Raw genomic sequence first — 277,705 nt, 5'->3', positions numbered from 1 at the left:
CTGCTGAACAATTAAGTAATTAGTAGGCATTAAAAGATACTTTAAGGACCACCTGGGTGGCTCAGTCCATTGAGCGTCTTACTTCAGCTCGGGCCATGATCTCACGGTTCATGGGTTCATGGGTTCACAGGTTCACGGGTCCTGCGTCGGTTGGGCTGACTGCTGACAGCTCAGAGCCTGGATCCTGCTTCAGATTCTGTGTCTCCTCTCTCTGCCCTCCCCTGCTCGTGCTGTCTCTCTCTCTCTCTCTCTCTCTCTCTCTCTCTCTCTCTGTCTCTCTCTCTCAAAAATAAACATTAAAAAAAATTTTTTTTTAAGATACTTTAATACAGCAACACATAACAAATGGAAGGAATCCAAAAATTCCAAACCCAAGTAAGTATCCCCTCACACCGAGGATTAGACCTGTGTTCAGTCTGGTAACCTCTGGCCACACGTGCCTTTTGAATACTTGAAACATGGCTCGTATGACTGGAACTAAAATGTTTTTCTGTTAAAAGAAACCCTATTGTGATAGGACCAAATTTCCCTGTATCTGACACATTGTGTAAGATATGAAACCACTGTATTGTGTTAGACATAAACACTTCACCAGTTGATGTCAAAGAACTGTTTCTGCCCTATTTGACTAACCAAAGTAACACTAAGATGTGTTTGAGTTCTTTATGCTGGCAACAGGAGTTACTGTGCCTGTGTAAATCATTAGTAATTGAGATCCCTTTGTTCATTTTAATATAAATTATTTTTCTGGTTTAAAAACTATGGTCAAATTACTAAATTTAAAGTCAGTAGTGATATAGATAGAAGTGAGCGAGTCCCAATAAAGACTAGAAAGTGTGTCATTGAATTTCATGATGAATGACAATTGCAATTTACTGCACCAGAGGAAAAGGAAAAACCTCTGTTAAAGAGAGAGGTAATAAAGTGAACATTAAGATACATTTTCTTCAAATACTTACTGAATTCAGTGTTAACAGTCAAAAAAGAACAATAGATGAAATTAATCACCTGAAATGAAAGTCCCCCAGAAAGGTGTTTTTCGTTTTTTTCTAACTATAATAGGATATGCGCTTGTAGATTTGGCCAGCTATAAAAGGGCTTGTATTCTTCCACAGGAAAATAATTTTTTAATGGAAATATGGTATAAAAATATATTTGTTTGGAAATTTTGTTAGAAAATGAAGACAATATTTTACAAAAATGAAATACGTTCAGTTACGCCAACAGTTACCTACAGAATACAAGATCTTCCTAATACTATTAAAGATCAATTGGTTCAATATTTGAAAAGTTGAAAGTACTTACTAGCTTTAGAGGAGTTTTGTGATATAAAAGGCACTAACCAGTTAATACTTACTGTATGCTATTTCTTTTTTTATAACTTTTTTTTTTTTCAACGTTTATTTATTTTTGGGACAGAGAGAGACAGAGCATGAACGGGGGAGGGGCAGAGAGAGAGGGAGACACAGAATCGGAAACAGGCTCCAGGCTCTGAGCCATCAGCCCAGAGCCCGATGCGGGGCTCGAACTCACGGACCGCGAGATCGTGACCTAGCTGAAGTCGGACGCTTAACCGACTGCGCCACCCAGGCGCCCCACTGTATGCTATTTCTTAACGGACTTCCAAATTTACCAAGAAATGGGAATTCTCGGCCTAAAATCAAACTTACAGCTTAGATATTTTTGCATCTTTTATATCTGCCAAAAATTTTCTTCTAGATACGAAGAAAATTTGTTTCTGTCACTACAGATGGTACTCTAGCTATGTTAGGTTAAAAATCTGGGTTTATCGGAATTTTTTTTATGAGCCTTGATTTCCTTTATTGTGTTTCACCTTACGCTTATTGAAATTTCCGAAACAGACTGAAAAGTGTCATAGCTGATAAGTGTATATAATTTCAAATCAAAGAACCATCACCAGTTAAGACTATTCAGAGAGATAGAAGACAATTTAATGATCTTGTCTTCTTTTACTAATAGTAGCTCATTGGTTGAATTATGAAGAAATTTTAACAATGGCTTACAGTTCTTTTAATACCAATTTAAGGTTATCTTGCAATGAAAGGAATGCTTGCCAAATTTTCAGTAATCAATAGCAAACCATATCAGTATGATACACATTTTTCTCACCAGTATCAAGCTGCATATGAGTGAACAAAAATTGAAACTCCAAGGAAAGAGTATTTGTGACCTTCACAGACGGATACAAAAAATTTATGTTGTATCATGATACAAGCCAAGAATGCTGATTTTTGTACATTTTCTAACAAATTTTAATCGTAATCACATTTTGTAAGTTGGCCACTAAAACTACAAGAAAAATTTGGAACAATTTGTTGGTATCTTGGTAAGTTTAGGGTTGCTTTTCAAGAACAACTAGGCAGAAGATCAAGAAGGAAATAGCATACATGAACAACACTATAAAACAAGTAGACCTAACAGACATGTATAGAACACTCTACCTAACTGTATCAGAATGCACATTCTCCTCAAGTCCACACATGGAACATTCTCCAGTAGACCATAGGTGATGCCATAAGACAAGTCAATAAGCTTAATTGAAATTGTACAAAGTATGTCCCCTGATCATAATGAAGTGAAACTAGAAAGAAAGTTGGGAAAGTTGGAAATATGTGGAAGTTTAAAGTACACTCCTAAATACCAATGGGCCAAAGGAAAAAATCAGAAGAAAGGTCATAATAAGGACTGGAACAGAAAATAATGAAATAGAGAATAGAAAATAGATCAACAAACACAAAAGTTGATTGGAAAGATCAGCAAAATTGATGACCAAATGGGATTCATCTAAAAAATGCAAGGTTGGCTTAATATCCACACTTAATGTAATATACTTCATCAAGTAGTATAAAGGGCAATACGACAGGATCATTTCATTAGGCACAGAAAAATTCTATAACCTTTAATTTAAAAACAACAACAGAATATCAAAGAGGAATGGAAGAGAACTTCCTCAGCTGGATAAAGCGCTTTTACAAAGAACTCAAAATGGACAACCTACTTAATGGTGAGAGAGTGAAGGCTCTCCCCCTAAGATCAGAAAAAAGACAAGATGTTTACTCTTGCCACTTCTATTCAACATTATGCCAGATGCTCTAGCCAGGGAAATTAGGCAAAAAAAAAAAAAGAAAGTAATAAAATCTAAGAGGAAGAAGTAAAACTATATCTGTAGATGATATGTTCTTGTATATAGAAAACTCCAGGTAATCCACATACCAAAAACCTATTAGAACTAATAAATGAATTCAGCAAGGTTAATAGAAACAAGATCAATATACAAAAATCATTGTATTTCAATTCACTAGCAATGAACAAACCAAAAATAAAATTAAGAAAGCAATTGCATTACAATAACAATAAACAATTAAATGCTTGAGAAGAAATTTAGTGAAAGAAGTGGAAGACTGGTACATTGGAAATTATAAAACATTGAAAGAAGACCTAATTAAGTGTTAAGACTTTTCATGTTCATGGACTGAAACACTTACTACTATTGAAATGGTGATGCTCCCCAAACTGATCTACAGATTCAGTGTAGTCTCTATCAAAATTACAGCTGGCTTTTTGTTTGTTGCAGAAATTGTCAAGCTGATCTTAAAATTCATGGAAATCCAAGGAACTCCAAATAGCCAAACAATATTGAAAAAGAACAAAGTTGGAAGACTCAAACTTCCTGAGTTCAAATGTATTACAAAGATACAATAATCAAGAAGTGTAGTATTGGCCTAAGGATAGCACATAGATCAATGGAATTGAATTGAGAGGCCAGAAATAAACTCTTACATCTATGGTCAATTGATCTGTGACAAAAGTGCCAAGACACCTAAGTAGGGAAAGGATTAGTGTCCATAAGCAGAAGAATGAAGCTGGACCTCATTCTCACACCATGACAAAAAGTAAAAGGAATAAAAAAAAATCTAAATGTAAGAGCTAAAACTATAAAATCCCCTAGGAAAAAACATGGTATAAATCTTCATGACCTTGGGTTGAGCAATAGTTTCTTAGGTAAGACATCTTAAAGTGCAAGCAACCAAAGGGAGGAAAACAGATAATTAGGCTTCAATAGAATGAAAAACTTCTGTGCATCAAAGGAAAAGAGTGTGGAACAACAGCCCACAGAATGGGAGAAAATATTTATAAACCATGTATCTGATGAGTCTGGTCTCCAGAATATATAAAGAACTCTTACAACTCAACGATGGAAAAACAACCCAATTTAAAAATGGGTAAAGTAGGGGTGCCTGGGTGGCTCAGTTGGTTAAGCATCTGGCTTCAGCTCAGGTCATGATCTCACAGTTTGTGGGTTCAAGCCCCATGTCAGGCTCTGTAATGAGAGCTTGGAGCCTGGAGCCTGCTTTGGATTCTGTGTCTCCCTCTCTCTCTGCACCTCCCCCAATCACACGCACTCTCTGTCTCTCTCATAAATAAAATAAAAACATTAAAAAAGTTTTTTTTTTTTAAATGAGTAAAGGATTTGAATAGACATTCTCCAAGAAGACTGAGTTTCTTTTTGGAGTGATAAAAATATTCTGAAATTAGATAGTAGTGATGGTTTCACAATACTGTGAATTGTCTAAAAAGCCTTTGAATTATATACTTCAAAAGGGTGAGTTTTATGGGATTTGAATTATTTGAGATTCACTCATGTTAATGCATGTAGTTGTAATAGCTTCAGTGTGATATTGCCATTGTATGAATATTCCAAATTCTACCCTTCTCTGCAAGTATCTTTGCGTTGTTTCTAGTTTTCTTTCTCCTTCCCCCAACCCTTAAAAACATTCTGGTCTGAACATTCTGGTAGGTGCCACTGTGTGCTAGCTTCTCTAGAAGGTTGGAATTGCTAGGTGTTGGGGGCACGCATGTGATTTTTACTAGATATACTCATTCCTGTCCAAAGTGTTTCTGCTTACTCTCCAATCAGAAGTTTATGAGATTTTTCCCATTGTTCCACAACTTTACCAATGCTTGTTTTTCTCCGACTTCGTTTTTGGCAATCTGGTGGGTATAATGGTATTTCATTGTGTTTCTGTTTATCTTTCCTTTATTAATAACAGACATATTTTTGCTATTTCAGGTTCCTCTTATGATTTTATGCCTATTGAGGACTTTGTCCTTTTCTGGTTAATTCACAGTTCTTTATGTACACAGGATGCTTACCCTTCATTGGTTAATGTGTCTTGCATAATTTCTCGGTTGTCTTCTAAATTTTTCTTAACTTTGTATTTTGAAATATTTTTCGGTTTTCAGAATGATGAACTGATTTTCTTGTGTCCTCAAAATGTTACCAAACAGGCTATTTTTTTTTCTCTCTGTTTCAAAAACACACAGTTTAAACATATTTGATTAATGCCATCCATTGCACTTATTACCATTACTGACGTTCAGATTACCCCATTTTTGGCCAGTGAGAGATTTATTCAGACTGTTCCCTGTGTCTTTTTGGCACCATCCTGGTTGTCTTCAGTAGCTTACTTCTATTCTGGTATGAAAAGATGTTCTAGGTTCTGGAACAAGCCATTTCTCCAAAGACTCCTGGCTCCTTCAGTGAGAAATGGTGTCTAGAGGCCACAATCCAGGTGTGAGGATTCTCATTGCTACTGGATTTGTGAGTTTCTAGAAATTTTCAGGGGACAGAGATAAGAGATTTTTTTTCCTCTGAAGATAAAACACACCAGGTAATTATAATTGTACTTTCTGTTCAAATGTTGAGCCCTAAAGTTTTTACTGAACCTTAATAATCTTATATCAGCACCTTCTTTCCACTTTGCCAGAAATCTCAAGTTTCTTCAATAACACTCAGGTAATTAATCATTCGTCATATCACAGAATATGCAGATAATAGCCTCAATATAGCAACACCACCACCAAGAAAAACTTGATTTTTACTGTTCTCATTCTCATTCCACAATTTTTTGCCATAAAATTAAATGACATATGAGCCAAACACAAGGCATGGATCTAGTCTGAGTCTTATTTAGCATGAACCTACTGAAAATATCATGAGATGATTAAGGAAATTTAAATAGTTACTGAATTATTAAGCCATGATTGTTAACTTTATTGGCAACAATATTATGGTAGTGGAAATATAAATCTATAGATTTTATTTTATTTTTTTAAATTTTTTTAGCGTTTATTTATTTTTGACACAGAGAGAGAGCATGAGCTGGGGAGGGGCAGAGAGAGAGGGAGACACAGAATCCAAAGCAGGCTCTAGGCTCTGAGCTGTCAGCACCAAGCCTGATGCGGGGCTCAAACTCATGAACATTGAGATCATGACCTGAGCCAAAGTCAGACACTTAACCGACTGAGCCACCCAGGTGCCCCACAAAATAGGATATTTAAGGAAATCTAGCCTTCTGCCATATTCCTTCTTTCCCTGGGATTATGGTTGGTATCTTCCCAGGAATCTGCAGGGTGGAGGAAGCTAGCTATTGCTGTTAGGCTTGGGGTTTCAAGTGTAATTCATGAACTCCCTCTTCCAGGGAGTTTTGTGATTTCCCCTCCAGTGTTTGCCTGGGAAGGCTCCAGAGATGGAAGGTAGCAGGGTCATCTCAGGACGGGGTCCTTTCCTGAACCCCCAAGCCCCCTGTCAGTTCCAAAAAGCTCCTGTAGTAGAATGGTGTTTTCCAGTAATCCCCTTGAATAATTTAATCTAGCGCATTAATTGAGGAACATATGTAATGTTCCCAGAAATTGGCTTGTGGTCATTTCAGGTCAGGTCATGTCCCCACTGCTTTCTTCACCAGAGATTCATAATGATTCATCTAATTATCGGTTCATTTTTGTCCAGACCAGAGCCTTACACAAAGACTCAGAACCCTTGAGAATCTTGGGGGCAATAGTGTTGATTAGAGATTTAAATTTAATCTGGATCCCAGTGGCTGCCTCCCCTCTTCTAGGTTGATGTGTAAACTTGTCAAAATACAGCCGCTCCCCGCATCCCCCCCATTTAAAGCCCTGAATGTCCTTGTCAAAATAGGAACAGAAAAAAAGCCAGATCCATGTTTTCATATAAAATACATACAAGTGGATTCGATTGTCCACGGTGGGTTGATAGTCAAACCAGGGAGAACCCTTCCCAGAAAGCATGAAGCAGAGTTATATTTTTTCTGGAGTTATAATTTATCAATCAAAAAGGAGTTTTCTGGGAAGTTTCCCTCAAGACAGACATCAATATTCAGGCTCTGGGCACCTTCCCACAACACTGGGGATCAGTCCAGGAATGGTGGGTCTTCTGGTAGAATGGAAGGACCCAAAGTCACTAAATTATTTCAGTAATAAATTACCAGAAACCTAGAGAAAAACCAAACATGACATAGTCTTCCCTTAGTCCTGCTCCATTCCAGGAAAGAAAGCTGTCAGAGGGAAGATAACAAAACTTTCAAATATTAGCAACAAATGGCTAGCTTTGGAGGGTTCTCACTGATTTCCAAGGATTAGATAATTCCCATGCTTCATTAACAATTGTGGAGTGTAACAGGTGGGGGAAAAATCCAGTTTAACTAACTCTAATACTTGTCCAATCCCCATCACCTTTAATTGGTGGCTCTGAGTCACCTGCCAAGTGTCAGTAGTGTCACACACATGCACGCACCCTCACATAATCTGGGGCATGGTGTACCTCCTGAGGCATAGGGACCATCCCATCTGCAGGCCCCTTTAGCACCATCACTTACAGCAGGGGGAGGAACAGGCTTTGGTATCAAGGCAAGAAGAAATCAGCCTCAAAGCTGCTCTTATCCATGTTTATTGAGAGAGTAGGGGAAGGAAGGCTGGATGTTCAGGGCTGGGCAGCAGGTCCCCAGCCTACAGATGGCAGCATCGTTGTCCTCAGAGATACTCCAGCCTCGGCTCAGCCAAGGTACATCAGGGACCCCTGGAAAGGAGAAGCCAAGTTTGAGTGTGCTCTCCTCCATCCCACTGCCACTGGGCACTTGAGGGCACAGATGTGACTCTGGACAGAGTCCCCAACAGGGTTATACCTTACCCCCAAGGGCCCTCAGCAGCCCCCTTGCCATTCGTATGTGGTCAACTTGGTTCCCACCCAAGGACATCCTGTTTCTGGGGGCCAGCAACGAGGATTCCCTGACATGGGGCTGGGATGCCTTTGTGGCATTTTGAGGAGCAGATCGTTCCACTCTGGGAGGATGGCTGGGGAGGACTGCCTTCACAGGGAGGGTGCACAGGGTGCCCACATTACCAGCAGAGACTTCACAGCTCCCACGGCCTCAGGGCCCAGCTCGGCCACACACTTCCTGGAACCCTCAATGAGATGTTCCAATGGGATCCCCAGGATGGTCAGGATGAACTTCAGGGGGCTGAAGCCTTTGAGAAGGGGGTTGGCCATGGCCCCTGCCCCAGCCAGAGCTGCTGTCTCAGTTATGTCTTCTGCCCCAGCCAGGGCCTCTGCCCCAGCCTCCACAGCAGGGTTGAGGTCGGTCAGAGCTGAGGCCACAGGCTTGACCATTGTGTCCATGAAGAAAGTGGCAGCTGCAAACACAAGTAGAAAAGAGCCCTCTGTCTGGACTGGGCCTCTATGGAGACCTGCCAAGGGCCTGTCTCCTCCAGGTTGTGCATGCTCCCCTAACCACCCACTGACAGCTACCCTGTCTGAGTTGGGGGAGGCCCAGCCCTGAGGAGTCCTCTGCTGGTTGGGAGAGGCAGTCATGTAAGCAGATTGCTGTGGCCCAGCAAGCAAGCAGCTGGACAGAGGGACATACAAGGTGGCTCGAGGGTGGAGGGAGGTGAAGAAAGCTCTGAGTAGGATCCAAGACAGGCTTCCCAGATGAGGGGACACCTGGGCTGTGCCTTGAAGGAAGAAGCAGAGAGCAGATGGGTAGTCCTCTACCAGGGCCATCACTGGCATTGGCCAAGGCTTGGACAGCCTGGTGTTGGGTGAAGAGAAGAAAACAGGAATGGTGGGAATAGGAAAAGAAGTCTGAGGGCTGGGGCAGGGCAGACCCCAGAGGACCTTGAAGTCCCAGGAAGGAGCAGGACATCCTGCCCAGAGGGACGAAGAGCCCAGGAGGTGGTAAGCAGAGGAGTGGCCTGGTGCCCAAGGCAGGGGCAACAGGGGACCTGACCAGAGCCTCTGCCAAGGCCCCATAGAGAAGAGCTGGGAACTAAGTCCTGCAGGCACTCACCAGGATGACTGAACAGAGCCACACAGAGCACCAGGAAGGTGGCCGTGGGCTCCATGGTGGACTGGGCTCAGTGGCTGCTCCTGGGAACAGAGACAGGCCTCGCTGTGATTCATATACCCTGTCCTCACCCCTCTCCCAGGCTGGGGCCTCACCCACCTCATCTTCCTGAGAAATGTGTTGTTTGCTCAGCTAGTAGAGCCCCAGCCAACTTCCTCCTCAGCCTGGTGGGCCCTGGGAGACCCATGCCCTGCTACACACCCAGGGCCCAAGGACTTCCTGTTGGCAGGGCCCCTGGACCAGAGGGCTGGGCTCTTCATTGAGAGCAGGAATGTAGGCTATGCTTTGTGCGCACAAGGCCCATCCAGGATGTTGCCTTTGCAGAGAGCTCTCTGTTCTGACCCCACCTGGTCCTCCAGCACTGCTGTGGGCCCTGTTGAGGAAGGGGTAAGTCCTTCCTTCTGTTGAGGAAGGGGTAAGTCCTTCCTTCTGCTGCCAGACCATGGAAATAGCATGCAGTGGGGGTCCTCCTAGCTCTTCTGGTCCTGGAGAGGCAGAGAGGAAACTCCAAGCCCACCCAGGTCAGACCTCATTCCTGGCCACCTCCCTGGTGAGGCCACAGCCAGCTACCAGTGAGAACACAAGGACCCGGGACAGTTTTCCAACTCTGCCATCAGTCTCCATACTAAGAGTTTCTTTAAAAGTCCTTACACATCTGTCACTACAGAATATGACAATGGAGGATTAGCAGAACGTATTTAGCCCCATGACACAGGCTCATTGGTGGGGAGATCTGAGTTTTCACGGAGTGTCATAGGATACCGCCCCCCCCACCCCCCACTTTGGTTACAAGAGGGTTTTGACCTTTGCAGCCTGGCGGGTCTCCAGCCACTCCTGAGCTCCCACAGCAGGCACTTTGCACCCTCCGCCTGCAGACAGCACAAGATTTATTAAGTAGCTGTGACCAGTGTGTGAACATTCATGTGGTCTTCACACAAGTGTAAGTGGTCTTACACTTTGTCTTGATTGTCTGGGGGTGCTTTGCATTATCATTCTCAGTGTGGAACTGATTGCAATAGAATATACATTTCCAACTTGTAAAAATTCACCTTCGGGGGATTTTTCCAAAGGGTTCCTGCTCTTGAGGCAAGGACAAGACCCAACAAGAGAGTGGGATCCAGCAGGGTAGGGGTAGGGGTAGGATCCAGCAGGGTAGGAGCTCCTGGGTGACTCAGTCGGTTAAGCGTCCGACTTCGGCTCAGGTCATGATCTCACAGGTTGTGGTTCAAGCCCCGCGTAGGGTTCTGGGCTGACAGCTCAGAGCCTAGAGCCTGCTTCGGATTCTGTGTCTTCCTCTCTCTGTGCCCCTCCCTGACTCTCACTCTGTCTCTCTCTCAAAAATAAATAAACATTAAAAAAATCGAAGAAAGAAATAAACAGGAGATGCGGTTCATCCCTGCTTGGGACTGGAAGGAAGCCTTAGCAGTCACAGGGCCACCTAACTTATCAGATTCAGGCAGCGAAAGGACCCCAGACCCACTGGGGTCTTGGGGGTGGGTGGGGGCAATGTGGAGAGAGGGAGAAGGGCAAGGTCAGGCTCTGTTCCTTGTGAACTTGAGCCATGACTTCCAAGTGGCATCTGGTTGTGGGGAATGCAGATGGGGCTGCCCTCTTGTTGGTCCAGCCCTGCATGTGGTGCATGGCTGGCTTCACCCAGACTCCATGGCTTGTGGTCACAGTGCATCCCTTGTCCACAGAGCTTGGACAGCACAACCGAACACAATTCCAAATAAGAACCAGAACAGGGCAGGATTCTGAGTTAGTGGGTCCTCAGGGCCGACTTAATTACCGACCCATTTCACGGTTCTGGGACCGCACCCCGACAGCAGTCCTGACCTCACAAAGCAAAGTGACCCTGTCATTGATGGCAGGGGTCGGGAGGTGGCAATGCTCTCCACTCCTGGTCACCTACACCTTTAGCTGTCAGGGTGGGTTTACAGAAGAAAGAAAAGGATGGACCAGGTTTCCTGCAGGGGTGGGATCCCGAGCCAAGCACCACAGCCCCAGTGACCACAGCTCCTGCCAGCTGGTCCACGGCCCCTCACAGCTGATGGTCCTGCTCATTTGGTGCGTCCACTGTTCTTCCTCTTTTGTCCAGGTGGCTGTGCTTCAGCCAGTGCTGGTCCTCTCTGCCCCATGGCTCTTCTCTCTCTTAGGTACGGGCCATGGAAGCGGCCCCTCAGCCCTGTAGTCTAGGCTCTGGGCTCTGACCCAGCTTCAGGCCTCTGTGGTTTGGGGCCAAAAGGACTCCAGGGTTTTATTCTACTCCACCATTGCTCCCTTGGGGGTTCCAAAGGGATGGCCAGAGCAAGGCAAAATTCCCTGAGTTCTTGGCCAAAACCCATCTAATGGAACTGCATTCCCAACATTGGCCTCACCAGGGACAGATGGCTCTTCATTGAGCCTTATCTGACTTTTTTAAATGCACTAAATGAGGACCAGGGCCCAACAAGAGAAGACCGACTGTAAGAGTTGACCCAGAATTACGGAACCAGGGATCTGAACTTTTGTGACCTTCCTCCCCAGAGCCAAGCCACAGTCACTCTGTTCCCAGCTGGGCTTCCATCTTTGCATCTGGTGCCCAGGGCAAGTGCTCCCACAAATATTCATTGCATCTGAGATAAGAGGTACTAATGAAAGTATTGCATGAAGTCACATTTAACATTTTTGTATATATTTTTTCTGATATCAAACACAAGTGCCTTTTATTTTTGTGTAATGTTTATTTTTTTTTTTGAGAGAGAGAGAGCATGCACACTAGTGGGGGAGGGGCAGAGAGAGATGGGGACAGAGCATCTAAAGTAGTCTCTATGCTGACAGCATTCAAACTCATGAACTGTGAGATCATGACCTGAACCAAAGTCGGATGCTTAACTAACTGTGCCACCCAGGCACCCTGAGTGCCTTGTATTTTTACTTGCTAAGTTTTGTCTACTAGTCTTGCTGATTCTTCCCATGGATGTCTTCACTGGGGTCATCTACAGGATGGGGACATTTACAGAGACACACCCATGTCAAGAACTGTGTCTTCCTGCTCCATTCGGGTGAGGGGGTCCCAGTGACTGCCCCATGCTGGGAATTCCATCCAGGGAATCACCTCCTCCTGGGTTGTGTGTGTCCCTTTGTTTCCTTCAGTTTCCCCAGAGGATCAAGGTCAACTTCAGGCTCCAGCCAGGATGGGGCTTGGGTAGTCACCAGCTGTGTGTGTGTGTGGGGGTGTGTGTGCGGGGGTAGGGGACTTGGGGCTTCAGCTGCTCTGCTCATAGGATTATCCCTGTTTCCATCCATTGCCCAGACTCCCTGTTCTGAGCCCTTTGTGGGGTGGTGTCTGCACAGACCGTGGGGTTCCCCTTCCTTGGCACTGCCAATCCCTCTACCTACTACCCCCTCACCCTGGAAATGATTGTTCTATTGTTTATCTAATAAGGTTTAAATAATTATTATTGAGGGGCACCTGGGTGGCTTAGTCGGTTAAGCGTACACTTTGGCTCAGGTTATGATCTTACGGTCTGTGGGTTCGAGCCCATGTTGGTTTTATGCTGACGGCTCAGGGCCTAGAGCCTGCTTCGGATTCTGTGTCTCCCTCTCTCTCTCTGCCCCTCCCCTACTCACGCTCTCTCTCTCAAAAATGAATAAATATATTTAAAAATTAAAAAAAAATTATTATTGAGATGAGACTCATATAACATAAAATTAACCATTTCAAAGTGAACAATGTTGTGCCACCGTAACCTCTATCTAGTTCCAAGACATTTTTATCCCCTCGAAAGGAAACCCCATACCCACTAAGTGGCCGTTTCCCATTCCTGCTCCCTCCCTGGCTCTGGCCAAACCCTCAGTCCATGGCCTGTCTCTATGAATTTGCTTATTCTGGGTATCTCATATCTATGTAATCATACAACGTACGACATAGCATAATATTTTTAGGTTCATCCATGTTGTAGCCTGTGTGGTGCTTCGTTCCTTTTTATGGCCAGTTATTCTATTGTATGGACATACCACAATTTGCTTGCCCACTTATCCACTGATGAGAGCTGTTTCCACTTTTTGGTTATTGTGAATAGTGCTGCTGTGAGCATGTGTATGCAAGTATTTATTTGAGTACCTGTTTTCACTTCTTCTGGTAGATACCCAGGAATGGAAACCTGATTCCTATGGTTATTCTACGTTTAACCTATTGAGAAACCTCCAAAACTGTTTTCTATAGGAGCTGTACTGTTTTATGTGAGGTTTCCAATTTTTCCATTCTCACCAACGCTTGTTTTCTGGTCTTTGTTTTGCTATCATAACCATCCTAGTGTGTGTGAAATTGTACCTTAATTATGTTTTTATTTGCATTTCCCTAATGACTGATGGACATTTGCATATCTTCCTTGGAGAAGTTTCTACTCAAGTCCTTTGCCCATTTTTAAACTGGGTTCTTTGTCTTTTTGTTGTGAGGTGTAAGAGTTCTTTATATATTCTGCATACTGGACCCTTATCAGATAAACAGTTTGCAAACATTTTCTCTAATTCTGTAAGTTGTTTTTTCACTATCTTTTTTTGTTTGTGGTTTTTTTTTTTTTTTTTTTTTTTTTTTTTTTACTTTCTTGATAGTGTTCTTTGGTGCACAGAAGTTTTCAATTTGATATCAAATTTACCTATTTTTTTCTTTTCTTGCTTGTGCTTTTGTTGTCATATCTAAAAATTCATTGCCAAAGCCAAGATTTGGTCATGAAGATTTATCCTTATATTTTCTTCTAAGAGTTTTGTGTTTTTTGCTGTTACATTTAGGTTATTGGTCAATTCAATTTTGAGTTACATTAAAAAAATTTTAATGTTTATTTATTTTTGAGAGTGAGAGAAACAGAATGTGAGCAGGGGAGGGGCAGAAAGAGAGACACAGAATCTGAAGCAGGCTCCAGGCTCTGAGCTGTCAGCACAGAGCCCGATGTGGGGCTTGAACCCATGAACTGTGAGATCGTGACTTGAGCTGAAGTCAGATGCTTAACTGACTGAGCCACCCAGGTGCCCCTGAGTTACATTTTGTATATGGTGTGAGGTAGGGATTCATCTGCATTCTTTTGCATGTGGGTATCCAGTTCATCCATTTTTTATCATTCAGAAATTTCTTGGCTTGTTTGTCATTTTATGACCATTTTTTTTGTCTTTGTGGGTTTACAACTTGAAACAATTATTATTAGTCTATTTTTAGTAGAAATTTGGGAGAGAGTAAAGTAAATGCATGTGCTTAATGGAAATCATAAGATTTAAATTTGCAAATGTCTCTGATATCTTCCTACCTGCTTCATTCTCCTGGTGTCTCACTAATGGGAGCAAAACCTCATTTTTTCTGACCACTGTCAAGTCAAGCACAGAGAAAGCAAGCCCCAAGTTTTCTCAAACAAATAATGACTAAAATTGTTTTGAAATTTTCGACGATTTATTGATAAAAGACAATTCACCCTTTGGGGGAAAAATTACCAGTGTTTACAAAGTTATATAGATGACAGAAATCCCTTATGGGGTTTGAGAGGCCTCAGGGGTCAAGCCCCTTTCTTGTTAATCTCCCTCTGTGCAAATCTAATTCTAGAAATTAATCCTACAGACATAAACAGATATGCCAACAAAAATACCTTGTGACAACATCCGTGACAATTACTTATAAAAGGAAGCAGGCCTGCAGTGTGCCTTTTGTGCATTCCCCAGGACTTTTGCCTTGGTGTGTGGGTGTCTTCTTCCATAAATTAAAAAAATACATGTATATATTTCATGACTACATTGATGAATCCAGGCTGGATCCATTATACATATAATTATTATTATATTATTTTTTTATTCAAAGAGAAACTAAAATGAAAACCTTCTTGTGGTCTTAAGTACATCACTGGCACTTGGCTTTGGGCCTCCTGTACATACATGGTGGAGAAACCATCTGCCATTAGTGGAAGTAACTGGAGACAACACATTGTCACAGAAACTGTGGGCTGTCTTCATAATGTCACTGCCAAAAATAATGAAGGAAAATATTCTTATCTGGACTGAGGTGGAGTGCTTGGGGGGGGTCACCTGCCCCTCTGCACCGCCCCCGGCAGTGATGCTGCTCGTGTGCCCTGGTGTTGCTTGAGCACATGTGGCCTGGTCCATGGTCACTGCGCTGTAAGGGCAGGCACCAGGGCCCAGCTCAGGGTCCAGCTCTGCTCCTGACAATCAAGGTTTCAGGGTTCTTATCAAGTCCAATTCATGGTTACTGCCAGGTTGGGGTGCAGAGGGGTAGATGATCCTCCACACACCAGGCCCAGTCCAGATGAGGGACATTTCCCTGTGTCATTTTTTTAAAAGATTTTTAAAAATGTTTATTTATTTTTGAGGGAGAGAGACAGAGAATGAGTGGAGGAGGGGCAGACAGAGAGGGAGACACAGAATCTGAAGCAGGCTCCAGGCTCTGAGCTGTCAGCACAGAGCCCAATGTGGGGCTCAAACTCATGAACCACGAGATCATGACCTGAGCCAAAGTCAGACACTTAACCGACTGAACCACGCACGCACCCCTCCTGTGTCATTTTGTTTAAAGTTTATTTATTTATTCTGAGAGAGACAGAGACTGTGTGAGCAGGGGAGGGGCAAAGAGACAGGGAGAGACAGAATCCCAAGCAGGCTCTATGCTGTCAGCAGGGAGCCCGACACAGGGCAAGATCCCACAAACCATGAGATCCTGACCTGAGTGGAAAGCAAGAGTCTGACGCTTAACCAACTGAGCCACCTGGACACCCCTCCTGAGTCATTTTTGAGAGGGGCACTTTTTGTGGCGTTATGGAGAGGGCCACCCTGGTCCTATTCTTTATGCTAGGAGAGCTTAGAATGGACACCTAGTTGTGTCTGCTTTGTTGGCCTCATCTGCCTCCAAGTACACCTCATTACAGAGGCAGCTACCTGTTTTTCCAAAGTGGCTGACCAGGCACAGCCCCATGTGACTGGAGGGAATTGGCACTGACCCAGGGCCGAGACCCCTGCAAGCCAAGACCCCATCCAGAATTCTGAACTGGAGACCCCAGAAGTGCTGGGGGTTATCAGTGTGGGACCTTGGGACTTGACCTGTGGACACCTTCCCCTGTGCTGACAGGACTAGAAAAAGTTGACTACAGGGAAAGACCAGAGAGAAACCAGAGGCCGGAGGACGTGGGGGCATGCAATCTGTGGGCTTCCAGCAGCCTGGCTTTTTGGCGGCATTCCAGTGGTCTCCCTGCATCCCCTTCCTGGAGTTCTTTATCTTTAAAGTACCCACCCTTCCTTCCTGCATAGTGGTCAGAGTACACCTGTTCCTGGTTTCCCATGAGCCTGAACAGTGATGGTAGGTCTTCTTCCAAGGAGATTTCCAACTCCAAAGATTTCCAACTCCAAAAATACATCCCCATAGCTACCCAGCAATGTGTGTGTCATTGTGTCCCCATTTCACCACTGAGGCCAAGAGACTGGTCTCAGGCCCCTAAATCATAGTGGTCAAGGCCAGGACTTTATTGAAGCCAGACTGACCCTTCACCTCACATAGGCTTTCAGAGCCCCCTGACTACCCCCAATCCCTAGGGAACCTTTGGCAGAAGGCAGTAGTGGGGGCAGCTGAGGGTGTGTCCAGAGCCTAGATGGCCTGCATCGCGGGGGGTGCCTTTGCATTTGGCTCCTGATCCTGCTGCAACAATTCACCACATACTTAGTGGCTGAAACAACACACATTTATTTGCTCCCAGTCTGGAGGCTGGACTGGGCCAAAGTGAGGGCGCTGTCAGGGCCAGGCTCCCTCCAGAGGCTCTGTGGGTCTCTCCCAGCTTCTGGTGGCTGCCCAGATTCCTTGGTTTATAGTCGCACCACTCCAGTCTCTGTCTCTGTGGTCATGGAGCCTCTTCCTCTTGTGTGTGTGTGTATGTGTGTGTGTGTGTGTGTGTGTGTGTGTGAAACCTCTCTGACTCCCTCTTTCTTTCTTTCTTTCTTTCTTTCTTTCTTTCTTTCTTCTTTCTTTCAAGTTTATTTATTTATTTTGAGAGAGACAGAGACAGTGTGAGCAGGGGAGGGGTAGAGAGAGAGGAAGAGAGAGAATCCCAAGCAGGCTCAGCACTGTCAGCGCAGAGTCCGATGTGGGGCTCGAACTCACGAAACTGTGAGATCACGACCTAAGCTGAAACCAAGAATCCGACACTTAACTGCCTGAGCCACCCAGGTGCCCCTCTCTGCCTCTCTCTTTAAGATTACATACCATTGCTTGCATTCAGGGCTCACCAGATAATCCAGTCTCCTCATCTTCATTTCAAGCTAACTTTGTAACATCTGCCAATACTCTTTTTCCCCATAACATTCAAAGGCTCAGGAGATAGGACCTGGGTAGTGCTGGGGTGCATGTCCACCTCCTGCCCCTGCCAGGAGCCTTCTGCCCCTGCCAGGCCAGTGGAGGGCGTCCAGAGGGTGTCACAGCCTAGCTGGCATGAGGAGAGTGTGCAGGGTGGGCGGCGGCCATCAGCATCCACCTGGGCCTCCCTGAGCCCGCTCTGGCACACACACCTGCCTCCTGCTGGCAGAAGGCTGAGTAGACACTGAGGTGTGCCTCCTGCGGATGACATGGTCAGTTTGTCCTGGGCAATGTTTGCAGGACATCCTTTGAGCCAAAACAAACATCAGCTGGTTTGCTCCTCCTGGAATGAAGTGCTGAAGGTAGACAAGAGCTTGGGCAGCCCCGGGGGTGTGGGTCAGTTACTGAGTTCAGGGCTACAGAAGGACCAAGAAATCCACCAGACCCCAGAGCCAGGGATTGGGCAGTGAGCCGGCTGCTTCTGCCTGGGCCATGGCTCTGACTTCAGCAAACAACAGGCTGGGGCCACTGAGTGCTGTGCCCTCCATCCCTGAGCACCCCCATATTCTCTTCCCATCCCCTTTTTGCCAGATCAGCATCTGGTCATGTTTGCTTTGCTGGCTTTGTCTGCCTCCAAGTCCAGAAACAGGTTTCCGAGTCCTGCCTGATAGCCTGGCTAAGTAAATTAAGCAACTTGGAGTGGATCATGATACCAATTCCACCTGTTGGGAGGTTGGCCACTCTGAGCAGGGGGCCCAGCCCTGCCCCCCCACACTTGTGGGTGGCTGGAGCCCCCTGTTCTGGCTGGTGTCTTGATTACCATGCATCACCAGAGCTCACCAGGTTTCCAAGCCCACCTTTTGCTTTCTCTATGACAACTCACTGTGACGTGGTCCCCTTGTGGGCCACTCACATTTGGGGGCTGCTGAGGCCAGCACTGTGCAGTGTGACAGTTTGGGCTTCGGGGTGTGACTGTGAGGCTGCTCAAGCCTGAACTGCCTCTGTTTCCATCTCTGTGGCCTGTGCACACACTGCCTGGAAGCAGTGCCCTTGGTGTCCTTCCTCATTCCTCATGAGCTCCTTTCCCATGGAAGAATGGGCAAGTTCCTGACAGGTTCCTGGATCCTGGGACCGCCCCCCCACCCAGCTGTAGCCTGGTCTCAGAGACCCCCCAGAGGGCATGGCTTCCCTGTTTCCTTGCAGGGAGTCCTCCTGGGCCGGGGCCACCACACCAGACAACAGATAATCCCCCACTCTCCTGTCCTGAGTCATCACCATGAGGGGACAGGCAGGGACGGCCAGGGCTTTTCGGGGGACCGAGAGGCAGCCAATCCAGTGGGGCCTCAGAGTGGCTTTACCAGAAGCAGGCTGGGGGCAGGGCCAGAACAGGAGGGCCGCTGGCCTCACCTGCGGGGGAGAAGGGCCGCAGTATCCCACCCAGGAATCACAACACGAATCTATGCCATCACCCCACCTCGGGCTCCTTCCTCTTCTTCACAGCTTGGTCATCTGGGGCCCTGGGGCCCTGAGGCTCTGGGCAGTGTTCCTGCTTCCATGGGGCCTTTGCTTGGGTCAATATTGATCTGGCTTCTTCAAGTACTTCCTTCTGCCTCTTCCCAGAGCCCTGCTGCAGGGAGGGTGGGCAGGTTCAGCAGCCGGCCACAGGGTTTTTGCTGTGTGGGCTTGAGGCATGAGCAAAAGTGACAGAGAACCTGGCCTGCATGGCTTAAGCAAAGACTGAAATTCCAGTTTCTAAGTAGCTGTCTTCCCCAGGCCTGCAGCCACCAGCCCCATGAGGTTCCCTGGGATCTGCTGCTCTGAGCGGCTATGCTGACCACAGCAGCTGTGGCTGAGCCATGCCCTGGATACCTAGGCCGCATTTTCCTGTTTCAGCCCGGGCCAGAGTGAGCCTCAGCAATCAGGGAAGCATCCACCGGAGGGGCTGCTGGTGGTGGCTCCCTAAATGGAATGGTATGGGGTGAGGGCGCAGATAGTACCACACTCGTGAGTCAGAAGAAATGTAGCCCTGAGAACATCAGCCATCTGTCTGAGGTCCTGGGCCAGTTGGTGGGTCTGCACGGTCTCCTGGACCCCTTCCCACAGCAGGTGCCCCTCGGAGCAGCCACCCGCCAGGTGAGGGGTGAGAGTTGGATCAGACCCCAAGGGGTGTCCCAGCCCAAACTCTGGACCAGGACCCCACCAACATGGAGAGGTACTCACTGCCATCCCAAAGTAAGGCTGGCTCGAAGCTGATTCAACAAGCTTAAGACCCAAGGGTTTAATAGCAATCCCCTCTGCTACTCCCACTCCTCAGAGGCCGTGGAGGGACCAGGATACCTGGCTGTGCCCATGGGAAGGGCAGCTGGGAAAAGGAGCTGCCTCCTTCCAGGGGGCCATGCCCAGCTGCCCCACTGCACTAGCTCTGATGGACTTGTGGCAGGGTCCAGAGCAGTGCAGAGATGTCACCCCTGGAGCCATAGCCACTTGGCTAACTGGAGCCCGTGTCCCACAGAGGGCAATTGAGGCCTTCAGAGATCCTGCCCCACTTTCCAAATCCCTCCGTTCTCTCTCTGCAGTCATCCGTCTTCAGGATTACCCCCACCCCAACATCTGGTTTATGGCAAACTTTGCTACCTCCAGTCCAGGAGGTAGCAATCGTGGGGTTTCCATCTCTCCCTGCAAATGTTGGCTCCATAAGGGCCACTGTGCACTCCCCTGTGGCCTAGCCCAGCACAGGACAGACTTGATTGCTGGGTCAGTTTCTCCTGAGCTTGGGAAAAACAGATATACAGGGGGTGTCTGCTGACTTCCAGATCTCCCCAATTCCGTTTCATGCAAGAGAAGCATCTTCCCCTATTAACGTCACTTTGACCCCAATTCTTCTCAGAACAGACTTCCCACCTTCCCTGCCTGTTCTTTTCACCGAAGGCCCACCCCACCTGCAAGTCTGCTTGCTTCTAATGCCAGCTCTCCTCACCCTGTTGAACTTTTCCTTCTCCCTCTGGGCCTTGGCACTTTGCGAGGCCTGAGGAAGCCAGGAAGACCCCTGGGATGTGGGTCAGGGTCTGTGTCCAATCCTGCCCTTGTCCTCCAGGCCTGACCCAGCCCTTTGGCTCCAGGACTGAGAATGCCTTGGGTCTCAGGTGATGGGGGTGCAGCAGATCTGGGAACCCACTTTTGTAGAAGATCATGTAGGAAAAGGGTTTTTTTCCCCCTGCATATCCAATGTGGATAAAGACCCAGCTCACAGCTGAGCTCCTCTTCTGCTCCTGTGTCTCCCAGAGCTATTATCTCTTCCTTCTCAGAGCCTAGCCTCTGGTGAAGCCTGGTGCCAGCCTCCCCCACCAAGCCCTTGCCCTGCTCCCAGAAGGCACCACTCTGCTCCTTTAGGAGCATAGGGGCACCTGGGTGGCTCAGCCAGTTAAACATGTGACTCTTGATTTCGGCTCAGGTCATGATCTCATGGTTCGTGTGTTCGAGTCCTGTGTCCAGCATGGAGCCTGCTTGGGATTCTCTCTCTCTTCCTCTTCCTCTGCCCTGCCTCTGCTCACACTGTGTCCCCCTCAAAATAAATAAATACACTTAAAAAAAAAGAGGCTAAGGGTAAGTCAGAGCACATCACTCCTTTATCAAAACTTTCCTCTGGCCTTAAAATAAGAAACCACCTTCTAATTTTGGGCTCCCAGGCCCACTGGGATGGGCCCTGCTGGCCTCTCCTCCTCCCATCCCCTCGACCCTTCTTTCTTCTGACCTGAGCCTTCACTGCCAATCTTCCTCCCATGAAGAGCTCTGCCCACATGTCACTCCTTACAGCAGGGAGTATGGCCTGTGAATTCTGTGGGGACTGGGACTCTGCCATGTCCTGTTGCCCATGATGATGTGTGGCACCCTGGGTGTGGGTCCCTTGGCCTGCAGTGGCCATGTCAGAATGGAATCATTAGCATTAAGGGACACTCCAGTGTGCCCTTGGCCTGATGCCCCCTAAAGAAGAGGAGTCGAAGCTGATATCAGTGTGAGGCGGGGACGGAGGGGGAGGTGGGGTGAGGGACCCAAAGGCGGAACACACTGATGGGACACCCCCAACAGTTCCCTTGTGGCTGAGTTCTCATTCACACCTGGAGACCTGTTGTGGGGAGTGGGGCAGGGCTGGGACCTTGGGACACTGAGTGCAGCCTGAGCATCCAACCCAGGTAGGAGCAGAGGATCCCAGGAGAATGAGCACAATCCTGTGGGGAACTGGGCGTGTGGTGGTTTCTAGCACATGTGGGTGTGCTTGGGGCTGGGCAACCAGGTAGGCGTCCTGATGGCTGACAGCTGGGTTGAGGCATCTCTCCAGGGAACAGTGGCTAAATCCACCTGTTGGGAAAATGAATAAAGTTTTACGCCATAAGATGGCCAATGGGACTAAAACAAGCTTTGATCTCTAGCTTAGAGACCCCTCCTCTGGGTTCTTCTTCCTTTGTTTGCTGTGCATGTGAAAACCCCCACAGATATGGAAGCTGAAAACTATAAATTACCTTCCCGCTCACATTTGGGGCTCAGATCTTTGGAGAAACGTCTCCTCTGAGCCCGCTGGTGTTAAATAAATCTCTGATCCACCAAGATCTCCAAGTGTTGCTTGGTTTTTCCTCCAGCATTCCAGCTTGGTTCCATAACATATTTGGTTCCCTGACTGGGAAACCCAACTGCGCTGGCCTGTTGTTGCCACCAGTTTGGGAGAATGGCTAGGTGGTGATGGAACAAGGGATTGCAAGGGAGAAGGTGCGCCCTGCCTGAATTTCGGCAGTATCCCGCTCAGTCGCCTTAGGCCCGCCCCGCTCTGCTGTTCCCGCAGGACTGGAGGAGAATTGGCAGGTGAGGACCTGGACCCGACATCAGAACCAGTAAGGCTGGGGCCCAATCTAGTCAGGCCCACTCGCAAGAGTGGAAGAGGGACCTGATCACTCCCTGGAGACCTCAGAGGTCTCACAGGTAGGAATTCTATGGGAGGGAATGTAATAACCTCTGGTGTGTATGTGAATGTGGATGTGCGACTTGGTCTAGCTTGCCTACCAAGTTCGATTCTGTGGCTCCATGGGCAGGCACTCTTAAGGTCCCCAAAGCCCATGGAGTCTGAGTGGGCCCATCTGAGATTCCATGGTGAATGGCACACAGTCTATGGTGGCATCAGAACAGTTTCCGATCGTAAGTCACAAAGCTGAGACTGCTACGGCTGTCACCTAAGTTCCTTTGGGACATGGCCAGATGGGCATCTGACTGGTCTCCTCATTAGAGGGGGCACCCCCCTATCCCTCTGTCTGTCTTTGCCACTCCACCTCATAGGAACATTATGGGGTTGGGACAGAGCAAAAAAGGGGTTGCTTGGAGACTATGGAATTAAGATAACCCCCGGCACATTAAGGACCCTATGTGAGTTAGAATGGCCCACTTTTGGTGTAGGAGGGCCCTCTGAGGGAACCTTGGATATCTCAATGGTCCGCTGCATCTGGCATGTTGTCTCCGGAGACCCAGGTCACCCTGATCAATTTCCATACATCCTCCTGGCTTGAAATTGCCTGAAATCCTCTGCCTTGGGTGTGATTCATCCATAACAAGCAGAGTCAGACAAAGGTTTTAGTGGCCTTATCTGGAAACTCAAAGAAGCAACCCACCGCTCCCCTAGTGTTTGTAGGAGACCCAGGGGGAAGATCCTGTCTTTCTGCCACCTTATGACTCACCGGGCTCCCTACCCCCTGCCCCTAAGCTTGAAACTCCTCCCCCGTCTGTCTCTCCTCCTCCTCCACCGCTGCCACCACCACCGCCACCACCACCGTGGCCCATCTCTCCTCCCCTCCTGACCCAGAAAACCCTCCCCCACAAGGACCAGTGGCCAGATTGTGCCCTCGGCCAGGTTCAGACACTCTCCAGATGCTGGTCCACATCCACCGGTACCAAGAGGCTCTCCTCCGTGGGGATCAGAGCAGGGGCTGAGAAGCCCATGAATATGCCCAGCAGCAAGGGGATTCCCCCAGGGATTATTATGCAAGGCTATGTGAAGCTTATACCATTTGCTCCAGAGGCACAAGAGAGCCACGGCAAAAGGACGGGGAAGGTCTAGCTGCCAAAAGTGGGGAGGCCCAGAACCTCCTTAGCAGTGGGTCAGTGAGCCTACTGCAAGGAGAAAGGACATTAAAAGAATAAATGTCACAGCCAGGGAAAGTCCCAGAAACCCAACCAATATCAGGAGGAACCTCAAGAAGGGGACCTTACTGGTCTGGCTGAAATAGAATCAGACTGAAGGGGACACTATTCCTCTGCCTAATAGATGTGAGGGATTCTCCCTCATTTCCCAGGTTAACAGCTATAATTGGAGCCAACTGTGGTTAGTCTACCTCGGGATGGGGACTTTAAGGAATGCTCCCAAGCAGTTGCTTAAACTCCATTTGTTTTGGGGAAATTTCCGGTCTCCTCTGGCCTGATGTGGACTCCATATTTCCACTTCGGTGGAAAAAACATGGCGTCTGCTCCTCTGAGATAAGGTTTTGAATTAGGTTTTCCTTCTCTGCCTTCTACTGGCACCTTGCCTCTTCTGCCTTCCCCTCCCTCTGCTGTTTCTGCACCAACTTGGTTGTGGTGTCCATAACTGATTCCTATACCCTCCTCAGTGCCTCACCACCATTGGCTCTTCCTCCCATCCTCAAGGTCAAGGAGTAAATTGCACCCCCTTGGACATCTAGGTCTTTTTCAAATAGAATGAATTGCTAAAGCTTTGATTACTGAACATAGCTTTGTGGTTTTAACTTTTTATTGCAGAGAAATTAAGGCTATTTGGACCTATTGGAAAACATCCTTTGTACTTAATTGGTTTGTGAATTTAACATCTAAAAAAATTCTGGTGTAAACACCTCTCAGTTGGTTACTAAGTCCTCAATTGAAGACTAGGGTTTCCTAAGAGTTAAAGTTAAGCTTTAGAGTTAAAATTCTGCTAAGTGTATTTAAGACTGATGGAAATAAGGAAAGCAACCCTGTACGTAGGAAAGTAAGAGGTGTGTAAGAAAGATATAAGGTATGGAAATAACATTTTTGTTGAGGGTAGAAGAAAGTAATTTTGTCCTAAATGAGACTGGTTATTTGGAGAGAAATGGCTTTGGGACAAAGTTTGAAGGCAAAGGAAAGTTGTATAAGGTTCATGAAGGGAAATCTTTGGAAAAGAATTTTATGTGTGCTCAGAGGGACTAAGATTGAGATGAATGGAATTTTAAAAGTACACTGGTATAAGGTTGAATTCTGCTTTTCTCTCTGCTCAAAGACAAAGTTTTCTTGGACTGTTGATCTGCTCTTGATAAAACAATTCAAACAAGGTTTGTCTTCTGAGAAAATCAAAGTTTTAGGTTTCATCTATCAGCTCTTTGATTACTTGGTTAAAACTTCTCAATGTTAAAGGAGCTAGGTTTTGGTAACAACTATATAATGCTATATATTCACCTTTAGGATCTTTTATTGCCACCTTGGTTGAATAAAGTTTTAAGATTTGTAATGATTTGTAATCCTATTTAGGATGTACTTATAACTTCCTAAGGTTTTAACAAACTTCCCAGGATTTAAATGGTAAATGAAGTCTTTTTGACCAATTAGGCCCTTTTATTTGGGATGCTAAGTTACTTGGAAAAGCACTGTCATACAATGGTAAGCCTTAAGTTGTATTGCACAGGTAAATTCTGTAACTGCCCAAATATATATGCAATTCCTAAAGTTTTAATGTTTTGATATAAGGTCATCACTTAATATTCTGATTACTTGAAGTGTTATGTGTCACAGAAATAACCAATTTTCTTTGTCAGTTGCATCATAATGAACTCTCATCAGATCTTTAACAATGTCTATTTCTGAGATTTTTGTCATTTATAATTGTTTTTATTCTCTCACAAAACATGTTTCTTCTTCAAGGAGATTTATAAAAAGGACTTTGGGGACAAATACAGGTATTTGACATCTTTAAGATTAATACTAAAATGGGTAAGAATTTCCAGAACTAAAAAGTTGCATTCAAATTGAACAAGAATTAGGAACATGGGATTAAATGAACTGAGGAAGATTATAGTTTGTGATTCTGGTTGAAAATATTGCTGGTTCTCTAATGTTTGCTCTTCCAGATTAAGGAAACTTTCTCTTAAGATATCTATGATATACAGAAATGTCATAAAGTATTCATGTGTAAACTGAAGCATTTACCTTTTCTCCCTACGTAACTTCCCTGAAATTCAAAAACCCTCAGTGAGTATTCTTTCTTTCATGGCAATTACAATTGTTTGTATAAGTTCAATAAGAATCTGTTCATCTTGTAACAGGTCACCATTGGAAATACTGGTTATTTTACCAAGGCTTTGAGTGGAATGTCATATTTGAGAGTGACATTCATAGACTCAGATATGACCAGACAGCTTTAAGGAACTAAGGTTGGCTTTGTAAAACATGGAGCCATAAAGCCCCTTGGAAATATTGGCCTGATACCTTGCTTACAGAGTTCCCAGCAGCCTTACCAGGTGAGTAAAGAAGGTCACTTCCTGGCAGGTGCAGGAACCTCAGGATATCTTGGGGACCTCATGAAGAGGAATTTGCCCAATTCTGCAGGTATTGCAGGCCTGTCTGATGGCAAGTATTTAGCTTGGCTTCTGGCCTGGAGAGGCTACTAAAAGTTCAACCCAGAGATTCCTTATAAAAGGTTCCAGCAAAGCAAACTTTAAAAGATCCTCATGATTAATCGCTATTCTTGCTGAGCTTATGTAAATAATTAGGCCAGATTTGTTAAGACTGGATTTGTTCTACAAATGCATTGGTCTCAATGTGGCTATCTCTGGAAAGGGGGGTTTTAGAGAGAAAAACTATATTTCAACAGTGCACCGTTATGGATGTTAAATTCTATTCTGATTGTCTTTAAATGTTTGTTGTTTGCCTAAACTAGATAACTTGAGGTAAACTCCAGAAAAATTGTCACAGTATTTCATGTATAGACAATCTTTGTGCTTGTTATTCTATGGGGATAATAATAAGACTCCATGGGCATAAGATTATTTAAACAACTGGAAAACAGGATGGATCTCTAAATATGCAAACCATATCTTCCCTAAATCTGATCTGACAGTTACCAGAAACCCGCCCCTTTTGAAGACTTGGAGGTAGACTTTACAGATATACAACCAACTAGAGGATTTAGTTTCAGGTATCACCCCATGGGTCCATTGCTCCAGAGCTGAGAAGGCCAACTCAGATGAACCCTCAACCTGGTGAAGTGATCCAGATCCAGTCAACCCGCTTAAACTGACCCTCAAAAAGACACTGCCCCTGAGATCTCCAGCCCTGCTCCAGCCACACCCTGGAAGCTGGCTGGCCTGCTCACGGCAGAAGCTTGAGGAATCAACGTGTGGACCAAGCCCAGGGGTTCAGATGCAACTCTGCCAGCCCTTGCCCCTTACTGGTGTCATCGCCCTGATCTTGCTTATTGCTGTCAGGCTAATAGAGACTGACATGCCATCATGTTGACTGCCATCAACAAACTGGACATGGACTGGATGGCAGACTCCCTGGGAACCTGACAAAGCCAAATAAACTCCCTGGTAGCAGTGTCCCTCCAAAATAGGTCAGCTCTCGACCTCCTCACTTCAGAAAAAGGAGGGACTTGTATCTTTCTGGGGGAGGAATGTTGCTATTTTGTAAAACAATCAGGAATAGTCAGGACTAAGGTTAAGGACCTCAAGGAAAGAATTCAACGTAGACAACGGGAAACTATGGGTCAATGGAGAGGATGGGATCTCACACACTGGGCATCCTGGCTCCCTGCCCTGGCAGGGCCCCTCCTTTCCATAATTTTACTTGTGACCATCGGTCCCTCTATACTAACTACCCTGGTACGTTTTATTGAAAACACTGTTGCTTGTCAAACTGCAGCACGTATCTTAGCTCTCTAAGGGTACCAACTCCTAGAGCTAAAAAGTGATGTCTAATAAAGATTTTAAAAAGGCATCAAAGGGGGGAATGTTGGGGAAAATGAATAAAGTTTTACACCATAAGATGGCCAATGGGACTAAAACAAGCTCTGGTCTCTAGCTTAGAGACCCCTCTTCCGGGTTCTTCTTGCCCTGTTTGCCACGCGGGCGAAAACCTGACACAGATATGGAAATTGACAAATATAAATTACCCTTCCCCCCTTCATTCGGAGCTCAGATCTTTGGAGAAATGGTCTCCTCTGAGCCTGCCGGTGTTAAATAAATATCCGATCCAAGATCTCCGAGTGTCGCTTGGTTTTTCCGCCAGCGTTCCAGCCTGGTTCCGTAACACAACCAATGACATTATAAAGTTAAAATAAGTCCAATTTATAAAGTCCAAACCCAATGGGGAAGGGGACAGTGTGGGTCTATTCTGTAGTCACATTCAGATTAGATTTATTATAGAAGCAAAAACCACAACAAGCCTATCATTACCAACTGCCTTTGTGGGGAGGGGATCTTCCCACCAGAGTTGAAAATGAGGCCAGGACAGTGGGCATCACAGCCCGAGGAGGGGAGTAGGGAACCAGAAGTCTCCCCAGCATGGGAGAGGCCTGGACAAGCAGGCATAGGACCTGGCCACAGGATAGCCTCCTCACCTTTGCTGGGCTCCTTCCTATCTACTCCCCTGGGTGAGGTGTCCCCTGCCTGTCCCCCACATACCTGGCCCTAGGCCAAAACCAGGTTTAGGGGTCATTGCTTGCTCTCCCTCCCGAACCCCTGAGGCTACTGCTGGGCCACATTCATATGGCCAGGGTTACACCTCAATCCACAGATACCTCTATGCCAGCTGCTCACTCGGGAAGGGAAATCACACAAACATGTCAGGGGAGGGCTGTGGAGGGCCCTGCCACACATCCCTGGCTGGAGCACATCTATCTGGGGGTGACTGAAGCTGGAGTCACAGCTCAGACCTTCCTGATCTCGGAGTCCAGATACACACTTACACCAGGGAGGTGACCTAAGTGTGCACTGCACCCCTCTGGGCCTGCCCCACTGTGTGTGATGGGGTTGGTCAAAGGCACCTGCTAGGCCCAGTGAAACTAGGGGACTTGTGGCAGCCTGGGTCGGCCTGAAGCAGTGTTTGGCTGTAGTAGTCGGGGACAGAGAGTTGTGTCACTTTACCCATAAAGCAGATATTACCACGTGTTTATAGGACGCCAGGCTGGGTGCTTCCTGGCTTGGGGAGAGCAGCCAGGCCTCCTGGTGGTTCCCAAGCGCCCTCTGCTGGTGGCTTTGGGGAACTGCACAGCTGGGGAGGGGACGGGGCACAGTCGCCTCTGGTGCCTGTTCCTCTGGGTAGCCTGTCCTGTGGTCTCATGGGGCTAATGACTCCATGAGAAGGCTGGAGTCACATCTTCATAGCTGGGACTTAGCTGAGAACCAATTCATTGTAACTCAAAGACTGGCATCAAATTTATTATTATCTTTTGTTAAATACTTTAGATCTTTTCAGGACACATGGTCTATAAGGGCACGGTAGGTTGTCTTCCCAGTTTTGTGTGTACAGTTATGTGACAGGAGGAGAGGTGACATAATCAGGTGATATGCACGTAGGGAGGGTACTGGGGGGCTGCCCCTGCACCTGCATCGTGAGCCTTGCCCCTCTGAGAATGGCCTCTGGACTTCCACCAGGTAAACCTGGGACTTACATCTCCCAGTCAGGTGACAGCTTAGGAGGAGGGCCGTTGGGGACAGTGAGGATTACAGTCATACGTGCATTCGATATATTTTAAAAGAACAATACACAATGGGCAGTGGGGGAGGTGTTCTGCCGGGCAAGCCCCTGCTCGCTGCACGGCCGCCTGTCCTGCAAGCGTCTCGTGGGGTGGGGGTGGGATGTGAATCTCCATGGTGCTAATTGGAGAAGGGTCTCTCTCCTGCCGGAGGTAGGGGTGACTGGGCAGTGGGTGCTGGAATGGGGAGTGGGGGCCCGGGCAGAGCAGCTCCAGCCTCCAGAGGGTCCTGGTCACTTCCCTGTGAAGGCTTGACCTGCCTGAGCACCGACATCGGGCACACACCAGGGGAAGAACACAGGATTGTCCCCGGGGCCACAAGAAAGTCTGTTGATAGCCTCCCGGCATAGCACAATGCTGCTGGGTCCTCTGGGCCAGCACCAAAGACCTTCCTCAGTGGGTCCCACGGTGTTGGCTTCTCATAAGGCCGTTCACAGCTTGGAAGGTGGCAGATGGAGGACCCAGAGGGAAGAACCAGGCATTTCTCAAGCTGGACAGCTCTGGACTATCATCTGGTTCTTCCACTTTTGGGCCAGGCAGGTGGGGCTGGAGCCCTCCTCCAGCAAAAGGTGGCCATGGTGGCCTGTGCTATGTTGGTGTGGCACCTGACTAGGGGTCAGAGACAAGAGTCGTCTAGATTCAGAAAGACCTTCCCTGGGCTCCCCTGGGACTAAAGATTTGAAAAGTAAATTCTTCACAGCAGCGCAAATAGTCTGAAGTTCTAACAAAAAAGTTCTGTTGGGTAGTTCTCAACACCCAGGGGAAGGTACCCTGTGACCCTGACACTTGGTGCTGCAGAGACCCCTGTCCCTGGAAGGGCGAGCTGTTCAGCCAGCTCAGGAGAGGACACCCCACCCCCAATTCCTCATTTGTTGTTTGAGATGGAAGTACAAAGCTCTGTCTTCAGCCTTGGAGAGGCAAGAAAGCCATTCTCATGGGACTAGGTGCAGGGGACGGTGGGGCGGGACCTGGGAGACCACAGTACAAGTCTGGCTCCACCTCTGTCCCTGTGACTCTCAGACCTACGGAGTCCTCGTCAGAAATTGGGGACCATGCCACCACCCAGCATGGGGGGCAGGGCAATCAGGGCTGGACCCATGGGTGTTGGGCTACATGGAATCTGAGTCTGAAGGGAAGAAGGCCCCGGGAGATCCAAAGGGTGGCCTAGGGCAGGCGTGGTGATGGAGTTTGGGGAGCCTTGGAGCCTGGGTTTTATTCTTCCTAACCAGGGAGGAGGAAATGCCTCCTGGCCCAAGCTGAAGGAGAGGAGTTCCCAGCCTGGGCCCCCTACCGTCTGCTCGCCATCCAGACATGTCCCTCCACCCGTGCCAAGGGTCAGAGCCCAGGGTCTTGGGGCCTTGCCTGGGGGCCGCCCTCAGTAACAGTCGTCTGCAAAGAAGGGTTCACGGGCAGATGGTGGGCAGTCCCCCACATCATGTGGACCCGCCAGCTCCCCATACTCGCTGTTGTAGAACACCTGGCCTCCCCGCGCCCCGCGGTCTGGCCTCCGCCGCCGCCCTTGGGTGTCAGGGTGTGCCCTGGTCACGTCCACATTCCGGCCAGGTCCTTTACAGCTGCTGAGACAGGGAAGGTGATGGTCAGTAAGACAAGAAGACAAGAAGGACAGGACCCTAGTAGGGGGTCTGGTTGGAATCACCAGAGACATGACCAGAGCATCAAGCAAGTCCAGAGCCATGAGGAACACAGACTTGATGCACACAGCAAAGCAGGCTGATGTGAGTGTTGGCAAACACTGGAGCATTCTCTGTCCCAAGCCTGGGTGTGGGATGATGGAGAATGCCTGCTCCATGCCTCCAGACCTATTTCTCTCCCAGACCTGCCCATCTCTGTGAACGCACCAATGCTGACTCAGTGGCTCAAGCCCCTGGGTGACATCCTTTCCTGAGCCCCTCACATCCAATCCACCCAGACGCCTGTATGTTTTAACTGAAGAATGCATTCATGCCCCTCTCTGCATGCCCTGTCCTGCTCCAGAGCCAGTGGCCACCTCAGATGCTCTGCACTAAACTGGCACACCTCTCTTCTCCCCACCCTGCCTCCCTAGGGCCTTGTCTTCAGGGATCCTTTCAGCTGGAGAATGTCCTTCTCCTGACAGACCCTCCAATGGCGTTTTGTCACTCTCAGGATGAACGCCAAGCTCCTCTCTCCCTGGCCTGGGGGGCCTTGAAGGTGCCAGCCCCAACCCCTGCGTCCTCACTGATGGTCAGATGACACTCCCCACTAAGCTCTCACTTTCTTTGAGAGTTTGCAAATGTTGCTTCATTGCTTCTGATTTTAATTTTGCTTTGCATGGTACTAAGCCTGATGCCAGCCTGACTTTTTTTTTCCTTCATAAATGACTCTGCCTAGGGCACCTGGGTGGCTCAGTCAGTTGAGTGGCTGACTTCATGATCTCAAGGTTCATGAGTTTGAGCCCCACATCAGGCTCGCTGCTGTCAGCACAGATCCTCTGTCCTCCTCTCTCTGCCCCTCCCGGCTTGCATTCTCCGAAAAATAAATAAATATTAAAAATAAATAAATAAATGACTCAGCCTTTTTGCCTGAATTTCCAGAATGTTTACCTTGAAAGTCTAACAGTTCAACTAAGCTTTGCGTCCAAGCCTACTGTTCTGGGTCAGTTTTCCTAGTCCATCTTTGGAGATGTAGATTTAGTTATTCTTTTCTAAGAGGGTTATCTTGAATTTCAAGTTTATTTTGTTAAATTTTTTTTAACGTTTATTTTTTGAGACAGAGAGACACAGAGCATGAATGGGGGAGGGTCAGAGAGAGAGGGAGACACAGAATCTGAAACAGGTTCCAGGCTCTGAGCTGTCAGCACAAAGCCCGACGCGGGGCTCGAACTCACGGACCGCGAGATCATGACCTGAGCCGAAGTTGGACGCTTAACCGACTGGGGCCACGCAGGCGCCCCTTGAATTCCAAGTTTAAAATACTAGGTCTGTTTTACTGTCAGCATAGGCTTCCTCGGAGACTCCAATTTTACATAGATTGGATCTTTTCTACTCAACTACTACACCACCAACTTTCTTTCTCATCTTTTTTACCTCTTTGTTTTGGTTTTATTTTCTTTTGTCTTTTCATGTCCATCTTCGGTGTCTTTCTCTGCAAGGAAGAATTGATCATATCTACTGATCCTTGGGCACCCCCTCTCCAGTCTTCATTTTTGAGGGGATTTCTCTTTTATTTCAATTTCTTTCCTGAAATGTAGTCAACCACCATTTAATACTGTCACACTAACCATTTCCATCTGAGTGAGTTTCTGATTCCTGGTGTGGCTCCTTTGTTTAATTATGTATTGAATACACTGGAGTATGTATCAGCTTTTCCTTGCTTCTTTTTTTTTTTTTTTTAAGTATTTACATCTACATTCTAATTGTTTTATTCTTATAATAATTCTGTATGGATAGTGATTATTTTTTTCTGTTCATGATTATTCATGCTGGGATTTCCTCAGCTAGAAGTATCTGGTTATCCTATGGAAGGGGCTTAGGATATGGGTGGCTTCTGATGTTGCTTAATTTAGGAGTGCTGCACTAGACCTGTGTCTGTGGTGTCACATTGAATTCCTTCAACTGCATCCTCTGCAAAGGCTCCATTCTTGTCCTGCATTGTATTGTCACCTGGAACCAACCAGTCACTTTGCTGGGAGTCCTGGGCCCCCTTGTGGTTGCTGCCACACAGCCATGCTGACCTAACACCAGCCCAGAGCTTCCATATCTTCCTCTTGCCTACACACTTGGATGAAATGCCACACTTCAGGGGGTGGATCTGTCATCCTAAGTGGCCCCTCTAAGGGCCGGGTGAGTGACCTGGAAGTGAGGACCCTATGTGGTAAGTGTGATTGGTGGTTCACAGGAGACAGGAAAGGACCGGACAGATAAGCTCCCTCCTTCTCCCTGCACAGAGCCCTTCAAGGTGCATTCTATCTTTGCACCTGTTTGGAGAATGTTCCATGTACCAAGTGAATGCACCCACCAGGTGACCTGCTGTACCTCTCGGTGGCTGGTCATGCTGTGCTTCCCAGGGAACCCCGTGAGAAAAATAGTGCTGTCACTTCTATTGTGAGGTGCAGTTCTGTAATAAATGGTTTCCTTGGGTGTGTATCTGTCTTCTGGATTCTTGCTTCTGGAGGACTCTTATCTTCTGCAACTTTCTTCCTCCTTCACTACAAAACACTCCCTTTCACAAGCAGCTCCTTCCCAAGACGGCTGCTCCTGGTGCTTCAGACTTGCCCTGGAGCCCTGCTCTCCTCCACCAGACCTCTGGCTCCTCCATTATCTCCCCAGTTTGTTTGTCTGGAGGACCTTATCACACTCCTCTCTCATGGGACAGTCCCTATTTACTCTCCCTCCACCAAGACTCAGGTTTGGCTCTGCTGGCCCTAGTGCTGAGTTCCCTACTCACAGGTAAACTTGAGTCTGTTTCTCTTGGTTACATCACAGGTATGGGCTCTGAGTGGCCTTATTTTGGGTGTTGTTTTTACGAAGATATGTGGAGATTAGAATTTAACAATCACCTTATGACTCACCCTCTTACTGAATTATCTTTTTTTGAGATAGAAAATACTGTTTGGTAAAAGGACATTAGCCAAAAACTATTTACAAAAATGCAATTAGCATTAATTTTCCGAAACTAGGTTACCAATAGAGATCACCTGATGGAATCAAGAAAAACAAAAAAAGAGGCCAAGATGCATGGTATAGATGCAAGTAGTCATGGCTGGGTGTGTGATCCCACAACCACCAGCATTAACAGTGCTGCAAACACACCCTTTGCAGGCTGCTGGGAAAATATCCAATAGTTGGTTGAGTTGTAGATGTCATAAATACACCTACCAGAAAGGTGAACAATAGCATCAACTACCCTAACATGATACAAATAAATACTTGTGGTTTAGTGTAAAATATTCAGTGACAACCTCATTTAGTGATTAAAAAACAGCAGAGACAGAAGCCATGGTTTGTTCTGGAAAATTGTGTCAGATGACCTAAAAAGGGACTCCTGAGACAGACACAGACATCAAAGGTAGAAGTGAGTGGTCTGAAGAAAGTGGAAAAAGGCAATGTCTTACAGTATTGTAGTTCCTGTCATCTATTCATCCATTCATTCATTTGTTCATTCGTTCATTTCAATGTGGGGTTTGAACTTGCGACCCCAAGATCAAGAGTTGCACGCTCCAAAAAATGAACTATTGGGACCTCATTAAAATCAAAAGCTTTTGCACAGCGAAGGAAACAATCAGCAAAATGAAAAGGCAACCAACGGAATGGGAGAAGATATTCGCAACGACATATCAGATAAAGGGTTAGTATCCAAAATCTATAAAGAACTTATCAAACTCAACACCCAAAAAACAAATAATCCAGTGAAGAGATGGGCAAAAAACATGAACAGACACTTCTCCAAAGAAGACACATGAAAAAAGGCTCCACATCACTCATCATCAGGGAAATACAAATCAAAACCACAATGAGATACCACCTTACGCTTGTCAGAATGGCTAACATTAACAACTTAGGCAACAACAGATGTTGACGAGGATGTGGAGAGACAGGATCTCTTTTGCACTGCTGGGGGGAATGCAAACTGGTGCAGCCACTATGGAAAACAGTATGGAGGTTCCTCAAAAAACTAAAAATAGAACTACCCTACGACCCAGCAATAGCACTACTAGGTATTTATCCAAAGGGTATGCTGTTTCAAAGGGGCATATGCACCCCAATGTTTCTAGCAGCACTATCAACAATAGCTGAAGTATGGAAAGAGCCCAAATGTTCATCTATGGATGAATGGATAAAGAAGATGTGGTATACATATACAATGGAGTATTACTTGGCAATCAAAAAGAATGAAATCTTGCCATTTGCAACTACATGGATGGAACTGGAGGGTATTATGCTAAGTGAAATTAGTCAGAGAAAGACAAATATCATATGACCTCACTCATATGAGGACTTTAAGATACGAAACTGATGAACACAGGGGAAGGGAAGCAAAAATAATATAAAAACAAGGAGGGGGACAAAACATAAGAGACTTTTAAATATGGAGAACAACCAGAGGGTTACTGGAGGGGTTGTGGGAGGGGGGATGGGCTGAATGAGTAAGGGGCATTAAGGAATCTACTCCTGAAATCACTGTTGCACTGTATGCTCACTAACTTGGATGCAAATTAAAAAAAAAAAAAGAGTTGCATGCTCCACCAACTGAGCCAGGTAGGCACCCCCAAGTCCTGTCATTTAAACAGCTATGTACAGGGCACCTGGGTGGCTCAGTTGGTTAAGCATCTGACTCTTGGTTTCAGTTCAGGTCATAATCTCTCGATTTCATGAATTGGATCCCTGAGTCAGGCTCTGGGCTGGCATCGTGGAGCCCCTCTCTCTCTGTCCCTCCCCTAGTTGCGCTGCCTCTGTCTCTCTCAAAATAAATAAATGAACTTAAACCCAGTAATGTACAAGTCAACTAGGAGAATGAATAGGTAGACATGTAACTATTTCATCTATACTCTTAAAAGATTAAACATTCAAGTTTTTTTTTGGGGGGGTGGGTAGGGTGCTATCACCTTGGACAAAGGGAGGTCATCTATCTGGGTCACTTTCTGTGCAGGCACACAAGGATTTCTCTGTAACAGTATTCTTATCAAAATAGGACAGCAGCCAGCTCCAAGTCACATGATCTGTCTGTCTCCTGCTGCCACTGAGCTTAAATACTGGGGTCCTGGGATGGTGGTGGAGTCCCCTGGCTATGGGTGCATATGTACAGTGGGCATGGTGGCTCATACTCGATTCAGCAAGAGCATCCGTCATATGGAAGGAAGGTGTAGGGGACCAGCACCAGGTATGCTGAGCCAGGATGGTGATGGGGGTGGGGGTATTTTGGGAGGACTGGTGGCCAAAGGCCTTGAGTTCCAGAGTAGTTTGCTTTGAACACACAAAAAGGCAATAGGCAACCATGAAAGGTTTCAGGTAAGACAGTGATGGGCATACCCAGGCCCAGCTTCCCTTCCTGGCCCTTTGCAGGGAAAGAGGTTCCAGAAGCCCTACCTGAGCCCGCTTTCTTGTCTGTACCTGCTCTCCAGCTGCTCAAACTCTTCGGAGGCTAGCACCATCCCACTGTCTGTTTGGTTATCCTGTGTGCAGAGAACAAGCCGAGGCTGTAGGCTCCCCTGAAGCCCATCTGCAGGCAGCTGCCCCCCGGCCAGAACAGCATGGCACAGACCTGCACTGCTGCAGACCTAACACCTGTCCTGTGAAAAGTGAGCAGAAAACAGGTGTCCGCCCCTCACTGGAGCATGCGGGGAGGGTCACATGCCCCTGCCATGGAGGGAGAAACTGAGGCCCAGAGGGGCCGTGCTTGGCCGGCACTCAGGAGTTGGCAAAGCTGGGATACCGCATGCTGGGGGGTCCTACAGAGTGGCTATGCAAGCGCTCAGGGTGCAGGGAGAGCAGGAACACAAGGAGAAACCGGGAGAACATTGAAAGAATCTGGCAGCTCGTAGTGGATAAAAATGGTCTTCAAGGAGACACATCCCAGATTTGGCGGGGTTCTGTCACCCTTAGATGGGGCGTGACTTTCGTTTTGAATTGCATGGAGGGGAATAGCACTCTCGTCAGAACTGGGGGCCCTCCAACATCTTCACCTGGCCCCAGGCGACATGAGCACTCACTGACCAGGCCCATCCGGAGCGAGGCTGGAATGGGAAGGTTCCTGGCTATGTGTCTTGGAAATAGGCTAAGAGGGTGAGTTTGTGCTTTTACAAAGTGGACACGCGGGCTCCGGCTTAGTGGCATGGTGGGTCCACTCTGCTTGACTGAATCCGAGGACACAGCTATGTCCTGTGCCCTGTTCCCAGGCCTCCTTCTCTGGGGACACCATCCCCTTCTCTCTGGCCACATGGCTGGGGGGCCACCAAAGGGAAGCCCTGACTCAGGCTAATCCAATAATAACCATCTGGGAGGAGAAGCTGTCTTTCCACTGGGTTTCTATGCTGTGCGGAAGGAGACCTTGTGTGAGTGATGAGGGCACAGTGGGGAGCGGCTGAGGGATGGTGGCATCGCAGAGGCACACAGACCCCAACATGCCTGAGGTGCAATAGAGGACTTGACATTTCAAGGGACAGTTAGCACCCTTTCCTCAGCGACTTTCCCCTGCCAGCCTCAGGAGTTCCCGGCACCTTCTCCCAGCAGACAGAGACCAGCCACCCTGATCTGGGGTGCCCGGGCCCACTGGCCCCACTTACCACGGAGGCCTTGTAGGTTGTTGGGGTCATGGGAAATTCTTCGAATGTTTTCATCCTGGAGGAGCCCTGGGTCTGAGTCCCTCTGGCCAGGCACCCAGGAAAGGACACACAGTTGTAGTATCTGTGGGGAGAAAGCAGGAAGTGCTGAAGAAATGTGCCCCAGAAAGCTCTCTCCACCTCTCCATCTGCCCCATGTCTCCCCAGGAGGACCCAGTCCTGGGATGAGAGTATGGGCCCTGGGTGCGGTGCTGGGCTGGGTCTCCCTCGGGTGCCCCCTGCAGCCATCTACCACGCGGCCCCCCTCCCCATGTTGAGCGGTGTCTCCTCTCCTGTGTGTGCGGGAGGAGAAAACCTCCTGAGGCCACTGCTGGGAAAGGCATAGGATGTGAGTACAGAGCGCCCAGCCCCGGGGGGCAGAGGCAGGTGGTTGGCATGGAGCTGGCGAGAGATGTAGGGAGGCCTTCACCCCAGAACGGGCCTCTCTGTGCAAGGCAAGCAGTCTGGTGCAGCAAGCTGCCACCTGGCCTGTGTGTGTGGGTGTGTGTACACATGTGTGCCCATGTGCATGTCCGTATGTGCGTGGGGATGACTGGTGGAAGGAGTCTCGTGGGCACCAGCTGGCTGTTCCTGTCTCCCAGGCCTGAACCTGCTCTATGCTGGGGCGCAGGGGGTGGTGGGTTTCAGAGAAACATAAAAAGCTTTCCTGGAGTATAAACAGCCATCGGCAAGAGACATCTGATCCAGAACTCTGGGAACTTAGGCTACCGTCTAAATCCTGAATACAGATTAGTGACAGGCCTACTCTGCTCCCAGGACCCCAAATTTCAGACTAAGGGGAAGTGCCTTTAGGGGCTATGAGTGCCAGAAGCAGAGGAGGCTGGAGGGTAGAGAGAAGGACTGAAGGGGTGCAGAGAAAAGCAAAGTGGCAGTCTATATGGCCTTGGAGGGGCCCCAAAGCTAACCAGGCCCTCCAGGGAGCCACAGCCCCCAGTACTGTCTTTTAAAATCACTGTGCTCTTGGGGCACCTGGGTGGCTCAGTTGGTTAAGCATCCAACTCTTGATTTTGGCTCAGGTCACGATCTCACAGGTCGTGGGATCAAGCCCCGCATTAGGTTCCAGGCTGACGGTGCAGAGCCTGCTTGGGATTCTGTCTCCCTCTCTCCTCTGCCCCTCCTCTTTTCGCTCTTTCTCTCTCAAAATAAACAAGCAAACATTAAAAAAAATTAAAAAAATAAAATCACCAAAAAAATTTGGTCTCTCAAGTCCTTGTAGTTTGCTTTTTCTTGATGACTAACGAGAATAAAATATACCATGTCGGAACTGCTTTCTCCCTGCCCAGGGGATCCCTGGACCTGAGGCAGTGTGGCTGACCTGGCCGCCAGGCTGTGCCGGTGCAGGCTTGGCGGGCTGTCCTCGGTGTCGGCCTCGGCGATGTGCAGGGCCGTGGTGGACGCCTGCAAGAAACTGCCTTCCTCCAAGCTCTGAGAGCTGCAGGGAGCCATGCAGTCCTCCTCCTCCTGGTGGGAATGGCAGAGCCCACCAGGGTCAGACATCACTGTGTCCCCTCAGCCCCCACCCTCGCGCTCAGGACTGCTGGGGCTCCTGACCGGTGAAGTTCTGTGCAGCAAGGTGCTCTGAGGTTTAAGTGAGCCTGCCTAGCGAATTCTCCCAACAGCCTTCCCAGGTGCCCCACTTATAAGGAGGAAGACACAGCACGGGCAATCTCAACCCAGGGTCCCCTCCTTTGGGGCACAGTTGGTGCTGTGGGCACAGCCCTTGCTCACGCCTCTGGACCCCAGAGCACTAGGGTGGGCTTGAGCTGGCTTTGCTTTCTGCACCCCCAGGCACATTGTGGGAGGGAGACAGAAGTGAAAGGTGGGTGCAGGGGGCAGGGCTTGCAGACCCCCTGAAGGCCAGTCGAGGGCTCCGCATGGCCAAAGACGGGCTCTGACCATCTGCCCGATGGTCCTGGGGTTGGGGGTCAAAGGTTGCTACAGCAGGACAGGGTGGACAGAGAAGACTTACCTGTTGGCCCCTGCCCTGGAGCAGGTCCCCCAGGATCTCCACCAGCTCCGAGAACGCAGGCCTCTCTTTGGGGTCTCCTGACCAGCAGCTCAGCATGACGCCGCGTCTGTGGGTAAAGCTGACTGCTGGCCTGTGGTCTGAGTGCACCCGCACCATCCACCAGCAGACTGCCCAGCTCCCCTAACCTTGGCCCCTCACACCCTCACTGCCTACCCTGTCTTTTCTGCCTGGGGCAGGTGGGGGAGAGCTGTCCAGGGGCCAGTGGGTGGATCAGGGGTGGAGCAATGAACTCCATCTGCAGGCCTCTACCCCAGCCTCAGGCCTGCGCCACCTCCCCAGTTCTGCTCCTTTTGCATGCAACACCCCCAACCCCACCAACCCCCCAACACCTGCAGAGTCAGTGGGGAAACTCACATGGCGGGAGTGGCCAGCTCTGGGGCTCTCATCCGCGTGCCCTCTTTCAGCCGCTGACAGAACTCCTCATTGATCTGCACCCCAGGGTAGGGGGAGGCCCCTGATGGCAGGAACAGAGTGAGGCAGGGGGTGGGTGGGGAGCAGAAAGCCGGTGCTCAGTCCAGCCCCCTCAGATTGGCTCTGTCCTGGCCCTTTATGGCAGAGGGCTCATCCTGCTGCTTCCAGGCCTGGGGTGGGGGTGGGGGCTGGCCAGCACTCCTGTCCTCCTATTACAGTTCTTCATTAGGTTAAAAAAGAATGATGGATGAAAACACGGTTGCGGGGATCCCCAGGTCAGGGAGCCACACTGAGCCAATTAAGCCAGGTTTGGCACCGTGACCCCTCTTCAGAGACACCCTCCCCAGGCATCCAATGCAATCCCTTCCTAAATCCTGTGGCTTTGCCTGCAGTACCTCGCCTCTCCTGACCACAGAAAAGATGGCCCTAAAGAGCCTCTTGGTCTCCCTCTGCCCCTGAGGGCAAGCCACACAACAGCAGGGCGATCCTTTTAATTTTTTTATTTTTTTAATGTTTATTTATTTTTGAGAGAGAGAGAGAGACCAAGTGCAAGTGGGGGAGGGGCAAAGGAGAAGGAGACACAGAATCCAAAGCAGGCTCCAGGCTCCAAGTTGTCAACACAGAGCCCTACACGGGGCTTGAACTCACGAACTGTGAGATCATGACCTTAGCTGAAGTTGGACGCTCAACCCACTGAGCCACCCAGGAGCCCCAGTAGGGCAATCCTTTAAACTTTTTTTTTCATTTATATTTGAGGGAGAGAGAGAGAGAGAGAGAGAGCATGCACGCGCATGTGTGCCTGCATGCGAGCGGGGGAGGGGCAGAGAGAGGACAACAGAAGATCCGAAGCAGGCTCTGAGCTGATAGCAGAGGCTCGAACTCAAGGATCGTGAGATCATGATCTGAGCCAAAGTCAGATGCTTTACTGACTGAGACATGCAGGCGCCCCAGGAGTGATTCTTTTAAGACAAAACCCAGACTGCTCTCTCCCTCGCTCAAAGCTCTGAATGGCTTCCATGAGACTTAAATTCCAGGTCCTCACCCTGGTCAGCTCGTGCAGGGCATGGACCACCTCTCCTACCTCTTGCTGCATTTCCTGATGCCCCTTCCTCATCCCCTGCCCACCTCTGACACTCCGGGATGATGGGCCTGGTTGCCCCCTAGCCTGGACTGCTGTCTTCCCAGGCCTGCCTGCCCTCCCCCAGCCCCTTCATCAGCCAGGCCCTCCTCTCCAGCTCACACACAGCCCCTGTCTGTCCTCCTGTGCTCTCCAGGCCCTTGGATTTTTAGTAATAGTATTCATGGTAGTTGCTCTTTAGTTCTTTTACTTCTCCATTTGTTCACTGCCCAGCTCCACCCTAGTGTGTGTGTGTGGGGGGGGTTCATCTTGGTCCCAGGGGGCCCACCAAGGGACCCACGTGGAACTCTCCTAAGTAGGTACAATCCTTGAGTCAGCACCCAGTCTCCTCCAGGACACACCCCAGCCCTTGAAGGCAGGAGCGGCATCTCCAGTGACAGGTGAGGAAGGGGCTCATCCAGGGAGGGGACGATCTGGGGGGACCTGTGAGGCCTCTCCTCTGGGACCTGCGGTAACCCCGGGGACTGCCTAGTAAACACAGGCTCTGTGCTCGCAGAGACCAGAGCACACCACCCTCCACCCGCGAGAGCTGGTGCCAGGGTGGCCCACGCTGGAGGCAGAGGGGAGAGGTGGAGGGCTCTGAAGCCACTCGCCATAGAGTGACTGCTTGCTCCAGGTGCACACGTCTGAGCCGCCCAGCCCCCTGCTTCACAAGGGCTAGGGTGGTGTGACCTGGAGCCTACCATCCTGCCTCTCCCCTCCCCCACACCCTGCCGTGCACTTACCCAGGGAGAAGATCTCCCAGAGCAGCACCCCAAAGGACCACACGTCACTCTGCGTGGTGTACACTTTGTCAAAGATGCTCTCAGGGGCCATCCACTTCAGAGGCAGCCGGGCCTGGGGGAGGCGGGAGGAAGCTTGTCCCCATGGAGGGAGGGAAGAGAGGGAGAAAGCCAAACACTTGGGCAGCCCCTCTCTCACCCCCAGTCTCCCCAGAACTCTGGAGCCACACCCCAAGAAAGGCCTTTGGCTCTTCCCACCCCTTCTGTGTTCAGAAGACTCTCACACCCTATAGGTGCCTAGTGTCTTCCTTGAAGTCTTCTGCCCTGCTGCTGTTCTCCCAGGTCTGTCTGGGCCCCTTTCTGCCCCTGAGCACTCTTAGGGGGGCACTTGGAACCCCTCCTCCTCTGGACCCCAGACCCAGCCTCTAGCAGAACCGGACCCTGCACCCCCTCACCATCCCCACCTCATCTCCTCATCTGCTCACTGGGTAGCCACTGGATGCCTGGCATCACCCCTGACCACTCTTCTTGTAGCTCCTGATGTGCCTTCCCCATCATCTGTCTCTCTAACCTCTTGTGGCCTCTACCTGGGAGCCCTGAGGGCCACAGCTCCTTCTGACTTACCTCTGCCTTCACCTCAGCACCTCTGCTCCCCTTTCCTCATGGCCTGCAGAGGGGGCTTCTGGAAGGCACACTGGACTCTCCCCTCCAGCCCCCTCTACTCACCCGTGAGTGAGAATGAAGGGCAAAAGCTTTCTGCATGGTGGCTATGCTATCAGGGTGGCCCATCACAGCCTAGACCCATCTCGCCCACTGCTCCCTCTCCAAGCATCTTCCTTTCTCCTCTGGGGGACAAACCCCTAAATTAGTGCCTGCCTGGCTGCCTCGTGCCACCAATGGGACACACACTGCACCCAGCACACACAAACTTTTCTGTGACCACCCTGCACCATTCAGGGTCCACCTCTGCAGGGCAAGCATGTGGAGTCAGTCAGTGTCCACCTACTGGACAAGGACATGGGGCCAAACACAAGCTCTAGTTGGAACACCACGGTCCCTGCTCTTCAGCTCCTGTCTCTACTCCCCTGCCCCATGTGCCCTGGTGGGGCCTCTAAGGTCCCTATAGGCTCTCAGGCCTGCCATGTAGATGGCTGTGAGTCCCCCACCTGGCTCCTGGATAGGAGCTCCATGCCCCCATTGCCTGCCCTCCCTCTGTGGCCTGCACTCACGCTGCCCTTGCGCACGTAGTCAGGGTCTTTGTAGATGTCGCGGGCCAAGCCGAAGTCACAGATCTTCACCACATCACTTTCTGACAGCAAGATGTTCCGAGCAGCCAGGTCTCTGTGAATACACTAGGGGCACGAGGAGGTGTGAGGGGGGTGGTCAGCACAGGTCCCCGGGGCCCACCCATGCCCGAGTCCTGCTCTTTCTTTTTTTTTAATCTTTCAAATTTTATTTATTTATCTTGAGAGAGAGAGAAGGGAGAGAGAGACAGGGACGGGGCAGAGAGAGAGGAGAGAGCAAGAATCCCAAGCAGCCTCCTTGCCAGTGCAGAGCCTGATGTGGGGCTCGAACCCACAAACCATGAGATCATGACCTGACATGAAGTCAGATGCTTAACCAGCTGAACCATTCAGGTACCCCTTGGGGATAGATTTCTTGCTCCCCTGAGACTCTCCAGGGGCTCATGGAACTTTGGGGGCAGCAGAAAAGGCTGTGGAGTGGGACAGATCCCACATCCAGTTCCACTGCTGATAGCTAGAGATCTTGGGAAATCACTCTCACACTCTGGTGTCAGTTTCCTCCTCTGCAAAGTGGGAGAAACATCCCCTGACCATAGCATCACTGTGGGGTGAGCTAGGACAGTGTGTGTCTTGGTGTACTGGTAGGTCTGCACCTTTCTCCCTTCTGAGGGGCCTGCTGGGACAGTCACCTTGCGTGAAGCGAGGAACTCCATCCCTCGGGCCACCTGGAAGCTGTAGCAGACAAGGTCTTCCATGGTCAGCGGGCTCAGCCACAGGTCCCGGGCTGCAAAATGGAGTGAGGCGGGCTCATGAGGCGCCCCTTCCACAACTCCTGTCTTCCACCCCTCCCCAAAGGGAGCATTTGTTCACCAACCCTGGCTGTATCCCTCCTGGTTGGGCCCCTGAAGCCCCTGGCACTAGCTCACTGGCGTGTGGGCACCTTCTCCTGCCCCTCAGCATCCACTCTCTCTGTGGCACCCACTATCTACTCCCAGAGCGGTGAATGTTGTTGCATCACAGGCCTTTGCACCTGCTACTTCCTGTTTGTTCCCACCCTTGTCTGGAAAGCAAATGTCTGTACATCCAATGATGCACGAATCAAATGTCAAGTCTCTGGAAACTGCCCCTGTGGTGTCTTCCCTTCCAAAGGAAAAGCCCATTACACACTCTCCCATGTAAGCCCCTTCAGGAGGGCCCAAGTGAGGCCAGCTTATCTCACAGTCCCCTGATCATGGGTATCTTCATGCCAGCCAGACTTCTCTGGGCAAGGGGAAGCCAGGCTCTTACGTTCTTGGACCGGAGGGGCCCGTCCTGCCCCGCCCTTGCCCATCAGGAGCCTGGAGAGGAGGGCCCTGTCGCTGCTTCCTGGCCTCCGGTCAGCCTTGGCGCCTTCCACCATGGCGCGGAAGCGCCTTCGCTGCTCAGGGGACTTCTCCTAGGTATCAACAAAGTGTGTCTCAGGGGGGGCTCCGCCACCCGCGGCAGTGGCGCTCCCCCACCCTCTAGCCCACCTTGGCATCCTTCGGGTCCCCGGAAGAGCTCGGGCCACTAGTAGGGCGCCCACTTACAGCATAGGGGTTGAAGGCCTCCCGCTTGGCACGCAAGAAGTTGGAGAGATTGCCGTACTTGCAGAACTCCACGATAACCATGAGGGGGCCTAGAGCAGGGCGAGAGCGCGGCGCTCGGGGACCGACGGCAAGGTGGAGGGCGGGCACCACAGCAATGCCCCACTCCTCAGTCCTCCTGACCCGCCCCGGACCGGCCCCGCCCATACCAAGCCCAGCAGGCCCCTCCTCTCAGGGGAAGGGGAGGGGTGGGGCACGAGCTCCTTACCATTGGGCTTGGTGCACGCCCCCAGGAGGTTGACCACGTTGAGGTGGTTGCCAATGTGGATTAGGATCTTGAGTTCCGACATCAAGGCTCGGTGCTCGCTAGCTGTGGCGCCCTCTGGAGGGGATATGGGGGCTTCGCGGGGTGTCCGGCCTGCCGCCGCCCTCCCCGGCCCCGGCCCCGGCCCCTAGTCCGTGCGCGTCCCTCTTCCCCACCACCGGCTTAACTAAAGTGCAGCTAGAACTCTCGCGCGTGAGGGCGTAGAGTCCCCAGCTCGTCCTACTCGCCTCTTTGAGGCTGGAGTTTCGGGTGGGATTGGGAAGCATGACTCGGATCCAAGCCTCAGGCCTCCATGAAGAACCCTGGGTCAGGCTCTGGCTCTGAACCTCAGTTTCCCCTTCTGCACCACAGCTCTGCCAGCCCAACCAGAGCTGCTGCCCCTCACCGTTCCCACCACCTCCTGACCCTCAGACTCCACACCTTTCAGCATTTTCACTGCCACAGTGTCACAGCTGCTGCCCTTGTTGATTCCAAAAGCCGAGGCTTCCACCACCTTCCCGAAGGCCCCATGGCCGAGAACTCTCCCTGTGGGGGCAGGGAGCCGGCTCCAGGTGAGCTGTATGAGGGCGAGGGTGAAGAGGGATGGGCAGCAGGGGCAACCCTTGAGAGGGGCCAGGAAGGAAGGCCCAGGAGGGGGAGGAGAGGGCGCCTCCCTGCCAAACAGGAAGAGCACTGAGACCAGGAGCGGGAAGAGAGGGAGAGGAGAAGCTGACAGGAAGGCCCTGCATCCTCTCCCAGCAGGTGCGATGGGCCCACCCAGCTCAGAGCTGCAGGAAGTGACCTCGGGGGGCCTGAGAACTGAGAGCCCTGGCCAAAGTTCTTGGGATGCACGCCCAGATGGGCAGGTTGGGCCAGGTGGGGGCCAGGCATGACTTTCTGGCCTGAGAATGGAGGGATTTCAGCACTTCAGAGGCTGAAACCCATCTGTGCAGGCAGGATAGGGTGGGTGGGGCAGGCTGGGCGATCGCCTCACCGAGGTGCAGCCGCTCCCGGGGGAACTCCCATTGGCTGGCATCATAGGACAGGTATTCACACTGCTCCTCCAGAGGCACCTCCCCGGGGTCCATGATGATGGACAGGTAGCCTGTCTTGATGTCTGCATGGGCTGGCTGGGGTGGGGGTGGGGACGATTCACTGATTTGGCCATACCACGGTCTTGGGTAAAACTTTCCCCAGGACAGATGGGATCTCCTTTGGGACTCTCAGGCAAGGAGGGGACAGACTGACAACCTCTGGTGGTGTAAGAGCCCATCATGGAGGGGTCTGAGAGGCTTCCTAGGAGGTGAGGCTTCCAGGTGAGCCAGGATGGATGAGGATTTTATTTCTTATCTTACACGCGGTGCATGGTGTAGAGAGACCCCACGAGGAGCGGTGGAGAGGCTCAGTTGGGGGAGAAACGCTCACCCTCCTCATGTTACAGAAGATGAGGAGGAGGAGGACCCAGAAGAAGACAGCGATGACCCCGGTGCCGACAAGGATCACGATCTCCATGCTGCCTTTATCTTCGGAGCCTGAGTGGGCAGAAAGGGGCTACTCTGTGTGTGTGTTTTGGGAGGGGGATGCACCCTGCGAGAAGCGCCCTGTCTGGCGGGCACGACTTGAGGGAGGTGACTATAAGAAGGCGTCAAGTGCGGGTGGCAGGTGGGCGGGAGGGTGCAATGGGGAGGTTGGACCTTCCACGGCCACGCTGGCGGAGGAATTGACGCAGCCTTTGGCGTTGCACACGCTGCACAGATAGCGTCCCGCGTCTTCCTCACGCACGCGCTGTATGCTCAGCTTCTGGTTGGAGTCTGCCAGGTAGATTCCTGTATGGGGTGGGGTGGAGGTTCGAGTTCATTTTGGGTCTGGGCCCTTGACCTGGATAGCCTCTTTCTGCACCCCGCCCTTCGCCTGGATCCACCACCTACCGGACTCTTCCTCCAGTAGCCTCTCGTCTTTGTACCACAAGATGCTGGGCACGTGCGCCCCTGCCACGGGGCACCGCATCTCCAGAGAGTCGCTCACATTCACCAGGAGATCGGTCAAGTTCTGTGTGAGCCGCGGGGCTTCCAGAGCTGAGGGTGGGGGTGGAGAGCGAGCTAAGTGGCGCTGCAGAAAGCCTCAGGGCATTCCGGGAAAGGGTCTCGCAGGGCTGGGAGCAGAGAGTGGGGACGGATTGTGCGAAGCTCAAGGAAGGATCGGGTTTGAGCGCAGAGTGGGAGGGCTGTGGACTTCCACAGCAGGGGGGTGGGGTGGGGAGGAGGAACCTCAGTGGCGGCTCAGGCGCGTTCTGGGAGGGGAGAAAGGCTCTTGGGGAAACACCGCCAGCCCTCTCCTGCAGCCCTGCCCGCCTCACCCTGCACTGACAGGTACTTCTTGTGGCAGTGCTTGTCGTGGCTGCGACGGTCCTGCACCTCGCATACGTAGTCGCCTTCGTGCTCTGGAGCTACGCGGGGGATGGTCAGGCTGAGTGTGGCGTGGCGCGCCCCTGGCTCCGCCTCCTCCAGGCTGGCTGCCAGCGGCGTAGCGAAGAGGTGCACGTTCTTGCAGTCGAGCAGCAGTGGGTTCCCGTGCGCATCGTGCAGCGTGGACAGGTTGAGGCGGTACCAACGCAGATGCTCATAGGTGTAGTTGTCCGCCCGGCAGCTCAGGCGCACGTCTTGGCCCTCTAGGGGTTCTTCGGATGGCTCGGATACTATGCTGAAGCCGTCAGGGATATCTGGGGAGGGAGGAGGAACCTCTGTGACACTGCACCAGAGTTGGCGCACCTACCTGCCTGTCCCGGTGCTCGCTCTCCCTTTCCCAGCTCTCTTTGGACTCACTCAGCTCTCGACCAAGAGGGTGCATCACGTGTATTTGGGCCGGGTGCACCACGAGGGAGAGCCCCCTTCTCCCCAACACTGACCAGTGGGACTGGCTCCCTGAAGTCAGCCCCACCATTTCCTGTCTGTCATCCTTCTAGCTCTCTATTGGATAAACCCCAGCCCCGCTGCTGTCCCTACTGCTCCTGGGAGCCCGGACCATCAGTGGGGTCCTTGTCTGCACACCTGGTGCCGTCCTGTCCCATCCTCCCTCGCTGCTGATCACACTCCACCACTATCCCCTCCTTGAAACAATCTCATTGTTTCATTAGTTTGTGGCGATGCCTCGCTCCTGATTTCCTTTTGTCCCTTGGTCACACTCCTTGTCAGGCTCCTGTGGGCTCCTCTCCCCACTCCCTCCCGCAGGGTGTCCTCTCTGGCCCCATCTCTCTTCGAGGTGCCCTTATCTACATGCCTGGGCACAGTGACTGTCCTTTAATAGGCTTCTGAGCATAACTGGGGGCACTAAAACATCTGAAAATCTGAGGAAACTACAGACCTTTTTCCCCCAGGAAACATGTACATGTGAGCCAGCTGCGGTGTGGGAAGGGGGTGGGAGGAGCACCAGTGGGGAGGTGCCTCCAGGGCTGGGGGCAAAGGGTGCCACTCTATCCCAGTGGACCGGCACCCCAGTTCATATGCTGATGACCTCCAAATCTATCCCTCCCACCCAGACCCAGGGGCCCGCTGGGCCCCTGTCTCTCCCGGGTGCCTGACATCATCAGAAACTCAATGGGCCCAACTTGGGCTCCTTATCCTCTTCCAGGCCTTCTCTCCTTCCTCCTGTGCCCGCTGGTTCCTGACTCCACCCAGGCCTGTGCAAGTCACTCACTGGTCACGTAGAAGTAGATGAGCCGCTCGTCCTGGCCCACTTTGTTGAAGACCATGCACTTGTACATGGCAGACACGTTGGCATCCTGGATCACCAGCTTGCTCACCGTCTAAGCAGAACACAAGCATTTCCTGCCCAAGTTCATCCCACCCTGACCTTCCTCCCTTTCTGCAAGGAGGCAGCTGTGCCCAGCAGAGTAGTGGGGATCACTGAGGCCTGGAGCTGGAGGGGACCAAGCTCAGAGACAGGACCAGGTGGGGAGCAGAAGGTGAAGCCTTTGCATAGCAGAGGTGGCTCTCTGGAAAAGTCAAGGACGAAGCTATGAACAGCATCAGCTGTGGCTGAGGTCAGAGGGCAGCATTAGGCAGGGCTACAGAGACCTCTGGGTGTGGATAGGCTGAGGCTGTGGCCATGTTGAGGAGGAGGGGACAGACCCAGTCTAGCACTGGGGCGGTCCAAGCCAGGGCTAGGATTCATGGTGTGGAGCAAGGCCAGCAGCTGGTCCCTGCGTGGGACCCTTGCGATGTGTCACATTCACCCCCGGGCTGCTCACAGCACCTCTCTCTGGGCCCTGGATGGTGGCAAGGGGAGGGAATGGGTCCCAGGTCTGGAATAGGACTGGCCTGAAGGACTCTGGCCTGGGGAATAGGAAGCTTGGAGGCTGGGGGAGGAGAGGGCCATAGGCCCTGCCTACCATCCAAACACCACCACCCCCCATTCCAAGCTGGGCACTTCCTGGCCAGGCCTGGAACAGGAAGAGGCTCTGGAGGTGTGTAGGAAAACAGGAAGTGACCGTAGGAAGTGGGTGCCTTTGTTCAGTCCCTTCCCCCGCCTGGCCTCTTCTAGGCATTGCCCCCAGGCTGGGCCAGAGGCTCAGTTGCCTTCGGTGGAGACCTAGCTGGTCCCAGGCCTAACCCTCCTAGCCCTGGAGCCTGTGGGTGGCTGGGGCCCAGGGCCTGGATGGGCTGCCTTGAATCTAAGCTTCTCTGTCTAGGAAGCAGCTGGAGGTCCCACCCCCCCATCCACGTGCAGGAAGGGGAGCTGAAGCCCAGAGACACTGCAGAAAGACCACCAACTGTCAGAGCTCGGCAGGCCTAGGGGAAATGGAGGAGGCCAGGAGAGGGCTCCTCTCTGCCTGCCTTCTCCTCCCCTATCAGTGGCACGGCTGACGCATACCTTATTCTTCCCCTCTACAAATTCGGTCCAGGTGTCCAGACTTTCAATGGGGTTCACCGCATCCTGTGTGGTCACCTCTCTCCAGTCACGGCACTGTGGCATGTGGTCTCTCTGCTGCCGCCGGCTGCTGGGAGCAAGAGGGGGCCAGGTCAGGTCAGGATATGGGCAGGGAAGGCCCCACAGAGGGCGGGGTTCGAGACTTTGTCATACTCAGGGTCATCTGCTCACACGTGTGGGGATTGGGGCTTTGTTTCTGGAACACTATCTTCCACTCTTTATGCTTATGGTCCCCTAACAACCTATCCTGTGAAGGCTGCCAGACACAGCCTTCCCCAAAGGCCGAGGCCTGCTGCCTACGGAGCAGCACATACCTGTGGCCTCATGGCCCCCTCTATCCTGCTGTGCCCACCATCCCCTACTCAAGATGTGTCCCTTCCTGCATCCCATTCCTAGATCTCCCAGGGGCAGCAGAGTCAACACTTTTATTCTAGGAAGCCCCCTCCTCCTTCCAGAGCTGTGGCTCCTTCCTGGGCTGGGTGTGATCCCAGCACCTTTGGTCCCTTGTTGGGATATGGTTCTGGGGTCCCAAGGGAGGCTCTTGTCTACACCCAGCAGAGCAGAGTGGGACCCTAGGGTTCTGTCAGTTGGCCTAGAGCAAAAAGGTAGAAGTATCAGAGGGAAGCAAACTTGGAAGGGCCTCGTGGTCTAGAAGAGTCTCTTATGAGCCTTGGATGCAGCAGGCCACCCCTACGGAGCCTCCACCATTGATGGTCCTGTCGCTATAGCCCCTCTCCTGGTGCGGCTTCTCTGTCACTTCCTTGGGTTCCCAGCCTCCATCCTTCCCCAGCCTGTGCCCTTCCACCCTGCCCACAAGGATCTCTTGCTCAATGGCAAATGTGACCTGTGAGCCCCCCCACTCCGTGCCCTTCACTGCTCCCTAGTGCCTTCCAGACCGCTGGCTACCTTGGCACCCTCTTCTCCCATCCCCTGCTTGTCCAATTTGTCCCTGCTCTCAGCAAACTCCTTGGTCTGTCTGTCCTGCTGGTACCCAGCTCCGTGTAGGGGCGTATGGCTCCTCAGTCGGGCGGGCAGGCTCTGCTGCTTACAGCCGTGACCTTGGGAAAGTCAGGGCCCTTCTCTGATCCTCAGTTTCTTCCTCTATAAGGGGTCATCGTGAACACTGCTCAGAAAAAGTTAACTGGGCATGATTGGTGTGCCCCAGTGCTCAATACAAGTCTCATAAAACTAGCTCACGTCTTCCCACTTGGTGCCCAGTTCCCTTTGTCCTCCTGGATGATGCAGTTATGTGTCTTGGGGGCTTTCATTTCAAGGTGGCGGGTGGCAGCTGCACCATCCCATGTGCAGCCCAGTCTGATGGATACTAGGGAGGCTCTGAGCCTTGCTCAGGTGAGGTAAGGTCAGGGAATCGCGGTAGGGTTCGAGTTTAGAGCAGGACTCTGGGGAGGAGTGCGGGCAGTGAGTGGGGGACCCAGCCCAGGTTGAGGATGGGGCTGGGAAGCAGGGAAGGACAGGCTGGAGCCACACTCACAGGCTGCGCTGGGTGAAGGTCTTGCAGGGGGTCCATGGCCTCCAGTGCCACTGGACGCTCAGAGGAGGGGGCACCCCATAGGCAGTGCAGGTGAGGGCCTGGCGGCTGTGGCGGGAGTAGGTGCTGGGGGAGGAGGCCTCCTTCTCGTGGATGTGGGGGGGCACTGGGGACACAAGCAGACAGCTGGTCAGCAGGCCCCTGCCGTGCCCACCATTCTCTACTCAAGATGTGCCCCTTCCTGTAGAGTCCACCTGGGGACAGCAGAGTCCCCTGTCTTGTTCTAGGAAGCCCACCCTGCACCATCCCTTCTCCCGTCCCGCCCCTGTACCGTTCACCACCAGCTCCAGGCTGATGTTGCGCCGCAGGCCAGCCGCAGAGTTCCACAGGGCGAGGGTGTAGATGCCTGCACTGGCCTCCGTCACCTCCTTGAGCACCAGGGCATGCGGACTATGGCGCCCGGACACTGACTTTCTGTCCTTGTACCTGGCCCGAGAAGGGAGTTCAGGGGCTCACGTGGACCAACGCCTGCCCTGTCCTAGCATCCCTTCCCTGCCACAGCCAGGCCCCTACAGGATAACTGCAGTAGACTGTCAGGGGAGGCAGGAAGAGGCTGGTGCCAGAGTCCTGACGGGCCAGGCTGGAGTGAGAGACCCCTCCTGGACCAGACCAGGAGGCTGCTGGGAAGGGCGGCAGGGCTTCGGGCTGGGGCAGCTGCTGACTCTGCATGGAGAGCAGGTGACCTGGAGGCTATGGGGATGGTCTCCAGGCCGCACTGTCTCTCACAGACTTCAATGGTATGTACTGGGAAGGACCGGAAGTGCAGTCCTCCAGTAGCACAGACCAGACCCTTACTGCATGGGGGCTCTGCCTCACTCTCTGACCCCAGCTCTGCCTTTCCTGGAGCTTTTCAGATGCTGGGTCTTCTTGCTGCCCCCACACTCCCACCTGGGGCCTTTGTATTTGCTGTCCTTCTCCTTGCTTGGATGCTCGGTCCCCTAGACACCTGTATGGCTCCCTCTCTCCTACATTCAAATACTTACTCATTAGAGAAAACTTTGCCTACTGTCCTATGAACCAGCTCCTGCCCTCTGCCCTGTTTCTCCCTGCCTGCTTCTCCTCACACTGTCCCCTTTACTGCTATGTCCCTACACTTAGAGAAATACACATCGGTGTTCAGTGTATATGCAAATAGATGTGGTTCCTCCCCAGGCCTGACCTGGGAGTGCTGCTGGCAGCTGCCTCTGCAACCCAGACTCTACCTGGAAATGGTCCTCCCTCATGCAGGTGCCTTCCCCTGGTATTCAGCCAGAGTGGTGCGGGAGAGGCACACCCTTGGTCAGAGACCAACAGTGAGGGGGGACGTAGGGGAGGAGCATGAGTCATCCAGGGTCACACAGCAGGACAGGGCAGGGCAGACCTGAGGCCATGTGGCCTGCCAGGCTCTGGTGCAAAATTCTGAGTCTGCCTCCTGCTGCATCTGTGATCTTCGGCAACCCCCTTCATGGCCCCAAGCCCCCAATGTCATCATCTGAAAACCCGGGAAACAAAATGCACTTTTTTGCAGGGGTCATGAGGTTGAACTGAGTTTCAGCCTGTGGTGTCAGCACTGTGCTGGACACAAAGGGTGCTTCAGGAGCTGAGGGCCAGCCTGTCTGTCCACTAGATCTCTATCCATTCACTTACTCACGGCCATCACATGACAGCCTAGAAGAGTAGACCCTTGTGGGGCTGTGGTGGCTACTGTGCCTGGGGGCAGGTGTCTCAATGGACAATGGGCCCAGCTGAGCACTTCTTGGAGGCAGGTGTTGGCCAGGTGAGAGGAGAAAAACTAGATGTAGTGGGAATGATGAGAGGCAGCCAGCTGCCTGAGCCTCAGATCTGGGCCAGACCCTGGATGGGTCAGTCTTGCTGGCCTTGGAGAGCAGGGGGCAGAGCCCCAGGTATCTATAGGAGGCTGATATGTAAGGGAGGCTCCAGGCTGCATCAGTGCCTTTTAAGACCCTGTCCCCAAAATGCTGGTCCTCTACCAGGTACTGCTAATGGACCACAAAGCCTATGGCCTTAGAGGTAGGGTGATACAAGGCCCAGGCCCACAGCATCCTGAGGCCCTCCCAGGAGAAGCCTGCTTCCAGCCTGGGACAGCCAGCACAGTGACATCTCAGCTGAGAATGTCTGGGGCCCCTGCTTGCCCAGCTCCAGGCTTTCAGAAAAGGTCATCCTGCCTGGAGGGAGGTGCCCTGGTCTGGGAAGGGCAGGGTTTCTCTGGCCAGCTGGGAAAGGATGAAGCAGAGTTCTCCCAGGAGGCTTAGTGCTCAGGTAGGAATGCCCTTCCCCTTCCCCCACCTCTGTTTCCATGTGTACAATGGGGGTCAGGCTAGAGTGTGACATCCCAGGGTTGGACTGCACTGATTGCTCAGATGACCCAAGGGTGTGTGTGTGTGGGGGTGCTGTGCCAACCTGAGCTCCTAGGGAGCTCTCTGGGAGCTCATAGCAAGGGTGGAGCCACCACTGAGGGACCCTCCCCTTCACTGACCCTTAATACATCCTGAAGGGGAGGCCTTCTCGGGTCACAGACCAGAGCTGGGGCTCTGGAGTCTGTGGACCTCCTGGAAACTCTTGCTTTCTGCCACACAGCTCAGGCCCAGCCCAGAGCCTGGCCCTACAACAGTCTGTGGAAACTGTGTGGCATCTCTGAACTCATGGATAGGAGGGTCCTAGCGGTGGTAACCTGTTCAGAGGGAGGCCTAAGAAACCCAAAGCCACTGCTGTAGGGCAGGCCCAAGCTCTGTGACATCCTTCAGCTGGCAGGGCCCTCAGGGACACTGAGCAGTTGCAGGAATCAGTTGGATAAAGCCCTACATTGTGCCCACCACACCCACTGATAACAGGAGGCTGGTGTTTGCAAGCTTTCGTAGCTTAGAAGCAACCAGAGATAACTTTCCCTCTGGCTTAAATATTGTCTTAGGTGCATGTTCCTTAGAATGTCTTCAGAGGAGAGTCCCCATAGGGGTATCAGGGCACAGACCCTTGATGGGGAGGATGCTGCCCTTCCCGCCTTGTTGGACCTGGTGGGTAGCAAGAGGCAGGGGCCAGGGCTGGTACCATTGGAACTCCGGCGGGGGGTACGCTGCTAGCTTCACAGGCAGCTTCACCAACTCATCTCCTGCGGTGGCCTCCAAGACAGGACCCTTGAGCCACTCGACGCTGATGAAGGGCTTTTCTGCCAGATGGGAGGCATCAGTGTAAAGCCGGGGCCTGGAGTCACTGACCCAGCCCTGCCCAGGGACTCCCAGCCGTGGTCTGGCACCCCCCAGAGGACAGATGCCTGCAGACTGGGGCTCGCCCTGCCCTCTGGGGTCCACTCATTACCCTCCCTTCCCTCTGGCTGGACTCTACACTGCTCAGGTGCACCCTGACCTCTGACCTCCGCCCACACTGCACATGGACCCTTGTTCCTCAGGCTTGATGACTGACACCCGACTCAGCCCCACGCCATACCATGCACAATGACCTCAGTGCTCTCTCGGAATCGCTGGATGCCGTTGTTGGCCTCACACACATACGGGCCCAGGTCATGCTGGCTGACGTTGTGGATGGTCAGGATGCTGGAGAGCTCTGTGTGAGTCTGCTGGGAGCGCCGCTCTGGCACCCACTTACCCCGCTCTGCCTGCCCACGCCCAGGGGAAGCCCAGGGTCAGAGCAGGTGGGTTCTGGCAGAACTGAGCACCAAAGGCACATACCCCAGCCTAGCAGGGACTCTGGAAGCCTTGGACCCAGACCCAGAGTTTTCCTTGGGGTAGGAAAACTTTGCTATCAGACAGGGGCTCTTGGGGCAGGACTCTCTATTCAGAGGCCAGTGTGTACCAGGCCAGGGTGGGGGTGGGCAGTGATGGACACTCCTGGGGACAGTGTGGGCAGTGAATGGGGACTCCGGGGGATGGTTCCAGTATGGCCCTGGCCGGGCGGCTGGCTTCACCTGCTTCCCTGGATAGTCCCAGTCAAAGGTGACACCCGAGTTGAACTCGGCCCACACAGTGCAGTTCAGGACCAGCTTCTCCCCAACCAGCAGCTCCAGCGACTTCTTGGGGAACAGCTGGATGTCATAGAGCTCGTTGCCTGGTGGACACATGCACAGTGACCCCCACACCCTTCACAGGATGGCACACACAGGGTGTAGGGCACAGGGTGCCCGATGAGACCAGCTGTGGCACCTATAGCCCCATTAGCAGGAATTGGGGGACCCCCATCCTCTTCCTGTGGTCCCCCCAGGACATGGGCAGGGGTTCCCAGGTGGGGCAGGAGGAGGGCCTGCAGCGCAGGGCAGCCCCTACCTGTGATGTGCACGAGGAATGGGTTGGACAGGAAGGCCTGGCCACCCCAGGTGGTCTCACACTGCAGGTACAGGGCATCGCGCAGCAGTGGTGTGGGCACCCGCATACCCCGGCGGTCGTCCCACACCACCTCCTGCCCATCAGGCCGCAGTGCTGAGTTTTGCTGCAGAGACATGGTGGCTGTCAGCTCACTTCCTCCTGGCCAGACCGGGGAACTCTTTTTCCAGTGACAGAGACAGGAGGGCCAGATCCTGGGGTGGGGTTGGGGATGGGGGCTGTACCGATCGCAGCGTGACGTTGAGGCCAGGGATGGACACCAGGCAGGGCACCCACATGGAATCCTTCCTGTTGACTAGAAGCGTGTCTGGCTTGTTGATGAACGGCTGCTCCAAGTCTGAGGAGAGGGGGCAGGTTGTGGGCGGGGAAGGCAGGGCTTAGGGGTTTTCTACCCAGGCAAGGGGCCCTGGGTGGCGCCCACAGGGTGCGCAGGTTGGGGCTGGGGGTGCAGCTGCGGGATGCCTCTCCAGGATCCAGCACCCTGCCCGTGCCTCCTGGGCAGCCGAGGGGCCGGCTGCTCTGGATGCCCTCACCTCTCACGAACACGTAGGTGCTGGCCGCAGTGGTACCCTCTATGCGGGCTTTGATGTACTTGTAGTAGCAACGGTAGCTGCCCGTGTTGTTGGCGTGGGCCTCGGGCAGCAGCAGCACCTTGCAGTAGGGCCTGGTGTCCGTGCCCTCGCAGTCTCGAACAACCCCTGTGTCCTCACCGTCCTTCTCCCCCGTGGCTGGTGTCTCGTGAGCCCCTGGCCAGGCCCACTCGAGGGGATGCTGCCCCCTGACAGAGGACACGAAAGGACAAGGGGGTTCCTGCTGCAACTCTAGGGCACAATCCCTGCGGAGCCTTCCCAGAAGTCAAGCCTTGCCTATAGCTGGTCTCACCCCGAGGTTGGAACAGCCCATGGACCCAGCCCAGGGCAGGGTGCTCCTCGAGGCCCTTGGGGGCCTTTGCATGGCTCCTGGGCCCACATATTGCAGGCTGGCTTGCAAAGAAGCCTGCAAGTCATTCCTAGGGCTGCAGGGAGGATAGGAGGTCTGAGGTCTGTGTGGGTGGGCCTGGAGCCAATGGAGGGTGGCTGGGGGTGGGTGTAGGGAACCTGGGGTCCATGCAGGGTAACCTGGGGCATGGAGTGGCCTGGGGTCAGTGAGGAGTGACCCAAGGGTGGGTGCAGGGTAATCGATCTGTGGTGGGAGCAGGTGTAGCGTGTCTGCAGGGCAGGGGATGCTCTATGCCTCCAGGAACCCACACCCAGGCAACCAGGGAGCCCCACAAAGCCTTGAGGTCCCTTTGCCCTTGGGAGGGACTGCCTTCCAGGTTCTCCTCTACCATCTCCTGCCTTGGCCTTCTGTGGGAGGGACCCGGGCCCCTGATCCCTTGGCTGAGGTATGGGTACCTGCAGGAGATGGACAGGCTGTCACTGGAGTCAATGATGTATGTCTCCTCCGTGATGTTTAGGGTTGGGGGGGTCATGGAGTAGCCACTTGCCAGACCTGGGGTGGAAGACAGGGTTAGTATGGCGCTGGATCATGAGTTCACATGGTGATGTCAGTCTGGGACTGATGGGCCTTCCCTGCCCACAAGAGCATACCCCTCTCTACGGCAGGGCTGCCCCAGCTCTTGGCCCCGGGCAGCACCTTCCAGGCCCCAAGACAACCAGGGATCTCTACCTAAGGCTGCCCCTTGCCCTTGTCCCTGGCAACAGACTGGGCCCAGCCCCCAGTGAGCTGTGACCTGACTGAATCCCATAAGCTCACATAAGCTGGGCTGCCGACATGAAGTTGATGGGAGAGACCACAGGCCTTACTCTAAATTGGGGGAGGCCTGGAGTGTGTCACCTTGGCATGGTGACCCTCACATGACTATATGAAGGGCTTTCCCTCCTAAACCCCAGACACACAGCCACTGCTTGTAAGGGGGTCCTTACATGCACAGTGTAGACCCTCCCCAAATTCCCAAGGGCCTCCACTGCCCCTGCTGCAAACTCTGCCCATGACCTCACCCTCTCCCAGGTCCCATGGAGTTCGCCTCCTGTGTCCTTGGCTCCATCTGCTTCTGTCCACCCTCGCAGCCCCCTCTGGCTGCCCCAGCATCCCCCAACACCCCTTGCCTCGTTCCTCCATCCTTCCCACAGGGCTTGACTCCAAACACACAAATAACTCTGCTTTGAAAACCCTCCTGCTGCCCTGCTGCTCATGCAGCTTCTTGCCCCCATTCTCCTTTCAGCAGGACAGCATGTGCCTATGTGTGCACATGCCCATAGGTGTGGGTCTGTCTGTGTGTGTGTGTGTGTATCTGGGGCGTGAATCTGCGTGTTTGTGAGGCTGGTGTGTAAGTGGTGTGTGTGGCTTTGTGTGTGGATGTGGATGTGTGTGTCTGACATGTCCATGTGTGCATGCCCATGGGTGTGTGTGAGTGTGTGTGTGAGATCCCGGTAGGGGTGGGAACAGGCCTTGGGGGAGGTCTGGACCTGGAACTCTGGCAGATGCATCCTGCCAGGACCATCGTGAGACAACAGGAAGAGAGGACTGCGTGGCTGGAGGCCCAGGGCTGTGTCCTGTCCCCCCTCCCCCCAACCCACCGTGTCCCATGTCCCTGTCCTTCTGAGGGGCACAGCTCACTACTGACCCACAGGTCCAGCTCCTCTGTCCTTCCCTGCCCACCTCCCTGATACCAGGTGTCCCGCCCTGGCAGCTTATTGTGGGATGCGGATCCTAGAGGACCCCCACTATAGTTGGCTCTACACCACCCTGAACCCTTGACCCCCGACCCACCCTAGGGTGTAGGACAGCACACTCTGTACACTCAGATCTCATTTAAGCCTCATGTGGACAAGAAGGCCACTAGCCAGAGCCTGGCTCTCCCCTTCCCTTCCGTGCCTCCTGTTGGCCAAAACCTTCTAGGCACCACACCACAGTGGGGCAGAGGCAGAAGGCCCTTACTGAGCATCTAGTCTCATTGTACTGACAGGGAAACTGAGGACCTCCAGTTGGACTGCACCATTGCTCTCAGAAAGCAACTCCCCATCTGGCCACTGTAACCACTGCAAAGTCCCTCCTTAGCCTGAAGGTGTACCCCCTCCTGACACTCAGACCAGTGGGCTCTGCCACCAGTTCCACCCTCCCCAGGGCAAGTGTTAGCACTCCCTGCACACCAGCCCCCATTGCACACCTCCAGGGCTGGTGTGGGAAGGGGGTGTCCTGCAGAAGGGAGCCTCCCCTCAGGTGGTTAGGGGCTAGGAAGAAGTCCCAGGAGAGGTGGGTGTTGAAGGAGAAATGGGATTTTCCAGGTAGTGGAAAGTGAATAAAGCAGATGGCTGGCCTCTGAGCTACAGTAGAGAGAGGTCAGTGGGCTTGGGTTTGGACCTGTGAGGGAAGAAAGGATGGGCCCTCCCAGTGGATCAGTTAGGGGTGAGGCCTGAGGCTGGTGTGTGGGCACCAGAGGAGAAGTATGGCAGCCAGCACTCACCTGCCCCAGGCTTGCGCATGCCCTGTGGTGAGGCCTGCAGCATTGCCTTGGGACCCCCAGGGTCCCATTTTCTGGGGTACACATCTAGGGCACACCCCTGGCACCCCTGGCTAGCAGCTGTGGCAGATGTCAGCCCAGCTTCTTTGGCAGCAAGCTTTTGCTTCTAAGATAAAGTAGGGGCATACCAGGACTTTCTGCCCAGTGCCCTTCTCTCCAGCTTCATCTCCTGACACATCTCTGAGAGGCACAGAGTGCTCACCGTTGTCGCAAAGGGCCAGGCTTTTCATATTCTGAAGTCTTTGCTTTCACCTGTCTTTTCACCCTGGACATTTGTACTTCCTTCCCTTCTGCAGAACCCCCTCTTCAGGGCCTAGTTCACATGTCCCTTCCTTATGGTGGGGCAATCATCATTACTCAGGCAGCTTCTGCCTCCTGGGCTCCTGCTGTTAGAACGTTTATCAGACTGATTTGTGGTTTTCTGGTCACATCTGAAGAGAGGCTGTATTTTATTGATCTTCCTAAGCTCAGTTCAGAGGAGATGTACACCGAAGATTGAGGGGATTGATTCAAGAATGGTAAGATGGATGATGAATGATCAGGTGAATAAATGGATGGGTGTGGGTGGATAGGTGGGAGGGTGGATGGGTGGCTGAATAGTTGGATGGATTGATGGTGGGTAGATGGATAGTGGATGGATGGAATGATGAATGAGTGGTGGGTGGATTGATAGAATGAGGGTGGATTGGTGAATGGGGCATGGATGAGGGGTAGATGGGTAGATGGATGGGTGGATTGTGGGTGGATGGGTGGATGGGTGGATAGGAGTGGATGGGTGGATGAATGGGTGGGGGTTGATGGGTGGATGTGGAATGGATGGGTGGACTGTGGGAGGATGAATGGATGAGAGGGTTGGTAAATGGAGGGTGGATGGGTGGATATGGGTGGATAGGTAGATGGGAGTAGATGAGTGGATTGGGGGGTAGATGAGTCGATGGGTGGGTAGATTGTGGGTGGAAAGGTGGATGTTGGAGTGGATTGATGGATGGGGAATGAGGCCTGTAGGATCTTCCTCCATAGAGGGCACTGTACCACCAAAGGAAGCATCCATATCACTGTACTGAACAGACAGACCATCCATTTTCCTTGCCAACCCTTTTATCATCTGTGCAAGCCTCTCCTTTGTCTCCAGTGCCCCTGTCTTCACTCACTTCCACCAGGCTCTGCATGCTCAGCAGACTTTGCTGTAGACCTCACCATCCTCAGCCTTAACTGAAATCTGACTTTCTGAAGCCACCCCTCTCATTGGGGGCAGCACTGCTCTCCACTGCACATACCTGGCAATGAAGGGCTCCTTGTGGTCACCTCTGTTCTCTTATGGTACCACCTACTCCCCACTAAAGCTGTCATCAGCTGCCGTCGTGGTGACTTCCCTTCATTCTCTGCTCCTAGCTTTCCAGCTCCTGCAACCACAACTCACACCATTCCCCATGACTTCAGAATCCACGTGGATGACTCACCAGCATCCTGGCCTTTGTGGTCTTCATCCCTACTGTCCTTCCTCCTCCTCTCAGCCACTCACTTCCCGGGCACACCCTGGATCTGGTCCTCATGAGAACTACACCATTACCAAGTGCCTGCCTTGCCCTGCTCTCCCCATCTCCTCTTGCTAGGTGCCCTTATGCCACCTCTGCTAAGTCCTTCAGCCTCATGAAAACTCCCAGTCCAGGGACCCCTCCCCATAGGCAACCCCCTCCCTGGCCTTGCCCTTGTCTACTGGCGTAGTGCGGCCTTCAGCCCATCATCCTGATCCTTTCCTTGCCTCTCACCTTCCACCCCATCCCTGCAGCACCACCATGGCCCTCAGTGGCTCAGCATGCAGTGCAAAGCCAGAGCCCTGTGCTGTTGCCCCACCCCCTTCTTTTCCTGTAGATGGATCCTAAATGAGCCCTCAGACTGAAGTTCAAGGTGTTCTTTCCTCCCTCACTCTCAGCATTAATGAAGTAAAACCATCATATGGAGATCATCTTTCCCCATCCGAACTCTACACCCCCTACCTGGGCCCTGGAACCCCCCTGACACTCGCACTCCCAAGGCCAAGACCTCCATCTCCCATCCTATAAACAAGTCTCGCCCCACCCGCCACCACCCATTCCTTGATCCTCTATTCGCTTCCTGTGCCTGTCCCCTTTCCCCTTTCCTATTCCCCTTCACTGCAAAAGCTCTGCTTGCTGCCTTCTCCTCTCAAGTTCATCCATCCTTCCTCTGGGGTGCAGATCTCCTTCTCCTCCAACCCCCTGCTTCATGGAGCCATTGGTCAAGGCATCCCATGACCTCCATGTTATAGGACCAATGGGTACTCCAGGCAGAGAGCAGGGCTGCTTCCTCTTCTGCCACCTGCTGTGAGCTCACTGTACTCTTATCTTCCTCCTTCCCCTCTGCCCAGCACCACATGTACTCCCTCTCACTCTCTTCTCTGTAGGTCTCTTCTCTAAGTGTCTGGATACTTCCAGAGTCTCTACCTCCTGTCCTTCTCTCAACTCCAGCCTGACGTATCCAGCTGCTGCTGCACTTAGCCACCTTACAGACACCCCAAGTCCGACATTTCTGATACTGAACTCCAGACTCACACCCTCTTCACCTCTGCCCAAGGTTTCTCCTTGATAGTTCCCACCTCTCCATATGGGAGCAGCTGTGGACATGCTTCTTCTCACCCTGGCCAATCACCGACCACCAAAGTATCTCAGAGCCAGCCCCTGCTGTCTCATTGGGCCTGCCCAACTGCACTTTCCCCCAAAGTGGGCTTCTGGGCCTATTCTTGCCCTCCTTCAGTCCCCCACATAGTTGTAAGTGATACATAGGGAACAGAAAGGGGCCATATCATGCTCATGGTTAAATCCCTTCAGTGATTTCCCCTGCATTTTCAGGAAAATCCAAACTCCATGGCTAGACCCCTGATCCCTTTCCATTCCCTCTTGGGCCACCCTCACCTTGTGTTCATGTTCTCCAGCCATCATGCCCTTCAGGCTCTTCCATAATGTGCATGCTCCTTCCTGTCCTGGGGCTTTGAACACACTCCTCCTGATTTGCATCCTCTCACATGCCCTGCACAGGTTGGCTTCTTCTCACCTTAAAGCCTTAGCTTAGCCATGACCTTCTAACCCCTTCTAAAACCTAAATCCCCCTTTAATATTCATCTTAACTTTCTGGTTGCTTCCTTAATCCTTCTTGTCACAATTTGTAATTATCTTATTTACTTATTTGTTTAAGTTACGTTTTTCCATTTCCTCTACTAGACAGTAAATTTCAATGGGGTAAGAACCAGTACAGTTTCCTTTTCTACCCCACCCCATGTCTAGCACAGCATCTGGCACAGAATCAAGACTCCATAAATACTTGTTGAATGAATAAATGGATGACCGGATAGACTGACGGATGAATGAGTGAATGGATGGAAATATGGGTGGATGGATGAATGAAAGAAAAGATGGCTAGCTGGACTGTCAGATGGACAGACAGATGAATAGAAGGATGGATGGATAAATAGAAGTACAAATAGATGGAAAGAAGGATGGGTAAATGGATGGATGAGAGGAAGTATGGCTATGTGGAAGGACAGATGTACAGACAAATGGATAGAAGGACGGGCAGATGGATGGATGGATGGATGGATGGATGCAAGGGTGGATGAATGGAAGGATGGGCGGATGGAAAGATGGATGAAAGGATGGAAGGGAGGATGGCTAGTTAGGAAGATAAATGGACAGATAGTGGATAGAAGGATGGATAGATGGAAGGATGGGTGGATGGATGGATGGATGGATGGGTGATGGGTGATGGATGAAAGGGTGGAAGGAGGGATGGCTAAATAGAAGGATAGATGAACCGATGGATAGAAGGATGGATAGATGAAAGAATGGGTGGATGGATGGAAGGAAGCAAGGATGGATGAATGGACGGGTGGATGGAAGGAAGGAAGCAAGGATGGGTGGTTGCATGGATGGATGGGTGGATAGAAGGATAGGTGGATGGCTGACTGGCTGGCTAAACAAACCTCAGGTTTTCCTTTAGGTTGGAACTATGTCAGACCCTGTCATTCCTCTGGAAAATGTTTCCAATTTTAAAGACCAAGCTCCCTGGTGACCATGTGTACCCCAGAATGCTCAGTAGCTAAGGCAGATTTGGTCCAATGACTGCCTTGCCCAGAGGCTCCATGCTGCCCAACCCCCACCTGCAACCTCAAAGAAGATGCATCCTTCCTGCCTGGTTGTTGTCTGTCCCCACTGTCCTTCCCTTCCCGCAGCAGGAAGCGCTGTCATCCTGGCCTCTGCTGCACTCCCCCTGCCTTCCTGTTCCTGGCCCAGGAACTGGCTTCTTCCTTCCCCTGGCTGGCGTCCCTGGCCCCCCAGCTTGCAACAGAGCAGTCAGGGCAGGCGCTGGGCCGAGGTCAGGGAGGCCAGAGTGCACACCTCCTCTTCTGTGTGCTGTCAGCAGCCTTGGGCAGTGGGGACCCTGGAGTTAGCCACAGGCAGCCGGCTGTGGGAGCAGCACACTGGGATCCTGGGTGAGGGGCGAGTCGCAGGGGGCGCGGGTGTGGGAAATCCTGTGCATTAGGCACTGGCCATGACCTTGCAGTCACTGCCTCATTTGATCCTCACACAGCCTGGGAGGAAGGGAAGAATCATGAATCTAGTCGGCAATGAGGAAACTGAGTCTCCCAGCCCCATAGCAGCAGCAGGCTAACAGCTGTGCAGGAGCCCAGGTCTGGAAAAGTCCAGGACCATCCCTGCCCAGTCCTAGCCCTCACATCTCTCGGTCACCTTCTCTCCCACCACTAACCTGAGTGCTGGCCTCTCCTCCTCCCTGCTCCCCAGCAGCCTCCTTTTTGGCCTCCAATCTGTCCCTCATCCCAGAGGGGTGTCATGACCTGAGGAAACCTGCACTGTACCCTCAAGGCCCTCTGGAGCTGTGCATGCCCTTGGCCTGGCCTCCAGGGTGATGCCCATCCTAACAGCCCTGCCCTCCTGGCTGGCTTCACCTCCCAATGCTCCTGCCACAGCCAGCATCTACTAAGTCCTTGCCCACCTCCCTGCTTGCCTCAGGTTGTACACTTTGTCCTTCCCTGCTCTCTGTGGCTGGAGAATCACTGCTCCTGCTCCAAGACACTAGGCTGAGCACATTGTCCTTACCCTGGCCCTGATCCTCTACATGGGGAGGATTTGTATCATCAGGCAGCTCCTGGGGGTCATGGCTCTGTCCTCAAGTCCAGTATGGCCAACCAGGGGATGACGTCAGGATTGTCTTTGAGCTCAGGGGTGCCCCCACACACTGCCAGAATATAGTGGTAGTGGTTATTGCATTTGATAATTTCTTCCTGCAGACACTGTCATGGTCACCCTGTGGGTGATGGAGACTATATGGCAGTAATGCCAGTCTGATCCACACACTCCTTAGCAGCTGTGTCCAGAAGGACAGAGGCAGCTATGGCTGCAAACTGGAGGCAAGCTGAGGGAGAAACATGGGAGACAGCCGGCCAGTTGAGGCTGGGTTTGGGGTCTCTATGCATCTGTCCTAGAGCTGAGTAGATCTGGGGAGACCTGCTCCAGGTCTCTCTCTTTCACTCTTGGCCAGAAGGCACAGGGGTGTTCAGTCCTAGAGTCCCCCCACACCTGGCTGGTAACCTCTGTGCCTCCAGAGGTCAAGGGTAGGGTCAAGAGGCTACAGTTCCCTGACCATACAGGGCTGAGATGGCTGGGATGAGAGGGGCTGTTCCCAGAACGTGCTTGGAGCCCCTTGAGCCTGGCTGTGTGCTCCACAATGCCACTCTCTGGCTGTATGGCCTTGGGTAAGTCCCTTGCTCTTTCCAAGCCCCAGTTTTCCTACTTAAGAAATGAGAATTGTTCCCAGGATTACAGGGAACCACAAATAACAATACCACATAAGAACCATAGCAAGAACAAACTGTTGCTGGCTCATGCACACTGAGCCCTTGGCTGTCACTGCCTGCTGAGTGCTTTGTATGTCACAGTTGTGGTGGTGGGGGGGGGGGGTGTCAGAGAAAGCCATGCTGGCAGGAGGGGGTGAGCTGAAATGGGCTTTGTAGACTGAGTAGGAGTTTGTTCCAGGAGAACACACATGGCAGAGGGAATGTGCAAGGCCAGAGTATGGCTGACCTTGGATTGTCACATAGACAGAACTGATGTGGGTCAATGAGGCCACAGAAAAGGGTCCCAGGTCACAGGTCAGCCTCAGACTTTTGGTCTTGCTCCCTGGGGTGCTGCCTTCTGGTGATGGCAGGGCTCTGAGCCCACCTTTGAGCTCCCCCACTCTCCCTAGCAGCTCTCTTGAGCTCCAGCCCTGGTTGGGGGTGGGGCTTGCTTCCAAGATGTCTCTGGCAGGGCACCCCCCAGCCCTCCTACCAAACCACACTCACCACTGGGCAGGATAGCTGGAGCCACAGGGCACACAGCTGTGGATGAGCAAGTGTCTAAAGGATAGAGAATTCCCAGTGTTGGCAGGGATGTGGGCACACAAGCACTCATCGTAATAAAAGAATATTCACATGCTTTGATCCCCAAATTCTGCTTACCCCATACATACTATTTAGGATAATAGTAGCAAACATGGATTTAACACTTTTCTGTGTGCCTGCCCAGGCCTATGCACACCACACCCCTCTAACGCCCCACTGAGGTGGGTACTATTCTTGGCATTTCGCGGGTGAGAAAACTAAGGCACAGAAGTTAACTTGTTGCTCAGAGATGATCTCTGGGGGACAGGATTATGGGAAGTTACCACTTACTCTATACAGGATCGCATTATTTGCATTTCTGCAGTTTACGAAATGTAAAGGCCTTCAGCTGATCTGACCATCTTCCTTCCTTCAGCCCTGGAAGCATTGCTCTCCCTTCCACTAGGTTTGCCATCCTAGGGACGGTCACCTGTCAGGCATTCCTGACTCTGCCCACCTCCCACAGCCCATTAGTCATGAAGTCTGTCCATTCTCAGAGGCAGCACCAGAGGCAGGGTGGCTGGGAGCTCTGGGCCTGTCCCTCTTCTCTCCCTGCCCCCCCTGGCAGAGGGCTTTGCACTTCCAGCACGCAGACATCTAGCAGTGGATGCCTTCTGCCCGGATAGCCACATCTTGGGACTGCCCTCCTCCAGTCCCCTGCTGTCTAGCCCTCCAGTCCTCTACTATCTGGTGTGGCCCACCACACCAGTGTCTTCCCACTGGTCCAGATCTTACCCAGGGGTTAGATTATTTTTCTAGAACACAAGTTGCTTTCCTGCCTAAAACCATTCCACTGCTTGGCGGCAGAAGCTGAGCTCTTTGCATGGCCTTATCTAGTGCCCACTCCCTAGAGGTACATGTTGAAGCCCTTCCCCCCTCACCAGGGACCCCATTGCATGTTTCTGCGGCTCCATGCAGTGGTCAGCTCATTACATTTGACAGTTGCTTTGTGCAAGGATGAGGGAGCTAATGCTCGCCTTTAATGGTGGCATCCCCAGTATGAGACTTGGCCTGGGATTGCTGCCCACTCCCCCGAGGATCTAGGGGGCAAAGGGGCAGCACACAGTGTGTGGGCAGCTGTGGAGGTGAGGGATGGACATGGAGATGTCCTGTCTTGAGGTAGGCATGTTGGCCAGGGGCAGACTTGGGGGAAAGGCAACGTGTCTGTGGGGCATGTGGCTTTTGAAAGGTCTCTGGGACAATCAAGGTAAAAATGTCCAGAGGTGGTCAGAAATTTAGTTTCCCCCATGGTCCCCCCTCTAGATCCTTCCTTGGGGAATGTGGACAACCACCTGCCCCTTCTAACCCCTTGGCCCTATGCCATCTGAGACCAGATACTCTAGCACTTGACACTCTAGCACCTTGTGAGCCATTTCACCCCTCTGGCCTTAATTTCCTCATCTCCAAAATGGGCACAATAAGCCTATGACACAAAGCTAAAACTTTCACACACCCTAGGGTAAAGCAATTTGATTTACCATTTTATACTGAGGTGAGGCCCTGCTGCTGGACACTCCAAATGTGCATGTGTGTGTGTGTGTGTGTGTGTGTGTGTGTGTGTGTGCCTGTGTGCTGCTTAATACAGAGGAATCTCCGTTTGGTAGAATTTAGGGTGGTTTTGAGAATGGGGCTTTAGGTTGGGTGATGATAAGAGCTCCCGCTGGAACTGCCTGAAAGCCTGCATTCATGCCTCTGAGGCACACAGCTAGTGGGAATGAAGCCCCCTCCCACCCACCCACTTGGAACAACACCATCCTCCCTCCACCAACCTAGAGCTCCTGGCAACCTCCCAAAGGCTGGGTGAAAGACCAGGTGTATCTAGAGTAGGAGAAAGGTCATGTGCTGAGAGCTGGGGTGTGTTGTGGGTGTGGGCTAGGCAGACATAGGGTTAGGGATGCCCTTGGGACCCCAGTGGGAAGGGTCAAGAAGTTGGTGCTTATCATCGGCAGTGCCACTGAAAGGTCAGATCAGATCTGTTTTCTAGAGGTCCCACGGGGGCAGCATGGAGGTGATTTCAGGGAGGGCGGGCTGCCTGAGTCCCCCTGAGGGTGATATGGGGCGAGGGGCACGCTGGCAGATGCTGGGCTCCTGGTGCAGGGCAGCTGTGCCAGGCAGTTGCCTGGCCTGACTGGGGTCAGGGCTCTGCTCCCTGGCGGCAGGACAGGCGGTGTTATCGGACAGCCCAGCTGGCTCAGAGGTGGCCCCCCAGCACTTCTAAATCGGGGCCGTGGGCTCCTGCCACAGGAAGAGGGAAACGCAGGCAGGATGTCCTCTCCTGTGGCCGACAAGTCCTTTCCCATGAACCCCTGCTGACCTCGCTGGACACGTGGCGGGGCTCCCCCACTCACCACCCAGACCTGCGCCTGCTCGTGGGGCCACCCCCACCCTGGCCTGGCCTGGTGGGAGGGTGGAGGTGGCCTGAGGCTCGGGGTCCCGGCCGGGGCGTGCCTGCTGCTGCCCCACCCAGGCCCAGCCCCTGCCAGCACTGAATGCCCGCACCTTCCTGCTCCCAGACTTCTCCCTTTGGCGTGACCGGAAAACTGAGATCCCAGAGGAAGCCAGTGTCTGAAAAGGTTCGAAACTCAGGAATCCCTGGCTCCAGCTGGACACGTCGGCTGCCTCTGGCTCTGAAGTCAGTGCAGGGAGTGTGAGGGACTCTCCGGACCCCTCCTTCTGCCCACCTCCCTCTCTGAGAGGCATCTCAGAGGGCCATGGGGGCCAGGCCAGGCCCTAGGGGGGTTGAAATCTGCCATATGGAGGAAAACACCCAAATGACAGCAGTAGGAGTATAAGCTAGATGCAGAGAAGAACTTCCCACTTAATTTCCCTGGGTTCCCTGACTCCTCTCTGCCCTTTTACACTCAAGCGCTCCCAAATTTCCTCCTTCCTTATCTGGCCCGGTTGCATCAACTGGAGTCTCCCAGGAAGTCCTGCTGGGCACCTCCACCTGGAGGACCTGCCTCCCAGGGCAGCACTTCCTCTTTCCCTACATGCGCCCCTCCTCCCATCTGGTCAACAGTCTTCACGACCCACTCTGTGGCTTAAGCCAAAGACTAGCATACATCCCTCTCACCCCACCATCTCCTGCTGTCTCCTCCTCTGGTGTATTGTCCTTGCATGGGCTCCCATCTTGTTTTGTCCCTCTGGCAATGCTTTCAGGGAACCTGACTAGGTGGCTCTCTGTCCAGAACGTCCCCTTTCCAGGTGTGTTGCCGGCTCCTGCCACCTCTAACAGCCTCACCTCCCCCACCCCACCCAAGACTAGTGTCATCTGACTACCCCTGAGTCCCCATACACCATCTGCACTTTCCTGCCTCTGAACCTTTCAGGGGTTCTTTGCCTTACTTGGAATTCCCTTCCCTGGAGTCTGCAGACCCTTTCAAGAAGCCCTGAGCTGGAAATGATGCCACCTTCCTGAGCAGCCCACAGCTCCCAGCTGGACCTCATGGGGGTCACTGAGCACCTGCATCCCTATGATACAGATACCACGCCTGTGTCCCTGCCAGTCTGGCACTCAGGAAACCCCTGCGGGATGGGGCTGGTCCAAATCCTCCCTGAGCTACCCTGAGCAGGCACCCTAGCTTGCGACGTGCACAGAACTGCAGTCTCCTTCCCTGGATCAGGGTCCCACTGCCTGGGGCAGGGTGGGGAGCTGGCCAGATCATCCTCTTGTTATGCCTCATTCTCAGTGCAGTGCCTGGTAGTGTGGGCACTGTGCTCTGTGGAGGAAGAGAGCCCTTCAGCCACAGTGACTGAGCCGGGGCCAGTGGTCCACAGGACTGAGTAAGGTAGCCCAGCCCCCACATCCTGCCTGCGCTGACTTGCATCCCCCATCCCACCCCCACACCTTTGTCCAGATTTGGGTCTGGCTCAGGGCTGAGTAACAGGGACAGCAGAGAGCTGATTGGCTGGCAGGGGCCACTGTCCTTAGGCCAAGGCAGTCCTGAGCAGTCACTTGCTTCCCCTACCTGTCCCTGAGCTGATTTCCTACTGTCCAATGGCACAAACAGCCTTTCTCTAGAGGGACTCTCCTCCCTCTTGGGCCCATCTTCTGCCACTTGCCCTCTCCACAGGGACACTGCCAAGGCAAAGCTTTTTGGAACTGGACTGGGACCCCAAGCCATAAAGTCGGGCCCAAGCACAGCCCTCAAGTGCTTGCCCACTGCACTGCTATGCATGGGGAAACTGAGGTTCAGGGAGAGGAAGATAGAGTCCCAGGCCACAAAGCCAGGAATTTAGGGGCAGAGCTGGGACAAAAATCTGATTCTAGGACTAACTGCACACCTTTGAGGGGTCAGCTTCAGGGTTTCCCAAGATTCTCACCTACCAGTACTTGGCCACCCACCCTGGGTGCCCTGACACTTGGTTACATTTAAGTGTTTATGCGTCTGCTCCAGCATCACCTACCAGGCTGGGAGCTCCTCAGGGCAAATGCAGGGCTCATTTCCTACCAGCCATGCCCTGATCCAGCCTGGGCTATCTTGCTCCGCGGGCCCCTTCAGCTAACATCCTCTCTCCTCTTCACTGCCTGACTTTGGTAAGAGCCACCCGCACTCCCTGTAGGACTGGCCTCATCTGTCTTCACTCTTCCACCCCCTGGGTACCCTACAGCAGGCTCTCCCAGTTCTTACACCTTGTGGTATGTTCCCTGTCTCCCGGGAAGCCTCTTCCTGTTCTAGCTTCCTCCCTGGGGTGGGGAAATCCATCCTGGAACCTTTGCTCTGCTCCCACTCCAGCTGCCCAGCCCAGCCTCTCTCTTGAGCCTCAGACACTACATGCAACTGCCTGCTGGGTATCTCCTCAAGGTGGGGTCTCCCATTATCAGCCTGACCACCTTCACTTCTCTCCATGTTCATTCAGTCACTCAACAAGCTCACCAAATATCTGTAGGAGCCTGACCTCAGCTGGATGCAGGAGAGCAAGGAAGGACTAAAGGGCAGCCCCTCTTCTCTGACCTGCCCCAACTCAGATGTCCTCCTCCAACCTGCCTCTAGATTCATCCACACCTACTTCATCTCCCCTGTCCCCTGCCCTTCACCTTGCCAAGGCATAGAGAAGAGGGCTTTGTTATCCTATAGATCTGGGTTGACCATTTCCCTTACTGCTGACCTCTGGGAACCTTGAAGAAGTTTCATATGTCTTTATTCTGTGCCCCCCATCTATAAAATGGGTCTAACACTTCCTTGTGAGTTAAAACAGTTAAAACATGTAAAGCCAGTACTCAATGTGGGCAGTGTTCAAAAATAATAAGCCCCCCATCCCCTTCTCCGGCCGTTCCAGCACTTTGCTCCCAACCACTGGGGACCCAAGACCCTCCTTCCACCCTCTGATTCCCTGGGTCACTAGATCATGCCTGGACTTCTAGCACATCATCACCAAACCCCTGAGGGGTTATCCCTGACATCTCGATCCAAACATACCCCTCTGTTCCCTCCCTCATCTTCCACACTCCCTTTTCTCCAACCCCACAGGGGCAACTTCTGGTTATATTCCTTTCACAGACCGGACCCTGTCTGTCTTGCGCTTAAGATCCTTTCGTGGCTGCTGCTGCCTTATATATAGTCCAGGCTCTTGAATTTGGCCTTCAAGGCTCCTGACCCATTACATACAGGGAGCGCTGGAATCCTGCCTCTTGCCACGCTGATCGCTCCTGAATTGCCAACTCAAGACTCCCCTCAAGTTCCCACGTGCACCTGCGCCCAATCCGCCTGACGGCTTCTGTCTCTGGCGGTCCCCGAACCGCTGCCCCGGCAATCTCTGGCCTGGGGAAGGTGGACATCTGCCCGGAGCGCCCTCTGGGGGACCGACCTCGAGCGCAGCTAGGAGGAGTCGGGAAGTGCGCACCCAGGTCTGCGGCCCCGCGGGGATTGCCGCCTCGGTCACCGGGGTACTGTCCCCGTTGCGCGAGGGTCTGAGGGCAGAGCCGTGCAGCGCCGGGACTCCGCCGGGGAGCTAGTAAGCAAGCGAAGGATCCTGTCTGAGAATGCCGTGCGATGGGGCCGGGCTCCAAGGGAGCTGAGCCACAGACAGTGGAAGGTGGTCGAGGACCCCGAGCACAGTCCCTCCGCTGCGGTGCAGACGGTGCCCGGTCCCTGACCCGGCTGCAGTCTCCGCCCGCCCTTTCCTGATCCCGGAGGGCCCAGGCCCTAACTGCCGTGCTCCATCGGCGTCCGTATCCCCGGGCTCCCAGCCCCGTCTCCCCTGCTGCCCCAGGCTCCCGGGGGTCCAGTGCCCCCCCCCACCCCATCCCTCGTCGCCCCGGGGAAGTATCCCCCCTCGCGGCCAGCCGCGCACTCGGGCGGGCGGCGGGCTCACCGCGCTCGCCGTCGAGCAGTCCGAGGCAGAGCCACAGGCGCAGGCACAGCGCGGCTTCCCGCTGCATCTCCGGCCGCTGCGGCGCGGGTCCGACCTGCGCGGCCGCCGCTTCGGGCTCAGTGTGTGAGCGCGCGGCCAGAGCGCGGGCGGGGCTGGGGCCAGGCCGCGGGCGGGGCGGGGTCCCGGCGGACCCCCCAGGGGGTGGGGCCAGGCCCGTCGGACCGCCCCTCGCACCTATCAGTCCCGCCCCCTGGCCGGGTGGAGCTTGCCCGCTAGATCCGAGGTACCCGTGTGGCTCAGCGGCTTGGAGGCTGATTAGTGTCCTCCTTCGGAGTCCGTGGCCGCCCTACAGCCCCCCGGGACCCCTGCGGGCGGACAGAGAATGCAAGTAATGCACCGGTCCTTCACTGCGCGCTGCAAAGGGAATGAACCCCGCAGCGGTCAAGGTTAGACAAAATGTAACGGGGTATAAAATTTTTCTGTAATTTCCTTTAATCAGTAGGTACAGTGTTTAAAGTAATAAAAATACAAAGCAATGAATACAGTATGTCAAATCTTCGAGAACATTCGGTAAGCTTTGTGTGGATGGAGGCTGTACCCTTGGGCGAGACATCCAGTGTTAACAAACCTCCGCCCTGCAGGCACCGCCTCCTCTTTAGATCTTCCCCAAATAGTTTTACTCTGAGCTCATTCATAAGTCCTTGTATCAGGTGACGCTTTACTCTCTGACTTGGCAACCCTCTCACAGACTTCCTTTCTCTTTTCAGTTCTGTCTCTAGAATTTTCCTATTTAAAAATAAATCCCATGATGATGACTATCGCAGCCTCCCTCCCCCGCTTTTATTCACACTTCAGTCCCCCCGCCCCCACGCAAAAGTCCATTCATCCTGGCCCAAAACCAAGACCAGATTGTTGATAACAACCATAACCAACTCTCAACTGAGAGTAAGAATTAAATGTTAGAAATTTGTGATAATTCAGATGATTTAAAAAATTATGTTGGAGGAACCCCGCAACGAAATAAATGAAGTTAGACTTTTTCTCAACTATATATTGATTTTATTCCAATATTTTTAGTTTGAAAATAAAAACTTGTTGTAAGATATAGCACACATAAAAAGTATATATCAGTGTATTATAAGTGTTAATTTAAAATCTGCCTACACCACCCGGATCTGAGCATATAGAATGGCAGGAGCATTCCAGAAGTCCCCACCCTTTCCCATCACAAACCCCTCCCATCCATCCTCCGTGACCCACCAGTCCTGTGCTTATCATTTCCCTGCTTCTGTTTATCTTGTTATTACCCAAAAACATGTTTTGGCTGTTTTAAAACTTTATTTAAATTGATTCATCCCATGTATTCTTTTGTTCAGCATCTTTTGTGTGATACATGTACCACGATGATGACCTCGGCTTCACTCATTTTCATAGCTGTGTGATAACCACAATTAATCTGTCCCTTTACTGTTGAGTTGAGTTTGAGTTGTTACCAGTTCCCAACTTTTGCTGCTAGGAACATACTTGTGTATGTTTCTTGGTGTACATGTGCCTGTTCTCTAAACATGTGGCTAGGAGTGAAACTGCTAGGTTAGAGAGTGTGTATCTTCAACTTTGCTGGACAGTAACAGCTATTTTGTTGTTGTTGTTGTTGTTATTTGTACTATTTTGCACTCCACAGCAGTGTAATTAGTTCCCTGTACTCTGTATCTTCACTGGCACAGTATTGTCAGTTTTGATTTCTTAAATTTAGCCATTCTGGTTGGCTTATAGGGGCAATCTCATTATGGTTTTCATTAGCTTTCCCCTTATTACTGTTGAAGCTGAACACATTTTTATAATTGACCATTTAAATTTTAAGTTGTTTGCTCTTTACCACTGTCTGTTGTCTTTTTCTTACTGATTTGTAGAAGTTCTTTATATATTCTGGATATGAGCCCTTTGCCAGTTTTGGATATTATTGCTGTGCAACAGATTACTCCAAAGTGTAGTGATATAAAACAGCAACCATTTTATTTTGCTTAGGCTTTTGAAAGGCAGAAATTTGAGAAGGAGTTGGCTGGGTAATTCTTACCTGGGGTCTCTCATGAAGTTGCTATCAGCTATCCAAAGGCTTGATTGGGTTGGACAGTTGTCAGGTGATGCTGGTTGTTGTCTGGGAACTCACCTGGGGCTGTCAACCAGCATCCACGGCCATTCCAGCATGGCAACCTCAGAATAGTAGAGCTGGCTTCCCCAGATAAGTACCCCAAGAGAACCAGCTGGAAGCTACATGGTCTCAAAGTGGTAGTTACAGCCTCCTGGGGAGACATACTATCCAGCTTTTAGATAGGAGAGGCAAGGTCACACTGACGAAGAGCATGTGGGAAGGGAGATACTGTTGAGCCATCTTTGGAAAATACACTTGGCCACAATGTGCTGCTGGAATCCTCTCTCCCATTCAGTATCTTTTCACCCTCTTAATGGTGTCTTTTTTGGGGGGAGAGTGGGAAGGATGTGAGACAAAGGATCTTAAATTTAATGCAGAACCCTTATGATTTATTTTCCTTATGGTTGTGCTATTTGTATCCTTTTAAAGAAATCTCTTTCTTGCATGAAGATATTTACTTTTTTTTTATCATTTACAAATTTTTTTTAAAAAATTGAAAAAAAATTTTTTAATGTTTATTTTTGAGAGAGAGAGAGAGAGAGGCAGAGAGAGAGACAGAATGCCAGCGGGGGAGGGGCAGAGAGAGAGAGAGAGAGGGAGACACAGAATCTGAAGCAGGCTCTAGGCTCTGAGCTGAGACATTGTCTGAGACATTGTCTCATTGTCTGAGACAGACAATGTCTCCGCATTGTCAGTACAGAGCCCAATGAGAGGCTCGATCTCACGAACCCGTGAGATCATGACCTGAGCCGAAATCAAGAGTCAGAGACGCAACTAACTGAGCCACCCAGGTGCCCCCAGGGTGGTTAGTCCTCTTACATTCAAAGTGATTGTTGATGTGGCCAGGTTTAAATTTGCCACCTTGATAACATGCTTTGGTTTCCTATTCATCGCATCTGTCTTTTGTTTCTTGTTTTGTCTTTCTCTTTTTTGGACTGAGTATTTCTGTGGTTTCATTTTATCTCTTTTGTTGGCTTATTAGCCATAACTCTTTGTTTTCTGACTTTAGAGGTTGCGTTAGGGTTTATGGTATATATCTTTAACTCATATTAGTCTACCTTCAAGTGATAATATACTGCTTCACATTGTTGAAGGAAATTTGAATTGTTACCGGTTTCCAATTTTTGCTGCTAAGAACATGCTTCTATATGTTTCTTGGTGTACATGTGCCTGTTCTCTAAACATGTGGCTAGGAGTGAAACTGCTAGGTCAGAGAGTATATATCTTCAACTTTGCTGGACAGTAACAGCTATTTTTTTGCAATAGTTTACCTCCATTCTCCTCTCTCAGCTTTGATGCAATTGTTGTCATTCATTTTACTTGCTCCTATCATAAGCCCCACAACCCCTGATCATTCCTTTTGTCTAGTCACTTATCTTTCAAAGACATTTAAATAATAAGAAAAAATGTTGTATATTTATCATTTCTGATCTGTCAACATTAGGTATCATTTTCTTTCTGCCCCTAGGACCTCTTTTTTTTTTAACATTTCTTTCAGTGTGAGTCTGCTAGTGATGAATTCTCTCAGGTTTTGTAGGTCTGAAAAGTCTTTATTACTTCTATCTTCTTCTGGGACTCTAATTACAAGAATACCAGATCATTTGATATTGTCCCATAGTTTTCCAAGACTTATTTTTTAGCCTTTTTACTTAAAAAAAATTTTTTTTAATGTTTATTTATTTTTGAGACAAGAGAGACAGAGCATGAACGGGGGAGGGGCAGAGAGAGAGGGAGACACAGAATCAGAAACAGGCTCCAGGCTCCCAGCCATCAGCCCAGAGCCCGACGCGGGGCTCGAACTCACGGACCCGCGAGATCGTGACCTGAGCTGAAGTCGGACGCTCAACCAACTGAGCCACCCAGGCGACCCTAGCCTTTTTATTTGTAAAAAATTGGGATAAAATGCACATAACAGAAACTTTACTGTCTTAACTATTTTTAAGTCCAGCAGCATTAACACTCACATTGTTGTGCCATCATCCCCATTGTCCATAAACAATAAGTCCCCTCTCATCTTCCCCTCAACCTCTGGAAACCATCACAGATGTATTTTCCATCTGTATAAATGTGATGACTCTAGGTACTTCTTACAATTGGAATCATACAGTATTTGTCCTTTTGTAACTTATTTGTCCTTATTTCACTCAGCATAATTTTCTCAATGTTCATCTATGTTGTTTGTAGCATGTGTCAGAATTTCATTCCTTCCTAAGGCTGAATATCATTCTATTGTGTGTGTACAACATTTTGCTTATCCATTCATCTGTCGATGTACACATGGGTTGCTTCTACCTTTTGGCTATTGTGAATAATGCTGTTATGAATGAGTGTGAAATACCTTTTTGAGTCCCTGATTTATGTACATTGCTTTGGGTATACACCTAAGGGAATTACCGCCTCATATGATAACTTTATTTTTAATTTTTTAAGGAATTCCATACTGTTTTACAGCAGCTACATCATTTTAGTCTCCTATCAACAGTACACACAGATTCCAGTTTCTCCACATTCTCACCAACACTTGTGATTTTCTGTGTTTTTCCTTCAGTAGTAGCCATCTAATGGTTGTGAGGTGGTATCTTATTATGATTTTAATTTGTATTTTCCTATTGGTTAATGGTGTTGAGCATCTTTTCATGTCTTTATTGGCCATTTGTACATCTTCTTTGGAGGAATGTCTATTTAAGTCCTTTGCCATTAAAATTTTTTTTCTTTTAGCCTATTTTTCTAGTGTATTTCAGTTTGATGGTTTTTACTGATTTTTCAAGTTCCCTGGTTTCTTTTTTCGGCTAATCTTCTATTAGGTATTTTCATTTCTTTTTTTTAATATATATTAACTTGTTTTATTTTTTATTTTTTTAAATTTACATCCAAATTAGTTAGCATATAGTGCAACGATTTTAGGAGTAGATTCCTTACTGCCCCTTACCCATTTAGCCCATCCCCCTCCCACAACCCCCCCCCCCCGCCGCCAGTAACCCTCAGTTTGTTTGTTCTCCATATTTATGAGTCTCTTCTGTTTTGTCCCCCCCCCGTTTTTATATTATTTTTGCTTCCCTTCCCTTATGTTCATCTGTTTTGTCTCTTAAAGTCCTCATGAGTGAAGCCATATGATTTTTGTCTTTCTCTGACTAATTTCACTTAGCATAATACCCTCCAGTTCCATCCACGTAGTTGCAAATGGCAAGATTTCATTCTTTTTGATTGCTGAGAAATACTCCATTATATATATATATATATATATATATATATATATATATATATATACCAATCTTCTTTATCCATTCATCCATCAATGGACATGGACATTTGGGCTCTTTCCATACTTTGGCTATTGTTGATAGTGTTGCTATAAACATGGGGATGCATGTGTCCCTTCGAAACAGCACACCTGTATCCCATAGATAAATGCCTAGTAGTGCAATTGCTGGGTCGTAGGGTAGTTCTATTTTTAGTTTTTTGAGGAACCTCCATACTGTTTTCCAGAGTGGCTGCACCAGCTTGCATTCCCACCAAAAATGCAAAAGAGATCCTCTTTTTCCTCATCCTCACCAACATCTGTTGTTGGCTGACTTGTTAATGTTAGCCATTCTGACAGGTGTAAGATGGTATCTCATTGTGGTTTTGATTTGTATTTCCCTGATGATGAGTGATGTTGAACATTTTTTCATGTGTTGGTTGGCCATCTGGATGTCTTCCCTGGAGAAGTGTCTATTCATGTCTTTTGCCCATTTCTTCACTGGATTATTTGTTTTTTGGGTGTTGAGTTTGATAAGTTCTTTATAGATTTTGGATACTAACCCTTTATCTGATATGTCGTTTGCAAATATCTTATCCCATTCTGTTGGTTGCCTTTTAGTTTTGCTGATTGTTTCTTTTGCTGTGCAGAAGATTTTATTTTTATGAGGTCCCAGTAGTTCATTTTTGCTTTTGTTTTCCTTGCTTCCAGAGACGTGTTGACTAAGAAGTTGCTGTGGCCAAGGTCAAAGAGGCTTTTGCCTGCTTTCTCCTTGAGGATTTGATGGCTTCCTGTCTTACATTGAGGTCTTTCATCCATTTTGAGTTTATTTTTGTGTATGGTGTAAGAAAGTGGTCCAGGTTCATTTTTCTGCAGGTTGCTGTCCAGTTTTCCCAGCACCAGTTGCTGAAGAGACTGTCTTTATTCCATTGGATATTCTTTCCTGCTTTGTCGAAGATTACTTGGCCATATGTTTGTGGGTCCATTTCTGGGTTCTCTATTCTGTCCCGTTGATCTGAGTGTCTGTTCTTGTGCCAGTGCCATACTGTCTTGATGATTACAGGTTTGTAATATAGCTTGAAGTCTGGGGTTGTGATGCCTCCTGAATAGCCAAAGCAATCTTGAAAAAAAATTTTTTTAATGTTTATTTATTTTTGAGACAGAGAGAGACAGAGCACGAGTTGGGGAGGGGCAGAGAGAGAGGGAGACACAGAATCTGAAACAGGCTTCAGGTTCTGAGCTGTCAGCACAGCGCTTGATGCAGGGCTCGAACCCATGAACCATGAGATCATGACCTGAGGCAAAGTCAGACACTCAGCCAACTGAGCCACCCAGGCGCCCCTAAGAGAAAAATCTTTAAAGCAGCCAGAGAAAAATGAATCATCAGGAATTCCCTGTAAGATTAACAGTTGACTTCTCAGAAGAAACAATGGATGCCAGAGGACACTCGGATGACATATTCAAAGTGTTCAAAGAAAAAAAAAAAAACTCTGTCAACCAAGAATCCCATAGATAATATAACTCTCTTTCAAAAATGAAGACATAATAAAGACATTCCTGATAAATAAAATCTGAGAGAATTTGCTGCCAGAAAATTCACCTTACAAAAAATATTGCAGAATTTCTCCAGGCTGGAAGTAAGTGATTACAGATAATAATTCAATTTCATGTGAAAAAACAAAGAACACCAATAACAGTAATTATAAAAGACAGTTCAAATGAATATTTCCTTTCCTTTCTACTCCTAACAGATTTAAAAACAATTATATAAAATAATATGTATGTAATTACTTGTTGATCCTTTAAAATATAGAAATGTAACATATTTGCAATAATAACATAAGGGAGGAGAGTGTGAGCAAAGCTGTACTGAGTTGAAGACATAACTCTGGGTAGTAAGTTGAAGCCACAGTAACATATAAAGAAATCCAGAAATGGTAAACAAAAAGGCTAAAGTGACAGAAGCTATAACTGTATACTTGATCCCCTTTCTTATCTCAGCTTCTTTATTTTTTTAAAAGTTTATTTTGAGAGAGAGAGGGAGAGAGCACATGTGAGCAAGCAGTGGTGGGGAAGGGGCATAGAGAGAGGGGAAGAGAGAATCCCAAGCAGACTCTATGCTGTCAGTGAAGAACCTGATGTGGGCTTGATCCCATGAACTATGAAATCACAACCTAAGCAGAAATCAAGAGTTGGATGCTTAACTGACTAAGCCACCCAGGTGCCTCTCAGCTTCTTTAAAAGATAAAATTAACAAGAAGATGTGGCATATATACACAATGGAATATATTCAACCATAAAAAAGAATCAAAAAAGAATGAAATCTTGCCTTTTGAAACAACATGGATAGAGCCAGAGGGCAAAATGCTAAGTGAAATATGCCAGGCAGAGAAAGACAAATACCATATGATTTCACTCATATGTGGAATTTAAGAAAGAAAACAAATGAACAAAGGACAAAAAAGAAAAGAGACAAACCAAGAGACAGACTCTTACAGAGCAAACTGATGGTTACTAGAGGGAATGTGGGTGGGGGGATGAGTGAAATAGGTGATGGGGATTAAAGAATACACTTATCATAATGAGCACTGAGTAATGTATAGAGTGGTTGAATCGCTAGATTGTCCACCTGAAACTAACATAATATGTTAGTTGTATGTTAGCCATACTGGAATTAAAATAAACATTTAATTAAAAAATTAAATTAAAGACATAAAATTATGTAAAGTTCTAATTAAAACCTTAAATTTTTAACAGTGTATTCTATTTGTAACAGGGATGGAATATGTCAAAAAAAAGGGTATATCCTATATCTTACTGGGATTGAGTCAGTACAAATATGAGTAGATTCTGATTGGTTAAGACGTATGTGTAAGCCCAAGAGCAATCACTAAGGAAATAACAACAAAAAAAGTTTAAAAAATCATTAAATAAATTAAAGTTACATAAGAAGATATTATTGCAAAAAAGAATAGAATAGCAATAGAAGAAGAAAATAGAAGAACAAAAAATACATGAGACATATAGAAAACAGGAAAAATGAGATGGTAAACAAACCCATCTATATCAATAATAATAAATGTCAATGGATTGAATAATGTATTCAAAAGATAGAGATGATCAGACTGTACAAAAATAAGACCCAACAATATGCTGTCTATAGGATACACACTTTAGATTCAAAGATACAAATGGATTGAATGTAAAAGGCTAGAAAAAGATACATCATGCAAACAGCAGCCATACAAAACCTGGTGTGGCTGGGGTAATATCAGTCAAAATAATCTTTAAAACAAATGATGTTACTAGAGATAAACAGGAACATTTTATTATGGTAAAAGGGTCAATCCATCATGAAGATATAGTAATTATAAAAAAATATGCACCTAACAACAGAGCATTAAAATATATGAATCAAAACCTGACACAATAAAGGAAGAAATAGTCTATTAACTGCAGGGTTGGATACTTTAAACCCTACTTTTAATAATGGATAGAACAACTAGACACAAGATCGACAAAGAAATCGAAGACTTGAATGACACTAAAACCAGTTGGATCCATAGGATCTATAGAACACTCAAACTTTCAATAACAGAAACATACATTCTTCTCAAGTGCACAAGTGAGAGTCCCCGAGGAAGCCATATGCTAGGCTATAAAGTAAATTTCAATAAATGTAAAAGAATTGAAATTAGACAAAGTATGCTAACTACAATAGATTGAAATGAAAAATCAACCACAGAGAGAAATTTGGGAAACTCACACACATGTGGAAATTAAACAACACATTTCTAAATACCCAATGGTCCAAGAAGAAATCAAAAAGGAAATTAGCAAATACTTTGAGGTCAATGACATAAAGACACAACATACAAAACGTATGGGATGCAGCTAAGGTAATAGCTGTAAATGCCTATATTAGAAAAGAACAAAGATCTCACTAGTAACCTAACCTTCTGCCCTAAGACCCTAGAAAAAGAAGAACACACTAAGCCTTATGAAAGAAGATGAAAGGAAATAATAAGACCCAGGGGGAAATTAATGAAATTGAGAATAGAAAAACAATATAGAAAATTAATGAAGCAAAAAGTTAATTTTATGAAGAAAATTGACAATACTGACAAACCTTTAGCTAGATTGACTAAGAGAAAAGGAGACAATGCAAATTAGTAGAATAAAAAAATGAAATATGAGACATTACCAGTGACCTTACAAGAAGAAAAAGGAGTATGAAGGAATAGTATGAACAATTGTATGCCAGTAAATTACATAACTGAAGTGAAATGTACAAATTCCTAGAAATATACAAACTACCAAAATTGACTTCAAGAAAGAATAGATAATCTGAATATACCTGGAGTAAGTAAAGAGATTGAATTAGGAACCAAATAAACTACCCACAAGGAAAATACCTAGGCCCAGATAGCTTCAGTGGTATATTCAATGAAACATTTAAAGAATTAATACCAATTGTTCACAAACCCTCCTAAGACACATCCTAACTCATTTTATGAAGCCATTATTACCTTGATACCAAAACAAAACAAAACAAAACAAAAACATCATAAGGAAAGAAAACCACACCCTAATATTTTCTATGAATATAGATGCAATAATCCTCAACAAAATACTAACAACTAATATCTATCAACATGTAAAAGTAACTATACATTATGACCAAGAGGGATTCATTCCAGTATTGCAAGGTTAGTTTAACATTTGACAATCAATTAGTGTAGTGCACATTTCAAGAGGCTAAAAAAAATAATCCACAACATTATATCAATTGATGCAGAAAATGCATTTGACAAAATTCAGTACCTTTTTGTGATAAAAGCACTAAAAGAATAGGAATAGGTTCACCTGAACCACACATGTGACCATTTGAAAATGAAATTAAGAAAACAATTGTATGTACATATAAACAAAATGCGTAGGAATAAATTTAACAAAAGAAGTTAAAAATTATACCCTGAAAACTATAAGATATTACTGAAACTTTAAAGGTTTAAATAAATGGAATGATAGTTCATGTTTTAGAATTGGAATTGTGAAGATGACATTAATGTTAATTAATATTGTGAAAATAACAATACTTCCCAGACTGACCTATAGATTCAAGGTAATTCCCATAAAATTCCTTTTTACAGATGTTAATAGGCTGGTTCTAAAACCCAAGTTACCCAGAATTGCAAACAATCTTGAAAAAGAAAAAAAAAGATGGAGGACTCATGACTTTTTGTCTTCAAAATTTTCCATAAAGCAACAATAATCCAGACAGCATAGCAGTGGCATAATGTAGACATAAAGATCAATAGGGTAGAATTAAAAGTCTAGCAATAAACTTATTTGTATATGGTCATTGAGTTTTGAGAGGGACCCACTGATTTTTGGCATGGGTGCCAAGATCATTCCATGGGAAAGGAATAGTCTCTTCAGCAAACAGTGCTCAGATAATTGGACAGCTACATGCAAAAGAATGAAGTTGGACTTTTCCCTTACACCATATACAAAAATTAACTCAAAGTGTATCAAGACCTAAATGTGAGAACCAGAACTGTAAAATTCTTGAAAGAAAACATAGGGGTAAATCTTTGTGACTTTTGATTTGGTAAATGATTCTTAGATCTGACACCAAATGCACAAGCAACAGAAGAAAAACATGGATAAACTGGGATTTATTAAAATTAAGAAATTTTGTACACCAAAAGGCGTGAGCAAAAGCATGACAAAACAGATTATAGAATGGGAGAAAATATTTTCAAATCATATACCTGATAAGGCACTTGTATTTAGAATCTATAAAGAACTCTTTGGGGGCATCTGAGTGGCTCATTCAGTTAAACATCCAATCTTGATTTTGGCTCAGGTCATACTCTCATGGGTTCATTGGTTTGAGCCCCGTATTGAGCTCTGTGCTTACAGTGTGGAGCCTGCTTGGGATTCTCTGCCTCCCTCTCTCTCTCCATCCCACCCACCCCCACTCATGCTCTCATGCTCTCTCTCTCTCTCAAAAAATAATTCTTACAGCTCAGTAATAACAAGAGAATTCAATTAAACACGGACAAAAGATCTAAATAGACACTTCTCCAAAGAAGAGCTACAAGTGGCCAATAACACGAAAGATGCTCAACATCATTAGTCATCAAGGTAATGCAAATCAAAACCACCATGAGAAGCTACTTCACACCTACTAGGATGGCCATGATCAAAACAATGAACAATAACAAGTTTTGGTGAGGAAGGGAAGAAACTGGAATTCCCACATACTTCTGGTGGGAACTACTTTGGAAACTATTCAGCAGTTCCTCAAAAAGTTAAACAGAGTTACCATATGACCCAAGAATTTCACTAGTATGTATATATTCAAGAGAAATGAAAACATATGTCCACAAAAATATGTAAACAAATGTTCATAGCAGCATTATTCAGAATAACCCAAAGGTGAAACAACTCATTTCTACCAACTGATGAATGGGGAAGTTAAATGGGGTTATATCCATATGGTGGAATATTGTTCTGCTATGAAAAGGAATGAAGTAATGATACATACTACAATATGATAGTAGTTGCTTAAGGCTGGTGCAAGGGAGCATAGGAGAATGATAGTGAAAGAGTACTAGTTTTCTTGTTTTTTTAATGTTTATTGATTTTTTTAGAGAGAGATAGAGCATGAGTGGGGGAGGGGTCAGAGAGAGAGGGGGACACAGAATCTAAAGCAGGCTCCAGGCTTTGAGCCTGTCAACACAGAACCTGACCTGGGACTTGAACCAATGAACCGTGAGATCATGACCTGAGCTGAAGTTGGATGCTTAACTAACTAGGCCACCCAGGCACTCCCTACTAGGTTTTTTTTTTTTAATAATATATTTATTTTTTAATTTACATCCAAGTTAGTATATAGTGCAACAATGATTTCAGGAGTAGATTCCTTAATGTCCCTTACCCATTTGGCCTATTCCCCCTCCAGCAACCCTCTGTTTGTTCTCTATATTTAAGAGTCTCTTAAGTTTTGTCCCCCTCCCTGTTTTTATATTAAATTTGCTTCCCTTCCCTTAGGTGCATCTGTTGTGTATCTTAAAGTCTTCATATGAGTGAAGTGATATGATATTTGTCTTTCTCTGACTGACTAATTTCACTTAACCTAATACCCTCTAGTTCCATCCACATAATTGCAAATGGCCAGATTTCATTCTTTTTGGTTGCCAAGCAATACTCCATTGTATATATCTATATCTATATCTATCTATCTATCTATCTATCTACCTATCTATCTATCTATCTCTATAGTTATATCTATATCTATATCTATCTATCTATCTATCTATATATATCACATCTTCTTTATCAATTTGTCCATCAATGGACATTTGGGCTCTTTCCATACTTTGGCTATTGTTGATAGTGCTACTATAAACATTGGGGTGCATGTGCCCCTTTGAAACAGCATACCTGTATTCCCTACTAGGTTTCTTTTTAATGTTATAAAACATAAAATTGATTCTGGTGATGGATGCACAACTGTCTGAATATGCAAAGAGGCATTGAATTATATACTTTAAATGGATGAATTGTATAGTATGTGAATTAGTAGCACAGTTTTATACACATTAAATGGTTAAGGAGTAGATAAATACTTCAGTAAATATGGCATTTTACCCTGAATAAAATTCAAGGTTTCTTGTGGAAATGGTTGTTGGAAACGTTGCAGTTTATGAGTCGGTGTGAAGTGATGGAAGGGAGATTATCTGAAATCAGATGGAATTGGAAGTTGTTACACCACATATGAATGGATATGGCTCATAAAACACATGGTGAGGTAAGGTGGCTGCTAGGTGTTGGAGGTCTGTTTCTTTGTGCTTTTATGCACTTCTATATGGCTGAGTCAGCTGGGAGTGGGTACATTTTCTACATTTACTAATATTTCTTGAAAATGAAATCACACAAGAGCAAATGCAAAATGTGTGCTATGGTCAAATTGTTTCCAAATATATCAATTGTGTTGAATACAATTCAAATATTCAAAATAAGTCTTTTATAGCATAACTGACTGTAACTATTCCCTTATGTTTAAAATATTTGATAAACACCATTTAGTTGACTTAAAAAAGAAACTAGGCTGACAACCTGACATTAGTGCCTTTACATTTAATGTAATGACTAAGATATTTGGATTTATGTCTATCATCTTGCCATTCATTTCCTATTTGTCCTATCTTTTTGTTAATTTATTTCTTCTTTCTTATTTTTTATGGACCAATTGAATGTTTTAAATAGATTTTATTTTTTAGAGTAATTTTAGGTTCGTAGCAAAATTGAGCAGAAGCTCCAGAGATTTCCCATATACTCCCTGCTTCCACACATGTGTAGCCTTTCCCATTATCAACATCCTTCACCAGGTCAGTACATTTGTTACAATTGGTGAACATACATTGACACATTGTCACCCAAAGTGACAATAGTTGTTACTAGGGTTTAACGATTTGTACATTCTATGGGTTTAGACAAATATCCACTATGACAGATTAGTTTGCCCTACAAATCCTCTGTGCTCTGCCTGTTCAACCTTCCCTACCCCCTAACCCCTGGCAACAACTGATCTTTGCATTGTCTCAATAGTTTTACCTTTTCCAGAATGTCACATAGTTAGAATCATACAGTGTGTAGCCTTTTCAGATTGGGTTCTTTCACTTAGTGATATGCATTTAAGATTTCTCTGTATCTTTTAATGGCTTGATAGCTCATTTCTTTTTAGTGCTGAATAATATTCCATTGTCTGAAAGTACCACAGTTTATTTATCCATTCACCTGCTGAAGGACATCTTGGTTGCTTTTGGGTTTGGGCAATGATGAATAAAACTGCTATAAACATATGTGTGCAAGTTTTTGTGTGGGCATAAGTTTTCAACTCCTTGTTGAATCATGTGGTAAGTGTATGTTTTGTTTGAAAAAACCCACCAAACTTCCTTTCAAAATTGGCTATACTATCTTGCATTCCCATCAACAATCAATGAGAGTTCCTATTGTTCCATGTCATCCCCAGCATTTGGTGTTATCAGTATTCTGAATTTTGGCCATTCTGATAGGTGTGTAGTGGTATTTCATTGTTGTTTTAATTTGCAATTCCTTGATGACATACAATGTGGATCATCTTTTCATGTGTTTACTTGCCATCCATATATCTGTTCAAGTTTTTGGCTCCTTTTTAAATTTGGTTGTTTTTATTGTTGAGTTTTAAGTGTTCTTTTTATATTTTGGTTGACAGTTCTTTATCAGATGTGTCTTTTGCAAATATTTTCTGCCAGTCTGTGACTTGTCTTACTGTTCTCTTCACAATTGCCTTTCACAAAGCAGAAAATTTTAAGTTTAATGAAATCTGATTTTTTCCTTTATGGACCATGCTTTTGGTGTTGCATCTAAAAAGTAACCACTATTCCTGGGGCCATCTAGGTTTTCTCCTATGTTATCTTCTAGTAGTTTTATAGTTTTGCATTTTACATTTAGGCCAATGCTCCATTTTGAGTTAATTTTTGTGAAGAGTATAAGGTCTATGTTTGGATTTATTTTTATGCATGTGGATGCCTAATTGTTCCAACACCTTTTGTTGAAAAGACTCTTTTCCATTGTACTGCCTTGGCTCCTTTGTCAAAGATCAGTTGACTCTATTTAGGTTCCATGGCTCTATTTATCTATTCTTTTGCTAATACACACTGTCTGGATTACTGTAGCTTTATAATAAGTCTTGAAGTTAGGTAATGTCAGATGTCTGGCTTTGTTCTTCTTCAAAATCCAGTTGGCTATTCTGGGTCTTTTGCCTCTCCACTTAAACTTTAACACCAGCTTATCCATATCCACAAAATAACTTGTTGGGAGTTTGAATTGGATTGCATTGAGTTGTAGCTCAAGTTGGGTTAAGTGTTTTTTATTATTACATATTTTCTCTTCTATTAATGTGGCAGGTAGATTGCAAAGATGGCCACCATCCGTTACTTGTTCCTATGTCCATGCACTTTTGCTATGTGACTTTGAAGCTTCTTCCATCAAAAGTTGATGTTGATTCCTTATCTCCTTGATTCTCCTGTCTTATTTTAGCCAAGAGAATTTCTCCTTACACTCTTATAACCTACCACCATGTGGCATGTACATGTTAAGGATAGTCTGCTGGATTATAGAAAGCAGAGGAATCACCAAATAATAACTCTGGTCTGACTTTGAAATTGAATGTTTTAAAGCTCAGAACAGAGGTAAGTGTTGGGGAAGATGGCAGAGTAGGAGAACGCTAAGCCCAACCTGTCCCATGTTTACAACTAGATATCATCCACATCCAAGTCAATAAGCCAGAGAGTGATCCAAAGACTGGCAGAACAAACTCCATAACTAAATATAGAGGAGAAGTGCAGGTGAAAGGTTAGGAAGATCAAGGGTACCTGGTTGGCTCAGTTGGTACAGCATATGATTCTTGATCTCAAGGTCATGAGTTCAAGTCCCATGTTGGACAGGGAGCCTACTAAAAAAAGAGAAAGGTTAGAGGAATGTCAGAGAGGCAAAGGGAGGCTGCCGACAGCAGAGAGGGAGCTGCATGTGTGAAGAGGGCAGAGAAAAGGGCCCTTACACCCAGGAGCTCATATGGGGAAGACTAATCCCCATAATGTTTGGCCTTTAATACCAGAGGGGCTGAATTCTGTGAGTTTGTAAAACCAGTGGGACACCCAAAGCCTGGAGCTTTGAAAGTCAGACAACTGAGCACTCGTGGGTGGGGGAGGGTGAGTGACAGCTGGGTCGCTGCCCTTAAAGAGATAGCAGCCTGTGTGGAGAGGCAACATAAAAACAACAGTGTACATAATGCCAGGGCAAACCAGGACAGGTCTGTTCATACTGATTTTTTAGCATGTTGGGGGGACTTCTCTGAAAATGAAAGAGCTGACAGATGCCATTTTCCTTCCCTGACCTCCAGCACAAACACAGAACCACCTGCAGGAGGTGGGGTTGCACAGACACTTGTCTCAGCCCAGGGCTCAGGGCAAATTTTATTAAAGCTGCATGTGCACCCTGCCCAGCCATAACACAGTGCCCAACTGCCATGCCCCCAGCCACTGTCGTAAGCTGCACCCACTTAGGCGTACAGTGGCAACTGCACACAGCACCCAGCTGCCCCACCACACCCAGACTTGTCTCCCCAACCACTCTGGCATGTAGCCCCCAGCCAGTGCAGTGCTTCAGGGGATCTGGCATAAGCCTAGTGGCCCAACACAAACTTTGTTAAACACTGCCACTCTGCACGCATGTTCCCTAGTGCACACACCCCCTCAGACTTGGCTTGCATGGGTCCCACTAATATCACAGAGAGCAGGCATAGCCCACAACAGGCAGAGAGTCAGTGCAGATGGCTTCACTGAAAGGAAAAGTGACAGACACAACAACAGGGCATAAGCAACACAAATAGATTACTCTCCTGAAGTGCCAGGTTCTGGTGAACAGGGGACACTGCACTGCAGGGCACTCCAGGACCTCATCTGCATTAAAGTCACTACTCTGAGAGCAGAAAACATAGCTGACTTTCTTAAATATTTTTTAAGTGTACTTATTTATTTGAGGGAGAGAGAGAATGAGAAAGCTGGGGAGGGGCAGAGAGAGAGGGAGAGAGAATCCCAAGCAGGCTCCACACTGTCAGTGAAGAGCCCGATGCAGGACTTGAACTCACAAACCATGAGATCATGACCTGAGCTGATCTCAAGAGTTGGATGCTTAACTGACTGAGCCACCCAGGTGCCCCAACATAGCTTACTTTCTTAGCACAGAGAAACAGACACAGAGAGGCAGACAAAATGAAGAGACAGAGAAATTTATCTCAAATGAAAGAATAGGACAAGGACATAGCCAGAGATCTAAGTGACACAGATATAAATAACATGACTGATAGAGAATTTAAAGCAATAATAATAATAAGGATACTCATTGCACTTGAGAAAAGACTGAAAAACATGAGTGAGACCCTTAACACAGAAATAAGGAATAACATAGCAGAAATAAAGCTCAATAAATGAAATGAGAAACATGATCATGGATTGAACAACAGGCTGGAATAAGTAGAAGAACGAATTAATGACCTAAAAGACAGAGTAATGGAAAGTAATCAAGCTGAAAAAAAAAAAAAAAAGAAAAAAGAATTACACAAAACAAGATTAGATTTAGGAAACTCAGTGACTCCATTAAATGTAATAACAGTTGTATTATAGCAGTCTCAGAAGAAGAAGAGAAAAGGGAGTAGAAAATTTATTTGAAGAAATTATATCTGAAAACTTCCCTAATCTGGGGAAGGAAGCGGACATCAAGTTCCAGGAGGCACAGAGAATGCGCATCAAAATCAAGAGAAGCAGACCCACACCAAGACATATTGTAATTAAATTTGCAAAATATAAAGAAAAAAATCTGTAAAAACAGAAAAAGTAGTCAGCAACTTAACAAGGAAAAACCCATAAGGCTAGCAGGAGATTTTTGAACAGAAACTTTGCAAGCCAGAAAGGAGTGGCATGATATATTCGACATGCTGAATAGGAAAAATCTGCAGCCAAGAATACTTTATTTAGCAAGCCTACCATTCAGAATAGAAGAAAAGATAAAGATTTTCCTAGACAAACAAAAACTAAAGGAGTTCATATGCACTAAACTAGCCCTGCAAGAAATATTAAAAGGGACTGTTTGAGTGGAAAGAGAGAACAAAAGTGACAGTATAAAGGCAGGAAACACAAAAACAGTAAAAACTAACATTTCTGTAAAAAAATAGGTCAAGGAACTCACAAAAAAGGATATGAAGTATAATAACATATACCAAAAAGGGGGGGGGGAGGGAGGAGAAAAGAATGGGTTCAAATTTAAATGACCATTCAACTTGATATAGACTGCTATGTGCAGAAGAGGTTATATACAAACCTAATGGTAACTGTATATCAAAAACCGCTAGTAGATATAAAAAGAATAAAGGGAAAGAATTCCAGATATATCAGTAAAGAAAATTAGCAAAATGTGAAAGAGAGAAAGAAAGGATCAGAGAAAATCTTCAAAAATAGCCACAAAACAAGTAATAAAATGGCAATAAATACATATCTATTGGTAAATACTTTGTAAATAGACTAAATGCTTCCATCAAAAGACATGGGGTAACAAAATGGATTAAAAAAACCGCAAGACCTGTCTATATGCTGCCTATAAGAGACTCACTTCAAACCTAAAGACACCTGCAGATTGAAAATGATGGAGAAACATAGATCATGCGTATGGATGTTAAAAGAAAGCTTGAGTGGCAACATGTGAGACAAAATAGACTTTAAAACAAAGACTGTAACAAGAGACAAAGGAGGACACTATATAATAATAAAGGGGACAATCCAAAAAGAAAAAAATAACAATTGTAAATATTTATGCACCCAACATAAGGAACCCAAATACATGAAATAGTTAATAACAAACATAAAGGAACTAATGAATAATAATACAATAATAGTAGGAGACTTTAACACCCCACTTGCATCAATGGACAGATAATCTAAACAGAAAATCAAGAAGGAAACAATGATTTTGAATGACACTGGACGAGATGGACTTAACAGATATATTCAGAACATTTCATCCTAAAACAGCAGAATACACATTCTTTTCAAGTGCACTCAGAGCATTCTCCAGAATAGGGGTGCCTGGGTGTCTCAGTCAGTGAAGCAGCTGACTTTGTCCTGCGTCATGATCTCATGGGTCATGGGTTCAAGCCCTGTGTCTGGCTCTGTGCTAACAGATTCTGCTTCAGATTCTGTCTCTACCTCTCTCTCTGCCCCTCTCCCGCTCACTCTCTCTCTCTCAAAAATAAACATTAAATTTTTTTAAAAGAATGTTCTCCAGAATAGATCACAGATTAACCCACAAAAGAAGCCTCAAAAAATTTAAGAAGATTGAAGTCATACCATGCATCTTTTCTCACCACAATGATATGAAATTGGAAGTCAGACACAAAAAATCTGGAAGGACCACAAATGCATGGAGGACATGCTACTAAACAATGAGTGAGTCAACCAGGAAATCAAAGAGGAAATTAAAAAATACATGGAAACAAATGAAAATGAAAGCACGGTAGTCCAAAATCTTTGGGATGCAACAAAGTGGTTCGAAGAGGAAAGTTCATAGCAATACAGGTCTACCTCAAGAAGAGAGAAAAATCTCAAATAAACAACTAACCTGATACCTAAAGGAGCTAGGAAAAGAAGAACAAATAAAACCTAAAACCAGCAGAAGGAAAGAAATAACAATATAGATTATAGCAGAAATAAATGATACAGAAACTAAAAAATAATAGAACAGATCAATGACACCAGAATCTGGTTCTCTGAAAAAATTAATCAAATTGATAAACCTCTAACCATACTTACCATAAGAAAAGAGAAAGGACCCAAATAAATTCACAAATGAGAGAGGAGAAATAACTAACACCATATAAATGCAAACAATTATAAGAGAATATTTATGAAAAAATATATGTCATAAAAATGGACAACCTGGAAGAAATGAATAAATTCCTAGAAACATATAAACTACCAAAACCGAAACAGGCAGAAATAGAAAACTTGAACAGACCAATAACCAGTAAAGAAATTGAGTCAGTAATCAAAAATCTCCCAACAATAAAGTCCAAGTCCAGATAGCTTCACAGGCAAATTCTGTCAAACATCTAAAGAAGAGTTAATACCTATTCTCCTCAAACTATTCCAAAAAAATTGAAATGGAAGGAAAACTTCCAAATTCATTCTATGAGGCCAACATTATCCTGATACCAAAACTGGATACAGATACCAGTAAAAAAGAGAACTACAGGCCAATATCTCTGATAAATGTAGATACATGTATCCTCAACAAAATACTAGCAAACTGTATCCAACAATACATAAAAAAAAAAATCATTTGCCATGATCAATTGGGATTGATTCCTGAATTGTAAGGGTGGTTCCATTTTCCAAATCAATCAATGTGATACATCATATTAATAAAAGAAAGGATAAGAACCACATGATCATTTTAATAGATGCATAAAAAGCATTTGACAAGTACAACATTCATTCATGATAAAAACCCTCAACAAAGGGTTAGAGGGAACATAACTCAACATAATAAAGACCATCTATGAAAAAACCCACAGCTAATATCATCCTTAATGGGAAGGAACTGAAAGCTTTTTCCCTAAGGTGAAGAATAAATGAGGATGTCCATTCTCATCAATTCTATTCAACATAGTACTTGAAGTTCTAGCCTCAGCAATCAGACAACAAAAAGAAATAAAAGACATCCAAATTAGCAAGGAAGAAGTCAAACTTTTACTATTTGCAGATGACATGATACTCTATGTAGAAAACCCAAAAAACTCCACCAAAAAATTTCTAGAACTAATACATGAATTCAGCAAAGCTGCAGGATGTAAAATCAATGTACATAAATCTGTTGCATTTCTATACACCAATAATGAAGCAGCAGAAAAAGAAATCATGGAATGGAGCCCACTTACACTTGCATCCATAACCACAAGATACCTAGGAATGAATCTAACCAAAGAGGTAAAAGACCTGTATTCTGAAAACTATAGGACACTTATGAAAGAAATTGAAGATGACACAAAGAAATGGAATATTCCATGCTCATGGATTAGAACAAACATTGTTAAAATGTCTATACTACCCAAAGCAATCTATAGATTTAATGCAATCCCTATCAAAATACTACCAGAATTTTTCACAGACTAGAACAAACAATTATAAAATTTGTATGGAACCATAAAAAAACCTTGCATAGCCAAAGCAGTCTTGAAAAAGAAAAGCCAAGCTGGAGATGTCACATTTCTAGACTTTAAGTTATATTACAAAACTGTAGTCCTCAAGATAGTATGGTACTGGCACAAAAATAGACACATAGTCAATGGAATAGAATTGAAAACCCAGAAGTGAACCCACAACTGTGTGGTCAATTAATCTTTAACAAAGCAGGAAAGAATATCCAGTGGGAAAAAAGTCTTTTCAATAAGTGGTGCTGGGAAAACTGGACAGCTGCATACAAAAGAATGAAAGTTAGACTACTTTCTTACACCATACACAACAATAAATTAAAAATGGATGAAAGACCTAAATGTGGGATGTGAAACCATCAAAATCCTAGAGGAGAACACAGGCAGTAACTTCTTTGACATCAGCTATATCTTCTTTCTAGATATGTCTCCTGAGGCAAGAGAAACAAAAGCAAAAAATAAACTGTTGGGACTTTATCAAAATAAAAAGCTTCTGCACAACAAAGGAAACAACCAACAGAATTAAAAGTCAACCTACAGACTGGGAGAAGATATTTGCAAATGGCATATTCGATTCAGGGTTTGTATCTAAAATATATAAAGAACTTATAAAACTCAACACCCCAAAGCCAAATTATCCAATTAAAAGTGGGCAGAAGACATGAAAAAACATTTCTCCGAAGAAGACATACAGATGGCTAACAGACATATGAAAAGATGTTCACCATAACTCATCATCAGGGAAATACAAATCAAAACCACTACGAGATACCACCTCACACCTGTCAGAATGGCTAAAATTAACAACACAGGAAACAACAGATGTTGGCAAGGATGTGGAGAAAGAGGAACCCTCTTACACTATTGGTGGGAATGCAAATTGGTGTAGCCACTCTACAAAAACAGTATGGAGGTTCCCCAAAAAGTTAAAGATAAAACCAGGCTACAATCCAGCAATTGCACTACTGTGGGTATTTACCTAAGGAATACAAAAACACTAATTCAAAGGGATACATGCACCCCTACGTTTATAGAAGCATTGTCTACAATAGACAAATTATGGAAGCATCCAAAGTGTCAATCGACAGATAAATAAAGAAGAGGTGGCATATATATACAATGGAATATTATTCAGACATAAAAAAGAATGAAGTCTTGCCATTTGCTACATGGTGGATGGAGCTAGAAAGTCTTACGCTAAGTGAAATAAGTCAGTCAGAGAAAGACAAATACCATATAGTTTCACTCATGTGGAATTAAAGAAACAAAACAAAAGATCATAGGGGAAAAAAAGGAGAGACAAACCAAGAAACAGACTCTTCACTATAGAGAACAAACTGATGGTCACCAGAGGAGAGATGGGTGGGGGAATGGATTAAATAGGTGATGGGGATTAAGGAGTGTACTTGGGATGAGCATAGGGTGATGTATGGAAGTGTTGAATCACTATATTGTACACCCCAAACTAATATTACACTGTATATTAACTAACTGGAATGAAAATAAAAACTTAAAAAAATAATCAAGCTCAGAGTAGAGAAACCACCTGAAAACTAGTCGGCTTTTGATTTCCAAGTGTTAGAATGAAATTTTGGGTTGAAGTCCAGAAAGGCCAAGAATAGAAGACTCAGACCACAGAATTTAAAAAATGAAGGCACAAAATAGGGAAGTAGCTATGATATAACAACCATTTTTCCGAGGAGAGACATGTGTATCATAGGTAGACAGGAAGAAGTGTAGGGACCCAAGTCTGATGAGGCCTGGATTCTCAGGGGTATGTGGTGTCCCCAGTAATTGGGCCTTGGCCCAGGAAGGTGGTCTTGAGATGATGGTTGGGGGCTACTTCAGGGCACAGAGGCAGTGCCATATTCTGGAGGTTGCCTGGAAATAACATGAGCACCAAAGATAAGCCCATGTCCAGCACACTGCTGTTGGTCCTGTGGAGAGTAGACAAGAAAAGGCTGAGGGAGATGCCCCGAGTGACAGGCCCAAGGCATCCTCCAGGGAAGGCCCCATGCAGTGCATGCCAGGAATGTTGAAGAGAGGTCCTGGAATTGGTTTCTATAAGACCCTGTAGCAGGTGTGGCCTGGAGGAGCCAGGGTCACGACAGGAGGTAATGGCACCAGGCCAGCCAGCCGCATGGCAGTGATTACATACAGGGGAGACCCTAACTCTGCCCAGAGCTGTTGAAGAGTGGAGAGTGAACCCTGGGGAGCCTCTACAACCTCCCCAAACTTAGATCACCCTCAGGGATGAGGGGAGCTGATGGAGAATTGGGGGAACCTTGACATGCCAAGCATTTACCCAAAGGAGCCTGAGTTAGCTTGAGAGGAACTGAGATTCAATTCAGAAATGACTAAAGGGACATGTAGGCACAAGTGTGTTTACAGAATCTGTGGAAACAGAGGATGTTGTCCAGTAGTAACTTCATTCAACTATGGATAAAGAGCCATACGTTTATGTGCCTCTGAGTTACAATGTGTCCATGTCAAAACTTCCGCATTTGTGAGACAGAGAAAAGCTCAAGAAGGGATTTGGTTAAGTAAGTTAATTTAGCTTCACATCATGAAATCCCAGATAGCCATTAAAAGGTGGTGCTTGCTTTATATGCACTAACTTGGGGAGATGCCCTTGAGATATGATTAACTGAAAAAAAGTACAAATGACAGAGCAAACATTGTCCCTTTAAGTGAGAGAAAGGAAGGCAGATGGGGACACAGGTGGGAAGGATGAATAGATCTCAGGACCTGCCAATTGAGACACTGCCTCATGGTCAGGGTGCTGCTGTTCCACTCTTCAGGGCCCACCTGAATGGAGGAAGAGGAAGATGCCCAGGTGGAGCCCCTCCCCCTACACACACCAGCAGCCCTGACCCCACCCTACAGGCCACCCTACCTGCTCATCCTCATTCCCTCCCACTGCACAGGGCACAATTGTGATTTCGTTTACCCCTGAGATTGGCCTACATGGGGATAGTACTGGTACTCAAATACCTAATGGGCTATTGTGGAGAACAGGATTTGATTTCTTCCATCTGTCTCTGGTGGAGGGCAACTTAGGAACACAGTCTTTTTGAATGGTTCCAGTTTTCTAAAGGCCCTGCATAGTTGAAACCATATATTTATCAAGGTTAATTTTTCTGTATTTTCTCTTCTCCACATTGTGTCTTTTACCTCACAGACTCCCTGGCATTATAGCATGTCATACTGTAGTAGAAGTTTCATTGGCTTCATAACATTGTAGCACATGTAATTTCAAGCACTGATTCTTATTCGTGTTTCTCAGCTCTGGCACTAATGTTGCCACCTAATGAATGTGGTACACTACTGTGGTACTTCTGGGAAACACAGCTTACAGTATGATAAGAATTTTAAAATAGTATAGTCACATTGTAGAAAGAAATAGAAAGAAAGAAAGAAAGAGGGAAAAGGAAGGAAGAAGGAAGGAAGGAAAGAAAGAAAAGAAAGGGAGGGAGAGAGAGGGAGAAAGCAAGCAAGCAAGCAAGCAAGCAAGCAAGCATAGTCAGAGATCACTTTCAGGTGAGATGTGGGGATATTGCATCCTGGGTTTCAAGATCCTAAGTAACTGCAGCAAAAATTTGGTTACTTCCTAAAGGGCGCCACCGTGTGGCTATATTGTGCTGTGTGGCCATGAACCTAAAACTGCTTACCTATAAAAATCACTGGATCTTGAGAAACTCAACAGAAGACCACAGGGGAAGGGAAGGGGTAAAAAATAGTTATAGAGAGGGAGGCAAACCATAAGAGACTCTTAAATACAGAGAAAAAACTGAGGGTTGATGGGGGGGTGGGGGAGAGGGGAAAATGGGTGATGGGCATTGAGGAGGGCACTTGGGATGAGCACTGGGTGTTGTATGTAAGCAATGAACCACGGGAATCTACCCCAAAAACCAAAAGCACACTTTACACACTGTATGTTAGTCAATTTGACAATAAGTTATATTAAAATAAATAAATATTAAAAATGAAGAAAATCACTGCCATTCACAATGACGTGCATGGAACGTATTATGCTAAGTGAAATAAGTCAGTCATAGAAAGACAAATACCTTATGATTTCACTCATATGTGGAATTTAAAGAATGCAATTATGACGAACACAGGATAATATATGGAAGTGTTGAATCACTACATTGTACTCCTGAAACTAATATTACACCGTGTGATAGCTAACTGGAATTTAAATAAAAACTTAACCAAAAAAGTCCAGAAACATAAAACAATCCAGAAACATAAGAAAAAAATCACTGCCCCAATATTTTTTTTAATTTAGAAGGATTCACATTATTTTTAAAAACCGTGCACAAAGAGAGGACTTATGAATGATTTTTAGCATGCAATTTCAAATTCACATAATTTATACCTATGGAGAAGAGCATACTTAGGGAGAGACGAGCTGCACTACTTTGAAGAAGAGCTGTGTAGACAATGTGAGTCAAGAGGGTCCATCTTTCCCCTTTCCACCGGTGCTTGGGTGCTTGTGCCTAGAGAAGAAAACCCCTCTTTAAGATAGGTGACCAATCCAGTTATATTTTACTGAGTGCTGACTGGCCAGCCCCCATGGTAAGTACTCCATGCATTTATTTATTTGCTTATTCATTCAGTAGTGACACCTTGCACTCCTACTATGTGACAGGATCTCAGGATATAGGGGTGAATGAGTAGGAGCTCCTTGCTCCTTTGTAATCTATTGGCCTCACCACAACTCTGTGAGGTAAGTACTATATTCATCTTCACTTTTCTTATTGGAAACTGACTTGCCCCATAGCATTACTCTGTTGCTAGTTTGGACATGCCCCTGCCACCTATGGTCCCAAGTAGAGGCCATCTCTTTGGGGATGCATCATGCAATCAGGAAGGGCCACAGAGGTGAGGAGCACTGCCTGGTATGCCAGATCTCCACACACCTCCATTATCTGTGGATTTTCTACTTACTTGCTCATGCAAGAAGGATACATTAGGCCTGTATAAGGAGCTCTTGGAGACACATGTATGAATGACCTCTTAGGGCTACTCAGTGGGAACTTTAAGTTGGAAGGGCCGTGAGAGGTGATAGTTTGTCCTCTGACCTTGCACAGTACCCTCTGCATGAGACCTCTGCTTTGGCTTGCATCCTTTCAGTGATAGGGGCTCAGCCCTTGTAAAGCAGCTCGTGAAACAAGCCAAGCTTCCCTTTATATATGAAGAAAACCACAGAAGACCCATGACGAAATGAATCTTTTACTCATGAAATTAAGACTTACTTATTTCTTTGCAAAAAATGCAAAATACTTAAAATACGGAAATTGAGTTGCCTCCTCAGACCCTCAGAACTGTCAAGCTAGGACCTGTTTGAAAGTTGCATATGAGCTAGGTCTGTTTCTGGGCTCTCTGCTCTATTCTATTGGTCTATTCATCTATCTCTGTGCCAAACCATCCTCATCATTATGGCATAATCAGGAATAATCAGGAATAAATCCTGATGTCTGGTATAGCAAATCACATCCCTTTAGGCTTTTTTGGAAGTGTCTTGGTGATTCCAAAATTTTTTTTGAATATAGGTTTTATTATTATATAGGTCTGGCTAGGCCAACAGATGATGAAGTCATTGCCATTGAAAAGATCCCAGGAAGAGGGTACATGTTGCCACACTAAGGGGCCACAGAGGGAAGCATAGGGTCAGCAGATTTAGGATTGACTAGTTTGAATAATTTTAGGGGGCTCTGGATGAGATTAGAGCAGGTGGCAGAGTGTGAAAGCCAATAAAGGAGGTGGTTGGGGGTGGTCTCTGGGTTATGTGGTTCGCATATGAAAGATGCACTCTCTCTCCTGGGAGTTGTTCACTGTCTCTGGGAATTGGCTGACCCTGGGAGGGGGAGCCCCTCTGGCGTCCTCATGACTCCAGATGTCAAAACACCAGAACCCAGAAAATAAAAGACACCATTAATACTGTACCCATTTAAAGCTTTATTCTAAAATTTAATTACAATAAAATTTTGTGATATGCAGTTTTGTAAATTTCATCTAATGCTTAGATGGGTGTATCAACTACCCTAATCATGATACACAATTTTATCATTTGCCCAAATTCCTTTATGCTGTCCTGCAGCCCCAACACCTGGCAACCACTAATGTAATTTGCCTTTTTCAGAATATTGTACAATGCAATCATGCAAGAGGTAGGTAGGCCTTAGAAGTGGCTTCTTTTACATAGCATAAAGCTTTTGAGATTCATCTAAGTTATTGTATCCATAATTCATTCCTTTTTGTTGAGGTAGAATTCACATAACAAAATTCACTATTTTAATCATTTTGAAGCGTACCGTTTAGTGGGACTTAGTACTTTATAATGTCGTGCAACCATCACCAATATCTAGTTCTATAACATTTTCATCTCCCCAAAAGGAGATGCTTTCTTTATAAATCAGGCATCCTGATTCCCCCTCTCCTCATCGTCTGGCAACCACAAATCTGCTTTGGGTCTCTGTAATTTGTTCTAGATATTCATAGAAATAGAACCATGCAGTCTGTGGACTTTTGTGTCTGGCTTCTTTCACTTAGCATTGCTTTTGAGGTTCATCCATTTTGTAGCACATATCAGAACTTCATTCCTTTTTGTGACTGAATTGTATTTTATTGTATGGATAGACTGAATATTTATCCATTCATCTGTTGATGGCCTTTGAGGGTGTGTTCACCTTTTGTCTACTGTGAATAATGCTGCTATGAACATATGTGTACATGAATATGTTTGAGGGCCTGTTTTCAATATTTTTGGGCACATGCTTAGGAGTGGAATTGCTGGGTCTATGGTAATTCTAACTTAATTTGTTAAGGCACCATCAAACTGCTTCCCATAGCAGCTGTGCCATTTTACATTCCTGCTAGTAATGTATGAGGGCTCCAATTTCTCCATGTGTTGGCCAACATTTGACATTTTTTGTTTTGTTGATTATGGCCATCCTAGTGGGTGTGCAGTGGTATTTTATTGTGGTTTTGACTTGCATTTCCCAAATGACTAGTCACATCGAGCATCTTTTCATAGGCTTGTTGGTCATTTGTATATCTTTTTTTGGGAAAATGTCTATTTCACCTCCCTTGTCCATTTTTTTAAATTGAATATTTTGTCTTTTTGTTATTGATTCAAAGGAGTCTTTTATATATTTTGGACACTAGAACCTTGTCAAGATATATGATTCCCAAATATTTTCACCCATTCTTTGTTTTTTTCTTTTAATGTTTATTTACCTATGAGACAGACAGAGAGACACAGTGTGAGCAGGGGAGGGGCAGGGAGAGAGGGAGACACAGAATCCGAAGCAAGCTCCAGGCTCCAAGCTGTCAGCACAGAGCCCAACCCCGGTCTCGAGCTCACTAACTGTGAGATCATGACCTGAGCTGAAGTCAGATGTTCAACCGACTGAGCCACCCAGGCACCCCTCTTTACTAGTTTTAAAATCTGACTCAGAACTAATAAATACTTGTTGTATTTTCTATTATTTTCCCCAGGATATAATTCTTTTATGACCTCATTTGAAATATTTAGTTAATGAATATATCTGGGGTTCATTTGGCATATAAATTATAGAGTTAACATAACTATTTTTGCTGAATTGTTATATATTTACCACAACACTTCCCACTACTCTATACCTACTTCCTTTTTAAATAAGCTTACTGTACAAAAAAAAAAGAATACACATATATCATCATCTTTCTTTTTTTTTTGGTTTTCCACTCTGTTACTGTACTCTGTATTTCTACTTTTGTACTAGTGTCAAAAGCTTTAAGGTTTGTTGTTTTATAATATGCTGTAATATCTGCTCTTATCTGGGTGGTCTTTTGCTATCTACTTCTAGTACATTTTTTTAAGGGAATTTTAGAATCATTGTGTTAAAAACATCCTTTGAGGATTTAGATTTCAATTTCATTTGGTTTGGTTTCATTTAAAAATGTATTTACATCTTGGTAATTGTGATTATTTAATATTCCTCTCCCTGTACTTGATTTTTATCTATTTCTTCTAATACAACTTTGAAGGTTTTTTTTATAAAAAATGACTGATTTTTAAAAATTAATTGATCATATATGTGTGGGTATGTTTTTGGACTTCATTGATCTATTTGTGTATTTTTATATCAATGACAAACTGCCTTGAATCCTATGGTTTTTTAAAAAGTCCTGAAATCAGATAGTGCAAGTCTTCCAATTTTGTTCATCTTTTTGAAATGTATTTTGGCTCTCCTAAGTCTTTTGCATCTCCATATGAAACAGGTCATCATTTTCTATTTAAAAAAAAAGCCTGTTGAAATTTAAATTTGGATTGCATTAGATCTATAGACCATTTGGGGAAGAATTGATACCTTAACAATATTTCATCTTCAGGTCAATCAACTGAGAGGCTTTCTTTCTTTCTTTCTTTCTTAATTATTTATTTCTCTTAGCAATGTTTTGTAGTTTTCAGTGTGCGGGTCATATGTATTTATTATCAGACTTATTTGCAAGTTTAAAAAGTTAATTTAATTTAATTTTTTAAAAGTTTGTATTTAAATTCCAATTAGTTAACTTATGGTGTAACATTAGTTTCAGGTGTACAATACAGTGATTCAACACTTCCATACAACACTAAGTGCTCATCACAACAAGCACATTTCTTACTCCCCATCACCTATTTCCCCTCTGGTAACCATCAGTTTGTTCTCTGTAGTTAAGAGTCTGTTTCTTGATTTCTTAATTTCAATTCCAGTGTTTTTTATTTATTTTATTTCATCTGTTTTACCATTTTTGTTGATTTTTATATTTTGAATTCCAACGGTCTTTGTGAGTCCATAGAAATATAATTGATTTTTGTTTATTGATTTGGTATGGTGCAACATTGCTAAAGTCACTTATTTCTAGTAGTTTTTGGTAGATTCCACTGGAATTTCTACGTAAAAGATTATGTCATCTGCGAATAAAGAGTTTTACTTCTTTTAAAATCTAAATGGAAATCTTTATCTTGAGTTATTATACTTTCTAGAGCCTTTAATGCAATGTTGAATATAACTTGTGTAAGGAGATATCCTTGCCTTGTTTCTGATTATAGAGGATAGCATTTAGTCTTTCACTATTAAGTGTGACACTATTAAGCAGTCACACCAGAGGCTGTACACTACAGGGAAAGCTGAGTTTAAAGGAAAGTCACTGAAAAAACAAAAAAGAGTAAAAACAATATTCCCTAGGGGATCAAAATTCAGAATTACTTCAATATGATATTTACAGTTTCCAGTATTCAAAAAAATCTATACAATCTATACAAAAAAAATCTATACAAAGAAACAGGAACATGTGACTTATAATAGGAAAAAAGTTAGGTAATAGAAATTGTCTTTAGAGGGCCCAGATGTTGAAATTAGTAAACATATTTCAAAGCTGTTAATATAAATATGTCCAAAGAACTAAAGAAAACCATATTTAAACAATTAAAGAAAATTATGACAATAATCCATCAGATGGAGACTATCATTAAAGAGGTAAAGATTATTAAAAAAAAACAAATGAAAATTCTGTAATTAAAAATAAAATGACTGGTATGAAAAATTTCTAGAGGTGCTCTAGATTTGAGCTGGCAGGAAAAAGAATCAATACCTTAAAGACAGAGGAATAGAGATTATGCAATCTGAAAAACAAAAGTTAAAACAATGAAGAAAAAGAAAAAGAGCCTCAGAGTCTTGTGGGACACAACTAAGCATAATGGGAGTACCAGGAGAAGAAAAAGATTGAAGGACAGAAAAACAAAACAAAACAAAAAAACCCTGAAGTAATATTGGCCAAAAATGTCCCAAAATATTTGATGAAAAATAATCCATACATCCAAGAAGTTCAATGAACCCCATGTTGGATATATTCAGTCATCCACATGGTCCCCTCATCGTCAAATTGTTGAAAGCTAAAGATAGTGAGAGAGTTTTGAAAGCAACAAGATAAAGCTAACTCCTCAGAAACAACAGAGGACACATGTGTGTGATAATATATTCAGTGTGATGAAACCTCTCAGCTAAGAATCTTATACTGAGCAAAAATATTTTTCAAAAATGAAGATGAAATAAAGACATTCCCAGATAAACAAAAATGAAGAAATTAACTGTTAGCAGACCTGCATTACCAGAAATAGTTTAGCAAGTTTTTTTTTCAATGTGAAAATAAGCAACACCAGACAGTAAATGAAGAAAGAACAAATATCAATAAAAGCAATTATGTAGATAATTATAAAACAGTATAATTATATATTTTCTCTTATGTTATTTAAAAATAAGTGCATAAGACAATAATTATAAAATTGTATTGTTGCTTTTTAGCATATAAAGGAACATATATATTATCTATATCAATAATAGTACAAAGTGGGAGGTAGAGATGAAGCTATAGACTTTTTTTTCTTTTCAAATTTTAATTTAAATTCATTAGTTAACATACGGTGCAATATTGGTTTCAGGAGTAGAATTCAGTGATTCATAACTTACATATAACACCCAGTGCTCATCATAACAGGTACCCTTTTTTTTTTAAATGCTTATTTACTTTTGAGAGAGAGAGAGCGAGAGAGAGAGAGAGCGAGCAGGAGAGTGGCAGAGAGAGAGGGAGACACAATCCAAAGCAGGAACCCAACTCGGGGGTCCAACCCACAAACTGTGAGATCATGACTACAGCCGAAGTCAGACTGAGCCACAGGTGCTCCAACAGGTACCCTCTTCACTACCCATCACCTGGGGCATCTGGGTGGCCTAGTCAGTTAAGTGTACAACTCATTATCTTATGGTTCATGAGTTTGAGCCCTGCACTGGGCTCTGCACTCCTGCCTGGGATTCTCTCTCTCCCTCTCTCTCTGTCAACGCCACCCCCACCACATGCTCTTTCTCGCTCTCAAAAATAAATAAATAAACTGAAAAAAGTACCCATCACCCATCTAGCCCATCCCCCACCCACCTCCCTCCATCAACCCACACTTTGTTCTCTATCTTTAAGAGTCTGTTATGGTTTGCTTCCCCTTCTCTTTTTTCTTCCCCCACTCCCATATGTTCATCTGTTTTGTTTCTTAAATTCCATATATGAGTGAAATCACATGGTATTTGTCTTTCTTTGACTTATTTTGCTTAGCATGATGCTCTCTAGCTCTATCCATGTTGTTGCAAATGGCAAGATTTCATTCTTTTTGATGGCTGAATAATGTTGCATGGTATATATATACCACATCTTCTTTATGCACTCATCTATGGACACTTGGGCTGCTTCCATAATTTGGCTGTTGTAAATAATGCTGGTATAAACGTAGGGGTGCATGTATCTTTTTGAATTAGTGTTTTTATACTTTTTGGGTAAATATCCAATAGTGCAAATCCTAGATCATAGGTTAAGTTCTATTTTTAATTTTTTTTGAGGAAACTCCTTACTGTTTTCCACAAAGGTTGCACCAATTTGCATACCCACCAACAAAAGCGAGGGGGTTCCTTTTTTCTCCACATCCTTGCCAACACTTGTTGTTTCTTGTGTTTTTGACATTAGCCATTTTGACAGGTGTGAGGTGATATGTCATTGTAGTTTACATTTGCATTTCACTGGTGATGAGTGATGTTGAGCATCTTTTCATGGGTCTTTTGGCCATCTGGATGTCTTCTTTGGAGAAATGTCTGTTCATGTCATCTGCCCATTTTAATTGGATTATTTGGTTTTTTTTGAGTGTTGAGTTGTATCAATTCGTTATTTGTTTTGGATACTAGCCTCTTATTGGATATGTCATTTTCAAATATCTTCTTCTATTCAGTAGGTTGTCTTTTAGTTTTAATTTTTTTTAATGTTTATTTATTTTTGAAGGAGAGAGAGACAGAGTGCAAGTGGGGGAGAGGCAGAGAGAGGGAGACACAGAATCAGAAGCAGGCTCCAGGCTCCGAACTGTCAGTACAGAGCCTGATGTGGGGCTCGAATTCACGAACTGTGAGATCATGACCTGAGCCGAAGTTGGACGCTCAACCGACTGAGCCACCCAGGCACCCCATTGTCTTTTAGTTTTATTGATTATCTACTTAGCTGTGAAGAAATTTTTTATTGATGTAGTTCTAATAGTTTATTTTTGCTTTTATTTCCCTTGCCTCAGGAGATATATCTAGAAAAATGTTGCTATGGCCAATGTCAGAGAGATTACTGCCTGTGCTCTCTTCAAGGATTTTTATGGTTTCAGGTCTCACATATAAGTCTTTAATTCATTTTCAGTTTGTTTTTGTGTATGGTGTAAAAAAGTGACCCAGTTTCATTTTTTTTTTTTTTTTGCATGTTGCTGTCCAGTTTTCCTAGCACCATTTGTTGAAGAGACTGTCTTTTTCCCATTGGATATTCTTTCCTGCTTTGTTAAAGACTAATTGTCCATATAATAGTGGGTTTGTTTCTGGGTTTTCTGTTCTATTCCACTGATCTATGTGTTTATTTTTGTGCTACTATCATTGTTTTAATTACTACCGCTTTGTAATATAACTTGAAATCTGGAATTGTGATGCCTCCACTTTTGTTTTTCTTTCTCAAGATTGCTTTGGCTATTCAGGGTCTTTTATATTTCCCAAGTTTAAAACTTGTTACAAAGCTACAGTAATCAGACAGTTTGATAGTGGCATAAGAAAAGAGATACAGGCCTGTGGAATAGAATTGAGAGGCCCAGAAATAAACTCTTACATTTATGATTAATTGATTTTGAACAAAGGTGTCAACACAATTCAGTGGGGGTAAAGGATAGTCTTTTCAATAAATAATGCAGGACATCTGGGTGGCTCAGTCACTTAAGTGTCCGACTTCAGCTCAGGACATGATCTCATGGTTCGTGAGTTCGAGCCCTGAATTGGGCTCTGTACTGACAGTTCAGAGCCTGGAGATTGCTTCGGATTCTGTGTCACCCTCTCTCTCTACCCCTTGCCTGCTCACACTCTGTCTCTCTCTCTCTCTCAAAAATAAATAAGCATTAAAAAAATTATAAATAATGCTAGTACATCTGGATAGCCACATGCAAAAAGATGACTTTGGACAGTTACTTCACATAACACACAAAAGTTAATTTAAAATATATCATATACCTAAATGTAAGAGCTAAAGCTACACGATTTCTAGATACAAAAAAACAAAAACACAAGAGCAAACCTTTGAAACCTTGTATGTAGGAAAAATCCTCACTCTTCCTTCTGTGTGTTTCTCCATTACTCTCACATGGCTACCACAGTCACATTTCTGACACCTGATGTGTGTGGGATTTCCCAACACCAAGCAATTCTGTGACACAAGCTGGGTTTCCTACCATTTAATTCCACTCTGACACTATCTACCTGGAGATAGAGTCAGATCCCACAGGTTAAGGGCTCAGTCCCACAACACTGCCCCCACTTTAGATGCTAACTGCAAGTGGTAAGTCCCTAGGTTACCCGCAACTTCTGTCCAAGTTGGCTATAGATCAGAGGTTCCCATCACCCCCTTCCTCTTTGATTTGATTATTTGCTAGAACAGCTCACAGAACTCAGTGAAACACTTATGTTTACTGGTTTATTATATAATAAAGGATATAATAAAGGACATGGATGAACTGCCAGGTAAGGAGATACATTGGGCAAGATCTGGAAGGGTCCTGAGAGCAGAAGCTTCTGTCCTCACAGAGTTGGATCACATCACCCTCCTGGTATATGGTTGTGTTCACTGACCTCAAAGCTCTCCACACCCTTACTATAGGGATTTTATGGAGTTTTCTTTACCTAGCCATGATAAATTATTAACTACATTTCCAGCTCCTCTCCCCTCTCTGGAGAAATACGAACTTTAAAAGTTCTCCTCGTGAAATCTCAGATGAATATGAGGAACATGTTATTGCAAACTGGAACTTGAACAATCCTGAACTTGGCCAAACTATGTTTCCATGTGTTGTGAAAAGTAGAACTTGTAAGTGTTGAACTTGGATATTTGGTTGAGGATATTTCCAAGAAAAATGTTGAAAGCATGGCTTGCATTCTCCTGACTGCTTATAGTGAAATGTGAGAGGAGAGAAATCATTGAAAAAGGAATTATCAAGCAAAAAGGAGCCAGAATGTGAAGATTCGAAAAATTGTTTATCTATATTGCAAAAAATGAGAAGCTGTGCTCATAGAGAACACCATGTGTGGCTGAACAACCTCCATTACAGAGATTGTGGGTGTGGAACATGTGGATTCAATCAACCATCTCAGTAGAAGCACTGTAGCTTGGATTGAGGAGGGCCAGAGGTGGGATGAAATGAAGAAAGCCCATCAAACTTCTGGAATTCCACAGGCAGGAAATGGAATGGCATAGCTCTCTGGATGTGAACGTGCATCATCCTTCAGTAACACGGAAAAATGACCCCCAAAGGAGCTCAGAGGTCAGCAGGGCTGCCACTGCCCCCATGGGTTTAGAGGGCAAATGCCCAGGCAGCAAGACTGTCTCCTTCATTCTAGAGGGTTTGGGGCTGCAGCTCAGGGCTGAGGGAGCAGGGCCACTACCTTGGCTGGTCTGGAGGACAGAACATTTAAGCCAAAGAGGATTATTCTCTAGCCTTAAAATTTGGTGGAATTTCCCACAAAAGCATCTTGAGATTAGCTGCATATATTCACGTTGATAAATGAGTTCTGTAGAAGTATTGCAGGCTGAAGAAGCAAAGATGTGAATTCTAGTGCTGATGTTGATATAATAAACTAAATATATGAATAACTTACAAATCTAATGGAATTTGTCCTGCTAGGTTTTGGGCTTGCTTAGGACCTGTTACCCTTCTTCCTTCCAATTTCTTTTTTTTTTTGGGAATGAAAATGTCTATCTTATGTCTGTCTTACCGTTGCATTTTGTAAACAGATAACTTGTTTGTTTTCACTGTTTCAGTACTAGAGAAGAATTTTGCCTTAAGATGAACCGTACCTCTAATCTCACCCATACCTGATTTAGATGCTTTTCAGGTGGTATTTTGGACTTAAAGTTGATGCTGGGATAGGTTAAGACCTTTGTGGTTGTTGCGATAAGGCAAATGTATTTTGCATGGGTGGACATGAATTTTGGAGAACCAAAGGATAGAGTGCTATGGGTTAAATTGTGTCTTTGTACAATTCACACTTTGAGGCCCTGAGTACCTCAGAATGTGAATGTACTTGGAGATAGAGTTTTCAAAGTGGTAATTAAGGTTAAATGAGGTCACTGGGGTGGGTTCTAATCTGACATGACTTGTTCTTATAAGAAGAAGAGGCTAGGACACACACATATACAAAAGAAACAACATGTGAGGGGCACCTGGTGACTCAGTCAGTTAAGTGTCCGACTTTGGCTCAAGGTCATGATCTCATGGTTTGTGAGTTCAAGCCCTGCTTTGGACTTTGTGCTGACAGCTCAGACTCTGGAGCCTGCTTTGGATTCTGTGTCCTCCCCTCTCTCTGCCCCTCCCTCATTCATGTTCTGTCTCTCTCTCTCTCTCAAAAATAAATAGACATGAAAAAAATAAAAAATTAAATAAAGAAAAAAAGAAAGAAAGACCATGTGAGCACACAGGGAGGAGACAGTCATCTACAAGCCAAGGAGAGAGGCCTCAGAAGAAATCCACTCTGCCGACAAGTTGATCTCAGCATTATGAGCAAATAAGTTTCTGTTTAAGCCATAAAACCAGTAATAAAGTATTAATACATGTTACTACATAGATGGCCGTCAAAAATATTATGCTGAGTGAAAGAAACTCAACACAAAAGAACACATAGTGTAAGAGTTTGTTTATATGAAATGTCTAGAAAAAGCAAATTTACAGAGACAGTGGTTGCCTGGGTCTGGGAGTAAGAATGGGGAGTGATTGCAAACAGGCACAAGTTTTCTTTTAGGGTTAACGGAAATGTTATAAACTTAGATTTTGGCGAAAGTTACATACTTTGTAAAGATACTAAAAATTCTTGAAGTGTAATCTTAATATCAGTAAATTTTATGGTGTGTACATTATGTCTCAATAAAGCTGTTTAAAAATTAATGGTTGAAAAGAATTATTCAACATGGTATTTGTTGGATCACAGAAATATGATTATGCTTTACTTTATTGTGTCTACAATTAAGATTTCTTTCTTTTAAAACTTTTTTTAAAAATTTATTTATTTCTGAGAGACAGAGAGAGACAGAATGCAAGCAGGGGGGGTGGTGAGTGGGGGGAGAGAGAGAGAGAGAGAGAGAGAGAGAGAGAGAGAGAGAGAATCTGAAGCAGGCTCCAGGCTCTGAGCTGTCCGCACAGAGCCCGAAGTGAGGCTTGAACCCATAAACCGTGAAATCCTGACCTGAGCTGAAGTCAGACCTCAACTGACTGAGCCACCCAGGTGCCCCAAGATTTATTTCTTTAACAGAGTAGAGGGCTACCTTTAAACACCTAGGATAATTTCATTCATATTGTAGTATCATGAGTTTTTCCTCTTTTTTTATTTTAAAAAGGGTGTTGAAGCACAAGAGGCTGATGAAACACTGGGAGGTTGAAAAGTCAATATTGTCAACATTTTTTTGCATAAGAATGAAGGTCCAATTCCTGGGTTTTAGAAACCGTTTGTATATCTCATTAATGTACATCCCTTTAGATATAGGTTATATAGAATCATATTTCCTTCTGTTTGCTGAGAGGAGTACAGATTGTCACAACTACTTTGAAAAACTACTTGGTCTAATAAAAGGACTTGGGTCATTCACTAAGTGATGATAATCGAAATGCAGGCAAAAGATTTAAAAAACAACAACAAAGAAGCGGGGGTAATTATTAGAACATCAAAAATGTTTAAATAGTCTATTCCAAAGTGTGCACCATCGAACTAATCATATTAACTTCAGTCAGAGTGTTTGTAAGGGAGCTGACTTCTGAGTTCCACCTCGTATTGCCAGGTCATGTCTCTTATCCCATAGACTCAGACTTATTAGAAAAGAAAGACACAAAGGCCTATAGGATCTGTTAAGGTGCAGAAAACAAAGATTAGGGTGAAGAAAAGCCTGACCTTGAAAACAGGGATCAAATTTTAGGCCCAGATAATATTGCTCTTAGGTGTCTAAAATGATATCAAGTTGCTACCTCTAAGTTCTGATTTTTTTAATCCAATGTATTCTTTTTTATTGAGATATGATGGACAGACAACATTTTATTTCAGGTGTATAACATAATGATTGGATATTTGGATATATTGCAAAATAATCACCACAGCAAGTCTAATCAACACCTATCACCATTCATAGTTACAGAATTTTTCTCTTGTGGTAAGAACTTTTAAGACTTAGTTTCTTAATGACTTTGAAATATGCAATGAGGCATTATTTTTTATGAATATAATTTATTGTCAAATTGGCTTATATACGACACCCAGTGCTCATCCCAACAAGTGCCCTCCTCAATGCCCATCACCCATTTCCCCCTCCCTCCCACCTCCCATCCACTCTCAGTTTGTTATCTGTATTTAATAGTTTCTTGTGGTTTGTCTCCCTCCCTCCCTGTTTGTCTCTATTTTTTTCCCCTTCCCTTCTCCCATGGTCTTCTGTTCAGTTTCTCAAGATCTACATATGAGTGAAAACATACGATATCCGTCTTTCTCTGAGTGATTTATTTCATTCAACATAATACCTTCGAGTTCCATCCACATTGCTGCAAATGGCCAGATTTCATTCTCATTGCCAAGTAGTATTCCATTGAATATATAAACCACATCTTTATCCATTCATCAGTTGATGGACATTTAGGCTCTTTCTATCATTTGGCTATTGTTGAAAGTGCTGCTATAAACATTGGGGTACAAGTGCCCCTATGCATCGGCATTCCTGTATCCCTTGGGTAAATTCCTAGCAGTGCTAGTGCTGGATCATAGGGTAGCTCTATTTTTAATTTTTTGAGGAACCTCCACACTGTTTTCCAGAGCGGCTGCACCAGTTTGCATTCCCGTCAACAGTGCAAGAGGGTTCCCATTTCTCCACATCCTCACCAGCATCTGTAGTTTCCTGATTTGTTCATTTTAGCCACTCTGACTGGTGTGAGGTGGTATCTCAGTGTGGTTTTGATTTGTATTTCCCTGATGATGAGTGACGTTAAGCATCTTTTCATGTGTCTGTTGGCCATCTGGATGTCTTCTTTGGAAAAGTGTCTATTCATGTCTTCTGCCCATTTCTTCACTGGATTATTATTTTTTTTTTTGGGTGTTCAGTTTGGTAAGTTTTTTTTTGGATTTTGGACACTAGCCCTTTATCCGGTATGTCATTTGCAAATATCTTTTCCCATTCCATTGGTTGCCTTTTAGTTTTGTTGATTGTTTCCTTTGTAGTGCAGAAGATTTTTATGTTGATGAGGTCCCAATAGTTCATTTTTTTTTTGCTTTTTATTCCCTTGCGTTTGGAGATGTGTCGAGTAAGAAATTGCTGCTGCTGAGGTCGAAGAGGTTTTTGCCTGCTTTCTCCTCTAGGGTTTCGATGGTTTCCTTCTCAAATTTAGGTCTGTCATCCATTTTGAGTTTATTTTTGTGCATGGTGTAAGAAAGAGGTCTAGTTTCATTCTTCTGCATGTTCTCCCAGCACCATTTGCTAAAAAGACTGTCTTTTTTCCATTGGATGCTCTTTCCTGTTTTGTCAAAAATTAGTTGGCCATACATTTGTGGGTCTAATTCTATGTTCTGTATTCTATTCCGTTGGTCTATGTGTCTGTTTTTTGTGCCAATACCATAATGTCTTGATGGTTACAGTTTTGTAGTACAGGCTAAAGTCTGGGATTGTGATACCTCCCACTTTGGTTTTCTTCTTCAATATTACTTTAGCTATTCAGGGTCTTTTGTGGTTCCATACAAATTTTAGGATTGTTTGTTCTAGCTTTGAGAGAATGCTGGTATAATTTTGATTGTTATTGCACTGTGTAGATTGCCTTGGATAGTACTGACATTTTAACAATATTTATTCTTCCAATTCTTCAATTTCCTTCATAAGCTTTCTTTGGTCTTCGGTGTATAGATTTTTCACCTCTTTGGTTAGGTTTATTGCTAGGTATTTTACGGTTTTTGGTGCAATTGTAAATGGGATCAATTCCTTGATTTCCTTTTCTGTTGCTTCATTATTGGTGTATAAAAATGCAACCGATTTCTGTACATTGATTTTGTACCCTGCAACTTTGCTGAATTCATATATCGGTTCTAGGAGTCTTTTGGGTTTTCCATGTAGAGTATCATGTCGTCTGTGAAAAGTGAAAGTTTGACTTCTTCTTTGCCTATTTCATGCCTTTTACTTCATTTTGTTGTCTGATTGCTGATGCTAGGACTTCCAACACTATGTTAAACAACAATGGTGAGAGTGGACATCACCAACCAACAATGGTGAGAATGGAGATCATGACCTGAGGTGAGGTCGGATCCTTAACCAACTGAGCCAACCAGGTGCCTCTGATTTTTTTTTAACAAAAAATTAAAAAAAAAAATTTTTTTTTTACATTTATTTATTTTTGAGAAACAGAGTGAGACAAAGCGTGAGCGGGGGAGGAGCAGAGAGAGAAGGAGACACAGAATGTGAAGCAGGCTCCAGGCTCTGAGCAAGCGGTCAGCACAGAGCCTGATGTGGGGCTCCAACCCACAAACTGTGAGATCATGACCTGAGCCGAAGTCGGAGGCTCAACCGACTGAGCCACCCAGGTGTCCCATAACAAAATTTTTTTTTAACGTCTATTTATTTTCGAGAGACAGAGCATGAGTGGGGGAGCAACAGAGAGAGAGGGAGACAGAATCCAAAGCAGTCTCTAGGCTCTGAGCTGTCAGCACAAAGCCAGTGGTGGGGCTTGCACCCAGGAACTGTGAGATCATGACCTGAGCCAGTCAGGTGCCCCTACAAGTTCTGATTTTATAAAATGTGTCTAGAATCCTTACTTCCCAGGAAAGGGGAAGGAGAGACAAGAAGGAGTAGCTGGAAAGTCAGGTTCTAGGGAAAGGGAAGAGGGTAGGTTAGGGACTCCACTCTGGTGTCCCACGCCTAGCCAGTTCCCTCCTGGGGTCCTCCCGCCTCCTGAACACTCAGGTGGTTGTACCATCCCTTAGGATCTAGGTACCACAGATTCTGAGTGGTTTGACCTCTGGGTATGGGGGGCTAGAGTAAGCACAGGTAGACCCCGGTGTTGACTCTGAATCTCCGGATTGGAGGGAGCACTCCTGAGCCTGGAGCCGTTCCTGGGTTCTGGGAACCATGGTGTTGCACCTTCCCCACCCCCAAAGGAACTGGGGCCTGGCTGATGAAGGGCAGCTGTGCCCGCAATGAGCTGGTCTATTTCATGCCTTCGATGAGAAGCATGGGTTGGGAAGCGACCTGGGTGCGCGCGCCCATCCCTCGTCCAGTACTCGCGCGCCCCTTTCTTTGTTCACACGTTCCAAGGACGCGTCATAGGCGGCACACCCAACAGTGTGCGCTTTGCCTGGCCCCTTTGGCAGCTAACGGAAACCTGAGCCACTGACTCCATTTGAAGGACCCGACCTTGCAGAAGTGCTCCTCATGGGCAGTTACCTGAGCCGGCCCCGCCCTCGGCCGCTGTCCCCTTCTCTGCTAGGCGGGGACCCGCCCGAGACGCTTGAGAGCCTCGGGCCCGCGCACCCAGCCCGCAGTGTTCCTCTGACTTGCCGGGTTCACTCGGCGGCCCCGAGCCTGGACCTAACTCGCAGGCAGTCATGCGAGAATCTTGTGGCTTCACCTCGTCGTCGTCGGTACCGTCGGCGGTTTGCCATAGTCCATCTGCGGCAATATCCAATCCAGCAGGCCCGGTGTTTATTTCTGGGGGTCTTTTCCTCAGTGCCCCACACCCGCCATCCGAAGCCTGTGCTGTCTGCCTGCAGGTCCAAGATGTTCTGCACTTCAGTGATCCTGAAGATGGCATCTGCTAAGGGCAAGCTGACGCTGCGTTTGGCTCTGAAGGAGACAGTCCTCTGTATGTGGTCTTCGCTGTCTAGTCACCTCCCAAATCCTTGTGTAAGGGAGACCTTGATGAGGGCCCTCGAAGAGAATGGTCAAGCGAAAGCCAAAGAAGAGAAAGACCTGACCTCCCTGGTTGAGAGCAGGGAAGAGCTGGCAAAGCCTGGAGAAGGGCACCCAGTCCCCAAGAGGCAGGATGATTTGAGAGGGGATGCCGAGTGCAGTGGGAGCATGCAGTCAGCATTTAGGCGCCTGATGGTCAACGGAGTCCTCTCTTCCTTTGTGCCCAGGCCGGGGCCTCTGAAGAGAGACTTCTGTTCTATCAGCTTAGAAGACAGCCTGATTAGGAAATCCCACACCTGCTTTTTGAGCTCATGCAGCAAACGCAATGCCATCACCAGTTCTTACAGCTCCACTCGAGGGTTCCCACCGCTGCCAAGGAGCTTCCCAGGCACAGCTGGGATCCGAGGCCCAGCCTCATACCAGCCCCAAGTGGCCGCAAAGAAAGCCAGTGAGGAAAGCTATCATTCTAGCTCTTCAGCCTCAGTAGAACCACAAAGGAAGATCAAGCATGAAAATGTTGCAGATGCACCTTCTGGGCAGAAGCAAAGTTTGAGGGATCGCTCACCTCTACCTGACAGCTCCAGGCCCCAGAAGCGCAAGATTCCTCTGCTGTTGTCCTCTAGGCGACATGACTCACTGATCCTGCTCCCACCACCCCAGGTGGGTTATCGAGTCACTGCTGAAGACCTTGACTTAGAGAAGAGAGCTGCGATCCAGTGGATCAACAAGGCCTTGGAAGGGTAAGACTGAGGCCATCTCCAACTGTAGCGCCCCTCAGGTTTCCTGTTTGTCCATACCCGCCTGTGGCAGGCACTCCCTCCTCCAGCTCCCAGCACTAATTCACAGCAGACTTCTGGCAGATGCAGAACTCCCAGGCCCAGTGGCCTTCCCATAGTTGGATGGAGGGGCACCTCCATGGGCTGTTTTTCTTGGTTCTCTCTAAACCTTTGCCTTACTTGGCTTGGCTATAAGAAAGGGGTCCTCCTTTCCCTGGTCCACCAGGGTTTATTCCCCAGTACTTTGTGCAGGGCCTCACTGGTTCTTTGGAGGAGCATTGTGGGAAACCATCAAAGTTCTGCTATGCCCAGGGCACTGTGCCTGTGGGCCAACTACCCCCATCAAGTAGGTTAGCTGTCTCCATACAGACAATGTTTCATTCCCATTGTCTTTCTGCCTGATGTGTCCCTAGAAATTGGGTAGCTGGAGCTTGTTAGGCCGGCCCACCCAGTGATCCCTGCAACCAAAGAACAAGATTTGGACCAGTTTTTCTCCAGGCAGGAGCAGGCAAGACAGCCTTCAGTCTTTCTCTTTCTACGTATGAACACTTGGTACCACATAAGCATTCAATAAATGAACAAAGTTATATATGTCACACATATATAGTCATATATATTTATATGTTATATATGTTTTATATAGTCATATATAATATATATGTATATAATATGTATTATGTGTATTGTTAGATGTATTATATATATTACATAATTTACTATCTGTAATGTACGTAATATATATGTAATGCATATGTATAATATGTATATATAACATACTACATATGTATAATGTATAATATGTAATTATTATACATAATAATAGAACATACAATTAATATAAAATATATGCATACATTATATACATATGTAATATATGTATATATAGGTGATATATATAATAGGTGATATATATAATAATTCCTGTACATATAAAATGCATATAATATGTGTAATATATACAAAATATACAATATGTATCATATAATAATATATATTGAATACATATGTGATTTTTTGTTATGCAAAATGTTCCATGTCTTTTCTCTTTGAACATAATAGAGGAAAAATTGACTTGTACAAGTAGCTGGTCTTAACTGTGTCAGGTTTTCTGTGGCTCAGCTGATGGGAAAGCAGCACCACTTTATGCTCTAGACACGGACTCCTGATTTTTGTATTTGAGACCATGAGGTGGCAACCCATGCACCAGCCTTTTCCCTCTTTTGTGTCTCACAGGCTCACCCGACATCACTCTGGGCTTGATCATGCCTACTGTATGTTATGAAATGGCTGTGACAACTTAGTCTTTTTTAAAATTTTTAAATTGGATGCAACTGTAGACTTACAGGACAGTTACAAAGTTACAGAGAATCCCCATCTAGTCTTTACTGAGCTTCTCCTAATGTTAATATCTTACAGAACAATGGTTGAAACCAGGAAACTGACACTGATATGATGCTATTAGCTAAACTTCAGACTTTAATTGGATTTTCCTAGTTTTTCTAGTAAAGTTTTCTTTCTGTCCCAGTATCAGTCCAGAATCTCAAATTTGATTTAGTTGTCATGTCTCCTGAGTCTCCTCCCAACTGACCATCTCTCTGTCTTAATATCTTGTGTAACCTTGATGTGTCTGAAGAGTACTGGTTAGGTATTTTGTAGAATTTCCCTCAATCTGGATTTCTCTTTTTTCTCATAAGAACATTGAGATTAGGATTTTTAAGAAAAATCTTAGGTGATGTACCCTTCTCAGCACGTCACCTCAAGGGTACATAATATCCATATATCTTACTATGGGAAATATTAGCCTTGATCACCTGGTTAAGGTGATGTATACCAGAGTTCTCCATTGGATAGTTATTTTTCCCTGTGTAATAAATATTTGAGGGGGGAAATCATACTTTGATGCTACCAAAAAATTCTGTTTGTCCTTGAACTTTGCATCATCAGTGGATCTTGCCTACAGCAATTATTATTGTGCTGTTTTATAAAAAATTTTTAATGTTTTTTTATTATTTATTTTTGAGGGAGAGACAGAGTGTGAGCAGGGAAGGGGCAGAGAGAGAGGGGGAGACACAGAATCTGAAGCAGGTTCCAGGCTTATACCTGTCAGCATGTGGGGCTCAAACCCACCAACCATGAGATCGTGACCTGAGCTGAAGTCAGACACTTAACCGACTGATCCACCCAGGTGCCCCCAAAACACTGCTTTTAAGAATCACTTGGTTCAGCTCCTTTCAGCTTTCTTTAAGTGAGGTTATGTGATTCATTTGTATCACACTTAGATTCATTTCTCACAGTCTGCATTCCATTTCGGGTTCTCCTAACAGTCTAACAATCTAGTTGATTTTAATTTGCAAACAGTGAATCTCACTCTTTTTGGTGTGCAGTTTGCTTATATTTTGTTGAGTACTTCTGTGTCTGAGTATTCTGTGTTTGAGTATCCATGAGAGATATTGGTCTGAAATTTTATTTTCTTGTGCTCTTTTTGTCTGGCTTTGATATCAGAGTAATATTGCTCACATAGAATGAGCTGGAAGGGTTCCCTCCTATATATCTGGAAGAATTTGTAGAAGGATTGATATAATTTCTTCTTGAAATGTTTGGGAGGATTTACCAATGGAGCCATCTGGGCCTGGGTTTCTATGGGAAGATTTAAAAATAACTAATTCAATATCTTGCTGTAGGCCTACTAAGGTTTTCTAATTCTTCTTGAATCAGTTTCAGTAACTGGTGTCTTTCTGGGAATCTGCCCATTTCATGTAAGTTGTCTAATGTGTTGGCATAAAATTGTCCATTGTATTTCCTTATAATCTTAATATTTGTAAGGTAGAAAATGATACCTCTCTTCAGTTTCTAATTTTCTTAGTGACTTTACTCTGTATCTCCACCTAAATGTCTCCCATTCTCATTCTTGCTTTCTTTTTGGTCAGTGTGTCTAAACGTTGTTAATTGTGTTGATTTTTTGTGGTTTTTATTGCTGTTTTCTATTTTTGTTGTTAATTTAGGTTCTAATCTTTATTATTTAATTCTTTCTGCTTCCTTTGGGTTTAGTTTGCTCTTCTCTTAGAAGTTTCTTAAGGTGGATGATTAGGGATTTGAGACCTTTCTCTTCTGTAATTTAGGCATTTTAAGCTATAAATTCACCTTCTTAATGGCATTAGAATAATGTTGAAACTATGTTTGGATGACATTCAGTTCAATATATGTTCTAATTTCTATTATGATATTTTTCTTTTACCCTAAGTTTAGAAGTATGTTCTTTAATTTCCAGATATTTGGGGATTTTTGCACATTTCTTTCTGGTTTTGATTTATAATTTTATTCCACTGTGATCTTAAACCTACATTTAATGATTTCAATCCTTTTAAATTTGTTGGGGCATTTTTTTATGGCCAACCATATGCTCTATTTTGGAAAATGTTCCATAGGTATTTAAAAAAAGGTATATTCTACTGTTTGGGGTCAGAGTGTTCAATCAATGTCAAGTTGAGTTGTTGGATAGTGTTGTCCAAAACTTAAAAATAAGTCTTTTAGGGGAGCCTGGGTGGCTCAGTCGGTTGAGCGTCTGACTTCAGCTCATGGTTTGTGAGTTCGAGCCCCGTGTCATCTCTGTGCTGACAGCTCAGAGCCTGGAGCCTGCTTCCAATTCTGTCTCCCTCTCTGTCCCTCTGTCCCTCTCCCCCTCACGCTCTGTCTCTATCTCTCAAAAATAAATAAACGTTAAAAAAAATTTTTTTAAATGTCTTTTTATTCTTGCTGATTTCCTGTCTAATTTTTCTATCAGCTATTGAAAATGGAGGCTTAAAATACTCAACTATAATTGTCTTATTGTCTGTTTTACATTTCAATTCTGTAAGTTTTGGCTGTGTGGATGTTGGAGCTCTGTTGTTAGCTGTACATAAGTTTTAAATTGTGATAGCTTCCTGATTATTGATCATTTTATCATTATGAAATGTCCCTCTTTCTCTTTTGTAATATTTTTAGACTTAAAGTTAGCTTTGCCAAATATTGTTACAGTTAATCCAGCTCTTATGGATACTGTTTACGATTAATATATTTTTCCATTCTTTTAATTTGAATTTGTTTTTATACTTGAATCTAAGCTGTATCTCTTATAGCCCAGCATATAATGGGTCTTGCTATTTAAAATCCAGTCTCTGTTCTTTTATTTGTACTTTTTAATCTATTCACATTTATTGTAATTATTGCCATGGTTGGGTTTACTTTTTCCATGTTGCTACTTATTTTCTATTTGTCTCGTGTGTGGTTTTTGTTTTTTGTTTTTTGCTTCTCTGTTGCTCCTTTACTACCTTTGTGCTAAATAGATTTTTTTTAGTGTATAATTTTAATCTCCTCTCTTCCCCCCTTTATTTTTACTATTTTTGAGCTATTTTCATAGTGGTTTCTCTAAGAATTACAATATGCATCTTAAATTTTCAAATATCTACCTCCTTACATGCAGATGACAAATAAATACATGAAAAGATATTTAACACCATTAGCTGGTAGGGAAATGCAAATTAAAACCACAATGAGCTATTACTACATGCCTATGAGAATGGCTAAAATAAGTAGTGATGATATCAAGTGCTGTGAAGATGCTAGGTCATTCATACATTGATAGTCAAAATACAAAATGATACAGCCACTCTAGAAAACAGTTTGGCAGTTCCTTTGAAAACCAAAAGTGGACTTACCATTTGACTGAGCAGTTGTACTCATGGCCATTTATCACAAAGAAATGAAAACTTATTTCCATGAGAAAACATGTTCACCAATGTTTATAGCAGCCTTATACCTGATATCTCAAAACTGTAAACTACCCAAAAGTCCTTCAATGGGTGAATGGTTAAACAACTATGTACATCATTCTATGAAATACTATTCAGCAATAAAAATAAACGAGGAACACCTGGGTGGCTCAGTCAGTTAAGTGTCTCGCCTTTCTCTCTGCCCCTCCCTGATCACTCTGTCTCTCAAAAATAAATAAATGTTAAAAAAAAATGAACAATTGATATACGCAATTTAGATGGACCTCAAGAGAATTATGATGAGTGAATAAAGTCAGTCTCCAAAGGTCACATAGCATATGATTCCATTTATGCAACATTCTTGAAATAATAAAAGTATGGAAATAGAGAATAGATTAGTAGTTGACAAGGGTTAGGCATGGGGTGGATATATATGGCTATGAAGAGATGTCACAAGGGAGGCTTTTGGTGATAGATTAGTTCTGCATATTGATTGTGGTGGTTACACAAATCTGCATAGACATTGTAATTGAATTGCATAGAAATACACACACATAAATACATGTAAAATAATGAAAAATGAGTAAACTTTGTAGATTGTACCAATGTAATTTTTCTTGTTTTTATGTTGTTCTATGGTTATACAGGTATTGTGATTGGGGGAAATTGACTAAAGGGTACATACAAACTCCCTGTACCTTCCCCCCAAATTTGCTGGCAAACATAAAATTATACCAAAATAAAATGTAAAGGAAGTATATCTCAGATTAATATGAATTAATTGATTAATACTAATTTATTTCCAGTAAATAACGTAAACTTTGCTCCAACATAGATATATTATTTTTCCTCTCTGAGAGACTATTGCATCTTTATATGTTATAAGCCCAGGTTGATAATTATTATTTTGTAAACTTATGCCTTTTAAATCAGTTTCTTCATGATAAGAGCTAAGATGATGGAGTAGTAGGAGGACCCTATGCTTACCTTGTCCCTCGAACACAGCTAAATGAGTATCAAATCATTCTGAACACCCAACAAATAGATCTGAGGACTGAGAGAGCAGACTGCACAATTAGTGGGAGAGAAGAGACTACATCATGGAAGATAGGAGGTGCAGAGATGTGATTTGAGGAACAAAAGGATCTCAGGTGCTGCAGAGGAGAGGGAGCCCTGATCACAGAGGAGAGAGAGCAGCACAAAGGAGATTGCACAAAGAAAACACTTCCCCAAGGCTATTTACTGGGAAAAGGAGAGGGACTGATTATTTGAGTTTTTACAACTAGCAGAGCTCAAAGACTGGAGTTCTAGAGGTCCACACCCTGGCTGGTGTTGAATCTGGCAGGCACTACAGTGATCCAGTGGAGAAGGCAGGGAGAGGGCTGGGAGCAGATGGTGTGATCTGAGAATCCCTCAGATCCTCGCTGAAAATAAATGATATAGAAGATAATAATAATAATAATAATAATAATAATAAAACAAGTAGAACAGGTCAATGAGACTAGGAGCTGGTTCCTTGACTTAATAAAATTGGTAACCCCAGCTTTATCAAAAAAAAAAAAAAGAGAAAGGACCCAAATAATAAAACCATTAGTGAGAGAGGAGAAATCATAACCAACAGAAATACAATTATAAGAGAATATTATGAAAAATTCTGTGTCATCAAATTGGGCAATCTGGAAGAAGTGGATAAATTCCTAAGAACATATAAACCACAAAAACTGAAACAGAAAGAAACAAAATTTGAACAGACTGATAACCAGCAAAGAAATTGAATCAGAAATCAAAAATCTCCTAACAAAAAAAATTACAGGGCCGGATGGCTTCCTAGGGGACTTCTATGAAACATTTAAAAAAAGAGTTAAAATGTATTCCTCTGAAACTGTTCTAAAAAATAGAAATGGCAGGAAAACTTCCAAACTCATTCTACAAGGCCATAATTACCTTGATTCCAAAACCAAAGACCCCACTAAAAAAGAGAATTATAGGCCAATATTCATGATGAACACGGATGCAAAAACTCATAACAAGTTACTACACATTAAATCCAACAGTACATTAAAGGAATCATTCACCACAATCAACTGAGACTTATTCCTTGGCTGTAAGTTTAGTTCAATATTCACAAATCAATCAATGTGATATACCACATTAATAAATGAAAGGATAAGAACCATATGATCCTCTCAATAGATGCAAACATATGTTAAAAAGCATTTGACAGGGGCGCCTGGGTGGCGCAGTCGGTTAAGCGTCCGACTTCAGCCAGGTCACGATCTCGCGGTCCGTGAGTTCGAGCCCCGCGTCGGGCTCTGGGCTGATGGCTCAGAGCCTGGAGCCTGTTTCCGATTCTGTGTCTCCCTCTCTCTCTGCCCCTCCCCCATTCATGCTCTGTCTCTCTCTGTCCCAAAAATAAATAAACGTTGAAAAAAAAAAAAAAAAGCATTTGACAAAGTACAGCATCCATTCTTGATAAAACCCTCAGCAAAGGGATGTTAAAGGGGACTCTGAGTATAAAGGAAAGGCCATAAGTAAGAATTAGAAAAATAAGAAGTATAAAAGGAGTAAAAATAAGGATATCAGTCAAGGGACTCACAAAATAAAAGGACATAAACTATGACACCATATACCTAAAACGTGGGGAGAAGAGTAAAGAATGGGTTCAAACTTAAGTGACCATCAACTTAAGATAGACTGCTGTATGCAGAAGATGTTATACACACTTAATGGTAACCACAAATCAAAAACCAGTAGTAGATATGCAAAAAAATGAAGAGAAAGTCATCCAGGTATGTCACTAAAGACAGCAAACTTATAGTGAGAGAAGATAGCATGGAAAGAAAGGAACAGAGAAAATCCACAAAAAGAAACAAAACAAATAACAAGATGGCAATAAGTACATACCTATTATAATTGTTTTTAATGTAAATGTACTAAATGCTCCAATCAAGAGACATAGGGTGATAGACTGGATAAAAAAAAATAAGAGCCATCTATATGTTGCCTACAAGAGACTCATGTAAGACCCTAACAACACATGCATATTGAAAGTGAAGGGATGCAGAAGCATTTATCATGCAAATGGATGTGAAAAGAAAAGCAGGGGTAGCAATACTTATATGAGAAAAAATTGACTTTAAAACAAAGACAGTAACAAGAGATAAAGAAGGACACTATATAATCATTAAGGAGACAATCCAAAGAGAAGGCATAACAATTGTAAGTATGTATGCACCCAACATGTCAGCACCCAAACACATAAAATGGTTAATGACAAATATAAGGGACCTAACTGATAGTAACACAATAATAGTAGGGGATACCTCACTTACATTGATGGACAGATCATTCAGACAGAAAATCAACCAAGAAATGGTGGCTTTGAATGCCACAGTAGACCATATGGATTTAATAGATATATTCAGAGCATTTCATCCTATAACAGCACGATACACATTCTTTTCACCAGCACACAAAACATTCTCCAGAATAGATGACATATTAGTCACAAAACAAGTCTCAGCAATTTCAAAAAGATCAAATTATACCATGCATCTTTTCTGACCACAATGCAATGAAATTAGAAATCAACCACAAAAAAAATTCTGGAAAGAGCACAAATATTTGGAGTTTAAATAACATGCTACTAGGGGCGCCTGGGTGGCGCAGTCGGTTGAGCGTCCGACTTCAGCCAGGTCACGATCTCGCTGTCCGTGAGTTCGAGCCCCGCGTTGGGCTCTGGGCTGATGGCTCAGAGCCTGGAGCCTGTTTCCGATTCTGTGTCTCCCTCTCTCTCTGCCCCTCCCCCATTCATGCTCTGTCTCTCTCTGTCCCAAAAAAAATAAATAAACGTTGAAAAAAAAATTTTTAAATAACATGCTACTAAACAATGAATAGTTCAGTGAAGAAATGAAAGAGGAAATCAAAAAATACATGCAGACAAATGAAAATGAAAACATAGTAGTCCAAAACCCTTGGGATACAGCAAAAGTGGTTCTAAGAGGGAAATTAATAGCAATACAGGCCTACCTCAAGAAGCAAGACAAATGTCAAATAAAAAATCTAAACTTACACCTAATGGAACTATAAAAAGAACAACAAACAAAGCCTAAAGCCAGCAAAAGGGAAATCATAAAGATTAGAGCATAAATAATCAATGAAACCAACAGCTTGTTCTCTGAAAAGATCAACAAAATTAATAGCTTCTACCCAGACTCATCAAAAGAGAAAGGGAAGGAGGGAGGGAGGCAGAGAGAGAGAGAGAGAGGACTCAAATAAAAAAACCCAGAAATTAAAGAGGAGAAATAACAACCAACACCACAGAAATACAAAGGATTTTAAGAAAATTTTATGAAAAAATATATGCCAACAAACTGGACAACCTAGAAGAAATAGATAAATTTGTAGAAAGATATAAACTACCAGAACTGAGTCAAGAAGAAATAGAAAATCTGATTAGACAGATTACCAGCAAGGTAATCTTTTCCAAAATATAGAAGAGGAAAGATCACTTCCAAATTCATTCTATGAGGCCAACATTACCCTGATTCCAAAACCAGATAAAGATACCACACAAAAAGAGAACCACAGGCCAATATCTCTAATGAACATAAATGTAAAAATCCTCAAAATTATATTAAACTGAACCCAACAATATATTTTTAAAAATTTACCATGATCAAGTGGGATTTATTTCTGGGATGCTAGTGTGTTTTAATATTTTCAAATCAATGTAATACATCACATTAATAAGAGAAAGGACAAAAACCATACGATCACTTCCATAACTGCAGAAAAAGCATTTGAAAAAGCGTAAGATACACTCATGACAAAACCCTCAACAAAGTATTTAGAGGGAACATACCTCAACATAATAAAGGTCTTTTATGAAAAACCCATAGCTAACACCATAGACAAAGGTGAAAAATTGAGAGCTTTTCCTCCACAGTCAGGAACAAGATGGGGCTGTCCACTCTCACCAGTTATCCAGCGTAGTACTAGAAGTCCTAACCACAGCAATCAGACAAGAGAAAGGAATAAAAGGTGTCCAAATTGGTAAAGATGAAGTAAAACTTTCACTATTTGCAGATGACCTGATACTATATATACAGAAAACTCCAAAATCTACTAGAACTGATAAATGAATTAATCAAGGTCACAGGATACAAAATTAATGTACAGAAATCCACTGCATTTCTATATGCCAATAATGAAGCAGCAGAAGAGAAATTAAGAAAGCAATCCCATTTACAGTAGCACTGAAAGTAATAAGATACTTAGGAATAAATTTAACCAAAGGGGTGAAATTGAAATTGAAGATGACACAAAGAAATGGAAAGTAATTCCATGCTCATGAATTGGAAGAAACAATATTATTAAAATGTCTATACTACCCAAAGCAATCTACACATTTAATGCAACCCCTATCAAAATACAAATGGCATTTTTCACAGAACTAGAACAAACAATCCTAAAACTTGTATGGAACCACAAAAGACCCCAAATACCAAAGCAATCTTTGAAAAAAAAAGAAAAAGAAAAAAGAAAACAGGAAGCATCACAATTCCACACTTCAAGTTATATTACAAAGCTACAGTAATCAAAACAGTATGGTACTGGCACAAAAATAGAAACATAGATCAATGGAACAGAATATTAAGCCCAGAAATAAACCTGTAATTATATGGTCAATTAATCTTCAACAAAGGAGACAAGACTATTCAATGGAAAAAGACATTCTCTTTAACAAAAGGTGTTTGGAAAACTGGACAGCTACATCCAAAAGAATGAAATTGGACCACTTTTTTTTTTTTACATCATACACAAAAATAAACTCAGAATAGATTAAGAATTTAAATGTGAGACCAGAAATCATAAAGATCCCAGATGAGAGCACAGGCAGTAATTTCTCTGACATCAGCCACAGTGACATCTTTCTAGATGAATCTCTTGAAGCAAAGGAAATAAAAGCAAAAATAAAATATTGGTATTACATCAAAATAAAGAAGTTTCTGCACAGCAAAGGAAACAACAAAACTAAAAGACAACCTATGGAATGGGAGAAGATATTTGCAATATAAGAGATATTCACTGAAAAGGAAAAAAATAAAAAAGATCCATTTCCAAATGGCATGATGGTCTGTATAGAAAATCTCAGGAAAATCTACAAAATAAATCCTCCTGAAGCAAATTATTGAGCTTGACCTGCTCTCAGGATACAAGATCAATACACAAAAATGAATTTCATTTCTATATACTAATGGTGAATAGGTAGAAACTAAAATCAAAGCCACAATAACACACTTACAATTTCTTCAGAGAAAACGAAATACTGAGGTATAAATCAAACACGATATGCACAGGATCTGTGAGATAAAAATAAAAAATGCAAATGGAAGAAATAAAAGATGATCTAAATTCTTGGAGAGACCTACCACATGAAAGGACCAAAAATCTCAACATAATAAACATGTCAAATCTCTCTGAATTCATTTATAGGGTTTTTTTTTTGCTTGCTTATTTGTTTGTTTGTTGGGTTTTTAAATGTTTTTAAGTTTTAATTCCAATGTAGTTAACATACAATGTTACATTTGTTTCAGGTGTACAGTATAGCGATTCAACAATTCTATATACTACTCAGTGCTCATCAAGGTGTATACTCTTAATCCCCTTTACCAATTTCACCCATCTCCCCACCCACTTCCCCTCTACTAACCATCTCTTCTCTATAGTTTGTTGATTTTATTTTTTTCAGAAAAGTGGGGTTTTGCTTAATTTTCTCTATTTTCCTGTTTCAATGTCATTGGCTGCTGCTTTTGTCTTTAATAATTCTTTCCTTCTGCTTTCTTGGTATTTATTTTTATTTTTTTCTAATTTCTGGAGGTAGGAACTTAGATTATTGAGTTCTATTGAGTTCTGTTTTTTTTTTAATGTTTGTTTGTATTTGAGAGAGAGAGAGAGAGAGAGAGAGACAGACAGACAGACAGAGTGTGAGCAGGGGAGGGTCAGAGAGAGAGGGAGACACAGAATCCAAAGCAGGCTCCAGGCTGTGAGCTGTCAACACAGAGCCCGATGCGGGGCTCAAACCCATGAATGGTAAGATTATGACCTGAGCCAAAGTCAAACGCCCAACTGACTGAGCCACCCAGGTACTTAGTGAATTCTGTTTTCTAAAGTAAGCATCTGTTGCTATAAGTACCTCTCTCAGCACTGCTTTGGCTACATCCCACAAATTTTGATAAGTTGTGCTTTCATTTACATTCAATACATTATATATATATTTTTCCTGTGGGACTTTCTCTTTGACTCATGAATTATTTAGAAGTATGTCATCTAATTTCCAAATATTTGAAGATTTTTTTGTTCACTTTCTGTAATTTATTTCTAGCTTTATGCTAGTATGGTCAGAGAACCTTCTCTATGAGTTCTACTCTTTTAAATTTGTTAAGGTTTATTTTATGGTCCTCCTTAAGTGTTATCTTGATGATTGTTCTATGGATGTCAGAAAAGAATGTGTATTTTACTATTTTTGGAGTATTTTACAAACGTCCATCAAGTTCTTTTTCTTTATAGCATTGCTGAATTCTTCTAATTTGCTGATTTTCTGTTTAATTTTATCAATTGATAAATGAGGACTGAAACCCCCAACTGTACTTGTGAATTTGTCTATTCTTTTGGTTCTTTCAGTTTTTTGCTTCATGTAGTTTGTTTTTTTAAAAAAATTTTTTAAATGTTTATTTATTTTGAGAGAGTGACAGAGTGCGAGTGGGGGAGGGTCAGAGAGAGAGGGAGACACAGAATTCGAAGTAGGCTCCAGGCTCTGAGCTGTCAGCACAGAGTCTGATGCAGGGCTTGAACTCAACCTGAGCCTAAGTCAGATGCTTAACCGACTGAGCCACCCAGGCGCCCCATGCTTCATGTATTTTGAAGCTTTATTGTTTGGTACATACACCTTTAGAATTGCTGTGTCTTCTTGGTGGATAGGTCCTTTTGTTGTTACGTAATGTCCCTATTTATCCCTACTTACTTTCTTTGCACCAAAGTCTACTTTATCTGATGTTAATATATCCCTTTCTGATTAAAAAAATAATGTTTGCATGCTTTGTCCTTTTCCTTTCCAGCATAGGTATGTCATTATGTTTGAGGTAAGTTTTTGCAGGCAAACTACGTTTAGGTCTGCCAAACTCTGTCTTTCAATTTGTGTATTCAGACCATAGACGTTTAAAGTAATTATTGGTATATTCGGGCATGGTTCTGTCCTTTTATTATTTGTTGTCTGTTTCCTATATTTATCGTTCTTCTGCTACTTTTTCCTTCTATCCTGTAAGTTAGCTGAACATTTTTAGAGTTCCATTTTGACTGATTTATAGTGTTCTCCAGCATATTACTTTTTGTGTAGTTTTCATAGTAGTTGTTCTAGTTATAATCATACATATATGTAATCACAGCCTACTGGTGTTGATGTCTTATCACTTAAGTGAAATGTAGAAACTTTACCTACCTTTACCCTTCCACTTTAAAAAATATAATTATTTCCACTATATACTTTAAGTACCACATCAGATGGTGTTATAACTTCTGCTTCAACCATAAAATATGAATAAAGAAACTCATGAACTGAAGGATTGTGTATTATATTTACTTCCAGTTTTATCATTTTCTTTCTGTTTGGAGATCTTCCTGTAGCCGGTATTTAAGACTAGGTCTGTTAGCAATAAATTCTCTTAGTTTTCCTTGTTTTAGGATATCATTATTTCTTATTCACTCTTGAAGGAAGGACATGGGATTCAAAATTGACAGTTCTCTGCTTTCAATGCCTGAAAGATGTGTCTTTTCTTTTTAGCCTCCATTGTTTTAGATGAGAAATCTGTTGTCGTTCAAATTGGTGCTCTCTTCAATGCAATATCTTGCTTCTTTCTGGCTGTTTTAAAGTTGTTTCCCTTTTTGGGGCACCTGGGGGGCTTAGCCAGTTTAGCATCCGACTAGATTTCAGTTCAGGTCATGATCTCGAAGTGGTGAAATCAAGCCCTGCATCAAGCCCCAAGTTGGACTGTGAGCATGGAGCCTGCTTAGGATTCTCTCTCTCTCTCTCTCTCTCCCTCCCTCCCTCCCTCCATACCTCCCTCCCTCTCCCTCTCTCTGCCCCTCCCCTGCTCATGCTCACTCTCTCTCAAAATAAATAAACACTAAAAGAACAAATAAAATTGTTTCCTTGTTAGTTTTCAGAAGTTTAGTTTTGCTGTGTCTCGGCATGGATTTTTCTTTTTTTGTTATCCTTTTTGGGAATTGTTCAGCTTCTTGAATCTGTAGAATTATGTCTTTTGCCAAATTTGGGACTTTCAGCCATTATTTCTTCCAACACATGTTTATTTCCACACGTTGTCCTCTCCTTCTTCTGGGGCTCTGATAATATAAATTCTATGAATACTAGACCTCCTTTTTCTTTAGTCTTTTAAGTTCCCGAGGATCTTTCACACACTCTTCCCCCCTTTTTTTGGTCTACTGTGTTCTCTTTACTCAGATTGGGTAAATTCTACTCATTTGTTTTCATTGATTCTGTCCTCTGTCATCTTCACTTACTATTGAGTCTATCTAGCAAGTTTTTAAACGTTAGTTATTTTATATCAGTTGTATAATTTCCACTTAAGGTTTTGGAGAAGTTAAAATGGCAGAATAGTGGGGGTTATGCTGAGCTTGCCTCATCCTTCCAACACAGCTAGATCATCATCAAATTATTTTTAACAACTAGGAAACCAATCGAAGGATTAAGAAAATAATCTGTACAATTGGAGTGGGAGAACACGGCAGATGTGAGGTTCAGAGCTATTAATTGGGGGAGAGGAAAGTCTCAGTACCACAGCAGGAAGGGAAACTTTTTCATGGAGAGTGGTCAGGAAGAGAGGGAGAGAGTGGTGGGGAAGGAATGACTTGTAGGATTCACACAAGACCCCATGGTGTATGGATCCCCTGGGTCGCACTAAGAGATACTGCTTCCTTTCCCGGTGTATATTTGGAAGAGGGCTTTTGTTTGTTTGTTTTTGGTTTTGTCTCTTCAAGGACAGTAGTCCTGTTGGGAGCCATTGAGTGGCCATTCAATAGCAGGGAGTTGCTATGGTAGCACCTGCAGATGGTAGACATACTGGTTGCAGCTTTTTGCTGTTCACTGCAGTAGACTCCAGCCACTTGGCTTGCCTTGTGTGACTGCTTTTCTGGAACAGAGGCACACAGAGACTGCAAATAACCTGATCACAGCTTTACACTGTGTGCCACAATATATTCCAGCCACTGTGAGTGTGCCATGTGACTACTTTTCTGGGACAGGCCAGTGAAGGGCAGAGGAAGAGAGCAGGTCTGCTCCAGGTCTGGCCCTTTAAGATTTGGGGTTTTGAATCACAGTCACCAGCCAGAGATAAAACACAGGAGAACTGTGGTACTGGGTGTGCCAACTGCCAGGTACAGACAGGTTAAGGACAGGGATTTGACAAAAGCCTAGGACGCTTTTCTGTAAGGGCCACCTGAACAGAGGTGAGTTCCCCTCCCATAGGATTAAAGGGTGAAGTGATGCCATCTTCCATCTACTCCCCAATCCCAGCAACATCAGGCTTCAGAGGGAAGCACAGCGCCATCTAGTGGAGGCTGAAGTCTCTTACATCAAGCCCCACCCCCTGCATCCTGGAAGTGTTTCCATGACACATGTCAGCCTGAGAGTCAGTGATGCAGGACCTTCCGGCAAAGACCAGCACAAACAACTCCCTTGCGCCAAGTCTACAGATCGTAGTGTTGCAAAGTTTCAGCTCTAGGGAAAATACGATCTAACTTCAGTTTTACCGTTATTCTTTATTTTATTATTATTTTTCATTTATTTTCTTGTTTTTTAAATTCCTTTTTTTACTATTATTTTTATTTATACATTTTATATATATACATATTCTTTTAATTTTATTGTTTCTTGTTTTTTTATTATATTTTGTTATATATATGCATACATATATATATATATATATTTTGAAGTTTATTTATTTTTGAAGTTTATTTATTTTGAGACAAAGACAGAGTGTGAACAGGGGAGGGGCAGAGAAAGAGAGGGAGAGTGACAATCGCAAGCAGGCCCCGCACTGTCAGCATGGAGCTCGATGCGGGGCTCAAACTAAAAAACTGTGAGATCATGACCTGAGCTGAAACCAAGAGTAGGATGCTTAACCTACTGAACCACTCAGGCACCCCTATTTTATTTTCTTATATTTTATTTTATTTTCGGATCTAGATTTCTTTAGCAAGTAGACCAAAACACATACAGGATCTAGGCGGTTTTTTGTTTGCTAGTTTTTCTTTTTATTTCTTTATTTTTTTTCTTCTTCTTTTCTTTTCTGGACAAAATAACAAGATGGAGAAATTCATCCCAAAATAAAGAACAGTAGACTTCAAGTTGTGTTACAAAGCTGTAATCATCAAGACAGTATGGTACTGGCACAAGAACAGACATTAAGATCAATGGAACAGAATAGAGAACCCAGAAATGGACCCACAAACGTATGGCCAACTAATCTTTGACAAAGCGGGAAAGAATATCCAATGGAATAAAGACAGTCTCTTCAGCAACTGGTGCTGGGAAAACTGGACAGCAACCTGCAGAAAAATGAACCTGGACCACTTTCTTACACCAGACACAAAAATAAACTCAAAATGGATGAAAAACCTCAATGTAAGACAGGAAGCATCAAAATCCTTGAGGAGAAAGCAGGCAAAAACCTCTTTGACCTTGACGATAGCAACTTCTTAGTCAACACGTCTCCGGAAGCAAGGGAAACAAAAGCAAACATGAACTACTGGGACCTCATCAAAATAAAAAGCTTCTGCACAGCAAAGGAAACAATCAGCAAAATGAAAAGGCAACCAACAGAATGGGAGAAGATATATGCAAGCTACATATCAGATAAAGGATTAGTGTCCAAAACCTATAAAGAACTTATCAAACTCAACACCCAAAAAACAAATAATCCAGTGAAAAGATGGGCAAAAGACATGAATAGACACTCCTCCAAAGAAGACATCCAGATAGCCAACCGACACATGAACAAATGCTCAACATCACTCATCATCAGGGAAATACAAATCAAAACCACAGTGAGATGCCACCTCACACCTGTCAGAATGGCTAACATTAACAACTCAGGCAACAATAGATGTTGGCGAGGATGCAGAGAGAGAGGATCTCTTTTGCACTGCTGGTGGGAATGCTAGCTGGTGCAGCCACTCTGGAAAACAGTATGGAGGTTCCTCAAAAAAATTAAAAATAGAACTACCCTATGGCCCAGCAATTACACTACTAGGTATTTATCCAAGGGATACAGGTATGTTGTTTTGAAGGGGCACATGCACCCCAATGTTTATAGTAGCACTACCCACAATAGCCAAAGTATGGAAAGAGCCCAAATGCCCCTCAATGGATGAATGGATAAAGAAGATGTGGTATATATATATAATGGAGTATTACTCGGCAATCAAAAAGAATGAAATGTTGCCATTTACAACTACATGGATGGAACTGGAGGGTGTTATTCTAAGAGAAATTAGTCATTCAGAGAAAGACAAATATCATAAGACTTCACTCATATGAGTGAAGATGCAGAACAGATAAACATAATGGAAGGGAAGCAAAAATAGTATAAAAACGGAGGGGGACAAAGCATAAGAGAACAAACTGAGGGTTACTGGAGGGGTTGTGGGAGGGAGGGATGGGCTAAATGGGTAAAGGGCATTAAGGAATACACTTCTGAAATCATTGTTGCACTATATGCTAACTAACTTGGATGTAAATTTAAAAAATAAATTAAATAAAATGGTAAAAAAATTTAAAAAAAGAAAGAAAGAACAGGCAGTAGAACTCACAGCCAGGGATTTAATCAATACAGATATAAGTAAGATGTCTGAACTAGAATTTAAAACCATGATTACAAGGATACTAGCTGGGCTTGAAAAAAAGCATAGAAGATGCTAGAGAATCCCTTTCTGCAGAGATAGAAGAACTAAAATCTAGTCATGCTGAAATTAAAAATGGTATAATTGAGATTCAATCTCCAATGGATGCCATGATGGCAAGGATGGATGAAGCAGAGTAATAAATCAGTGACACAGAAGATAAAATTATGGAAAATAATGAAGCTGAAAAGAGTGGGAAACAAGGCAAAAGACCCACAATACAAGACATAGAGAGAACTCAGTGACTTATTAAGAGGAAAACAATTATATCATAGGAGTCCCAGAAAATGAAGAGACACAAAAAGGGGCAGAAGGTGTATGTGAGCAAATTATAGCTGAAAACTTTCCTAATCTGGGGAGGACACAGACATCAAAATCCAGAAGCACAGAAAACTCCCTTTAAGTTCAACAAAAGCTGACGATTACCAAGGAATATCATAGTCAAATTCACAAATACACAGACAAGGAAATAATCATGAAAACAAGAAGAAAAAAACCTTACCTACAAGAGAGATCGCTTCACAGCAGATCTGTCTACAGAAACTTGGCAGGCCACAAGGGAATGGCAGGATATATTCAACATGCCGAATGGGAAAAACATGCAGCCAAGAATTCTTTATCCAGCAGGGCTGTCATTCAGAATGGAAGGAGAGATAAAGAGTTTCCCAGACAAACAAAACTAAAGGAGTTCATGACCAATAATCCAGCAATGCAAGAAATTTTAAGTGAGACAGTGAGACTCTTTCAGTGGAGAAAAAACAAAACAAAACAAAAGACCAAAAGCAACAATGACTAGAAAGGACCAGAGAACATCACCAGAAACACCAGTTCTACAGACAACACAATGTTCATATTTTTCAATAATCACTCTAAGTGTAAATGGACTAAATGTTCGAATCAAAAGACATAAGGTATCAGAATGGGTTAAAAAAAAAAACAGGATCCATTTATATGCTGCCTACAAGAGCCTCATTTTAGACCTAAAGACACCTGCAGATGGAAAGTGAGGGGATGGAGAACCATCTATCATGCTAATGGACATTAAAAGGAAAGCCAGAGTAGCCATATTTATAGCAGATAAACTAGATTTTAAAACAAAGACTGTATCAAGAGATGAAGAAGGGCATTATATCATAATTAAGGGGTCTATTTATCAAGAAGATTTAAGAATTATAAATAATTATGCCTCTAACTTGAAAGCACTCTAATATATAAATCATTAATAACAAACACAAAGAAACTTATTGACAGTAACACAATAATAGTAGGGAACTTCAACACCTCATTCACAGCAATGGACAGATCATCCAAGCAGAAAGTCAACAAGGAAATGATGGCTTTGAGTAACACACTGGACCAGATGGACTTAATAAATATATTCAGAACATTTCATTCTAAAGCAGCAGAATACACATTCTTAAGTGCGAATGGAACATTCTCCATAATAGATCATATACTGGGTCACAAATCAGCACTCAACAAGTACAAAAATATCAAGATCATCCATGCATATTTTCAGGTCACAACACTATGAAACTTGAAGTTAACTACGAGAAAAAATTTGGAAAGCCCTCAAATACATGGAGGTTAAAGAACATCCTACTAAAGAATGAATGGGTTAACCAGAAAATTAAAGAAGAAATAAATAAATACATGGAAACAAATGAAAATGAAAACACGACAGTCCAAACCCTTTGGGATGAAGCAAAGACAGTCCTAAGAGGAAAGTACATTGCAATTCAGGCCTATCTCAAGAAGCAAGAAAGGTCCCAAATATACAACCTAATCTTACACCTAAAGGAGCTAGAAAAGGAAAAGCAAATAAAGCCTAAAGCCAGCAGAAGAGGGGAAATAATGAAGATTAGAGCAGAAATAAATGATATAGAAACAAACAAAAAACCTCGAGTAGAACATATCAATGAAACTAAGAGCTAGTTCTTTGAAAGGATAAAATTAATAAACCCTTAGCCAGATATATAAAAAAGAAAATAAAAAGGACACAAATAGATAAAATGAGTAAAAAAAGACAGATCACAACCAATACCACAGAAATACAAACAATTATAAGAGAATACTATGAAATATTATATGCTAACAAATTGGGCAATCTGGAAGAAATGTACAAATTCCTAGACACTCACAAACTATCAAAACTGAAACAGGAAGAAACAGAAAATTTGAACAGACCTATAACCAGCAAATAAATTGAATCAGTAATCAAAAATCTGCCAACAAACAAGAGTCCCGGGCCAGATGGCTTCCCAGAGGCATTCTACCAGACATTTAAAGTAGAGTTAATACCTATTGTTCTCAAACTGTTCCAAAAGAAGAGAATGGAAGTAAAACTTTCAAACTCATTCTATGAAACCAGCATTACCTTGATTTCAAAACCAGACAAAGATCCCACTAAAGTGGAGAGTTATGGAGCAATATCCCTAATGAACACGGATGTAAAAATTCTCAACAAGATGCTGGCCAATCAATTTCAACAGTATATTAAAAGAATTATTCATCACGATCAAGTGGGCTACAGGGCTGCTTCAATATTTGTATATCAATCAAGATACACCTCATTAATAAAAGAAGGGATAAGAATCCTATGGTCCTGACAATAGATACAGAAAAAAAATTTGACAAAATACAGAATTCCTTCTTGATAAAAACCCTCAAGAAAGTGTGGATAGATGGAACATACCTCAACATCATAAAAGCCATATATGAAAGATCCACATCTAATATAATCCTCAATGGGGAAAAACTGAAAGCCTTTTTCCCTATACTGAGGAATGAGACAAAGACGTCCACTCTCATCATTACTATTAGCCTCAGTAATCAGAAAACAAAAAGAAATAAAAGGCATCCAAATCAGCAGAGAAGAAGTAAAACTTTCACTATTTCACTATTTCCATGTACAGACATGTACTCTACATGGAAAACCTGAAAGACTCCATCAAAAAATTTCTGGTACTGATACATGAATTCAGGAAAGTTGCAGGATATAAAATCGATGTACAGAAATTGGTGCATTTATGTATACCAATAATGAAGCAACAGAAAGAGAAATCAAGGTATTAATCCCATTTACAATTGCACCCAAAACTGTAAGACATCTAGAGAAAAACCTAACCAAAGATGTAAAAGATCTCTACACCTGAAAATTATAGAATGCTTGTGAAAGAAATTGAAGAAGACACAAAGAAATGGAAAAAGTTCCATGCTCATTGATTGGAAGAACAAACATTTTTAAAATGTCTAAACTACCCAAAGCAATCTACACATTTAATGCAATCCCTATCAAGATACCAACAGCATATTTTGCACAGCTAGAACAAACAATCCTAAAATTTGTATTTAACCACAAAAGACCCATATAGCCAAAATAATCCTGAAAAAGAAAAAAAACTGGAGGCATCATGATTCTGGAATTCAAGCAATACTAAAAAAACTCTAATGATGAAAACAGTATGGTATTGGCCCCCAAACAGACACATTAATCAATGGAACAGAATAGAAAACCCAGAAATGGACCCAGAACTATATAGTCAACTAATCTTTGACAAAAGAGGAAAGACTCTCCAATGGAAAAAAGACGGTCTCTTCAACAAATGTTTCTGGGAAAATGGATGCCATGACATGCAGAAGAATGAATCTGGACCACTTTCTTACACCATACATAAAAATAAATTCAAAATGGATGAAAGACCTAAATGTAAGACAGGAAACCATCAAAATCCTAAAGGAGAATACAGGCAGCAACATGTTTGACCTTGGCTGGAGCAACCTCTTACTAGACATGTCACCAAAGGCAAGGGAAACAAAAGTAAACATGAACTATTGGGATTTCATCAAAATAAAAAGCTCTGCACAGTGAAGGAAAAAATCAAAGGCAAACAAAAATCAAAAACAAAACTAAAAGGCAGCCTATGGAATGGGAGAAGATATTTGCAAATGACATATCTGATCAAGGGTTAGTATCCATAATCTATGAAGAACTTATCAAACTCAAAACCAAACAACCCAGCTATGAAATGGGCAGAAGACATGGACAGTTTTCAAAAGAAGGCATCCAGATGGCTAACAGACACATGAAAAGATGCTCAACATCACTTCTTATCAGGGAAATACAAATCAAAACCATGATTAGATACCACCTCACACCTGTAAGAACGGCTAAAGTTAAAAACATAGAAACAACAGCTGTTGGCAAGGATGCAGAGAAACAGGAACCCTCTGGCACTGTTGGTGGGAATGCAAACTGGTGCAGCCTTTCTGGAGAACTGTATGGAGGTTCCTCAAAACACCAAAAGTAGAACTGCCCTACAATTCAGCAATTGTACTAGTCAGAATTTACCCAAAGGATACAAAAATATGGATTTGAAGGGGGTACAGGCAACGTTTATGGCAGCATTACAAACAATAGCCAAACTGTGGAGAGAGTCCTAATGTCCACTGACTGATGAATAAAGAGGAAGTGGGGTGTGTGTGTGTACACACACAATGGAATATTACTCAACTATCAAAAAGAATGAAATCTCGCCATTTGTAATTACATGGTTGGAGCTAGAATGTATTATGCTAAGCAAAATAAGTCCATCAGAGAAAGACAAATACCATATGTTTTCACTCATATGTAGAATTTAAGGAACAAAACAGATGAACATATGAGATGGTGGCAGGGAGGAAGAGAAGAGAAGGAAACAAACCACAAGAAACAAACCACAGACCAAACTGGGTTGATGGAGGGAAGTGGGTGGGGGATGGACTAGATGGGTTAGGGGTATTAAGGAGTGCACATGTTATAAGCACTGGCTGTTGTATGTAAATAAGTGATGGATCACTAAATTCTACTCCTGAAACCAATATTGCACTGTATGTTAACTAAAATTTAAATTTAAAAAATTCTTGGTTCTCTCCCCCCCCCTCATTTTTTTCTTTTAAAAATAACTTCTATTTTATTGCTTAAAATTTTAGTCTTTTTTTATTTGTTTCAAGAGAGAATTTGTAATTTATTATTGATGCATATTTATGATGACTGCTTTAAAATATTTAACATTCCATCATCTTACTCATCCTGGTTTTGGTGTCAGCAAACTCTTTTATTCAAATTGTGATTTCACTAGTTCTTGGTATGAGGAATGATTTTTCTGTTATATCCTCAATGTTTTGGTTATGTTGTTAAGAGACTCTTTATCCTATTTCAATATTCTATTTAGCAGGTAGTTTTGCTGTTTAAGGTTAGCCTGTATGTTCTGACCTATTTTTGTGAGCTTGACAGTTTAATTCCAGAGACTTGCAATGTTATTCTGTTCTGCTTTATTCTTCTTGGGCTCCTGGGACTTCTTAATTCTGCTAGTACTCTCTGTGGGGACAGTGAGTGTTCACTGGGTTGCCTGGTATCCCTGAGCTACCTCCTGTTGAAGATAGGGTATCAGTAGCCATTTCTTTGAGGTCTTCTTATGCCACTGTTAAAGGGCAAAGAGACAAAGGGCTTTGCTGCTGCTGCTGCTGCTGCTGCTGCTGCTGCTATCATGGGCAGTTGGGGTTGTTTGCTGATGACTCAGTTGTAGAGTGAGGGTTGAATCTCTCCATGCAGTCTCTGTTGGGCTTCTCTATTCTTGTCCTTTAGCCAGAGACAGCAGGATTTTATTGTTGTTGTTGTTGTTGTTGTTGTTGTTGTTGTTGTTTTGTATATGCCCATTGGTGGTTCTACGTTCTAGAACCCAGGTTCTTGGTTCTGGCACCAAGTCCTGGATATATGAGAAATTAACACACACACACACACACACACACACACACATACACAAGGAATTTGTCATATATCATTCCTCCTCTTCCTAGTTAGTCCACTTTCATTTTGCCAGTCTTCAGAGTCTTTTTTACTGCTATCTGGATAATTTCTGAGGTGTTTTGTTCCATTAGAGGGGAGACACAGGGAACAGTAGTAAGTTTATACCATCTTGTTATGGTTCTGGTGTCTCTAACATTGCTTTTTGAGGAGAGGCTTTGCTGACCACCCCACTCTGCCACTGTGGAAGTCCCATACCCAAATCAGTTTGACTGTAAATTTGCTGACAAAAGTCTCATTTATTCCATATTTGTATCCTCCTCTGAAGGATCCTAACACAGTCCCAATACCCATCAGCTGTTCCCATTAATTAAAAAATAACAATTTGGGGGGCCTGGGTGGCACAGTCGGTTAAGCGTCCGACTTCAGCCAGGTCACGATCTCGCGGTCTGGGAGTTCGAGCCCCGCGTCAGGCTCTGGGCTGATGGCTCGGAGCCTGGAGCCTGTTTCCGATTCTGTGTCTCCCTCTCTCTCTGCCCCTCCCCCATTCATGCTCTGTCTCTCTCTGTCCCAAAAATAAATAAACGTTGAAAAAAAAATTAAAAAAAAAATTTTATACATGTATGTTTTAAATGGATAAAGATACTAATTACATTACATAATTATACATTTCTGGGATCCTTTTTCCTGTATTCTAAGTCTGTTCTCTAGGCTCACTTTTGTTCTTTCTGATACTATTATTAAATAGTTCCTTTAAGTGAGGCTGTATGGGAGTAAGTTCTCTTATTTTATATCTACTATGACTTTTTTAGCCCTTACTTTTGAAAGATAATGTAGATAGGTATAAGGTTTTTAGGTTGATACATAAATCCCCTTACCACCTTTATATTAGGGCATGGTTATGTGAAGACACTATAAGTTTTGAGTCTGTTGGCCAAGTACATTCCCATGGATAAGATTTTGTGTTCTTGTGTCAGAGTCAGTCATTCAAATGTGGACTCATATGTGTGTTGGGTAAGTTACTAATCCTCTGTTTACTTACAGATAAAATAAGGATAATCATAAGTGAGAGTTACAGAGTGCTTATATAAGTCCTCCTCTATGTCAAGTGCTTTGTGTCTAATACCCTTTTTTATTATTTATGTTGTTACTATTATTTTTTTCTCTTTTACAGATGATGGAGCTAATATCCAGAGCAAACTTGAGGACAGTGACATCATGACTCATCTGCATATGAGCTGACCCTCAAATCTGAGTACATATACTGTACTCTGTACTTGTAGTGCAATATTACATTCCATGTAGGGTCATTTTGATACTTAAATAAGATAATCATCTAAAGTGCTAACTGTTGTATCTGACTTATACTTGTATTCAGTACATTTTATCCCTTATGATTTCCTCCCCTTCTACTGGCCACATCTGTGATCCCACAGCCTTTTAGAGAATCCTCTCATTTCCCCTTGACTGTCATGGGAATGCTCATGTGTTGGCTAAGGTGATGGCCCAGATACTTCTTAACTCCTCATTCCCCAGGGTTCCAGCAGTGGTGCTGTCTTCCATGTAGAGCCTGGGGAAAGCGCCACTTCTTCCTCCCATATTTACTCTCTGTGTCATGCCATGGAAGCATCTGTATTTATGTACAGAGCATCATAAAACCTCTCTTCAGTAACACCATGGGCTTCTCCATAGGCACTCAGCTGAGTATGTGGGATCAGGTTTTGGACAGATGACAGTCTGGTGTCCTCCACATACCCTTTTCCTTCTCTCTTGCCTCTAACCCCCCCCAAATTTCCCTTGTCTTCCTTCTTTTATAATGCAGCTTTAAAAAGTCTTATTTTTCCCCCATCCTCCCTGCATTTATCCAATGTTAACAATATTCTTATATGAATGTATACACATAAATGGCACACAGAAAAAGTTGGTCATCATTTGTTTTACGAAAATGGGGTTATAATGTATGCCTACTCTGCCTCTTCTGAACACATCTGAGAGATCTACATGAATCAGTTAATAGAGACCTAGCACATTCCTTTTAAGACCCTAATCCTGGGGCACCTGGGTGGGTCAGTTTGTTAAGTGTCTGACTTCAGCTTAGGTCATGCGTCCGACTTCAGCTCAGGTCATGATCTCATGGTTCATGGGTTGAAGCCCAGCATTTGGCTCTGTGCTGACAGCTGGAGCCTGGAGCCTGCTTAGGATTCTGTGTCTCCCTCTTTCTCTGCTTGAACTCTGTCTCTCTCTCTCTCAAAATAAATAAACATTAAAACAATAATAATAATAATAAAAAGACCCTAATCCCGAGAGTCATCTTAACCCTAAAGTACCAACCTAAGCCCTAATCGTAAAATCTTAAATTTAAGGCCCTAACTCGAATCTTAACATTAGGGTCCTCACCTGAACCCTAATCCCCATGCCCTAATCCTATAAACCCCAAAAGGGACTCTGAGGCCCTTGTCCATGGTGGAGATAAACTGCAACGTACCTCCTCATTATTGAAGTGTACAGGAAATTTTTTTGCTTAATAACATCTTTGAATGTGATCTTTACTTAGTGATTATTTCCTCAGAATAGATATCCAGGAATGAGATTATGGTGTCTAAGGGTACACATATTCTAATGCTATGGAACATTGCCAAATTGTTTTCCAAAACTGACTGAAAGATGTTTCCTTTTGCGATGTGTGAGAGGACCTGTATCACCAACCAGATATAGGATTTATCACCTCCATCTTTTCTCCATTTGAAGTAGCCATTGACCAGAAGTGGGTGGGAGAACAGGTCGCCGCCCCTTCATTCCTAAACCTAAAAAGGTTTAGGGGCGCCGAGGAACTCCTCCTGAGGTCCCTATCAGCAAAGGAGACTCCAACCCCATGCTAAAGTTCTCAGAGGATCCCTGTGTGCCGTCCCCTGGAAATGAATGAGGCCCTAGAAGAGCGTCAGACAAGAAGAGGCTGTAGGTTCATCACAGAGTAAGGGAGAGGGATGGTCTCCTGGTGCCACTCAGGCCAGGGCGCCCATTCCCAGTGCTCACGGACATATATACCCTATTATCTTCGCGGTCCGACCTCTGGTGTCCCTAAATGAGCCGGACCTGATGAGGCCAGGGGGCGCTGCGGATAGCGGCAGTTTCTCTGAGTGAGCTTCCGTGCACCTTAAAACAGTGGGGGCATATCTGTTTCATTATGGGTAGAAAACCCAACACGGAAGAATCTGGCAATTAAGAACCGGGGCCAGAACCCGCAGGGGCAAAGGAAGCAAGGAAGGGGACTCAGAGAACGCGAAAGAGGGATACAGGAAAGAGGAATCGGAGAGAGGCAGAAGGAAGCAAGGGAGCTGGCAGGGCGCCCCTCACCGGGGTCTGGAAGGAGGCGGAAGGTTGGGAGTCGGGGCTTGGGGTCAAATACTGTTGCATCCCCAGCCTCAGCAGGGAGCAAGCTGGCTGCCGGGCAGAATGCGTCTCTGGGCAAGACGCAGAGAAGGACCAATCAGGAGAGGGGGTTCCGAGATCATTTGCATATGCACCGCCCCCTGGGGCACTCCCTCAGGGCGCCACCTCTGTGCTAACCGAACCGACCCAACTGTAGTGGGGGACTTTCTGTGCTTGGGCAAAAGCTGAGTTCCCAACCCGGGGGAGCGCTCCCAGAAGGACCCTAAGAGGGGTCGTCTGCGGACAGCGATGCTCCTTCCATTAAGGCACAGAGCAGACTCATTTATTTTATCTTACTTTTTTTTTTTTTTTTTGAGAGAATTACAGAGTTCCAGCAGGGGAGGGGCAGAAAGAGAGGGAGACAACAGAATCCAAAGCAGGCTCCAGGCTCTGAGCTGACAGTACAGAGCCCAGAGGTGGGGGCTCGAACTCACAAACCGTGAGATCATGACCTGAGATCACAAACCTGAGATCATGAGTGGAAGTCAGACACTTAACTGATTGAGACACCCACACACCACAGAGAAGACTCATTTAAAAAGCATAGTGAAAATGGAGAAAAGTGGAGAATTTCTAGGGAAGAAAATGGGAGAAGAGGCTAAAAGGAGGATGGCAGCATGAGGAGGGCAGGAGAAAAAATAAAGGCGGGGCCACCTGTCTCTACACAAGGGCTCGGGTGACAGGTGCCTCTTTGCGGTAACGGTGGGTCGGTAACGGTGGGTCGGTGGGTGGGTCGGTGAGTGAGGGCTTGGCGGTCTCAGTGACCAGCCTCTTCCGGTTGGAATCCTACTCTCTGGGGAGAAGGGAAGTCAAGGACAGGAAGGAGTTGGGGTTTGGGGGAACGGTGGCCATTTAGTGCCCACTGGGGGTTCTAGGAGGTTTGGCTCAGCTCTAAGGGCAGAAGAGAGAGTGAGAAGCAGAGCAGTGGAAACTCCAGTGGACCTGAGGGAGACTCTTATCCAGTTCTGCTTGTCCAGCATGAAAACATTCAACCCTGGAGGGGGATCCTGGAGAGGATGGCTCAGATCCCTGGGAACACTCCCCCACTCTGTCCCTGGTCTTCCATTTCAGTCTTACTTTCCTATGGAAGGCCAAATCTTCTAATGTATTGATCTGTCCTGTGCTGTGGGACAGATGTTCCCTCCTGCTGTCTAGGGGGAAATTCCAAGGTGTTTCTAAGGTTTTGAAGCTGAACACTGTCTTACTCATCTTTAAACGGAGACATTAATCAGGGAATCCTGGTTTCAGGGCAGCTTGAATTCATCTCTGGTCCCCTTCACCATTTCAAGTTCAGCAGGGGTCCCACTGGCAAGGCAGCTGCAGACCAGCAGGCAGGGCCTGGCTAACTTGCCAAGGTCTGGGGCTCTGCTGGGTATGGGTGTAGAGAAGAGAGCTCCCCAGGCCAAATGAGAGCCTGGCTGACAGCAACAAGGAGGCTTAGGGCAGATCAGAGGCCGCTGCCTCCAGGCACCTTGAGAGCAGCCTGCCTACTATCCCCTGGGGTTGGGGGCTGAATGTGTGAGTTTCCTGTTGCCACTGGAACAAAGTGCCACAAGCTTAGTGGCTTAAAACAACACACATCATTCTCTCACAGTTCTGGAGGTTAGGAGTTTTACTGTGTTAAAGTCAATGCGCTGCAGGGCTGCTTCCTTCTGGAAGGTCTGAGGTGAAAATCCATTTACTTGCCCTTTCCAGCCTCTAGCAGCTGTCTGTATTCTATTCTTTGCCTTGTGGCCCTTTTCTCCATCTCCAAATCACACCTCTTCAGTCTCTGCTTCCACCATCACACTGTCTTAGTTCTGATGGATTCCTCCTCCCTCCCTCTTACTAGGGCATGCAGCCTACCCCGATAATCCAGAACAATCTCCCCATCTCCAAAATCTTTAACTTGGTCACTTCTTCAAAGCCCTTTTGCCATTTAAGGTAATATATCCCCAGGTTCTGGGATTCAGGATGTGGACATATTCACAGGCCCATCATTTAGCCTACCACAGAAGGCTTGATGGGCTTTCCCATCCCAGGAAACTGAAGATCCAGAACCGCTGCTAGCTCACAGAGGACCGGTTCTCTGTAACCCAAGGCCTGTGGGAGGCAGCCTTTGTAAGCAGAGACTTGGGGGCCGAGGGTGCTAGGCAGAGATGTCTCACAGAGACACACATGTTGTTGACAGTCTCCTAGCCAGAACCGGACTCATAACTTTTTTTTTTTTTTTCCTGGATGGAGGAGGGTATTTAGCTGGGGCTCCCATATCCAACCCTACCCACAGGCTGCTTGCTCCTACCTCCAGCTTGAGTGAGGGCAGGAACACAGCTCCCACCCCTCCCCTTACTCCCTCCTTTCACCTCTTCTATTTACTCTTCCTCTTACACTTCCCTTCCTAGACTTTCTCACGTGGATCATCTGGTCTCCTCCCTCCCCTGAGACCCTGATCCTACTCTTGGTCCTGCCTCTCCCTAAGGCCCCTACCTGGTTACCCTACCAGGAGAGGAAACCAGGGACACACAAGCCCTAGGGGGCAGACTGATGACTGGGGCTCAAGGTCTCCAGGACTTCAGGAGGAGCTATCACTGCCCTCTCCCCAAGCCTGACACCCTGCTTTGCTTCCATGGATGCTCCTCTCCAAGCCCCGCACAGCTGCACTTGGGCTTTGGGGCCCCAAACCTCCATCTGGGATCTGCTGTGGGGCCTAGTCAATAGACCCCATTAAACTTACCAGCTGAAACTGCCATGTCCCCTCCTATACCTTTATCCTTACCATTGCACTTGAATTCTAGTCATTCTCCCACTGCCTTGAGGACACGGGCTCTGTCTCATTCACTTTTACACCCAAAGTACATTGAGGACCCCATTATGTGCATAGGGAAACTGAGGCAGCAGGAGGAGGGCTCATGGCTATTGGTAGTATTCTGTGGGGGCTTGAATGCCAGCTCATTGAACAGCCTTTCCTGAGATGTCTGTGGATCCCTTTATCCTGGGCAGTCAAGAGACCTTCTGCTTGGGGCAGGGGAAGGAGGGAGCAAAGGCCTTGTCCAGAGATAGGGTCCTCCTGAAGATGAGCATTCTACCCCGGGGCAGGGATTCAGGATCCACACTGGTGGGATGGTACTCAAGGTTACAGATACCAGGGACTGCCTGGGAGACAAGGAATGCCTCTCTTGAGTCTTGCTGGAGCTGTATTCAGTGGGACAAACTGGCCTGTAACGGGAGATTCAGTTCCAGGACTCCGACTGGGATTTGAGCCTTATCCTGGTCCCTGAAGGCTCACGTATCTGACGACCCCGCTCCCCCCAGGGCTCCTCCCATCCTCCACCTTCTCAGTGGATTTAACCTCCTGGAACAAAATACTGATGCCGGCAGATACCTTACAGGTGCCTCACTAAAGGGTGAGTAACAATTTTTGCTCTATGGATTCCTGCCTAACTGATGACTCATGCATTGCCAGGATGAGGGGAGCCCCAAGGGGAAGAGGAAGGCTCAGGCTTCTGCCACTGCCTATTCCTCCTTACCTGGAAATGACTGCATGGAGCTAGAGCACCATTGTCTCATGCATGTCCCCAGTTTCTGCTGGTGGCCAACTTACATATCTGGGGGGAGGGGGGACCAAAGTCACAGAGTTCCTAGGGGGACACCCATGTCAGGTAGCTTTTGCACAGGGACCAGGCACCTTGGGAGGCTGGATCATAGCAGCAGCCTCATCATTGCCAACCTCACCCCTCCAGGGACTGGCTCCCTTAGGGAAGCCATCTTTAGATGTGGCTGACTGCAGAAGCTGGGTCAGACTGAGGTTTGATTGTTTGTGAAGACAATTTTGTTTTTTGAGTTGTGGCTTCCATCTGGTTGTCTGGTTGTCTTTCTCTTTATGGTGTTGGTGATCATTGGTGATTATTGCTCACATCTCAGTTTTCATGTGTAAATGCAAAGTAGTGATAGTCTATCATTCTTTCTCCAATTATTGGCTGAGATACTGCTATAAATCCAACCATCCCCTCATCAGGTACCTGGCTGCTTTTCTCTTTGTTTCACTCAACTTCACCCTATCTAGGAGTCCTCTTGACTCTCATTTTCTTCACCTTGAACATATAATCTAATGATTTATGATTCTAATAATCTTATGAATCTATGATTTATGTCAAAATCATAAATTGTGACATTTATGTCTCCTAAATATTCCTAAATTCCCTCAGGTATATCCAGATCTTACACTGCTATGGATATGAATATGGATATGGATATGATTTTTAGATAAATTCCCCTCTGATAATTTCCTCACTAAAATAATAAATGCATGTCTTAAGGTAACCTTGCATATCCTCAGTGGTATCTGTATGGCAGAGTGGGAAATCCAGACTATATGACGAGTACATGACTTGTCCAAGACACAGCTTTGGAACATACAGTTGATCTCATTTTGACTTCCTATTCCTTCCAGCATGTCCCTGGAGCCAAGGGTCAGTAATGGTTTTCTGTGCTGTGCCTCAAAGAGGGAGATCACGTTGTGAGCTTACTTGGTATCCCTACTTTATCTTGACAATGTTTTGCTTGTTAATCTCTGATTCTTAATTTCTTATTCTTTTTTTTTCCCAGAGAACCCAACACCCCATCAATTGGGCCTCACTCTTTTTAAATAATTTTTAGATTTTTTAATGTTTATTACTTTTTAAATTTTATTTATTTTTATTATTTTATTTTTTAAATTTACATCCGTTAGCATATAGTGCAACAATGATTTCAGGAGTGGATTCCTTAATGCCTTTACCCATTTAGCCCATCCTCCTCCCACAACTCTTCCAGTAACCCTCTGTTTGTTCTCCATATGTAAAAGTCTCTTATGTTTTGTCCCCCTCCCTGTTTTTATATTATTTTGCTTCCCTTCCCTTATGTTCATCTGTTCTGCATCTTAAAGTCCTCATATGAGTGAAGTCATATGATATTTGTCTTCCTCTGACTAATTTCACTTAGCATAATACACTCCAGCTCCATCCACATAGTTGCAAATGGCAAGATTTCATTGTTTTTGATTGCCGAGTAATACTCCATTATATATATATACCACATCTTCTTTATCCGTTCATCCATTGAGGGGCATTTGGGCTTTTTCCATACTTTGGCTATCATTGATAGTGCTGCTACAAACATTGGGGTGCATGTGCCCCTTCGAAACAACACACCTGTATCCCTTGGATAAATACCTAGTATTTAGGGTAGTTCTATTTAATTTTTTGAGGAATCTCCATTCTGTTTTCCAGAGTGGCTGCACCAGCTTGCATTCCCACCAGCAGTGCAAAAGAGATCCTCTCTCTGCATCCTCGCCAACATCTGTTGTTCCCTGTGTTGTTAATGTTAGCCATTCTGACAGGTGTGAGGTGGGATCTCATTGTGGTTTTGATTTGTATTTCCCTGATGATGAGTGATGTTGAGCATTTTTTCATGCGTCGGTTGGCCCTCTGGAGGTCTTCTTTGGAGAAGTGTCTATTCATGTCTTTTGCCCATCTCTTCACTGGATTATTTGTTTTTTGGGTGTTGAATTTGATAAGTTCTTTATACATTTTGGGCACTAACCCTTCATCTGATATGTCGTTTCCAAATATCTTCTCCCATTCTGTTGGTTGCCTTTTAGTTTTGCTGTTTGTTTCCTTTGCTGTGCAGAAGCTTTTTATTTTGATGAGGTCCCAGTAGTTCATGTTTGCTTTTGTTTCCCTTGCTTCCGGAGACGTGTTGACTAAGAAGTTGCTATGGCCAAGGTCAAAGAGGTTTTTGCCTGCTTTCTCCTCAAGGATTTTGATGCTTCCTGTCTTACATTGAGGTCTTTCATCCATTTTGAGTTTATTTTTGTGTATGGTGTAAGAAAGTGGTCCAGGTTCATTTTTCTGCAGGTTGCTGTCCAGTTTTCCCAGCACCAGTTGCTGAAGAGACTGTCTTTATTCCATTGGATATTCTTTCCCGCTTTGTCAAAGATTAGTTGGCCATACGTTTGTGGGTCCATTTCTGGGTTCTCTATTCTCTTCCATTGATCTGAGTGTCTGTTCTTGTGCCAGTACCATACTGTCTAGATAATTACAGCTTTGTAATACAGCATGCAGTCTGGGATTGTGATGTCTCCTTCTTTGGTTTTCTTTTTCAAGGTTGCTTTGGCTATTCGGGGTCTTTTCTGGTTCCATACAAATTTTAGGATTGTTTGTTCTAGCTCTGTGAAGAATGCTGGTGTTATTTTGATAGGGATTGCATTGAATATGTAGATTGCTTTGGGTAGTATCGACATTTTAACAGTATTTGTTCTTTCTATCCAGGAGCACGGGATATTTTTCCATTTTTTTTGTCTTCTTCAATTTCTTTCATAAGCTTTCTATAGTTTTCAGCATATAGGTTTTTAATCTCTTTGGTTAGATTTATTCCTAGGTACTTTATGGTTTTTGGTGCAATTGTAAATGGGATCGATTCCTTGATTTCTCTTTCTGTTGCTTCATTGTTGGTGTGTAGGAATGCAACCGATTTCTGTGCATTTTATACCCTGGATCAGTTCTAGCAGTTTTTTGGTGGAATCTTTTTTTTTAATAACATTTATAGTGTGAACATTTATTTTACTTTATTTTTTTTAATTTCATTTTTTATTTTTTAAAATTTACATCCAAATTAGTTAGCATATAGTGAAACAATGATTTCAGGAGTAGATTCCTTAATGCCCCTTACCCATTTAGCCCATCCCCCCTTCCACAATCCCTCCAGTAACCCTCAGTTTGTTCTCCATATTTATGAGTTTCTTCTGTTTTGTCCCCCTCCCTGTTTTTATATTTTGTTTTTGTTTTTTGTTTTTTATATATTTTTGTTTTTATGTTTTATATTACTTTTGTTTCCCTTCCCTTATGTTCATCTGTTTTGTCTCTTAAAGTCCTCATATGAGTGAAGTCATATGATTTTTGTCTTTCTCTGACTAATTTCACTTAGCATAATACCCTCCAGTTCCATTCATGTAGTTGTAAATGGCAAGATTTCATTCTTTTTGATTGCCAAGTAATACTCCATTGTGTGTGTGTGTGTGTGCGTATATATATACATATATATACGCATATATAGATATATACATACATATACACATATACATATATATACGCATACACACACACACACACACACACATATATATATATATATACATATATACGCACACGCACACACATTTTCTTTATCCATTCATCTATCAATGGACATTTGGGCTCTTTCCATACTTTGGCTATTGTTGATAGTGCTGCTATAAACATTGGGGTGCATGTGTCCCTTTGAAACAGCACACCTGTATCCCGTAGCTAAATGCCCAGAAGTGCAATTGCTGGGTCGGTAGTTCTATTTTTAGTTTTTTGAGGAACCTCCATACTGTTTTCCAGAGTGGCTGCACCAGCTTGCATTCCCAAGTTTTTGGTGGAATCTTTTGGGTTTATCATATTGACTATCATGTCATCTGTGAAGAGTGAAAGTTTGACCTCCTTCTGGCCGATTTGGATGCTTTTTATTTTTTTGTGTTGTCTGATTGCTGAGGCTAAGACTTCCAATACTATGTTGAATAACAGTGGTGAGAGTGGACATCCCTGTCTTGTTCCTGACCTTACGGGGAAAGCTCTCAGTTTTTCCCCATTGAGGATGATATTAGCGTTGGGTCTTTCATATATCGCTTTTATGATCTTGAGGTATGATCCTTCTATCCCTACTTTCTTGAAAGTTTTTATCAGGAAAGGATGCTGTATTTTGTTAAATGCTTTCTCTGCATCTATTGAGAGGATCAAGTGGTTCTTGTCCTTTCTTTTATTGATGTGATGAATCACACTGATTGTATTTCAGATATTGAACCAGCCCTGCATCCCAGGTATAAATCAGACTTGGTCATGGTGAATAATTTTTCTAATGTATTGTTGGATCCAGTTGGCTAATATCTTGTTGAGGATTTTTGCATCCATGTTCATCAGGGAAATTGGTCTATAGTTCTTTTTAGTGGAGTCTCTGGTTTTGGAAAATGTTTATTATTTTTGAGAGAGAGAGAGAGAGCGCGCATGAGTGCAGGAGATGCAGAGAGGGAAGTGGACAGAGGATCCAAAGATGGCTTTGTGGTGATAGCAGAGAGCCCAATGTGGGGCTCAAACCCATGAACCATGAGATCATGACTGAAGCCAAAGTTGGACGCTTAATAATGAACTGAGCCACCCAGGTGCCCATTAATTTCTGATTAATTCTTAATTATTATAATTGCGAAGTGTAAAAACAAAATGCAAGAAAAGTGAATGAAAGAGATAGAAACAGAGGCAGAGCCCCACTGAGAGAGAAAAAAGGTCAGGGTGTAGTTAAAACAAGGTAGATTTATAGCCAAGAGTTTTCCTAGAGACAAAGAGGGACTCTCCATAATAATGAGTCAGTTCATTAGGAAGATATAACAGTTTTAAATATATATACATATAATCATAGAGCTTTAAAATACATAAAAACCTGAAAAATTAAGGGAGAAATAAATAAATTCACAATTATAATTGCAGACTTTAAACAGTAGAACAAGGTACAAAACTATGAAGGATATGGTAGGTCACAGTGACAGCATCCATTACCTGAATTCACATTCATTTCTACAACAATATCTTCAAGGACTGCAGAATACACATGTTTTTCAAGCGCACATGTGTCATTCAGCAATACAGACCATATGGCAGGCCATAAACAAGTCTTAAGAGACTCCAAGCAATTGAAATCCTACAAAAAAATCCAAGAAAAGCAAAGAACATTTGGAAATTGCAAAACTCACTAGAAAATAACCCATGGGTTGAGGAAGAAATCACAGGGTAAATGAGAAAATAGTTTAGACCCAATGAAAACATAACATATTGAAATTTGTGGAATGCGGTTAAAGCATTGAGGGAAATTTATAACTTAAAATGCTTATATTGGGAAAAAAGAAATGATCAAAGCTCCCACCTTAGGAAGTTAGCAAAAGAAGGCAAATTAAATGCCAAGCAAGTAAAAGAAAAGAAATTATAAAGATTAAAGTAGAAATTAAAAGAAATAGAGATGAAGGATAGAGAGAAAAAACCAATAAAATTACAACTCTTACTTGGAATGTATCAATAAATGCGCCAAGGTGCTGTCTAGATCAAAACTGACAAGGGAGGCCTGGGTGTATCCAACTTTTGATTTTGGCTCAGGTCATGATCTCAGGGATATGAGATCAAGCCCTGGGCTCTGATCTGGGTGTGGAGCCTGCTTGAGACGGTCTCCTTCTCTCTCTGTCCCTTTCCCATGCTTGTGAGCTCTCTTAAAACAAAACAAAACAAAACAAAACAAAACAAAACAAAACAAAACAAACAAAAAACAACCAACTTCAACCCCCCCCCCCAAAAAACTGACACAAGGGAAAAAAGAAAAGTCCATATAGTTCTACAATCTACTGAAGATATTACATTTATAATTATAAACATCCTCACAAAATTTCCAGATTCAAGTAGTTTCATTTAAAGAAGAAATAATATCTATCCTACCTGTATTCTTTCCCTCCCCTCTCCCTCCCTTTCCATTCTTTGGCATCTCAGTGGCCAGTGTTGAAGAAATATCCTTGTGTGTACTCCTTACCTATGACTACTATGGAATAGCTTTCTAGGAGTGTAATGGTTGAGCACGTTATTTTCTATATTTTAAGTGTTAATTTCTATTTCCAGATTGCTTTCCATTTTACAATTGCACCTTCAATATGGGAGAGTACACTTGACTACACACCACTGCATCACCACTTGCCATATGGGTCTTTATGCTTTTTCATTTTGTATCAGTTTGATAGGCCTAAGTAAGGTGATGTCTCATCATTTTATCCTAATTTCAACTTGCATTTCTCCACTAGTAGGAAAGTCCTTTTCAGATATGTGCTTGTTATTTTGTTGAGCTCCTCTGTGAATAGGATACCCAGATGCTTTGACTGCTTTTCTCTTTTGTTTTCAATTTGAAAGATCCATATGCTGTATATTATTGATATTATCCACGTACCTGACATACACACATAGCCATTTTCCCCAGTCTCTCTTTTCTTCCCACGTTATCATATTTTTGCCTCTCATGCTTTTTATGAGTTTAAAAATTTATTACATGGTTAATAAACGGCTTTTGTGTTTAAAATTTGGTTTGTCCTGGAGCCCCTGGGTGGCTCAGTCAGTTAAGTGACCGACTCTTGATTTTGGTTCAGGTCATGATCTCGCCATTGGTGGGTTCGAGTCCCGCATCCAGCTCTGTGCTGACAGTGTGGAGTCTGCTTGGGATTCTCTGTCTCCCTCTCTCTCTGCCCCTCCCCTGCTTGCACACACTCTCTCTCAAAAATAAATAAACATATAAAGAGTCCCAACAGGAAAAAGAGAGAGGCAGGAGAGTGAGGTCAGAGTCAGAGAAGGAGAAGTCACTGGATGACACTGGAAGCAGATGTTGGGGTGATGCAGGTGTTGGGCTTCATAGGTGCAAGGAGCCAAGAGTGGAGGAATTCAGATAGCCTCTTGAAGCTGGAAAAGGAAAGAGAATGGGTTTTCCTTTAGATCTTTCAGAAGGAACACAGCCCTGCTGACAACTGATTTTAGTTTTGTAAGACAAGTCTAAGACTGCTGACCTCCAGACTGTGTGGTAACAAATTTGTGGGGTTTTTTTAAAGTTTATTTTGAGAGAGACAGAGAGAATGTGAGTTGGGGAGGGGCAGAGAAAGGGAGAGAGAGAGAATCCCAAGCTGAGTCCGTGATGTCAGTGCGTAGAGCCTGACCTGGGGCTCAAACTCACAAACCATGAGATTATGACCTGAGCCAAATCAAGAGTCAGATGCTTACTTAATTATGGAGTTTGCAGAATCCCAAGATCTGCCATCTGCAAACTGGAGACCCAGGTAAACTGGTGGTGTAATTTAGTTGGACTCTCAAGGCCTGAGAACCAAGGAAGCCAATGGTGCAGATTCCAGTCTAGGTCTGAAGGTCTGTGAACCAGGAGCCCTGAGGGCAGAAGATACATGCCTTAGCTCAAGCAATATGGTAGAAAAGGGGTGAATTCCTCCTTCCTCTGCTTTTTGCTCCAGCAAGGCCCTGAAGGGATTGTATGATGCCCACCCACATGGGGGAGGGCAATCTACTTCACTGAGTCTGCTGATTCAAATGTAAATCTAATCCAGAAACACACATGTTCCCAGACACATTCAGAAACAATGTTTAATCTGGGCACCCCATGGCCAGGTGAATTGACACATGAAATTAACCATCACCAGGGCTCTTCACTTTTTGGCAGTTATTCTACAAAAACAGTTTATTTTTCTTCAGATTTTTTTCCCCATGGGTGTAGACAGGTGACATTTATTTTCTGAAAACACATATCATATATACAAAGATATAGGGTGTGGTGCATGCAGAGATGTCTACTACCTATCAAGGAGGACTTGTCACTCACCTGGGAGGAGTTTGTTTAGTGGACAGCCCCAGGAAATGGGTTTCAGCAGTTGGCTTCGGCTGCAGAGAGATGCCTCCTGAGGTCAGGCTCTTCCCTGGCAGCACCTTCCTGTGCCTGGGAGACGTATGGGTATAAAGATCTGGTCACCTGGTGTTGACCCAGCTAACTCTGATGGATCCTGCTTGTTCTGGAGTCCCTGTCAGCTGGCTGAGGTTCTGCTAGCCCTGCATTAAGGTTTGACTTTTCCCTCTACCCAAACCCGCTTTTCCTTGCTTGCTTTCATAGACCTTTATCCCTAATTGCTTCCCCTCCTACCCATGGTCTCTCCATCATCTGCTCTGAAGGACCTCGCTTGTTACAAACTGTATGTATTCTTTTAAACCCTGTTTCCAGTTAATTTAGCCATTTCAATGTTTGTAGCCGTTTCAATGACAAAATACTCACAGCACCATTTTAATAATTGCATAGTGGTCCATTATACGGATCTTATTTAATGCGTTTAAACAATTGCATGTTTTTCTTAATTTTGCTATGATAACCAATGATTCTATGTAATCCTTTACTACCCCCTTTCCTGCTTGTAAGAAATTTAAGGATTAATCCCTAAAAAAGGAATAGCTAGATCAAAGTGGTTGCACTTCTAAGCTTTTTGATTCCTTGTTCCAAAAGGTTCCCAGGGAGAGCATCTCATTTTTAATCTCCCATCTGGCAATTTATGATGGGTGTTATCTATTTTTATAACACTTCCCAGTCTGGTAGGAGAAACAATGTTCCATTGTTCTAATTTGTTCCTACACTACTCATAAACCCAGCTGTTTCTGTGATTTTCCAATTACGAGTTTCACCATTTTGTGAGGTTTTCTCATTATCTTCGAAGTCACCAAACATTAACCACAAGGGGGCGCTGTTCCCCTGTCAATGTCCTGCAGTTGTACACTCTCCAGCTGCCTTTCTGAGCCAGGACTGAAAAGTTCCAAGCAGGGTTTACAGAGAATAAGTAAACAGCATTAATACCCACAGGCGGAGACTCTGGTTTCTTAAGTCGTTTTTCAACTCTGGTCAGTTACATCTCAGGCGGGGACCCTGAGCCTGCAAAGGGAACATGTCCGCGCCTTCTGCTCACGGTCCCTAGAGTACCTAGGGCAAGTCTCAGGAAAGAACCCCAGTACCCCACCCGCCAGCTCTGGGGGGCGCCCCCAGGGGTCGTGTGCAGGGCAGCGCTCCAGGAGCTCTGTCTACAGGGCCTCAAGCGGGCCCAGTCAAGGGTGCAGATGAGGCTCTGTTATCAGGAGGTTATGAGGGGCAACCAAAGGGTTGGGGGTCTGCACTCGGACCTCTTCAGTATGGGAAGAGGGCAGCAGGATCTGAGTGGAGCGATCACGCCCCCACCCCCCCTTTCCCGCAGCTGCCCGACCTCGGCTCCGCTCTGCTGTGCACTGGTCCTGGAAGAAATGAAGTCTCCCTGGGGTCCTGCCTGGGTCTGAGTCCGAGGCCGCCAGGTGCGCGAGCTGGGAAGGGCCGGGTGGGGGGTGCCAGCGACCTCTGAGATGGGCAGCATGGAGGAGATCATGGGGGGCATCAAATAGCTGGGGTTCTGCTAATGCTGGACGCAATACGGTTGGAACCACAGATGGTCTGACTTGCCTGCCCTCGTTCCAGGCTCCAGACTCCTCCCATTCTCGCCTCTGTCCCCAGGCTCTCTTCCCTACACATTCTACCTCACCCCATTCTGCAGTGTTGGGTCTCCTCTCAGAGGGCCTGGGCTCAGGCCCCGCTTGGTTCCCTGACCGGTGGATTATCAGAGTGGATAACTGTCTGGCTGAGAGACCGCAGGGACTAGAGGCCGTTCTGAGTCGACTCCGGGTGGGTTATCCCTTTAGGGGCTGTCTTTGTCCAGTACCAATAACCCTGCCTCCAGGCTAAGAGGCGGCAAAGGGCCTATTGCGACATAGGCACGACAGGAAGTTATTTCAGGGAAGCTGGCCCTCAGAGGCCCTTATGGCCATTATCCGGGTTTCCCCGAGAGAAGGCAGACCTGGGGTACTTGCATGGATCACCCTCCCAAGCACTGAAGAGAGGACCAGTCTCCAGCTTCGGAATCGGGGAGGGTGGCGGAGGGCACCAGCATAGTCCACTTCTCAGGGAGAGTGAGTCCCCGCTCCCAGAAGCTGGGTTGAGTGGCACCAACAGTGGGTCCTTCGAAAAAAACACTTCGCGCGCCAAGAGAGTGGGCTCTTCGTCCTGGGTCTACCTTGTAATGGCTGACCTCGACGATGCAGCTTTACCTTTTCCAACCTCAGTTTCCGGAAGTAACGTGGCAGCCCATGGGGCTAATGGGGAGGTTCAAGACCCACCCCGAGGTAATCCGGAACAAATTTTACTAAACCCGTCGCCTTGTTGGAGAAGGCGCCTGCGCAGGCGCGCTGGACACGTCCGCCGAAAGGCTGGCAGATGGAAGCGACCGCAAGGGCCCCTGGGGAGTGTAGTCTGTGCCGAGAAGGGGCAAGAAGAGGCGGAGCTTCACTGAGAGCCTACTCCGGCCGTGTTTAGAGAAAACAGCGGATGAGCCACCAGTGGCTGTGGTTCAGGGGGCGTGGCTTTGTCTTTTCCGCGGCGCCGGCGGCAATCCCTGTGCTCAAAGGATTCTGGGTACTGTGGTCCTGGTCCCTTGGAAAGCAGGGCAGTGATGGGTGCTGGCCCACCCAGCCTTTGGCCCTGTGGCGGGAGTGAGTCTAGGGGAAGGAGGAAGATAGTTGGGAGTGGCTAGGGTTGGGTCTCTGGCAAGGCTTGGGGTTGCTTTCCCAAATTGTTCTTTTTATTTGTGGGTGTGGGTGGGTAAACAACTCGCAGCTGGAGGAATGAATTTGAGGAGTGAATTAGAGGAATGAATAAGGGGTGATGTGAGGCTCGGCGGTGAATCCTAGGGTTGCAGGGCACGTCTCCGGCCCCGGCAGGGGCCCCAGGATTGCGGAGCCACGCTTTTCTTTTGAGGACGGGTGGCGTGCGGGACCGTTCTAGGCCACTGTAGTGGTGGCAGTGGTGGCACGTCTCTAGTTCTCTCTTCACGTGGTATTTGGGGCTTAAGTTGGAAGACCTTAGGGGTTTTGTGGTGTTGACATAGTCTTGGTTTGGGAGCAAACATCCCCTGGTGGTGGTTAGGGGCGCTGTGACTCCTTTGGGAGGGGAGGTGCGTGAAACCTGGGCGGTGTGGTGGTGGTGGAGCTCTAACCTGACTGATGTCAAGGTGTTCGGCAGAAGCTGGCCGGGCCCGTCGCACTGGGAAAGGGGTGCTGTTTGGTCATGGAGATTTTGGGATTGGAACAAAGGGGATTTTGGAGAGTGGAACAAAGTTTGGCTTAGAGGAAACTGCTGAATATTCCCAGGTGCGAATGGGTTGGGGTGGGAGTAGGTCCCTTTACACGCGTGTTTTTGGGTGATCAGGGCAACTTCTCTTTCTCCAGGCTTGCTGTCCCATGGTTTGTTGCTGATGGGGGATATTGGCATGGTTCAAACGTCTTTGGGTTTGGCTGGAAACCTGGATGACCAGTTGGTTTGCCTGGTTCTGCTTTAGACAGTGGCTCTTAATTAACTGGCCACTCCCAGGGTTAGGACTGTGAGGTTGGTGGTGGCTGGGTGGGGGAGGTAGGGTGGTGGCCCCTGGGTCCAGGCCTCTTTGTCACAGCCCCTGGTGGCTGTTAGATGGCACCTGATTTACAAATACAGGCATCACTGGTGGACTTCAGGCATTGGAACCTTTATTTTTAACCTTATATTATGGAAAACATTCAAACATTCACTTTAGTAGAGAAAATAATAGAAGGTCTCCTTATGACTCTATCTCCCAGACCCTACACTTGTCAACTCATGCATGGCCAACCTTGTATCCAAACCCCCAACCTTACTTAAGGACTGGCTCACAGGTTGACAGGTTAAGTGCATGGCCTTTTACAGAGCTCAGCCACTTTTTAGCTAAACTAATTTGAGCAAGAGACATGACTTTAACTGTGCTTGGTTTCTTTATCTGTAAAGAGTGGATGGTAAATAGGACTTTTCAGAGGCCTGAATGAGGCAAGCCACGTACAGTGACCGAACAGTCTTTGGTATATAGTAAGTATTCAGAGTGTTAACTTTTTTTTTTAACTTTTTTAATGTTTTATTTATTTTTGAGAGAGAGAGAGAGACAGAAAGAGAGAGAGACAGAGTGTGAGTGGGGGAGGGGCAGAGAGAGAGGGAGACACAGAATCTGAAGACACAGAATCTGAAGACACAGAATCTGAGCTGTCAGCACAGAGTCTGATGTGGGGCTCAAACTCATGGACTGTGAGATCGCGACCTGAGCTGAAGTCAGATGCTTAACTCACTAAGCCCCCCAGGTGCCCCCTCAGGAAACAGACTCTTAATTGTAGAGAACAATGTGATGGTTACCAAAGTAGAGAGCCATGGCAGGATGGGCGAAATAGGTGATGGGCATTAAAGAGGACACTTGTGATGAGCACTGGGTGTTGTATGTAAGTGTTGAATCACTATATTGTACATCTGAAACACTGTACATTAACTGGAATTTAAATAAAAACTTAAACGAAAGCAAAAGCAATAAACAGAACAGAAACCGCTATTCATCCAATATGAATTGGCACACATTATGACCAGGTTCTAGTCTGGAATGCTGGATTTTTACTTTTTGATTTGTAAAAAATTGGAGAAGAGTCTTAGAATTGCTGTGGGCATCTGAAGTCAAATCCTTTCAGTAAGCAGGCCCTGGACCATCTCTGTCTTTTGAATGTCCACATGGCCTTAGTGGTCCTCACATTGTTTTGAGGCTGGACACTTCAATTCAGATTTAGTTTACACATTATATTTGAGGGGAGATTGTCCCTCCAGACCAAGCAACTTTTGTGCCACTCAGTCACTGTTTTTATAAGGAAGTTCCCTGTGGACATTTCCACCTATGGTTTGTTATCTTCAATAGGAGAAAACAGTGTGTCAGATATTTATATCATAAAATAAGTGTAGCAGGGCAAAAAGGCTGACTATAATTACAGCTATTTATAGAATGGCTTCTGCTGCTTACTTGAAAGATTCCTAGTCTGACTAACACTTAGAAACTCTACTGGTATGAATTTTCTGGATTTCAATTATGGGTAAAAGAGGAAAGAAAAATCATTTTTGTAGAGGATTTATTGGTGGGATACAGAGCTTTTGTTGGAAACCTGCCACATGTGTTTTGGAGGGGCAAGTCTTCAGATCGGAGGAGTGGCTGCTTCATCTAGGACCGCTCTGACAAAAACTGCTTTCTCTTGAGCAGAACCAAGCCAGAAATCCATTTCTGTGTTGATTGCCCTCTGGCTTTCTGCAGTCAACCTTTCCTCAGCCAACATGTTTGGCTCAGCCATCCCCCTAGGATCGTCCCAGTCTTGGGTGCAGAAAACCACCTTCAGCCAGGGGATATTTGCCAAGAGGATCCAAAGGCACAAGAACAACAACTTTCTGCACAAACCCGCTAGAGTGGCCAAGCAGAAGCACATGAGACAGAAGACACCGAGTCCTTGTTATGGAGGACAAGTAAAAGCAGAGGGTCCTAGCAGCACTTTGCAGCCCAGCCCTGGGACAGCCTCTACCCCTTAGGGAAGGAACTAGATAAGCAGAGTGGCAGGCACAGAGCCCAGCCTGGTAAAGAGGGCAAACCCTGAGGAGACAGAGGGCTGAAGGGGGTAGACTTTTCGGGATGCGGACCAATCAGTTGGGCAGAGTGTGAGAGGGATCTTAGCCAGCAGTTAAACCTCCCTTGTATGGGGCACACTCAGAGGAGAGGCCCTTATGGGCAGGCTTTGGCAACAAGTCATCCCTCTGGAGACCCCAGGGGATGCATGTGAGGGAGCGGCCCTGCGTGTGCTGTGAGTGTGGGTGAAGCTGCAGTTGGAAGTCAAATCTTTGCAGACATCAGAGGTCACACTTAGGGGAGAAGTGTTTTCTGTGCTGTGAGTGTAGATGGATTTTTACTGAGAAGTTGACCTTCATAGCACATCCAAGGATGCATTCAGGGTAGAAGTCTTCTGTGTGTAGAGGTGTGAGCATGGCTTTAGACAGCTGTCGATCCTTGTGAAACACCACAGAGTACACTTGAAGCAGAAGTCCTTTCTGTGCAGGGAGTATGGACAGGGCTTCTGGCTGAGGTTCGGGGTCCTCAGGCACCAGTACACACATGTGGCTGTGCTGTGCCTTCTGTGCACAGAGTGTGGGTGTGGCTTCAGCTGTAAGTCAGCCCTGGTCAGACCTCAGGGAACACACTTGGGAGAGAAGCACTTTGTGTGCAGGGTATGTGGGCTTCAGCTCTAAAGGGGGGGAGGTCTCTTCAGACACCAGAGAACACACTCGGGGAAAGAGCAGTGGCCCTTTGTGTGTAGGGAATGAGTGAAAAGTTTTAGCTGAAAGGTGGCCCTTTCAGACACCAGCAGACAGTTAGGAGAGAAGCCCTTTGTGTCTAAGATGTGTGGGTGAGGCTTCAGCCTGAAGTCAAATCTCGTCACACATCAGAGGAAACACTAGTGGGAGTGTTGCAGAGGCTTTAGACAGAAGCAAGTCTTAGGGCGCCTGGGTGGCTCAGTTGGTTAAGCGTCCGACTTCGGCTCAGGTCATGACCTCATAGTTCTTGAGTTTAAGCCCTGCATCGGGTTTGGTGCTGACAGCTTGGAGCCTGCTTCAGATTCTGTGTCCCTCTCTCTCTGCCCCTCCCCCATTTGCACTCTGTCTCTCTCCCTCAAAAATAAACATGAAAAAAATTAAAAAAAAATTTTTCTAGGTGGAAGCAAGTCTTTGTCAGACATAGAATGTGCTCAGGGGAGAAACAGTCTGCATGCAGTGTGGATGGATGGGGCTTTATTTAGAAGTCACATCTTAGGATATACAGAGGACAATTTGGTCATCACTACCCCCACTGCAGGATAGAGATGCTTCAGTATCAGTTTCCTGGCCCTCTACATGCCCTGTGGATGTGAACATGGCATGGGAAGCAGTAGAAAAATGGGGTTTTTCTTGTCAAGGAGATAGTCAAACTGTGGTCTGATTTCTCTCTCTGGGTCATTTGTTACAACATGAGTTCTTTACAGAACTGTAAGTGTACAATTCATTTATTTGTCTGTGAGGACAGAGGACATCAGGACTAGCATAGACGACTCAAACTCAGCCTTTGTTTCCTCCAAGAAATTGAACTCCTGAGAAAAATGAGTCCAGAGTCACATTTGTATATTCGTTATAGAACCCAATAATGCAGAGACATGGAAGAGAGTTCCAGGTGTGGGAGACAGGTCTCCTGGAGGCTCTTGTCTTTCCATTTGGATGAGCTTTTCAAGGTTTGTTTAACAAGCAGCTTCCGCAGAGGTGCCTGTGTGGCTCAGTTGGTTAAACATCCAACTTCGGCTCAGATCATGATCTGACAGTACGTGGGTTTGAGGCCTGCATTGGGCTCTGTGCTGACAGCTCAGAACCTGGAGGCTGCTTTGGCTGTGTCTCCCTCTCTCTCTGCCCCTCCCCTGCTCACACTCTGTTTCTCTCTCTCAAAAATAAATAAACATTAAAAAATAAAAACAACAAAAAAACAAGCAGCTTTGCAGAGTGTCTTCCTCTGCAAGGATAATAGAGAATATCTTTCTCCAGGACAAAGTTTCCAGGATAATAGAGAATATCTTTCTCCAGGACACAGTGTGGGTAGGTTTGCTTGTAGCCCCTGTAAAAAGACTGGGGATTTTCTAGGCTTGGAGATTCTCAGCTGTGACACAAACCCATTGTGACCTATCCACCTGATCCCATCCTCCATGTCACTTGGGGCATAGGGGGAACCATGAGCAGGAAGCTCATGTTGTCTGTTGTGTCATGAGTAATAAAATCTCTTTTCTATGGCCCTGGAGTCTGGGGTCTTCCACCAGAATCCATGAAACTGGCAAGCTAGAGTATGATGAAGTCTGATTTTTATATACTTTTTTTAAAGGGGGTGTGATTTAAAAAAAAAAAAACTTTATTGAGATGTAATTCACATACCATAAAAGTCACCCTTATAAAGTATACAATATTTTCAGTATATTCACAGAGTTGTGCACCCCTGCATCCAAGAAATAAATCCCACTTAATTGTGGTGACTAATTCTTTTAATGTACTGTTGAATTCAATTTGCTAGTATCTTGTTGAGAATTTATGCATCCATGTTCATCAGGGAAATTGGTCTGCAATCTCCTTTTTAGTGGGGTCTTTGGTTTTGGAATCAAGGTAATGCTGGCCTTGCAGAATGAGTTTGGAGTTTTCCTTTCATTTCTTCTTCTTTTGTTTGTTTGTTTGTTTGGTTTTTTTTGGAACACATTTCAAAAGAATAACTATTAATTCTTCTTCAAATATTTAGTAGCATTCCCCTGGGAAGCCATCTAGCTCTGGACTCTTGTTTGTTGGGAGAATTTTGATTACTGATTCTTTACTGGTTGTGGGTCTCTCTAACTTTTCTGTTTCTTCCTATTTCAGTTTTGGTAGTTATAGGTTTCTAGGAATTTATTCATTTCTTCCAGGTTGCCCAATTTGTTGGCATATAATTGCTCATAATAGTTTCCTATAATTGTAATTCTGTGGTGTTGGTTGTGATCTCTTCTTTTTCATTTGTGATTTTTTCTATTTGGGTCTTTTCCTTTTTCTTTTTGATAATTCTAGCTAGGGGTTTATCAATTTTGTTAATTCTTTCAAAGAACCAGCTCCTAGACTTGTTAATCTGTTCTGGATTTTTTTTTATTTCGACATCATTTGTTTCTGCTCTAATCTTTATTATCTTCATTCATCTACTGGTTTTGGCTTTATTTGCTGTTCTTTGTCCAGCTTGTTTAGGTGTCAGGTTAGGTTGTGTATTGGAGACTTTTCTTCCATCTTTAGGAAGGCCTGAATTACTATATACTTTCCTCTTATGACTGCCTTTGCTGCATACCAAAGGTTTTGGACTGTTCTGCTTTTATTTTCATCAGCTTCTGTGTATTTTTAAATTTCTTCTTCAATTTCCTGTTTAGCCCATTCATTCTTTAGTAAGATGTTGTTTAATCTCCATGCACTGGTGATCCCTCCAAATTCTTTCTTGTGACTGACTTCAAGTTTCATAGTGTTGTGGTCTGAAAATATGCATGGTATCATTGCAATATTCTTCTCCTGGTTGAGGCTTCATTTGTGACCCAGTATGTGATCTATTCTGGAGAATGTTCCATGCGCACTCAAGAAGAATGTGTATTCTGCTGCTTTAGGTTGAAATGCTCTGAATATATATGTCAAGTCAATCTGGTCCATTGTTTCATTCAAAGCCATTGTTTCCTTGTTGATTTTCTGCTTAGGTGATCTGTCCATTGTTGTAAGTGGGGTGTTAATGTCCCCTACTATTATGATATAGTGCTCTTCTTCATCTCTTATTACAATCTTTGTTTTAAAATCTGGTTTGTCTGATATATGTATGGCTACTCCAGCTTTCTTTTGATGTCCATTAGCATGATAGATAGTTCTCCATCCCCCCACTTTCAACCTGGGGGTGTCTTTGGGTCTAAAATCAGCTCTTGTAAGCAGGATATAAATGGATCTTTTTTTTTTTTTATCCATTATGATACCCGATGTCTTTTGATTGGAGCAGTTAGTCTATTTACATTCAGAATAATTATTGACAGATATGAATTTAGTGCCATTGTATTATCTGTAAAGTTGAATTCTTTTAGATTGTTTTTGTTCTTTTCTAGTCTTTGTTGCTTTTGGTCTCTCTTTTGTTCTCACTGTTTCTTGTGGAGCTGGTTTAGTGTTCATGAACTCATTTGGTTTTTGCTTGTCTTGGAAACTCTATCTCTCTTTCTATTCTGAATGACAGCCTCACTGGATAAAGAATTTTTGGCTGCATGTTTTTCCCATTTAGCCTGTTAAATATATCATGACATTCCCTTTTGGCCTGCCAAGGTCTGTGGACAGGTCTACTGCTAACCTTATGTATCTACCATTGTAGGTTAAGGACCTTTCATCCGTAGGTGCTTTCAGAACTCTCTTTTTAAATTTGTATTTTGCAAGTTTCACTATGATATGTTTTGGTATTGACCTGTTTTTGTTGATTTTGAGGGGAGTTCTCCGTGCCTCTCAGACTGAATGCCTGTTTACTTCCTCAGATTAGGGAAGTTCTCAGTTATAATTTGTTCAAAGAAAGCTTCTGTTCCTTTTCCCCACTCTTCTTTTGGGACTACTATGATACAGATATTACTGTGCTGATATAAATCGCTGATTTATCTACGTCTGTATTCACGATCTGATAGTTTTATTTTCCTCTCCTTTTCAGCTTCATTATTTTTTATAGTTTTATTTTCAATATCACCTATTCAACCCTCATACTTCTTCCATCCTTATTGTGATTACATCCAGTTTTTATATTTTATACATTCAGTTATAGAATTTTTTATTTCAGTTTGACTAGTTTTTAGGTCTTTTATCTCTGCAACAAGGATTTCCTTGGAGTCTTCTATGTTTCTTTCAAGCCCAGCTAGTATTCTTATGACTATTATTCTAAATTCTTGTTGAGATATATTACTTATATCTGTTTTGAACAAATCCCTGGCTGTGGTTTCTTCTTGATCTTTCTTTGGCATAGAATTCCTCTGTTTTGTCATTTTGTCTAGGTGCCTGTATTTTGCGTGTTATGAAAGCTTGTTATATTTCCTGCTCCTGAGTGTAATGCCATATGAAGAAGGAATCATACACCATCAAGGGCCTGGCACCTCAGAGTTTTCTAGTGTATGCTGTGTGCACTCTGTCCTGTGATTTGGCTGCTCTTTGCCCCAGTCAGTACTCTACAGAGTTCCTCCTTGCATACAGTGAGGAGTGTTTGGATCTTTAGGTGTGGTTTGATTTATTTGTTAAAATAAGCCTGATTTAAAAAAAAAAAAAAAAAGCCTTATCCAAGAAAGAAAAGGTGAAGAAACAAACAACAACAAAAAAACCCCAAATATACAAACAAAAACTATGCACCTAATTCCAAAGGAAAAGAACACAAAAAAGAAGAAGAAACAGGGAAGGGAAGAAAAAGAAGCCTGTTGCAAAAAACGAGAAAATGAAATAAAAAAACAAATGAACAAAGAAACTGTAAATCTGATTAAAAAAAAATTATAAGCCTGGTCCTATTTCCACCAGAACTGAAGAACTGAAGCTTATACTTTGGAGCACTCTATGATCAGTAGACTTGGTGCATGAGGACGGCTCTTTGTTGGTATGCTGGGGGATAGGCCTGCTGTGCTGGCTCATAGTCAGACCTACTCTTATAAAGATGATCCTGTAGAGTGCAGTGGGGTGGGGCTTGGTGTAAGCAGCTCCAGCCTGGATGGGTGGGCACTCTGTTACTCACTGAAGTCCATCCATTCTGGTGAGCAGGAGAAGGTGGTGTCACTCTGCTGTCCCATTCTGGGTGGGGGAACTGGCACCCACCACTGTTCAGCTACCCCTCACAGACAAGTGAACAGTCTTTTCTCCTGTGTTCCAGACTTCTGTCAGATCCCTGTCCTTAATTAACCCTTCTGTGCCCAGGACATTGACACACCTGGAGCCTCAGCTCTCTTGTATTTTGTCACTAGCATGTGACGGGGATTCAAAATTCCAAGTATTAAAGGACTTGGCAAGGTGAGGACCTGCTCCCCACCTCTGGAGGAGAGTCTTGCAGCACTAAGTCTAGTGCTATTCTAGGCTTAGTGCTATTCTAGGCTATTCTGTCCCAGGAAAGGCATCTCACAGCCACATAGGTGCCTGGAATTTATGGTGAGCACAGTGGAAAGCTGTGACCACTTTATCAGCCCTCTGTACATGCCTTTGTTCCCTGTTGTTGAACAGCCACTCAAAAGTGCCACCCGGATCTTTTGTCCTTGGAGAGGCTAGGTATCCTCTTCCAAATGCACTCAGGGAAGGGGAACTTTCTCTCCGAGTGTGACCCAGGGGATATCCACATCACACTGTCCCCAATCCACTCCCAGGCTTCCCCTCCTCCCCAGGAGCACCGCGGTCCTTGTGGATCTACTCCAGCAGACTTCCAAAAACTCAGAATTTCAGCCCCACTGTTTGCCAAAACTTGTGATATTCAGTTCCTCGTGATTCCTGTCGATGGTTGTGGGGGAGTGTTTTTCTTGACAAACCTGACATGCTGCTCTCTCTTCCCCCACCTCTCTCTTCTCTGCAAAAAGGGTTCCCACTCCTCTGCACCACCATGGCTTTTTTCACCCCCAAATCCCTTCCCCACACCATGAACCTGCCATGTTCTATCCCTCAAATTTTGCATATTGTTCTCTTAATCCTCAGATTTATTTCCTAGGTGTTAAAATGATTTCATGTTGATCTAGCTGTGTTCGAGATTAGCCCAGGGTCCCCCTACCACACTGCCATCTTATTCCCTCCTCATAACTTAGAGTTTTTTGAATATATAAACAAAACTGACAAACCTTTATCGAGATTAAGAAAAAAAGAGGTAAGGCTCAAATAAAAAAATCAGAAATAGAAGGTGGGAAGGGGACATTAAAACTGATGCCATAGAAATAAAAAATAATTTGAATACTATAAACAATCATATGCCAACAAATTGGATAACTTGAAGAATGGATAAATTTCTAGTAACAACCCACAAATATTGATTCATTAAGAAATAAAAATATTTGAACAAATTTATAACAAGTAAGGAGATTGAATCAGTAATCAACCCAACAAAGAAAAGCCTAGTTCCAGATGGCTTCTAGGAGGATTCTACCCAACAGTTGAAGAAGAATTAAACTGATTTGCAAAATCTTACTAAAAATTGAAGAGTAGGGAACAGTCCTATAATTATTTTATGAGGCCATCAGTACCCTGATATGAAAGCCAGACAAAGACAGTATAAGAAAAGGAAATATGGATTGATGTCCTGGATGAATTGTAATGCAAAAACGTCAACAAAATTCTTACCAAACTGAATCCAATAGCACATTTAAAGGATTATACACCATGACAAAGTGGAATTTATTCCTGGGACATAAGCATGGTTCTACATACAAAAATAAATCAATGTAAATATACCACATTAATTTAGAGAAGCCAAAAACTACATTATCTCAGTTGATGCAGAAAAAAACTTGACAAAATTCACCCTTTCATGATAAAAACACTCAACAAACTAGGAATAGGACACTGTCAGCATAATAAAGGCCTTGTATGAAAAGTCCACAGCTGACATCATATACAATGGTGAGGAGTGAAAACTATTCTAAGAACAGGCAACGGTGCCCACTCTTGCCACTTCTGTTCAACATAGTACTGGAAATCCTAGCCAGAACTATCAGACAAGAAAAAATAAAAGGAAATTGGAAAGAAATAAGTAAAATGATCTTTGCAGATGCCACGATCTTGTATGTTGAAAGCCCTAAAGAATCCACTAATAAACTCTTACAACTAATGAACAAATTCAACAAAGTTTCAGGATACAGTACACTCAAAAAGTAGTTGTGTTTCTATATACTAAAAATGAAAAATCTGTCATAGACTCTGGGTCTAAAGTTCTCTCTTGTCTAGCAAGAGAGCAGGATGCAGGATGAGAACATGAGAGACGGCTAATGTCTGGGAAAAGACAAGAGCCCCGAATAAGAGTCCTTGCCCCTTTTTTTTATTAGGATCAGAAGGCTTACAAACGTGGTGATGGCCGTGAACAAAGAGACAATGAATCTGTGAACATTAACTTGAGGATGTGAGGGAAAGGGGGTCTTGAAGATATTCAGGGTTAGGGGTTTGGGTTAATACAAAACAAATACTTAATGCCGGGCAGTCTGGTGGAAGGTTGTTTACAGCGACATAAGGCACTAACTCTGTTCATCTTAGCTAGTCTAGGGGATGAGACAGGTAGGGGAGATAGCCTCAGAGTTAACAAGGCACCTTTTCTTTCATTAATCATGTCTGCTCTGGGCTGCTTCATCTGCAGTGCAGCGGTCCGTAGTCCAATTTACCTGTTTACCTCTCTTGGTCCTTTCTTCCTGTGAAAGCAGCTTTCTGCTATAGTACTAAATTGGGGGGTGCTTCCATCCTGAATATCTAATCTTGCTTATTTTATATACCTATGTTCTATATTGGTGCCTTTGCACCATCCTATTTTTGGGCCTTTGCCCCTCCCTCTCTATTCTGGGGGCTCTGCACCCCCTTTCTGTTCTGGGGTGCCTTTCACCTCCCTATTCTTGGTTGCCTTGTCTTGATTACCCAAACTCGGGTGTGAGCATCCTATGGCTTTCAATTCTTTATGCCTTGCTAACCCATTGGTGTAAGCCCAGGGAATTTGTAAGCTTATTCCCCACAGTTCCCCCTTTTTGTTTTTCTTTGTTTGTTTGTTTGTTTTTTTTTTTTTTTTTTTAGTTTCGTGTTTGAGGACTGTCATGATGAGCTCCTGGTCCTTCTTTTGCTTTTGGATGGCTTGGAGGGTGATTCTGCAAAGACATAAAAAGAGACACAGTAAAAGCATTCTGCTTCCCAAAGTTATCCAGAATTTGAGATGGGTGCTAGCCATAAGTGAGAAAAGATTCAGGTCGCGCCACATTTCCCAGGAATCAGCCCATTCATTTTTAAGCTGATCCTCTGCATATTGTAGCTGTTAGCGCAAAGTCATATCTAAATCTTCTATATTGTCAGAGAGATAGGAAGACAGGACACTGCGAAGGTATGTCTGGACAGCATCCAAAGCTTGGGAGTGATTAGAAGGAATGCCAGTCATGCAGATATGCTGGTAGAGTCACAGGGCAGTTTAGAGTGGAGGAACAAGTACTCTTGTCTTTTCCCAATAAATTCCATTGCAGCCTCAAGAGCTTTGAGGTGGGCCAAAGCTTGTTTATTGGAAGTTTGGCTTATAAATTCCTTGGTAGTGTTGACTATAAATTTATTAAGGACATGGAACGTTTGGATAGTATGATGCAGATTGACAGCAGTTACAGTGGCAGAGGTGATACCACCTACTGCTGCGAGGATGCCCATGATTAACAGGCCAAAAAATCTTTTTTTTCCTTCAGCAGAGTGCCAGTGTCGAATAAGCTTGGAAAGTGCACCTAGTCCTGATGGATGTATATACGGTACAGTGCTATTAACAGGAACCCAGGTTGAGATGCGGTAAGTACTAATAAAAGATATTTAATTGGGTGATGTTATCATTACTTATTTTTAAAAAATTTTTTAAATGAAATTTATTGTCAAATTGGTTTCCATACAACACCCAGTGCTCATCCCAAAAGGTGCCCTCCTCAATACCCATCACCCACCCTTCCCCTCCCTCCCACCCCCTCAGATTGTTCTCAGTCTTTAATAGTCTCATGCTTTGGCTCTCTCCCTCTCTAACCTCTTTTTTTTTTTTCCCTTCCCCTCCCCCATGGTCTTCTGTTAAGTTTCTCAGGATCCACATAAGAGTGAAAACATATAGTATCTGTCTTTCTCTGTATGACTTATTTCACTTAACATAACACTCTCCAGTTCCATCCACGTTGCTACAAAGGGCCATATTTCATTCTTTCTCATTGCCACATAGTATTCCATTGTGTATATAAACCACAATTTCTTTATCCATTCATCAGTTGATGGACATTTAGGCTCTTTCCATAATTTGGCTATTGTTAAGAGTGCTGCTATAAACATTGGGGTACAAGTGCCCCTATGCATCAGCACTCCTGTATCCCTTGGGTAAATTCCTAGCAGTGCTATTGCTGGGTCATAGGGTAGGTCTATTTTTAATTTTTTGTTATCATTACTTATTCAGGACATAAACCAGCCTTGGGAGGTAGAGATATTAAATTATTTTCTAGTTGTTGGCTCTGTAAGGTGGAGGTAGCAAAGAGAATGTAGAGAGAAAGGACACAAATAGCGGTCCGTGTAAATCGGTTATTGTACAGGGAGGCCCAAGTTAGGTTAACATGTTGTTTTACATAAATTTCGCTGTGGCTAATAGTACAAATAAAGAAGGGAAGACCTAGCTTCTAAAGATTAACAAGCCAAGCCTTTTTTTTTTTTTTTTTTCAAGCCAAGGTCCTTTTAATTTCCCCTTATGTGCAGAAATTATAGGGCCGGACAAGGCTCCGTTTTTCCAAGAATTATCCTCCCTACTAGGCTGGCCAAAGGATAGGGTCTTATTGAATATTTTGTTTCAAGATGTCCTCTAGGACCCCTGTCAATAATAGTCCAATTACCCCAGTGAAGATTATGCTCAGTATCTCCATAACAGGTTGTCCAAGGAGTATTATTCCAGGGGTGGTCTGAATATTTGAGACTAGAGCAAGCTATAACATTAGGAGTATGAAATATGCTTGTTTTTTTGAGGTATATCAAAGCCTATGGCTGAGAAAAAGGGAAAATTTTCTGGGCTTGTAGAAGTTTTGGGCTGTACATGCAAAAGCCAGCTGATTTTTAGTTTGAGGCAAGCAGAAAAGTTGTTGATTTTAGTAACACACATAGGAGGTGCTGAAGTAAGCCACCATTGAGGTCTTGGCATATAAAGTCAATGCTCTTGTTCAGTTTGGAAGGGCGGGTTAAGATTGGCTCCTTCCATGAACTTTGTCATTATTGCTAATAGGAATATCTCAGGCTAGGAGTGTTAAGCTATCAAGTATAGGTGGGTTAAGGAGATGAACCCAATATGAATATTGAGCTTGGCCTGGACAAATGAGGGGAAAGGAGTAGAATCAGGCTTACACATATTGAATTTTTGTTAATGACAGAAATCATGGCCATCATATGTGAATTAGGGGTTTATGCAATATCGTTGTGTTGTAAGAGGATGTCGGCTTGGTTAGACATGCATTTAAGGATTCCCCATGTTATATCAGGGGCAAGGACTTGCATTTGTGGAGTGGCTTCAGGATGAGGAGTCCATGAAGAGGCTTCTTCCATCTTGAAAAAAGGGGGCCAGTGGCTGCTCACTCAGAGTCATTCCCTGGAAGTGTTGGTTCATTGGAAGATATCCTGGAGGTCTCCATGTTGCCATGGTAAGGCTTCACCAAACAAGAGAAGTCCAGAATCTGAAAGAACAGAAGCATATCTTTGACCCTAGATGAGAAGTTTAGTGGACCCAGTCCATTAGGGCCCCCCTTCAGGGGTTTTGCATGGCACCGTAGGGTGAGAGGGTTTATCTTATTTTGAAGAATGTCACTCAGCTGCAGTTAGTCCTTGAGTGTTGAGATTTAAAAAGTTAAGAGTAATCCTAGCAAGATCAAGAAGGAGCTGAGGTTGTAATGCAGACAACCAGGGGTATCTCCCACTTTTTGTTTTTTAACATGTTTTTGAGCATATCATGTGCTCATTTTACAACTGTTTGGCCTGGTGGTTTATAAGGAATGGTTAATTCTAACCAAGGCTTAAGTAAAACAACTTGAAAGGGTGTGTTGTCCTGTTGTTTTACCCTTTTTGTTAAAATTATTTATTTGCTTATTTATCACCATTAACAATAATGTATTTTTTGTGTGTGTGGTTGTTGTAGGATGTACTAATTTTATTTTTGCTCAGCAGTAACTTACATATTGATCATTGGCCATTGAGGGAGGGGGCTAAAGAGCCAAAGTTGAGGTCTATTTTCCTGTCTTTTTTAGTAATACCCATATAAGTATGTTTCAGTCATGTGGATACCCATTTATGGCATACAATGGGATAAGTTTAGTAAAATGGCTCCCTTGTATCTTAGTAAAAGCCCTTCATATATTATCCATCCCTTATATGGCATCCATTCTTTTGCCAAACAGGAACAACGCAAATGTGGAGGATTTGGAGGCTGGCATGAAGAGTATTGTTATCATTTTCCCAGCCTTTGGATCAAAGGAGGAGGAATCTTTATCTTAACCCTGTGTACTTTTTTTTCTTTTTAATTTTTTTTTTCAACGTTTATTTATTTTTGGGACAGAGAGAGACAAAGCATGAACGGGGGAGGGGCAGAGAGAGAGGGAGACACAGAATCGGAAACAGGCTCCAGGCTCTGAGCCATCAGCCCAGAGCCTGACGCGGGGCTCGAACTCACGGACCGCGAGATCGTGACCTGGCTGAAGTCGAACGCTTAACCGACTGCGCCACCCAGGCGCCCCAACCCTGTGTACTTTTAAAAACCATTTATTTTAACCTTAGTCCATCCTGACCACACATAAAATTCCTTTTTAAAGATTTTCCCTCATGAACATTTTACAACTTTTCTTTGCACTTAGATTTTGTCCCAACCCATTTTTCTCAAAATATCCAGTCTCATTTAAGACAAAATTACTTTATTTTACCTTTAACAAAAATATATTTCCATTTCTTATATCTTTCTTTTGTTATCTCCTACTTTTCCACATAACAGAGTTGCTTTTGTTATTTTTGCCCCAGTTTTAACTACACTTAGCAGAATTTTAACTCTTAGAAACTTTAGTCTCCAGTGAAAACCTAAGTAGTGACCAATTGTGAATTATTTGTTACATGAGAAAAATTTTTGGGGGGCACCTGGGTGGCTCAGTCAGTTAAGGGTCAGACTTCAGCTCGTCATGATCTCACAGTTCGTGAGTTCAAGCACCACATCAGGCTCTGTGCTGACAACTTGGAACCTAGAGCCTGCTATGGATTCTGTGTCTCCCTCTCTCTCTGCCCCTTCCTGATCACATTCTGTCTCTCTCTCTCAAAAATAAGTAAACCTTAAAAAAAATTGGGGGCACCTGTGTGGCTCAGTCAGTTAAGCAACTGACTTCAGCTCAGGTCATGATCTCATGGTTCTTGGGTTCAAGCCCCATGTCAGGCTCTGTGCTGACAGGTTAGAGCCTGGAGCCTGCTTCAGATTTTGTGTCTCCGTCTCTCTCTGTCTCTCCCCTGTTAGTTCTCTCTCTCTGTCTCTCAAAAATAAATAAACGTTAAAAATTTTTTTTAAAAAATTAAAAAAATATTTTTAGGTTGTAGACTTATGAATCCATTAAGCATAAAGCATGGATTTAAATATTCTCAGTTTATTTATTTATTCATTTATTTATTATAAGAAGTCAGAAGCATAAACCTATTTAGTAAGCAATGCTTCAGCATTCCATTTGATTTGAAAGAAGCCCAAATGTCCAAAGAACTTAATTCAATTTACCATTTAAGCAAAACGTTAAAGTTTTAGGTCACCAAAGACCCTGAAATCTGTCTTAACAATTATCCATGAAAACTATGAGGCAAAGTTAACCATTACTTTAAGTCATCCTTTTGCTAACAAATTGGAACAGAGATAAAGTGAGCTTATTTGACCTTTAGTCAACCTTAGTAGAATAAAGTTCTATAATTTAAAAGACATGCCTGTCTTAATATTTTATTTGCGCCCCCTTGAAAGTTTACCATTGTTATTTTTTTTCCCCCATGGAACCAGTGAGGAAATTTAAAGTTTAAGGGGGTGTTTTTTGCCTTTTGACAGAGTGGGGAGCAAGGAGCATCATGTTGTCTGAGACATTGAAGAGCCAGATTTGCAGGCCACACCCCAGGCAGTGCAGAAACAGGAGGAAGGGGAAGGGAAGGCAGAAAAGGTGAGGTGCTGCTGAGAGGCCAGAAGGCAGACTGAGGCACCGAGGGTAGAGAAAAGAGTTCACATAGTCCTAAAACCTATCACCTCAGATAGATGAGCAGATACTGATTCTTGTTTTGTTTTGTATTATTTGTTTTGTTTTGTTTTGTTTTGTTTTGTTTTGTTTTCCACTAGTGGAATTAGGCAGTCCATGTTGGGCCAGAGAAGACAGGGAAGTTCCCTGAAACAAATGGAGTTTCGGCAGCTGCTTGGGAATATTCCTTAAAATCTCTATCCTGAGGTAGACTAGCCAGAGACAGTCGGCTTATCATGGTTATTAATCCAGAGAATGAATGAGGGAGAAGCCCTCACATATAGTTAGAGTAATAAGAGTGTATAGAGAGAAAAGGTAAGATAGAGAGTGTTAGAATCCCCTATATTAGGGATGGCCTGTGTAAAATCCACTGCACTATTTCAGTGCATTGTTTTACTTGACAGTGATTGGAAGTTGGGCTCACTGCCTTGTTTGGGGATACTGCCCCTTGTCAGACAGTTGTTTAAAAGACACCTGAATAGCAGTGACAAAGTTCTGCAAAGCAGGAGTCATGCAAGCATCATTAAACTCTTGAGCACAGACAGCATACTGGGCTGGGGTCCAAATGATGCTCATAAGAGAGCCCCAGTCCCAGGCATACATGGAATGAGTGCCACAAATATTTTCTAAAATACCGATTGTAAAAGGGCTGTGATGGACATACAGGTGAACTGATTTTTGCAATTCTTTTACAATTGGAAAGACCAGCCCTTCACGGCCACATTGCCCATGTTTCCTGACAATGGGAAACAGTTGGAATTTACCAGCCTTGTGGGCTTTTTAAATGTACTTTTGCAGTGGGGTGAGGACTTTATCAGAGCTGGTCGGTGAGGTTTTCAGAGGCTCCATATCGTCCCACCCTTCTGGGGGAGGAGGAGTATGTTCTGGCTGTAAAGGAGCCCGAGGCTCTAGTCCAGTCAGTTCAGTCTGACTATAGGGGGAAAGAGGTTTTTCCTCCTTTTTAAATAACTCTAGGTCTTCATATACACAGTCTGAGCTCAAGCGGGGAAGGGTGGTGTGGATGATGGACCAGGTGAGGATTACTTTAGAGGGGACATTAGCCCCTTTAGAATGCCTGGCCTTTACTGTTTTTCCTACTCATTCTCACACTTTAAGGGAACCAAGGGCAATTTTGTTGGACAGCCAATAATCTAAGGAGAGCCTTATAATAGAGAGGCAAAAGGGAGAGAGAGAAAGGTGCAGAGAGTGCAGTGTTACCTTTGCATAAGTGGAAAACCTCTTGGGACCACGGAATATGGAGTGAGAGGTACTGAGCATTGCAGGTTTTTTGTTTTTTGTTTTGTTTGTTTGTTTGTTTTTTGCAAAGAGTGTGTAGAGCTCAAACTCTGAGGATTTGGAAGGGCATGACTTTCTCTGATATGGAGCTGTGGCAGGAGCTCCTGGAGAGGAGGGAGCGGGCCCCAGAGTGCATAGTACAGTGTAGGAATCTCCTGAGAACACTGGGGGAGAACATTCCCCTTCCTGGAGTACTTTTGGAAGAGAGTATATTGCATCTTCAAGGACAAAAGACCCTTTAGGCACCAGCAAAAGGCCTTTCATAAGCAGGGGACAGAGGTGCCCACAGAGGGCAGATAACCTGGTTGCTGCTGCTATTAGCAGTGATACACCATGGATTCTGAGCAAGACAAAGGTGTGGAAATGTTTTTCTGGGATAAAGGACATCAGACAAGGTGCAGAGTGGCTCTACTCTTGACAAGGGGAGCAGGTCTGCATGGCGCTTGGTCCTTTACAATTTTGTGTTTTGAATCCCAGCCTCTCGCCAAAGAAAGACTCAGGTGAGCTGTGGTGCAGTGGATGCTGCCTGCCATTGCTATTCTGTGAGGGATTTATGAACGGGGGGGGGGGGGGGCGGGGTGGGGGGAGGTTGTGAAGTCCCCTGTCCTGGAACAAAAGAGTGGGGTGTCTCCAATTTCCCCGTCAACACCAACACAATGGGACTTCAGAGAGCAACATAGCAGCCATGAGTGAAGGCAGGATCCACTTACATTGAATCCAGCCCCCCTATGTCTGCAACTACTTATTTATGGGGGCAGGACTGACTCTGAGCCAGTGTAGAAGGCCTTTCATCCAGAAGACCAGTACAGGCCGCACCCTGCATGCACCAAGTGTACTGAAAATAGAGTGCTTCAAAGCATTACCTGAAGTTCTGGTGGAAATAGGACTAGGCTTACGTGTTCCCCCTCCCCCCTCTTCTTTTGTTTCCTTTAGAATCAGGCTTATAGTTTTTTGTTAGTTATGTGCTTTTTCATTTCTTTTTTTCTATTTTTTTCTTTTTGATCAGAGTTTTTTTTTTTCCTTTTTCTTTCTCCCCACCCCCCCTTTTTCTTTGGAATCAGGCTTAAAGTTTTTTGATTCCTTTTTTTTGTTGTTCTTTTTCCTTCTCTCTCTCTCTCTCTTGAATCAGGTTTTTTTTCCCTCTTTTTTTCCCCAGGCTTATTTTAACAAAAAAAATAAATAAATAAAAGCACACCTAGTTAAAGGTCCAAACATTGCCCACTGCAAGCAAGGAGGAGCTCTTCAGAGGACTGACCAGTGGGAAAGAGCAGCCAAAACACAAAAGCACTGTGCACTGTGCATATAGCAGAACACATCCTGGAGTCCCAGGTCCTGGACAGTGTATGACCCTTTCTTAATATAGCATTATCTCAGATGCAGGAAACATAACAAGCTTTCAAAGCATGCAAAAGATAGAAACTTCACCCAAATGACAAGATTGAGGAATTCTTCCCAAAAGAAAGGTCAAGAAGAAATCACAGTCAGAGAATTGCTCAAAACAGATATAAGCAATATATATGAACTAGAATTTAGAGCAACAGTCATAACACTACTAGTTGGGCTTGAAAAAAAGCATAGAAGACACCATATAAACCCTTGCTGTAGAGATCAGAGACCTAAAAACTAGTCAGGCTGAAATAAAAAAAATGCTATAGCTGAGATTCAAAGCCAACTTAATACAGTCATAATGAGAACTGAAGAAGCAGAGGTGAGAATAGGTGATATAGTAGATAAAATTATGGAAAATAATAAAGCTGAATAGAAGAGGGAAAGAAAACTATTAGATCATGAAGAGAGACTTAGGGAACTTGGTGATTCTATAAAACAAAACAATATCTGTATCATAGGAATCCCAGAAGAAGAGTGGGAAAAAGGGACAGAAAATTTAATTGAACAAATTATAGCTGAGAACTTCCCTAATCTGGGGAAGGAAACAGGCATTCAAGTTCAAGATGCACAGAGAACTCCCCTCAAAATCAACAAAAATAGGTCAATATCATGACATGTCATAGTGAAACTTGCAAAATACAAAGATAGAGAATTCTGAAAGCAGCTAGGGACAAAAGGTGCTTAACCTACAAGGTAGACACGTAAGGTATGTCCGCAGAAACTTGGCAGGCCAGAAGGGAGCTGTGGGAAGTATTCAGTGTGCTGAATGGGAAAAATATACAGCCAAGAATTCTTTATCCAGCAAGGCTGTCATTCAGAATAGAAGGAGAGAGAAAGAGATTCACAAACAAAAACTAAAGGGGTTTGTGGCCACTAAACCAGCCCTGAAAGAAATGTTAAGTGGGATTCTTTGAGTGGAGAAGAAAATAAAAGGACCAAAGACTAGAACAGACCAGAGAACATCAACAAAGACTAGAAGACCAGAAAGAACAACTCTATGGATAACACAATGGCACTAAATTCATATCTTTCAATAGTCTCTCTTAATGTAAATAGACTAAGTGTTCCAATCAAAAGAAATATGGTATCAGGGATGCCTGGGTGGCTCAGTTGGTTAAGCATCCAACTTTGGCTCAGGTCATGATCTATGGTTTGTAGGTTTGGGCCCTGCATCTGGCTCTGTGTTGACAGTTCAGAGCCGGGAGCCTGCTTTGGAATCTGTGTCTTCCTCTCTCTCTTCTCCTCTCATGCTCATGCTCTCTCTCTCTCTCTCAAAAATAAATATATATTAAAACAAAACAAAACAAAAAAGAAATAGGATATCAGAATGGATAAGAAAACCAAGATCTGTCTATATGCTGCCTACAAGAGACTCATTTTAGATCTAGAGATGCCTACAGATATAAAGTGAGGAAGTGGAGAACCATCTATCACGCTAATGGACATCAAAAGAAAGCTAGGGTAACCATACTTATATCAGACAAACTAAATTTTTATTTTTTTAAGTTTATTTATTTTGAGGGAGAGAGAGAGAGACAGCAAGCAGGAGAGGGGCAGAGACAGAGGGAGAAAGAGAATCCCAAGCAGTCTTCTCACTGTGCAGAGCCTAACATAGGGTTCAAATTCACAAACATGAGACCATGACCTGAGCCGAGATCAAGAGTCAGACACTTGCCTGATTGAGCCAACCAGGCACCCCTCAGACAAACTAGATTTCTACAACAAAGACTGTAGAGGACTCTGGAGGGCTCAGTCAGGTAAGTGTCCCACTCTTGGTTTCAGCTCAGGTCATGATTCTGGGGTCCTGGGATCAAGCCTCAAATTCTGCACTGAGCATGGAGCCTGCTTAGGATTCTCTCTCTTTCCCTCTGCCTCTCTCCCCTGCGTGTGCTCACTCTCTCTAAAAATACTACTAATAAAGTAAAACAAAGACTAACAGGAGATGAAGAAGGGCATTATATCATAATTAAGGGGTCTATCCATCAAGAGGATCTAACAATTGTAAATATATGCCCCCCCATTTGAAACACCCAAATATATGAAACAATTACTAACAAACTAAAAAACCTCATTGATAATAATACAATAATAGTAGGGGACTTTAACACCCCACTTACAGCAATAAACAGATTGTCTAAGCAGAAAATCAACAAGGAAACAATGGCTTTGAAAGTCACAGTGGACTAGATGGACTGTTTCATCCTAAAGCAGCAGAATACACATTCTTCTTGAGTGCATATGGAACATTCTCCAGAATAGATCACATACTGGGTCACAAATCAGCCCTCAAAAAGTATAAAAATGTGGAAATCATACCATGCATATTTTCAGTTCACAATGCTATGAAACTTGATGTTAACCATAAGAAAAAACTTGGAAAGCCCTTAAATACATGGTTAAAGAGCATCCTACTAAAGAATGAATGGGTTAGCTAGAGAATTAAATAAACAACAACAACAACAACAACAACAACAACAACAAAACACATGGAAGCAAATAAAAATGAAAACACGGCAGTCCAAACTCTGTGGGATGCTGCAAAGGCAGATCTAAGAGGAAAGTATATTGCAATTCAGGCCTATCTCAAGAGGCAAGAAAGGCCCCAAATACACATTCCAACCTTACATCTAAAAGAGCTACAAAAGGACCAGAAAATAAAGCCTAAGCCCAGCAGAAGAAGGGAAATAATAAATATTAGAGCAGAAAGAAATGAAATAGAAGCAAAACAAAACAAAACAAAACAAAAAAACACCCACAGTAGAACAGATCAATAAAACTAAGAGCTGATTCTTTGAAAAAAAATTAAAATAAAATTGATAAACCCCTAGCCAGACTTATCAAAAAGAAAAGAGAAAGGACCCAAATAGATAAAATAACAAATGAAAGGGAGGAGATCACAACCAACACGACAGAAATACAAACAATTATAAGAGAGTACTATGAAAATTATATGCCAACAAACTGGGCAACCTGGAAGAAATGGAAAAATTTCTAGAAACTTAGAAACAACCAAAACTGAAACAGGAAGCAACAGAAAATATTAACAGGCCTATAACCAGCAAAGCAATTGAATCAATAATCAAAAATGTCACAACAAACAAGAGTCCTGGGTCAGATGGCTTTCTGGGGTATTCTACTAGACATTTAAAGAAGAGTTAATACCTATTCTTCTCAAATTGTTCCCCCAAAAAATGGGAATGGAAGGAAACTTCCAAACTCATTCTTTGAGGCCAGTATTACCTTAAATCCAAAACCAGACAAAAACCCCACTAAAAAGGAAAATTACAGTCCAATATCCCTGATGAACCTGGATGCAAAAATTCTCAACAAGATACTAGCAAATCAAATTCAACATTACACTGAAATAATTATCTACCATGATTAAGTGGGATTTATTCTTGGGGTGCAGGGCTGGCTTAATATTCACAAATCAATCAATGTGATACACCACATTAATAAAAGAAAGAATAAGAAGCATATGATACTGTCAATAGATGCAGAAAAAACATTTAACAAAATACAGCATCCATTCTTGATAAAAACCCTCGACAAAGTAGGGATAGATGGAACATACCTCAACATCATAAAGGCCATATTTGAAAGATCCTAAGCTAATATCATCCTCAATGGGGAAAAACTGAGAGCCTTTCCTCTATGGTTAGGAGTAAGACAGGGATACCCACTCTTACCATTCAATATAGTACTAGAAGTCTTAGCCGCAGCACTCAGACAACAAAAAGATATAAAGGGCATACAAATCAGCAAGGAAGAAGTCAAACATTCAATATTTGTAGATGACATGATATTCTATGTAGAAAACCCAAAAGTCTCCACCAAAAAATTGCTAGAACTAACACATGAATTCAACAAAATCACAGGATATAAAATCAATGTGTAGAAATCTGTTTGCATTTCTATACACCCATACCAAAGCAGCAGAAAAAGTAATCAAGGGATCAGTCCCATTTATAATTGCACCAAAACCATTAAGATACCTAGGAATAAACCTAATGAAAGAGATAACATACCTGTATTCTGAAAACTATAGAACACTTATGAAAGAAATTGAAAAGGACACAAAGAATTGGAAACGTATTCCATTCTCATGGATTGGAAGAACAAAGATTGTTAAAACATCTATACTACTCAAAGTAATCTACACATTTAATGCAATCCCAATCAAAATAGCAGCAGCATTCTTTGCATAGGTAGAACACACAATCCTAAACTTTGTATCAGATGAAAAAGACCATAATAGCTAAAGCAATCTTGAAAAAGATAAACAAAATTTGATGCTTCATGATTCAAGATTTCAAGCTATATTACAAATCTGTAGTCATCAAAAGAATTTGGTTCTGGCACAAAAACACACAGGTCACTGCAAAAGGATAAAAAACCAGAAATGGACCCACATCTTCAACAAAGCGGGAAGAATAGCCAATGATAAAAAGACAGTGTCTTCAACAAATGGTGATGGAAAAATTTCACGGCGTCATGCAGAAGAATGAAAGTGGACCACTTTCTTAGACCATACACAAAAATAAATCCAAAATGGATGCAAGGCTTAAATGTGAGACAGGAAATCATGAAAATTCTAGAGTAGAACACAGAGAACAACCTCTTTGACTTTGGCTGAAACAACTTCTTTTTTTTTTTTAATATAATTAATTGACAAATTGGTTTCCATACAACACCCAGTGCTCATCCCAACAAGTACCTGCCTCAATGCCCATCACCTACTTTTCTCTGTCCCCCACCCCCATCAACCCTCAGTTTGTTTTCAGTATCCAAGTCTCTTATGGTTTGCCTTCCTCCCTCTGTATAACTTTTTTCTCCCTTCCCCTCCCCCATGGTCTTCTGTTAAATTTCTCAAGATCCACATATGAATGAAAACATATGGTATCTGTCTTTCTTTCACTGACTTATTTCACTTAGCTTAATAGCCTCCAGTTCCATCCATGTTGCTGTAAATGGCCAGATTTCATTTTTTCTCATTGCCACGTAGTATTCCATTGTATATATAAATCACATCTTCTTTATCCATTCATCAGTTGATGGACATTTAGGCTCTTTTCATAATTTGGCGATTGTTGAAAGTGCTGCTATAAACATTGGGGTACACGTGCCCCTATGCATCAGCACTCCTGTATCCCTTGGGTAAATTCCTAGCATTGCTATTTCTGGGTCATACGGTAGCTCTACTTTTAACTTTTTGAGGAACTCCACGCTGTTTTCCAGAGTGGCTGCACCAGCTTGCATTCCCACCAACAGTGCAAGAGGGTTCCTGTTTCTCCACATCCTTGCCAGCATCTATAGTCTCCTGATGTGTTCATTTTAGCCACTCTGACTGGTGTGAGGTGGTATCTCAGTGTGGTTTTGATTTGTATTTCACTGATGAGGAGTGATGTTGAGCATCTTTTCAAGTGTCTGTTGGCCATCCGGATGTCTTCTTTAGAAAAGTGTCTATTCACGTCTTCTGCCCATTCTTCACTGGATTATTTGTTTTTTGGGTGTGGAGTTTGGTGAGTACTTTATAGGTTTTGGATACTAGCCCCGTATCCAATATGCCATGTGCAAATATATTTTCCCATTCCGTCGGTTGCCTTTTAGTTTTATTGATTGTTTCCTTTGCATTGCAGAGGATTTTTTTTATCTTGATGAGATTCCAATAGTTCATTTTTGCTTTTAATTCCCTTGCCTTTGGAGATGTGTTGAGTAAGAAATTGCTGTGGCTGAGGTCAAAGAGGTTGTTGCTTGCTTTCTCCTCTAGGGTTTTGATTTTTTCCTGTCTCACATTCAGATCCTTTATCCATTTTGAGTTTATTTTTGTGTATGCTGTAAGAAAGTGGTCTAGTTTCATTCTTCTGCATGTTGTTGTCCAGTTGTCCCAGCACCATTTGTTAAAGAGACTGTCTGTTTTCCATTGATAATATCTTCTTTCTTGCTTTGTCAAAGATTAGTTGCCCATACATTTGTGGGTCCAATTCTGTGGTCTCTATTCTATTCCATTGGTCTATGTGTATGTTTTTGTGCCAATACCATACTGTCTTGATGATTACAGCTTTGTAGTGAGGATGAAGTCTGGGATTGTGATACCTCCCGCTTTGGTTTTCTTCTTCAATATTACTTTGGTTATTTGGGATCTTTTGTGGTTCCATATTAAAAAAATTATTCACCATGGTCAAGAGGGATTCACTCCTGGGCTCAGGGCTGGTTAAATATTCACAAATAAATCATTGTGATACATCACATTAATAAAAAAAAGATAGGAACCATATGATCCTGTCAATCGATACAGAAAAAGCATTTGACAAACTACAGCATCGTTTCTTAATAAAAACCCTCAAGAAAGTCAGGATAGAAGGAACATACTTTAACATCATAAAAGCCATTTATGAAAAGCCCATAGCTAATATCATCCTCAATGGGGAAAAACTGAGAGCTTTCCCCCTGAGATCAGGAACACAACAGTGATGTCCACTCTTACCTCTGTTGTTTAACATAGTGTTGGAAGTGCTAGCATCAGCAATCAGACAACAAAAGGAAATCAAAGGCATCAAAATTGGAAAAGATGAAGTCGAGCTTTCATTTTTTGCAGATGACATGATATTATACACGAAAAACCCGATAGACCCCACCAATAGTCTGCTAGAACTGACACATGAATTCAGCAAAGTCGCAGGGTACAAAATCAATGTACAGAAATTGGTTGCATGTATACACTGATAATGAAGCAGCAGAAAGTGAAATAAAGAAATGGATGCCACTCATAATTGTACCAAGAACCATAAAATACCTAGGAATAAACTTAACCAAAGTTGTAAAAGATCTGTATGCTGAAAAGTATAGAAAGCTTATGAAGGAAATTGAAGAAGACACAATGAAATGGGAAAACAGTCCATGCTCATGGATTGGAAGAATAAATATTGTCAAAATGTCAATACTACCCAAAGCAATCTACACATTCAATGCAATCCCAATCAAAATTGCACCAGCATTCTTCTCAAAGCTAGAACAAACAATTCTAAATTTTTATGGAACCACAAAAGACCCTGAATAGCCAAAGTAATATTGAGGAAGAAAACCAACGCGGGAGGCATCACAATCCCAGAGTTTAGCCTCTACTGGAACAACTTCTTACTAGACACATTGCTTAATGCAAGGGAAACAAAAGCAAACATGAGCTATTGGGACTTCATCAAGATAAAAATCCTCTGCATAGCAAAGGAAACAATCAACAAATCTAAAAGACAGCCTAAGGAATGGGGAGAATATATTTAAAAATAACATATTTGATAAAGGTTAGTGTCCAAAATGTATAAATAACTTATCAAACTCAACATCCTGAAAACAAACATCACAGTTAAGAAATGGGCAGAAGACATGAATAGACACTTTTCCACAGAAGACATCCAGATGGCTAACAGACATATGAAAAGATGGTCAATATCACTCTTTATCAGGGAGGTACAAATCAAAACCATGATGAGATACCACCTCACACCTGCCACAATGGTTAAAATTAACACACAAGGAACAATAGGAGTTGGTAAGGATGTGGAGAAAGGCGAACCCTCTTGTACTGTTGGTGGGAATGAAAACTGGTGCAGCCACTCTGAAGAACAGTATGGAGGTTCCTCAAGAAACTAAAAATAGAACTATGCTACTATCCAGCAATTGCACTATTAGGTGTTTACTCAAGGGATACAAAAATATATTTGAAGGGGTACATGCTTCCCAATGTTTATGGCAGCATTATCAACAGTAGCCAAAGTATGGAGGGAGGGAGCCTAAATGTGCATCAACTGATGACTGGATAAAGACAAACTGGTATATATATATATATATATATATATATATATATATATATATATCAGCCATCAAAAAGAGTGAAATCTTGGCATTTGCAACAATGTGAATGGAGCTAGAATGTATTATGCCTTGTGAATTAAGTCAGTCAGAGAAAGACAAATACCATATGATTTCACACCTAAGTGGAATTTAAGATACAAAACAGGTGAATATATAAGCATCAGGGGGAAAAGAGAAGAGAGGGAAACAAATTACAAAAGTCTCAGTAATAGAAAACAAACTTCGGTTGACAGAGAGAGGCTGGTGGGAGATGGAATAGATGGGTGATGGGTATTAAGGAGGGCAATTATGATGAGCACTGGGTGTTGTACGTAAGTGATGGATCACTGACACCCATATTGCACTGTGTGTTATCTAACTAAAATTTAAATAAATTTTAAAAAAGAAACAAAATTGTGTTGTTTTATGCCAAAAAAATGTAGGATAAAAAGTATTATGTAAATATGTCAGATGGTTAACAAAACTGCTTTGTTTTTCTGGAAAAATATATTCTTAAATAAAGAAACACAAATAAAGGGAAAAGTATTTGTTGTTCACTGGGAGACTTGCTATTGTTAGAAAGTCCATTCTCCCAAAGTGATCTACAGATTCATAGCAATCCCTATCAAATTCCCAAAGGCATTTTTAGTAGAACTAGAGAAATCTCTCCTGAATTTCATATGGAATCTCAAGGGCCTCTGAATAGCCAAAACAATCTTGAAAAAGAAAGACCAATTTGGGAGTCTTCATATTTCAAGATTTCAAAGCATATTCCAAAGCTCTAGTAATCAAGAGAGTGTGGTATTAGTATAAATAATAATAATAAAAATAACAAAACATAAATAATAAATAATTATCCATTAGACCAATGGATTAGAATAGAAAGCCTAAAATTAAAACCTGCGAATATGGTCAAATGATTTTTGACAAGGGTACCAACACCACCCAATGGGGAAAGGCTACTGTCTTCAACAGATGATGTTGGGAAAACTGGACAACCACTGGCAAAATAATGAAAATTAGTCCTTAGGTCACATCATATACAAACATTAAGTCAAAATGGATTAAGGACTTAAACCTAAGACCACTAGAAAAGTCTTAGAAGTATATGTAGGGGAATAGCTTTATGACATTGTATTTCACAATGATTTCTTGGATATGACACCAAAACCATAGGTGACAAAAGCAAAAACTAGACAAATGGGACTACGTCAAATTTTAAAAATTCTGCACATTAAAGGAAATAATCAAGAGTGAAAAGGTAACATATGGAATGGGAGAAAATATTTGCAAAGCATATATTGAGAAGGGGTTAATATTCAGGATGTATAAAGAACTACAACTCAACAACAAACCAAATAACCATTTAAAAAATGGGCAAAGGATTCGAATAGATATTTCATCAAAGAAGATATACAAGTGACCAACAAGGATGTGAAAAGGTGCTTAACATTAGTAATAATTAGAGAAATATAAATCAAACGTACAATGAGCTATTGTCTCACACTCATTGTATGAAAAGAAAAAGAAAAAAACAACTGTTGTTAAGATGTGGAAAATTTGAACTGTTGTGCATTGTTGCTAGGATATAAAATGGTGCAGCTGCTATGGGAAACATTATGACAGGTCCTCAAAAAAGTTAGAAATGAATTACTGTGTGATCCAGCAATCCCACTGCTGTGTATATATCCAAAAGAATTGAAATCAGGATCTTGAAGAGAAATTTGCATTACATGTTTATTGCAGCATTATTCACAATTAGCTAAGAGGTGGGAGCTAACCTAATAGCCATCTTTGGATGAATGGATAAAGAAAATGTGGTATATACATACAATGCATGTATGTATACCTTGTATAAAGTCTCAACAAGGAAGGAAATCCTGTCACATTCTGCCTTGTGGTTGAACCTTAGTAACATTATGCTAAATCAAAGAAACCAGTTACAAAAAGACAAATACTGTGTGATTTCACTTATATGAAGTAGCTAAAGTAGTCAAACTAATAGAAACAGGATGATTTCCAGGGTATAGTGGGAGGAGGAAATGGGGAGTTTTTGTTCAATTGGCATAGAGTTTTAGTTTTGTGATATGAAAAAATTCTAGAGATCTGTTGCATTGTTATGCATACTTATGAACATACTTAACTGTCTAGAACTGTTCATATAACAGTAGGTAATATGGCGAATTTTATGTTATGTGTTTTTTTTAACCACAATTAAACAAAAAAACAAAAAACAAAAACACTACTGAAGCTTGCTCAAGAAGGAATAGATAGCCTGAATAGCCATAAGAAATTAAAACCCCACACAGTAAACTCCAGGCACCGATGGGTTCATTAGTGAATCTTATTAAACATCTCGGGAAGAAATAACACCACCAGTTATGTTCCAACTTTTCCAAAAAAAAAAAAAAAATGAAGGGAAAAGAGTACTTTGTAACTCATCTCATGAGGCTGGCATTATCTTGTAAATCAGACAGACTTTAGAAGAAAACTCAGACCAATATCTCTCGTTAACATAGACGGAAAATTCTGAACACAATTTTAGCAAATCAAATCCAACAATATATTAGAAAGATAATGCATCATGACCATGTGGGGCTTGTCCCACATTGATTAAGGGTTGGCAGGATTAAAAATCAATCAGGGTGCCTGGGTGGTTTAGTTGGTTAAGCCTCCAACTTCGTCTCAGGTCAAGACCTCATAGTTTGTGAGCTTAAGCCCCCAGGTTGTGATCCGTGCTGGCAGCTCAGAGCCTGGAGCCTGCTTCAGATTCTGTGTCTCCCTCTCTCTCTGCTTCACCCCCCCCCTACTCACACTCCATCTCTCTCCCTCTCTCTCTCTCAAAAATAGACATTAAAAATTTGCTTAAAAGATTAAAATTCAATCAATATAATTCACATTAATCTTTTAAAAATTATTTCAGATGCAGAAAAATCACTTGTCATTATCCAACATCCAATCACAATAAAAAGTCTCAGCAAACCACAAATAGAAGGGAACTTCTTTAATCTGATAAAGGTCATCTGCGAAAAAATTTCAACAATATCATATGTAATGGTAAAAAACTAAATACCTTACCCCTAAGATTAGGGACAATACGTGGATGTCCACTTTCACCACTTCTCTCCAACATTCTACTGGAAATTCAAATTAGTGTAATTAGGCAAAAAAAAAAATCCATATTGGAAAGGAAGAAATAAACTATGTTCACAGCAAACATGATTATCTATGTAGAAAATCTAGTGGGTTCCACAAAATAGCTATTGAAACTGAGTTTGGGGAGAATAAAGAATAATATATAAAGTCAATTGCATTTCTATAAAATAGCAACAAACAATAAGAAATTAAAAACAAAAAATCAAAACCATTTACAAGAGTACCAAAAATATGAAATACTTAGGGATAAATGATAAAAGATAGAAAAGGTTTATATACTAAAAAAATATAGAGAAATTAAATGTGGGGAATAAGCTTAGGAATCCTTCGGGATTTACACCAATGGGTTAACAAGGCATAAAGAAGTACAAAGCCATAGGATGCTCACACCCAAGTTTAGGTAAATAAGATTAGGCGAATAAGGATAGAGAAGAGGGGCTTAAGCCCCCAGAATAGAGTAAAGGGGGGCTGGAGCCCCCAGAATAAAGTAGGGAGGGGCAAAGTCGCCCAAAATAGGGAGGGGCAAAGGCCCCAATATAGAACATAAGTATATGAAATAAACAAGATTAAGTATTCAGGGCAGAAGCACTCCCAATTTAGTACCATAGCAGAAAGCTGATTTCATAGAAGGAAGGACCAAGATAGGTAAACAGGTAAATTGGGCTACAGACCGCCATTCTGCGCTGCAGGGTGAAGTTGCCCAGAGTGGAGATGATTAACAAAAGAAAGGTGCTTTGTTAAGTCTGAGGTCACATGTCCTACCTGTCTCATCCCCTAGACTAGCTAAGGTAAACAGAGGTGGTGCCTCATGTCCGCTGTAAACAACCTTCTACTGGCTGCCTGGCACCAGGATTTTGTTTTGTATTAACCCAAACCACTAACCCCAAATATCTTCACGACCCCCTTTTCCTCACATCCTCAGTTAATGTTCACAGATTCATTGTCTCTTTGTTCACGTCCATCACCATGTTTGTAAGCCTTCTGATCCTAACAAAAATGGGGCAAGGACCCTTATTTGGGGCTCTTGTCTTTTCTCAGACATTAGCATCTCTTGCCTTTTCATCCTGTGTCCCACTCTCTTGCTAGACAAGAGAGAATTTAGACCCAGAGTCTAGGACAATTAAAGACCTAAATAAATAGATTAACATATTTTGTTCATGGATCATTAGTTAAGATTATACTTTTCTGCAAATTGTTCTATAGTTTCAATGCAATTCACAAGAAATTTGAATTTTTTTTGGTAGAAATTGAGAAAATGACTTTAGAATTTATTTGGAAAGTATAGAAAGGCAAAGGCACTAGAATAGCCAAAACAGTTCTGGAAAAGTACAGTCAGAGAACTCACATTTCCAAATTTTAAGACTTAATAAGGTACAATAATAAAAATGGTGGGGGTATTAGTTAAAGAATGGGCACATAGATTGGTAGAACAGAAACTTGCACCACTGATGTTTCATAAAGACAATTCAGTAGAAGACAGATAGTTTTATCTGTTCACAAATTGTGCTAGAATACCTGGACACCCGTACTTAAAAAATGAGCAGGGGCGCCTGGGTGGCGCAGTCGGTTAAGCGTCCGACTTCAGCCAGGTCACGATCTCGCGGTCCGTGAGTTCGAGCCCCGCGTCAGGCTCTGGGCTGATGGCTCAGAGCCTGGAGCCTGTTTCCGATTCTGTGTCTCCCTCTCTCTCTGCCCCTCCCCCGTTCATGCTCTGTCTCTCTCTGTCCCAAAAATAAATAAACGTTGAAAAAAAAAATTAAAAAAAAAAAATGAGCAATATGTACCTCACACTTTGCATAAAAATAACTCAAAATGAATCAGGCTTAATTATATACAATGACAAACACAATTATATTTACATAAAATTATAAAACTGCTAGAAGAAAATGTAAGAAAATTTTCATGACCTTGACTTTAGATATGAGTTTTTAGGTACAGTAAAAAAAAAAAAAAAAAAAAAAAAAAAGCACAATCCATGGAAGAAAAAATAATAATTGCACCTTATGAAAAGTAAATCTTAAAGGGAAAAAAAGTCACCAAATGCCAGTGTGTGATCTCTCTCACTCCACCCCACCTACAGCTACCCAACCTCAGTGGTGAGCAAAGTCAGACTGAGAACAACTGAGGGGCAGAAGAGGGAGGCTGGTGAAGGCCCTAAGGTTAAATCTTAATGTCCAAGATATAAAACATCCATGAAATAAAAATATTTTTTTAAATATCCCAATATTATATAAATTAATAAGAGAAAATTAAGTTTACCCAGAACTACTTCAGAAAACCAAGAGATAAGATTTCACATGTATGAAGTGAAGATCCCTCTAACCTCTGAGAAAGTCTATTACAAATGTGCAACATAGCCACACTGAAGGGGATCTGGAATAAAAAACAACAATACACACACCTAAGTAAATTTAGAAAATAGTTATTATTTTGACTGCATAATATAAGGCTAAAGACAAAAAGAACTGTATACAAATGCTGTACTTCTCACAGGAATATGGTTTGGAAATACTATAATTACTTCAGGTGTATTCTAGGGTTGAATAAATAGAGGTGTATGTGTGCATGGATTCATAGATATACATTTTCTAGCTCTGTCTGCTGAGAGGGCCTAAGACCAACTCCAACAGCAGTGAGCACATCTACTGACCAGATCTTGGTTTCTATGTTGCATTCCCCAGTAAAAGAAAATGGGGTTTGTTGGAGAAGTGGTTGATTCCAGGGCTGGGGCAGGGAATGTACAAAATGATCTTAAAATATCCTGTGGTGCCAGAAAATAAGTACTTGAAAAAGGATGGTAGGGGCGCCTGGGTGGCTTGGTCGGTTAAGCGTCCGACTTCGGCTCAGGTCATGATTTCATGGTCCGTGAGTTCGAGCCCCGCGTCAGGCTCTGTGCTGACAGCTCAGAGCCTGGAGCCTGTTTCAGATTCTGTGTCTCCCTCTCTCTCTGCCCCTCCCCTGTTCATGCTCTGTCTCTCTCTGTCTCAAAAATAAATAAACGTTAAAAAAATTTTTTTGAAAAAAAAAAAGGATGGTAATTTTCAAAGAAACTGAAACTAAAGATGAATGGCTCCTAATTACCTATGAAACAATCTGAGTAACAAAATAAGAAATGATAGTATGGTATTATAACTCACAGAGTAAAATAAACATCACTGAGTCCATGTTGATATAAAAAATTGAATAAATAAATGGGAGAGAGCAGAAGTTTTCCTTACAGGCAAATTTAAATGATACATGTTGAATAAATGAAAGGCCTACAAAATCATCACTAGACAAAGGCCACAAGATTAATTGTTTCAGGAAAGATCTGGTGATGAATGATGAAACCAGTGAGCAAAAGTTTTAGGAGAAACAGGTATTTTCATATTATCAAAGATATCCCATAATTACAAAGGAGAAGCTAAGTTTACAGTGAAGAAACCCAGCAGAGGCCACCACAGCCAAGTGAAGGACATCACCCAAAAGGGACATATCATGTACCCCCAGATATGAGGTGCTGAGAATACATCACTTCTGTGGTACTCTTTTAAAAAATGCATAATCTCAGGGTGTCTGAGTGGCTCAGTCGATTAAGTGTTGGACCCTTGATTTTGGCTCAGGTTATGAGATCGAGACCCGAGTAGGGGTCTGTGTTGACAGTGTGGAGCCTGCTTGGGGTTCTCTCTCTCCCTCTCTCTCTGCCCCTCCCCTGGTTGTGTGCAACTCTATCTCAAAATAAATGTATAAACTAAAAAAAAATTTAAAAATGCATAACCTCAGGAGAAAACAACTGATAAACTATAATTGAGAGGCACTCCACAAATAGCCAATCAACCAATACTCATCAAAAGCTTCAAGGTCATGAAAGACAAGAAAATACTTAGGAACTGTCATAGACTAGAGGGGATAAAGAAGCCATAATAATTAAATTCATTCTGGAATACTGGATTGGGTCCTGAAACAGAAAAAGAACATTAGGAGGAAAAACTGGTGAAATTTGAATAAGATTTGTGGCAGTAGTAGTGCACCAATATTAATGTCCTGGTTTTGATAATTTTACTATGGTTGTACAAATTTTAACATTAGAGGAAACTGAATGAAAGGCATACATGAACTCTTCACTATCTCTGCAAATTTTCTCTAAGATTGTTGTTAAATAAAAAGTTAAACAGCTGTAAAAAAATTAAACCTTAAAATGTACAGCTAAAAGAATAAAAGATAAGCCACAGACTAGGAGAAAAATTTGACAAATGTATTTAATAAAGGACTTCTGGAATACTAAAATAATGGAAATCTTGTTTTAATTTAAATTTTAGTTGATTAACATACACTGCCATATTGGTTTCAGGAGTAGAAGTCAGTGATTCATTACTTACATACAAATAACTGAAGTCTTAACAATAATAAAATCTAATCTAAAAATGGGCAAGAGATCTGAACATTTACTACCAAAGTAGATCTATGAATGGCAAGTAAGAGTATAAGAATATGCTCAATATCGTTTGTTATTTTGGAAAATTCAAATTAAAACAACAATGAGACACCACTATCTACCTATTAGAATGGCTGAAATCCAAAAAAATGACAATATCAAATGTTGGTGAGGGTGCAGAATAATAGGGACTTTCATTCATTACACCCAGCAGGTGGGAAATGCAGAATGGTACAATCACTTTGGGAGATAGTTTGACAGTTTCCTATGAAGGTAAACATAGGCTTATTACATGACCTGACAATCATGATACTAGTATTTTTTTTCCTTAATATATTTTATTTGAAAATTTGACATGTTACTTTTTATAAATTTAAGGTGTACAGTGTTTTACTTTGATATATTGATATATTTAATATGATTGCCATTGAAGCAATATTTATCACATTATGTTATTATATAACAATATTATGTCTATAATGCTTATACTATCCATTAGATCTCTATAAATTATTTACTACTTTTTATAAATTTGTGACCTTAAATACCATCAGTGTTATGCCCCCACCTCCCATTTCCTGGTAACCACCATTTTACTCTGCTTTTTTCTTTTTTCTTTTTTTATACGTTTTATTTTTCTAGATTCCACATATAAGTGGTATCATACACTACTTCTCTTTGTCTGACTTATCTTGTTTAGCATAGATGCTCAAGGTCCACCCATGTTGTCACAAATGATGGGATATCCTTTTTCTCATGACTGAATAATATTCCATTGTGTATATATACCACATCTTTTTAATCTGGTTATCCATTGATAGGCATTTGCATTGTTTCCATATCTTGGCTAATGTGAATAAACACTTGATAAACATGGGTATGCAGATATCTCATTTAAATTCTGTTTTCATTTCCTTTGGGTATATACCCAAAGTGGAATTGCTGGGTCATATGTTAGATCTATTTTTTAATTTTTTTGAGGAACATTAGGAGTTGAACCAATTACATTCCCATCAACATTGTATAAGTGTTGCCTTTCACCACATCATGGCCAGTGCCTTTTGTTTCTTGTCTTTGTGATGATAGATATTTTAACAGGAGTGAAGTGATATCTTACTGGGGTTTTGATTTACATTGGTGATTAGTGATGTTGAGCATCTTTTCATGTGCCTATTGAGCATTTTGATGTCTTTTTTAGAAAATGTCTATTCAGTTCTGCCCATGTTTTAATCATATTGTTTATTTTTTATAAAGTTATGTTCTTTATATATATTGGATATTAGCCTTTATCTAATATATGGTTTGCAAAATTTTTCTCCCATTTGGTAGGCTGTTTCATTTTTTAATTGTTTCTCTTGCTATGCAGAAGCTTTTGAGTTTGATATAGTCCCATTTATTGACTTTTGCTTTTGTTGTTTGGGCTTATGGTACCATGTCCAAAAAAAAATTACCCAAACTAATATAAGTGAGCTTCTTTCCTATATTTTTGTCTAGGAGTGTTACAGTATTAAGTCTTATGTTTAAGTCTTTGATCCATTTTGAGTTAATTTTTGTGAGTGGTGTGAGAAGTTCCAGTTTCATTGTTCTGCACATGTTTCTCCAGTTTTCACAGCACTAACTGTTGAAGAGAGTATGCTTTTCCCATTAGGTTCTTGGCTTTCTTGTTGAATATTAAGTATAGATATGTTGGTATTTATTTCTTGTCTCTCTATTCTGTTCCACTCATCTATGTGTCTTATGGTATCAGTACCATATTGTTTTATTACTATGGCTTTGTAGAATAGTTTGATATTAGGAATTATGATAAGTCCAGCTTTGTTATTTTTTTTTAAGTTTTTATTTAAATTACAGGTAGTTAACATACAGTGTAATATTAGTTTCAGGTGAGTAATTTAGTTATTTAACACTTATATAAAATGCCTGTGCTTACCACAACACATACAATCCTTAATCCCCATCACCTACCCAACCCATACCCACACCCACCTTCCCTCTGGAAACCATTAGTTTGTTGTCTATAGTTAAGAATCTGTTTTTTGGTTTGCTTCTCTTTTTATCCCCCCATGATCATTTGTGTTGTTTCTTAAATTCCACATAGTGAAATCATATGATATTTGTCTTTCTCTGACTTATTTCACTTAGCATAATACTCCTTAGCTTCATCTATGTTATTGAAAATAGCAAGATTTCATTCTTTTTATGACTCAGTAATATTCCATTGTATATATACACGAAATCTTTTTTATCTATTAATCAATCAGTAGACATTTGGGTTTATTCCATAATTCAGCTATTGTAGATAATGCTGCTATAAACATCAGGGTGCATGTATTCCTTTGATTTAGTATTTTCATATTCTTTGGCTTAATACTTAGTAGTACAATTTTGCTGGGTCATAAGGTAGCTCAATTTTTAACTTCTCCACTGTTCTCCAGAGTGGCTGCACGAGTTAGCATTTCCACCAACAGGGCAGAAGGTTCCCTTTTCTCCACATCCTCACCAACACCTGTTGTTTCTTGTGTTGATTTTAGCCATTCTGACAGGTGTGAGGTGATATTTCATTATAATTTTGATTTGCATTTCCCAGATGATAAGTGATATTGAGAATCTTTTAATGGGTCTGTTGGCCATCTGTATGTCTTCTTTGGAGAAATATCTATTCATATCCTCTACCTATTTTTAATTGGATTATTTGTTTTTGGGAGTTGAGTTTTAGAAGTTCTTTATATATTTTGGACACTAACCCTTTATTAGATATGTTATTTGCAAATATGTTCTCCCATTCTGAAGGTTGCCTTTTAGTTTTGTTGAGTGTTTGCTTTGCTGTGCAGAAGGTTTTTATTTTGATGAAGTCCCAGTAGTTTATTTTTGCCTTTGTTTCCATTGCCTCAGGAGACATACCTAGAAAGAAGTTGCTACGGCTGATGTCAAAGAGGTTATTGCCTGTGTTCTTTATTTAGGATTTTGATGATCTCCTGTCTCACATTTAGGTCTTTAATTCATTTTAAATTTGTTTTGTGTATGGTGTAAGAAAAATGGTCCTATTTCATTCTTTTGCATGTTTCTCTTCAGTTTTCCCAGCACCATTTGTTGAAGACATAGTCTTTCTTCCATTGGGTCTTTTTTCTTGCTTTGTCAAAGATTAATTGCTCATATAGTTGTGGGTTCATTTCTGTTTTTTCTATTCTGCTCCATTGATCTATGTGTCTGTTTTTATGCCAATATCTTAGTGCCTTGACCTCTACAGCTTTGTAATATTTGAAGTCCAGAATTCTGATGCCTCCAGCTTGTCTTTTCTTTTTCAAGATTGCTTTGGCTATTCAAGGTCTTTTGTTGTTCTAAAATACAAATTTTAGAATTGTTTGTTCTAGCTCTACAAAAAATGCTGTTGGCATCTTGATAGGCATTGCATTAAATATTTAGATTTCTTTGGGTAGTATAGACATTATAACACCATTTGTTCTTCCAATCCATGAGCATGGAATATTTTTCCATTTCTTTGTGTCATCTTCAATTTCTTTCATCAGTGTTTTATAGTTTTCAGAGTACAGATCTTTCACCTCTTTGGTTAGGTTTATTCCTAGTTATCTTATGGTTTTGGTGCAATTGTAAATGGGGGTTGATTCCTTAATTTCTCTTCCTTCTGTTTTATTGTTAGTGTATAGAAATGCAAGAGATTCTATATATTGATTTTGTATCCTGAAACTTTACTGAATTCATTTATCAGTTCTAGCAATTTTTTTGGTGGAGTCTTTCAGGTTTTTATATATAGAGTATCATATCATCTGCAAATAGTGAAAGTTTTACTCTTTCTTGCTGAGTTGGATGCCTTTTATTTCTTTTTGTTGTCTCATTGCTATGGCTAGAACTTCCAATACTATTTTAAATAACAGTGGTGAGAGTGGAGCTCCCTTTTGTGTTCCTGATCATAGAGGAAAAGCTCTGAGTTTTTCCCCATTAAGGATGATATTAACTGTGGGTTTTTTGGTATATGTCCTTCAGTATATTATGTATGTTTCCTTTAATTCCTATTTTGCTGGAAGTTTTTATCATGAATGAATGTTGTACTTTGTCAAAATCTTTTTCTGCACCTATTGAAGGGATCATAGAATTCTTATGCTTTCTTTTATTAATGTGATGTATCACATTGATTTATTTGTGAATTTTGAACCACCCTAGCAGCCCAGGAATAAATCCCACTTGATTATGGTGGATGATTCTCTTAGTGTACTGTTGGATTGGTTTTGCTAGCATTTTGTTTATTAATTAATTAATTAATTCATTCATTCATTCATCTAGCTAGCTAGTATTTTATTGAGAAACTTTGCATCCATGTTCATCAGTCTATTGGCCAGTAGTTCTCCTTTTTAGTAAAGTTTTTATCTGGTTTTGGTATCAGGGTAATGCTGGCCTCATAGCATGAATTTGGAAGTTTTCCTCCCTTTTCTATTTTTGGAGTAGTTTAAGAAGTAGTTTGGTAAAATTCACCTGTGAAACTGTCTGGCCCTGGACTTTTGTTGGTTGGGAGATTTTTGATTACTGATTCAATTTCTGTGCTGATTATTGTTACACTCAAGTTTTCTGTCTTTCTGTTTCAGTTTTGGTAGTTTATATGTTTCTAGGAATTTATCATTTCTTTCAGGGTGTTCAATTTGTTGGTATATAGTTTTCATGATATTCTCTTATAGTTGTTTGTATTTCTGTGGTGTTGATTGTTACCTCTCCTCTCTCATTTGTGATTTTATTTATTTGCGTTTGTTCTCTTTTTGGTAAGTCTGACTAGGGGGTTATCAATTTTATTAATTTTTTCAAAGAACCAGCTTCTGGCCCCATTGATCTATTGTTTTTTGTTTTTGTTTCCATATTATTTATTTCCGCTATTGTCTTTATTATCTCCCTTCTGTTGGATTTAGGCTTTGTTTATGTTCTTTTCCTGTCTCCTTTAGGTGTAAGGTTAGGTTGTTTATTTGAGATTTTTCTTGCTTCCTTAGGTATGCCTGTAATGCTAGTACTTCCTTCTTAACCATTTTTACTGCATCCCAACTGCTTTGGACCATTGTGTTTTCATTTTCATTTGTTTCCATGTATTTTTTTAAATTTCTTATTTGATTTCCTGGTGGACCCATTCATTGTTTAATAGCATGTTGTTTAACCTCCATGTATTTGTGGTCTTTCCAATTTTTTTCCTGTGGTTGATTTCAAGTTTCACAGCATTGTAGTCAGAAAATATGCATGGTATGATCTCACTCTGTACTTGTTGAGGCCTGATTTATGACCTAGTATGTGATCTATTTTGGAGGATGTCCCATGTGCACTTGAACATAATGTGTCTTCTGCTACTTTAGTGTGGAACGTTCTGAATATATCTGTTAAGTCCATCTGGGCCAGTGTGTCATTTAAAGCCATTATTTTCCTGTTGGTTTTCTGCTTAGATTATCAATCCATTGTTGTAAGTGGGGTATTAATGTCCCCTGCTATTATTGTATTATTATCAATGAGTTCCTTTATGTTATTAATTATTTTATATATTTGGGTGTTTTCACGTTGAGTACATAAATATTTGTAATTGTTAAATCTTCTTATTGGGTTGTCCCCTTTATTATCGATTATTTATCTCTTGTTACATTCTTTATTTTAAAGTCTAGTTTTTCTGATATAAGTATTGCTAATCTGGCTTTCCTTTGATGTCCACATGCATGATAAAAGTTTCTCCATCCCCTCTCTTTCAATCTGCAGTTGTATTTAGGTCTAGAATGAATCTCTTATAGGCAGCATAGAGATGAGTTTTGCTTTTGTATCCATTCTGACACCCCATGTCTTTTGATTGGAGCATTTAGTCCATTTACATTCAGAGTACTTATTGATAGATATGTACTTATTTTCATTTTGTTACTTGTTTTGTGGTTGTTTCTGGAGATTTTCTATGATCCTTTCTCATCTTTGTCACGTTTGTTCTTTCCTTTCCACTCAAGGAGTCCCCTTTAATATTTTTTGCAGGGCTGGTTTGGTGGTCATGAGCTCCTTTAGTTTTGTTTGTGAAACTTTTTATCTCTTTTTCTATTCTGAATGCCAGCCTTGCTAGATAGAGTATTCTTGGCTGCAGATTTTTGTCAGTCAGCACGTTGAATATATCACACTACTCCCTTCTTGTTTACTAAGTTTCTGCTGAGAGATATTCTACTAACTTTATTGGTCTTCCCTTATAAATTAAAGATGTCTTTTGTCTTGATGCTTTAAAGATTTTTTCGCTATCACTATAGTTTGCAAATTTCTTTACAATAAGTCTTTGTGTTGGCCTGCTTTTGTTGATTTTGTTGGGAGTTTTCTGTGTCTCCTGGACGTGGATGTATGTGTCTTTCCCCAGATTAAGGATGTTTTCAGCTGTGAGTTCCTCAAATAAATTTTCTGCCATCTTTTCTCCCTTCTTCTTCTTCTTCTCCTCCTCCTCCTCCTTCTTTTTCCTCTTCTTCTCCTAGGATGCCTATAATTTGAATGTTATTATGTTTAAAGGAGTCACTGAGTTCCCTATGTCTATTCTCATGTTTCATATTTCTTTTTTCTCTCTTTCGTTCAGCTTTCCTATTTTCCATTATTTTATCTTCAATATCACTTATTCATTCCTCTGCTTCTTCCAGTTTTTTATTCATGCATCAAGGTTGTTTCCAGTCTCAGTTATTGCATTTTTCATTTCTGATTATTTTTTAACTTTTTAAATCTCTGTGGTAAGGGTCTCCCTGATGTCTTCCACTCTTCTCAAGCCCAGTGATTGTTGCTTTATGATTGTTGCTTTAAATTCTCCATTAAGCATATTAATTATGTCTGTTTTGATTAGATCTCTGGCTGTGTCCTTATCTTGTTATTTCATTTGGGATGAATTCCTTTATCTTGGCATTTTGTCTAAATCTCTGCCTACTTCTATGTGTTAGAAAAGCCAGTTATAGGGGCGCCTGGGTGGCTCAGCCGGTTAAGCTGCCGACTTTGGCTCAGGTCATAATCTCACGGTCCGTGGGTTCGAGCCCCGCATCGGGCTCTGTGCTGACAGCTCAGAGCCTGGAGCCTGTTTCAGATTCTGTGTCTCCCTCTCTCTCTGTCCCTCCCCTGTTCATGCTCTGTCTCTCTCTGTCTCAAAAATAAATGAACGTTAAAAAAAATTAAAAAAAAAAAAAAAAGAAAAGCCAGTTATATCTGCTGCTCCTGTAAGTGATGGCCTTATTAAGAGGAGGTCATGTAGTGTTCAGGGGTTGGCATTTAAGAAAGTGCCTCTGCTGTGTGCTGAGTGCACTCTACTGTTGTTTTTTGGCTGCTCTATCCTTCAGGCCAGTTGTCTGCAGAGGCTCTCCTTGCCCGCAGTGTGTAGTGGTTGGTCCTTGGCCAGAATTTGGTGTGTTTTAGCCACGTTGCTTTGGTTGGCTTGTTAAATGAATCGTGATACTATTTCTGTTAGAATTGAAGCCCCGTAGAACTCTGTGATTAGGAGACTTGACATGGCAAGGTTTCAGCTTGTCTTCTGGGAAAGAGGCCTGTGGCAATGGGACTGTAGCAAGCTTGACTGAGAGGGGCAGTCCCACCAGAGTGCAGGGGGTGTAGGACTTGGTGTAAACAGATTAGGCAGCCAGTGTTGACACTACACTGGTTACAGTAGGTAGCTCTGTGTTTGTGCTGGGGGTGGGGGAGGACAATGGGGTCTGAATGCTACGTCTCAGGGAAGCACTCTGAGAAGAGCTAATAATCTCCCTTCTATGTTTCCCAGGCATTTTTCAGATTGCTGTTTCCACACTGTATGTATCTGGGCTGTTTGCCTGTCCTCTCTTCCGGAGTAGCACAGTGGCCTCCAGGCTCTAATACAGCCAAGTCTGCTGCTCTTAAAACAACAGGCTTTAGGGACATGGTGTGGACAAGAGCTTGTGCTGGTATTCTGGGGGAGAGGCCCACTGTGCTGGGACAGAGGCAAACTTGTCTGAGAAGGGCAGTCTTGTCAGAAGGGGGGCTGGGCTTGGTGTAAGCAAGTTAGGCAGCCAATATTGTGCTATGTTGTTTCCAGCAGGTGGCTCTGTGTTCATGCTGAGTGGTTGGGGAGGGAAATGGTGCCTGCTGGCTTTTTATCCCCAGAGAGGCCTCTCTGTGAAAGCTGCCTCTCAGGGAGGCACTCCTAGAGGAGTGAATAATCTCTCCCCTCTGACCCAGGCATTCTTCAGAATGCTGTTTCCAGGCTGCCCCTGGTTGTCTGCCTTCTCTCCAGGAGCAGACTAGTACCCTTTGGACTCTACCCCAGCAAAGCCTACTGACCTTTAAAGCTCCAGTGTTAAGTCCCTAGGTTGCAAGAACTCATGAAAATTATCCCCTCTCATTTCCCCAGCTAATGGCTCTGGGGAAATGTTCTTGTGCATTCCTCTGTGTTCTTTTCTCTCCTTTTTCTGCCACCATGGCTCCTTCCCCTCTATACTCTCTCCTTTTTCTGAGACCATGGCTCCATCCCCTCTGCAGCACGCAGGCTCCATTCAGTTTCTCTTGCAAACCATGGTTCCACACTTCCTAACTTCTTTGATGTGGCTTCTTCTCTCCCTATTGCTGTGGTGTTTGTTCTGTTAGTCTTCTGGTTGATTTCTGGGGTATTTATTTAGAATTATTTGATAGTTATCTACTAGTGTTCAAAGGAGAGGAGCCTCGGATCCTCCGAATCTATCGCCATCTTAGCTCCCCTCACTATTATTTTCCTAGGATTGTTGTGGCTAATTTTAGTCTTTTGCAATATGTTCCACACATATTTTAGGATTGTTTCCCAAAACAAAAGGCCCCCATCTACTTCTCTTCTTCTGGTAGGTATACCCATTATTTTTATGGTAGCTCTTCTTTTAAAAAATTTTAAAAAAATGTTTATTTACTTTTGAGAGAGGAAGATAGAATCCAAAGCAGGCTCCAGGCTCTGAGCTGTTAGCACAGAGCCCGATGTGGAGCTCGAACCCACAAACTGTGAGATCATGACCTGAGCCAAAGTTGGACACTCAATCGACTGAGCCACCCAGGTGCCCCTTTATGGTAGCTCTTATAATGGAGTGTGATAGCTCTCATAGGGTTTCTCCACTTCTTTGAAATCTTACTTCTCTCTCTTCTTCTTCCTGAATCATTTCTAGATTCTTATCTTCCAGATTACTTTTTCTGTCTTCCATCTGATCTGCTCTATTCTGTGCTTTTGAATGTATTCTTCACTTCACGTATTGAATTATTCATCTCCAGAATTTCTGTTTGGTTCTTTTTTTTAAATTATGTTTTTAATTTTAATTCCAGTGTATTAGTTTCAGGTTATACAGTGTTATATTAGTTTCAGGTGTACTATATAGTGATTCAACAGTTCTGTACATTACTCAGTGCTCATCATGATAATGTACTCTTTAATGTTTGGTTCTTCTTTAAAATTTTAGTCTCTTTGGTAAAGTACTCCTGTTCTTTATTTATTTATAATTTCATTGACGTGCATTTCTGAGTTTTCTTGTAGCTCATTCAATTTCTTCATAGGAGCTATTTTTAAGAATTTATTTATTTATTTTGAGAGAAAGAGAGAGAGAGAGACGTGAGAGAATGTGCACAAGCAGGGAAGGGACAGAGAGAGAGAGAGAGGGAGTGAGGGACAGAGAGAGAATCCCAAGCAGGTTCCCTACTGTCAGTGAGGAGTCCCAGGAGAAATTCAGTCCCACAAACCACAAGATCATGACCTGAACCAAAACTAAGAATTGGATGTTTAATCAACTGAGTCATTCAGGCACCCCCAGAGCTATTTTTAATACTATATCAGATCCCAATATTCTGTGACTTTGAGTTTGATTGCTGGATAATTTTCTTTCCTTTTTTTGTGGTACAGTATTACTATGATTTTTCATGGTGTTTGATGAGATAGAGGTGCCTCCACCAGTGCATTTGAAACAGTGAACAACTTTTTTACTTAAGTAAAGCTTTGTTTACTTTGATTCTAACAGTTCAACAGGTTGGCAATTGGAAGCCTTTCTTTTGTTTTCTAGCAGATGGCACTATAGCACAAGTTTTTGGTTTTTCCTTTCTGATTTGCCTTCTAGCTATATATTTGGGAGCCTGCACTTCCCGCCTTCCTCTCTCTTGTGCAGAGGTGTCACTGGTGCTCTTGCAGTCACTGCTTGTGCCCTCAGAGTGGCAGGTGCTGTTGCTGCAGAGGTTGCTGGTTCAGGAAAGGGCAAGGGTCATGGGTGCCACTATTGCTGGAACCTACTGGGGTCATGGTGGCTTCTGTGGCTACTTCCCCAGTTATGTTGCCTTTATGGGATCCAATACACCCACTTTCTGATGTACAGGTGTATGGATATCTCCAAGATCCTGGTGTGTTATGCTGAAGAACCTTCATTGGGTTATGGATGACTTAGTAGTTGTAAATTGAAGAAGAGAGATATAGGAAGCAACTCACATTGCCATGATGCTGAGGTCACTCATCATCCTTGCATTTACCCAAGTGATGGCCCAGAAGAGATGCTCAACATTCTGCTTAGAGCTCATTGGCCAAAATTAGTCACATGGCCAGGCTGGCTGCAGGGGAGTGCAGACGTGGCCTCCTGTTTTCCCAGGAAAAAACCCGACAGAAACCAGTGAGTGACAATTGGAGGTCTGTCCAGAAGACAGTGCTGAGGATTAATGCTGAGAGTTCTTATTGTTGATCTGGCTGGGGGAGGAAAGCTTTGATAAGCATATTTTCTTACATTCTGCCTTTCTCCAACATGGTTGGGCAAAGGCCAGAAATAGGCCTATAATCAAGATGTTACAGAAATATCTGGGCACCTGGGTGGCTCAGTCAGGTAAGTGTCTGGCTCTTGGTTTCAGTTCACGTCATGATCTCATGGTTTGTGAGATAGAGCCCCGCGTCTGGCTCTGCGCTGATAACATGGAGCCTGCTTGGGATTCTCTCTCTCTCTCTCTCTGTCTCTCTCTGCCACTCCACCCCCTCTCTCAAAATAAATAAATAAACATTAAAAAAAGATGTTATAGAAATATCATTTTAGGGATGGCAGATTTAAAATTTTTTCTCTGAAAGAGGTATTCAGTTGACACCAAGCCTACAGGTCTGATTTGGGATAAAGTGAGTTGCTGAGCCAATGCTGAGAGCATTGTCCACAAGGTGGGACCTTGGTCACAGGCCAAGGAGGTCAGGACACTGGGCACAGTGTTCAGGAGCCAAGGTCTCACAGAGTGGTAAGCAACTGGGAGATTAGCAGACACTATGCTAGAGTTAAATGTGGTTATAAGAAAAGATGCTGTAAAATAACGGGAAGATGCAGGCTGTGCCCAAAGCAGACTGATCAGACATAATGCTGTGTCTGGGGGATCAGCAGACCTTGTACTGGTGGCTAAATGTGGTGACAAGGCCTGGAGATATGAGCTGATTTTGAGTCAGCACTGGGAGACTAGCCTTGCCCCACTTTGAGCTCTGTCTTCAACCAGCTAGATGCAGAGGCCAGGTTTGAAGTGATGAATCCTGGATTCAAAGAGCTCAGGTAGGATCTGTATGTCCTCTACCCCATGGGCCCTCATCAGTGCCTTCAGCTCCCTAGTTGACTCCATCTTTGGCCAATGCCACACTTTCCCATCATTGGAGTGTAGGTGGGATACTCCATCATGCTCAAGCTGGTATCAATGAACTGGGAGCTAAGAACCTGGGTTCCAGGTAGGGCTCCTCCCTCTGTGGGACTCAGTCTCCCCACCTGAGATAGAACCAGGGGATGGCAGATCCAAAGTTCTTCAGACACTATGTGATATTGCAAGGAGGACCTGGGTCTTAATGAGCTGTCTTTTTCAACCTATTTACCTCTCTGAATGTTAGCATTTTTATTTATAATATAAGAATAGTAATAACCCTTATGGTAAAGGGTTGTTAGGAGAATAAGATGGATAAAATACAAAAAGTACCATGTTACATGTCAATTATATTTCAATAAAAATAGATTTAAAAAATAAATGGGATAATAAAGTGAATAACATTCTGACAATGTAGATAAATTGAAGGAAATGTTTTATTTTAGTGTTTATTAATCATAAAATATTTCAGATTGACAAAAGTTATAAGGAGTAAACACCTGTGATGGTTAATTTTCTGTGTCAACTTGAGTGGGCTAAGGGATGCCCAGATATCTGGTTAAATATTATTTCCGGGTGTGTCTGAGAGGGTATCCCTGGAAGAGATTTGCATTTGAATTGGTTGGCTGAATAAAGTTGATGGCCCTCCTCAGTGTGGGTGGATATCATCCCATACATTGAAGGATACATTTGTGCTGGATAGAACAAAAAAGTGGTAGAAGGTTGAATTTGTTCTGCTTGAGTACTGAAATGGGACATCAATCTTCTGCACTTACTGCTCCTGATTCTTAATGCCTTCAGACCTGGACTGGGCATCTACATTATTGACTCTCTGTCTTCAAACTATGCCGCTGGTTTCCTGGGTCTCTAGCTTGCAGACAGTAGATCATGATACTTCTCAGCCTCCATAGTCATGTTGTATAATACCTTCTAATAAATCTTTTTTATACATAAATATACACATATACATACAAAGATAAATATCCTATTGGTTCTGTTTCTCTAGAGAACCCTGACTAATAAAATATCTATACATCATGATCTAACTTTTTTTGTTAATGTGTATTTATTTTTGAGGGAAAGAGCGTGAGCAGGGGAAGGGCAGAGAGAGAGGGAGACACAGAATCTGAAGCAGGCTCCAGGCTCTGAGCTGTCAGCACAGAGCTGGACATGAGGTCCGAAACCACGAACTGTGAACTCACGACCTGAGTCGAAGTTGGGTGCTTAACCGACTAAGCCACCCAGGTGCCCCATGATCTAACTTCTTAGAATGTAAAACATGAAGTTCCAGATAAAATCCCCCTTGTTATCCTTCCTGATCATATCCCCTTTCCACCTCAACTCTAAAGCCCACTCCCAAAAGTAACAACTCCTGAATTTTGTGTTTATCCTGCCCACATTTTTCTTTTTGTTTTTTAATTTTCTTTTTTTCCCCAAGTTTTTATTTAAATTCCAGTTAGTTAACATACAGTGTAATATTAGTTTCTTAACATACAGTGTAATATTAGTTTCATGTGTAGGATTTAGTGATTCATCACTTACATATAATACCCACTGCTCATCACAAGTGCACTCCTTAACACCCACCACCTATTTAATCCATCACCTCACCTATCTCCCCTCCAGCAAGCCTCAGTTTGTTCTCTCTAGTTAAGAGTTTGCATATATGGTTTGCTTTTTTCCCCTGCCCCCATGTTCATTGTTATGTTTCTTAAATTCCACATATGAGTGAAGTCATATGGCATCTGTCTTTCTTTGACTGACTTATTTTGCTAAGCATAATACTCTCTATCTCCATTCACGTTGTTGCAAATGGCAAGATTTCATTCTTTTTTATGTTTGAGTAATATTCCAGTGTGTGTGTGTGTGTGTGTGTGTGTGTGTGTGTGTGTTTATACATATATACCACATCTTCTTTTTTTTTTTTTATTTTTTTTTTTATTTTTTTATTATATGAAATTTATTGTCCAAATTGGTTTCCATAAAACACCCAGTGCTCATCCCAAAAGGTGCCCTCCTTAATACCCATCACCCACCCTCTCCTCCCTCCCACCCCCCATCAACCCTCAGTTTGTTCTCAGTTTTTAACAGTCTCTTATGCTTTACCACATCTTCTTTATTCATTTATCAGTGGACACTTGGGCTGCTTCCATAGTTTGGGTACTGTTGATAATGCTGCTATAAACATCAGGGAGCATTTATCCCTTTTAATCAGTATTTTTGTATCCTTTGTGTAAACACCTAGTAGTGCAATTTCTGGATCATAGAGTAGTTTTATTATATTATATTTATTTTCGTGATAGCTTATGTTTCCACATTAATTTTACAAAAGTATAATTCATACATTAAATTTCTAAATATGTTACACTGTAAGCATTCTTTTCAACTATTACTTTATGCCTAGAAAAAATTTATAGAATACTTCTAAATTGATTCTCAGAATGTTATCTTAGTAAAATAGTGGTTGTAAATAAACTCAAAACATTTCCAAGAACTTTTTCTTTTTTTCCTAAATTATTACAAAGTCTCTTTAGTTGCAGCAGAAGGCTGTGGGATATCTATTACATCACTACTGCCCCTCTGAAAAGGGATCTATGCCACATCTTTATCCATCCATCAGTCAGTGGACACTTGTGCTGTTTCCATGGTTTGGCTATTGTAGATAATGCTGCTATAAACACTGGGGTGAATGTATCACTTTGAATTAGTATTTTTGTATCCTTTGGGTAAATACCTAGTAGTACAATTGCTGGATCATAATTTAGTTCTATTTTTAAAGTTTTAAGGGACCTCCATACTGTTTTCCAGAGTGGCTGCATATGTTTGCATACTTGCCAACCATGTAAGAGCGTTCCTCTTTCTCCATATCCTTGCCAACACTTGTTATTTCTTGTGCTGTTGATTTGGAAAAATTTCTCTTCATATCTTCTGCCTATTTATATTTATATTTATATTTATTTATTTATTTTACTTTTTAAAATGTTGATGTATTTTTGAGAGAGAGAGAGAGAGAGAGAGAAGATGAGCAGTGGAGGGGCAGAGGGAGAGAGGGAGACACAATCCAATTAAGCGGGGCTCGAACTTGTGAACTATGACATATGACCTGAGCCAAAGTCAGACACTTAAGTGACTGAGCCACACAGGTGCTTCATCTTCTGCCCATTTTTAAATTGGATTATTCATATGGGGGATTATTTGAGTTTTATAAGTTCTTTATATATTTTGGATAATAACCCTTTATTAGATATGTCATTTGTAAATATCTTCTCACATTCCATAGGTTGCCTTTTAGTTTTGTTGATTGTTTCTTTTACTGTGCAGAAGCTTTTTATTTTGATGAAGTCCCAATAGTTTATTTTTGCCTTTGTTTCCCTTGCCTCAGGAGACATATCTGGAAAGACGTTGCTATGACCGATGTCAAAGAAGTTACTGCTGATGTTCTCTTGTAGGATTTTTATGGTTTCAGCTCTCACATTTAGGTCTTTAATCCGTTTTGAGTTTATTTTTGTGTATGATGTCAGAAAGTAGTCCAGTTTCATTTTTTGCATGTTGCTGTCCTGTTTTCCCAACACCATTTTTTTTTGAAGAGACATTCCCTTTTCCATTGGATGTTCTTTCCTCCTTTGTAAAAGATTAATTGGCTGTATAGTATGGGTTCATTTCTGGGTTTTCTATTCTCTTCCATTGATCTATGTGTCTATTTTTGTGCTGGTATGATACTGTTTTGATCACTACTGCTTTGTAATGTAACTTGAAGTCTGGAATTGTGATGCTTCCAGCTTTTCCTTTCATTTTCAATATTGCTTTTGCTATGTAGGATGTTTTGTGGTTTCATACAAATTTTAAGATTGTTTGTTCTAGTTCTGTGAAAAAGGTTGGTATTTTGATAGGGGTTGTATTAAATGTGTAGATTGCTTTGGGTAGTATAAACATTTTAATAGATGCAGAAGAAGCATTTGACTAGGAAAACATCCATTCATGATAAAAGTCCTCAACAAAGTAGGGTTAAAGGGAACATACCTCAATATAATAAAAGCTATCTATAAAAAACCCATGCTAACATCACCCTCAATGGAGAAAAACTGAGAGCTTTTCCTTTATGGTCATGGACAAGACATGAATATCACTCTCACCATTTTTATTGAACATAGTACTGGGAGCACTAGCCACAGCAGTCAGAGAGCACAAGGAAATAACGGACATTCAAAAATGGCAAGGAAGAAGTAAAATTTTCACTATTTTCAGCTGACATGATACTGCACATAGAAAACCTGAAAGATTCCACCAAAAAATTAATACAAAAATTTAGTAAAGTCATAGGATACAAAGTCAGTATACAGAAATCTGTTATATTTCTATAAACCAACAATGAAGCGTAGAAAATAAGTTAAGGAATCAATCTCATTTACAATTGTACCAAAAACAATAGGATACCTAGGAATAAACCTAACCAAAGAAGTGAAAGATCTGTATTCTGGAAACTATAAAACACTGATGAGAGAAATTGAAGATGACACCAAAAAATGGAAAGATATTCCATGCTCATGAAGAACAAATACTGTTAAAATACCTATTCTACCCAAAGCAGTATTTACATTTAATATAATTTTTATCTTTTTAAAAAATAGGACAGGGGCGCCTGGGTGGCGCAGTCGGTTGAGCGTCCGACTTCAGCTCAGGTCACGATCTCACAGTTCGTGAGTTCGAGCCCTGCGTCGGGCTCTGGGCTGATGGCCCAGAGCCTGGAGCCTGCTTCCGATTCTGTGTCCCCCTCTCTCTCTGCCCCTCCCCCATTCATGCTCTGTCTCTCTCTGTCTCAAAAAAAAAAAAAATAAATAAACATTAAAAAAAATTAAAAAAAAAAAAAAGAAAAAATAGGACACACTTTTTAATTTATATTTTATGAATAGGTTTTCCAAATAAGTTTTCTGTACCATTTTGTTTTAGTATGTAGTACAGTCAAAGGGCTTTCTAAGGCCAATTATTTTTAAGAAGCTCTAAGTAAGGTAAAATCAGAGAAATTTATTCATTGAATCATTTGGGATAACTAAGTTGTTTAAGGTTATAGCAATCAAAATAAGATATTTTGCAAATGCACAGAATATGATTTATTTTATTTCCCAAAAATTAGTGTTAATTTTCTTTGACCATCATAGTTCAATATGCTTTGGGTAAGCTAGTTAATACCAGATGAACTGGGTTTTCCCATTCCTAGGTTTGAAACTAAGAGTTTGTAACAACATGGATGGACCTAGGTAGTATAAGTGAAATAAGTCAGTCTTATGTGGAATTTAAGAAACAAAACAAATGTACAAATAAAAAAAGAGACAAATAAAATACTAGACTCTTAAAGTAAGCTCCTTCTCTTTAATAAATACTGAACTAAAAATTTGATTCCTGAGGTACCATAGAAATGGCAAACATTATTCTCAATCATTTGGCTACTTTCTACTTAGCTTCTTAGTTTCTTTCCTTAAACATTGCAAGAACTAACTGTGGCTCAGTCAGTTAAGTGTCCAACTTTGGCTCAGGTCATGATCTCGTGGTTCATGAGTCTGAGCCCTGAGTTGGGCTCTATGTTGACAGCTCAGAGCCTGGAAGCTGCTTCAGATTCTGTGTCTCCCTCTCTCTCTACCCCTCTCCCACTTGTGCATGCTCTCTCTCTCTTTCTCTTTCTCAAAAATAAATATTAAGAAAAAAATAAAAAACAAAACAAAACAAAAAACATTGCAAGAACTGATTACTTCCTTAGGGTAAATATGAATTACTTTTCAGGGTCATCCTACGTTTTGGAATTCCTGTCACTCAAATCCTGGCTGTCTTAGGAGCTTGACCTCCAATTTTGTCTCTTTGGTCCTATGAGGTCACCAAAAGCTCTCCTGGCTTTTCTACTCATTAAAAGAGGTTTTCAATACATCCATAGTTTTTGTCTCATGTCAATGTTTAGAATAATTCCCATGGGAGAAAGTTTCTCATAAGTTATTAGACCATTACCATGCAGTTCTTTCTACTCTATGACCTTGGTTTTTCAAATACTGGTCATTAACAGTTTTTTCAAAGATTTGTTTTGTTTTGCTTTATTTTTAGCTTTACTGGGTTCCAGTATGGCTCTTCTAAAACTACTCTGTCATGGCCAGAAGTAGAAGTTTGTATTAATTATCTCTAACAATTACTGATTCTATTTTAGGTATTTTGTTATTTCTTAGTTTTTTACTTCCTTTTTAACAATATCGCCAAGAAAATGATTTTAAGTGATGTGATATTCAGAATTTTTCTATGCTACATAGTTTTGGTTTTGTGGTAACTCATTGATGCTTATGATCTATACTAATATCTTATTAATTCATGCTTAACAAAGAACTCCACAAATGGGATTATGTGGACCTTGGCTAATATGTTAATTAAAAATTTTAGGAGAACCCAGAGCCAAAATATTCTTTTAGATTAAAAAATATTCTGGATGATGGGTATAATATGTTTCCCAAGGGAAAAAAGAATTTTCTATTTGCCCAACATATTTCCTGAATATATTCCAGGTCATTACGACCAGTCCCAGCAACTGCCACCTAGCAGAGATCAAATCAAAGCATCGGTTTTTATTTTTCCCTTGTTTCTCTTGTTTTGGGCTATCAATATGCTAACTAATATCCAAGACATACAAAAGAGTGTGGATATAAACATTTTTTGTTGGGTGTAGTTATCTAAGTATTATACGTCAGCAAGGAATATGGTTCTTGGTATAATTGTAAATGGTTTGATTTCTTGATTTCTCTTTGTGTTGCTTCATTATCGGTGTACAGAAATGCAACCTATTTCTGTACATTCATTTTGTGTCCTGAAACTTTGCTGAATTCATGTATCAGTTCTAGCAGACTTTTGGTGGAATCTTTCAGGTTTTCCATGTAGAGTATCATGTCATCTGCAAAAAGTGAAAATTTGATTTCTTCTTTGCCAATTTTGATGTCTTTTATTTCGTTTTATTGTTTGATTGCTGATACTAGGACTTTCAACACTGTGTTAAACAATAGTGGTGAGAGTGGACATGCCTGTTGTGTTCCTGATCTCAGGAGGAAAGCTCTCAGTTTTTCCCCATTGAGGATACTAGCTGTGGGCTTTTCATATATGGCTTTTATGATGTTTAGGTATGTTCTTACTGTCCCAACTTTCTTGAGGGTTTTTATTAAGAAAGAATGCTGTATTTTGTCAAATGCTTTTTTCTGCATCTATTGGCAGGATCATATGGTTCTTATCCTTTCTTTTATTAATGTGATGTATCACACTGATTGATTTGCAAATATTGAACCCTGCATCCCAGGAATGAATACCACTTGATCATGGTGAATAATTCTTTTTATGTGCTGTTGAATTCAATTTGCTAGTGTCTTGTTGAAAATTTTTGCATCCATGTTCATCAGGGATATTGGCCTGTAATTCTCCTTTTTTTGTAGGGTCTCTGTCTGGTTTGGGAATCAAGGTAATGCTGGCTTCATAGAATGAGTTCTGAAGCTTTCTTTCCATTTCTGTTTTTTCAGAACAGCTAGAGAAGGATAGGTATTAACTCTGCTTTAAATATCTGGTAGAGATGAGGAGGAGCCAGGATGGCAGAACAGCATGGACGTTTTTTGTGTGTCTCGCATCCATGAAATACAACCAGACCAACACTAAACCATCCTGCACACCTAGAAAACTGATTGGAGAATTAACATAACAATCTGCACAACCTGAACCACAGAATTCAGCAGGTATGCAGCATGGAGAGGTGAACTTGGGGAGTGAGAAGCCACGGCAGGCAGGGAGGTGCATTTGCAGGTGGAGAGAGGACAGAGATCGGGGGGGGGGGGGTGGGAGAAAATACTGGAAAAGCACCCCTCCCCAAAAACAGCTGGAGAGAAAGTGGAAAATTGGAAACAGTTGCGGGGACTAAACTAAAAAGGGAAAAAGGAGAAAAGAGAAAAGAAAGGGTTTAAATTCCATTAAGATTGTAAACAAGGGGAGCACAAAGGCTGCAACTCTGCAGCTTGATACCTGGCGGTGCTCTGGTGGGAAGGGTGAATCCCCAGGAGCAGAGTGGGGTCCGGGAGGTTATTGGGCCACACAGGGACAAAGGGTTCCACTGCTGGAAGGACATTTGGTAGAAACTGTTGAAACCACCTGATCCCAGCAGATCCCAGAGAATGGCCACATTTGCTGGTGCTGGAAAAAGGTTGTTAAGGGTGAAGCCTGGTGCCAGATGTGTGTTGTGATTTTCCATAATCCCTGAAAGCTGCTGCTACACTATCTCACGAACTTTTTCTGGGGTAGGCTGGCACCTGCCTGTAGTCTCAGGCACTGGCAGCAACAGGGTCCAGCAAGCGTTCCTGGTTGCAGCTGACATTAGGCCATTGCTTGGTGAGACCCTCCCACAGAGGGGCGGGACGGGTCAAAGCCGCAGTCCTTCAGAAGTAAGGGGCCGGGAACACAGCCGCATCTGAGACAAAACTCGGGAGACAGGAACTACCTGGGACTTTTTTTCACAAAAACCAGGAGTGGATGAAAGCTGAAGACAAAGGAAGGGTGTGCAATTGCTGAGCGGGGAGAGCAGAGTTCCAATACTAGAGAGACTGGGTACCTGGGTGGTGCCATTTTCACTGCTTCCGCACATGTGCTTTCCCACCTACGAATGCCACAACACTCCACCCCAGTAGGCTAGCAGAGGCATCTAGTGGAGAACGGAGCCGTTACACTGAACCCTGCCCAAATGGGCCAATCTCGATCTTCAAGAACACAAGTCTCACCGCTTGCTTAGTTTAAGGACTATAAAGTGCTTCATAGTCTGACTTCTAGGGAAAACAAAGTAATTTCAGTCCTATTTCAATCTGTTAGCAGGTCCATGTATTCAATTCTTTCTTTTTTTTTTCTTTTTCACTTGTTTTCTTTTTCTTGAATACAGAAAAAGAAAAATTTATTTTTATTTTCAATTTTTATTAAAAATATTTTTAACTTATTTACTATATTTTTTACTTTTGTGTAAATTTTTCAAATTCTATTTTACTTCCATCATTTGATTTTAGTCTGCTTCAGTGTATTCAGTTTTTCAAATTTTCAAACGATTTCCTTTTTTTTCTTTTTTACATTCTTTTTCTTTTTTCTTTTTTTCTTGAGGCAGAAAGAGAAAAACTTCATTTTTACTTTCAATTTCTATTAAAAATATTTTTCTTTAATTTTTTACTATATTTTTTACTTTTATGTATAACTTTTCAAATTATATTTTACTTCCATCATTTTATTTTAGTCTACTACAGAGTACTCACTTTTTTAAATTTTCAAACGATTTCCTTTTTATTTTTTCTCTTTTTTCTTTTTCATTTCTTTTTCTTGGATGCAGAAATAAAAAAATTCATTTTTTAAAATTTTTATTAAAAATATTTTTCTTTAATTTTTCTACTATATTCTTTACATTTGTGTAAATTTTTTCAAATTCTATTTTACTCCCATCATCTCATTTTAATCTACTTCAGTGTATTCATTTTTTCAAATTCTCAAACAATTTCCTTTTTTTCCTTTCCCCCTTTTTTTCCCTCTAATCTGTCAAACCACTTTCAACACCTAGACCAAAACACACCTAGGATCTAGCATCATTTATTCAATTTTGTGTGTGTGTGTGTGTTTAATTTTAATATTTTTTTAATTTTAATTTATTTCAATTTTTCTACCTCATTAATTTCTTTTCTCCCTTCAAAATGACAAAATGAAGGAATTCACCCCAAAAGAAAGAGCACAAAGGAATGACAGCCAGGGATTTAACCAACACAGATACAAGCAAGATATCTGAACCAGAATTTAGAATCATGATAATAAGAATACTAGCTGGAGTCGAAAATAGATTAGAATCCCTTTCTGCAGAGATAAATGAAGTAAAAACTAGTCAGAATGAAATAAAAAATGCTATAACAGCTGCAATCACGGGTGGATGCTGCAGCAGCAAGGATGGATGAGGCAGAACAAAGAATCAGTGAGATAGAAGGCACTTACAGAGAATAATGAAGCAGAAAAATAGAGGGAGATTAAGGCAAAAGAGCACAATTTAAGAATTAGAGAAATCAGTGACTCATTAAAAAGGAACAACATCAGAATCATAGGGGTCCCAGAAGAGGAAGAGAGAGAAATGGGGGTAGAAGGGTTATGTGAGCAAAAAATAGTGGAACACTTTCCTAACCTGGGGAAAGACACAGACATCAAAATCCAGGAAGCTCAGAGGACCCCCTTTAGATTAAACAAAAACCGACTATCAACAAGGCTTATCATAGTCAAATTCACAAAATACTCATGCAAGGAGAGAATCATGAAAGCAACAAGGGTAAAAAAAGTCCCTAACCTACAAGGGAAGACAGATCAGGTTTGTAGCAGAACTATCCACAGAAACTTGGGAGGCCAGAAATGAGTGGCAGGATATATTCAATGTGCTGATCAGAAAAATATGCAGCCAAGAATGCTTTATCCAGCAAGGCTGTCATTCAAAATAGAAGGAGAGATAAAGAGTTTCCCAGACAAACAAAAATTAAAGGAGTCTGTGATTACTAAAGCAGCCCTGCAAGAAATTTTAAGGGGGACTTTCTGAGGGGAGAAAAGATGAAAATATAAACAAACAAACAAATACCAAAAGAAACAAAGATTAGAAAGGGCCAGAGATCACCACCACAAACTCCAACTGTACAAGCATCATAATGGCAACAAATTCATATCTTTCAGTAGTCACTCTGAATGTCAATGGACTCAATGCTCCAATCAAAAGATATAGGGCAACAGAATGGATAAGAAAACAAGATCCATCTATATGCTGTTTACAAGAGACCCACTTTAGACCTAAAGTTTCAGATTGAAAATACGGGGATCCTTATCTACCATGCTAATGGTCAACAAAAGAAAGCCGGAGTAGCCATAGTTATAACAGACAATCTAGACTTTAAAGACTGTATCAATAGATGCAGAAGGGCATTATATCATAATCAAGGGGTCTATCCACCAAGAAGACCTAACAATTGTAAACATTTATGTGCCAAATGTGACAGTACCCACATATATAAATCAATTAATCACAAACATAAAGAAACTCATCGATAGTAATACCATAATAGTAGGAGACTTCAACACCCCACTCACAGCAATGGACAGATCATCTAATCAAAAAATCAACAAGGAAACAATGCTTTGAATGTCACACTGGACCAGATGGACTTAACCAGATATATTCAGAACATTTTGACCTAAAGCAGCAGGATACACATTCTTCTCCAGTGCACATGGAACGTTCTCCAGAATAGACCATATCCTGGGACCCAAATCAGCCCTAAGTAAGTACAAAAAGATCGAGATCATACTGTGCATATTTTGAGACCACAATGTTATGAAACTCAAAATCAACCACAAGAAAAAATTTAGAAAGGTAACAAATACTTGGAGACTGAAGAACATCCTACTAAAGAATGAATGGGCTAACCAAACAAAGAGGAAATTAAAAAGTATATGGAAGACAATGAAAATGATTACACCACAACCCAAAACCGCTGGGATGCAGCAAATGCGGTCATAAGAGGAAAGTTTATAGCAATCCAGGCCTTCCTAAAGAAGGAAGAAAGATCTCAGATACACAACCTAACCTTACACCTTAAGGAGCTGGAAAAAGAACAGCAAATAAAACCCAAAACCAGCAGAAGATAGGAAATAGTAAAGACTAGAGCAGAAATTAATGCTACCAAAACAAACAAACAAACAAACAAACAAACAAACAAAAAACCCAGTAGAACAGATCAATGAAACCAGAAGCTGGTTCTTTGAAAGAATTAACAACATTGATAAACCACTAGCCAGTCTGATCAAAAAGAAAAAGGAAAGGATGCAAATACATAAAATCAAAAATGAAAGAGGAGAGATCACAACCAACACAGCAGAAATAAAAACAATAATAAGAGTATATTATGAGCAATTATATGCCAATAAAATGGGCAATGTGGAAGAAATTGACAAATTCCTAGAAACATATACACTACCAAAACTGTAACAGGAAGAAATAGAAAATTTTGAACAGACCCATAACCAGTAAGGAAATTGAATTAGTAATAAAAAGTCTGCAAAAAAAACAAGAGTCAAAGGGCCAGATGGCTTTCAGGGGGAATTCTACCAAACATTTAAGGAAGAGTTAACACCCATTCTCTTGAAACTGTTCCAAAAAATAGAAATGGAAGGAAAACTTCCAAACTCTTTCTATGAAGCCAGCATTACCTTGATTCCAAAACCAGAGACCCCACTAAAAAGGAGAACAATAGATCAATTTCCCTGATGAACATGGATGCAAAAATCCTCAACAAGATATTAGCCAACCGGCTCCAATACTACATTTCAAAAATTATTCACCACGACCAAGTGGAATTTATACCTGGGATGCAGGGCTGGTTCAGTACCCAGAAAGCAATCAATGTGATTCATCACATCAGTAAAAGAAAGGACAAGAACCATATAATCCTCTCAAGAGATGCAGAGAAAGCATTTGACAAAATACAGCATCCTTTCTTGATAAAAACCCTCAAGAAAATAGGGATAGAAGGAGCATACCTGGAGATCATAAAAGCCACATATGGATGACCCAACGCTAATATCATCCTCAATGGGGAAAAACTGAGAGCTTTCCCCCTAAGGTCAGGAACAAGACAGGGATGTCCACTCTCGCCACTGTTATTCAACATAGTATTAGAAGTCTTAGCCTCTGCAATCAGACAACACAAAGAAATAAAAGGCATCCAAAACAGTCAGGAGGAGGTCAAACTTCACTCTTCTCAGATAACATGATACTCTATATGGAATACCCAAAAGATTCCACCAAAAAACTTCTAGAACTGATTCATGAATTCAGCAAGGTTGCAGGATATAAAATCAACACACAGAAATCAGTTGCATTCCTATACACCAACAATGAAGCGACAGAAACAAATCAAGGAATCGATCCCACTTACAGTTGCACCAAAAACTATAAAATACCTAGGAATAAATCTAACCAAAGAGGTGAAAAATCTAAACACTGAAAACTATAGAAAGGTTATGAAGGAAATTGAAGAAGACACAAAAAAATGGAAAAAGATTCCATGCTCCTGGATAGGAAGAACAAATATTGTTAAAATGTCGATACTACCCAAAGTAATCTACATATTCAATGCAATTCCTATCAAAGTAACACCAGCATTCTTCACAGAGCTAGGACAAACAATCCTAAAATTTGTATGGAACCAGAAAAGACCCAGAATAGACAAAGCAATCTTGAAAAAGAAAACCAAAGCAGGAGACATCATAATCCCGGACTTCAAACTGTATTACAAAGCTGTAATCATCAAGACAGTATGGTACTGGCACAGGAACAGACAGATCAATGGAACAGAATAGATAACCCAAAAATGGGCCCACAAATGTATGGCCAACTAATCTTTGACAAAGCAGGAATGAATATCCAATGGAATAAAGACAGTGTTTTCAGCAAGTGGTGCTGGGAAAACTGGACAGCGACATGCAGAAGAATGAACCTGGACCACTTTCTTACACCATACACAAAAAAAACCTCAAAATGGATGAAAGACATCAATGTAAGACAGGAAGCCATCAAAATCCTCGAGGAGAAAGCAGGCAAAAACCTCTTTGACCTTGGCCACAGCAACTTCTTAACACGTCTCCGGAGGCAAGGGAGACCAAAGCAAAAATGAACTATTGGGACCTCATCAAAATAGAAAGCTTCTGCACAGCAAAGGAAACAGTCAGCAAAACTAAAAGGCAACTGACAGAATGGGAGAAGATATTTGCAAAGACATATCAGATAAAGGGTTAGTATCCAAAATCCAAAAAGAACTTACCAAACTGAACACCCAAAAAACAAATAATCCAGTGAAGAAATGGGCAAAAGACATGAATAGACACTTCTCCAAAGAAGACATCCAGATGGCCAACTGACACATGAAAAAATGCTCAACATCACTCATCATCAGGGAAATACAAATCAAAACCACCATGATATACCACTTTACACCTGTCAGAATGACTAACATTAACACCTCAGGCAACAACAGATGTTGGTGAGGATGAGGAGAAAGAGGATCTCTTTTGCATTGTTAATGGCAATGCAAGCTGGTGCAGCCACTCTGGAAAACAGTATGGAGGTTCCTCAAAAAACTGAAAATAGAACTACCCTACAACCCAGCAATTGCACTAGTAGGCCTTTATCCATGGGATATAGGTGTACTGTTTTGAAGGTACACATGCACCCCAATGTTTATAGCAGCACTATAAAGAATAGCCAAAGTATGGAAAGAGCCCAAATGTCCATCAATGGATGAATGGATAAAGAAGAAGTGGTATGTATATACAATGGAGTATTATTTGGCAATCAAAAAGAATGAAATCTTGCCATTTGCAAGTATGTGGATGGAACTGGAGGGTATTATGCTAAGCAAAATTAGTCAGTCAGAGAAAGATGAATATCACATTACTTCACTCATATGAGGACTTTAAGGGACAAAACAGATGCACATAAGGGAAAGGAAACAAAAATAATATAAAAACAGGGAGGGGGACAAAACATAAGAGACTCAAAAATATGGAGAAGAAACTGAGGGTTACTGGAGGGTTCTTGGGAGGCTGGACGGGGTAAAAGGGATAAGTGGCACTAAGGAATCTACTCTGAAATCATTGTTCACTATATGCTACCTAATTTGGATGTAAATTTTAAAATAAATAAATAAATAAATAAATAAATAAATAAATATCTGGTAGAATTCCCCTGGGAATCCATCTGGACCAGGACTCTTATTTGTTGGGAGATTTTTGATAACTGATTCAATTTCTTCACTAGTTATGGGTCTGTTCAAATTTTCTATTTCTTTCTGTTTGAGTTTTGGTAGTGTGCGTGTGTGTCTAGGAATTTGTCCATTTCTTCTGGTTTGTCCATTTGCCAGTTTGTTGGCATATAATTTTTCATAATATTCTCTGATAATTATTTGTATTTCTGATGGGTTGGTTGTGATATGTCTAATATCATTTGTGATTTTATCTATTTAGGTTCTCTTTCTTTTTGAGAAGTCTGGCTAGGGGTTTATCAATTTGGTTTATTTTTTCAAAAAACCAGCTCTTAGTTTCACTGAACTATTCTGTTGTTTTGGATTCTATATTGTTTACTTCTGCTCTGCTCTTTATTATTTCTCTTCTTCTGCTGGCCTTGGGGTTTCTTTTCTATTCTGCTCATAGGCCCTTTAGGTGTGCTGTTAGATTTTGTATTTGGGATTTTTCTTGTTTCTTGAGATAGGCCTGGACTGCAATGTATTTTCCTCTTAGGACTGCTTTGCTGCATCCCAAAGGGTTTCGACTGTTGTGTTTTCATTTTCATTTGCTTCCATATATTTTTAAAATTTCTTCTTTGACTGGTTGACCCATTCATTCTTTAGTAGGATTTTCTTTAACCTCCAGGGATTTGAGGCTTTCCAACCTTTTTCCTGTGGTTGATTTCCAGTTTCATATCATTGTGATCTGGAAATTTGCAAGGTATGATCTCAATTCTTTTATATTTATTGAGGGCTGTTTTGTGACTCAGTATGTGATCTATCTTGGAGAATGTTCCATGTGCACTTGAGAAGAATGTGTATTCTGCTTCTTTAGGATGAGAAGTTCTGAATATATCTGTCAAGTCCATCTGGTCCAGTGTATCATTCACGGCCATTGTTTCTTTATTGATTTTCTGCCTCAATGATCTGTCCGTTGTTGTAAGTGGAGTATTAAAATCACCTGCAATTACTATATTCTTATCAATAAGATTGCTTATATTCATGATTAATTGATGTATATATTTGGGTGCTTGCAAATTGTGTGCATAAACATTTATCGCTGTTACCTCTTCTTGATGGATAGACTCTAATTATTATATAATACCCTTCTTCATCTCTTGTTACAGTTTTTAGTTTAAAATCTACTTTGTCTGATATAAATATGGCTACTCCAGCTTTCTTTTGACTTCCAGTAGCATGATAGATGGTTATCCATCCCCTCACTTTCAATCTGAAGGTGGCTTCAGGCCTAAAATGGGTCTCTTGTAGACAGCATATAGATGGGCTTTGTTTTTTATCCATTTTGATACATGTTTTTGGAGCATTTAGTCCATTTACATTTAGCGTTTTATTGAAAAATATGGATTTAGTGTCATTGTGTTATCTGTAGGTTTCATGCTTGTGGTGTGTCTCTGGTCCTTTGTAGTCTTTGCAACATTCCACTCACAGAGTCCACCTTAGGATCTCTTGTAGGGCTTGTTTAATGGTTGATGAACTCCTTCAGTTTTTGTTTGTGTAGGAAAACCTTTATCTCTCCTTATATTCTGAATGACAGCCTTGCTGGATAAATGATCCTTGGCTGCATATTTTTCCTATTCAGAACCTTGAATATTTCCTGCCACTCCCTTCTGGCCTGCCAAATTCAGTTGACGGGTCTGCTACTACCCTTATGTGTTTACCCTTGTAGGTTAAGGCCCGTTTGTCCCTAGCTGCTTTCAGAATTCTCTCTTTATCTTTGTATTTTGCCAGTTTCACTATGATATGTCATGGAGAAGATTGGTTCCTGTTACATCTGAAGGGAGTTCTCTGTGCCTCCTGGATTTCAATGTCTTCTTTCCTCAGATTGGGGAAGTTCTCAGCTATGATTTGTTTAAGTATACTTTCTGTCCCTTTCTCTCTCTTCTTCTTCTTCTGAAACTCCTAGGATATGGATATTATTATCTCTGATTCTCCCTTGTGGTCTACTAGTTTTTTATTTCTCTTTTTCCCCGCTTCATAATTTTCGATAATTTATCTTCTGTTTCCCTTAATCTCTCTCTTCTGGAACTCCTATGATATGGATATTATTATGTTTCATTAAATCACTTAGTTCTCTAATTCTCCTCTTGTGGTCTAGAATTTTTTAAATCTTTCTTTATTTCAGCTTCATCTTTTTCCATAATTTTATCTTCTATTTCACTTTTCTCCCCTCTGCCTCTTCAATCCTTGTTGTCAACACATTTAGTCTATTTTGCACCTCACTTCAATATTTATTTATTCGTCATGACTATATTTTAGTTCCTTGTTCTCTGCAGCAATAGTTTCTCTTCTGTCTTCTTTCCTTTTTCAAGCCCAGCTATTAATCTTATGACTATTAATCTAAATTCTTGCTCAGTTATATTGGTTATATCTGTTTTGAGCAATTTTTAGCTGTCATTTCTTCCTGGAATTTTTTTGAGGAGAATTCTTTCATTTCATCCTTTTGGCCTGTTTTATGTCCCTTATGTGTTTTAAAAACTTGTTATGGTGTCCTGAACCTGTGAACACTACTATATTAAAGAGGCATCATAAACTGTCCAGGGCCTGGCCCTTCAGGAGGTGTTTTTTGGAGTGTGTTACTTGCTCTGTGTTGTTGTGACTCTGGTTGCTTTATCTCCCTACTCGTAGTGATTGTTTGGACCCTCCACCAGGTGTTTTTTGATTTGTTCATTGAAGTAACCCTAGGAAAAAAAATTTTAAAAATGGGGGTTGGTGGTGGTGGAAAAGGCCTTATCCCATAAAAAGAGAGAAATGACAGGGGCTGGAAAAAAGAAAAAAAAAGAAAATTGACCAGGCAGAGAAACTATATGGCTTAATCCAGAGAAAGAGAGGAAAATAAAAAGGAGAACAGGTGTAAAAAGAATAGATTAAATATGTCTGCTTAAACAAACCAATAGCCAGAATAACCAGACAAGAGAAAGGGAGAAATAAGAAGGAGAAAGGGAGAAAATATATAGTAAGAATTGTCCAAGAATTAGATCAGAAAATGCAAAACCTCTGGGTTTCTTGGAACCAGTGGCAGTGCTGGTCTGGAGGAGGGGCTGTCTGCTTGGTCAGCGTCAATCCGGCTCTGGTAGATACACAGTTACCAGCTGTGGAGGGGCGTGGTCTTGTGTAGGTGGGTCCCACCTCCACTGTGCCCCCTTGTTTGTTCCCTGAAGCCCCACCTTGGTGATGGCGAGAAAAATGGCAACACCCCAGTCTCTTCTCCCCAGACTGGGTGTCCCAAACCCTGTTCAGGCCATCCTCACAGTGCTGCACAGGCGCAAGTGGGCCGTGTTTTTTGTTTTGTTTTGTTTTGTTTTTTGTTTTTTTTGCTCCAGTCTCCATTGTCTCCCTGGCAATCCTCTGGGATTCAAACCCCGATGTCTTAAAGGATCCTGCTCCATGCACTCTGGTTCCTGGGAAGTGCCACTCCCCCAATGATGAAGGGTCTTTGGCTCCTCACAGTGCCGGGCATGCACAAAGGAGGTGGTTTGTCCCATTCTGTCGACTCCCATGCCTCCCTAGTGCTTGGCTGGGATTCAAATCCTGATGTCTTAAGGGATCCCCCTCCACGTTTCTTGGTTCAGGAAAGTGCTGCTCCACCCCACCAATAAAGGGCCTCTGGCTGGTGGGCACAGGCAGTCTTTGTCCTTTGAACGGTTATTTACCTTCTTCCCACAGCACTGGAGGGAGGGGATTGCTTTCCCACACTGTGGACTGCACTTATGAGCTAGTTACCTAGCCCAGGGCTGGCTCCCCTTCTCCCCAGGTGCACAAACAAGGCAGCTGGCCCCGTCTGGAGAAAGCCCTGCAGTTAGACATTGTATCTTTCTCCATTTTTTTTCCAATTCCTGGTCCACGGTTTTTCTCTTATCCAAATACAATCCTACACTTCCACAGCCTCTCTTTCTCTTCCTTTTGTCTCTCCACAAAAGGGGATCCCTCCCCTCCATGCCTATGCTGCCCATTTTATCTTTCCCAGTTGGCAATCACGCATCATGCACCTACAGCTGACCAGGTTGTTCCCGTGGGCCTCTGGAGATGCCTCTGTCACTCTGCAGCTCCGACTCTTGGAATTCCAAGTCCTCTGCCCTCAACACTGCTGTGTTTGAGAGGAGAGGGAACTTTGGGTCTCCCCACTTCTCCTCCACGTTGGATCTCTCCAGCCGCTAACCTCAGTAACCTTGCGGAACCACAGCGCTTAGAAGAAGTGCCCCCCCCCCGCCCACCATCAACAGAGAATAATGTTCAATTTATGAGAAGCGAAGAAAGCCTCACAAACTATCCTCTGTCTTGGGGCGTGTTCTGTTTTTATTTCTTCAGGCAATTCTTTCTTCATTATACTCTTGGTATATACACGAGAATTTTACTTGACAGGGCATCAGGGTCTTTTTCTCTGCAGTTACCCAACCCTCTGCTCTTTGATGCTGATCAACAGTAACAGCAGAATTCCCAAACTGTGAGATGCTCTTACTAGGATTAAAACCTCTCCACTTATAAAGTAGTCATGGATGTCACACCCAGACTTATTGTTGCATCTGAAGATTCTATGAGGAGAAGACTCCCATTTCAAGGTGAGAGCCTGCTTGGAGAATTTAATGAAGACTGGCTTCTTTCACTTAGCAATATTAACTTAAGCTTCATCCATTTTTTTGTTTGGCTTGCTGGCCTTAAAAAAATTGCTAAATATGGATGTACCAGTTTACTTATCATTTACCTATTGAAGGACATGTTGCTTACTTCTAGTTTTGGGTGATTAACAATAAAAGCTCGTATCAACAATCACATGCAGGTTTTTTGTGTGGGTGTAAGGTTTGAAATCAGGTAAATATCTAGTAATGAGATTGCTGGGTCACATTATAAGGTGATGTTTAGCTGGGCCTTTTACTTTTTAAACTGAAAATACTAATTGGATACAACTGATTTTTTGAAAACAAGATGTCTGCATAGTGAGTAAATAGCCTCAATACAGAAGAAATTATTGTATTATTGAAGATCATGATAATTTTTATTGGGTAAATTGAATAATGTAACAGAAAACATTTTGCAAACTAGCTTTATTTTATTGTTACTCCTCCAAACTATCTTATTTGTGTAAATGCAACCAAAAAATCACTGCTATAAATACCATACTTAGTAGTAGTAGTAGTAGTAGTAAAATGACACACTATTACAAATAAGGAATCTGCCTCATTTGATTTTTGGCTTTTCCTTTGCTTTTGTTCTCCAACAGTGTCTGCTTTATTCTTCATATTCAAACTAATAAAATTCTGGTGACTGCATAAATGCACCTAAGCATTTAATAACATGTTTCTTCATATAGACATTTTTAAACTTCAGAGGAGATGTGGAGAAATAGGCTTTAGAGCCTCAGTAACTCCATCCCCCTATGCTACTTTTACTTTATTCCTAAGCCCCTCACTATCTTACAATAATTGATCACTTTGGGGCTCTTCCTCCAGAGATGTTTCTGCAGAGTAAACAAGTGAAGTTCGCAGTGGTTTTTAAACGTGGGGACATCACGTTTCTCAAAGCTCCCTAGGCACTTGCTATAAAAGCTGCCTGCAACTACAAACTAAGTCTTTTGATCAGGCAGAAAGAACTCCCAGCCACCAGGTCAAATCAATGTCTTCTGGGTCTTTGGGCACAATGGACACGCTTTCAGCTGAGAGGTGCCAGAAACCGATTTAGCTAATAGAAACCCTAACCATACTAGATATACATTACTCTTGGTCCATTACAGAACCTCTTTTTTAAAAAAAAAAAAGTTTATTTATTTTTGAGAGAGGAAGACAGAGGATCTGAAGCAGGCTCCGTGCTGACAGCAAGGAGCCCAGTGTGGGGGTTGACTCACAAACCTTGAGATAATCTGAGCCAAACTCGGATGCTTAAGCAGCTGAGCTGCACAGATGTCCCTTCCTTTTTTTTTTTTTTTTTTTTCAACGTTTATTCATTTTTGGGACAGAGAGAGACAGAGCATGAACGGGGGAGGGGCAGAGAGAGAGGGAGACACAGAATCGGAAACAGGCTCCAGGCTCTGAGCCATCAGCCCAGAGCCCGACGCGGGGCTCGAACTCACGGACCGCGAGATCGTGACCTGGCTGAAGTCGGACGCTTAACCGACTGCGCCACCCAGGCGCCCCTTTTTTTTTTTTTTTTTTAAGACTCAAGATAATTTATTCCCCCTCCCACCCCCCAGTAAGGAAATGAAAAGAGGATAAGTACATGATTTGGGTGCATATAAGCATTTCTGAAAGCAGGACAAAACCAAGTAGTTTGTGGGCTAGAGCAGAAAACAGTAATAGTAAGAGAAGCAAAGGAAGGTGCTGGCAGTTTTTGCCATATCCCACTTTGCATCTTTGGTCCTAACTTGCTGTGCGGCAGATACATTTTACTCCATCTGAAGGTTTGATAATCTTGGCAAGGAGAAAACTCTGTTCTGCATCTTTCTGCTTTGGCAGTGATTTTGTTTATAGCAGGGAAAAGGGACCTGTGTGTCTGAGACAGCCCTAACATAGCTTCCCTTCTCCTCTCCCCAAGAATTCAGATCTCACACCCACACTAGGACTTTAAGTGGATGGTAAAGAGCATGACAAGAACATGACTTTTCACACACCAGACTGAAAACTGTGTGTGGAGGTGAGTATTGTTTGCTTTCAATTGCTCTGAATGCCAGGTTGTAGCTAGTAAGGACTGAAAAGCCAAGACTGTTCTTGTGAGCACCAAAATCAGACTTTCTACATTGGCATAAAACTAGGTTATTAATGCTTTTAAGGTTCTAGGAAGTTTTTTTTTTTTCTTAATTAAAAGGACACTTCAGTTTATAAAGATGACCCCTGGGGATGAACCCTCAATCTTTCCTCCCCTCTTTCTATCATTCTGACTGATCGGGATTGGCAGTGGTTTTGTTGAATAACTGGTAGCTCCTCCTTTTCTCTTCACTCAGTAAACATTTAGTGAGTGCCCGGTATGTGCCAGGCATTGGGAGTGATAACTACAAAGGGATTATATGCATAGCTACTTATAATAATACAGGCAGTGTTGTATGATAGTTTAGTGATCATGAACTTTGGAACCAGTGAGTTCTGACTTCAAGTCTTAGTTCTACCATGTATTGGGGATGTGGATTTGGCCTTAGGATTAAGTCATCATAGGCTTTAGTTTTCTACTCTGCAAAATGGGGCAGTGATATTAACAACCTCAGAGATTATATATGAATATAAAATAAGGCAATGCACATAAAGCACTTCATACATTGCAAGCTTGAGAAATGTTACCATTATTCCTATTATTCCATGTTACTATTATTAATTATCTATGGGATAACAGTTTAACTTTTGTATGTATAATCTTTTGTAATTTTCAAGATAACCCTATGAAAAGAATATTATGATATTGTTATTTTCATATTACAGATGAGTAAACCAAGAGCCATAAAGGTTAAAGACCTTCTCAAGTTTATACATGTAGTAAGTGGTTGATCCACGATTCAGACAGAGTCCTTGATTTCATGTTCAAGTTCCCTGAGTTGATTCAAACAAGAATCACTTAGTGAGTTAATCTATCATCAATTATGATGAATTTAACATCATCATTGGTTCTTTCCTTTATCAATTAAAAAATGCTTATTTATTTATTTTGAGAGAGGGAGACAGAGAGAGAGAGAGAGAGAGAGAGAGAGAGAGAGAATGACCAGGGGAGAGGCAGAGAGAGAGAGGGAATCCCAAGCAGGCTCTGCACTGTCAGCATAGAGCCAGATGTGGAGGCTCTATCCTACAAACTTAGAGATTATGACCTGAGTTGAAATCAAGAGTTGGACTCTTAATTGATTAAGGCACCCTGGAGCCCCATCCTTTATCAAATTTTAGCAAAACTCTCCAACTCCCTGATGAAGTTGTCCCTCTTATTGCAATTAATTCCTTTCTCTTCACCATTACTGCTTTTCTCTTGTCTTCTTAATTCTCCCAGTGGAGAATTTGAACAGTTTTCTATAAGAAAGACACTGAATGGTAGTTTTTAGTTTGATTATCATGATATCAAAAAATAAAAAGCGGCTGATCAAAAAGGATTTAAATAATATAACAGAAAGTGAGTTTAGAATAATAGTCATAAAATTAATCGCCGGGCTTGAAAACAGTATACAGGACAGCAGAGAATCCCTTGCTACAGAGATCAAGGGACTAAGGAACAGTCATGAGGAGCTGAAAAACGCTTTAAATGAAATGCAAAACAAAATGGAGACCACCACAGCTCGGATTGAAGAGGCAGAGGAGAGAATAGGTGAACTAGAAGATAAAGTTATGGAAAAAGAGGAAGCTGAGAGAAAGAGAGATAAAAAAATCCAGGAGTATGAGGGGAAAATTAGAGAACTAAGTGATACACTAAAAAGAAATAATATACGCATAATTGGTATCCCAGAGGAGGAAGAGAGAGGGAAAGGTGCTGAAGGGGTACTTGAAGAAATAATAGCTGAGAACTTCCCTGAACTGGGGAAGGAAAAAGGCATTGAAATCCAAGAGGCACAGAGAACTCCCTTCAGACGGAACCTGAATCGATCTTCGGCACGACATATCATAGTGAAACTGGCAAAATACAAGGATAAAGAGAAAATTCTGAAAGCAGCAAGGGGTAAACGTGCCCTCACATATAAAGGGAGACCTATAAGACTCGTGACTGATCTCTCTTTTGAAACTTGGCAGGCCAGAAAGAATTGGCACGAGATTTTCAGTGTGCTAGACAGAAAGAATATGCAGCCGAGAATCCTTTATCCAGCAAGTCTGTCATTTAGAATAGAAGGAGAGATAAAGGTCTTCCCAAACAAACAAAAACTGAAGGAATTTGTCACCACTAAACCAGCCCTACAAGAGATCCTAAGGGGGACCCTGTGAGACAAAATACCAGAGACATCACTACAAGCATAAAACATACAGACATCACAATGACTCTAAACCCATATCTTTCTATAATAACACTGAATGTAAATGGATTAAATGCGCCAACCAAAAGACATAGGGTATCAGAATGGATAAAAAAACAAGACCCATCTATTTGCTGTCTACAAGAGACTCATTTTAGACCTGAGGACACCTTTAGATTGAGAGTGAGGGGATGGAGAACTATTTATCATGCTACTGGAAGCCAAAAGAAAGCTGGAGTAGCCATACTTATATCAGACAAACTAGACTTTAAATTAAAGGCTGTAACAAGAGATGAAGAAGGACATTATATAATAGTTACAGGGTCTATCCATCAGGAAGAGCTAACAATTATAAATGTCTATGCGCCGAATACCGGAGCCCCCAAATATATAAAACAACTACTCATAAACATAAGCAACCTTATTGATAAGAATGTGGTAATTGCAGGGGACTTTAACACCCCACTTACAGAAATGGATAGATCATCTAGACACACGGTCAATAAAGAAACAAGGGCCCTGAATGAGACATTGGATCAGATGGACTTGACAGATATATTTAGAACTCTGCATCCCAAAGCAACAGAATATACTTTCTTCTCGAGTGCACATGGAACATTCTCCAAGATAGATCATATACTGGGTCACAAAACAGCCCTCCATAAGTTTACCAGAATTGAAATTATACCATGCATACTTTCAGACCACAATGCTATGAAGCTTGAAATCAACCACAGAAAAAAGTCTGGAAAACCTCCAAAAGCATGGAGGTTAAAGAGCACCCTACTAACGAATGAGTGGGTCAACCAGGCAATTAGAGAAGAAATAAAAAAATATATGGAAACAAACGAAAATGAAAATACAACAATCCAAACGCTTTGGGACGCAGCGAAGGCAGTCCTGAGAGGAAAATACATTGCAATCCAGGCCTATCTCAAGAAACAAGAAAAATCCCAAATACAAAATCTAACAGCACACCTAAAGGAAATGGAAGCAGAACAGCAAAGGCAGCCTAAACCCAGCAGAAGAAGAGAAATAATAAAGATCAGAGCAGAAATAAACAATATAGAGTCTAAAAAAACTGTAGAGCAGATCAACGAAACCAAGAGTTGGTTTTTTGAAAAAATAAACAAAATTGACAAACCTCTAGCCAGGCTTCTCAAAAAGAAAAGGGAGATGACCCAAATAGATAAAATCATGAATGAAAATGGAATTATTACAACCAATCCCTCAGAGATACAAACAATTATCAGGGAATACTATGAAAAATTATATGCCAACAAATTGGACAACCTAGAAGAAATGGACAAATTCCTGAACACCCACACTCTTCCAAAACTCAACCAGGAGGAAATAGAAAGCTTGAACAGACCCATAACCAGCGAAGAAATTGAATCGGTTATTAAAAATCTCCCAACAAATAAGAGTCCAGGACCAGATGGCTTCCCAGGGGAGTTCTACCAGACGTTTAAAGCAGAGATAATACCTATCCTTCTCAAGCTATTCCAAGAAATAGAAAGGGAAGGAAAACTTCCAGACTCATTCTATGAAGCCAGTATTACTTTGATTCCTAAACCAGATAGAGACCCAGTAAAAAAAGAGAACTACCGGCCAATATCCCTGATGAATATGGATGCAAAAATTCTCAATAAGATACTAGCAAATCGAATTCAACGGCATATAAAAAGAATTATTCACCATGATCAAGTGGGATTCATTCCTGGGATGCAGGGCTGGTTCAACATTCGCAAATCAATCAACGTGATACATCACATTAACAAAAAAAAAGAGAAGAACCATATGATCCTGTCAATCGATGCAGAAAAGGCCTTTGACAAAATCCAGCACCCTTTCTTAATAAAAACCCTTGAGAAAGTCGGGATAGAAGGAACATACTTAAAGATCATAAAAGCCATTTATGAAAAGCCCACAGCTAACATCATCCTCAACGGGGAAAAACTGAGAGCTTTTTCCCTGAGATCAGGAACACGACAGGGATGCCCACTCTCACCGCTGTTGTTTAACATAGTGCTGGAAGTTCTAGCATCAGCAATCAGACAACAAAAGGAAATCAAAGGCATCAAAATTGGCAAAGATGAAGTCAAGCTTTCGCTCTTTGCAGATGACATGATATTATACATGGAAAATCCGATAGACTCCACCAAAAGTCTGCTAGAATTGATACATGAATTCAGCAAAGTTGCAGGATACAAAATCAATGTACAGAAATCAGTTGCATTCTTATACACTAACAATGAAGCAACAGAAAGACAAATAAAGAAACTGATCCCATTCACAATTGCACCAAGAAGCATAAAATACCTAGGAATAAATCTAACCAAAGATGTAAAGGATCTGTATGCTGAAAACTATAGAAAGCTTACGAAGGAAATTGAAGAAGATTTAAAGAAATGGAAAGACATTCCCTGCTCATGGATTGGAAAAATAAATATTGTCAAAATGTCAATACTACCCAAAGCTATCTACACATTCAATGCAATCCCAATCAAAATTGCACCAGCATTCTTCTCGAAACGAGAACAAGCAATCCTAAAATTCATATGGAACCACAAAAGGCCCCGAATAGCCAAAGGAATTTTGAAGAAGAAGACCAAAGCAGGAGGCATCACAATCCCAGACTTTAGCCTCTACTACAAAGCTGTCATCATCAAGACAGCATGGTATTGGCACAAAAACAGACACATAGACCAATGGAATAGAATAGAAACCCCAGAACTAGACCCACAAACGTATGGTCAACTCATCTTTGACAAAGCAGGAAAGAACATCCAATGGAAAAAAGACAGCCTCTTTAACAAATGGTGCTGGGAGAACTGGACAGCAACATGCAGAAGGTTGAAACTAGACCACTTTCTCACACCATTCACAAAAATAAACTCAAAATGGATAAAGGACCTGAATGTGAGACAGGAAACCATCAAAACCTTAGAGGAGAAAGCAGGAAAAGACCTCTCTGACCTCAGCTGTAGCAATCTCTTACTCGACACATCCCCAAAGGCAAGGGAATTAAAAGCAAAAGTGAATTACTGGGACCTTATGAAGATAAAAAGCTTCTGCACAGCAAAGGAAACAACCAACAAAACTAAAAGGCAACCAACGGAATGGGAAAAGATATTTGCAAATGACATATCGGACAAAGGGCTAGTATCCAGAATCTATAAAGAGCTCACCAAACTCCACACCCGAAAAACAAATAACCCAGTGAAGAAATGGGCAGAAAACATGAATAGACACTTCTCTAAAGAAGACATCCGGATGGCCAACAGGCACATGAAAAGATGTTCAGCGTCGCTCCTTATCAGGGAAATACAAATCAAAACCACACTCAGGTATCACCTCACGCCAGTCAGAGTGGCCAAAATGAACAAATCAGGAGACTATAGATGCTGGCGAGGATGTGGAGAAACGGGAACCCTCTTGCACTGTTGGTGGGAATGCAAATTGGTGCAGCCGCTCTGGAAAACAGTGTGGAGGTTCCTCACAAAATTAAAAATAGACCTACCCTATGACCCAGCAATAGCACTGCTGGGAATTTATCCAAGGGATACAGGAGTACTGATGCATAGGGGCACTTGTACCCCAATGTTCATAGCAGCACTCTCAACAATAGCCAAATTATGGAAAGAGCCTAAATGTCCATCAACTGATGAATGGATAAAGAAATTGTGGTTTATATACACAATGGAATACTACGTGGCAATGAGAAAAAATGAAATATGGCCTTTTGTAGCAACGTGGATGGAACTGGAGAGTGTGATGCTAAGTGAAATAAGCCATACAGAGAAAGACAGATACCATATGGTTTCACTCTTATGTGGACCCTGAGAAACGTAACAGGAACCCGTGGGGGAGGGGGAGGAAAAAAGGAAAAAAAAAAAAAAAAAGAGGTTAGAGTGGGAGAGAGCCAAAGCATAAGAGACTGTTAAAAACTGAGAACAAACTGAGGGTTGATGGGGGGTGGGAGGGAGGAGAGGGTGGGTGATGGGTATTGAGGAGGGCACCTTTTGGGATGAGCACTGGGTGTTTTATGGAAACCAATTTGGACAATAAATTTCATATATTATAAGAAATTAAAAAAAATAAAAAAATAAAAAAAAAAGAAAAAAAAATAAAATAAAAAGCGACTGTCAGATCATTTTTATTACAGCTGGCTCTGTAATAAAGTTTTTATTGAATTGTAATAAAAACTGTAATAAAGTTTTACTGAATTGAGTTTTCTCCACCTGTATATGGGTTTTTGTTCCAGGTCTCTGTTTGCCAAGTTAATATTACTCAGATTTATAATATATGTCAGGCCTGCTTCCAGGAAGAACATGAAATTATTTGCAATTAAAAGCATAACAACTTGCAAAGTCTTCGTGGGCCCTGGAGCTGATTGAGACACAGAATCTCATGATGGCAAGATGCTGGTTTAGACAACAGATGTATGGAATTCAGGCTCAAATGGCTACAGATAGAAGATGGGGTAAACCTGGGTGTGTGAGGCAGATGGGATGCAGTGAAGACTGGGAACTGGAGACAAATGTCTGCTTAAAATTTATCTCCAGTAAATTATCATCTTAGATGAATATTGGCTTTGTGCTACTAGTCACAAACTTTTAAATGAGGTACTAGAAATTATAGTTTAACAAAATACCCTAATTTTAAAAGTTTTATCTGAGTCAAACAAAACAGGAGTTTCCAGCTTTGGTTCAAAGGTCACACACTTGAGATCTGTGGACAGATATTAACTGACTATACACTTATCACTTGCCAGGCACTTGACAATTGATGGAGATTTAATGATGAACAAAATAAATGTTCCTGTTTCCTCCCTGTTGCATCTCTGAGCTCCATCCCCAGGGTGTCTGGGAACCCAATCTTTCACTTATAAACTGGCTCTCCCATTACATCCCTTGTGTACCCCTCTTGCTTCTGTGTAATCCCAAATTACTCCCACTTAATTTTACTTCCCCTATCTCCTCTCTCTTGTTCTAGTTTTCATTATGGATTTTTAAATTTAAGTATCAATTGGTAAAAAATTATTCACCCTTACAGTATGTAAAACATTCCCTGTCAAATTTGTGTAACCAGTAATTCTAATGAAGCAAGATGACTGTGGACAAGGACACTAAGGCCCGGCCCTTACCATCTCAATATGCTCTGTGCAAAGGCATGAATAAGAGTGTAGCTAATGATCTATATACCAATGGAGAGATGAGATATTGTTGCAAGGAGGAAGGCTAGTGTCATTAAGAACAAGTCTTTCTGGGGCGCCTGGGTGGCCCAGTCGGTTAAGCGTCCGACTTCAGCCAGGTCACGATCTCGCGGCCCGTGAGTTCGAGCCCCATCTGGGCTGATGGCTCAGAGCCTGGAGCCTGTTTCAGATTCTGTGTCTCCCTCTCTCTCTGCCCCTCCCCCGTTCATGCTCTGTCTCTCTCTGTCCCAAAAATAAATAAATGTTGAAAAAAAAAAAAAAAGAACAAGTCTTTCTGAGCACAATGTGATTAGTAGAGGAGAAAATAAAATTTGAAAGACCTGGATATCTCAAAGCTTCTTGAAGTCAGTGGCAATCTATCTTGAAGGTAATCCTATGATGTATTTCTATTTAACAGAAGAGGGACAACTGGAGAAATCACAGAAAGAATCAACATGGAAATTATTCGTGACATGTATGGAAATAACCTTTTGCCTATTTGATTTTTCCTTCAACTTCTATTCAAGTGGAGTGAATTTGTTATCTAATTTTGATTTCTTTCTTGGTACCTTTATTTATAACTACTATTTAAGATAAGTGCTTAAATTAATTTACCCTCTTGCTCATTTATTTGAGATTTGTTGCCCTATTATCACTTGACTTTCCTGAAAGGTATGGACAGAAGCTACCCCCAAAAAGTGGATGTCCACAAAATTTTGTCCCACGAAACTGAGTGTCCCACTGCCTCTAGTACATAAGGACCAGTATTTTAAAATGAATCTCTCTGCCTTATATTTGACTCAAATGTTATAGAGGGTGGGAAAGATTCAATCATATGTAGTATTTATAAGAAAATGATTTTTTAAATGGTTGTATGATTCTTGGAGTATTCATCCAGAATAGTTTCATCCACATGAAAAATTAAACAGGTCAGGAGAGTAAAGAGGAGGGGAGAGAATTTGCAAATATTCATTTGAAATAAGCAGTAGTCTGAGTCTGAAACCATCCCCTTCCAACAGGAAAGGGTGTTTTAAAGTACCTGCCCCATCACATTAATAGGTGTGCAGATGGGAGACTTCAACAGAACTACTTGGAGATTTCACTAATTGCATATTTTAGTTGGGAGTACACAGAGTGAACCAGGGGCAGAAAAACCAGGAAATTCTGGGGGATGAGAAAAGTGCCAATAGCTTCTATAGTGATAGATTCAAGAAAGTCTTGGCTGCTGCAATGTTTTTGAGACAAATGATGGAAGAGACTTTCCTGTGTGTTGGAGGAGGGTGATGGTGAAGGGAGAGTTAGTGCAGGGTTGTCCTGAGTCTAATCCATTAGAGCCACCAGAGGGACAAAGGGAAAAAGTAGCATGATGCTGGGAGAGAATGCTGGATCTCCAGAAGCTGCAAAAGGTGATGTAAGCTTCATGGGAGATGCACCAGTCCAGGCTGGGGACCCACAGGCCCATTGTCCCAGTAAAGAGGCTTATAAGAACCCACCACTTTTCCCATGAGAGAAGAGTCAGCTCTTTAAACACCTCCCAGGCTCAGATTGGAAGAGTAAGAACTTTTTTGTAACTCTTTTCCTCCCCCTTTGCATGGCCCAAACAGGAAGACCCTATGGCCCTACTGTCATGCTGGCAGAGAAAGGGTGGGGAGAGAGAGAAGCTGCCCACAGCCCATCCCTCACGCACAAGGGGTTACCTGGAAGGAGTGATAGCTGGTGGAGGACAAGACTGAATGCTAAGTGAGGCTTTCAGTTGTTGGTATTCATGGGATTGGGTTTTCAAATTAGTGGATTTAGATTCTGTTTGTAACTGAAATTGGTTGTGATACATTTATTACTGTGGAGGTCATGTATCTGCTGGAGTTTTCATCCAGTTGCAGGGGGAAATAGATGGAAAGGACAAGAGAAAACAAAAATGTAGAATTTAGCTCACATCTAAGGACCCATGCTTGTCCTTTAAATCCATTATGTGTATTAATTACCCACTTGTTATTCTTAAATCCCACAACAGAGGGTGTGGGATCTCCTGAAGTGATAGGGCTGAAGAGGAGATGGAAACAGCTAATGAGAGCACAGGTGGGGATTTCATCTTAGTGGGCTTCTCTGAGCGGCCCAAGTTAGAACTGATCCTCTCTCTCTTTGTCCTGATGTTCTACACCATAACTCTTGTGGGCAACGTGGCCATAATCCTATTCTCTATCCTGGATGCTGGACTTCATACACCCATGTACTTCTTCCTCAGAAACCTCTCTGTGCTTGACCTCTGCTTCACCACCAGCATTGTGCCCCAGATGCTGGTGAACATGTGGGGAGGTAACAAAAAGATCAGCTATGCTGGCTGCATGGTCCAGTACTGGGTGGCCTTGGCACTTGGCTCCACAGAGTGTGTGCTCCTTGCGGTGATGGCAGTTGATCGCTATGTTGCAGTTTGCTGGCCTCTACACTATACCTCCATCATGCACCCCAGGCTGTGCCACCTCCTGGCAGCAGCTTCCTGGTCCTCTGGTTTTGCTAACTCCTTTCTCCAGTCCTCAATGGCCATGGTGCTGCCTCTATGTGGAAACCGGCGTGTGGACCATTTCTTCTGTGAACTATTGATCATTGTTAAACTCTCCTGCGTTGATACTGGCCCGACAGAATCTAAAATGTTTATTGCCCGGCTAATCATCCTAGGCATGCCTGTCTCCATCATCCTGACCACTTACGTGTGCATCGCCAGGGCAGTAGTAAAAATGCGCTCAGCAGAGGGAAGGAAAAAGGCCTTTAGGACCTGTGCCTCCCACCTAATGGTAGTCTCACTCTTCTATGGGACCATTATGTTTTTGTATCTGCAGCCCAAGGACAACTACTCCCAGGACCAGAGCAAAGCACTGGCAGTGCTTTACATGATTCTTGCACCCACACTCAACCCTCTGGTCTACACACTGAGGAATAAGGATGTGAAGAAAGCAGTCAGGAGCTTGATGGGGACGGAGCAGGTATAGGGAGATCAAGAGTGGGAAGAAAGGTGAGGCAGCCACTGGCGACACAACTTGTGGTGTACTTGCTTTAACTGCGCTTGTTTTATGTTTCTGTGAGGGGGTTGGAAAATCTGCTGTGTGCTCTTCTCTAGCTATTCCTGGGATCTTTACAGGGTGGGGACTCACCAGAAGGAAACCTAACCATCCCTTAAAGGAACCTCTGGCCAAGGCAATCTCCCCTGGCAAGTAATTCTGTGTCCCACTGTTAATGTTTTTCTATTTTCAATGCATGGTTACTAGCTTATTCAAATGCCACCAAACATACTCCTAGATGTTCCAATAGCATCGATGATCACTCTGCTACATTTATTAAGCAGCAACATGGCCATAGACGTTTCTTCATTTTCTCCATCACCACTTTCACTATACCATCATCAAAACAGTTGGGAAAATGGAGGATTTAGTCAGTAACATACAATGCAATACTTGTCCATCATGAATAAGTATATGCGGAACAAGAAAAAAGAATAAGAATCAAGTAGACAGAGACTACACAGTATACCGAGGATCCTGTTTCTTAGAATTGAAAGGAGTACCATGACTTCAAGGCAAGGCTTTAGGACATGCAAATTTTATCTAATTTAGTGTTTGAATAATAAGAATAAACATGTTCGCTTGCTGGAGCTATAAGACAGTTTGTAAATTTTAAAATCACGCAAAAAAAAATGAATAAAGAGAACTGTGAGTTAAGTAGAGACAAGGCAACTGATGTCAATGAGATTCTAAACAGAATTCTCTGCTTACTTTCATAGGAGAGAAGTGCAGAATTAAAAAGCACTATTTGAGTACAGAAGTGAAAGCAAAAGGAGTCAGGGGGCTTGATTTGCACAGCTACATCCAATGGTTTTCACACAACAGTGATCCGTGGTTCCAAATCCACATTGGCATTAACAAGTTGCTCAGTAATTCTGTGGCCTAATATGGGACCCAAGTGCATCCTAATTTTCTGAAGTTTGTCTCAGCATATAATGACATATCCTTGTAAGAGGAAGTCTGCATTAATTAAAACAAGACTTGAGAAAAACACCCTCTCATTTTCAGAAGAGCACAGTCTTTTCTTATGTGGTTCTGGATGTCATGCTATTATGCCCAGCTACGATAGACTGGAGGCATTACTTTCTTAACTTGCTCATCCATGTGCTTAGAAAGGAGCCTAACACTCTGTAAATAATTAATAGGCTGAATGAATGGATGGACTGAATGAATGCATGGATATGGGAAGATGCCAAAGTTTAGAATGCTACATGCAACATTTCATTCTATAGGATGAGCATTTTGTATTGGCAAGTGACTAAAGGTGCAGATTGAAAATAAAATTATCATATATATGACCAGCTGCAGCCATGTCTACTGAACTCCACTGTAATAACCACACTAAATCACAATAGGCAGGGATTAGTCCAAATAAAAATCATTACTTCAAAGGGAGAAAAAAAACTGTAGTGTTTTAACAGCTTTTCAATTAGAGCAGTGGTTCTCAACAAGAGGCAGTTTTGCATCACTCCCACCCTTGCAGGGGATGCTTGCAATATCTAGAGACATTTTTGGTGATCACAACCTAGGAGGGAGGTATTACTGGCATCTCGTAAGTAGAGACCAGGGATGCTGCTAAATATTGTACAATGCACAGGATAGTCTTCTACAACAAAGAACTATCCAGTCCCAAATGTCAACAGCACTGAGGTTGAGAAGCCCTAAATTAGAGAAATAAATATTATGGATGTTCTGATCAAAGACATAACACTTATGAAGGCCACATATTCATGACAGTAGGTAAATTGATATCATTTGAGTTTTTATGAAGTCAGTGATCACTCAGTGTCAGAAAGGGTCTAACTAGGAAAATAGAAACAACTTTAAATATTTACAATGGAGGCCATTTAATGCAGAGCATTGGTGACACAAGTGATAAAAGAACTGCAAATCCAAACAGGAGATACTGAGGAAACCCTGAGATTAGTAACAGTATGAAGTTGCTAACATCCCTAGACTTAAGATAGAAGGAGAGTTGGTATTAGAAGAACCCAAGGGGCAGGGTCATCTGGAAGAAACTGCAACCAACATGGCAGGCCACTCTTGCAGGAACAGGAGCAGCCTTCCTCTACTACTGCCTGAGGTGCCACCTGAAGTGGACTTGGAGGGGGTACTAGCTCACCTTATCCCTTTATTCTCTCCCCAGATATTCTATGGATATGGGAACCAAGGAAATACAGCCTGCAGGTTCATTAGCACCTCATCCCATCCCCACTCTACCCCACCACAAACTAAATAGATCAAGGAAGGGCAATAACTGTATCTGGAGACCAATACGCTTAGGGTTGTTACCATTAATCTTTATTACATTCTGCATCCATTCTTACCTTCTATGAATATTTCCTCTCATAGAAAATTCAGGCCCTTACCTTCATAGGCAACTCCCCACCTCTCTCCAGCAAGGTGGCCACATGTCCTGCAAGTTTTGTGTCCATCTCAAGCCCGTTATTTCAGGACTGTCCACTGTACTTTTCATCTCATCTGAGTGACTTCTCAGGGTTGATGGTCTATAAATAGAATAGAAAATAATTCGCTAATATAGACATAAAAATAGCCACAGTCTTCATTCCTGTAATGAGTCATGAGACCACTGCTGGTATTGATTTCAATCACATGATTTTATGATCCAGTTCATGTTATTTTTGCTTTCAAACACTACCTGGTCTACCAACCTTTTGTTTCTGGAAGCTATGAGCCTTTGTTGGACTGTCATAGTTTTTGAATGACACTATCAAACATGGCAGTACTAAGACTTACCCAGAGAATTCCATGGGTTCTAAACATAGTGTTTCTTATCCTCATTGTATAGGATGCAACACATCCTATATGTGGGTTGCATACATGCAACCCATATAAAAAACCAATACTCTTAACTAACTGTCAGTTCAATGGAGTCATGGCATGAGGGCCCACCACACCAGGTGAAGTCATAACCATTGTGTCCTCTTGTTAACACACTTATCTTTTGAGAACTAAGCCCTCAAGAGCAGCACAGTTTAAGGTTGTGGGGATGGAAAGAAAAACTTAAGTGGGATATTAGGTGATGAAAGTATTCACACTCATTTCTGCTCCTTGATTCCCAGACCCATGTATTCTGTCTTTGGGGAAAAAGTATACCAGATATACAAAGCATATAATACATGATATATATACCCATAGGATGTTACATCAAAGCTGATGAGATAACATTTTTTTCAGTAGGTCATCCAAACTGTCTATCAGGGTACTTACTTCTAGATATTGTGGTACACGGAAAGAACAATACCTTTTATGGACATGAAGTCATTGTTACATTTTGGTTATGTTGAAATGAGCTTGGAAGGGTGCTATGTGGAATACCATGATGATGAATGAGGCATTCCTTAAGTCCACAGATAATGATGCAGAAGCATAGCAGAGAAGGAAGGCAAATCCATATGTAGAATATGTCCTGTTACAGTGGTGAAAATTTTTATGTTGGAATAAACCTGCCCTTAGAAAGATAGCTTGAGGATTCAGGAAATGGCAGATAGTTAAGGCTCCATGTAAAACTTTAGTTTTTGCAGTGAATGCCCTCACATCTAGTGGTAGGCAGATCAACATAGTAAGGAAAAATCTATGCCACTGAGCCTGTGCATAGCTTCCATTCCCAGCCCCCCTGCCAGTTTATACACAGGCCCACTGAGTAACTATTGGAGTGGCTGAAGAAAGAGGCTGACTGATATCCACCCACATACTCAGAAATATTCTCACCTCCTGTGCCTCTTCTTAGAAGCTTCTCTATATATACCTTCCTCAGGGCCCATTAACAATCTGGGATTTGTTTCTTGAAAAGAAAATGTCAGAAGAGGATATGACTTTGCACTAAAACCCTAAGACTTTTTGTGTTATTTACCTATTGGGCTTTTTCAGAGGATCTACCCAGAATCCCTATTTGCCCTAACTTATGAAACATTGGAGTTGGATCTATTAGTCCTTAAAACCCACGTGGAAGACTGGCTTTTACTGTAGCCTGTATTTGCCCTACAGCATTGAGACAGTCATGTGGACTGATGGGGGGGGGGGGGTGGGAAGCCTGGAGCAACGTAACCAAATATGGCATATCTTGCATTCCAAATCCAAAGTGGCTCAGCCACTGCTGTGACTCTTTCTTACAGGTAACTGTTCAAGTGTAGCACCTTTTTTTTCACTTTAAAGGAGATTTAGGGGATATCTATTCATGCTCTACATGAATGAATGTTACATTTCTTCCTTGAAATGATAGGCTCATGGGTCCTATCTCCTACCTGTTGTCATGCATGTATTTTATGAAGGCATAAGATACTCACAATTCAATGCACATCAGATCCATCTGGCCTGATGTCTAGTGGACAGCACAATGTACTGTGAGATTTTATTTGATCAGGGTTTCTATGGACTATATTTTGACAGAAGACAGAAGAGTTGAGATACCTCTGAGGAAACATGATAAAAATATACTGCTGTCCATTTCAAGTGAAATTGTACTGTTTTTGACAATCCTTGCTGATTTACATAGAGAAATTCTTATTTTCCACATAAGGAGCTGTGTTGGTTTGCTCGAGGAAAGATGCCAAATATTCCACAGAAGCTACAATTTTTGTAACTTCCTGATTAACTTTAGGTAATCTATATTTGTTCCACAAGACCCAGTGGCCTTGGCATTAGGTAAACAAGCAAGTTAAATGGAAACAGGACAGTGATGATCCCTCTCGTATATTTAATGATGGTTGTAATCCCTGCAATTTTTACCAGAGTTGCAATATTGGTTTTCTCTATGATTTTACTATAGAGAAATACTTCTAGGGGCTTCAACTTGGTTTTCTTGCCAAATTAGCTCTCCTTCCATATGCATTTATGTGAAAGAATATTTCCTCCAACTATGTATTCAAGACCAGGAGAAATAAACACAGAATTAATCTATGGATGCACTAGACCAACTTTGACATGGATTTGGCCCAAACTCTATTTATCACATGACTTCTAGAAGTTCCCAGACTGGCCCTTCAAATTTGCATATTTCCCTTTGTCTAATGCAGAGTCACTGGTAAGTAATTGCAGATCCCTTTAAGGAAAGGTAAGGGACATCTATGCTTCATTGCCTTAATCTATAAAATGATAATTCCAATGTTTCACGTTTTTTTAATAGTCTTGAGGTATTTTTTTTAACACTTACCATGTCATGAATTCATAGGAAGTGGGTTCCAGCAGCTCAGCCTCCTTTAGTTTTCACAAAGTATTCTTCTCTGGATGGAGTAGGCTTGCCCTTCAGTTGAACTCAAGTACCTTTCTCTTTGGCTTCTTCCGATTTCTGATCATTTTCCTTCACATATTTCGGGTAGCTATCTCAGCTTTTTGAGTGTTTAATATGCTCAATATGTACATTAATTTTCTTGGCAAGAATCTTGCCCTTAACTTGTTTGTTTACATCAATGCCAACAGCATCTGGGTGACACTGTAGACTCTTCTAGTTTTGCCATGTTAATATTTGTGAGGCACTCCTTTTTGAACAGTGCCCATTCCCTTGTGTCTACAATATCACTTTTCTTGTAGATTCACATATATGTGGACAAAGGAACAACTCCAACTCCTTTTTCTAAAAGGCCTAGAGAATATAGTGAGTGCCTCCCCTCTTTCCCTTTGTGTTGGTCATTTTGGCGAATTATTGGAAGATGGTGGTCTGGCCAAAAGGCAATAACAATTTATTTTTTTAATTTTTAATTTTTTTTGTCTTTAGCATATTCCTATTACAACATTTTAGTAATTATTGCTATAAGTAGTTGTGTTTTTAAATTAAGTTTTTATTTTAATTCCAGTTAGTTAATATTCAGTGTAATATTAGTTTCAGGTGTAAATATAGTGATTCAACACTTCCATACAACACCGTGTGCTCATCACAAGTGCACTCCTTAATTCCCATAAACTGTTTAACCTATCCTCCCACCTGCCTCCCCTCTGGTAATCATCAGTTTGTTCTTTATAGTTAAGAGTCAGTGTTCTAGGGGTGCCTGGGTGGCTCAGTCAGTTAAGCATCTGACTTCAGCTCAGGTCATGACCTTGTGGTCCGTGAGTTTGAGGCCCACATTGGGCTCTGTGCTGACAGCTCAGAGCCAGGAGCCTGCTTTGAATTCTGTGTCTTCCCCTCTCTCTGCTCTTCCCCCTCTTGCACTCTGTCTCTCTCTCTCAAAGATAAATAAACATTAAAAAAATCAGTGTTCTATAGTTTTCAGAGTACAGATCTTTCACCTATTTGGTTAGGTTTATTACTAGGGATCTTATGGTTTTGGTGCAATTGTAAATGGGGGTTGATTCCTTAATTTTTTCTTTCTTCTGTTTCATTATTGGTGTATAGAAATGCAATAGAAATGCATCTGTACATTGATTTTATATATTGTTATTTTACCTGAAATCACTTACCAGTTCTAGCAGTTTTTTGTGGAGGCTTTCAGTTTTCTACATAGAATATCATATCATCTGCAAATAGTGAAAGTTTTACTTCTTCCTTGCTGACTTGGATGCCTTTTATTTCTTTTTTTTTTTGTCTCATTGCTGTGGCTAGGATTTCCAATACTATGTTCGATAACAGTGGTGACAGTGTTCCTGACCACAGAGGAAAAGTTCTGAGTTTTTCCCCATTAAGGATGATGTTACCTGTGGTTTTTCATAAATGTCCTTTATGATCTTGAGGTGTGTTCCCTCTAACCCTACTTTATTAAGGGTTTTTATGATGAATGGATGTTGGACTTTGTCAAATGCTTTTTCTGCCTGTATTAAAATGGTCATATGGTTCTTATCCTTTCTCCTATTGATTTGATGTATCATGTTGATTGATTTGCAAATATTGAACAACCTTGCAACCCATTGATCATCTTAAATGATTCTTTTAATGTACTGTTGGATTGAATTTGCTAGTATTTTGTGAATTTTTGCATCCATGTTCATTAGGGATATTGGCCTGTAGTTCTCTTTTTTTTTTTTTTTTTTTTTTTTTTTTTTGTAGTGTCTTTATCTGGTTTTGATATTAGGTAATGCTGATCTCATAGATTGAATCTGGAAGTTTTCCTTCCATTTATTTTTCTTTTTTTTTTTGGAATAGTTTGAGAACATGCATTAACTATTCTTTTTTTTTAATATATGAAATTTATTGTCAAATTGGTTTCCATACAACACCCAGTACTCATCCCAAAAGATGCCCTCTTCAATGCCCATCACCTACCTTCTCCTTCCTCCCACCCCCCATCAACCCTCCGTTTGTTCTCAGTTTTTTTTTTTTTTCAACGTTTATTTTTGGGACAGAGAGAGACAGAGCATGAATGGGGGAGGGGCAGAGAGAGAGGGAGACACAGAATCGGAAACAGGCTCCAGGCTCTGAGCCATCAGCCCAGAGCCCGACGCAGGGCTCGAACTCACAGACCGCGAGATCGTGACCTGGCTGAAGTCGGACGCTTAACCGACTGTGCCACCCAGGCGCCCCTGTTCTCAGTTTTTAAGAGTCTCTTATGCTTTGGCTCTCTCCCACTCTAACCTCTTTTTTTTCCTTCCCCTCCCCCATGGGTTTCTGTTAAGTTTCTCAGGATCCACACAAGAGTGAAACCATATGGTATCTGTCTTTCTCTGTATGGCTTATTTCACTTAGCATCACACTCTCCAGTTCCATCCACGTTGCCACAAAGGGCCATATTTCATTCTATCTCATTGTCACGTAGTACTCCATTGTGAATATAAACCACAATTTCTTTATCCACTCATCAGTTGATGGACATTTAGGCTGTTTCCACAATTTGGCTATTGTTGAAAGTGCTGCTGTAGACATTGGGGTACAAGTGCCCCTATGCATCAGCACTCCTGTATCCCTTGGGTAAATTCCTAGTAGTGCTATTGTTGTCTCTTGCCCGCTTTTAAATCAGATTTATGTTTTTGTGGTAAGTTGCATAAGTTTTTTGTATATTTTGGGTATTAACCCCTTATCTGATATTTCATTTGCAAGTACTTTCTCCCATCCAGAAGGTTGCCTTTCTGTTTTGATGATGGTTGCCTTCACTGTGCAAAAGCTTTTATATTGATGTAAACCCAATAGTTTATTTTTACTTTTCTTTCTCTTTCCTGAAAAGACATATCCATAAATATGTTGTTAAGGCTGATGTCTGCAGGAATTTTGTGGTTTCACATATCACATTTAGGCTTTAATCCATTAGTTTTGTGTATGGCTTGAGAAAGTGCTCCAATTTCATTATTTTACATGCAACTGTCTAGTTTTTCCAAAACCATTTATTGGAAGGATTATCTTTTCCTCATCATATAGTCTTGCCTCCTTAATTGACCATATAGTTCAGGCTTATTTCTGGGCACTCTATTCTGTTCCATTCATCTCTCTATTTTTCTGCCAGTAGCCTGCTGCTTTAATTACTGTAACTTTGTAGTATGTTTTAAAATCTAGAATTGTGTGCTGCCCAGCTTAGTTCTTTCTCAATATTTCTTTAATTATTCAAGGTGTTTTGTGGTTTTGATAAAATTTTAGTATTACTTGTTCTAGTTCCATGAAAAGCGCTATTAGAATTTTGACAAAGATTGCATTGACTCTATACATTGCTTTGAGTAGTATCTTCATTTTATTTATTTAATTTTCAAAGCTTATTTATTTATTTTGAGAGAGAGAGAGAGAGAGAGAATGAATCAATGAATGAATGAGTGGGTCAGAGGAGCAGAGGGAGAGAGGAAAAGAATCCCAGGCAGGCTCCATGTTCAGCACGAAGACTGATTCTGGGCTTGATCCCTCCAACTGTGAGATCATGACCTGAGCTGAGACCAAGAGTTGGAAGCTCAACTGACTGAACCATCTAGGTGTCCCAGTATGGACATTTTAACCAAATTAATTCTTCTGGATGCGTGGGTGGTCAGTTGACTGGGCGTCCTGCTTCGGCTCAGGTCATGATCTCACAGCTCGTGAGTTCGAGCCCCGCATCGGGCTCTGTGCTCGCAGCTCAGAGCCTGGAGCCTGCTTCAGATTCTGTGTCTTCCTCTCTCTCTTGCTCCATCCCCACTAATGCTCTGTCTCTCTCTGTCTTAAAAATAAATGAAACATAAAATAAATTAAAAACACATGTTAATTCTTCCAATCTATTAGCATGGTGTGTGTGTGTGTGTGTATAATTTTTTTGAAAAATACACTTATGTTCTCACATTTCTGGAGGTTGAAGGTCCAAGAGCAAGGTACCTGTTGGGTTGATTTCTTTTGAGACCTATCTCTTTGACTTGAAGATGATCACCCTCTTGCTGCTTCTTCAGATAATTGTCTCACTGTGCATATGTGCCCCTGGAATCTCTTGGACTGTATGTACTAATCAACTCTTTTTAAAAACTTTTTATTTAAATTCCAGCTAACATACAGTGTAATATTACTTTCAGGTTTACTGAAACACTTCCTGCATCACCCAGTGCTCATCACAAGTGTACTCCTTAATCCCTATACACTATTTCGCCCAATCCCAACACCCACCTCCCCTCTGGTAACCATCAGTTTGTTCTCTATAGTTAAGAGTCTGTTTCTTGGTTTGCCTCTCTCTATTTATTTTAATTGTAGCATTATCTAAAATAGCTCAGTGTTGGAAACAGCTCAAGTGTTCATCAACTGATAAATGCATAAAGAAGATGTGGTTATATATACACAATGGAATATTACCAGCCATAAAATGGAATATATATACACAATGGAATATTGTATATATACAATGGAATATTACCAGCCATAATGAAATCTTGCCATTTGCAATGAGTGGATTGAGCTAGAGAGTATTATGCTAAGTGAAGCAAGTCAGTGAAAGACAAATCCCATATGATTTCACTCATATGTGCAATTTATGTAGCATGGTATATCTTTCCATTCGACTATGTCATGTTCAATTTCTTTCAACATATTATAGTTTTCAGAGTATAGATCCAGACTTTTGGTTGTTAAAAGTTATTTTTATTATTAATTCAATTTCATGAGTAATAATCAGTCTGTTGAAAATTTCTATTTCTTCTTGGTTCATATTGGAAATGTGTGTGTGTGTGTGTTTACATTTATCCATTCTTTCTAGATTGAAAAGTTTGTTGACATAAAATATTTTCTTACAATCCTTTGTGTTTCTGTGTGTCAGTTATTTTTCCTGCCTCATTTCTGATTTTATTTATTTGACTCCTCTGTCTTTTTTTATTGATGAGTCTGGCTTGAGATTTGTCAATTTTGTTGTATTTTGAAAGAATCAGCTCTTGGTTTTATTGAATTTTCTATTTCTATTTCAGTCCCTATTTCATTTATTTCTGCTTGAATCTTTATTATTTCCACTTTCTACTAGATTTGGGCACTATTTGTTCTTCATTTTCTACTTCCTTTAGGTGTAAAGTTAGGTTGTTTATTTGAGATTTTTCTTGTTTCTAGAGAAGGCCTGTATTGCTATAAACTTCCCTTTTAGAACTGCTTTTGCAAGGATTTTTGATCATTGAGTTTTCATTTTCATTTGTCTCCACATATTTTTTTGTTTTCTCTTTGATTTCTTTGTTGATCCAGTTATTGGGTAGTAGCATGTTGCATAGTCTTCACATCTTTTTTTCCCCCAGTTTTTTTCTTGTAGTTTATGTCTTATTTTATACTGTTATCATCAGAAAAGGTGCTCAACATGATTTTAATCTTCTTAAGTTTATAGGGCCACTGCTTTTGTGGCCTAATATGTGATCTACTCTGGAAAATGTTTCTTGTACACTTGAAAAGAATGTGCATTCTGTTGTTTTTGAATGAAATGTTCTGCATATCTCTGCTATGTCCATCTGGTCTGGTGTTCCATTTATAACCACCGTTTCCTTGTTGACTTTCTGCCTGGAGGATCTATCTGTAGATATAAGTGGGGTGTTGAAGTCTTCTATTATTATTTATTACTGTCAATTTTTCCCTACAAGTCTTTAAATGTTGCATTATGTATTTAGGTTCTTCTCTGTTGGGTGCATAGATATTTACAATTGTTATAAACTCTTGTTGTATTGATGCCTTCATCACTATGGAGTGTCCTTCTTTGTCTCTTGCTATAGTCTTTGTTTTAAAGTCTATTTTGTCTGATAAAAATATTGCTAACCTGCCTTATTTTTTTTTTAACTTCCATTTGAATGGAATATGTTTTTCCAGCTCCTCATTTTCAACCTTGATGGTTCTTCAGGTCCAAAATGAGTCTCTTATAGGCAACACATCGATGGGTGTTTTAAAAAATTCATTTAGTCACCTTGTATCTTTGATGGAACAGCTAGCTCATTTACATTTAAGGTAAGTATTGATAGACATGTACTTATTGTCATTTTGTTCATTGTTTTCTGGTTGTTTGGTAGCTCTGCTCTGCTCTCTTCTTTTCTCTCTTCTTTTGTGGTTTATTGGCTTTTCTTATGTTAAGCTTGGCTTTCTTTCTCTTTATTGTTTCTGTATCTAACACGGGCTTTTGATTCATCATTACCACTAGGTTTATGTATAACACCTTATTTGTATAGCAGTCTATATTAAATTGATGGTCACCTAAGTTCAGAGTCTAAAAGAACTAAATTTTTATGGAGTTATTATTCTAACTGTATTCAATTTTAGGGCAGATATTTCTTCCGAGTTAATTTATCCCTTTATCATTATTATAGTTACCTCCATCATAACCACATAATTTTGTCTCACATTTTATATGTTTAATTTAGCTTTATGTCAATTAGCCTACTGTAGTTTTTTTTTCCTTTTTAATTTCAATCTTTGAGTGTCTTCATGCATTAGTTATTTCTATTGTAAAAAGAATGTAGTTGAATTGTGTTACATCATTAGTAAATCTTTGTATTCTGGCTCTAACCCCCAGTTTTCTCTTTCCCAAGGAGCTTTGAAGCACAGAGGTCTGTGCTGTAAGAGTCACAAATGTGCTGAGAGCAGCTGCACTTTTAGCATGAAGCTTACTACTTTTTCTTCATCAGATTAACTTTATATTTATTTGAGGCAGTTATTAAAAATTGTTTATAAGAATTTTACTGAGAATTTTGACTGTTTTCAAGAAAAAATTAATTTTCTATTTATCATTCTGTGATATATAAGAATTGCTAAGTACTTTGATAAAAGTACAACACTGCCCACATAAAAATATTAACTATTGACACAACAATATGCTTGTACAAAATAGAATGTGTAAGAATTCAAGAAATACTTCTAGTGATGTAAATAGATACAAAATTGTGCACACACAAGGTAACATGGGGTCTTATGAAGTATTTGAGAATGGGCAATACTTTTGTGCTCTGGGGAATGGTGATCAGTATTCACAGAGTGAAGGGAGCATGGTTATATGTACACTTATATATCACACTCCATGATTAAACTAGACATAATCAGCAGCATATGGTAAATTCAAGCATTGTTTGGATCCAAAATATACAACAGTGCAGATATAAAATTTTCTGTCTAGTGAAGGCAGTCCAGCATAATCCAGCAATTGTAGTTACTGTACTTTAACTGATAGATATGTCTCATTATGGAGGAACTCTTAGAAATAAGGGTATCCAAGTAATCATAGGTATGAATTTTTGACAATAATTTTAGGAAAGGACAAAGAGTGCTCTGGCTAGGTACAACAATTCCAAACATTTCATTACATGTATCTAATCATTTATTTTCTCTGTTCACTTCGATGATTTGAAGAAATTCCCAAAGTAAAATTATTAATGCATTCTCAGAATTTTACTTCACTAAAATTGTGGAGTGGGAACATCTAATCACATGTCCCTTTGTATATGAGAAGTGTGTGAGGGTGTTCAAGACTCTGAGAGAACTGTCTCATATTTACAAAAGCACAGTTCAGCAATGATCATCTGTTATTACTTTTGAGCAACACAAATGGAAAAATCGCTGGCAAACAATAGGAGAGAAAAATAATGATGTTCTGTAATCCTTGTACATTATGGCTGTACATTATGTAAATAGTAAGGCAGCTGATAGTCCAGTAAAAGAAAACAAAGCAGCTCACCAGTACCAGGATTGTGTGGGTGGCCTTGGTTTCAGGAGAGGGTCTTGGGCAGAGGCTGGTCTTGTGGAGATGCTGGACTACCTTGTGATGTGTGAAGAGGAACTTTACCGCTACACATTTGAGTAGATCATAAGGAACATACACAGGAAATCTCATAAGACCTTGCCCCCTAGAAAAGCAGTCTGTGGAAGGAGATCAGACTTTTTTCCACTACAGTATGTCAGAGAAAACACTTGTCCAATTCCAGTAGTGTTGTACAGGGCCACAGCACTTATGATGACACGGATGTAGATTAACATGTTGGTGATCCAGAAAGAAAAGAAGACAGGAAAAATGTATGAGGAGATTTTGGGTTGAGCCCCACCCACCTAGAGTTGCTGGGAATGATAATTATGGCTTGAAAAATACTCAGGGAAGATGTGGTGCAGAGGGAAAGACCCCAGGTGACTCTGTATAGGTACAACACTGCCTTGCAACCAATGTCATCCAGAAATTTCTTACTCCAAAGGCATTCATTATTTCTGGGATTGTACTGAAAAGAATTGTCATGACATTAGATAAAGTTAAATGGGTAAATATCAAGTTTATAGGTTTCTTTGTATGGGGCTGGGCAAGAACGAGTTGATGAATAACATCAGTAACAATGTATTTCCAATAAAACCAATTCCAGTTTGAGACAGAAAGAACATTCCTAAAATAGTCTCATTTGAAATCATTATAATAATTGGCTCTTATACTATGGATTGTCTCCTCCACAACTCAAGAGGGCACTGAAATGATTTTTAAGCCTAATGGAATAATAGAACTCTAAGAAGATTCCATGATGTATGATCACCCTGAGCAGAAGATTGTGTGAATGCTCTGTAACAATATTGAGGAAATTAATAATCAGTTTCGGAGGTAAATGTCAGGAATTGTTAAAGTCACTTCACAGAAACATTAGGGTTAAGACAAACATGCTTATTTATAAAAAAACTTCTCAAAAAAAACTTCTCAAAAATAACTTGAATTTCCCAAGGGAAAATATTTATGCATTAAAAACAATATTTATACGATTTTATGTTCTATGTATATGTTCTGAACTTCATTTCTATATTTTGAATGCATTTCAATCTATTGTCATGAACAACAGAAAATTTTAATGTATTTTAATGTCAACTATTATGTTGCTACTATAGTTGGCATTTGTCATTTTTTATTATTATTTTTTATTAGTTTTCTTTATTTTTGAGAGGCAGAGAGAGACAGAGCGCGAGTGGGGGAGGGAAAGAAAGAGAGGGAACCACAAAATCTGAAGCAGGCTCCAGGCTCTGAGCTGTCAGCACAGAGCCGGATGTGGGCCCAAACTCACTAACCGTGAGATCATGACCTGAGCTGAAGTCGGTCGCTCAACTGACTGAGCCACCCAGGCACCCCGACATTCATCATTTTTGTTGTCATTCATCAGAAGAAGACTCCATCCCCAGAGTCACATCCTACCATCAGGCTCTGTAAATGCCTTTTTCTGACCCTACTGCTCATGTTTCCCCAACTCCAATATCCTACCAATGTACACAGTAAATATATTTCAGTACATGGGTCAATTCATTGCATCCTGAAAATTCACTTCATTTCTTCATTCTACCCTGAAGCCACTGCTTCAGTTGAGACTCTCTCAGGTAGTGGAATCTTTGTCTCCCCTCCACTCCTTTTTACCAGGCTTGTATGTGACAACATTCTCTTTGATCACTAGCATTTGCAGATAATTTTCCATCCCTCCAGCTTTGAAACATTTGCTATCAGTCTATATCCATCACAGTGCCTGTAGAAATAATCTGCTGACTCAAGTCACCCACCTCCATGGCTCCTGACTTAGTATGATACTTCCCAACTCAACCCATGTTATGTCTTAGTGATTGTAGATCCACGCCAATGGGTTAGCATGATAGCCTCAGTCTCTGACATTTTTGATCTCCTCTCTTCCAACACTTCTGGCTCACCTGCGACCCCCTCCTTTCTCTTTTGCTTACACACTAGCTGTTGTCGTTACCAATATAGTAAACTTATTATGTCATTTTCAAGCCTCACATTGTCCTATTACCAGCTATTTCCACTTAGTCTATCTAATCTTTGACTTTAATATTACTTTGTTATCATCAGGGTCTGAAAATCTCGACTCTCCATAACTTTGTCACAACTTCTCCTTACCTAAACTTCCACAAGCCAGCATTATAATCACTTCCTGCAAAAATATGTGATTCCATCCTTTTTTTCCCCCCACTTCACACTCCTCATCACATGAAAGACAACTTGCATTAAATCTAGCATTTTTCCTCGTCCATGGCATCCTGGTCAGATAAACATGGATGGAGAAAAACATAAAACAGTGTACGTGAAGTTATACCAAATTCCTCAATACTAAGTCCGGTGGGCTTCTTTCTCTCCCCAGAACACATAGAAATTTTTGATAGCATTTCTACTGTATTCACTTTCTCACTTCCCTTGATCACTATTTAAAAACATTTTCTCTATTCTCAAAACACCAACATATGCTCTGCCAGTGTCGTTTTGATGCCATGTTGCATATTTTTATCGATATATATTTGATGTGTAGTAGTATGACAGTGTTGGGTGTACTACATAAAATTTTATAGTTGTATATATCACAAAATGATCACCACAATAATTCTGGTTAACATCCATCACCACACATAGTTATAAATTTTCTTCCTTGTTATGACAATATTTAAGATCTACTCTTTTAGCAGCTTTCAAATATACACACTATACTAACTATACTAACTATAGCCATAACTATTACTATAACTATAGCCATACTAACTATAGCCATTACTAACTATAGCCATAACACTGCAAATTATAGCTCCATAATTTATTTCTTTTATAACAGGAACTTTGTACCTTTTTACCATTTCAGCTATTTCTCCAATCTCCTGAACCTCACCTCAGGCAAACACCAATCTGTTCTTTTTATCTATGAATTCAGTGGGATAAGCTTTAAATTTTTTTATTGCACATATAGACGAGATCATACAGGGCTTGTTTTTCACGCTCTGACTTATTTTATGTGGCATCATGTCCTCAAGGTTCATCCAGGTTTTCACAGATGCAAGAATTCTATTTTTAATGGCTGAATAATATTCCATTGTATTCAATGAATTCCATTGATCATATCTATCTATCTATCACCTATCTTTTATCTATCATCTATCTATATCTATATAACTTTATTTTATTTATTCATTCAACCATTAGTGAACTTCATATTTCATTTAGAAAAGAAATCAGTGAAAAGACTCCTTCAAAATAATCCCACCACTACATCGTACCTTTTTTATATCCTTGCTGAGAGAAGCACCCTTCTCCTCTGGTACTGTGAATGAATTGTCTACGTTTCTAATTATAGCTAATCCATCCACTTGTGCAATAAATCTGGAACTCTCCTTCTTGCTAAGACCCTCTCTTCTGTTATTCCTTTCCCTCATGCATTATAAAAAAATGTTTCCCTCCACATGCAAATGTACTGCCTTTCTTGCACATTTCTTAAGTCATTGCTCTCTTCCTGTTGAGGGATACACCTCTAAATAATCATCTTTACTCCCTGTCTCCAGTTTCTCACATCTCAGTTGCTCTTGATCCCGGAAAGTGCTGGACTAGAAAAATGTCTGTAAGTTCTTCCCTTCCTTGTAATGGGATGTGTGGTTCCAATCAAAAGATCGCCTTTTCCTTTGCACCTTGAATATAGGTTGGCTTTTGACACACTTTGGCAAGTCAGTGTGGGGTAAATGTGACACAACCAGGCTCTTGATAAATGCCTGCAGGCAAGCCTTGCTCTTTGCCCATCATACCACCTTGTGAAACAGCCTAACCTATTAGAGGATGAGCAAGATATATGGAAGATATTTTCATCTAATTTCCAGAATTTTATGTGAGACCATTGCATTCTAAGGAAAATTAGAACCCATATGGACACCAGTCATTCTCTAGTCAAGATATGCCCACACTCTCATGAGAGAGTTCAGCAAAGAAGTGAAAGGGGTGAGACTCAAAAGTCACACATGGTCTGACTCCGTTTATATGAAATATCCAAACATGCAAAAATCTGTAGACAGAAAGCAGATATTGGTTTCCAGGGAATGGAGGGAGGGAGGAGAGAAGAGTGACTGGGGATTCTGTGGTTTTCTTTGGGAGTGATGAAATGTTTCGAAGCTTAATGTGAGCTGTGGTTGCACAACATTGCAAATGTAGGTTCCACTGAATGGCACAAAATAAGATGGCTAATGTTATGTTTTGCTAATTTCATCTCAATAATGTATATAAATATACATATAAATAATGTAAGCTATATACACCAAGGTATAAAGAGAATAATATATCATAAACAGTTTAAATTTCTCAGATATTCTAAGATGCCTTATATTTAAGAACTCTATTAACATAATTGTCCATACTAATGCCTGAAACATGAAAGGCACATGATATTTTAGCAGGTAAGAAAGGTACACTCATATATATTTAACATGCATTTATGACAAAATAAAACCGTATTGTATATTGTAAATACAAAGAAGATTTTAAATTTATGCAAGAAAGATAGCTAATATAAACATAGAACAAACAATAAATTATGGGACCCAACTAATTCTCTTTTAAGTGAGAAGTGTAAGTGCACTGCCTATTATGTCCCCGTTTTTTTATTGCATTGGGGCTCTTAACATATGTGGAAAAGAATTAAAAGAAGGATAAGCATTCCAAAAACCAAAAATGTGATTGTTCTTATTCATTGATGATAATATGGTCTACACTGAAAATAAGTTTAAAACTCTAGAGAAAAATATTACAGTAGGTAGCACAGCTATTTATTTTAACAGGTATTTCCATAGACAGACAATGTAATTTTAGAAACTATAGGATTTAGGATGACAATAACAGTGTGAGATAACTTCAAATTTATGTGAGAATTTCTATAATAAACTGCAGAAGTTGAAAACTGTTAAGACAGAAATAGTAGTAGCACATAGGATGTTTATAAATCAGAATACCCAATATCATGAAGTGCCACATGTTAACCATATTTAAAACTCATTGCAACTGCCCACAAAATCTAAATCACTTTCTTACATTGACTTGGAAAATTTGCATGTAAATTTTGTTTTTGAGATCAGAGACAAATGAAGAGGCAAGAAACATGAACAGGAAAACAAGGCAGTAAAAATTGCACATATTTTTGTGATGAACACTGCATGTTGTATGGAAGTGCTCAGTACACCTGAAACTAATATTACACTGTGTGTTAACTAACTTGTGTTAAGATTTGTTTTTAATGTTTAGTTATTTTTGAGAGAGAGAGAGAGAAAGAGAGAGAGAGAGCGCTACCCAGGAGGGGCAGGGAGAGAGGGAGACACAGAATCTGAAGCAGGCTCCAGGCTCTGAGCTGTCAGCACAGAGTCATGATGTGGGGCTGGAACCCGCAAACTGTGAGATCATGACCTGAGCCAAAGTCCAACGCTTATCTGAGCTACCCAGTTGCCACAACTAACTTGGGTTTAAATAAAAACTTCTAAAAAATAAAAAATAAAAATAATAAAAATAAAATAAAAAGCAATGTTTAAATAAATTAATAGATCAGTGGAGGAGATGAAAGAAAATGAGAGAGAAAAGGAATAGAAATTAGGAGACAATGTTTAATCAAGGTGGAAAGGTAAAGAGAAATAATAAATATGAAGGTACAAGTAGAATTAAAAAAGACAAAAGGATGAGAGTAGTGGCATGCCAGCAGGGAAATCAGCTAAAGAAAACAAGGGAAGGAGAGAAAAAAATACAATTGAAAACAGGCAAGAAAATAAAGAAAATTGTGCAAATAAAAAAGCACAGAGAAAGGATTGTAGAAAAAATGAAGCCTAATAATAAATAAAAAATATTAGGATATATATCAGAATAATTAAAAAACATGAAATGGGGAATTTTAGGAAAGCAAGAAAAAAGAATAATGTGTGAGAAGCTTTGGTTTCTGAGTAAGAATTTGATATGAGAATAATTTAGATAGTATTGTGGAGACCCGTTGAACTCCCCAAGTTAATGTGATTTTATTTTTATTTTTATTTTATTTTTAACTCCCAAGCGAATATTACTTTAGAGCAAACACATTTGAGATTCAACGGCTGCAGGAATAAGCCTCCTAGAGGCTTTCCTTTCTCACTAAACTCAGGAACGACTGAGAAAGAAACTTTTACAAATTCCCTTCTCTGATGGTGTTTTATGGTCCTGAGAAAGAAAGAAAGAAAATACTACTTGCACCTGCATAAAAAGTGATTATACAGGGGCGCCTGGGTGGCGCAGTCGGTTAAGCGTCCGACTTCAGCCAGGTCACGATCTCGCGGTCAGTGAGTTGGAGCCCCGCGTCGGGCTCTGGGCTGATGGCTCAGAGCCCCGCGTTGGGCTCTGGGCTGATGGCTCAGAGCCTGGAGCCTGTTTCCGATTCTGTGTCTCCCTCTCTCTCTGCCCCTCCCCCGTTCATGCTCTGTCTCTGTCCCAAAAATAAACGTTGAAAAAAAAATTTTTTTTAAAAAGTGATTATACAAATTTCTTATCTTTTATTTGTTCTCTTCAAAACCCATTTATTCTTACCATAGAAGCCTTTTCTCTCCCCTCTTTCTTTTTTTGAGGTTGAGTAAATAAACTCCTAATTTTAGCCATTTATGAGCTACTTCTTTTATGAACTCCCATAAGAATGTGAATAATTTTTTTTTTTGGCTTTTTCTCTTGTTTTTCTTTTATTGATTTAATTTGCAGGCCCTCATAACCAACATAAGAGGGTAGAGGAAGAGGCTTTTCTCTTCAGCATGATCGGTAAGAAATAGTAAAACTCAAAAAGGATATAAATTTATGTAATCTAAAAATCAGAAGACACTCACAAGTGAGAGAAATATTATGACAAAGCAATGGAAAGTAGAGAAATGACACCAACACAATAGAGACAAGAATGAGAAAATAAAAGGAAAGGAGGTTTTTACCATATGTGGAAAGCAATGGAGAAATGAATTAAAAAAACTAATATTCAGTTAATGTAAGGAGTCGTGAGTTTTAAAGGAAAGAGGAGGCAAGAAGAGAAGAGGGCATGATATAAAGAGAGAGAAGAAAGGGAGACACCAACAGCAGACACTAAAGATGGGAAAGGGTAGACTGAAGTAAGAAGAGAAAAAGAAAGAAGAATGAATAAACACAACATAACTTTATACTAACTTGTATAAATAAGAATGAGAGAAGAAAACTTTTACTGGAAATGCTTCTTAAATAAAGGCAGCTGTTTATGTTTCAAGTTAATTTATGAATCTGAATTTTACATAAAAAAATATGTGAGGTCTGGACTGAAGTAAAATCCTTGATTTTCATACATCTTCATATTTTTTGCCATACAAAATGGGTTTATATAATTATTTTTAGTGACTTATTAATAAGTTTTCCAAAAGAGATTCAGAAGAATTGTGATTAAGAGGGGCAATATACAGGACAGATTCAGAGTAAAAAAAAACTTAGTTTGAATATTCAAAAATTTTGGATCTTAGAATATTAGCATATATGTCAGAATAGACAGAATAGGTATGAGTGGTCATTCATACTCTGATGGAGATGGTAGTAATGCATGAAATGGTTTCATGGAAAAAGGAAAAAACATTATAGAAAACTATGTTAAGAATGTAAATAATTATAGAAAGGAATATAATATAAGCACTTAAGATAACAGAAGGGAGTGAAAGAAGGAAGAAATGAAATGTCAAAAGTAGAAGAGAAGAGGAAAAGCAGGGAACAAGTCAGGAGTACATTTAAAATAGAATTGCAAAATGGGGCGCCTGGGTGGCTCAGTCGGTTGGGCGTCTGACTTTGGCTCAGGTCATGATCTTGCAGTCTGTGAGTTCGAGCCCTGCATCAGGCTCTGTGCTCAGAGCCTAGAGCCTGTTTCAGATTCTGTGTTTCCCTCTCTCTCTGACCCTCCCCCATTCATGCTCTGTCTCTCTCTGTCTCAAAAATAAATAAACGTAAAAAAAATTAAAATAAATAGAATTGCAAAAACAATAAATAAATTAATGATTGAGGGGTGCCTGCCCCTGGGTGGCTCAGTCAGTTAAATAACTCAACTTCAGCTCAGGTGATGATCTCATGGTTTGTGAGTTCCAGCCCCCATCAGGCGCTGCACTGACAGCGTGGAGCCTGCCTGGGATTCTCTCTCTCCCTCTCTCTCTGCCCCTGTCCCCCACTCTCTCCCTCTCTCTCTCAAAATAAATAAATAGGGGCGCCTGGGTGGCGCAGTCGGTTAAGTGTCCGACTTCAGCCAGGTCACGATCTTGCGGTCAGTGAGTTCGAGCCCCGCGTCAGGCTCTGGGCTGATGGCTCAGAGCCTGGAGCCTGTTTCCGATTCTGTGTCTCCCTCTCTCTCTGCCCCTCCCCCGTTCATACTCTGTCTCTCTCTGTCCCAAAAATAAATAAACGTTGAAAAAAAAATTAAAAAAAAAATAAAAATAAAATAAATAAATAAACTTAAAAAAATTAATCAAGGGGTGATAAATGAGAACTTTTGAGAACAACCACGAAAGATGGAAGATAGTAAAGGTATAAACAAAAAAATATTGATTAATTAAAAAAATACAAATATTAACATAAAAGATAAGTTTGAAGACTGTAAGAGAAATAATAAGTAATTTTAATCACAACACTGAGAATTATAAAGGAAGAGCAATGACAGGAGAATTCAGCAAAATAAAAAGAGGAATAAGAAAGACTGATGAGAGAAATGGAATAGTAAAGAAATGATAAGAAAAAGAAAAGGATACAGGAGTGTGGGTGCAGAAACACAGATAAAGGAGACTTATCTTTAAGCACAGGCAAAGTATTCAGCAGAAAATGTACTTGACATAAGAAAGGATTAGGGAACCAAAATTCCTGCAAAGAATGGCCAGGTCTCTCCCTGCATGCAAGAGCTGCACACAGGGAGGGTACTTACTGAGTCTGAGCTCCTCAGCAGTTCAGGAGGCACCTCTGATGGGCTCCAGCTGGATGCAGCTGCCTGGATCCAGGGCTATGAGGGGCGGGTTGCTTCATCCCCAAGGACTGAAAAAACCCATTTGTGCACAGTGAACTTTCTGATTTGTCCAGAGGAATCACAAATTACTCTGTGAGTTGCAGAGGGTTCTCTTGATAAATTTGGAAGTGTTTTTAATCATAGTCAGCACCTGAGGTCACAAACATCTCTTCTTCTAATTTTCAAAGAAGGTATTCTGAAGAGTTCTAGAAGACTAGAGGAGAAAGTAAACTCAGAGTGTTCATTGTTTTCACCCGCTAGAAAGCAGGGTGTTTTTGTTTGTTTAATCTAGTCAAAGTACAGCCATCCAGAGAGTAATTTCTTTCCTCAGACACTTTAGTATTGATCCATAATTTATGTTGGAGCATCCAAACCTCTATTGATTCAATTAAAAAGAAATATAAGTGCTAAGGTTCTGGGGCTACTAAACCAACTGAATTTTTAATTGAAAACCTAATACATATAAGTGCTTTAATTAATGTAACTATATAATTAAAGCAATTTATTGTTTTTTTCTAATTTTCCTTGTGGAAATTTGTGCAATTCGTACAGTTGTCAAAATCTTGCATTTTGTAATAAAGCAATCAGCCTGAAAAATAAATGACCCTGAAATTCATGTTGTGTCTAGTTTAATGAGATAAGGGCTGAGCTCAGAATTTTTTGTACAAAACTATCAACACAGGGGCACCTGGGTAGCTCAGCAGGTTGAGTGACCCTCTCTTGATTTCAGATCAAGTCGTGATCCCAGGGTAGTGGGATGGAACCCTGTGATGGCTCTGTGCTGAGCATGCAGTGCTTAAGATTCTCTCTCTCTCCCCCTCTGCTCTTCTCCCACTCACATGCTCTCTGTCTCTCTCTAAAAATAAAATTATATATATATATATATATGTATATATATATGTGTATATATATATATATATATATATATATATATATATATATGTATATATATCAACAGAATCAGTGAGTTCCTATTCTGGAAGTGAGTTTAACAGAATTTTATTCTAAGCTAATGTTGTGACTTCTGGGAAAGTAGAGCTTCTTTCCTGTTCCCATCCCTGGAGTGTACCCCCTTCTTTAGTAAGACAGGCACCTGACTCCAATATCAGACCTAAAAATGCCATCTCTTATCTCTATTAATCATTCGGCAACTATTTACTCAGTGTTCAGGTTTCAATATTCAAGGTTTTTGTTTAAATTTAATGTTTATTTATTTTCAAGACAGTGTGTGTGCACAACTGGGGGAGGGGCAGAGAGAGTGGGGGACAGAGGATTCGAAGTGGGTTCTGCACTGACAGCAGCGATGTGGGGCTTGAACATAGGAACTGTGACATGATGTCCTGAGCCAAAGTCAGATGCTTAACAGACTGAGCCACACAGGCACCCCTTAATATCCAAGGTTTTAAAAGTCATTGATAATTCATGTGACTAAATATTATTTATAAGCCTGTACTTCCAGATGTAGGCCATACATCAGTAAACAAAGGAGACACAATTAATACTTTAAGTGTGATCCTATTTTTCATGCAAGCAGCATAATAGCATGTTGGAATGTAAATGAAGGATAAAAGGTTTGCTGGTGGAGGTAAGACGCTAGAACGTTGAAAGTAGTGGTCAGGAAGGACACTGTCTTGGAGATGAGGTTTCAGCAAACTCTTAAGGAAGTCAGGAAAAGGGCATAAGGGAATCTGCGAGGGGAGCACTGCAGCCAGAGGAAGAGACACATCAGCTGGTGAGGGCACAGGGGGGATGTGAGGGCATGGGAAGGGTTCAGCAGGCCAGGTCATGTCTGGTTTAGTAAGCCATTAAAAGGCTTACTTTTGCCATTATTCTGAGAAAAATTGATGGACATACATAATTTTTGCCAATTGTGACCTGGGCTGGGATGGTGCTAGTCTTCTCTTTTCATGTTGTCATCCTTTAGATTATAAATTCTGTGGTCATTTTACAAGCTTCAGTCCCCTACGTAGTGCCCCCTAGATGGCACAGTCCCTTTAGCTCAATGGATTTTTCAAGAATCACTTAATGGACCTCTCCCCTCATTTGCTACCACTACTGAGCTTGCATTATTTGTTCCAGCAACAGATCTACTTGAGGATCCAAAGACAGATGTACCTAACTGCTTCATTCTTTTGTCTTTGTTCATGATCTCCTTTTGACCTGGAAGGCTTTTCCTTCTTCCAATTTGCCCAGCTCATTCCAACTCATCCTTCAAGCCTCACTTAGACCTCATTTCCTCCATGAAAGTCTTTCATGGTAACCCAGACTGGGCCATGGAGCTCTAGCTTGTACCCCAGCATCAGAACAACTCTTTGTGTGACATGGTAGTTTGTGACACTAACCAAGTGGGCAATTCTGAGCAGTTGAGCATCTGACTAATGTTTGACAGCATAGACGTGGGTGACTCCCTGAGGAAAGGCTGGTGCTCCACTCTACAGTTCACTCCAAGTCCAGTTTGAAAGGGAAAATAATATCCCCCGCAAAGTTTTGGGAATTTGGGAGTGTGCCACAGCATGAAAGGAAGATACCGTGCAACACAGAAGAAAGACTAGGTTGGTCTTGTTTCTTGTTTCCAGAATGTCTTGGGATGACAGCCAAATTGCCAATGTGCCTTCCAGGAAAGTACAATAGTAGCTTATATAGGGACTTTCATTATGAAATGAGAGATGATGGCTGTGTCCTGTGTGGTCTGTGGCCAGAATCTGACACAACAATACACATCTTGGCAGGTGCAGGCATGGACAGGTAAAAACACCTGGAGATCAGCCTGGCCAACATCAAGATATTACAAAGTCTCTGAAAATTTAGGCCTAGTCATGAGGGTTAGGAAAAGAAAAATCCTGAGTATGCTAAGATTACTTGGAATTTCCTTATGGAATATGAACTCAGAATGGAAATTAAATTCAGTAATGAAAAAATAGTAACTCAATCTTCTTCACACATCTGAGAAGGCAGCTTCAGATTTATAATGATTTTCTTTTCATATTTATGTCCCAGAGCCTATGGCAACACCAGGTACATCAAAATCATTCATCAAAGTTTCTTAAATGCACTGTCCACATGCCTCCAGAAGACAACCTCTCCCTGAAACCAGTTAGTGTTCAGAATAGGAGAGGAGGATGGGGAGACTCTCTATCAGCATCATCACAGAGTGAGGGAAAGAAATGGAATTTCAGGGGAGGGAAGCAGGAAGATCTGCACACTTGAAGCCCAGGGATGTGGAGCAATGGCAGTGAATAGGCTTTCTATGTGAGTGGGAGTGATCTTGGGCATCTTACATGATATTTTGTGGGGGGGGAAAGTTTGAGCAAGATCAGCATTCCTGCAGGCAGAAGAAACTATTACTTTCTATGGAATTAATAATCCGTAATCCTAAAAACACTTTAATCCAATCACAGTTAAATATAAAAATTGAAAGAATAAAATAAAATATTTTAAGGGAAATTTGAGATGGAATAAACTTTTACTGACATGACCTTTTTGAAAATTCAAAGTTCTGTCCTAGTTATATCTCAATGAAATAAGAGAAATTGAATTAAACAGTTTTTATATTCAGTAACTACAAGGGTATAATGGACAAAGGTCTCTCAGCCCAAGTTCTTCTTTTTTTTTTTTATTATATGAAGTTTATTGTCGAATTGGTTTCCATACAACACCCAGTGCTCATCCCAAAAGGTTCCCTCCTCAATACCCATCACCCACCCTCCCCTTCCTCCCACCCCCCATCAACCCTCAGTTTGTTCTCAGTTTTTAACAGTCTCTTATGCTTTGGCTCTCTCCCACTTCAGCCCAAGTTCTTCTTGAAGTAGAATAGTAAGCACCCCCATTTGTTGTAAATTAAGTATCATTCTGATTAAGTATGGGCCAAAGACCATCAAGATGTCTTTATAATTATTATCATTGTTATTATCATTTTATTATTATTATTATTATCATATCTCAGTATAGTTAACATACAAGTGTACAGTATAGTGTTTCAATACTTCCATATATTAGGTGGATACTAATTCCAGGTATAAAATATAGTGTTTCAACACCTCTGGACATCACCAGTGCTCATCACAAGTGCACTCCTTAATGAGCTGAAACCAAGAGTCGGACTCTTAACCAACTGAGCCACCCAGGCACCCCTCTTCTGCCCATTTTTTAATTGGATTATTTGTTTTGGGGGTGTTGAATTGTACCAGTTCTTTTTATATTTTGGATACTAATATTTCATCGTTTATGTCATTTGAAAATATCTTCTCTCATTCAGTAGATTGTCTTTTAGTTTTGTTGATTGTTTTCTTGTTGTGCAGAGGTTTTTATTTTGATGAAGTCCAAATAGTGTACTTTTGCTTTTATATCCCTTGCCTCAGGAGACCTGTCTAGAAAAATGTTGTTATGGCTGATGTCAGAGACATTATTTCCTGTGTTCTCTTCTGGAAATTTTATAGTTTCAGGTCTCATGATTAGGTCTTAAATCTATTTGTGTATGGTGTAAGAAAGTGGTCCAGTTTCATTCTTTTGCATGTAGCTATCCAGTTTTCCCAGCACTATTTGTTGAAGAGACTGTCTTTTACTCATTAGATATTTTTTCCTGCTTTGTTGAAGATGAATTGACCGTAAAATTTGGGGTTTATTTCTGGGCTTTCTATTCTGTTCTATTGATTTATATGTCTATTTTTGTGCCTATCCGGTACTTTTTGATCACTACAGCTTTGTAATATAACTTGAAGTCAGGAATTGTGATATCTCCAATTTTCTTTTTGTTTTTCAAGATTCCTTTGGGTATTGGGGTCTTTTGTGGTTTCATACAAATTTAAGATTGTTTTTTCTAGTTCTATGAAGAATGTTGGCATTTTGATAGGGATTGCATTAAATCTGTAGATTGCTATGTGTAGTATAGATATTTTAACAATATTTGTTCTTCAAATCCATCACCATGGAATCTCTTTCCATTTTTTGTGTGTCATCTTCAATTTCTTTCATCAATGTTTTTTGGTTCCGGAGTGTAGGTCTTTCACTCTTTGGTTAATTTTATCCCAGGATATTTTATTATGTGTGGAGGCATTGTAAATTAAATTGTTTTCTTAATTTGTCTTTCTGCTGCTTCATTATTAGCATATAATATGCAATGGATTGCTTTAATTGATTTTGTATCCTGTGACTTTACTGAATGTATTTTCAGGTCTAGTAGTTTTTCTGTGGACTCTTTTTAAAAAATTTTTAAAATGTTTACTTATTTTTGAGAGAGAGAGAGACAGAGTGCAAGCAGGAGAGGGGCAGAGAGGGAGGAAGACACAGAATTCGAAGCAGGCTCCAGGCTCTAAGCTGTCGGCACAGAGCCCGATGCAGGGCTCAAATTCATGAACAATGAGATCATGACCTGAGCTGAAGTTGGATGCTTAACTGACTGAGCAACCCAGGTGCCCCTTCTGTGGAGTCTTTAGGACTCCATTAGGAATTACCATATATAGAATCATGTCATTTTCAAATAGTGAATTTTTTTTTCTTCCTTACCTATTTGGATGTCTTTTTCTTTCCTAGTCTTATTGCTGTGGCCAGGACTTCCAGTACTATGTTTAATAATAGTGGTGATAGTGGATAGTGGATAGTTCCTGATCTTAGGAGGAACTCACTCTTCCCCCATTGAGTATGATGCTAGCTGTGGGTTTTTCATATGAGGCTTTTATTAGGTTGAGGTATGTTTCCACTAAACCTTCTTTGTTGAGGGTTTTTATGAAGAATGGATGTTGGACTTTGTCAAATAATTTTTCTGCATCTATTGAAATGATCATATAGTTTTATTCTTTCTCTTATTGATGTGATGTACCACGTGGATTGGTTTGCAAATATTAAACCATGCTTGCATCCTGGGAATAAATCCCATTTGATCATGGTGAATGAATTTTTAATGTATTCTTGGATTTGGTGTTAATATTTTGTTGAGGATTTTCACATCTATGTTCATCAGAGATATTGGCCTGTTGCTCTCTTTTGTGTGGTGTCCTTATCTGGTTTTGGAATCAGAGTAATGCTGGCCTCATAGAATAAATTTGGAAGTTTTCCTTCCTCTTCTATTTTTTGGAGAAGTTTAAAAAAAAGAGTTACTAACTCTGTTTAAATATTTCATAGAATTCACCTTTTAAACTATCTGGTCCTAGATCTTTGTTGGGCTTTGCCTTTTTTTTCTTTTCTTATCTTTTTTTCTTTTTTGATTACTGATTCAATTTCTTTGTTCAAATATTCTACCTCTCCCGGATTCAGTTTTAGGAGGTTATTTACCCATCTCTTTTAGATTGTCCAGTTTTTTGGCATATGATTTTTCATAATATTCTCTTACAAGCCTTTATATTTCTGTGGTGTAATTTATTTCTTCTCTTGTTTTTGGTATTGTATATTTGAGTCTTTCTTTCTTTCTTTCTTTCTTTCTTTCTTTCTTTCTTTCTTTCTTATGTATCTGGCTATAGGTTTATTTCTGTTGATCTTTTCAGAGAAACAGCTCCTGGTTTCATCGATATGTTTTTTCTTTTTTTAGTTCTATATTATTTATTTCTGCTCTATATTATTTCCTTTCTTTTGCTGGTCTAGGTTTTTTGTTCTTTTTCTAGCTCCTTTAGACATAGATTGGGTTATTTATTTTTCTTACTTCTTGAGGTAGGTCTGTATTGGTATAACTTCCCTTTTAGAACTAATTTTTCTACATCACAACAATTTTATACCATGGTGTTTTTATTTTCATATGTCTCCAAGTAATTTTTTATTTCTTCTTTGATTTACTGATTGGTCTATTCTTTGTTTAGTCATGTTATTTAACCTCCATGTATGTGTGCTCTTTTCAGTTTTTTTCTTGTGATTGCTTTCTAGTTTCATAGCTTTGTGGTAAAAAAAGATGCATGGTATAACGTAGATCTTTTTGAAATAGAAGAAACTTGTTTTATCATCTAATATGTAGTTTCTGGAGAGTGTTTCATGTGCAACTGACATGTGTATTCTGCTGTTTTAGAATGCAGTGTTCTTAATACATCTATTAAATCCATCTGATCCAGGGTGTCCTTTAAAGCCACTGTGTCAGTGTTGATTTTCTGTTGAAATTATCCGTCCATTGATGTAAGTGGGTGTTGTCACCCCCTACTATTATTGTATTGCTATCAATTATTTCCTTTGTATTTGTTATTAACACTTTTATTGTAGGGGATAAGCTTAGGAATCCCTCGGGCTTACACCAATGGGTTAACAAGCATAAAGAAATACAAAGTCATAAAATGCTCACACCCGAGTTTGGGTAAGTGAGATTGGCACCCCAAGAATAGGGGGTGCAAAGACATCCCTAGAATAGGGAGGTGCAAAGGTTCCAGGATTAGTGAGGTGCAAAGGCACCCCAAAATAGAGAGGGGTGCAGAGCCCCCAAAATAGAGAGGCAAAGGCCTAAAATAGAAATGGTGCAAAGTACCATCTATCTAGTACATAGATATATGAAATAAACAAGATTAGATATTCAGGGTGGAAGCACCCCCAATTTAGTACTATAGCAGAAAATATGCTTTCATAGGAGAATAGGACCAGGTTAGGTAAATTGGTGAATTGGACTATGGACTGCTGCACTGCAAGCAAAGCAGCCCAGAGAAGAGATGGTTAACAAAAGAAAAGGAGCCTTGTCAACCCTGAGTTTATTCTCCCTATCTGTCTCATCCCTTAGGCTAGCAAAGATAAACAGAGGTGCTGCCTCATGTCCGCTGTAAACAACCTTCCTCCCCATTGCCTGGTTCCCGGATTTTATTTTGCATAAACCCAAATCCCTAACCACCAATATGTTCAAGTTTTTATGTTTTTGGGTGCTCCTAGATATATATACCTAATATAGGTTATGCTTTAGTGTTGCATTGTCCCCTTAATGATTATATAGTGTCTTTAGTTGTCGCTTATTACAGTATTGTTTTAAAATAAAATTTGTCTGTTATAAGTATGGCTACCCTGGTTTTCTTTTGACTTACATTTCCATGATAAATGTTTCTCCATCCCCTCATTTTCAATCTTTAGGTGTTTTTAGGTGAAATGAGTCTCTTATAGGCAGCATAAAGGTGGATGTTTTAAAAAAAATCTATTTCGTCACTCTATGTCTTTTGATAGGAGCATTTAGTCCATTTATATCAAAAGCAGTTATTGACATGTATATATTTATTGCCATTTTGTTACTTGTTTCTTCCTTCCCTTGCTCTCTTCTCTCATCATAAGTTTGCTTTCTTTAGTGATATACTTGGATTTCTTTCTCTTTATTCTTTGCATATCTATTACTGGTTTTTGATTTGAGGTTAACATTATGTTTTTGAATAACATCTTATGCATATCTATCAAAAGTTGATGGTCTCTTAAGTTTGAAAACATTTTTACTTCCCCCTCCCCATTTTAGGCATATGGTGTCATATGTTATATCTTTTTTATTTTGTGAGTCCCTTGACTGATTTTTATAAATATGCTGTACTTATTTTTACTGCTTTTATGCTTTCTACTTTTCTTACTCTTACTTATGGTCTTTTCTTTCCACTGAAAGAGTCCCCTTTAACATTTCTTTTTGGGCTGCTTTGGCCATCATGAACTCCTTTAACTTTTGTTTGTCTAGGTAACACTATTTCTTCTATTCTGAAAGATACCCTTGCTGAATAGGGTATTCTTGATTGCAGATTTTTTTGTTCAGCACTCTGGATATATCATGCCACTCTGTTCTGACCTGCAAAGTCTCTGATGAAAAAAGTGCAGAGAGCCTTTTGGGATCTCCTTTGCATATAACTGTTTTGTTTCCACTTGCCTCTTCTTTTTTAAGATTATTCATTTATTTTGAGAAAGGGAGGGGAAGGGAGAGTGAGGGAGAAAGGGAGAGAGAGTATCCCAGGCAGGCTTCTTGCAGTCAGTGCAGAGCCTGACATGAGGCTTGAACTCACAAACCATGAGATCATGACCTGATCCAAAACTAAGAGGTAGCTTAACTTACTGAGCCACCCAGGTGCCGCCCTCTTGCTGCTTTTAAAATTCTTTTTACTACTGCTTTTTTGAATTTTGATTATTATGTATCTTGATGTGTACCTCCTTTGGGTTGATTTTGTTGAGGAAATCTCTGTAGCTCCTGGATCTGAACCTCCTTCCCCAGATTCAGGAATTTAAAAAAAAATTATGTCTTAATTCTACTTTGAAAGAGAGACAGAGTGCAAGCAGGGGTAGGGTGTAGAGAGGGGGAGACACAGAATGTGAAGCGGGCTCCAGGCTCTGAGCTCTCAGCACAGAGTTCAACATGGGGCTGGAACTCACAGACTGTGAGACCATGACCTGAGCTGAAGTTGAATGCTTAACCGACTGAGCCACCCAGGCACCCCAATTCACGAATTTTTCAGTTATTTCTTCAGATAAATTTTCTGCCCCCTCTTCTCTATCTGCTCCTTCCCAGATCCCTATAATGTGAATGTTATTATGGTTGATGGTGTCACTGAATTCTCTAAATCTATTCTTATCTTGCACATTTTTTTCTTTTTGTCTTTTGAATTTATTTTTATTTATTTAATATTGAAAATAATTTATCGTCAAATTGGTTTCCATACAACACCCAGTACTCATCCCAACAGGTGCCCTCCTCAATGCCCATCACCCACTTTCCCCTCTTCCCCATCCCCCATCAACCCTCAGTTTGTTTTCAGTATTTAAGAGTCTCTTATGGTTTGCCTCCCTCCCTCTCTGTAACGTTTTTTCCCCCTTCCCCTCCACCATGGTCTTCTGTTAAATTTTTCAGGATCCACACATGAGTGAAAACATATGGTATCTGTCTTTCTCTGCCTGACGTATTTCACTTAGCGTAATACCCTCCAGTTCCATCCACATTGCTGCAAATGGCCAGATTTCATTCTTTCTCATTGCCAAGTAGTATTCCATTGTATATATAAACCACAACTTCTTTACCCATTCGTCAGTTGATGGACATTTAGGCTCTTTTCATAATTTGGCTATTGTTGAAAGTGCTGCTATAGACATTGGGGTACATGTGCCCCTATGCATCAGCACTCCTGTAGCCCTTGGGTAAATTCCTAGCAGTGCTATTGCTGGGTCATAGGGTAGCTCTAGTTTTAATTTTTTGAGGAACCTCCACACTGTTTTCCAGAGCAGCTGCACCAGTTTGCATTCCCATCAACAGTGCAAGAGGGTTCCCATTTCTCCACATCCTCACCAGCATCTGTAGTTTCCTGATTTGTTCATTTTAGCCACTCTGACTGGTGTGAAGTGGTATCTGAGTGTGGTTTTGATTTGTATTACTCTGATGAGGAGTGACATTGAGCATCTTTTCATGTGTCTGTTGGCCTATTTTTTTTTTCTATCACTTGCTCACCTTGAGTACTTTCACTTACTCTGTCCTCTAGGTCACTGATCTTTTCTTCTGCTTCCTCTGGTCTACTATTTATTCCATCTAATATATTTTTATTTTTATTTTATTTTTATTTTTTTTTATTTAAAAAAAAATTTTTTTTTCAACGTTTATTTATTTTTGGGACAGAGAGAGACAGAGCATGAACGGGGGAGGGGCAGAGAGAGAGGGAGACACAGAATCAGAAACAGGCTCCAGGCTCTGAGCCATCAGCCCAGAGCCCGACGCCGGGCTCGAACTCACGGACCGCGAGATCGTGACCTGGCTGAAGTCGGACGCTTTACCGACTGCGCCACCCAGGCGCCCCGCATCTAATATATTTTTAATATCACTTATTGTGTTCTTCATCTCTGATAGTTTTTTTAGAATCTGTTTGTTAAGGGTTTCATTGATGTCCTCTACTCTTTTCTCAAGACCAGTGAGTATCATTTTGATCATTCAAATTCTTTATCATACATATTACTTATATCCATTTCATTTAGCTCTCTTGCTATGATTTTTCCTTTTCTTTAATGTGGGTTATATTCCTCTGTCTCCTCATTTTATCTAACTCTCTGTCTATTTTTATGTATTAAGAAAGTCAGTTTCATCTCCTGTTCCTGAATATAGAGGGTGGGGTGCACAGTTTAACAATGCGGTGCTCATTCTTAGCCACAGGGCATATCCCTATGTTGCTGAGAACAGGGTTTGGCCAAGGCCACTCTTCAAAGCATGCATGCATGGGGTGTGCAGTTTTAATGAGGTGCACTTCCCCTAAACTACACAGTAAGGAGATCGTGTTTACAATGTTTGCACTGGTCTTCTGGGGGAGGGGCCCACAGCAGCAGAACTGAGGCATGCCCAGCAGTAGGGACTGGGCACAGTGTAATATGTTAAGTAGTGAATGACAGCAACAAACTAGTGCCACACTTGGCTCCATGTTTATGCTTGGGGGCAGAGGGCGAAATGGCACCTGGCAGCTCTTTTGTTCCTGGGGTTGTCTCTCAGTGATTTCTGGCCCTCTTGGACATAGTCTGTGATTAGTAAATATCTGTCCTTTCTGAATGCCCCAGGTGTTGTTCAAATTGCTGTTTATGTGCTGTATCAGCATGGGCTTGTATTGTGCTCTTTCTTTTTTTAATCTTTTTATTTATTATCATTTTTTTTATTTTAACTTGTTTTATTTTTTATTTTTTAAAATTTACATCCAAATTAGTTACCATATAGTGCAACAATGATTTCAGGAGTAGATTCCTTAGTGCCCCTTATTGTGCTCTTTAAAGGTGGACCTAGTTTCCTATTGCCCTCTCAGCTCTCCCAGAGCTGAGCCTGGTGATTTTTTAAAGTTTCAGGCTTTAATCCTGCTGGTTGTAAGGACTCTGAAAATTTGGCCCAGCTAGTTTTCAAGAGATTCTTCTTCCTTGGGTACAGGCTTCCTGGTGTGATAGTCTGTTTCTCACCCCTCTCCCCACCTGTGGCTCCTTCCCTCGCAGGCATGGCCATGGCTCATTTAGCTCCCCACCACATCTCTGCCCTTCCTATCCTCTTCAATGTGGCCTCTTCTCTACGTTTAGTTGTGGGGTTTGTTCTGCCAGTCTTTAGGTCATTTTCTGGGTTACTCACACTGATTTAATGTTATGTAGTTGTATCTACAGGATGAGGTGAACTGAAGGTCTTCTTATTTCACCATCTTCCCCACACAAAGCTATAGATATTTCAAGTTTTTAAATAATTATTAGTCTAATATAAATGTTTCCTTTTTAGTTTCAATCTTTTAGTGCATCAGTTCTTTCTATTGTAAAAAGAATGTGAGTGAACTGTGTTACCTCATCAATCTCTGTGGCTTCAATTTTCAGTTTATCTTTCCCAAGAAGTTATGAAGTGCAGAGGTCTGTGCTGTAAGATTAATACATGTGCTGAGAGCAGCTGCATTTTCAACATTCATTTTATTCTTGTTTTCCTAATCAGAAGTTTCCTTACATTTTTTTTTTACTTTTTTAACATTTATTTATTTTTGAGAGACAGAAAGAGACAGAGAGAGACAGAGCATGAACAGGGGAGGGACAGAGAGATGGAGACACAGAATTCGAAGCAGGCTCCAGGCTCTGAGCTGTGAGCACAGAGCCTGATGAGGGACTTGAACTCACAAACTGTGAGATCATGACCTGATCTGAGGTTAGACACTCAACCAACTGAGCCATCCAAGCACCCCTCCTTACATTTGTTTAAACACAGTTCTTAATGAAAAAAAGTTTAAATATTATACTGAGATTTTAGCTGTTTTCTAGCAGATTTTTTAGGTTTTCTAATATATCATAGTGTTATGTCTCAGAAGTGCTAAATATGTCTTCATAAAAGTGCAAAGCTTCAAAAAATCTGCTACAACATAGAATGTATGTCTTCAAAAACAAAATGTACATTTAAGGAATACTTCTAATTGTGCTAACAGATACAAAGATGTACAAATAGAAAGCCAAGTGTGTTTCATCAAGTATTTGAGAATAATACATTTGGCTTTGAGGACACTTGGTTATTCAGTGGAGTAGGGAAAGTATGGTTATATTTAGTTACATCATTATCCATGATTTAACCAGATATAATCAACAGCATATAGTAGCCTCAAGTATTGTTGGCTTCTAAAGTACACAACAATGTAGATATAACATAATTTTGTCTAATGAGGGCTGTCTAGCATATACCAGCAAGGGTAGTTGCTATAACTCATCTAATACCTATGTCATATTAGGGAAAATGTCTCAAACTGGAAGCATCCAATTAATGAGAAGAATAATTTTTTTACAATCATTTTAGAAAAGGTAAAATAGTGCCCCATTCAGGTGCAATATACTTTCTTTTATAAGTATGGTCATTTATCTCCATATGTTCATTAAGCTGGATGGTTTGAAGAAATGGCCAAAGTAAAAATTATTTATACCCTTGCAGAATTCTACCTTACTAAAATCTTAATGTGGGAAAATGTAATCATATGGCTCTTGTGTCAAAGAAGTTTGTGAGGGCGTTCAAACCTCTAAGGGACATAGACTGTGGTGAGGACTTTCTCATTTTTGCAAAGTTACAGTTCAGAAATGATCGTCTATTATTATTTTTGATCAGCATAAAAGGGCAGATTGCTGGATAACAAGAGGAGAGAAAAATAGTAATGTTCTCCAGCCTTTGTACATTATGTCTGTAAATTATGTAAATGGTAAGGCAAGTGTTGGTCCAGTAAAAGAAAACAAAGCAGCTCACCAGTGCCAGGATTGTGTGGGTGGCCCTGGTTTCAGGAGATGGTCTTGGGCAGAGGCTGGTCCTATGGACATGCTGGACTGTCTTGCGATGTATGAAGAGAAAGTTTACCATATACATACTGGTCCAGATCATGAGGCAAATACACAGAATATCTCATAAGACCAAGCCCCCTAGAAAAGCAGCCTCCTGAAGTTTATCAGGTTCTCTCCCGCTACAGTATGTCAGTGAATACCCTTGTCCAACTTCACTGATGTTGTAGGGGCCCAGAGCAGTTATGATGACACGGACGTAGATCAGCATGTTGATGATCCAGAAAGAAAAGAAGGCAGGAAAAAGGTACGTGGAGACTTTGGGTTTGAGCCATGCCCACCTAGAGTTGCTAGGAGTGATAATTATGGCCTGAAAAATACTCAGGAAAGACGTGGTGCAGAGGGAGACACCCCGTGTGACTCTGTAGATGTACAGCACTGCCTTACAACCAATGTCATCCAGAAAATTTCTTACCCCAGAAGCATTTATTATTTCTGGAATCACACTGGAAAGAATTGTCATGATATTAGCTAAAGTTAAATGGGTGCATATCAAATCTATAGGCTTTTTGGAGGGGGGCTGAAATAAAGTGTTGAAGTTTAACATGAGTAATAATGTGTTTCCAATAAAACATGAGTAATAATGTGTTTCCAAATTGAAAGAGAAAAAATATTCCCAAAATAGTATCACTTGAAACTATTATATTCATGGCCTCTTCTACTCTGGATAGACTCCTCAACAGCCTAAAAAGAGGCAGAAAATGATCTGTAAGCTTGATAGAAATAACAGGACTCTATGGAGAGCCCTTGAGGTATGATCAATCTTGGCAGTAGGTTGTGCATATATTCTATAAGAGTACTCAGGAAATTAAGAATTAGTTCTAGAGACGTATGTCAAGGATTATTGATGTCACTTCAAGGGAGTATTAGGTTTGAGACAAAACATGCCTTATTTATAAAAACATTACTCAAATTCTGAGAAATAAACTGACTATCCTGAAGGATAATTTTTTATTCATGAAAAACAGTATTTCAGATTTATGGAGATTTTATTTAAGTTCTGGGTATGTATTCTGAATTGCATTTTATAATTTTAATGCTTTTCAATATTCTGTCATAAACAACAGAAAATTACTAATGTATTTTAATGTTTATTATTACATTTCTACCATATTTAACACATATTATTATCACCATATTGTTATCACCATATTGTTACACTTCTGGTGTAATTATTCACCAGAAGAACTCCATCCCTAGAGTTTCTCATGACCATCAGGCTCTGTAAATTCCTTTTTTCTGGCCCTTTCAACATGCTTCCCCAAGTCCAAGACCTTTCCAATGCACATGATGAATATCAGATCAGCTCATGGGTCAGTTCATTGCATCTGCCATCTCTGTACTGAAAATTCACTTCCTGTCTTTGTTCTACCTGGAAGTCACTGCTTCTCCAGCATCCCTCTCAAGTAGTGCAATCTTTCTCTCCTCTGTCTCCTATATCACTAGTCCTGTAAGTGAGAATGTTCTCTTTGATACCAGGCATATTCAGATAATTCTCCATTACTCCAGTTTTGAAACATTTGTCATCATTTGTGGACGTAATCTACTGACCGAAGTCACTCCCCTCAGTAGCTAGTGACTCATTGTGACTCTTCCCAACTCAAATTCTGTCATGTTCTTGGAGATTTCCCATACAGATGATCGGTGCAATATTCCTAGCCTCTCACATTTGTGATCTCTCTTCCAACACTTTTACTGCCCCCAACCACATCCACTTTTTCTCCTGTTCAAACACTAGAGTTGTCATTACAAATATTGTAGACTCATTGTATTTCTCATTCTCCTACTACCATTTGCAGCTTACTTTATCTAATCTCTAACTCCAGTATTACTTTGACATCATCAGTGTCTGAGAAACATTGATCTCTTTACTCTCCACAACCCTCCCAGAGCCTCTCCTTACCTGAACTTTCACAATCCAAGGTCATCACTTCTTGAAAAAATAGCTGATTCCACTGATTTATTTTTCCTACTTCATAGAACTCACCATGGAAAAAAATCAACTCCTGTTAAATCTAATATTCTCTCTCATTCATGGCATCATGCTCAGATAATCAAGGCTGGAGTAAAACACAAAATATGTTAACTACACTCATGCCAAATCCTTCACTACTAAGGTCCAGTGAACTTTTATTTTCAGCAGGAATCACACTAAATTTTCTAGAGTATTCCTTGGGTATTCACTTTGTCACTCATCTTGATGACTACTTCATAACTTCTTTATTTTTAAACTGCCAACCTATCCTCTCCCAATCTCACATTCAATTGATGACAAATTGCATATTTTTAATTGAGATATAATGGACATGAAAGTTTATGTTAGTTTCAGATGTACAACATGTGACTTGATATTTTTATATACAGTTGACTCTTCAAAAACAGATTTGAAGTCCCTGAGTGCACTTATATGTGGATTTTTAAAAGTACAATACTGTGAATGTATTTCTAGTTTTGTAAATGTATTACTAATCATTTTCTTAATAACATTTTTCTTCTCTAACTTGCTTTATCATAAGAATACAGTATATAATACATGTATGATACAACATATGTGTTAATTGTGTTATCAGTAAAGCTTCTGACCAACAGTTGGTGACTAACAGTCAAATTTAGGGGTGTCAAAATTTATATGCATATTTTCAACTGCATGGGGGTTCAGTGCTCTAATCACTATGTTGTTCAAACGTAAATCGTATTGCAAATTGATCACTACAGCAACTCTAGTTAACATTCATCATCACATATAGTTACTACTTTTTTCTTGTGATGAGAAATTTTATTATCTACTCTCTTAGCAACCTCAGATATACAATATTTTATTACTATCATCACCCCCTTGCTGTACACTGCATCCACAGGACTTATTCTTTTATAACAGGAAGTTCATACCTTTTGTCCCCCTTCACCCATTTTACCTACCCTTCAACCCCTTTTATAGCAGCCACCAATCTGTTCTTTGTATCAATGGATCTTTTTTTATATACCACATATAAGTGAGATCACACAGTATTTGTCTTTCCTTATCTGACTTGCATTAGGTTCTATTCATGTTGTCTTAAAATTTTTTTAACATTTATTCATTTTTGAGAGATAGAGACAGAACATGAGCGGAGAAGGGGCAGAGAGAGGGAGACACAGAATCTAAAGCAGGTTCCAGGCTCTGAGCTGTCAGCACAGAGCCCGACGCGGGGCTTGAACTCATGAACTATGAAATCATGACCTGAGCCGAAGTTGGATGCTCAACTGACTGAGCCACCCAGGCGCCACTCTATTCATGTTGTCTTAAATGGCAAGATTTCCTTTTTACTGACTGAATAATATTCCATTGTGAATAAGATCCATTATATAAATATTTGTACATAAATGTACATATGCATTTTTATTCACTTATTGGTACACTGCATATTTCATTTAGAAAATTAAAATAAGCAAAAGATTATTTCCCAAAAAACTTGCCACTACATTAATTTCTTTCTGTGTATATTTGTCATTCTACCCTGGTGCTATGAATGAATTGCCAAGGCTTTTTATCATAGCTAATCCATCCATTTGTGCAATAAATCTGAGGTTCTTTTTTCTGCTTAAGACTCCAATCTTTCATTATTCTTCTCTCTTACACCCATTATCAAAATTTCCCTATCAACATGCAGATGTAGTGTATTTCTTGCACATTTCTTGAGTCATTTCTACCCTTCATTTGAGCAATATTCCTGCATGTAATTATCTCAGTTTGTCTCCAGTTTCTCACATCTCATTTGCTCTTGGTCCCAGAATGTGGTAGACTGCAAAAATACCTATGAATTTTTCCCTATGTAGACATTGTAATGTGTTTTTCTCCATCCCTTGAATATGGTTTAGTCTTTGACTTGCTTTGCCATTCATTGTGGAGCAAACATAACACAAACAGAATCTTGATAAGTGCCTTCATGTGGGGCTTGCTCTCCTGTGAATGTATGAAGCATCCTAGCTTATTAGGTTATTAGAAAATGAGCAGGGGGGCCTGGGTGGTGCAGTCAGTTAAGCATCCAACTTCAGCTCAGGTCATGATCTCATGGTTGATGGGTTCAAGCTCTGCATTGGAATCTCTGATGATAGCTCAGAGCCTGGAGCTTGCTTCAAATTCTGTGTCTCCCTCTCTCTCTGCTCCTCCCCCCTACTTTTTCTCAAAAATAAACATTAAAAAAAATTAAAAAAAGAAAAATAAAATAAGCAACCACATGGAGGAAATCTTAAGCCAAATCCAGAATTATATGTGAAAGTATTCCACTCCAAGCAACATCAAGACCCATATGAAACACTAGCCATCCTCCAGCCTACTACCTACATGACCGCATTTGCAAGACCAATCTGAACAAAGCAAAAGAAGCTAGAATCAAAAAATCATGTATTGCAGAAATTCATTTAAATGAAATAGCCTAAAATATATAAATTCGTAAATCTGTAGACAGCAGACTTGTGGTTGCAAGGGCTAAAGACAGCGAGGACAAAGGAGTGACTGTGGAGTCTAGGGCTTTCTTTTCAGGTGATGAAATGCTTTGAAACTTAATAAAAGTAGTAAAACATTTAAAATGTTATGAATCCGACCGAATAGCATACATTTTATGCTAATTTAATGTCAATAAAATATATAAATATACATATAAATGATTAGAAACTATGAATCAAAGTATAAACAAGTACAATATTTTGTGAACAGTTTGGATTTTCTCCAAAATGTTAAAATGTCTTAACTTTAGAAAATGTATTAAAGAAAGTCTCATATTAACATCTTTTTTTAAGTTTATTTATTTATTGACAGAGAGAGGATCCTAAGCAGGGACACTGTCAGCATGGAGCCCAAACCCAAAGGTAGTTGTGGGGCGGGAGTACTGGACCCACCAACCATGAAATCATGATCTGAGCTGAAACCAAGAATCAGGTGCTCAACCAACTGAGCCACCTAGGCAGCCCCTCCATATTAATATCTTAAAGAAGAAAGGCACATGACTATCTCATTAAATGGGTAAGAAACATTCATATATATTTAATATTTGTTTATTATAAATATAGAATTCTTTAGTATATTATAAATATAAAGGAGATTATTGACTTTATGCAAGGTAGTTAGCTAATATAAACATAGAGCTAATAAATGAAGCCCAATGCTCTTTTAAATCAATAGTGTTAGAACTGTACCAACTGTCATGTCCACACATTTTATTGCATTTTAGCTCCTAATATATGTGGTAAATAAACAAATGAAAAAGAATAAGCATTCTAGACAATGAAAAGATGTAACTGTCATTATTCACTGATTATAAGATGGTCGACACTGAAAATAAGTTTGAAAACCCAGAGAAAAGTATTAAATTGGTAACACAGCTCATTATTTTGGAAGTTAATTTCTTTATTCAGTGTAATTTTAGAAAATTTAGGATTAATAATAATACTATGAAATAATCTCAAATTTGTGTAAGAATTTCTTGGATAAAATTATACAAATCTGTTGAAAGTTGTTAAGAAAGAAAAAATTCTCCATAGAACATTTATAAATCATAATACCCTACATCACAAAGTGACGGTTCTCAGCAATATTTAAAATTTAACACAATTTTCAACAAAATCTAAACTCTTTTGTTACATTGAGCTTGAGAGGTTGTTTCTAAAATCTTGTTTGTTAGATCAGGAGAGGATGAAGAACTAAGAAAGAGAAACAAGGCTTTATTGAAGAGAATGTTTAAAATAAATGAGAAGGAGAATTAAAATCAGGAGACAATTGTTAATCAAAATGGAAAAGAAAAGAGGGGGACAATGAATATGAAGGTACAAGTGCAAATACAAACAGAACAGGAGAGAACAAAGGTATTGCCATCTCAGCCTGGAAATCGTTTCCAGAATGAGCAGGAAAAGAGAAAAAAAAGCAAGTGAGGGCAGTCAAGAACCTAAGGAAAATTGTGGAAATAAAAAAAGGCACAGGTGAAAAAAAAGATTATGGAAAAAGTTAAGCCTAACATGACATAGAAAATATATAAGGATATATAGCATTATATAGACATTATATATAGCATTATATATATAAAGCATTAAATTAGGGATTTTAGGAAATCCAGAAAAAGAAAAAAAATTTAGAAGAATTGGTTTTCTAAGAAATTGCTACCAATTAGGATTGTGGGGACCCAGCTGACTCTCAGAAAATTACTTTAAACTAAAGACATTTGAGATTCAACAAACATAGGGGTGGGGAAGCCTGCTAGGAGCTTCTTCTATGTAACTAAAACTAGAAACTTCTGGGAATGACACTGTTATAAATTCCCTTCTCTGGTGACTTGAGAAAGATGGAAAATGGCACTCACACCTGCATAGACAATGATCATCACAAAATTTCTTGTCTTCTGTTTGTTCCCCTAGAAACCAATTTGCTCTTCTCATAGAAGGCTTTTCTCCCCACTTCCCAATTTTTTTGAAGTTAGTTATACAAACTCTTGATTTTAGCCATCCATGAGCTAAACGCTTGTGAGCTCCCACAGAAACATGAATAAAGTTGGGGTTTCATCTCCCATTCAACTGTCTTTTGTCAGCTTAGGTTGCATGCTCCCATATCCAACATAAGGGAGTAGAGGAAAAAGATTTCCTCTCTAAAAGGAATAACAAAAAGTCTTAAAACGTAGACATAAATTTGTGTAATTTAAATAACAGGAAGCCTTTACAAGTGACAGAAATTGAATGGCAGAGCAACAGAAAATAGAGAAATGAAAAAATATATATACCAAAAGGAGAAAGTAAATAAGTTATTACAGTAAGTGGAAAAATGGACACACGAATTAAAAATCAATGATTTAATCAACAAAAGAGTTGTAAGGATAGAGGAAGTGAGGAGGAAAGAAAAGTGGACATGATAAAAGAAAAAGAACCCATAGTAACAGAAACAAAAGATGAGAGTCGGGGAGACTAAAATAATAAAGAGAAAAGAAAAAAAGAATATCCTTCAATATTATTAAATTAGAATGTTTTCAAAATATTTTAGAGTGAAAACATTCACAGACAAATAAGGAAAAGTAATTAATTTGAACAGAGGAAAAAGGATTTAAATACTGAAAGGCGAAAAAAGAAAAACCTGAATAAATGATGAATGAATTGGATAGTGAATAGAAGGCAATGAATGTCAAGTTAATAGAGAAGACAAAAACAC

The 277,705-nt window shown here is 42.1% G+C and overlaps 4 protein-coding genes, 2 long non-coding RNA genes and 2 pseudogenes across 9 annotated transcripts; 3 read left to right on the top strand and 5 right to left on the bottom strand.

Moving 5' to 3' along the window:
* Nucleotides 1-7,752: 7,752 nt before the first annotated feature.
* Nucleotides 7,753-9,297, bottom strand: SCGB3A1 (secretoglobin family 3A member 1). The gene is made up of 3 exons (XM_045481417.1): nt 9,165-9,297; nt 8,222-8,511; nt 7,753-7,897 (listed from the first exon to the last, which is right to left on the bottom strand). The coding sequence occupies exons 1-3, from the start codon at nt 9,217-9,219 to the stop codon at nt 7,874-7,876; spliced, it is 369 nt and encodes a 122-aa protein (XP_045337373.1). The 5' UTR covers nt 9,220-9,297; the 3' UTR covers nt 7,753-7,873.
* An 18,642-nt stretch (nt 9,298-27,939) lies between these two features.
* FLT4 (fms related receptor tyrosine kinase 4) lies at nt 27,940-72,293 on the bottom strand. Of its 2 annotated transcripts, none has more exons than XM_045484441.1 (30): nt 72,122-72,293; nt 57,227-57,323; nt 56,366-56,610; nt 56,057-56,169; nt 55,776-55,938; nt 55,421-55,560; nt 54,943-55,111; nt 54,547-54,664; nt 51,773-51,927; nt 51,445-51,607; nt 49,896-50,022; nt 48,720-48,828; nt 47,383-47,745; nt 46,955-47,101; nt 46,721-46,852; nt 46,452-46,558; nt 46,021-46,156; nt 45,468-45,572; nt 44,991-45,104; nt 44,726-44,814; nt 44,445-44,592; nt 43,847-43,941; nt 43,143-43,265; nt 41,917-42,028; nt 39,997-40,096; nt 39,583-39,688; nt 38,929-39,074; nt 37,557-37,677; nt 36,361-36,446; nt 27,940-30,873 (listed from the first exon to the last, which is right to left on the bottom strand). In XM_045484441.1, the coding sequence occupies exons 1-30, from the start codon at nt 72,186-72,188 to the stop codon at nt 30,672-30,674; spliced, it is 4,098 nt and encodes a 1,365-aa protein (XP_045340397.1). In that variant the 5' UTR covers nt 72,189-72,293; the 3' UTR covers nt 27,940-30,671. The 2 variants fall into 2 exon arrangements, with proteins under 2 accessions (XP_045340397.1, XP_045340405.1); XM_045484449.1 differs by having other exon boundaries at nt 27,940-30,870.
* A 41,348-nt stretch (nt 72,294-113,641) lies between these two features.
* Nucleotides 113,642-139,951, top strand: LOC123599429 (nuclear envelope pore membrane protein POM 121-like). Of its 2 annotated transcripts, none has more exons than XM_045481286.1 (2): nt 113,642-114,976; nt 139,778-139,951. In XM_045481286.1, the coding sequence occupies exons 1-2, from the start codon at nt 113,840-113,842 to the stop codon at nt 139,823-139,825; spliced, it is 1,185 nt and encodes a 394-aa protein (XP_045337242.1). In that variant the 5' UTR covers nt 113,642-113,839; the 3' UTR covers nt 139,826-139,951. The 2 variants fall into 2 exon arrangements, with proteins under 2 accessions (XP_045337242.1, XP_045337154.1); XM_045481198.1 differs by having other exon boundaries at nt 113,655-115,056.
* A 10,397-nt stretch (nt 139,952-150,348) lies between these two features.
* Nucleotides 150,349-155,883, bottom strand: LOC123601343. Its single transcript, XR_006714056.1, has 4 exons — nt 154,880-155,883; nt 153,466-153,579; nt 152,859-153,017; nt 150,349-152,543 (listed from the first exon to the last, which is right to left on the bottom strand). It is a non-coding gene; the product is annotated as an uncharacterized LOC123601343 (long non-coding RNA).
* Nucleotides 155,884-156,022: 139 nt separating this feature from the next.
* On the top strand, nt 156,023-222,365 carry LOC123601340. 2 transcript variants are annotated; one of them, XR_006714055.1, is made up of 4 exons: nt 156,023-156,191; nt 168,504-168,600; nt 170,304-170,462; nt 221,986-222,365. It is a non-coding gene; the product is annotated as an uncharacterized LOC123601340 (long non-coding RNA). The 2 variants fall into 2 exon arrangements; XR_006714054.1 differs by lacking the exon at nt 221,986-222,365 and adding an exon at nt 171,213-171,344 and having other exon boundaries at nt 156,028-156,191.
* Nucleotides 222,366-232,551: 10,186 nt separating this feature from the next.
* LOC123601333 (olfactory receptor 10) lies at nt 232,552-236,048 on the top strand. Its single transcript, XM_045484406.1, has one exon. The coding sequence runs from the start codon at nt 233,749-233,751 to the stop codon at nt 234,679-234,681; it is 933 nt and encodes a 310-aa protein (XP_045340362.1). The 5' UTR covers nt 232,552-233,748; the 3' UTR covers nt 234,682-236,048.
* Nucleotides 236,049-247,502: 11,454 nt separating this feature from the next.
* Nucleotides 247,503-250,000, bottom strand: LOC123578239 (annotated as a pseudogene).
* A 19,425-nt stretch (nt 250,001-269,425) lies between these two features.
* On the bottom strand, nt 269,426-271,529 carry LOC123601326 (annotated as a pseudogene).
* Nucleotides 271,530-277,705: the final 6,176 nt, after the last annotated feature.

This window comes from Leopardus geoffroyi, chromosome A1 (genome assembly GCF_018350155.1).
Source record: "Leopardus geoffroyi isolate Oge1 chromosome A1, O.geoffroyi_Oge1_pat1.0, whole genome shotgun sequence".
Lineage (NCBI taxonomy): Eukaryota > Metazoa > Chordata > Mammalia > Carnivora > Felidae > Leopardus > Leopardus geoffroyi.
Note: the sequence above shows the minus strand (reverse complement) of the source record. Positions and strands in the feature narration are given on the sequence as shown.

What these genes read in the sequence shown, in the direction of transcription:
- SCGB3A1 (XM_045481417.1), bottom strand. Translation starts at nt 9,219, where the DNA reads ATGGAGCCCACGGCCACCTTCCTGGTGCTCTGTGTGGCTCTGTTCAGT. An exon ending in GGCTCTGTTCAGTCATCCTG is followed by an intron (nt 8,512 to 9,164) that starts GTGAGTGCCTGC and finishes TTGTGTTTGCAG; the next exon opens with CTGCCACTTTCTTCATGGAC. An exon ending in GAGCTGTGAAGTCTCTGCTG is followed by an intron (nt 7,898 to 8,221) that starts GTAATGTGGGCA and finishes TCTCCTTTCCAG; the next exon opens with GGGTCCCTGATGTACCTTGG.
- FLT4 (XM_045484441.1), bottom strand. Translation starts at nt 72,188, where the DNA reads ATGCAGCGGGAAGCCGCGCTGTGCCTGCGCCTGTGGCTCTGCCTCGGA. An exon ending in AGCCTGTCCATCTCCTGCAG is followed by an intron (nt 56,611 to 57,226) that starts GTACCCATACCT and finishes GTCCTCTGTCAG; the next exon opens with GGGGCAGCATCCCCTCGAGT. An exon ending in CATCTACTTCTACGTGACCA is followed by an intron (nt 47,746 to 48,719) that starts GTGAGTGACTTG and finishes CTCCCTCCCCAG; the next exon opens with ATATCCCTGACGGCTTCAGC.
- LOC123599429 (XM_045481198.1), top strand. Translation starts at nt 113,840, where the DNA reads ATGGGCAGTTACCTGAGCCGGCCCCGCCCTCGGCCGCTGTCCCCTTCT.
- LOC123601333 (XM_045484406.1), top strand. Translation starts at nt 233,749, where the DNA reads ATGGAAACAGCTAATGAGAGCACAGGTGGGGATTTCATCTTAGTGGGC.